The sequence below is a fragment of the Dendrobates tinctorius genome, unplaced genomic scaffold, assembly GCF_039654945.1.
Source record: "Dendrobates tinctorius isolate UK_male_01 unplaced genomic scaffold, ASM3965494v1 ptg000046l, whole genome shotgun sequence".
Classification (NCBI taxonomy): Eukaryota; Metazoa; Chordata; class Amphibia; order Anura; family Dendrobatidae; genus Dendrobates; species Dendrobates tinctorius.
Window position 1 is genome coordinate 8,027,729 of NW_027361714.1, and position 288,358 is coordinate 8,316,086.

Here is a 288,358-nt window from a genome sequence, read left to right on the forward strand (position 1 = left end):
CATACAATGATGGGACAGGGGGGAGCCACGCATAGCAGGACAGCGACGGGGGAAGCCACGCATAGCAGGACAGCGACGGGGGAAGCCACGCATACCAGGACAGCGATGTGGGGAGCCGCGCATAGCAGGATGGGCATGAGGGGACAATGCATACTCGAGTCAATAAGCTTACCCAGTTTTCCGTGGCAAAATTAGGTGCCTTGGCTTATACTCGTATATACGTTAACTCTTTCTGCTCATTCTAGGTGTTACATTCCATTGGATGGGCCTATCAGTCACTGACAGATGTCTCTCTATGCACACTTATGCAAAGAAAGCTGTCAGTCACTGATAGGACCACCTACTAGACTGAAAATCCCAAAAAGAGCTAAATTATTGAAACAAAGGTTGGATTGCATTTTCTTGAAGAAAGGTTCCCTTTAAGAAAAAAATTGACAAAACCCAAATTTAATGATAACCATACATGCATATTTTCAATTTCACAGAGTCAAATGCATAAGCCTGGTTGATGAAAACTTTGCCTGCAGTCCCACCCTGGAGCAGGAGCATATCATTATCTGAAAACAACCAGCTGATTGCACAAGAACCACACGATTAATTTTTTCACCCCAGTTATCATTTTAATCAGTTTAACACTGCTAACCTGACAGTCTGTAGGTTGCTTAACAAAATCCTGCTGACAGGTTCGTTTTAAAGGGAATCTGTCACCCCATTTTCGGCCTATAAGCTGCGGCCATCGCCATTGGGCTTATTTACAGCATTCTGTAATGCTGTAGATAAGCCCCCGATATAACCTAAAAGATAAGAAAAACAAATTAGATTATACTCACTCGTGGGTCCGGTCCGATGGGTGTCGCGCTCCGGTCCGGCACCTCCCATCTTCTAGAGATGACTTCCTCCTTATTTCCCTGCCCTGTTGATGGCAGAGTAAAGTACTGCAGTCCGCAGGTGCCGGGCCTCTCAGACCTTTCCCGGCGCCTGTGCACTGCAGTACTTTACTCTGCCCTCAACAGGGCAGATAAAGTACGCCTGCGCAGAAGGAGGAGGATGTCATCATATGAAGATGGGAGGCACCGTACCGCAACCCCCGCCCCCCCCCCCCGGTGAGTATAATCTTTATACTTTATTTTTGAAAAGACAATGCATTTATGTTCAGTAGTCCCACAGGGCCATGAATGGAGAAGGGATCTGGACCGGAAAGTACAAATTTTTTGTGAGATTTGGGATGGATCCCCAAGGCCCAGGGGGCAATCCATTACCCCTCTTAATTTTTCAATTGGGAAAAATAGTGTTTTTTGTTTTTCCCGGATGCCCCGATGTACTGCAGGAGGTGTAAAAATTTCGGGCATACCCAGGATAGTTGTGGGGAGATGCCAACTTGCAGGAATTGCAATGGTTCGGGCCATAAAGCAAAAGACTGCACAAATCCTGTTATGGGTAATGCTTGTGGTGAGGAAGTCCATACGTATCGGGACTGTAATGCCAAGATCAGTCCTAGGTCTTATACTGAGGTCTCAGGTGGGGCAGCTGCACCCCTTGCTGCTGTTGACATTCCACAGGTTACAGGCCCAGATCTTATTGAGGAAACTGAAATCATGGATGCACATGAGGAGGCCCTGCCCCAAATGGAGTCTCCCAGCCCAGAGGTGGCTGTTTTGGAACTTGCTGATGTTGAATATGAGCTTCCTCATCAGTCTGATTTCTGTGAGGAGGGGGAGTTGGAGGGTTCTCTTGGTAATTCCCCCAGTGTATCTTGGTTAGCTACTGAGGAGGAGTTGGCCAGATGTGGAGCTCAAGATGACTTCACTCTTGCGAGGCCCTCTGAGGGCGAGGAGCCTGGAACGTCCTGTAAGAAGCCCAGAACGGATTGGGCACATGCCGGTGAAGCTTGTTTAAGTCTGGTGAGTAGTACCCTCAGAATGTCTTCTCTCCTGACACCAATACTATTTTAGGCATTCCTGCAGATATAAACAGATTCGGGGAGTTGCAGTCCAGATGGAAGAGGAAAATGGCTGAAGCAGAAATGGCCTGTTTGTCGTCATGTATATAACACCGTCATGTTATGGCTCCCCCAGCTGATGGAGCATTGCATCCCTGAATGTCAGGCAAATTGGAGCCAAATCCAGGAGGGCAATTGTCCTAGATTATATCAAACAGATGAATGCTCATATCTTTTGTCTTCAATAATGGGGGATTGTGGACTCTCCAAGTGATAAGGACTGGCCTGACGGACAACATGTATGGTGCGGCTCATGTGTTAATAGGAATGATAGTGTAGGGATATTAATGGGTAATAGGAAGATTAGTTTAGATAGCTACACGTTGGTAGATTTATAATTGCACATGTTATCTGTAGGGAGTGGCTAGAACTATTAATGTGTACTGTCCATCAGGAAAGGACAGAAAAAAGGAGCGGCTGGCTCTTGTGGAAAAATTAAGTTTGTTTCTTCCGGGCAAAATGCCTACAGTTTTAGTTGGAGACTAATTGCATCACAGAAGGGAATTGTGACATAACTGGTAAAAAGTTATCCAATCTTATTTCTGATTTTTCCCTTCTAGATGCTGCTCTGAAATTTGGCATTCCACCACCGCCAACGTACCATGCTGATAGGGGTGGTATTGCATCCAGGATAGATAAAATGTTGTTTTCCAAAAAATATGTTGTGTATGAATTTTGAACAAAATGCTGTACCTTTTTCTGATCATGAGTGTTTGAGAAGTGTGTTTAGTGCGATTGATGACCGTGTGTATGGGGGTGGGGTTTGAAAGTTGAATGGAAGATTGTTAGATGATGATGTGATGAATGAGTGAAAAATAAAGTATAAAGTGTGGAGAGTATGTAAGAGGGATTTTGCATGTGTGCTGGAATGGTGGGACTGGGTTAAGGTGTGTTGCAAAAAATTCTTCAAAAAATGGTGCTATAAAAAAGCTGCTATTTATCAGAGCAGATTTAATGATTTAAACAGGCATTTAGACTGGTTAAGAAAGTGTGAAGAAAGTGTGATGGATGTGTCTGATCTGCTGGCTGAGACAAAGAGTGAATTAAACCATGTTATGGATGGAAAAGGGAAAGAAATCATCAATCGCACCAAAATAGAATATCTTGAGAAAGATGAAAAGTGCATGAGGTTCTTTTTTAAGAAAAGAAATGGGAGAAAGGTTGATTATGGATAAAATCCTGGATAGGAATCGTTTGTGTGTGTGTCAGGTGAGAATGTGATAAAGGAGGTGAATAGGTTCTATAGCAAGTTATATGATAAAAAATAGCCCTAAATCCCTCCCCAACACACGCCTCCTGAAGAAGTTTATTACGAAACGCGTGTTGGGGCGGCAGGGACATCTGTGTTTTCCTTCACATCCAGTAAGTCTATTCCTATGCTCTTGTATATTTTTATTGCATTTTTTCAAAACTTCTTGTGGGTTTTAAACTTGCCTATCATTATTTTACTAGTGCCTTGTGGGCAATCAGCTTCCAGCACTGTAGCACTTTATTTACGGAGTTTTGCACAGTTTGGTGTAGTATTACTCATAAATGCCTAATTTGGTGTATTAGGACTTTGGTTACTATGGCAATTTAATACTAAAATCTTCAATAATTTTTTACTTTTTAAGTGTTACTTGCACATTGCACTTTTCTTTATTTGTTGCTGCTATTGTGTATACTGTATTGGGACATACAGAGCTGTGTTTATCTAGTTTTGCTAATTTGCCCTGTATTGTTGTATTTTTTGGATAACACTTTATTCCTGTCTAAATTGGTGTCCAGCAGTGTGGTATTACCTATTTTAAACTGTTTATGGCTTAATTAACCCCTTCATGACCAAGCCTATTTTGACCTTAATGACCAGGCCATTTTTTGCAATTCTGACCAGTGTCACTTTATGAGGTAATAACTCAGGAACGCTTCAACGGATCCTAGCGATTCTGAGACTGTTTTTTCGTGACATATTGGGCTTCATGTTAGAGGTAAATTTAGGTCGATAATTTTTGCGTTTATTTGTGAAAAAATCAGAAATTTGGCGAAAATTTTGCAATTTTCAAATTTTGAATTTTTATTCTGTTAAACCAGAGAGTTATGTGACACAAAATAGTTACTAAATAACATTTCCCACATGTCTACTTTACATCAGCACAATTTTGGAAACAAAATGTTTTTTTGTTAGGAAGTTATAAGGGTTAAAAGTTGACCAGCGATTTCTCATTTTTACAATAAAATTTACAAAACCATTTTTTTTAGGGACCACCTCACATTTGAAGTCACTTTGAGGGCTCTGTATGGCAGAAAATACCCAAAAGTGACACCATTCTAAAAACTGCACCCCTCAAGCTACTCAAAACTACATTCAAGAAGATTATTAACCCTTCAGGTGTTTCACAGGAACTAAAGCAACGTGGAAAGAAAAAATGGACATTTTAATTTTTCCAACAAAAATTTTCTGTTAGCATCATTTTTTTCATTTTCACATGGGCAACAGGATAAAATGGATCATAAAATTTGTTGGGCAATTTCTCCTGAGTACACCGATACCTCATATGTGGTCATAAACCACTGTTTGGGCGCACGGCAGGGCTCAGAAGGGAAGGAGCGCCATTTGACTTTTTGAATGGAAAATATGCTGGAATATTTAGCAGTTGCCATGTCACGTTTGGAGAGCCCCTGTGTGCATAAACATTGGAGCTCCTCCACAAGTGACCCCATTTTGGAAACTAGACCCCCCCAAGGAACTTATCTAGATGCATAGTGATCACTTTGAACCCCCAGGCACTTCACAAATTGATCAGTAAAAAAAAAATACTTTTTTTTCACAAAAATTTTCTATCAGCCTCAGTTTTTTCATTTTCACATGGGCAACAGGATAAAATGGTTCCTAAAATTTGTTGAGCAATTTCTCCTGAGTGCACCGATACCTCATATATGGTCATAAACCACTGTTTGAGCGCACGGCAGGGTCCGGAAGGGAAGGAGCACCATTTGACTTTTTGAATGGAAAATTAGCTCCAATCGTTATCAAACACCATGTCGCGTTTGGAGAGCCCCTGTGTGCCTAAACATTGGAGCTCCCCCACAAGTGACCCCATTTTGGAAACTAGACCCCCTAAGGAACTTATCTAGATGTGTACTGAGCACTTTGAACCCCCAAGTGCTTCACAAAAGTTTATAACAGAGCAGTGAAAATAAAAAATATTTTTTTTTCCTCAAAAATAATAATAAATTTTATTTTTATAGCGCCGACATATTCCGCAGCACTTTACATTTCAGAGGGGATTTGTACAGACAATAGACATTACAGCATAACAATAATCACATACAGTAGATTATAACAAATACCAAGAGGAAAGAGGGCCCTGCTCGCAAGCTTACAGTCTGAGGAAAGAGGTAGACACGAAAGGTGGGTGGTAACAGTTGCCCTGATAGTATGGACCAGCCATAATGTTAAGTGTGTCACAGTACAAACACAGAGGGCTAATGGATGCATAAAGCATGTGCGAACATTTTGCGGGAAATCTGGTTATGGTAAAACTTTTGGCTGTGCCACACAGGGATAGATTATGTTAGTGTTGAGGCGATAGGCCAGTCTGAATAAATGCGTTTTCAGGGCACGCTTAAAATTGTGGGGATTGGGGACTAATCGTATTAACCTGGGAAGTACATTCCAAAGAATTGGCGCGGCACATGTAAAGTCTTGGAGACGGGAGTGGGAGGTTCTGACTATTGAGGATGCTAACCTCAGGTCATCAGCAGAACGGAGGGCGCGGGTAGGGTGGTATACTGAAACAAGGGAGGAGATGTAAGGTGGTGCTGAGCTATGGAGGGCTTTGTGGGTGAGGGTAATAAGTTTATACTGAATTCTGGAGTGGATGGGTAGCCAGTGTAATGACTGGCACAAGGTAGAGGCATCGGTGTAACGATTGGTGAGGAATATGATCCTGGCTGCAGCATTCAAGACAGATTGGAGAGGGGAGAGTTTGGTAAGAGGGAGACCGATTAGAAGAGAGTTACAATAGTCGAGACGAGAATGAATAAGAGAAACAGTAAGAGTTTTTGCAGAGTCAAAAGTAAGAAAAGGTCGAATTCTAGAAATGTTTTTGAGGTGCAGATGACAAGAGCGAGCCAGTGATTGAATGTGGGGGGCAAAGGAAAGCTCGGAATCAAGTATGACCCCAAGACAGCGGGCCTGTTGCTGGGGAATAATAGTGGAACCACACACAGAAATGGCAATGTCGGGTATAGGTACATTAGTAGAGGGAGGAAACACCAGGAGTTCAGTCTTTGACAGGTTCAGTTTCAGATATAGTGAGGACATGATATTAGACACAGCGTTTAGATAATCGCCGGTGTTTTCTAGAAAGGCTGGCGTGATGTCAGGAGAAGAAGCGTATAATTGGGTGTCATCAGCATAGAGATGGTACTGGAAACCAAATCTACTGATTGTTTGACCAATAGGGGCAGTGTACAAGGAGTAGAGGAGGGGGCCTAGAACCGATCATTGAGGGACCCCAACAGTAAGGGGAAGGTGAGAGGAGGAGGAATCGGCAAAAGATACAGTAAAGGAGCGGTCGGAGAGATAGGAGGAGAACCATGAGAGAACGGTGTCCTTGAGGCCAATGGAACGGAGCATAGTGAGGAGGAGCTGATGATCCACAGTGTCGAATGCTGCAGAGAGATCCAAGAGAATTAGCATGGAGTAATGACCATTTGATTTAGCTGTTAGCAGATCATTAGAGACTTTAGTGAGGGCAGTTTCAGTGGAGTGTAAAGAGCGGAAACCGGTTTGGAGAGGGTCGAGAACATAGTTTTCTGAGAGATAGCGGATAAGACGGGAGTGGACCAGGCGTTCCAGGAGTTTAGAGATGAAGGGAAGATTAGAGACAGGTCTATAGTTAGCGGCACAGTTTTGGTCGAGGGATGGTTTTTTAAGTAGTGGATGTATGATGGAATTCTTAAATGAGGAGGGAAAAATACCAGAAGGGAGAGAGAGAGGTTAAATATTTTAGTTAGGTGAGGGGGTCACAGCAGGGGAAAGGGACTGGAGGAGATGTGACGGAAATGGGTCACTGGTGCAAGTGGTTGGGCGAGAAGATGCAAGGAGCCTGCTTACTTCTTCTGTGACTGGTTCAAAATCAGAGAGTGAGCTAGATGCAGTGGGGGAGGGAGGACAGTGCATGGTATTAGGTGATTGGGAGATAATTTCCTGTCGAATCTGGTCAATTTTTTCTTTGAAGTAATTGGCCAGATCGTCAGCTCGGAGCTCCGTGGTTGGGGCCTGTACTCTTGGATTGAGTAGAGAATGAAAAGTGTCAGAGACATTTTGAGTTATTGGACAATGAGGTGATGAGGGTGTTGAAATAGGCTTGTTTGGAGAGGTGAAGGGCAGTGTTGTATGTTCTAAGCATAAACTTAAAATGGATGAAATCTTCGTGTAGATTGGATTTTCTCCACAGACATTCGGCGCACCTGGAGCACCGCTGCAGGAAACGTGTTTGCACCGTGTGCCAGGGTTGTCGCCGTCTGCGTTGTGTTCTATTTATAGGGGGTGCAAATTCATCCAGGGCACTTTGAAGTGTTTCATTGTAATGCTTCAATGCAGAATCAGGACAGGAGAGGGAGGAGATAGGGGCCAATGAAGACTGCAAGTTCTTCATAAGTTTCTGGGTGTTAATGGCCTGTATGTTTCTATAAGTCTGGACAGTGGGGGTGACCTGAGCAGCCTGGCAGTTCTTGATAGAGAATGAAAGAAGATTGTGGTCAGAGAGCGGGAGAGGGGAGTTTGCAAAATCATCCACTGCACAAAGCTGAGAGAAGACCAAGTCGAGGGAGTTTCCGTCTTCATGCATTGGAGAATTAGCAAGCTGCGAAAGGCCAAATGAGGGTAGAGATAACAGGTGTGTAGCAGATGGTGAGAGGAGAAGAGCAATGGGGATGTTGAAATCTCCCATGATGAGGGTAGGGATGTCACATGAGAGAAAATGTGGAAGCCAAGTAGCAAAATGATCCAGGAACTGATGGGAGGGGCCTGGAGGACACTATACCACCGCCACTCGCATGGAGAAGGGGGTGTAGAGTCTGATGGCATGGACCTCAAAAGAAGGGAAGACTAGTGAGGGTAGTTGAGGGATAACCTGAAATGTACATTTTGGTGATAGGAGCAGACCAACGCCTCCACCAGCTCTATTGTCTGGTCTTGGGGTATGAGAGAAGTGTAGCCCCCCCGTATGAAAGAGCAGCAGCAGCGGTAGTGTCTGACTGCTGAATCCAGGTTTCAGTAAGAGCCAGGAGGTTAAGAGAATTAGAAAGGAAGAAGTCATGGATGAAGAAGTTTGTTACACACTGAGCGAAAATTCCAAAGTGCACAATTAAGAGACAGATGGCATGCAGGGAATATTAATAAGATTAGAGGGGTTTCTGAGTGTAGCAGTCGGGGGGTTTGACTTTCTATAACATGGGGGACCAGGGTTGGGAGCAATGTCTCCTGCGACTAGGAGAAGGAGAATAGAAAGAGTGAGCAGATGGTTAAGTGATTTGTGAGAGCGTCTCTGATGTTGACTGGGTCTGTGCAATTTAACAATGAAAAGAGCGTGAGTGCTATACATAGGAGAGGAAAGGAGCGAGGGGCCGATATGGATGGAGTGTAGAGAGTTAATGCCAGGGCGGTGGATGTGTGTGAATGCAGCGGCCAGGATATAAATTACACAAATGCATATGGTATATATTTGATGTACTCCAAATGTACAGGGAGTAGATGTATATAAATGTCTTACCTGTCTCCTGCCCTGTCTAACTGCCATGTTATAACTGCCAGTAGTACTTTGATACATGTACTTCGATTACATGTGCATAAATGCCCCCTGCATAAATGCTCCCCCTAGCTATGTCTGAATATATAGGAAGTTAAGGCTAAGATTTTTTTTTTTTTTTCTCTCTCTCTTCTCATTAATCAATCACACTAAATTGAGACACCAGGACCCAATAAAATGTTGTGGTCAAATAAACACATGTCCAGCACTACATGGATCATGAAGCACTTTGAAAAGTTTCTTGACCTCACAACATAAGGGGACAAGCAGAGTAAGTTGAAAAAACTATATACCAGATATAAGCTTGCATAGTTGAAAACACATAGATAGCATTCAGGATTAACTGCTTGCTGACATTGAATGGAGACACACAGGAGTGGATTCAGAGCAGAGATTTTTAGCACACTATTTTTAATTTTCACAAGGCTAACATGAGAAATTGGACCACAAAGGTTGTTGTCCAGTTTGTCCTGAGTATGCTGGTACCCCATATTTGGGGGGGAACCACTGTTTGGGCACACGGCAGGGCTCAGAAGGGAAGGAGTGCCATTTGACTTTTTGAAATGCAAATTACTTCTAATCGTTACCGGACACCATGTCGTGTTTGGAGAGCCCCTGTACACCTAAACATTGGAGCTCCACCACAAGTGACCCCATTTTGGAAACTAGACCCCCTAAGGAACTTATCTAGATGTGTAGTGAACACTTTGAACCCCCAAGCGCTTCACAAAAGTTTATAACGCATAGCCGTGAAAATAACAAATATTTTTTTTCCTCAAAAAATTATTTTCTAGTGCGCAATTTTTTATTTTCACAAGGGTACCAGGATAAATTAGACCCCAAAAGTTGTTGTCCAGTTTGTCCTGAGTACGCTGGTACCCCATATGTGGGGGGGAACCACTGTTTGGGTACACGTCGGGGCTCGGAAGGGAAGTAGTGACATTATGAAATGCTGACTTTGATGGAATGGTCTGCGGGCATCATTACGTTTGCAGAGCCCCTGATGTGCCTAAACAATAGAAACCCCCCACAAGTGACCCCATTTTGGAAACTAGACCTCCCAAGGAACTTATCTAGATGTGTGGTGAGCACCTTGAACCCCCAAGCGTGTCACAGAAGTTTATAATGCATAGCCGTGAAAATAACAAATATTTTTTTTCCTCAAAAAATTATTTTCTAGTGCGCAATTTTTTATTTTCACAAGGGTACAAGGATAAATTGGACCCCAAAAGTTGTTGTACAGTTTGTCCTGGTACGCTGGTGCCCCATATATGGGGGGAACCATTGTTTGGGCACACGTAAGGGCTCATAATGGAAGTAGTGACGTTTTGAAATGCAGACTTTGATGGAATGGTCTGCGGTCATCATTACGTTTGCAGAGCCCCTGATGTGCCTAAACAATAGAAACCCCCCACAAGTGACCCCATTTTGGAAACTAGACCTCCCAAGGAACTTATCTAGATGCCTGGTGAGCACTTTGAACCCCCAAGTGCTTCACAGAAATTTATAACGCAGAGACGTGAAAATAAAAAAAAAATTTCCACAAAAATATTTTTTTAGCCCCCAATTTTTTATTTTCCCAAGGGTACCAGGAGAAATTAGACCCCGAAAGTTGTTGTGCAATTTTTCCTGAGTACGCTGATACCCCATATGTTGGGGTAAACCACTGTTTGGACACACGTCGGGGCTTGGAAGGGAGGGAGCACCGTTTAACTTTTTGAACGCAAAATTGGCTGGAATCAATGGTTGCACCATGTCGCGTTTGGAGACCCCCTGATGTGCCTAAACAGTGGAAACCCCACAATTCTAACTTCAACCCTAACCCCAACACACCCCTAACCACAGCCCTAACCCCAACACATCCCTAATTCCAACCCTAACCATAACCCTAACCCCAACACACCCCTAACCCTAATCCCAACCATAACCCTAACCACAAGCCTAACAAAATAATTTCTTTATTTTATTAGTTGATCCTGCCTATGGGGGTGATAAACGGGGGGTTTATTTACATTTCATTCTATTTTGATCACTGTGAGAGTTTATCACAGTGATCAAAATGAATGAATGGAAATTGCAGCCGGCGGGCGCACTGCGCGTGCACCCGCCATTTTCCAATATGGCGGCGCCTATGGTCCTGGACCGCGGGACACCGGGAGCCATAACGGCACTTGGTGAGTACCGGGGGATGGGAGGAGGGGCGATCGGAAGCCGGGGGAGTGGAGGGAAGGCGGGGGGAGATGATGACAGCGGCACATCGCCGCTGTCATTCAGTGGCGGGGGGCAGATCGCCCCCGTTAACGGGTGGGGGTTGGATCGCTGTCACCAGCCATGTCCGATGCTACAGCTGCGTCGGACATGGTTGGATTGTAATATTTCATCGTTTTCTGATTGGCTGTTTCACTTTTAACAGCCAATCAGAGCGATCGTAGTCACGTGGGGGCGAAGCCACACCACCTATGGTGAAGAACAAAGCCCCCTGTATCTGCGGGTCGGGTGACCATTCAGTGACCTAGGTCACCTGACCCACAGGAGGGCTTTAAAGTCATGACGCCACATAGGCGTCACTGGTCAGATTGGCACCAGTTTTCATGATGCCTATGTGGCGTCATTGGTCGAGAAGGGGTTAAATTCTATTTTTATGGATTATACTCTGTGGTGGTAATTTATAGACTCCCTCTTTTTTGTGTTGTAATCATATCTTTTGAGTTTTCGTCCTTGTAAAATAATTTGGGACCTTTATGGTATAATACTGGGTTAAGGTGTGTTGCAAAAAAATCGTCAAAAAATGGGGCTATAAAAGCTGCTATTTATCGGAGCAGATTTAATGATTTAAACAGGCATTTAGACTGATTAAGAAAGTGTGGAGAAAGTGGGATGGATGTGTCTGTTCTGGGTGAGAAAAAGAGTCAATTAAAGCGTGTTATGGATGAAAAAGGGAAAGAAATCATCTATCGCACCAAAACAGAACATCTTGAGAAAGATGAAAAGTGCACGAGGTTCTTTTTTAAGAAAATGAATGGTAGAAAGGTTGATATGGATAAAATCCTGGATAGGAACGGTTTGTGTGTCTCAGGTGAGAATGTGTTAAAGGAGGTGAATAGGTTCTATAGCAAGTTATATGATAAAAAATGGATTGATTCTGGTCTTGTTTCAGAAGTGCTGAATGGGTTAGAGAACAAGTTGGATAGTGGAGAATATGATATTTTGAATGAGTATGTGATTATGGATGAAGTAGAAAACATGATGAAGAGTGCTAAAAAGAATAAGACACCAGGGAAAGACGGATTGCCGGTAGAATTCTATGTGAAGGCGTGGGATTTTCTGGGTGCTGATTTGACTGAGATATGTAAGTATATGTGGGAGAGTGGTAAGTTGTGTGAATCAATGAAAGAGGGGATGGTTGTGCTTGTGCATAAGAAAGGTGAGAGAAAGTGTTTAGAGAATTGGAGACTTACAGTTGTGGCCAAAAGTATTGACACCCCTGCAATTCTGTCAGATAATACTCAGTTTCTTCCTGAAAATGATTACAAACACAAATTCTTTGGTATTATTATCTTCATTTAATTTGTCTTAAATGAAAAAAACACAAAAAGAATTGTCCTAAAGCCAAATTGGATATAATTCCACACCAAACATAAAAAAGAGGGTGGACAAAAGTATTGGCACTGTTCGAAAAATCGTGATGCTTCTCTAATTTGTGTAATTAACAGCACCTGTAACTTACCTGTGGCACCTAACAGGTGTTGGCAATAACTAAATCACACTTGCAGCCAGTTGACATGGATTAAAGTAGACTCAACCTCTGTCCTGTGTCCTTGTGTGTACCACATTGTGCATGGAGAAAAGAAAGAAGACCAAAGAACTGTTTGAGGAATTGAGAAACAAAATTGTGATGAAGCATGAACAATCTCAAGGCTACAAGTCCATCTCCAAAGACCTGAATGTTCCCGTGTCTACCGTGCGCAGTGTCATCAAGAAGTTTAAAGCCCATGGCACTGTGGCTAACCTCCCTAGATGTGGATGGAAAAAAAATTGACAAGAGATTTCAATGCAAGATTGTGCGGATGTTGGATAAAGAACCTCGACTAACATCCAAACAAGTTTAAGCTGCCCTGCAGTCCGAGGGTACAACAGTGTCAACCCGTACTATCCATCGGCGTCTGAATGAAAAGGGACTGTATGGTAGGAGACCCAGGAAGACCCCACTTCTTACCACGAGACATAAAAAAGCCAGGCTAGAGTTTGCCAAAACTTACCTGAAAAAGCCTAAAACGTTTTGGAAGAATGTTCTCTGGTCAGATGAGACAAAAGTAGAGCTTTTTGGGCAAAGGCATCAACATAGAGTTTACAGGAGAAAAAAAGAGGCATTCAAAGAAAAGATCAAGGTCCCTACAGTCAAACATGGCTGAGGTTCCCTGATGTTTTGGGGTTGCTTTGCTGCCTCTGGCACTGGACTGCTTGACCGTGTGCATGGCATTATGAAGTCTGAAGCCTACCAACAAATTTTGCAGCATAATGTAGGGCCCAGTGTGAGAAAGCTGGGTCTCCCTCAGAGGTCATGGGTCTTCCAGCAGGACAATGACCCAAAACACACTTCAAAAAGCACTAGAAAATGGTTTGAGAGAAAGCACTGGAGACTTCTAAGGTGGCCAGCAATGAGTCCAGACCTGAATCCCATAGAACACCTGTGGAGAGATCTAAAAATGGCAGTTTGGAGAAGGCACCCTTCAAATATCAGGGACCTGGAGCAGTTTGCCATAGAAGAATGGTCTAAAATTCCAGCAGAGCATTGTAAGAAACTCATTGAAGTTACCGGAAGCGGATGGTCGCAATTATTTTGGCTAAAGGTTGTGCAACCAAGTATTAGGCTGAGGGTGCCAATACTTTTGTCTGGCCCATTTTTGGAGTTTTGCGTGAAATGATCAATGTTTTGCTTTTTGCTTCATTCTCTTTTGTGTTTTTCATTTAAGACAAATTAAATGAAGATAATAATATCAAAGAATTTGTGTTTGCAATCATTTTCAGGAAGAAACTGAGCATTATCTGACAGAATTGCAGGGGTGTCAATACTTTTGGCCACAACTGTATAACATTGTTGACCGCAGATTACAAAATCTATAGCAAATTGTTGTCGAATCATATGCGTGAGGTGATTGGTAGTATTGTGGATGAGGATCAAGTGTGTGCTGTGCCTGGAAGAAGTATGAGTGATAACTTATTGTTATTAAGGGATTTGATTGGAGACTGCATAGGAAGGAAACGGAAGTGTATGGTTCTGTCAATTGATTTTGAGAAAGCGTTTGATAGGGTCTCACAAAGTTCTGGAGAGAATGTGATTTCCTAAAAAAAAATTGTGACTGGGATAATGTCTTTGTATGATTGTGTGTCAAGTGAGTTTCTTGTTAACCCCTTCACGACCTTTGACGCCACATAGGCGTCATGAAAAGTCGTGCCAGAACGACCCATAACGCCTATGTGGCGTCATGACTTTAAAGCCCCCCTGCGGGTTGGGTGACCTAGGTCACTGAAAGGTCACCCGACCCGCAGATACAGGGGGCTTTGTTCTTCGCCACAGGGGGCGTGGCTTCGCCCCCATGTGGCTACGATCGCTCTGATTGGCTGTTAAAAGTGAAACAGCCAATCAGAGCGATAGTAATATTTCATCAATGAAAATTGATGAAATATTACAATCCAGCCATTCCCTCTGCTTCCTGCCAGATTCCGATAACCCCCTCACCCCCTCTCACCTCCCCCGGCACCTTCTAAGTCCCCCTGTCGCTCCCGGTGTCCGGCGGGTCCGGTTCATGGGCGCCGCCATCTTAGAAAATGGCGGGCGCATGCGCAGTGCGCCCGCTCGAATCTGCCGGCTGCAGATTCCATTCTTTCATTTTGATCACTCTCACAGTGATCAAAATGAAAGAAAAAGTAAATAAACCCCCCGATTATCACCCCCATAGGTAGGCACAACTAATAAAATAAAGAAAATATTTTTATTTTTCCATTAAGGTTAGGGTTGAAAAGAGGGTTAGGGTTGAAAAGAGGGTTAGGGTTAAGGTTGAAAAGAGGGTTAGGGTTGGAAAGAGGGTTAGGGTTGGAAAGAGGGTTAGGGTTGGAAAGAGGGTTAGGGTTGGAAAGAGGGTTAGGGTTGGAAAGAGGGTTAGGGTTGAATTAGGGTTAGGGTTGGAATTAGGGTTAGGGTTGGAATTAGGGTTAGAATTAGGGTTAGGGTTGGAATTAGGGTTAGCGTTGGAATTAGGGTTAGGGTTGGAATTAGGGTTAGGGTTATGGTTAGGGTTGGAATTAGGGATGTGTTAGGGTTAGGGCTGTGGTTAGGGGTGTGTTGGGGTTAGGGTTGGAGTTAGAATTGAGGGGTTTCCACTGTTTAGGCATATCAGGGGGTCGCCAAATGCGACATGGTGCAACCATTGATTCCAGCCAATTTTGCGTTCAAAAAGTCAAACGGTCCTCCCTCCCTTCCAAGCCCTGACGTGTGCCCAAACAGTGGTTTACCCCAACATATGAGGTATCAGCGTACTCAGGAAAAATTGCACAAAAACTTTTGGGGACTAATTTCTCGTGTTACCCATGGGAAAATAAAAAATTGGGGGCTAAAAAATTATTTTTGTGGAAAAAAATGATTTTTTCATTTTCACGTCTCCGCATTATAAACTTCTGTGAAGCACTTGGGGGTTCAAAGTGCTCACAACACATCTTACATACGTTCCTTGGAAGGTCTAGTTTCCAAAATGGGGTCACTTGTGGGGGGTTTCCACTGTTTAGGCACATCAGGGGCTCTGCAAACGTAATGATGACCGCAGACTATTCCATCAAAGTCTGCATTTCAAAACGTCACCACTTCCATTCCGAGCCTTGACGTGTGCCCAAACAATGGTTCCCCCCCACATATGGGGTACCAGCGTACTCAGGACAAACTGGACAACAACTTTTTGGGTCCAATTTCTCCTGTTACCCTTGTGAAAATAAAAAATTGCGGGCTAAAAAATCATTTTTTTGAGGAAAAAAAAGATTTTTTATTTTCACGGTTCTGCGTTATAAACTTCTGTGAAGCACTTGGGGGTTCAAAGTGCTGCTCACCACACATCTAGATAAGTTCCTTGGTGGTCTAGTTTCCAAAATGGGGTCACTTGTGGGGGGTTTCCACTGTTTAGGCACATCAGAGGCTCTGCAAACGTAACATGATGCCCGCAGACCATTCGATCAAGCCGGTATTTCAAAACGTCACTACTTCCCTTCCGAGCCCCGACGTGTGCCCAAACAATGGTCCCTCCCCACATATGGGGTATCAGCGTACTCGGGACAAACTGGACAACTTTTGGGGTCCAATTTCTCCTGTTACCCTTGTGAAAATAAAAAATTGCGAGCTAAAAATTCATTTTTTGAGGAAAAAAAAAGATTTTTTATTTTCATGGCTCTGCGTTACAATCTTCTGTGAAGCACTTCGGGGTTCAAGGTGCTCATCACACATCTAGATAAGTTCCTTGGGGGGTCTAGTTTCCAAAATGGGGTCACATGTGGGGGGTTTCCACAGTTTAGGCACATCAAGTGCTCTGCAAATGTAACATGATGCCCGCAGACCATTCCATCAAAGTCTGCATGCCAAAACGTCACTACTTCCCTTCCGAGCCCTGACGTGTGCCCATACAGTGGTCATCCCCCACATATGGGGTATCAACGTACTCAGGACAAACTGGACAACAACTTTTGGGGTCCAATTTCTCCTGTTACCCTTGTGAAAAAAACTGCGTGCTAAAATTTATTTTTTTTGAGGGAAAAAAATGATTTTTTATTTTCACGGCTCTGCATTATAAACTTCTGTGAAGCACCTGGGGGTTCAAAGTGCTCACTATGCATCTAGATAAGTTCCTTAGGGGGTCTAGTTTCCAAAATGGGGTCATTTGTGGGGGAGCTCCAAAGTTTAGGCACACAGGGGCTCTCCAAACACGACATGGTGTCCGCTAACGATTGGAGTTAATTTTCATTTCAAAAAGTCAAATGGCGCTCATTCCCTTCTGCGCCCTGCCGTGCACCCAAACAGTGCCCCCCCCACATATGGGGTACCAGCATACTCAGGACAATCTGGACAACAACTTTTTTGGTCCAATTTCTCCTGTTACCCTTGTGAAAATAAAAAATAGCCTGCTAAAAAATCATTTTTGAGGAAAAAAAATGATTTTTTATTTTCACTGCTCTATGTTATAAACTTTTGTGAAGCACTTGGGGGTTCAAAGTGCTCACTACACATCTAGATAAGTTCCTTAAGGGGTCTAGTTTCCAAAATGGTGTCACTTGTGGGGGAGCTCCAATGTTTAGGCACACAGGGGCTCTCCAAACGCGACATGGTGTCCGATAACGATTGGAGCTAATTTTCCATTCAAAAAGTCAAATGGCGCTCCTTCCCTTCCGGGCCCTGCCGTGCACCCAAACAGTGGTTTATGACCACATATGAGGTATCAGTGTACTCAGGAGAAATTGCCCAACAAATTTTAGGATCCATTTTATCCTGTTGCCCATGTGAAAATGAAAAAACTGAGGCTAAAAGATAATTTTTGTGAAAAAAAAGTACTTTTTTTTTTTTTACGGATCAATTTGAGAAGCACCTGGGGGTTCAAAGTGATCACTATGCATCTAGATAAGTTCCTTGGGGGGTCTAGTTTCCAAAATGGGGTCACTTGTGGGCGAGATCCAGTGTTTAGGCGCACAGGGGCTCTCCAAACGCGACATGGCAAGCGCTAAATATTCCAGCATATTTTCCATTCATAAAGTCAAATGGCGCTCCTTCCCTTCTGAGCCCTGCCGTGCGCCCAAACAGTGGTTTATGACCACATATGAGGTATCGGTGAAATTGCCCAACAAATTTTAGGATCCATTTTATCCTGTTGCCCATGTGAAAATGAAAAAATTGATGCTGAAAGAAAATTTTTGTTGGAAAAATTAAAATGTCCTTTTTTTCCTTCCATGTTGCTTTAGTTCCTGTGAAACACCTAAAGGGTTAATAATCTTCTTGAATGTAGTTTTGAGTAGCTTGAGGGGTGCAGTTTTTAGAATGGTGTCACTTTTGGTTATTTTCTGCCATATAGACCCCTCAAAGTGACTTCAAATGTGAGGTGGTCCCTAAAAAAAATGGTTTTGTAAATTTTGTTGTAAAAATGAGAAATCGCTGGTCAACTTTTAACCCTTATAACTTCCTAACAAAAAAATATTTTGCTTCCAAAATTGTGCTGATGTAAAGTAGACATGTGGGAAATGTTATTTAGTAACTATTTTGTGTCACATAACTCTCTGGTTTAACAGAATAAAAATTCAAAATTTGAAAATTGCGAAATTTTCACCAAATTTCTGATTTTTTCACAAATAAACGCAAAAATTATCGATCTAAATTTACCACTAACATGAAGCCCAATATGTCACGAAAAAACAATCTCAGAATCGCTAGGATGCGTTGAAGCGTTCCAGAGTTATTACCTCATAAAGGGACACTGGTCAGAATTGCAAAAAATGGCCAGGTCATTAAGGTCAAAATAGGCTGGGTCATGAAGGGGTTAATGGGTGGTTGAGTGAGAAAGTGAATCACTTGTCCCCTGTCTTGTTTGTATGTGTGATTGAACCCTTGTTATGCTTGGTAAGACGTGATAAAATGGTGCAAGGTTTGTTGGTACCTGGAAGTGGTGGGAAGCATGTGAAAGTTCTTGGATATATGGATGATGTTGTGGCTGTGAGTGAAAGTGTTGCGTCTATGAGTAGGGTTAAGTTGCTTCTGGAGTTTTTCTGTGGTGCATCTGGCTTTAGAGTGAATAGGAATAAATGTGGTTTTAAATGTTTTGGGGATGATGGGGTTAAAATGGAGGGGGTAAAGTGTGAGGAGGGTGCTATCAAAGTGCTGGGCGTATTATTTAATAAGGACTTGGAAGGTAAGGAGAGCTGGGAGGAGTGTGGATTGCGCATAGAGCGTAAAGGGGGTTTTACACATAGCGATATCGCTAGCAATATCGCTAAAACGTCACTGATTTTGTGACGTCATAGCGATATCGCTAGCGATATCGCTATGTGTGATACCTCCGACCGGCTCCCCCGCTGTCTGTCGCTGATCGCGCGGCTCCATTTCTCGTCGTCGGCTTCCTGCTGGGGCTTCCTGCTGTGGGAGACAAGCGACGCTGGACGCGGGCGGGAGGACGTCTGGATCGCTGTGTGTGAAAGGTGAGTATCGTGCGCTGCGTTGCTGCTGCATCGCTGTGAGGTCTGCCTGTGTGGAAGCTCACTAGCGATCATTTAGCGATGCACCAGCGATCCTGACCGGGTCGGATCGCTGGTGCATCGCTAAATGTAAAAGGGCCTTAAGTTAAATTTTTGGTGACTGAGAGACTTGACCTTGAGAGGTAAGATTTTGATCATAAAAGCGGTGATTCTCCCGATTTTGCTTTTTATTGTAACAGTTTTTCCACCGTCTTATAGAAAAAGAGTGGAAAAGTTAGTTTTTACTTTTTTTCTGGAGCAGTAAAATAGAGAAACTTAAGAGAGAGTCTTTTCAAGGTGTGTCACCATGGTGGCATGGCCTTTCCAAACAGTGAGAATTTTCTGGGGCTTCAGTGTATCAAAACTGTTGTTATTTTGCTGAATAAAGGAAATAAGGGAGCGTATATGGCAAGTTATTTTGCTGGTTGGATGTTATATGGCTTATGTTGGAGAAAGAGGGATGCTAGAGTGCCTGTTGCTTTCCAGTGTCTGGTCTGGTATGAGGTGATTGAGAAGTTTGTGAGGAAGCATGATTTACTGAGTGTGCCGATGAATGATTTTAGAATGGCTAAGAATGTGGTGAAAATAATACGTAAGAATGATGTGGAATGTAATATTGTGAGATTGAGAGGGAGTGAAGTATCAGTTGCATGAAAGAGATTGGGAATGCACGGGATGTCTAATAGACAAGGGGATGTTGTATGGATGTCCTTGCACAATATTTTGGATGTGTGACAGGTTCAGAAGAAACGAGGTCTGACCAGAACTGATGTGTGCCCGAGGGAAGGATGTGGTGGATGTGAGACTGTGTGGCATACTATGTGGGACTGTGATTACGCGTGCAGTGTGTGGAAGTGTGTAGGTGGGTTGTGTAAAGAGTTAGCGGGTGTGAGTTTTATTGACTGGCGTGTTGCGATGTTTGGAATTGGTGCATGTGGTCGTGTGAAAAATAGAATCCAATGGTTAATTATGACTTGTGTGATGCAGAGTTTGTGGGATGTGAGGAATTTAGGACTTTTCAAAGAGAAGCATGTATCTGTGAATAAGTGTGTCGGGCTGATCCTTTCCAGATTATTCTTGATTTATAAATTAGACAGTAAAGGCGGTGGTGGTTCTGATGCAGAGGGCATTTGGAATTTAAAAAATGGCAGCACCTGATCAAATATCAGTGAATTTTATTGATGTTTAGCTATAGGATGTCTTTTGTGTATATCTTTGGTTTGTTATACTAAAATAAATATGAACCATGATGATGAGAGTTGAAACAACGAATTTAAGTTGAGCTTATATTGAGTTGTTTATAACTAGCCTGAATGGTTTAAAACAAAAAAAAAAAAAGAAACAGTGTCTGCAAATTGACATTCCGGTTTGGCTTTTATCCTGAGTCATGTGACAAAGCTCGTTGGTCGACATTGACTTTTTGGATTGCTACTTCCAATAGGTGGAACTAGAGTTCTAGTCCTCTTCGTCTCTGAAGAGACAATTTGCATATTTCCCAGAGAAGCATTGCGGCTTTAAGTCTCTTCATCTCGGCATGCTTCAATTCTTATGGAAATAATTTATGGACTTCCATGCGCTGCTTGACAAAATGCAGGATTCCAATTATGGTGAAAGATCAACCATTTATTCCCAACGCGTTTCGAAGTAAGAACTACTTCTTCCTCAGGGCATTATTTATGTGCTGTGTTGTGTATAAATATGTGATTCTTCAGATGTTGTATTAGTCTATGCCTGATGAAGAGACCTGAGTAGTCTCGAAAGCTTGAAATTTGTTATCATCTTTTCAGTTAGCCATTACTTGGTGCTTTGATAAGGGATACAAAAACTATTAGTCACAAGAAAATCTGTCCTTTTTTCTTGTATTGTGTGATGATGAAAGTTCATCCTCATTCTCTGCTTCTGTCCTGTTTGTCCCTGTTATGACATTTGCTACATAGACCACAATTGCTGTGTAAATTATTCATAAAATCATCATTCTTTCCAGCAAAAACATCATGTGACCACATTGTCAGTACCACTTCTATAATACATACAGAAATGTTGATGTAGTACAGTAAATGAAAGAAGACATTAGCTCTTGGGATGTGATGGATTTAGTAAAGTGCAACAGCTTTTTACACTCTGTTTTCGTAAGGGTTCTTAACCTGCCTTTAAATAGGAAACTCTGAAACCAGATATTACTTTAAAGGGAATCTGTCAGTAAGATAACCCCCTAATCCCCCAAACCACATGTATAGTCCTACAGGTCTCTAAAATGTAAATCCATCAACACCTTTATATCTTCCATCTGTTGCTGCATCAATTACTGCTTTCATTCACATGTAAATTAGGTACTGAAGTACCACTCCTGAATTTTGTTATTTCAGTGCTGTAGTGGTACTACTAATCTAAATACCCTACCCTAGTATTATAATTATCCCCTGACCTCATCTTTTATAGGCGCTACTCTGGTCGGTCTTCTGCAGGTTTTGACCTACCAGCTCACACCAGTGTTTGCTAGTTGCTCTGTACGTCACAACTCAATCAAAGTCTATGATAGCCAGGGCAGGGCTCTCATAGATTTGCACTGAGCTTGTTACCATTTTCTCAGTTAGAAGTTGCGGTGACAAGACAGTGGCACAGGAACAGAGCGGCACCAGGAAGACGGAAGATGATAAGTATAATATTGGGGTCATGGAACCTAGATTAGCAACACCACTCCAACACTGAAATAAAGCACCACTTCAGTGTTTTTTTTTTAAGTGCTCTTAAGCACTTCACAAGCCACTTATTCCACAGATTGATTTCACGCCCAGCACCAGCCACATTAGCTTGATTTATAGCTTACGGCCTCATTTCCTTGCCTGGCACCTGAGGTCACGAAATGATAACTTGTTTGGGAGATTGAAATGTATTTGAGTGATCAATTTTTCATCGTTATCCAGGAGAAATAAGAGAGATGCTATGATGCTCAAGTGTTGTTTTCCATTTGTGTATTGCACATATTTATTAACACAGACATATCTGGAGAGTTGACAGTTTCTCTCTAAAACCATTTTCTATATATATGTAATAAAACAACATTATATAATCGCTTCTTTCAGAAGCGGAAACAATTCTAATAAGGGTATATATTATATTCCGTATCACAACCCTGTGCAGGTGCTACATGAAAAAAATATATTTCAGAAGCCTATATTCTGGAAACCTCTTGAAGTTAGGTGTAGCCAACCTGTTATTAAAGAACATGTGATAAATATATTTATTCTTTAGGTTTATTATTATTATTCCCCACAATAATTCTCATAACACTTCCACAAATTAATTTTGCATGTAAGAAAGGGTACCCTCTACGGTATCTGTGTGTCACATTAAGGCTATGGGCCCACATAGTGTTTTAAAACGCACAATGAAAACTGGACTCCTTCCCAGAAATCGCGCGTTTTTTCCTTGCAATTTCACCGCGATTATGTTCGCGATTTTGCCGCGATTTTCTCAAGCACTTTCCAAGCGATTTGAAGCATCGCTTGGAAAGTGATTGACAGGTTGGTCACACTCGTCAAACATAGTGTTTAACAAGTGTGACCAGCTTTTTACTATTGAGGCCGCCTATGCGGCCTCAATAGTAAAAGATAAAATGTTAAAAATGATAAAAAAAATAAAAAATCGGGGTATATTTACCTTCCGACGTCCTGCGCTGCCATCCCGGGCCTCAGCGTTCCCAGCGATGCCTTGCGAGACCTGTGATGACGTTGGTCTCGCGTTACTATAGCGATCTCGCGAGACCACGTCATCACAGGACCTTGCCGCAAGGCATTACTGGGAACGCTGCGGCCCGGGAATGCAGCGCGGGACGTCGGAAGGTAAATATACCCCGATTTTTTGTTTTTTATTCTTTTTTTTACAGGGGTATGGTACCCAGGGCCTGAAGGGACAGTCTCCTCTCCTCCACACCGTTGGTACCAACCGCACATGAGACGCTTAACTTCCCGCATGGTGGGCATAGCCACATGCGGGAAGTAAGCGATTCTCATGCATTCCTATGGGTGCGGAATCGCGGCAATTCTTTGCGATTCTGCACAAAAGAATGATCATGCTGCGTTTTTTTTCCGCGATGCGATTCCACCGTGTAAAAAAGCGCAGCATTAGCACAGCATGTGCGGAATGCCATAGGAATGCATGGGGTGCGTTCTATACAAGATTTTTAAAGGTTTTCACAGCATTTTCGTGCCGAAAATCGCGGCAAAAACGCTTAAAAATCGCATCGTGGGCACACAGCCTAACAGTTAAGTGTCACGGCAAAACAATGTCATCCAGAAGTGGCAATATGGTAATATACAGGCACTTGGCTTCAAAAATTTTTCTATAGTGCAAAAAAATGCAAAAATTGTCAGATATTTTGCAAAAAAATACACACATTTTACTTCAGATGCAAGGCTGGTTGCTACTTTTTTCTACATAACAACTAAAGTTGTTAATTCATGATGATACAGAGGCTAAGACAATAAGAAACTCACATATAGTAATCAGTAAAAGTAAGACAAACCAAACAGGTAAAGCCACATATCAGCATGAAATGTCACCTAAATCAATTAAAAGAAACATTGATGAGATATCAGCTAAACATATCCATATGTACAAGCTATACAATCAGGGTTTAGATTTCATCAGTGCTGTTACCAAAAGATGTATGGACTATCATTGGCTTTGAGCCACTGGGTCGATCGTCCCGCACACCTTCTCTGATAGCTTCCCTGGAAAAGCTTCAATGATTTGTAATCCACAAATGTTTGTAACGTTATCACTAATTTTTTAATGGAATTTAGATTAAATTCTCTTTTCCCTGATTTGTAGCAGAATAAAAAGTCAGAACAATATGATTTTAATATTGTTTCCTTGAATCAGTGTGTAAAGTTGAAATATGGCAAATCAACATGTGGTACTTGGATGTGAAGGTCAAAAATAAAAAGTCCCCTTGTTGGCTTGCAACAAAAGAGTCTCTTCCATCCATTCATTAGGCGTACTGAGGAGCTGCTCCCAAAGACGTGCCGATTGGTGGCAGTAACTGGCACCCTCCTCGTCACCTAGAAGAGAACACGTCATCGTTAACATCATATATGCATCTCTGCAATGGAACTTTAGCAAAGCAACCACTATCTATTACCGTATTTTTCAGACTATAAAACGCACTTTTTCCTCCCATATGTGGAGGAAAATGGGGGGTGTCTTATAGTCCTGATGTACTGGCTCTGGTTGTGGTGGGGAGGTGGGGGAGCCGGTGGCTGCGGCTAACTCCTGTGCCCGCTGCTGAAGAGAAATGAATATTCACTGCATTCCACACACATGGACGTGGAGGGCAATGAATATTCATTTCTTTTTGGCATCCTGGTATGATTGGCCTCATCCCATTCCTGGTATGATTGGCCCCATCCCGTTCCTGGTATGCATGGCCCCATCAGAAAAGATTAAAATAAAAAAACATTACACCTACCTTCCTCCGCTCCCTCGCAGGGTCCTGCTCCGGTGCCAGCAATTGCTTAATGCTGGTAAGCAGCACATGTCAGGGACATCATGCGCTGCTCACAAGCAGAGCACAGCTGCTGGAATACTCACCGGGACTGTTCATCGCAGAGAGCAGTGAGCATTCATTGCTCTTCAGTAGCACACAGTGTCAGCCACCGGCTTCCTGCTGCTACCGGCAGTCACGTGTGACGGTACTTAAGAAAATAAAATTCTAAAAAGATGCCTGTATTTTCTTTGTGAACATACAATTTTAATCTTTGCTTCATGTACTTTCGAAGATAAAATGCACTTATTTGGACTTCATCTGTGAGCTGGATTTTTCTACTTTCTCTATTGGATGTTCTACCCTGCCCAGGTGCTATCTTTGCTGCAGAAGTGTGGAACTGCAGGCGGTGAGCTGGATTTACTTCTGTGATGAGGGGGCCATGCATACCCTGCTAGGGATGAGGAGGCATGCATACCAGGATGGGGATGAGGGGCCATGTGCATCAGGATGGGGATGAGGGGACCATATTTACCAGGATAGGGGATATTAAGTACAGAATTGACCACATTTTTTGCTTCAGTTTTTTTCTCCTAATTTCCTCTAAAACAGGTGCATCTTATGGTCCGGTGTGTCTTATAGTCCAAAAAATACAGTATTTATTATCCCTCTCTCCCTCCCTATGATATCTGTAAGGATGCAAGAATTTATAAATGGGGTTGTAGTTGACAAACTGCACAGAATACACACTTCTAGAGCCTTCATGACCGCCAATACGTATATTTACTGACCTGAGGTATAAGGGAATATCATCCCCATACAGGTGACAATCCAGCAGCTGTCGGCTGTCCACTACAGTATATCTGACAACTTGCTGTATCACAAATGATCAGTGTTGGCACCATCCATATCTGTTTAACTCCTTAGTTGCTGCTGTCAAAAGTGACTACATCAAATAAATGGTTAATAGATTGTGGGGGCTTGCACTTTAATCTAATTGACACACTGAGATCATGATTGTGTGGTCCTGATGTTTGCCAAAGCAGTTCATGGCCAAATAGCGGCCTTAGAATCTCCCGGCTACAGCGGCCAGTTCAGAAGTTAGCGACATTTAGGTGGTAAACAAACACTTTTTCATTCTGGCTATACCACTTTGCATTAATTCCTGAAAATCACCTGAAGGGTTAATAAACTACCTGACAGCAGTTTTCAATATGTCAGGGGGTGCCGTTTATAAAATGGTATCATGTTTGGGGTTTTCCATATATAGCACACCAAAAGTCACTTCAAACCTAGATAGGTCCCTCAAAAAAATAACTCTTGTAAATTTCCTTGAAAAAATGAAAAATCACTGCTACATTTTTAAACCTCCTAAAAGGCTAACAAAATAAATTAGCGTTTTAAAAATGGTGCTGATGTAAAGCAGACATGAGGAAAATGTTATTTATTCGAGTTTTTCTGTGGTATGACTATCTGGATTAGGCTGGAGTCATACTAGCGAATAAATCGGACGAATGCAATGCGATAAAAAATCGCATAGCACTCGTCCCATTGTTATTCTATGGGGCAGCTCCCATCATCCGATTTTTTTTCGGAATGTTTCCTCGGACCGAGACAATCGCAGCATGCTGCGATTGTCACCGATTTTCGGATCGGACTCGCCAATGTAAGTCTATGTGTGCGAGAAAAAATCGGATTACAAACGGACCAGATGTGTGACTTGCGATAAAATCGCACCCGGTGTCCTTTAGAAAAAGCCGGCAATTCATTTAGCAATACAGTAAAATCACATTGACAGGTTAAATAAAGAAATGAAAGAATAGATATAGACACATAGAATTCATATATACTGTTAGGTCCATATATATTTGGACAGAGACAGCATTTTTCTAATTTTGGTTCTAGACATTACCACAATGAATTTTAAACAAAACAATTCAGATGCAGTTGAAGTTCAGACTTTCAGCTTTCATTTCAGGGTAAAATCAAAAACTCAAAAATTCTTGCTTAAATTAGTTATCCAATGGCTCCTACGTTGGGATCTACCTTGATAGGATATTACATCCGTTTGTTACAGCTCTACCATCTTATGTGAGGGACACGTCTGACTTATTACTTAAAATCGATGGTATTACCGTGGAAAAGGAGGCCCTGTTGGGTTCCATAGACGTTGAAGCCCTCTATAGCAGTATCTCACACAAAATGGGTTTAAAAGCCCTGGATTTTTACCTGGGAACAAGGGCCACCTATTTTAGGAGGCATAATATCTTGGTATATCAATTGATGGACTTCATCCTGACCCACAATTATTTCACATTTGATGGTAAGTACTTCCACCAGCTCAGGGGGACTGCAATGGGTTGCTCTTGTGCGCCTTCGTATGCGAATCTCCTCCTGGGCTAGTGGGAGGAAACAATGGTCTTTACCAGTGCTGAGGAATGGCGGGTGGATAAAGTGGCCGCCTGGTACCGGTATATAGACAACGTGTTTGTGATATGGTTGGGATCAAAGGAAGAATTTGGAGGGTTCGTGCAAGAATTGAATGTGAACTCCATCGGCCTGAGGTTTACCTCAGAGAGCAGTGATAAGGAATTGGCCTTCCTTGATGTAAAAATTGCAAAAGATCCCCAGGGTAGTCTGATGACAAGTGTGTATCGGAAACCCACTGCCACGAATTCCCTCTTGAGATGGGACAGCTGTCATCCTGTCCCGTTGAAGAGGGGTATTCCCCATGGTCAATATCTTAGAACGAGAAGGAATTGCTTGAGTTCAGAGACCTTTAGGGTAAAGGCTTATGAGCTCAGAGAGAGGTTCAGGGAACGGGGGTACCCCGATTATGTTTTGGAGCCTGCCTTCAGAAATGCCTTTAGGGCAGAGACACACGTTACTGCGACCCGATACTACAGTTGAGAATAACAATATGATGAGAGTGATAGGGACTTATGACAATCAAGTGGATCACATCTATAGAATCCTCAATAAGCACTGGAGTATTCTGCAGGCAGATGTTGACCTATCAGGCATAATCTCAAGAAAACCAGAGGTTACTTTTCGTAAAGGCCATTCTATCAGAGATAGACTTGTACACAGCCACTATAAGAAAGCTAGACAGGAGGGCACGTGGCTGGATAGAAAGGTCTTTGGTACATTTAGATGCGGAAACTGCTCGTTCTGTGGATATGTGACATCAGGAAAAAACTTTGAGGGCATCAAATTGGAAAAGATTTTTTGCCAGAGATTTTGCGAACTGTAAAAGTGTCGGAGTAGATTATATGGTGACGTGTGCCTGTCCAAAAAACTATATTGGTAAAACCAAGAGGGAATTCAGGAGGAGGATAAGTGAGCACGTGGGAGATATAAGAAACAAGAGAGATACTCCTGTTGCCCGCCACATATGGGAGGCATATGGGGGCAATGGAGATGTGCTCTCCTTTTGTGTTTTGGAAGTAGTGAAACAAAGTGGCAGGCAGGGTGACTGGTATAGACTGATTTTACAAAAAGAGGCATGATGGATCTTTAAAATGGAATCCATGGCCCCAAGGGGCCTGAATGATCGGGTCAAGTATGGGTGCTTCATTTGAAAAGGACCCAATGTAAAGGATATCTGATATCAATTGTTCTCATGTCTAATAATACAGGAAAACCTTGAATTTACCACAGATCTATGAGAGGATTTGTGGGCTTGGTGGGGTCAATTTGATATATATATTTTTTGATCCGTATGATTTGTTATTCATTATTATTTTGTTATATCAAGCTATCTAAGGATAATGGAGAATCATGAGTGTGGGGAACCCATTACTACCCTATAATATACCTTGGGGAATTAATACTTTGAGGATGAGATGAGGTTTGGTATATATGTGTATATTTAAATTTAAGAGTTGGGTTACTGTAGCCTTGCCATCTTTGCAATCATATGCCCCTTTAGGTGGAGTACAATCCCCCAATCTTTTGAACTACTGTAGTGGGGAGGTGTTAATTTATGCCTATGATATGACAGCATACCACATACTGTAGTTGACTAATGCCAATAAACTACAGTAATTCTGACATTCTACACAGTGATGGGGTGATATGATATGCATATGTTCAGACTTTTGTGAGAATCTGTAGGAAGGGTAAGGACCGGGGTGTGTGCCCTGATGATAAATAGATGGTGTGTTCGTCCATTGAATAATAATCTGAGGGAGCATCTAATAGCATCATGAGCCTCCTGATGAACTCCTTGCGTGGGAGGGAAACACGTTGAGGCGACATTCTAATGGCAATGAGCTAAGTTATACTTATATGAATTTTTGTTGATTTTCATTTTGGGCATAGTGCAATGTTTTGAGCATGAGGGATAGGGGTTATATTGCCAATGGCTTTTATTTCATGGGAGAAAAATGTTATCAAGTTGTATATGATCCTTGAATCAGTTGAGATCTGTATTTGGAAAGAGACTTAATTTGATCTCCCATAGAAGCTATCGGTTGCCATTTGGTATATGTTGGTAACCCACCCTCATTGATTTGAGATTTGTGTGGGGGATTATTTGTGACAGCTAATTTCCAACAGGTTGCAATGTAATTGCTGTTTTTAGCCCTATATACACCCTTATAGAGATTGCTGGTACCATCATTGTAAGGGTCAGCAAGGGATAGCCTACGTGGAGCGGGGGCACCAGAGTAACTTAGGGTGAAACAGCTCCGCTGTCAGGCAGGAATATCTATAAATAGGGATTGTTAGTATAGTGTAGTTTTGTTCGCCCATGCACTATGTTCCCATAAAATAATGAATGTTCCAGCTACTGTTTTTCACCCCCATCTAGTTTGGTGGTTTTTGGCATGAGTCTTTTGATTATGCATTGTTGTACTCAGCCATTTTTTTCTCTGTAATCTGATACACTTTATATATAGAATTTAACAGGGTGAGTAGGGATAGCCACCGTAGAGCGGGGGCACCATTTGCGTTCCAAGAGGGTGCCAACCTCCGCTGTTAGGTAGGGAATAATTATAGGGCCCTATAGGGTCAAATAGAGTATACATCCCTACCTGACGTGGTATCATTATATATTTGAAGGAGCTGGACTTTTTTGTAAAACTTGATCAGTTTGTGTTGTTTGTGCCTTTGATATTATTTCTCATTTTTAAAGAATTAACAATAAAGTATCTTTTAAAGAATTATTTTTTTTCTGTAGGTTTCATTTCAGGTTATCCACATTAAAATTGGATGAAGGGTTTAAGAGTTTCAGCTCCTTAACATGTGCCACCCTGTTTTTAAAGGGACCAAAAGTAATTGGGCAGATTAAATAATTGTAAATAAAATGTTCATTTCTAGTACCTGGTTGAAAACCCTTTGTTGGCCATGACTGCCTGAAGTCTTGAACTCATGGACATCATCAGACGCTGTGTTTCCTCCTTTTTGATGCTCTGCCAGGCCTTCGTTGCGGTGGTTTTCAGTTGCTGTTTGTTTGTGGGCCTTTCTGTCTGAAGTTTAGTCTTTAACAAGTGAAATGCATGCTCAATTGGGTTGAGATCAGGTGACTGACTTGGCCATTCAAGAATATTCCACTTCTTTGCTTTAATAAACTCCTGGGTTGCTTTGGCTTTATGTTTTGGGTCATTGTCCATGTGTAGTATGAAATGACGACCAATCAGTTTGGCTGCATTTGGCTGGATCTGAGCACACAGTATGGCTCTGAATACCTCAGAATTCATTCGGCTGCTTCTGTCCTGTGTCACATCATCAGTAAACACTAGTGACCCAGTGCCACTGGCAGCCATGCATGCCCAAGCCTTCACACTGCCTCCGCCGTGTTTTACAGATGATGTGGTATGCTTTGGATCATGAGCTGTACCACGCCTTCTCCATACTTTTTCTCTTTCCATCATTCTGGTAGAGGTTGATCTTGGTTTCATCTGTCCAAAGAATGTCCTTCCAGAACTGTGCTGGCTTTTTTTAGATGTTTTTTTAGCAAAGTCCAGTCTAGCCTTTTGATTCTTGATGCTTATGAGTGGCTTGCACTGTGCAGTGAACCCTCTGTATTTACTTTCATGCAGTCTTTTCTTTATGGTAGATTTGGATATTGATACGCCTACCTCCTGGAGAGTGTTGTTCACTTGGTTGGCTGTTGTGAAGGGGTTTCTCTTCACCATGGAGATTATTCTGCGATCATCCACCACTGTTGTCTTCCGTGGGCGCCCAGGTCTTTTTGCATTGATGAGTTCACCAGTGCTTGCTTTCTTTCTCAGGATGTACCAAACTGTAGATTTTGCCACTCCTAATGTTGTAGCAATTTCTCGGATGGTTTTTTTTTCTGTTTTTGCAGCTTAAGAATGGCTTGTTTCACCTGCATGGAGAGCTCCTTTGTTCGCATGTTTCCTTCACAGCAAAATCTTCCAAATGCAAGCACCACACCTCAGATCAACTCCAGGCCTTTTATCTGCTTAATTGAGAATGACATTACGAAGGGATTGCCCACACCTGTCCATGAAATAGCCTTGGAGTCAATTGTCCAATTACTTTTGGTCCCTTTAAAAACAGGGTGGCACATGTTAAGGAGCTGAAACTCCTAAACCCTTCATCCAATTTTAATGTGGATACCCTCAAATGAAAGCTGAAAGTCTGAACTTCAACTGTATCTGAATTGTTTTGTTTAAAATTCATTATGGTAATGTCTAGAACCAATTTTTTTTTTTACATTCCCCACAGCAATCAGTGCAGAGGAAGGTCTGAATATAAGACGGAAAACATTCAACACTTTGATTGCAAAATAAAAGGAATTTTATTTCACTGTTCTTCAATTCGAGTGCCAAGTTTTTTTGTCTATATTACCTTTGGGAATTTCGTCACAGGTGTAGTGATGATTTGACTCCATGGGTGTTGCTGAGCGAGAACTGCAAATCTGCTATTGTGGTGCCCATACATTGTAGTGCCCATTAAGTTGTATCGCCCAGTACATTATGCCCAGCTCATGCTTCTGGAGGCATGCGGACACTTAATGTGGTTTAGGCACACTGTGGGGCTTAGAAGAAAGGAGGGTATTTTGGTTTGGGAGTGCAGAATTTGCTGGATTTTATTTTTTAGCTGAGGAGCCATAGCACTTTTCCAGAGCCTTTGTACTACAAGTAACGTGAAAACCCACTATATTACCATTGACAGATGACGGACATTAGTGGCGGATTTTATTGTGGTTTGAATTGAAATTTTTTGGGGAAACATTTTACATAACATTTTGGATCAAGTTTATCCTGCGCCCTACATTGAGCATTTACATCAGGGTTTCCATCTAAATCTTCGAATTAAGAGATCCTGATGAAACCCCCAAGGGATCCATTCACTATAATGAGGCAGCAGAGTTGCTCTGAAACTCCATCTGGACTGTATTCAGCGCTATGCTTTTCAGAGGTGCACAAAACTGTGGCCTACCGTGCTGTGCTTTTATGCACGCCTAAAAAGATAGACACTGCCAGATCATAAGCCAGACAGCATCTACAGTGTCTCTATCTGCCTAATTATAGGGAATCTTCTGCCAGGGGTTCTGTCTGAATCATATATTTTAGAAATTTACACAGAAACGCCGATGTAAGAACTCAGTGAAGATAAATGTGATCTGAGCCTTACTGTGATCTTTGGGAATCATAAGGAACAAATCAACAGCAGGTAAAGAATTGGTTTCATTTGTTTTTTTACGCTGCTCATTGTGCAGTATAAGTGATTAGGCAACTTTATACTTCGGGTCAGTGCTATTATAGTAATTCCAGATTTAAATCGGATTTTTATGTTTGGCTGCCATCACACACTAAAAGATGATTTTTTTTTTGCATTGTCATATTTTGAGAGCTCTAATTTTTCAATATTTCTGCCAACAGAGTCATGTTGGGGCTTGTTTTTTGCGGGACAAGTTAACTTTTTTATTGGTACCACTTTCGGTCACTTAACATTTTTTGATTGCTTTCTTTTCTGATTTTTGGGAGGCAAAATAAACAATAACCAGCAATTCAGGAATTGTTTTTTTTTTTTAATGCCGATTTTACGTGTGGTAAAATTAATGAAGCAGCTTTATTCTTTGGGTCAGTACAATTACATTGATAGCACATTTGTAATTTGTTAATGTTTTCGCACTTTTGTGAAAAAAACCCCGATTTTGTATAAAGAAATGATCTTTGCATCGCTTTACTCTGAGACCTATAACTTTTTGATTTTTCCGCTAATGGAGCTGTATAGGGGCTTGTTTTCGCAGAACAAGATGATATTTTCAGCGATACCATATTTATTAACATTTGTCTTTTTGGTTGCGTTTTATTCCTTTTTTCCAGCAGTATGATAAAAAAACCATAATTTGCCATGCATTTTTTTTTTTACGATATTTCACTGAAGGGGTTAACTAGAATGCCAGTTTTATAGGTCGGGTTGTTTCAGCAATACCAAATATTTGTATTTTTGTAAGAAAATTATATATTTTCATGGGACAACACTGAAGACATGACACTTTGAAATAATGCAAAGTAGTCAGTGTACAGCTTGTGTAACAGTAATTTTGGTGTGCCCTCTAACTCAACACAGCCATTAATGTCTAAACTGCAGGCAACAAAAGTGTATATCCCCCCATTGTGGTATACAGTGGCATGAAAAAGTTTAGGCACCCCTGGTCAAAATTACTGTTATTGTGAACAATTAAGCAAGTTGAAGATAAAATGATCTCTAAAAGGCCTAAAGTTAAAGATGACACATTTGTTTTGTATTTTAGGCTAAAAAGTAATACACATTGTCATTTTTTCACATTTTAAAAATTACAAAAAGAAAAATGGTCCGATGCTAAAGTTTGGGCACCTTTGGAGATTTGTGTGCTCAGACAACTTTGACCAAGGTTTCAGACCTTAATTAGCCTGTAAGGGATATGGCTTGTTCACCCTCAATGTTAGGAACGGCCAGCTGATGCAGATTCCACAGGTTTAGAAACACATAGCCTCCTCTAACCTTGTGCGAAAAAACAGCCACCATGGGTTCTTTTAAGCAGCTGCCTAGCACTCTGAAAATGGTGGAGGCCCACAAAGCAGGAGAAGGCTATAAGAAGATAGCAAAGCGTTTTCAAGTTGTCCTTTCCTCAGTTCAATATGTATTTCAGAAATAGCAGTTTACAGGAACAGTGGAGGTCAAGATAAGGTCTGGAAGGCCAAGCAAAATTTCAGAGAGAGCTGCTTGTAGGATTGCTAGAAAGGCATATCAGAACCCCCACTTGACTGCAAAAGACCTTCAGAAAGATTTAGCAGATTCTGGAGTCGTGGTAATTGTTCTACTGTTCAGAGACACCTTATCAAATATGGCCTTCATGGAAGAGTCATCAGAAGAAAACCTCTCCTGCACCCTCACCATAAAATTTAGCATCAGAGGTATGCAAAAGAACATCTAAACAAGCCTAATGCATTTTAGAAACAAGTCCTGTGAATCTTTGAAGTAAAAATAAAACTCTTTGGTCGCAATGATCAAAGGTATGTGCAGAGAAAAAATTGCATAGAATTTCAGGAAAAGAACATCTCTCCAACCATTAAGCATGGGGATTGATCAATCATGCTTCGGAGTTGTGTTGCAGACAATGGCACAGGGAACATTTCACAGGTAGAGGGAAGAATGGAGTCAATGAAATTTCAACAAATTCTTGATGCAAACATAACACCATGTGTAAAAAAGCTGAATTTGAAAACCGGATGGCTTCTACAAATGGATAATGGTCACACACATCAAAATCCACAATAGACTACCTCAAAAGGCGATAGCTAGAGGTTTCTCAATGGCCCTCACAGTCCCCCGATTCGATCATCATTGAAAATCTGTGGCTAGTCCTCAAAATAGCAGTGCATGCAAGATGACCCAGGAATCTCACAGAAATGGAAGAATTTTCCAAGGAAGAATGGATGAAAATCCATCAAACAAGAATTGAAAGATTCTTGGCTGGCTACTAAAAGCGTTTACAAGCTGTGATATTTTAAAAGGGAGTGCTACTAAGTACTAACTATGCAGGGTGCCCAAACATTTGCATTGGCCTATTTTATTATTATTATTGTAATTTTTAAAATGTAAAAAATGACAATATATAATTTTTTTGGCCTAAAATACAGAGAAAATGTTTCATCTTTAGCTTTAGCCCTTTTAGAGATCATTGCATCTTCAACTTGCTTAACTGGTCACAATAACAGTAATTTTGACCAGGGGTGCCCAAACTTTTAAATGCCACTGTATATGTCACCCTCCATCCTTGCATAAATGGCCCCCAATCCTGATATACATGGCTCCCCCATTCTGGTATATATGGGACCATGCTGGTATATATGGTCCCCCTGGTATACATTGCCATCATGACGTGCACATAAAAAAAGTTACCTTCGCAGCGCGGCATCCTGTTCTGATGTCTGAATCTGATTTCAGCGTATAAGACGCGCGTGACGTCACTGCCATGTGCCCCCACACGCTAAAGTCAGCTGCCGGAATATGCTCCCAATACTCATAATCCCGGGTGTGGGGTGCAGTGAATATTCATTTTCATTAATAGCGGACACGTGATCGCTCAGCAGCTGCCGGAGGCACCGGTTAAAACATGTGCCCGTTATAAAGTAAAATGAATATTTACTGCTCTTCACTCCCATAGTCCCGCCCACTTCTTGGCTCCGGGTTCAGTGCAGAGAAGTGGACAGGATTATGGACTTGGGGAGCAGCGAATATTCATTCTCTTTAATAGCGGGTACATGTGTTAGACGCAGCCTCCGGCTCCTGGACCTGCTCCTCCGCCACCGCTGCTCCCTCCCCCACAGTCACAGTCGGACTATCTTATAGTATCTTTTTCCTTTTTTTTCCCCCAAAGTGCGTCCTCTTCAGAGAGGCAGGAGGTAGAGCCCTAGGCTAGTGCCTTCCCTGCCTACCCCTCATCACTACCCTGGATGCACTCTTCACAATTGAAGCCAGAAGCATGGCTGAGTAGATGAACCAAACTGTGTGCTCCTGTGTTGCTAGCAGAGGCTGCTTTGCCTTTGCAGCCTAAGTGTAGCGTAGTGACATTAATGCTACCCAGAACCAGCAATAGAGCAGTGCTTGCAAGCATTGTAACAAACATCCACTCCTTACCTAGGAAACCGGCCACCTCTGATAGATTGCAAAGGTAGCTGGCAACCTTGGCGAAAAGTTGAAGATTATAGTATTAAAAGCTCTTCCATTTTTTTTTTTGCAATATTACCCTTGTAACAAGATTACACAACCCCAATAACGCTTCTGCATGAATCACTATAAAGCTCAGGTCTTATTCAGACATTCCTTGTATGTGTTTTATCTGTGTTTTTTTTACAGATAGAACACATAACAATGACTGTTTTTGATCTTGGTCAAAGATCAAAGTCACCAATACAAGTCACGGATACCATCTGTGTGCTGTCCTATTGTTTATATTCTGTTTAATGAGAAGCTTGAATTTTTTTGCATACAAGAATAACGAAAATCACAATGATGGTTAAAATGGACACACGAACCAAGAAAGGATGAAAATTAGATCCAGCCGACCACATTCCGACTAGACATGTGAGGCCTCGGAGATGTGCTGTGCTCGATGTGAGGATTCACAAGTCTGTAGTCATAGAGATGGATTGCAGAATGTTAGGAACGTTGGAACGCACTAAATAAAAATAATAAAGTGCGATCGCCGCTCGGGGTCCACCGTGCAGTAGGTGATATAACCGCTGCTAAGTGGTGGCAGGAGCAATATGGCGGTAATGCACACAGGGTTAAACGTCACCCAGGTGCGCAGAGCAATCTCTGTTAAGTCACAGAGATGCAAAATAAGCACAAATACAAAAGACTGAGCCTGTTGAGGTCACAGTACTCAGTAAAAACGCACACACGGTATCAGGTCACAGGAGTAGCCCAAGACGACGGCACTACGTCCGTCTAGACCTACCGTGTGCGGAGCATCACAACTGCGGATGCAAAGGGGCTGCTCCTGCAGCGCGGCATGGACACTGCCGCTAAACGACAAGGCTAAGGCGCAAGCGCAATGTCGGTCACTAGCAGCTGTGGATGTTGCAGCAGAGGAACACTGGTGCTGATTCTAACTCAGTCCCTAACCACATACGTAATATCAGAGGGAAGGTGTTTTTTAGTGAGTCATTCACCAGAATTATACATCCGTCCTCATACACACAGCAGCAAGTAAGTCTATACTAGCGCATGGCGGAACAGCCATGCGCGCCTTTTATAGCAGCCGGGGCCTTCCGCAAGCCTCCAGATCTCTGAGATGGACCAATGAGATCTGGAGCGGGACCTGAGCACATGACTCCCGATCTCCAAAGGGAGATCGTCCCATGAGCATACTCAGTAGGAGGACAGAAGGACTTAAGGGGGTTTTACACTAAGCGATATCGCTAGCAATATCGCTATAACGTCACCGGTTTTGTGACGTTATAGCGATATTGCTAGTGATATCGCTATGTGTGATACTTACCAGCGACCGGCTCCCCTGCTGTCCATCGCTGATCGCGCGAGAATGTCCGGCTCCATTTCTCGTCGGGCGCTTCCTGCTGAGACTTCCTGCTGGGCTTCCTGCTGTGACGTCCAGCGACGTGTGGAGGCGGGCGGGAGGACGCAGGATCGCTGTGTGTGAATGGTAAGTATCGTGCGCTGCGTCGCTGCTGCATCGCTGTGAGATCTTTCTGTATGAAAGCTCACTAGCGATCATTTAGCGATGCACCAGCGATCCTGACCGGGTCGGATCGCTGGTTGGATCGCTGGTGCATCGCTAAATGTAAAAGGGCCTTTAGCCTCAGGAGAGATTTGCTGCATGGCAATCTCCTCTGCAATATCCTCTGCAGTAGATAAACAGCAGGAGACTGCAGAATGTGAGGGTCTGGATCCCTGCGGAGTAAACGCAGAAATCCAACTCCTAACACAGACTTTTTGTGCTAAACCTAAACAGCCCGTTTAATGTCAAAGACCATGTACACACCTTGTTTTTCTCTACATTTCGAGGTATATGGGAAATGATAATACTCCACCTGTGCTCAATCTGGTTCCACCAAGAAATCGCTCATTCAAGCCCTGATCCCATACAGTTAGGTCCAGTCGAGACATCCTGAGATCACTTGGATTTGCGAAGTTGTAGATGATTGTGTGATTCCATTCTGGGCAAGGCTGTCTTCTCAATACCGGAGTCCTTTGCTTTATGTCTTGTTTATTTGGCAGGACCAGACAACTAGTCAAATCAATAAACATACAGAAGTATGTAATCTTTTCTACCCATCTGGAATCTAAAAGTTGAACATAAAGATCTGGAGATTTACTTACCTCTTAACAAAAGGACTCAAAAACCCATCTGGTCTCAATGCCAAATTTCTGGCACTTTTAATGATAATATGGAGCTGGACCACTTCATATTGTTTTACATCTGAGCCTGTATCATGGAAAAGGTAATAATAATCATATATTCTGTTATACTAGTAAATCATATTCTCTACCCATTCCCAAACTGGAATGTGGCGAAATGTTCACGGACAGGGGTTAATAAACTCATATCGTAAATACTGTAAAGAGTGAAAAATGAAAAACATGAGAATTAAATTTTTTAGGCCACTTCACCTCCCTAAAAAATGCAATGAAAAGTGATCAAAGTGTTGTATGCACCCCAAATTGGTATCAATAAAAACACTGGCTCATTATGGGAAAAAAAAATTGTAACTCAACACTTCCTTCAACAGAAAAATAAAAGTGCTACAGATGTCAAAATCTGGCTACACAAATCCAAAACCTTTTTATTTTTACAAAGTTCTGAAACGTTTTGCATCTACATAATCATAGTGATCTGGAGAATCACGTTTCAAGGTCATTCTAGCTGAGCAATGAACACTATAAAAAGAAAACCAAAAAAATAATGACGGAATCAGGTTTTTTTTCACCATTTTATTTTTTTGAAATTTTATTCCCACTTTTCTGATAAGTCATATGGTAAAATAAATAGTATAATTCAAAACTACAACTTGTCCTTCAAAAACAAGCCATAATATGGCTATGCTGATGGAAAAATAAAAGACGTTATGGCTCTTGGCTGAAGGTGAAATAAATGAAAACGCAAAAATGAAACAAATCCAGGTCATTAAAGAGTTAAGCTTCTTACCATCTGACATATGCTCATACAGAAATGTTCTGGAAACTGGAGGTATCTCAAGCCTGATTCTCATACATAACTCCCCATGATATTGCAATGGCATCTCTTCAGTCTTTTTTGGCTATAGAGACAATTGAGAACTACATCAAAACTGGTGTACGGGAAATGTCAAAAGGAACCTGTGATTGGGGGTTGTTTTTTGTTTCTATTTTTTTTTATTACAAATTAGTACAGTTTGACCCTAAACATACATGCAGTAAACTGTATAGTACGCATTGAAAAGCAATAGTACATTTATCTTTAGCAATCTTGTTATTGGGGCTCCCCCTGTTGGCAGGATATTGATAGTGTGTGTGGATTAATCCCTTAGTGACAGAGCCAATTTCGACCTTAATGACCAAGCCAATTTTTACAATTCTGACCACTGTAAGTTTATGAGGTTACAGCTCTGGAATGCTTCAATGGATCCCACTGATTCTGAGATTGTTTTTTGTGACATATTGTACTTCAAGATAGTGGTAACATTTCTTCAATATGATTTGTGTATATGAAAAAAATGGATATTTATCAAAAGCTTTGAAAACTTGGCAATTTTCAAATTTTTAAGTTTTGTGCCCTTGAATCAGAGTCGTGTCACACAAAATAGTTACCGTATATACTCGAGTATAAGTCGAAATTTTCAGCCCATTTTTTTAGGCTGAAAGTGCCCCTCTCGGCTTATACTCAGCCGGTGGCTGCCACATCATACTCACCCTCTCCTGGCACAGTCTCTGCACTTCCCTGCTTCTCAGATGGTCTCCGGCGCTGGCAGCTCTTCCTATGTTCAGCGGTCACATGGTACCGCTCCTTAAAGTAATGAATATGCAAGCGACTCCACTCCCATAGGCATGGAGCAAATATTCACTACTTTGATGAGTGGTACCACATGACTGCTGAACACAGGAAGAAGCTGCAGGCACGGGAGACCATCAGAGAAGCAGAGAAGTGCAGAGACCGCGCCAGGAGGTGGTGAGTAGGACAAGGGGAACCCTTGCGATATTCACCTGTTCCCTTTCCACCGCCAGGCTCTGTCTTCCGTGTCCTCTGGCTGTGACGTTCAAGTCAGAGGGCGCAATGACATGTTTAGTGCGTGTCCTCTGCCTGAAAGGTCACTGCAGAGAGCCGAAAGACAGAGCGGCGTGTGGAGTTGGAATAGGGACAGGTGAATATCGCAAGTGCCGGGGGCCTGAGCCAGTGGCAACACCGGCACCTGGCCCACATACCGTGCTGGTGTCCCCGCCTGCTCAGGACACCGGCACCTGTCCCCCAGCGACGTGAGGTGAGTATGTCATTTTTTTCAAATCGCAGCAGCAGCATATGGGGCATATTCTATGGAACATCTTATGGGGCCATCAACCTTTATGGAGCATCATATGGAGCATATTATTCTATGGAGCATCTTATGTGGCCATCATCCTTTATGGAGCAGCATATGGGGCATATTCTATGCAGCATCTTATGGGGCCATTAACCTTTTATGGATCAGCATATGGGGCATATAATTCTATGGATCATCTTACAGTCATATGTAAAAGTTTGGGCACCCCTATTAATGTTAACCTTTTTTCTTTATAACAATTTTGGTTTTTGCAACAGCTATTTCAGTTTCATATATCTAATAACTGATGGACTCAGTTATATTTCTGGATTCAAATGAGGTTTATTGTACTAACAGAAATTGTGCAATCTGCATTTAAACAAAATTTGACCGGTGCAAAAGTATGGGCACCCTTATCATTTTCTTGATTTGAACACTCCTAACTACTTTTTACTGACTTCCTGAAGCACTAAATTGGTTTTGTATCCTCATTAAGCTTTGAACTTCATAGCCAGGTGTATCAAATCATGAGAAAAGGTATTTAAAGTGGCCACTTGCAAGTAGTTCTCCTATTAGATTCTCCTATGAAGAGTGGCATCATGGGCTCCTCAAAATAACTCTCAAATGATCTGAAAACAAAGATTATTCAACATAGCTTTTCAGGGGAAGGATACAAAAAGTTGTCTCAGAGATTTAACCTGTCAGTTTCCACTGTGAGGAACATAATAAGGAAATGGAAGAACACAGGTGCAGTTCTTGTTAAGCCCAGAAGTGGCAGGCCAAGAAAAATATCAGAAAGGCAGAGAAGAAGAATGGTGAGAACAGTCAAGGACAATCCACAGACCACCTCCAAAGACCTGCAGCATCATCTTGCTGCAGATGGTGTCACTGTTGCAAAAACCAAAATTGTTATAAAGAAAAAAGGTTAACATTAATAGGGGTGCCCAAACTTTTACATATGACTGTATGGGGCCATCAACCTTTATTGAGTAGCATACAGGGCATATTCTATGGAGCATCTTATGGAGCCATCAACTTTTATGGAGCATTATATGGGGCATATTATTCTATGGAGCATCTTATGGGGCCATCATTAACCTTTTATGCAGCATTATATGGGGCATATTTTTTGTATGGAGCATCTTATGGGTCCCATCATGAACTTTATAGAGCATTATATGGGGCGTATTTTGTATGGAGCATCTTATGGGGCCCATCATGAACTGTAAAGTTCATTATATGGGGCTCCTAATTCAATATGGATATTCAAAAACATTTAACCTATTGATATCTCAATCAATTTAACTGTTATTGGTATCTATTTTTATTTTTGAAATTTACCAATGGCTGCTGCATTTCCCACCCTAGGCTTATACTCAAGTCAATAAGTTTTCACAGTTTTTTGTGGCAAAATTAGGGGCCTTAGCTTATACTCGGGTCAGCTTATACGCGAAAATATACAGTAATAAATAACATGTCAACTTTATATCAGCACAATTTTGGAAACAATTTTTTTGTTAGGAAGTCATAAGGGTTAAAAGCTGACCAAAGAATTCTCATTTTTGCAACAAAATTTACAAAGCCATTATTTTTTGAGACCACATCACATTTGAAGTGACTTTGGGGGGCTCAATATGACAGAAAATGCCCAAAAGTGACACCATTCTAAAAACTGCACCCCTCAAGGTACGCAAAACCACATTCAAGAAATTTATTAACCCTTTAGGTGCTTCACAAAAACTAAAGTAATGTGGAAGGAAAAAATTAACATTTAACTTTTTTCACAAAAAGTTTACTTTAGACCGAAACTTTTTTATTTTCATAAGTGTAACATGAGAAAATGGACCACAAAATTTGTTATGCAATTTCTCCTGAGTATGCCGATAGCTCATACGTGGGGGAGAGCCACTGTTTGGACGCATGGCAAGACTCAGAAGGGAGGGAGCACCGTTTGATTTGTTTAACGCAAAATTAGATGGAATCAATGGCGGGCACCGTGTCGTGTTTGGATGTGCCTAAACAGTGGAAACCTTCCAATTCTAACTCTAACCCCAACACAACCCTAACCTTATCCCAACTCTAACAATAACCCCAACACCACCATAAACCCAACGCAACCGCAACCCCAACACAACCCTAAGCCTAACACAACCCTAGTCCCAACCCTAACCCTAGCTCTAACCCCAACCATAACCCTAGCTATAACCCCAACTCTAACCCTCGCCCCAACCCTAACCCCAATCCTTACTGAAAAGAATGGAAAAAATACAATTTTTTTATTTTATTATTTTCACCTAACTAAGGGGGTGACAAAGGGGAGTTTGATTTCCTTTTTTCTTATTTTGATCACTGTGATAGACCCTATCACAGTGATCAAAATGAGCCAATAGGAAAAATCTATTGTTGCCTGGTACCAGCCAGAAGATCTCGGCGATCACATGAAGAGACCTGAATAGTCTCGAAAGCTTGCTATTTATTATCATCTTTTCTGTTGGCCCTGAAAAGGTATCAATCACTGAGAACTCTAAAGTTCTAATATTTTTCTATCTACTGGCTAACACGGTAAAGTATGAATATGCCCATGGGACAGAGTGGATGATGTGGTCATGTGAAATTTGCTCACTGAATAAAAAATCATATTATTAGAGGTGGTATCAGGGGACAGAGAAAAAAATCAATATGGAAACTAATATAAAGGGTTTTTTTGTGAAATATTCTCTTTCCCCTAGTAATAATGATTACAAGAGGAGTGAATAATCTTCAGTAAAAAAGACAAACCTGGAGCACTGTATGTATTAGGCCTCATTCACACATCAATATTTTTGATCAGTATTTCATCAATGTTTCTATGCCAAAACCAGGAGTGTCTACAAAACACTGAACAGGTATCAATCTTTTAATTATAGCTTTTCTCCGTAAATTCCACTTCTGGCTTTTGCATACAAACACTGATACAAACATACTGACGTGTGAATGAGGCTTTACTACATATAATAAATAGACAAATCCTAATATAGAAACAAAATGAACATACATCCTGCTACAAGTAAGTAACAAATATATAAATAACATAGGGTACATAGGTACATGGTAGGGTATATATATCACACAGCAGGCACTGGAGCAATTTGAGCAATGGGTGTTATTCGTTTTTCATTATATTCTGGTGGGTTTTAAAAATATTATCATTGCCACCTGGCTATAACTGACCACTGTTATTGTTGCCTGCCATCCATATAGAACTTTGAAGGTCTATTATCTTGTTTGTCATTCATTTTTACAAGTGGACTGTTTTACATTTCTGTTTTGCTGCCCGCTTGTATCATAATAGGCTGACCTTATTGTTTTTTTTTTTAAACTGTTTAACCCCTTAGTAACCAAGCCAACTTTGACCTTAATGACCAGACCAAATTTTAGAAATCTGATCAGTGTCAATTTATGAGGTAATAACTCTGGAATGCTTCAATATATCCCACTGAGTCTGAGAACTTTTTTTGTGACATACTGTACTGTTCATAATAGTGGTAACATTTGTTCAATATGACTTGCCTTTATTTGTGAAAATATCAGAAATTTGTCAAAAATGTAAAAATTTTTGCAGTTTTCAAACTTTTAATTCTTATGGACTTAAATCAGAAATTTGGCAAAAATGTAAAAAATGTTGCAATTTTCAAACTTTTAATTCTTATGGACTTAAATTAGAAAATTGTGTTACACAAAATAGTTAATAAATAACATTTCCCGCATGTTTACTTTACATCTCCATCAATTTGAAACTTTTTTTTGTTAAGAAGTTAGAAGGGATAAAAGTGAGTCAGCAATTTCTCATTTTTCCAACAAAATTTGCAAAACCATTTTTGTAGGGACCACATCACATTTGAAGGGACTTTGGGGGGCCTATATGACAGAAAATACCCAAAAGTGACACCATTCTAAAACCTGCACCCCTCAAAGTACTCAAAACCACATTCAAGAAGTTTATTAACCCTTAAGGTGCTTCACAGGAACTAAAGAAATGTGGATGGTAAAAATGAACCTTTAACTTTTTTTCACAAATATTTTACTTTAGATCCACATTTTTTATTTTCACAAGTGTAAAAGGACAAAATGGATCTAAAAATGTATTGTGCAATTACTGTTTAAGTGCACGGCAGGGCTTGGAAGGGAAGGAGCACCGTTTGACTTTTTGAACGGAAAAATGGCTGGAATCGAGAGTGGACACGAGAGCGTTTGGAAAGCCTAAACAGGGGAATCTCCCCACAAGTGACCCCATATGTGGAGGAAAACTACTGTTTGGGCTTAGAAAGGAAGGAGTGACATTCTGGAATGCAGACTTTAATGCAATGGTCTGCGGGTGTTATATTGCGTTTGGAGAGCCCCCGATGTGCCTAAATAGTTAAAAAAAAAAAAAAAGCACAAGTTTGACAATTTTGTAAACTACATTCCTCAAGAATTTTATCCAGGGGTATAGTAAGCATTTTGAACCCACAGGTACTACATAGAATTTGATATTAGGTCATATTAAACATTTTTATTTTTTTCACAAAAATGTTGTTTTAGCTTCAAATTTGTAATTTTCACAATGGATAAAAGGAGAAAATGAACCCCATAATTTGTTGTGCATTTTATCCCAAACGTGACGATACCCCATATGTGGTCAAAAACTTCTGTTTGGGCACATGGCATGGCTAGAAAAGGAAAGAGCGCTATTTTCCTAGGATAGATTCTAAATGCTATATCGCATTTGAAAACAGCAGAAGCCCACCACAAATGACCCAATTTTGGAAACTAGACTTCTCAAGGAATTCATCTAGGGGTGATGTGGGTATTTTGAACACACAAGACTCACAGAATTTTATAACATTGAGATGTGGAAATATGACATTTTAATGGTAAAAATTAAATTTTTGTATTTGCTGCAAATGTGTCAGGTACAAATGGGTTAATAGGTGAAACTATTGCACAATTTCTCCCGAACGCAGTGCTGCCCCATATGTTGTCAGAAATTACTTTTAGGCAACATGTCAGGGTTGAGAAGGAAGGAGAGCTATTTGACTTATGTAGCACAGATTTTTTTTAGAATGATTTGCAGGCGATATTTGCGGAGCACCAGAGGTGCCAGAACAGCAGAAAAACCCCAAAAGTGACACCATTGTAGAAATTGCACCTCTCAATGAATTCATCTACGGCTGCAGTGTCTATTTTGTTTCACCCACGTCATGATTTTTTCTGGAGAATTGCAAATTTGCCGATACATTGTGTCCCCATAAAATGTAGAGTCCCCATATATTGTAGCACCCTTAAACATTGTGCCCAGCATGTGCTTCTGGTGATATGCACCCACAAATTGTTAAGTGCCTTCTCTCCATTACAATAATGCCAAACAGGTGGACACTTACTGTGGTTTTGGAACAGTGGGGCTCAGAAGGAGGGGGGCATTTGAATTTGAGAGCACAGAATTCACTAGATTTGTTTGAGGGAGTGGGAGCCATGTCGCTTTTCCAGAGTCTTTGTTCTATCAGTAACATGGGAACCCCTATAGTTTAAGTGACAGATGATGGCACTGAGTGGGGCAGTTTTGTGTGGGATAAATTAGGGGTTTTAGTGACAATATTTTGGGGTACATAATATTTTTCGATCGCTTCTAGTATAAGGCTGGGATGACATTCTTTTATTTTACACTGAGCACTTCGAGGTTTCCGTGTAAATTCCACAAAAATGCAATTTAGACGAAACCACCAACAGAACGACCTACCATAATGAGGCAGATGGAAACACTTTGTACTCTGGTTTCCGCTCCCGTGATGTCTATCTTTTTAAGCATTCACAGATCGGTAGTCGTCCACACTTGTGTGCTTAAAATGGTGGAAAAATAAACTTGGCACTCAAAGTTAATAAAAAGAAAGGTTCCTTTTATTTCACATCCAGTGATTATGTTGCTCAGTTAAACGTTTTTGGTCCACTTCAGGATCTTCATCAGAACTTATAGTTGGTAACTGGTTCTGTAGGTAAGCCACAGGGATATTATATCCTGATAGGTCAATTCTACTGTATTTCAGGGTGAATCTCAGTGGAACCTGGATGCTGGAAAGAGCCACTATGCTTCAGCGCATGGTACTGCGAATAACGTCACCTGGGGAATGCGCTAAAAAGATGCCGGAAATGATGGCACACCACCGGAACAGAAACCAGTCCAAAGTGACTCCATCTGCCTCATAAGTGAGTGGTTCCGTCTGGGGTTTTGCCTGAATCACAGTTTTGGGGGATGTACACGGAAACGCAGATATACGCGCTCAGCGGAGAGCACAAGATAAATGTGAGCCAAGCCTTCTTCTGATTTTTGAAGGTAAGGCGGATTTATTCTTTGAGTCAGTGCGATTATAGTGATACCAGATTTATAACTATTTTTTTTTAGGTTTTCGTGCTATCGCACAGTAAAAAAACTTTTTTTTAGAAAAAGTAGTTTTTTTCATCACCACATTCTGAGAGCTTTAACTTTTTTTGGTGAACAGAGCTGTATTTTATGCAGGACAAGTTGCATATTATTTTTGGTACCATTTTGGGGTACATAATTGTGAATATCTGAGGTTGTGGGTTGTAATAATCACCTAGGCAGCTTAACGAAGCAACTATTTTTTTATTCCTTGCATCCATGGTTTTATAACAACTCCGGGTAGATGGCCAAAATACATTGCTCCCAGTCCACAAGATCCCCTTCTCGGGGCCAGTAGTCTCACTGCCCCCGTACCAGGCAATACTCACTGTCTCCCAACTTTTGGTTGGCCCACAGATTTCGTATCTCTCACCAGTATAGTCTATAGTCACAGTCCATGCTCCTCCAGACGACAGGTAACACAACTGAACCCAATGTATCCAGCAGCAACAGTCCTTAAAAAAGTTCCTGAAATCCAGACAACAGATCCCTCAACTGTAGAAGCGGGATCCAGCCCAGCTGGCAACTGATCTCCAAAACTCCATAGGCCATCCATCCATGGCTCTAGGACCTCAGCCTAGATCCTCTCCCTTTTACTTCACTCTCCCAACTCCATGACTAAACATGTGGCTTTTTTTCCTCCCTCCCTGGGATCAGCCCCCTGAAAGGGCAAAAGCGCTCACACCCTCCCTCTTAAACATTTGCCTTTAGCTCAAAGAATGAAGAATATTCCAGAAGCTCATCAACTGGGACTGCATGTGAGACACCCTGTATTGACAGCTCTGCTGGTCCTATAATCTCCATCCACACAAGGGCACTAGTGGCTGGAAGAACAATGGAATGATTGAGTTCTTTGATTACTAATCTTGGGTCTGGCCTTATGTATGCATAAAATCTAGCCTGCACATCTACCTCTGCTAAAGGTACTGTCACACTTAGCGATGTACCAGCGATCCCGACCAGCGATATGACGCGGTCAGGATCGCTGGTACATCGCTAAGTGGTCGCTAGTGAGCTGCCACATAGGCAGATCTCACTAGCGACATCGCTGGGGACGGGGGTCGCTACTTACCTGTCACACCAGGCGATCCTGCGTCCTCCCGCCCGGCTCCACGCGTCGCTCGTCCTCACAGCAGGAAGCGCCGCAGGAAGCTGACGACGAGAAACAGTCCTGAACGTTCTCGCGCGATCAGCGATAACCAGCGGGGGAGCCGGTCGCTGGTAAGTATCAGACACAGAGATATCGCTAGCAATATCGCTATAACGTCACTAGTTATAGCGAAATTGCTAGCGATATCTCTTAGTGTGACATGCCCTTTACTGTCTTTGAATGGAAAGATTGATTCCTGAGGCTGAACTGACGAGCAAGCAAATCTCTAATAAAACACAGCAAGCAAATTTCTAATAAAACACATCAATAATATTAATGCAACTGTTGATCCATGCTGGAAAAAGTCTGCATCCCTTAGAGCCGTGGATTCTGCTCTATGTCCATTTGTCCAATATTATTTAGTAAGTGACCAGCTCCAAGCAATAATATGTTTGATCGCTTTTTATTCAGATTTTTCAAACACAAAATGAACAAAAACCAGCAATTCAGTTATTGTTTTTAATTTTTACTTTTTGCCCCGTTCAACGTGTGGTAAAAGTGATAAGGAGCATTATCACGGGTCGGTACAATTAAAGAGATATCAGATTTATATATTGTTTAATGCTTTGCTATTTTTACAGACTAAAAACAATATTTTACAAAAATGAATTTGTTTTTGCATAGTCATATTCTCACAGCTGTAACTTTTTTTATTTGTTTGCCAAATGGGCTGTATTAGGGCTTGTTTTTTTGCAAGATGATTTGGCATTTTCATTTAGACCATTTAGACTTTTTGATCACTTTTAATTAACTTTTTTGTGAGCCACTATGATGAAAAAGTGACATTTTTGGTGTGTTTTTAATTTATACGACATTCGCCATACTGAATAAATAACATGCCAGTTTTATATAGTGGGTGGTTCCAGATTCGGCAATACCAATGATGAGTATTTTTTTTTTGTTTATTTTTATTTTATCACAAACGCTGCGTTTTGAGTGGCAAAACGGCTTTTCGTGATTTGTATGAACATGTTTGTGTGGTTTTTTTTTACTTTATTACATGTTTCATTTAACTTTTTTGTACTTTTTCACTTAGTCCCACAGTGGGAATTTTTCTTTTGATTGCTGGTCTAATACGCTGCAGTACTTGTGTATTGCAGTACATGACACTGTCAGTGTCTCACTGACACAGCTTGTGAGATCCAGCTTAGAGCTGAATCTCACAGGCCACCTTACCCTGGGGTCATCACATTACCTCAGGGTACCATGGTAACTATCAGGACCCGCGATTCTCAGTGCGGGTGTCCGATGGTTACTAAGGGGGTCTTGTGACCCCCTTGCAACAACTTAAATATAACTGTTGCAATTGACAGCAGTATTTAAGGGGTTTATTAATCGCAAAACTGTCCGGGTTCGATATTGCAGGGTGTCAGCTGTCATATACTAGCTATACTCTTATTCCTCAGCGCTGTTAAAAAGCGCCTTTAAAGGCGTATCGTTGGTCACTAGAGAGTTAATTTCATGGTAATATTAAAGACCGGGCCAATTTTTACAATTCTGACCACTGTCCCTTTATGAGGTAATAACTCTGAAACGCTTCCATGGATCCTGGTGATTCTGACATTGTTTTCTCGTGACATATTGTACTTCATGTTAGTGGTAAAATTTCATTCAAATAACTTGCATTTTTTGTGAAAAAAATGGAAATTTGGTAAAAATTTTGAAAATTTCGCAATTTTCCAACTTTGAATTTTCATGCCCTTAAATCACAGAGATATGGCACAATTTTGGAACCAAAATTTTTTTTCGTTAGGAAGTTATAAGGCTTAAAAGTTGACCAGCGATTTCTCATTTTTGCAACACCATTTTATTTTTACGGATCACATCACATTTGAAGTCACTTTGAGGAGTCTATATGATAGAAAATACCCAAAAGTGATACCATTCTAAAAACTGCAGCCCTCAAGGTGCTCAAAACCATATTCAAGAAGTTTATTAACCCTTCATTTGCTTCACAGGAATTTTTTGAATGTTTACAAAAATGAACATTTATCTTTTTTTCACAAAAACATTACTTCAGGTCCAATTTTTTTTTTAACCAAGGGTAACAGGAGAACATGGACATCAAAAGATATTGTGCAATTTGTCCTAAGTACGCTGATGCCTGATATGTGGGGGGGAACCACTGTTTCGACACATGGCAGAGCTCAGAAGGGAAGGAGCGCTGTTTGACTTTTTCAATGCAAAATTGGCTGGAATTCAGATCGGACGCCATGTCACGTTTGGAGAGCCGCTGATGTGCGTAAACAGTGGAAACCCCCCACAAGTAACCCCATTTTGGAAACTAGACCCCCAAAGGAACTTATCTAGATATGTGGTGAGAACTTTGAACCCACAAGGGCTTCACAGAAGTTTATAACATACAGCCGTACAATTAAAAAATCATATTTTTTCCAGAAAATTATCTTTTCACCCCCAATTTTTATTTTCCCAAGGGTAACAGGTCCCCAAAAGATATTGTGCAATTTGTCCTGAGTACGCTGATACCCCATATGTGGGGGTAAACCATTATTTGGGCGCATGGCAGAGCATGGAAGGGAAGAGCGCCATTTGACTTTTTTGGTTGGAATTGGGATTGGACGCCATGCCGCATTTGGAAAGTCCCTGATGTGCCTAAACAGTGGAAACCCCCCACAAATGACACCATTTTGGAAACTAGATCCCCCAAGGAACTTATCTAGATTTGTGGTGAGCACTTTGAACCCCCCAAGGGCTTCACAGAAGTTTATAATGCCCGGGCGCGAAAATAAAAAATCATATTTTTTCCACAAACATGATCTTTTAGTCCCCCATTTTTTTATTTTACCAATGCTAACAGGAGAAATTGGACCCCAAAAGTTGTTGTGCAATTTGTTCTGAGTACGCTGATACCCCATATGTGGGAGAAAACTACTGTATGGGCACACGTCGGGGCTCGGAAGGGAAGTAGTGACGTTTTGGAATGCAGACTTTGATGGAATGGTCTGCCAGTGTCATGTCGCGTTTGGAGAGCCCCTGATGTGCCTAAACTGTTGAAACTCCCCACAAGTGACCCCATTTTGGAAACTAGACCCCCCACGGAACTTATCTAGATGTGTGGTGAGCACTTTGAACCCCCAAGTGCTTCACAGAAGTTTATAACGCCCGGGCGTGAAAATAAAAAAATCATATTTTTTTTCCACAAAAATGATATTTTTGCCCCCAATTTTTTATTTTCCTAAGGGTAACAGGAGAAATTGGACCCCAAAAGTTGTTTTGCAACTTGTCCTGAGTAGGCTGATACCCCATATGTGGGGGTAAAACACTGTTTGGGCACATGGCAGAGCTTGGAAGGGAAGGAGCACCATTTGACTTTTTCAACGCAGAATTGGCTGGAATTGAGATCCGACGCCATGTTGCGTTTGGAGAGCACCTGATGTGCCCAAACAGTAGAAACCCCCCAATTCTAACTCCAACCCTAACCCCAACACACCCCTAACCCTAATCTCAGCCCTACCCCTAGCCCTAACCCTAATGGGAAAATGGAAATAAATAAATTTTTTTAAATTTATTATTTTTCCCTAACTAAGGCCGGTTTCACATTAGCGCTTTTTCAGCGCACGCACGGCCGGGGGTAGCTCCGCCCCCGAGCCGGCTCTCTGCCCGGCGTGCCCGCCCCTTGCTTGTAGCGCCGCCTACTAGCGGACAGCGGCGCCTGCGATCGGCGCACCCTATCTTTAGCATAGGGTGCGCAGATCGTGCGCAGGCCGTGCACTAGTTGCGCTTTGACCTGCGCTGCGCACCTTTGACGGTGCGCCGTGCGCGCCAAAATCAAACTTTTTGGATTTTGGCGCGCACGGCGCACCGTCAAAAGTGCGCAGCGCAGGTCAAAGCGCAACTAGCGCACGGCCTGCGCACGATCTGCGCACCCTATGCTAAAGATAGGGTGCGCCGATCGCAGGCGCCGCTGTCCGCTAGTAGGCGGCGCTACAAGCAAGGGGCGGGCACGCCGGGCAGAGAGCCGGCTCGGGGGCGGAGCTACCCCCGGCCGTGCGTGCGCTTAAAAAGCACTAATGTGAAACCGGCCTAAGAGGGTAATAAAGGGGGGTTTGATTTACTATTTATAGCTGGTTTTTATTTTTGGCAGCTGTCGCACGCTAAAAGACGCTTTTTATTGTAAAAATAGTTTTTGCATCACCACATTTTGAGAGCTATAATTTTTCCGTATTTTGACTCACCGAGTCATGTGAGGTCTTATTTTTTGCGGGACAAGTTGACGTTTTTATTGGTACCATTTTCGGGAGCGTGACTTTTTTATCTCTTTTTATTCCGATTTTTGGGACGCAGAATGAACAAAAAGCAGCATTTCAAGAATTTCTTTTGGGGGTGCGTTTACACCGTTCCGCGTGCGGTAAAATTGATAAAGCGCTTTTATTCTTCGGGTCAGTACAGTTACAGCAATACCTCATTTGTCTTTTTTTTATGTTTTGGCGCTTTTATGCAATGAAAACAATTTTATATAAAAAATAATTATTTTTGCATCGCTTTATTCTGCGAGCTATAACTTTTTTATTTTTTCGCTGATGACGCTGTATAGCAGCTCATATTTTGCGGGACAAGATGATGTTTTCAGCGGTACCATGGTTATTTATATCTGTCTTTTGATCGCGCGTTATTGTGTTATTGCACTTTTTGTTCGGCGGCATGATAATAAAGCATTATTTTTTGCTTTGTTTTTTATTTTTATTTTTTAAGGGGTTCGCTATGGGGGTTAACTAATGGTACAGTTTTATAGGGCGGGTCGTTATGGACGAGGCGATACTAAATATGTGTACTTTTATTGTTTTTTTTTTTATTTCCAAAAAATGAATTTATTAGGGAATATATATATTTTTTAATTTATTTAGCGATTTTTTATAAACTATTTTTATACTTTTTTTTTTTTAACTATTACATTGTCCCAGGGGGGACATCACTGTCATGTGACAGATCGCTGATCTGTCACATCACAGATCACTGATCTGTCACAGGCAGTGCAGAAGGCCTCCTCGTGCCTGCGCTTTGCTGGCATGAGGAAGCCGGCTCCCTGTAGGCCCCTGAAGGTCCCTGCCTCCATTCTGGATCCGGGGACCTGCAGGGAAGGAGGCCCCCGCAGCAGCGCTGCACATTGCGCTGCTGCTTTGGTCTCAGGGAAGCACGGAGGGAGCCCATTCCCTGCCGATGCTTCCCTAAAACCCCGGTACACTGCGATCATGTTTGATCATAGTGTGCCAGGGTTAAACGTGTCGGGGGCGGTCCGTGACCACCCCTGACACATATTGCCGGGTGTCAGCTGTGATAATCAGCTCACACCCGGCCGCGATCAGCGGCGCTCACCACGCGAACGCCGCTGATCGCTATGACGTACTATCCCGTCCCTGGGAATTAAGTCCCAGGCCACATGGATGGGATAGTACATCATATGGCAAGAAGGGGTTAATATATTTTCAATAAAAATACTATTTTAATTTGTATATGGTGGCACACAAAGCTTTCTTTCTTGGTGTTATATAGAAGTTACATTTGTAAAACTACTCACGATTTGCAAGATATGTATAATAAATTATATTCTTTATTGCAAAATGGTAAGCCTTCATACTGCCTAATGAGCAACTTCTTCAAGCTTTGCTCTTAAAGGGAACCTGTCACTTGATTCATGCTGTACATACCACTGGCAGCACGACTCAGAACCTGGCTAAACAATGGGCAGTCAGGTATACTTTTCTCTGAAATGCACTGGTGTTTCAGAAAAAAACATACCGTATATACTTGAACATAAGCCGAGATTTTCAGCCCATTTTTTTGGGCTGAAAGTCCCCCTCTTGGCTTATATTCGAGTTATATACATCGGGGGGTCGGAGGGGGAGGGGAGGCGGGGGTGTCAGGTCATACTTACCCGTCCTGACGCTGTCTCTTGAGCCCCCAGCTTCTCCGCACTCTCTGTTCCTGCCTTCAGCGGTCACGTGGTACCGCTAATTAAAACTCATGAATATGCGCATATTCATGAGTTTTAATGAGCGGTATCACAGGACCGCTGAACGCAGGAAGAGAGAGCGCGGAGAAGCTGGGGGCTCAAGAGACAGCGTCAGGACGGGTAAGTATAGCGATACTCACCTGTCCTGCGTCCATGGCTGCTTGCTGCTGTCTGTCAACGGTCAGAGACTTCAGACAGCAGAGGGCGCGGTGACGTGGTTAGTGCGCACCGCGCCCCCTGCAGTCTGAACGTCACTGACTGATGACGTGGCAGATAGCAGGGAGCAGCCATGGACGCAGGACAGGTGAGTATCTGACACCCAGCGACGGAGAGGTGAGTATGTCATTTTTTTTATTTTTACATGCAGCAGCAGCGGCAGCACATGGGGCAATAATCTAAGGAGCTTCTTATGGGGTTAGCATATGGGGGAATAATCTAAGGAGCTTCTTATTGGGTCAGCATATGGGGGAACAATCTAAGGAGCTTTTTATGGGGGCAGCATATGGGGGAACAATCTATGGAGCTTCTTATGGGGGCAGCATATAGGGGAACAATCTATGGAGCTTCTTCTGGGGACACCATATGGGTGGAATAATCTATGGAGCATTTCCCACCTTAGGCTTATACTCGAGTCAATAAGTTTTCACAGTTTTTTGTGGCAAAATTAGGGGGGTCGACTTATACTCGGGTCGGCTTATACTCGAGTATATACGGTAGTTTCAAGATCAGGGAAAGACGACATGAGTCCGGGTCTGTTTCTCCCTGAGCTGTTCCAGGTGATTGACTAATCTCTCTCGAGATCTCTAAACTGTGTTTTTTCTGACAGTCAGGCTTAAGTGCAGATTTCCTTCAAGGCAAGGATTTTTGGGCCCCTACAAGTGCAAGTTGTAGCGTGAAAAGGTTGTTGTCCAGTTTTCCTCACCCCTGCACAACCCCTGCCAACCGCTCGTCCATAAAGGACTGTTTGAATTGCAGCTCGTGGTGAGTGCTACTTTTCCTTGTTCTCTACACACATCTTTTAAAGCAAGGGCTGCACAATGAACCTGAATGTACGATATAAAGATCCTATGCCTTATTTCATTAAGACTGGTATTTCATATGCCAGTTTTAATGAGGGGAGAACAGGAATAAAATGTGCCAAATTCATTGAGAGGTGCATCTAAAGGCAATGGATTTTTGGGCCATAAGAAAAATGTAACTTGGCCTTCAACTTTAACTCAAATTGCACGCATCTTGTAACTGGCGCCCTGTCTAATTTGGTTGTTTTTACCCAGTTGTAAAATTATTGCACACCAGAAATTCATAGACAGATCTCATAAGTGTTTTTGACCATGACACTTGTCTGAGACTTCCTCTTATATAATTCGATCACAGCATTCCGGAAGCAGACAGAGGAAAGACAACTCCTCTGTTCTTGGATCAGAGACACCCCATTGTGTGATTGCGGGGTCCTGATTGTTGCGATGGTGACACGATGTTGTCATGATGAAATCCGGGTCACCAGAGCTTAGAGCATGAGCAGCAACTTTATCTGTCAGTGCAGAGCTGAGAGTTTGCATAAAAAAAATCACATACCATACAGATGCGGCCTTTCCAAAACCCTGTCTGATGAACAAATACACTACTAACAGGATGCAGCAGGCCTCCACTAATAAAAGCAAGGGGCAGCACAGGTGCAAGCTACTGATAAAAACAGCCACCTCACACCTACCAGATTATGGAGGGGTTGGCTGCCTAGTGGAAAACAATGCACACTAATAGGGCTTGCATAGGACACCATTCACACAGATAAGTGTGATGCAATGTGTCTGGTTCACAGCCTATTAATGACGCCCATAGTTTTATCAGGCGGGCTGTTCAGCACTATAATATGCACCACAAAGTGACAGGCGCCCTATTAAACAAGCCAACAGAATGAGGTCTAGCTGCATCCTGCAAAGCCATATGATAAAATGAAAAAAATTAATGCATATGATAAATACATTAAATGAGGTATTGGTTAATATTTTGGTCAAAATAGATAAGCTCGCAATCCACATCATGGGTCATCATACTTGCAAGTCCTGACACTAATATCAAAAACTAAATACTTTTTTTATGTTAGCAGTTTCTGATAGTTTGCATAGCATAGGGAGGCTGCTGCGATCAGCCTGTAAAAAATTATAGTCCCATAGTGGAATAAAGTAAAAATAAATTTTCCAAATAATTATAAAAATATTAAAAAAATAGTAATAAAATGAAAAGATATTGTACCCATACATAAATATTTGTAAGAAAAAAATGTAAATAATAAAAGTACACATTACTTGGTATCACCACATCCAGAACAACTTGACCTATAAAAGTGTCCCACTAATTAACCCATTTAATGAACACCATAAAGAAATAAATAAAAAACAAGGAAAAAAACAAAGTTTAATCATCATACAAAGTCAAAAGTGTAATAAAAGGCGATCAAAAAGACGGATATAAATAAACATGTTATCGCTAAAAATGTCATCTTGTCCCGCAAACAACAAGTCGCCATACAGCTCCATTAGCGGAAAAATAAAAAGTTATAGCTCTCAGAATAACTCAATGCAAAAATAATTATTTTTTCTATAAAATAGTTTTTATTGTGTAATAGTCGCAAAACATAAACAACAGATATAACTGTGGTATCGCTGTAATCGTACTGACTCAAAGAATTATGCTGCCTTATCAATTTAACGACATGTGGAATGACATAAACCCCCCACCTCTCCAAAAGAATTCCTGAATTGCTGTTATTTGCTCACTCTGCCCACCAAAAATTGGAATAGAAAGTGTTTAAAAAATGTCATATGTCTGAAAATGGTACCAATAAAAACGTCAACTCATCCAGCAAAAAGTGAGCACTCATAGCTTTTTGGGCCAAAATCTGGAAAAATTATAACTCTCAAAATATCTTCCAAAGATCGCAGTAAGACTCGGTGCACATTTATCCTGCGCTCTGCGTTGAATGCTTACATTGGGTTTTCCATATAAATCTCTGAAATATGTGATTCAAACAGAACCCAGTCACTGTGGACGCTGTCTGACTTGTGATCCAGCAGTGTCCATCTTTTTAAGACTGCATAAAAGTGCTGTCGGACACAGTTTTGGTTTTGTGCACTTTTGAAAAGAACACCACTGAACAGAGGCCAAACGGAGTCCAGAGTAAATTTGCTGCCTTGTTATAGTGAATGGATCCTTCGGTGGTTTCATCTGAATTACGTCACTCAGAGATTTAAATGGAAACCCCCAAAGTTAGCGCTCAGCGTAAAGAGCCGGATAAATGTGATCCCAAACGTTATGTAAAATTTTCCCAATAAAAGGTTCAACTCGACCACAAAAAAAGCAAGTCCCCATTCAGGTCCATCATCTGTTAATGGAAATATAAGGGGCTTCAAAGTTAATGGTAGTACAAAGGCTCAAGAAATGCGAAATGGCTCCTCACCCTCCAAAAGAAATTCAGCAAATTCTGCACTCCCAAATCCAAATGCCCCACCTCCCTTCTGAACCCCACAGTGTACTTTAACCACATAATGCGTCTACATGTTTGGCATTTCTGAAGCGATGAGAGCCCACCTAACTTACGGGTGCATGTATGCTGAAGCACGGGCTGGGCATAACGTACTGGTGACTGCAATGTGCTGGTCACTACAAAGTAGTGGTCATTACAGAGTACTGGTCACTACAACAGAAGTTTGTAATTTTCACTCAGCAATATTCGTTGCTGCTTGTTTCTGGAAAATACCTATGGAGTCAAAATTGTCACTACACCTGTAGATAAATTCCCATAGGGGTATAATTTCCAAAATGGGGTCACTTGAGGGGGATTCTGCTCCTCTAGCAATTGGGGCTTTGCATATGGAGTCCGCAAACTGAACTAGAAAAATCTGCGCTCAAGGAGTTAAATAGCGCTCCGTTCCTCCAGAGTCTCTCCGTATGAATCATAGAATCGTAGAGTTGGAAGGGACCTCCTGGGCCATCTGGTCCAACCCCCTGCTCAAAGCAGGATTCGCTAAATCATCCCAGTCAGATGTCTGTCCAGCCTCTGTTTGAAGACTTCCATTGAAGGAGAACTCACCACTTCTCGTGGCAGCCTGTTCCACTCATTGATCACTCTAACTGTCAAAAAGTTTTTTCTAATATCTAATCTGTGTCTCTTCCCATTCAGTTTCATCCCATTGCTTCTAGTCTTTCCTTGTGCAAATGAGAATAAAGTTGATCCTTCTACAATGTGACAGCCCTTTAGATATTTGTAGACAGCTATTAAGTCTCCTCTCAGTCTTCTCTTTTGCAAACTAAACATTCCCAAATCCTGCAACCTTTCCTCATAAGACAGGGTTTGCAGACCGGTCACCATTCTGGTCGCTCTTTTCTGAACTTGCTCCAGTTTGTTGATGTCTTTTTTAAAATGTGGTGCCCAAAACTGGACACAATATTCCAGATGAGGTCTGACCAAAGAGGAGTAGAGGGAAATAATGACTTCACGTGATCTAGACTGTATGCTTCTGTTAATACATCCTAGAATTGCATTTGCCTTTTTTGCTGCTGCATCACACTGTTGACTCATATTCAGTCTGTGATCTATTAGTATACCCAAGTCTTTTTCACATGTGCTGTCACTTAGCCCTATTCCTCCCATTCTATATATGCTTTTTTCATTTTTATTGCCCAGATGTAGTACTTTGCATTTCTCCCTGTTAAAAACCATTCTGTTAGTTGCTGCCCACTTCTCCAGTTTATTTAAATCTTTTTGAATCCTCTCTCTCTCTTCTCTAGTATTAGCTATCCCTCCTAGCTTTGTGTCATCAGCAAATTTAATCAGTTTACCCTCAATTCCTTCATCTAAATCGTTGATAAAGATGTTGAACAATACAGGGCCCAGGACAGAGCCCTGTGGTACCCCACTTGAGACATTCTTCCAACTGGATGTGCAGCCATTTACGACCACTCTTTGGGTCCGATCACTAAGCCAGTTATGAATCCACCTAACAGTTGCCTTGTCCATTCCATACTTAGTCATTTTTTCAATAAGGATTGTATGAGAGACTTTGTCAAATGCTTTGCTGAAGTCAAGATATACTATATCTACAGCATTTCCTTGATCCACCCAATCAGTGATACCGTCATAGAAGGAAATTAAGTTAGTCTGACATGACTTATTAGTTAGAAACCCATGCTGACTCTGTTTAATCACTTCATTCTTATCCAGGTATTGACATACATGTTGTTTAATAATTTGTTCAAAGATCTTTCCTGGTATAGAAGTCAGACTCACCGGCCTATAGTTTCCTGGGTCCACCTTCTTCCCCTTTTTGAAGATAGGAACAACATTTGCTCTTCTCCAGTCTTCTGGCACTTCTCCTGTTCTCCAAGAATTTTCAAAGATTATGGAGAGGGGTTCAAAAATTTCTTCTGCTATCTCCTTCAGTACTCTGGGGTGTAATTCATCTGGACCTGGAGACTTGAATTCATTTAGGTTAGCTAAGTGTTTCCTCACTATCTTTCTGTTTATAGATATCCTGGATTCTTCTATTCCCTTAATAGGACAGTGAATAACAGTTGATGTTGCATTTCCTTTCTGAGAGAAAACAGATGCAAAATAGGAATTTAAAAGTTCAGCCTTCTCAACATCCTGTCTTACCATTTCATCATTTTCATCCTGTAAAAATCCTATAGCATCTTTGACTTTTCTTTTACTTTTGACATATCCCCAAAATCCTTTATTATTGCTTTTGACATCTCTTACAAGCCTCAGTTCATTTTCAGCTTTAGATAATCTGATTTGTGCCCTGCAGGTTCTGCAGACAGCATTATATTCTTCTTTAGATATGCCTCCCTCTTTCCATTTTATAAACATTTTTTTCTTCCTTTTTAGCATGTGCTTAAGTTCTGTGTTCATCCATCCTGGTTTCCTTAAATGCTTCCTATTCTTCCCTCTTTTCGGAATTGTTAACAACTGTGCTTTGAGAATTTCATTTTTCAAGATTTCCCATCCTTCCTGGACATTTTTGTCTTTAAGGATATCCAGCCATTGGATCCCTCCAATTCTCTTTCTGAATCCCTTAAAATCTGCCTTTCTGAAATCTAACCTTGACGTCTGAGTCTTCACAGGTCTTCCACCTCTAGTAATCCAAAATTCTAAAATAGCATGGTCGCTACCTCCTAGGGTCCCAGCCACTTTTACCTCCTCAACCATTTCCTCCCTGTTTATAAGGATTAGATCCAAGGTAGCAGTTCCCCTTGTTTTCTCCCTTACCTTTTGGAAGATAAAGTTGTCAGCAAGAGAGGATAAGAATTTCCTTGACCTGTTAGTTTTGCCTGAGAGAGATTCCCAACAAATGTCTGGATAGTTGAAATCTCCCATGACAACTATGTCATATTTTTTGGAGAACTTGGCCATCTGATGCATAAAGAGTTCATCTATATATTCGGCTTGCACAGGCGGCCTGTAGTAAATGCCTACAATGGTGTCCTTTCCATTGTTCTGTCCTTGTATTCTTACCCAAACAGTTTCCACAGAACTCCCAGTCTCTGAAGCTTCAATCTCTGTGCAGATATACGCGTTTCTAACATACAATGCGACGCCTCCTCCTCGTTTATCAAGTCTGTTTCTTGCAAATAAGTTGTATCCTTCTAGTCTTGTATTCCAATCATGTGTATTGTCCCACCAAGTTTCAGTGATTCCAATTACATCATATTTCTGTTCCTGTGTTAGTAGTTCCAATTCTCCTTGTTTGTTGCCCATGCTTTGTGCATTAGTATAGAAACATTTTAGTTTGTGATTGGTTTCTCTTTCTCCAATATTTTTATTAATTAGATTCTTTCGTCTTTGTTCTTCCTTTCCACTTCTAATAGCAGAGTTCTCAATAGCATTTGTCAGGTGTATGGCTTTTTCTGGTCTTTTGCTTCCCTTCCCATGTTGTTCTAGTTTAAAGCTCTCCTTACAAGTGTAGCAAGGCGACTTCCAATTACATGCTTTCCAGTCTTCGTAAGGTGCACCCCATCTCTAGCAAGTAGTCCATCGTATAAGTAGTTCACTCCGTGATCCAGAAATCCAAATCGTTGCTGACGGCACCATCGACGTAGCCAGTTGTTCACCTGCAGAATCTTATTCCACCTCCTTGTTCCATGGCCATCCACTGGGAGGATGGAAGAGAAGACCACCTGCGCTCCCAGTTCTTTCACTTTCTTGCCTAAGTCTTCAAAGTCTCTGCAGATGATTTCCAGGTCGTTTCTTGCAGTGTCATTTGTCCCCACATGTAGTAGCAGGAATGGGTAGTCATCTGTAGGTCTGAAGAGTCCTGATATCCTGTCAGACACATCTTTAATTTTTGCACCTGGAAGACAGCACATTTCTCTTGTAGTTATATCCGGTCTGCAGATAGCGGCCTCTGTTCCTCTCAGCAGGGAATCCCCCATGACCACCACTCTCCGTTTCTTCTTCACAACATTTTTCTTTCTCCATCCAGGAGGACTCTGAAGGCGTACAAGGTTGCTGTTTGTTGGCAAAGTCTTATCCTGATGTATTTCTTCATCGTTTTCCTGCGTGAGAGCCTGGTACTGGTTTCTGAGCAGTATGGGTGCTGACTGCCTCCTGATCCTCCTGCTTCTCTGGGTCACATGTCTCCATTCCTCTGTTTCTTCAGGTGCACTTCGAATTTCTTCTCTTTCTGTAACATGAAGAGATAATTCTGCTCTGTCCAAGAACTCTTCACCTTCCTTAATGATCTTCAACGTAGCTAACCTCTCTTCGAGATTTTGCAACTTTTCCTCCAACAGGGACACAAGCTTGCATTTGTGGCATGTGAAGTTTGGCTTTTCCACTGGTAAATCTGTGAACATGTAGCAAGAAATGCAGCTCAACAAATGGCTCCTGGCCTCTTCCATCTTGAGATTTCTTAAAAACGATGAAAGATGAGCCAAATTTCCGATTTCCTCTTTTCAGCTGCAACCGCCAAAACCCAGTGATCGTTGAGCTCGCGGAGACTCTTCACTTATCCCAGAAGGCACTGGGAATATGCAAATGATCTCCTCAAGACTCTTCCCCTGGTTTTCCGATTTCCTCTTTTCAGCTGCAACCGCCAAAACCCAGTGATCGTTGAGCTCGCGGAGACTCTTCACTTATCCCAGAAGGCACTGGGAATATGCAAATGATCTCCTCAAGACTCTTCCCCTGGTTATTGGCATGCTCAGGAGAAATTGTACGGCAAATTTCGGGGTCCATTTTTTCCTCTTACCCTTGTCAAAATCAAAAAATTTGGATCTGAAGTAAGCTTTTGTGAAAAAAAGTTAAATGTTTATTTTTTTCCCCACATTCCAAAAATTCCTGTGAAGCATCTGAAGGGTTAATAAACTTCTTGAATGTGGTTTTGAGGACCTTGAGGGGTACAGTTTTTAGAATGGTGTCACTTTTGGGTATTTTCTGTCATATGGACCCCTCAAATGTGATCCCTAAAAAAATTGTTTTGTAAATTTTGTTGGAAAAAGGAGAAATTGCTGGTCAACTTTTAACCCTTATAACTTCCTAACAAAAATTTTTTTGTTTCAAAAATTGTGCTGATGTAGCATAGAAGTGTGGAAAAAGATTATTTATTAACTATTTTGTGCGATATGACTCTCTGATTTAAGGGCATAAGAATTCAAATTTTGAAAATTGCAAAATTTTCAAAATTTTCATCAAATTTCTGTTTTTCTTACAAATAAACGTAAGTTATATTGAAGAAATTTTACCACTATCATGAAGTACAATATGTCATATAAAAAAGTCTCAGAATGAATGAGATCTGTTGAAGTGTTCCAGAGTTATTACCTCACACAGTGACACTGGTCAGAATTGTAAAAGTTGGCCTTAGGGGGTAAAAAAGGGGTTGCATAGTCATCGCTAGGAACCATGTGTACATAGCAATGACTATGCAGGGATACGATGAAGACATGAGGCAGGAATTTTTTCCAGGCACCGCATGGTCCTGATCCTGGAAGAAATCATTAGCATAAGAAAAGAATATAACATTTATCAACAACAAGACCATTAGTATGAGACATACAGGTAGGACTAGTGTAACATTTCTATTACCTGTATGCCCATATTAATATGTCATATACGTCCCGGGGGGGGGGTCACAAATTCACTTTAATGAACTGTACTTTACCTTTGCTTTCAGCTGGTACCAAGTAAATGATTTAGTTGAGTTGTCATCAAAGTCCCAGAATTCCAGTGGAATGAGCACTTCTCCTAAAAAGACCTTTCTCTTCAGCCTTCCCGCATGCCACACTGATATCTGAAGGGTTCGTTTCTCCATTTGGGAGCGTTCAATGGCATACTGCAAAGGAAAAAAGTATTTAACAGTAAGTATTTTTTAGAAAATTGATACTGAGTATTGCATTACAGGTGCTTTAACTAAAAACATTACCTCACATTTAGGTATTATTTATATATTTTAGAGTAAATGAGATCAATACCATTTAATTATTTTGGAATCATTAAAAAATGCTGCTGCATACAGTAATTATTGCCATTTTATACTTATTGTGACACCTCCTTCTGTCCCCTTCTCAAAACATTGACCTTATGAAGAGGCGCATAGATATCCAGTAGGTAGCCATTGATATCTAGTACATATGAAAATGACCAACTTTGTAATATATCATATCAAAGAAATCTGTATCTTTCTCTGGCAGGACTGATCTTTCTTTAAAAAAAATCTCAATTCCTGGGTCAAATCTGTATTCAGTGAAAACAATTTGCTACATTACTGAGATACTGTAGGAGATGCAGTTGCTATTGATAAGATTCTATGTAGACCAGAGGGAGAACAGCTCTGTCAGTAGCTCTTCTCTTCTTCTCTCCTCTCATCTCCTTCCCTTTACATAGAATCTTATCAATATAAATCTATGCTTAGCCACTTAATAATTCATGACGCTTCCGAAAATATCTAGAATAATTAATATAAATAGGAAGTCAAAAAGCCCATATACTCTAGAATTCTAAATATAAACTTGATTAGAATAAAATAGATAATACTAATAAAACTATAAAGGGAGACAGGTAGGAGATGAGCAGACCTGTGGAAGTTCATGTTCTGGTACCCAAAATTAAGTTTATTCCAAATTAATAAGTTTAACTCCATTCCGACATCGGGCGTAATAGTACGCCAATGTCGGACTCCCTCCCTTTGATGTGGGCTCCGGCGGTGTTCTCCTGTGGCTCCCATGATCTCTCCTCGGGACCAAAACCCTTCCAATCGATTAGAAAAAATATTTTATCCCTGACCCTTTTTGAGGCCAAAATGTCTCTCACCTCGAAGACATCATCAGAACTAACAGGTAGAGGAGAAGAGCCCGGGGCAGGATGGAATCGATTCAAGACGACTGGTTTAAGGAGAGAGACGTGGAAGGTGTTGGGAACACGAGCTAGGCGGGCAACTCCAGCTTGTAGGCCACGTTGTTAATGCGCTTGAGAATCTTAAAAGGTCCAATGTAGCGAGGTCCCAATTTGTAGGAGGGAATCTTCAATCTAATGTACTCGTTGTCCTGGGATATAAGTTGGAGAATCCAAACGCCTCTTGTCAGCGTGTCTCTTCATGCGCTCTCCAGATTTATTGAGAGCTTCCTTAGTCTCAGGCCAGATCTTGGAAAACTCTACGGTTACGGAATCAGCTGCAGGAACACCGGAGGTAGCAGTTATAGGTAGAGGAATACCTGGGTGCACCCCGAACACCGCAAAAAACGGGGACTTTGCTGAAGACTCGCTGGGATGATTATTGTAGGCGAATTCTGCCCAGGGGAGAAGATGGACCCAGTTATCTTGATGAGCATTAGAAAACAGACGTAAGTATGATACCAGCACCTGGTTAACTCGTTCCATTTGACCATTGGACTGAGGATGGTATGCAGAGGAGAAGTCCAATCTCACCTCCAGAAGTCCACATAAGGCTCTCCAAAATCGAGACGTGAACTGTACACCACGATCTGAGACAATATGTCAATGGAAGCCGTGGAGGTGGAAGATGTGTTGGATAAAAATCTTCGCCAACTCAGGAGCAGAGGGCAGCGCTGGAAGAGGCACAAAGTGGGCCATCTTGGAGAAGCGATCCACTGCTACCAGGATAGTTGTGCAACCAGACAAGCAGGGTAGATCCGTGATGAAATCCAGAGCTATATGTTGCCAAAGAACTGAGGGAACTGGCAGGGGAAGCAGAAGTCCGGAAGGTGACTGTCTGGGGACCTTGACCTTGGCACAGGAGGGACAAGACGCCGTGAAATCTGTTACATCCTGATGAAGAGAGGGCCACCAATAAAAACGGGCAATGAGGTCCAATGTCTTTTTGACTCCGACATGTCCCGAAAGCTTAGAGGAATGACCCCAGCGTAGCACCTCTTTTCTATATCTGTCTCAGGAACGTAGGTTTTGCCTGGAGGTGGGGTAATCAGTCTCACAGGAGCCACTGTGATGATCTTTGCCGGATCGATAATGTGAGTTGGTTCTTCCACCAAATCTGGAGACTGAAGGGATCGGGAGAGCGCGTCAGCCTTGATGCTCCTATGCCCGGGACGGAAACGCAGTTCAAAGTCAAAGCGACCAAAGAAGAGAGACCACCTGGCTTGCCAGGGGTTGAGTCTCTGGGCTGACTAGAGGTACGCCAAATTTTTATGGTCAGTAAAGATGGTAAACAGGTGGACCGATCCCTCTAGAAGGTAGTGCCACTCCTCTAGCGCCAACTTTATGGCTAGCAACTCGCGATCCCCGATGGAGTAATTACACTCAGGGGGAGAGAAGGCCTTCGAGAAGAACCCGCAGGTAACCAGGCGGAGACCTCTGAGAGAGCACTGCACCGGCTCCCTTGGAAGAAGCATCAACCTCCAGAATGAATGGCTTGTTCGCCTCAGGACAGTGTAAAACAGGTGCGGCCGCAAAGGCTTGTTTCAAACTGGAAAAGGCTTCTTCAGCCTCCGGAGACCAGACCGAGGAGTTGACTCCCTTGCGAGTGAGGCTGGAAATGGGCTTGATGACAGATGAAAAATGTGACACAAATTGACGATAGTAATTGGCAAAGCCGAGAAAAGGTTGAATCGCCTTGACCCCACCAAACGTGGCCACTGAAGGATTCATTTCCAGTCCAGAATCCAAAACAATGTAGCCCAAGAAGGGCAAGGAAGACTGCTCAAAAAGGCACTTCTCAAGCTTAGCGTAGAGGCGATTCTCCCGCAGGCATTGCAGCACGAGATGAACACTCCTCCTCTGGGAAGCCAGATCCGGGGAGATGAGGATGTCGTCAAGGTATACCACAATGCAGGAGTACAACAGGTCTAGGAAGATATCGTTGATGAACTCTTGGAACACCGCGGGAGCGTTGCAGAGGCCGGAAGGTATAACGAGATATTCGTAATGTCCATCCTGGGTATTGAAGGCAGTCTTCCACTCATCGCTGGGGCAAATGCAGAGGAGATTATAGGCTCCGCGTAGGTCCAACTTAGAGAAGACCCGGGCTCCGCGGAGGTGGTCGAAGAGCTCTGGGATGAGCGGCAAGGGGTACTTTTTACTGTTATGTCGTTCAGTCCTCGAAAGTCAATGCATGGCTAAAGTGAGCTGTCCTTTTTCACAAAGAAGAATCTGGCACCGGCAGGAGAAGAAGATTTCCGTATAAAACCTCTGGCTAAATTCTCCCGGACATGGCCGAGGTCTCGGCTGGAGACAAGGGATAGATTCGCCCCCTGGGCGGGGTGGTTCCGGGTCGCAGATTGATAGGGCAGTCGTATGGACGGTGCGGGGGAAGTGTCTCTGCCTCCTTATCGAACATGTCCGAAAAAGCCAAATATGCAGCAGGCAAGCCCACAGGACCTGAGGAGGCGGGAACGGAAGTGGCAGTGCGGACAGACCCCAAGCATCTCTCTTGGCAGGAGTGGCCCCAGCGAAGAACCTCACTGGTATACCAATCCAGGACTGGTTCGTGTGTCCGAAGCCAGGGAAGACCGAGCAGCAGAGCATGGGATAGGTTGGGTAGAACATAGAATGCGATCTGCTCCTGGTGCAAGGCCCCAATTTGCAGATGCACCTCTTCCGTGACCAGGGATACGGACTCTTGCAGAGGTCTCTCATCCACAGAGGCGATAACGCGGGAGTCTTCAGAGTAACCACAGGAATCTGATACTTCGTCACCTCCTTGAGCCTGATGAAGTTCCCTGCCACGCCCGAGTCCACATAGGCCACCTCCGTGCCACGTCTCTGACCAGAAACCAGCTGAACCGAGAAGGTGAGGGGATGAGAGGAGTGGGACACACCTAGGAAGGCCTCTCTTACCTGACCTAGGTGGAGGAGTTTCCCGGCCTCTCAGGACATGAACGCAGGAAGTGAGACGCGCTGCCACAATACAGGCATAAACCCTCCGTCAATCTCTCCTTCCAGCGTTGTTCCGCCAACCTGACCCAATTCACCTGCATTGGTTCCGGCGTCGAATTGGTGGAGGACCCACTGGAGCGTGGACTGGATGGCCTGTGAAGGGAAGAAGATGGTCTAAGCAGTCTTTCTCTCGCAGCATCATGGGCGCGTTCTTGAAAACGGAGATCGATCCGTGTGGCCAGAGAAATAAGCTCCTCCAAGGTGGTCGGGGTATCTCGCCCAGCCAGTTCATCCCTAATTTTGCCCGAGAGGCCACGCCAAAAGGCCCCAACCAATGCCTCATTGTTCCAAACTAACTCAGAGGACAAGGTACGGAAACGGATGGCGTATTGTCCGACCGTAAGGGTACCCTGAGTGAGGCAAAAAAGAGACTCAGCTGCGGAAGCCAGCCATCCGGGCTCGTCAAAAACTGAAAGTCTGGACACTAGAGACTATGGGATTATCCCGCTCCCACAGGGGATTCACCCAGGAGAGGGCCTCTCCCTCCAAGTGGGACACAATAAAAGCTACCTTAGCCCGATCGGTAGGGTACTGTTGGGGTAGGAGTTCGAAATGCAGCCAGCACTGGTTCAAAAAACCCCTACACAATTTTGGATCGCCGCCATACCGAGGCGGCTTACCAAGCTGGGGAGATGAGGCAGGGACCGGATCAGGGCTGCAGGACGGGTCCTGCGAGGAGACCGACTGTAAGGAAAGCAGCCGATCATCGACCGAGGCCATATACGAGAGGATATGGGCCTGGGTGTCATGTTGTTGAACCAGCTCCTGCTGAAGGCTGGCCAATTGGGAAGTGTTACCTGGATCCGCGGCCTGCAAGGCCGATAAACAGGTGTCCATCGTCTTCATAAAAGACATTATACGGGTCTGGTTCTCCCGTAGAAATACTAGTTCTTTTTGGGCAGCGACCCTGGCGGGGTCCATGGCCTGACTATTCTGTTACGCTACGGGTGACTGGTGCGAGAGTGGACCCCCTGGGCTGTGACGCCGAACTCTCCCCGAGCGAGCGCACCAGGTGGGACCAACCCTGTACAGGGACTGTTAGGGAGCAGGCTCAGGGAGTTCAAGCGCCACAGCAGCCAGGACCAGGGGTCGGCTCAGCAGGAAGAGCAGAGAAGTAGTAGGGGTCCGGGGTAACCAGGGTCCGGAGGGAGGAGCTAGCAGGAGGCAGGACGGTAGGACGGAGCTGGAAGCCAGAAGCAGACGGAGCTGGAGCAGGCACTGAAAAAGCCGAGGAGACACACACAGGATTAGTAGGGGAGCCGACAGGGCGACACGGAGAACAGAAGTGAGGAGCGGCAGGAGGGTGAGACAAGTGGTAGCAAGCGTAGGCAAGCGGGGCTAGCGAGGGTATGCAGGGCCTGGACACCAAGAGTGCAAACTCAATAGTCAGGTGCCTCTACTGGGGGAGGGCGGCCTGAAATACCTGATGGATGCTTCTGATAGGCCAGCGGTTGCTGCCGGGTCAGGTCGCATCAGAGGGCATGGAAAGTGCAGGGACGAGCGGCCTGGCCCTACGGCGCATGTGCAGAGGCACAATGCGCGCGGCTGATGGTGGAGAAGGAGCATGGCTGATGGTGGAGGAGGAGTGCGCCGGAAAGCGACCTGCTGGCGTGCAGGAAAGCAGGAGGCGTGCACGGGAGCGGTGAGCGTGGAGGACCCAGAGCCGCTGGCGGTGTGCGAGGAGCCCTCACAGGAAGAACCTGGGCTGGAGGCGGTGAGTACCGGACCAGCAGCGGGGACGGGGGCAGTGGTAACAATAGTTATGGTCCCTGCAGGGACACCGCTGTACTTCCCGTGCCAGGTCCGCTCCTCGTTACCTGTCAGGGCTCTCCTTCGATGCCTCTGTCCCAGGTCCCTCACATCCTGCCTCTCCTGCCGCTTCCTGGTCTCAGCATGCGGCCCGCAGGTCTTCTGGTACGGCTCTAAGGGCACGTGCGCTCCTGATCTCTTAAAGAGACAGCGCACCATTTCCTAATTAGGGCCTTATCCAATGGGTGAGTGGCTCGCACTATTTCAGGCACCTCTGCCTTAAGGGATATGCCTGAGCAACAAGTGTTTCCTGTTGCTAGTACTCAGGTTCCTATATAAGTGTGTTAATGCTCTGCTGCATCTCGCTAATACTGGTTTGCCTCCTCAGTGTGTCCTACGTGTCTTCCCACGCCTTCTGGGATTACGCCAGCACCTGCATCTCTCTGTGCCAGCAGCTACCCGCTACCCGCTTCTGCCGCTCATCTCCTGCCTGGTTCTCCACTACTTGCAGTACCAGCCTGCCCGCCAGTCCAGTCGAGTCAGCTTCCATATACCCAGGGTCTAACTGGAAGTAGCACCTTGCGTCATCTGCACTTTCCATTCTGGCCCTGTCTGAGGAGTCTTACTATGGAAGTCTGGGACTCACTTAGTCACGCTCCCTTCGGAGTTCCCCAGGCAGTGATCCCGTGGTTACACAAAAATTTCAATAAACGAATGTGCACTTCACCATTTCTGCCTCCGTTTCAATTTGTTACCGATTGATCAAGCCATGGATCCCGCTAGCTCTCAACCACCCCCGGCCGCGGAGTTATGTCAGGAAATTTCCCACCTCAGGGACCAGCAGGAGAAGATCACGACGTATCTGCGGAACTTGTCTACTCAAGTGGATTGGATGATATCCACGGCCTCGTCTGTTTCTGTTCAAGCTGCGACCATCCCAGCTGCCAGTCTCCAGGCTCCCGGCTCTGCATCAGGTAACGATTCAAAGGTGATCCCATCCCACTCAGTGTCAGGATTTCATTAAACAGTGCACGCTGCACTTTGAGCTTCAGGGCCATCTATTTGTATCTGATCGGGCTAAGATAGCATTCTTTGTCCCGTCTCACTGGAGAGGCTCTCGCTTGGATAAATCCATTGTGGGAGAGAGGAGATCCGTCAGTCAATGACCTCCAGTCCTTCCTAGGGGTGTTTTGCAGGACCTTCGAGGAACCCGGTCGTACTACTTTGACAACTTCCTCCCTTCTTCGCCTATGCCAAAAGGAGCTCACGGTGGCCCAGTACGCTGTTTGGTTCCGCACTCTCTTCTCCGAGTTGTCCTGGAATGACGTGACGTTGGTGACTGCCTTCTTGGAGGGTCTGTCTGGTAGAATAAAGGATGAGCTGGTGGGATGGGACGTTCCTACATCTCTGGATGACCGGATATCGCTGGTGACCCGGATTGATCTCTGATTTCAAGAGCACTCCAGAGAGGCTAAGCGGGAGAAGAGACCTTTCTGCTCGGCACCCAGTTTCCAAAGGCCAACTGTTTCTCATAACTCTGCTTCTTCCCCAGAGCCCATTCAGGTTGACTGGGTGGACTTGGCGAAGCAGCGTCAGGAGGTGCGCCACTTGGAGGGGAAGTGTTTATACTGTGGCAGTTCCGAGCATTTGATCTGCTCCTGTCCTGAGAGGCTGAGAAACTCCAGAGCCTAGGGTCTGTAGAATAGGCTTCCCTGGGTGAAAATTGTTTCTCTCCTTCTCTGCTAATATCTGTGTCCTTGTCCTTCAGCACTGTCAGCTTTTCTGAGTCTGGTTATCTGGATACCGGGTCCACTGGGAATTTCATTCAGCAAGTCATGGTGGATCATTACCAGATTCCTATCCGGCACCTCCAGGACCCTGTACTGGTGACCTCCATGGATAGCAGAACCCTGACTGAGCCCGTTTGTTTCCAGACTGAGCCAGCAGAACTTTGGGTAGGTTTGTCACACTCAGTGAAAATCTGTTTTTATGTGTTGCCTGGTTTGTCTCACCCCTTGCGCCTAGGTTTACCCTGGCTTCAAGCACACAAGCCTGTGTTGAATTGGAGGATCAGTGAGATTCTGCTCTGGGGAGACTCCAGTTTCAACAGATGTCTCGCTTCCATCCGTTCAGTTTGCCATCCTGTGGTGCCATCCACCCTGCGGGGTTTACCATCTTTGTACTGGTCATTTTCCAATGTCTTCGATAAGAAAGGAGCGGAGATATTGACACCTCACAGGCCGTATGACTGCCCCATTGATCAGCTCCCAGGGACGTCTCCTGCTCGGGGTCGAATCTATCCTGTGTCCCAGGCAGAGACCCAAGCCATGTCGGAGTACATCAAGGAGAACTTGACTAGAGGATTTATCCAGAAGTCATCTTCCCCGGAGGGCACGGGTTTCATTTTCGTCAAGAAGGACGGATCTCTATGGTCATGAATTGACTACAGGGGTTTAAACCAGATCACGGTAAAGAACAGATACCCATTGACACTTCTTTCGGAGTTGTTTGACCGCCTCAGAGGGGCCAAAATCTTCACCAAATTGGATCTCAGTGGGGCCTACAACCTGATTCGCATACGCCAGGGAGACGAGTGGAAGACAGCCTTCAACACCTGAGATGGCCACTATGAATACCAGTTTATGTCGTTCGGGCTCAGCAACTCTCTTTCTGTTTTCCAAGAGTTTGTGAATGACATTTTTATAGATCTTCTGTATTCTTGTGTTGTTGTCTACCAGGATGACATCTTGATCTACTCTCCAGACCTGGCCACACATCGGAAGAACGTCCGCCAGGTTCTGTAGAGACTTTGGGAGAACAAGCTGTATGCCAAGTTTTGAAAGTGTGTCTTCGAGCAACTCTCACTGCCCTTCCTTGGTTACACTGTCTCGTCCAGTGGTCTGAGGATGGATCCTGAAAAGATGGCCTCTATCCTCAAATGGCCTCGGCTGACCAAGCTTAAAACGATTCAATGGTTCCTGGGGTTCGCTAAGTATTATGGTCAATTTATTCCACATTTCTCATTTCGGGTGGATCCGATCTCTGCTTTGACCCGAAAAGGCACCAATTCCAACGATTGGTCTCCCGAGGCAGAGGGGGCCTTAACTTCTCTGATGAAAGCCTTCTGTTCTGCGCCCGTGCACCATAGGCCAAACACAGATAAACAGTTTTTCCTCGAGGTAGATGCCTCCTCCATAGGCGCAGGAGCCGTTCTTACCCAGATGTCTTCCTCTGGGCGGATGGTCTCTTGTGGCTTTTTGAAGGTTTTTTCCGCTTCCGAGATAAATTATTCCATTGGAGATCGGGAGTTATTGGCCATCAAACTTGCTTTGCAAGAGTGGCATCATCTTCCCGAGGGAGCAGTCCACCAGGTCGTTATTTTCACTGACCATAAGAATCTCACCTATCTTCAGTCTGCACAACAGCTCAATTCACTCCAGGCCAGGTGGTCTCTGTTCTTTGCTCAATTTAATTTTGTTCTTCATTTTCACCCTGCCAGCAAGAACATCAAGGCCGATGCTCTCTCCAGGTCCTTTCTGCCTCCCGACTTGGAAGAGGAACCTCAACACATCATTGAGCCCTCCTGAATGGTGACAGTGGCCTCTGTCAACCTGTCTCAGATTCCTTCCGGTAAGCCTTTGTAGGTAGTTTGGACAGGAGACAAGTTCTTCAGTGGGGTCACTCTTCTAAGTTGTCCAGTCATACTGGGCAGAAGAAGACTTCGTAACTCATTTCCTGTTATTATTGGTGGCCTACCATGCATAAGGACATCTTGGAATATGTCTCAGCTTGCCCCTCCTGTGCCCGAAACAAGACTGCGAAGCATCTTCCATCCTGACATCTTCTGCCACTTCCCATTCCTTCAATTCCCTGGCAGCACATTGCTATGGACTTTATTATGGATCTCCCCGTCTCCTCTGGCTACTCCGTTATATGGGTTGTGGTGGACTGTTTTTCAAAAATAGCCCACTTTACCCTTCTGTCAGGACTTCCTTTTGCTCCTCAACTTGCCGACTACTTCATTCAGTATATTTTCTGTCTCCATTTGATTCCTCTTCACATCGCGTCTGACAGAGGTGTCCAATTCACTTTGAAGTTTTGGAGGGCGATCTGTAAACTAATGGACGTGGAGATGGATTTCTCTTCTGCATATCATCCTCAATCCAACGGTTAGGTAGAGAGGGTCAATCAGATTGTGTCCAGGTTCTTGTGTCACTTCATAAATGTGCACCACAATGACTGGGTTAAGTTACTGTCATCGGGAGAGTTTGACTACAACAATCACGTAAATGGGTCCTCTGCTAAGCCTCACTTCCAGATTGTGTTTGGAATTCAACCTGGCATCCCTCTTCCTGTCTCTGGGTCTTGGCGCATTCCAGCTGCTGACACTCTTCTTGAGGATTTCTCCAAAGTGTGGGGAGATACCAAGACTGCCCTAAAGAAGGCGTCGCAATGTATGAAGAGGTTTGCCGACAAGAGACGCCTGGATGCTCCGACCTTTTGGCCAGGGGACAAAATGTGGCTCTCCTCCAGGTACATCCGTCTGAAGATGCCATCTTATAAATTAGGACCTCATTTCATTGGTCCTTTTGAGGTCTTAAAACAAATTAATGCAGTGTCTTACAAGTTGAAGTTGCCTGCCTCTTTACGTGTGTCTAATGTCTTTCACGTTTCTCTCCTCAAACTAGTTGTCTTGAGCTCTTTTTTTTATGGACCCGGGTACCGCTCCTGATCCCGTCAATGAGCAGGATGTCTTTGAGGTAGAGAATATTTTGGCCATGAAAAGGGTAAGGGGAATGACTTTTTTCCTGGTGGACTGGAAAGCCTTTGGCCCTGAGGAGAGGTCATGGGAGCCCAGGGAGAATATCCAGGCCTCTCTCCTTCTAGAAAATTTTTTTGCATGCTTGACAAAGAGAGGGCATAAAGGGGGGTACTGTAACATCGGTGCCCCTGCATAGTTCCGGTCCCCGTCCCCTGCAGAGACACCGCCGCACTTCCTGTGCCCCGCACACTCCTCGTTACCTGTCAGGGCTCTCCTCCGATGCCTCCGTCCCAGGTCCCTCGCATCCTGCCTCAGCTGCAGGCTTCCTGGTCTTGGCGTGCGGCCTGTGGGTCTCCTGGTATGGCTCTAAGGGCTTGTGCGCTCCGGTCTCTTAAAGAGACAGCGCACCATTTCCTAATTAGGGCCTTATCCAAAGAGTGGCTCACACTATTTCAGGCACCTCTGCCCTAAGGGAGGTGCCTGAGCAACAAGTGTTTCCTGTTGCTAGTTCTCAGGTTCCTATACCAGTGTGTTAATGCTCTGCTGCATCTCTCTAATACTGGTTTGTCTCCTCAGTGTGTCCAACGTGTCTTCCCATGTCTTCCAGGATTACGCCAGCACCTCCTGCATCTCTCTGTGTCAGCAGCTACCTGCTTCTGCCGCTCATCTCCTGCCTGGTTCTCCACTACTTGCAGTACCTGCCTGTCTGCCAGTCCAGTGAAGTCAGCTTCCACTTACCCGTGGTCTAACTGGAGGTAGCACCATGCGTCTCCTGCACTTTCCATTCTGGCCCTGTCTGAGGGGTCTTACTACGGAAGTCTGGGTCTCGCTTAGTCATGCCCCCTTCAGAGACCCTGGGCGGTGGTCTTGTGATTAAACAAAAATTTAAATAAACGAATGTGCACTTCACCATCTGTGCCTCCGTTTCCATTCGTTACAAAATCGTACTGATCCAAAGAATAAAACTGCCTTATCAATTTTTCCACACACATAATGGCATAAACCACCCCTCCCCCCAAAAGAAATTCCTGAATTGCTGATTTTTGTTCATTATACCTCTCAAAAATCAAAATAGAAAGCGATCAAAAGATATAATGTGCCTGAAAATGATACCAATAAAAATGTCAACTCGTCCTGGAAAAAACAAGACCTCACATGACTCTGTGGGCCAAAATATGGAAAAATTATAGCTCTCAAAATGTGGTGATGCAAAAACTATTTTTTGCCATAAAAAGCATCTTTTAATGTGTGACAGCTGCCAAACATATAAACCAGATATAAATCTGGTATTGCAGTGATCGCACTGACCCAAAGAATAAAGTCGCCTGATCACTTATACTGCAAGAGGAATGGCGTAAAAAATAAATAAAACCTATTCTTCACATGCTGTTGCTTCTTTCATTCTGCCTCCCAAAGATCGCAGTAAGGCACGGCTCACATTTATCCTGCGCTTTGCGCTGAGTGCTTACACCAAGTTTTCCGTGTAAATCTCTGAAATACGTGAATCAGACCGAACCCCTGGCAGAAGATTCCCTATAATGAGGCAGATGGAGGCACCTTGGACGTCGTCTGACCTGTGATCCGGCAGTGTCCGTCTTTTTAGGATTGCATAAAAGTGCCGTCGGCCACAGTTTTGTGCACTTCTGAAAAGAAGAACACCACTGTACAGAGGCTAGACGGTATCTAGAGTAACTCTACTGCCTCATTATAGTGAATGGATCCCTCAGTGGTTTCATCTGAATCACATCACTCAGAGATTTAGATGGAAACCCCCAAGTGCTCAGTGTAGAGCGTCGGATAAATGTGATCCCAAATGTTATGTAAAATGTTCCCAATAAAAGCTTCAACTCAATCCACAAAAAAAGAAAGCCCTCACTCAGGTCTGTCATTTGTTAAAAGAAATGTAGGGGGCTTCCACATTACTGGTAGCACAAAGGCTCTGGAAAAGCAAAATGGCTCCTCACCCGCCAAAAGAAATTCAGCAAATTCTGCGCTCCCAAATCCAAATGCCTCCCTCCCTTCTGAGCCCCACAGTGTATCTAAACTACATATTGCATCCATGTTTTGCATTTCTGAAGCAATGGGAGACCGCTTAACTTACGGGTGCTTGCCTCCACAAGCACGGATTGGGCATAACATACTGTTGACTGCAACGTACTAGTCACTACAACGGCAGTTTGCAATTTTCACAAGCAGCAACATTCATTGCTGCTTGTTTGTGGAAAATATCCACAGAGTCAAAATCGTCACTACACCTATAGATAAATTCCCCAAGGGGTATAATTTTCCAAATTTTGCATTCAAAAAGTCAAATGGCACTCATTCCCTTCTGAGCTCTATCATGCGCCCAAACAGTGGTTTTCTCTCTTATGTGGGGTATCAGCATGCTCATGAAAAATGACCCAACAAATTTTGGGGTCCATTTTTCACCTGTTACCTTGTCAAAATAAAATAAAAATTGGCTCTGAAGTCATTTTTTTCGTGAAAAACATTTTAAATGTTAATTATTATTATTTTTTTCAAAAAATTGCTGTGAAGCACCTGAAGGAATAATAAACCTCTTGAGTGTGGTTTTGAGCACCTTGAGGGATGCAGTTTTTAGAATGGTGTCACTTTTGGGTATCTTCTGTCATTTAGACCCCTCAAAGTGACTTCAAATGTGGTCCCTAAAAAAAGTGGTTTTGTAAATTTTGTTGGAAAAATGAAAAAACCCTGGTCAACTTTTTTTTTTTTGTTATAACTTCCTAACAAAAAAAGTTGCTTCCAAATTGTACTGATGTAAAATAGACATGTGACAAAATGTTATTTACTAACAATTTTGTGTGACATATCTCTGTGATTTAAGGCAGGGTTCCCCATCTCCAGTCCTCAAGGCTCACCAACAGGTCATGTTTTCAAGATTTCCTTAGTATTACCCAGGTGATAATTGCATCACCTCTGCAATACAAGGGAAATCCTGAAAACATGACCTGTTTGGTGGGCCTTGAGGACTGGAGTTGGGGAACCCTGATTTAAGGGCATGAAAATTCAAAGTTGGAAAAATTGCAAAATTTTTGCGAAATTTCTGCTTTTTTCACAAATAAATGCAAGTCATACCAAAGATATTTTACCACTATCATGAAGCGTTAGCTTGACGAAGGCAGCATGCCAAAGCGCGCGTTGGGGAGGGCACCCGTCCAGGAGACCAGAAGCATATTACTTTGTAAGTTACCATATGATTTTGGTGTTATATATTTATTACTTGTTCTCAGATATGCTTACTCCTGGTCATATAGTGTGTGATCTGGACACGCTGGCACCTGGTGGCGTCTTTTGCACTTTACTATATTGTTACCTGTGGATTTTTTCTAAGTATATGGTTTTTCACATGCACTTTATATATAATTATTGTCTAAATTCTCTGTGCACTTTATATATGATGTGTCTTTGACATTTTTGTGACTTTTTAACACTTCATACGGTTTTTCACTGAGATGTAATTTACATCTACTTACTATATACAAACTGGACAGTAGTGCTCTTGTATTAGCATACAGACATTTTTTTTGCTATTCTATATTGATCTTATATTATTTTTAACCTGCTATACTAATAAAATTTATATTACTCTGAACTATTTGGATTTTTGGTCGACTTTTTTTCTGTGTTTTTATGTTGGATTTCCGACTGGCCATTTGTCCACTAAGGTCCATTTTTCAGTTGCACAGTTAACATGTGGTGTTTTGAGATATTATTTTTGATTTACTTTATTTACATACAAATAACCTTGCTGTACTCTGATTTAGGGTTCCCTCTTCTTGTTAGTTTTAACATTGAGACATAGAATATCAAAAATTAAATCCAGAAAATCACATTGTATAAACTATATAAATTTATTTGCATTTTGCAGTGAGAAATAAGTATTTGATTCCTCTGGCAAACAAGACTTAATACTTAGTGGCAAAACCATTGTTGGCAAGCACAGCAGTCAGACTTTTTTGTATTTTATGATGAGGTTTGCGCACATATCAGGTGGAATTTGGTCCACTCCTCTTTGCAGATAATCTCTAAATCATCTCTAAATTATTAAGATTTAGAGGCTATTGCTTGGCAACTGGGAGTCTCAACTCCCTCCATAAGTTTTCTATGGGATTAAGGTCTGGAGACTGGCTAGGCCACACTATGTCCTTAATGTGCTTCTTTTTGAGCCACTCCTTTGTTGCCTTGGCTGTATGTTTTGGGTCACTGTCTTGCTGGAATACCCAGTGACGACCCATTTTTAATGCCTTGTTAGAGGGAAGGAGATTGTCACTCAGGATTTTACGGTATATGGCTCCATCCATTCTTCCATTGATGCGATGAAGTAGTTGTGTGCTCTTATCAGAGAAACACCCCCAAAACATGTTTCCACCTCCATGCTTGACAGCGGGGACGGTGTTCTTTGGGTCATAGGTAGCATTTCTCTTCCTCCAAACTCAGTGAGTTGAGTTAATGCCAAAGAGCTCAATTTTTGTCTCATCTGACCACAGCACCTTCTCCCAATCACTCACAGAATCATCCAGGTGTTCATTGCCTGCTCATGTGCCTTCTTGAGCAGGGGGACCTTGCGGACACTGCAGGATTTTAAAACTTTACAGCGTAATGTGTTAGCAATGATTTTCTTGGTGACTGTGGTCCCAGCTGCTTTGAGATCATTAACAAATTCCCCCCGTGTAGTTTTAGGCTGTTTTCTCATCTTCCTCATGATCAAGGATACCCCACGAGGTGAGATTTTGCATGATGCCTCAGATCAATGTCGATTGACATTCATTTTGTATATTTTGCATTTTCTTACTATTGCACCAACAGTTGTCTCCTTCTCACTCAGCATCTTACGTACGGTTTAGTAGCCCATTCCAGCTTTGTACAGGTCTATGATCTTGTCCCTGATATCCTTAGAAAGTTCTTTGGTCATGCCCATGTTGTAGAGGTTAGAGCCTGACTGATTAATTGAGTCTGTGAACAGGAGTTTCTTTTATAAAGGTGACTATGTAAGACAGCCATCTTTAACCCCTTTACCCCCTAGGGTGGTTTGCATGATAATGACCAGGTCAATTGTTATAATTCTGACCACTGTCCCTTTATGAGGTAATAACTCTGGAACGCTTCCATGGATCCTGGTGATTCTGACATTGCTTTCTCAAGACATATTGTACTTCATGATAGTGGTAACATTTCTTTGATATGACTTGTGTTTATTTATGAAAAAACAGAAATTTGGCAAAAATTTTGCAAATTTCCCAATTTTTCAACTTTGAATTTTCATGCCCTTAAATCACAGAGATATGTCACACAAAATACTTAATAAGTAACATTTTCCACATGTTTACTTTACATCAGCATAATTTTGGAGCCAAAATTTTTTTGTTAGGAAGTTATAAGAGTTAAAAGTTAAACAGCGGTTTCTCATTTTTACAACACCATTTTTTTTTGGCACCACATCACATTTGAAGTCACTTTGAGGGGTCTATAGGATAGAAAATAGCCCAAAGTGACACCATTCTAAAAACTGCACACCTCAAGGTGCTTAAAACCACATTCAAGAAGTTTATTAACCCTTCAGGTGCTTCACAGGAATTTTTGTAATGTTTTAAAAAAATGAACATTTTACTTTTTATCACTAAAAAGTTACTTTAGATCCAATTTTTTTTATTTCACCAAGGGTAACAGGAGAAATTGGATCCCAAAAGTTGTTGCACAATTTGTCCTGAGTACGCTGATATGTGGGAGTAAACTACTGTTTGGGCGCATAGCAGATCGCTGTTTGACTTTTCAATGCAAAATTGGCTGGAATTGAGATCCGAAGCTATGTCGCATTTGGAGAGCCCCTGATGTGCCTAAACAGTGGAAACCTACCACAAGTGACACCATTTTGGAAAATACACCCACTAAGGCACTTATCTAGATGTGCGGTGAGCACTTTGAACCCCCAAGTGCTTCACAGAAGTTTATAACGTACAGCTGTAAAAATAAAAAGTCATATTTTTTTACAAAAATGATCTTTTCGCCCCCATTTTTTAGTTTTACAAGGGTAACAGGAGAAATTGGACCCCAAAAGTTGTTGTCCAATTTGTCCTGAGTACGTCTATACCTAATCTGTGGGGGGTAAATCACTGTTTGGGCGCACACCAGAGCTCAGAAAGGAAGGAGCATCGTTTGACTTTTTCAACGCAGAATTGGCTGGAATTGAGATCGGACGCCTTGCTGCATTTGGAGAGCCCCTGATGTGCCTAAACAATGGAAAACCCCAATTCTAACTCTAACCCTAACCCCAACACACCCCAATACTAATCCCAGCTCTGACCATAACCCTAACCACAAACCTAACCCTCACACAACCCTAACCCTAATCCCAACCCTAACCCTATCTTTAGCCCCAACCCTAACCCTAAGTTTAGCCCTGACCCTAACCCTAATGGGAAAATGGAAATACGTTTTTTTATTTTATTATTTTTCCCTAACTAAGGGGGGGATAAAAGGGGGTTTGATTTACTATTTATAACGGGTTTTTATGTTTGACAGCTGTCACACGCTAAAAGACGATTTCTATTGCAAAAAATTGTTTTTGCATCACCACATTTTGAGTGCTATAATTCCATATTTTGGCCCACAGAGTCATGTGAGGTCTTGTTTTTGTTGAACGGGCTGACATTTTTATTGGTACCATTTTCGGGCACATGACATTTTTTAATCGCTTTTTATTATGATTTGTGGGAGGCAGAATGAACAAAAACCAGCATTTCATGAATTTCTTTTGGGTGGGGCGTTTATACCGTTCCACATGTGGTAAAATTGATAAAGCAGTTTTATTCTTCAGGTTATATGATTATAGTGATACCTCATTTATATCATTTTTTAATGTTTTGGCGCTTTTATACAATAAAAACTATTTTATATAAAAAATAATTGTTTTCTCATCGCTTTATTCTGGCAGCAGTAACTTTTTTTGCTAATGACACTGTATGGTGGCTCGTTTTTTGCAGGACAAGATGACGTTTTTAGCGGTACCTTGTTTATTTATATCTGTCTTTTTGATAGCGTGTTATTCCACTTTTTGTTCGGCGGTATGATGATAAAGCATTCTCTTTTGGCTTTTTTTTACAGTATTCACTGAATGGGTTAACTAGTGGGAGAGTTTTATAGGGCGGGTCGTTACGGATGCAGCGATACTAAATATGTGTACTTTTATTGTTTTTTGTTTTTTTATTTACATAAAGTATTTATTGGGAAAATATATATATATATTTATTTAGGAATTTTTAAAAAATATTTTTACACAGTATATATATTTTTTTACTTTTCTACATTGTCCCAGGGTGGGACATTACAATACAAAGTCAGATCGCTGATCTGACACTTTACACAGCACTGTGTCAGATCAGCGATCTGACAGGCAGTGTAGGATGCTTGCCGGTGCCTGCTCTCAGCAGGCACGGATAAGCCACCTCCCTGCAGGACCCGGAAGGACCCTGCGGCCATCTTGGATCCAGGGGCCTGCAGGCAGGAGGCCCTGGGCACATCGCAATCACATTGCGTTGTTCTGAGGGTCTCAGGGAAGCACGCAGGGAGCCCCCTCCCTGCTCAATGCTTCCCTATGCCACCGGAACACTGCGATCATGTTTGCTCGCAGTGTGTCGGGGGTTAAAGTGCCGGTAGTGGTCCGTGATCGCTCCTGGCACTTAGTGCTGGGTGTCAGCTGTGAGAATCAGATGACAACCGGCCGCAATTGGCCACGCTCCCCCCATATTATCCCATCCATGGTTAGAATGTCACGGGTTTCATGGATGGGATAGTACGTCTAAGGTCAGAAAGGGGGTAATGCAGGTAACGAGTTGATTAGGAGCGTCTAACTGGTCTGTAGGAGCCAGAACTCTTAATGGTTGATAGGGGATTAAATACTTATTTCTCATTGCAAAAATGCAGATACATTTATATAATTTATACAATGTGATTTTCTAAGTTTAATTTTTGATATCCTATCTCTCATTGTTAAAATTAACCTATCCTTAAAATTATAGACTGTTCATGTCTTTGTCAGTGTGCAAACTTAAAAAATCAGCAAGGGTTCAAATAAATATTTCCTTCACTGTATATATATATATATATATATATATATATATATATACATACACACACTTAGTAATCATAGTTTTCCCATGAAGCTGGTAAATGCCAAAAATAAGGGTAATAGATATTCCAGTACAAAGACAACAAATAATGAATCCGCCACAGACAGTGTGGGATGACTGTCCTCTAGTGGTCAATGTGCAAAATAACCATGCATAATAAATATAAGGATACTGACCTGTAATGTGGTCTGGAGACTAGGGGACAGAGACCAGGCCCGGATTGGCAATATAACCAACCGGGCATTTTCCCGCTGGGCCGCTGTCACATGGGCCGCGGGCGGCAGCGCCCGAACATCTGGCCGCTTGCCAGCTGCTGCGGCCACTGTTGCTCCTGCCGCCGGCCCTCTGCGGGCACGGCGGTGATAGATTCAAGTTTCTCCCGCACTGCAGGGAGATAAGCCACCACGCCCCCCCACGCACCCCATCCTCGCCGTAGCATGAGACCCCCTCCCCCCCGCAGCCACTCACAGTGTCGCACTCGCTTGCCTGCTCGCTCTGTTCGCAGGACCTGTGATGAGATCACAGGAGGGGAGGAGTCAGGGGGTCACATGATCAGGAGCCTTTGTCCAGACCCCCGATCATATCACCCCTGACTCTGCCCCTCCTGTGACCTCATCACAGGTCCTGTGCGCTCAGCCTTGCCTCTACCGTCTGCAAGACTCTGCTTTGCTGTTGTCATGGTGCTGGTTGAGGTAAGTATGTGTGGGGTCAGGATTTACAGTGTGGATGTAGCAGAGCTGTGTGTGTACGAGGTGTACGGAGCGGAGCCGTGTGTGTACGAGGTGTACGGAGCGGAGCCGTGTGTGTACGAGGTGTACGGAGCGGAGCCGTGTGTGTACGAGGTGTACGGAGCAGAGCCGCGTGTGTACGAGGTGAACGGAGCGGAGCCGCGTGTGTACGAGGTGTACGGAGCGGAGCCGTGTGTACGAGGTGTACGGAGCGGAGCCGTGTGTACGAGGTGTACGGAGCGGAGCCGCGTGTGTACGAGGTGTACGGAGAGGAGCCGCGTGTGTACGAGGTGTACGGAGAGGAGCCGCATGTGTACGAGGTGTACGGAGAGGAGCCGCGTGTGTACGAGGTGTACGGAGAGGAGCCGCGAGCCAGTTGTTGTACTGCTCCTGACAGGTGTGGATGCAGGACATTAGCTAAGACTGAATCAGCTGCGTGTCTGAGTCATTCTTAATCGGTACCAGATGTTTTGCGCTCGCACAATGATTTGGAATGACTGGTGAATGAGGATTCATTGTCGTTTACGACCCCGACAATTTGGCGCCCAACGTGGGGCGTGGACAGTGATCCGAGGCTCCTCTGGACCCATGCCTGGATGTCTGTGGATGATACCTGTAGTGGCTGACCTCGAGGACTGATCACCCTCCAAAACACGGTAAGTGAGATCATATACACTGTATGTGTCACACTTGCTAGTGTCTCAGCCGTTATTGGTTTGTCTGTGGTCTCCTTGGGTCTGAGGGGTGACCGGTCGAGTGGTGAGACTGAGTGCGATCCTGTGCCACGCTCTGAACCAGCAACTGAGAGACGTCGCATTCTGCGCGTCCTCGTGTACACCACACCTCCTCCACCGGTCATTGTACTCCATTCAACCACCCTACCCGTGACTATTGTCTAGTAGTGAAGTGGAGTGATAAATTGAGCTAGTTGCAGATTGTGGGGCAACCTAGAGGAAGGGATAGGAGACGCAGCCTCTGTGATATTGTACCAGCTGGGTAATTAAGACGTCCCGAGAAGGGACCACCTGTATTTCTGTGGAGGGCTCTCACTAGGAGACCGCCTCCCGACTGTTGGAATATCGTGGCAGGATAATCTGTTAATCACTGCTGTTCAAGGTTAGGGAAAGGAAATATTGAGAGCGAGGCTCTTTTCCTAGTACGTCGAACGTGAGGCTCCGTACTGTGGAACATCAGTGTTGATATCGCTACCAGTGGTTTTTCTGCAGAGAACCATAGTATTCTGTAAGAGTCATGCTGCGTATCTTAAAGCAGAAGAAGTCTGTGCCCCACAAGTTAGATGAGGATGCTGTGGAGGTCAAGGCAATAGTAGCGTCACGGGAAGGCAAGAAGGCAGTCAAGAATGTTGAGAGATTGTATAAGCATGTAGGATTGCCCTCGTCAGGGAGATTACAGCCGGCTATGTGGCATAATCTCATAGAGAACAAACGAGGCATGTTGAAAGATAAAGGATTGTTAGAACAAGCACAAGCTCATCTGCGAGTTGCGCGAGGCTTGAAGAATGAAGGATGGAAAGAGATTGATGGGGAAGGAGGATCAGACAATGCGGAACCTGTGTTTGGTTATAAAATGCCTTTGAACTGTGATCTTATAGATTGTAAAATGGCCGCCGTGCCACTGATGATGAAAATGCAGTCCCAACCACCGCCCTATAATGGCGACAAGACGAGCTCTCCAGAAACGTGGGTGTGTCCTGTTTGTGGCGTGCAGAATCCAACCTGGGTGGAAACCTGCCGTGTGTGTGGGGCGGGCCGTCCTTGGGGTTCCGCCCAGACCATGGACGGAAGTGGGGCATGCCACGCCTCCACCGGCAGCCATCTTGGTGCACCCGGAATTCCTCCCCAGCCACTATGTCCACTGGTAACACTTTCCGGCGAGTACTATCAGGGACCACCACTTCCTGAGAAACCTCCGGCACCGACCGATGCTGTTCCCACCTCTAATGTTCCTGTTTCTGTTCCGGCCTCTGGGCCTAGTCTCCCGGTGCAACCCACTGTGATATTTGTAAATACACCTAGTCAAGGTCCCTTCACTCTTGATGCCCTGACCGGCAGTACGGCTTTCCGGTCCGTAATGCGTATGAGGTGCCAAGCTATCGGAGATGATGAGGGATCAGAAGATTCTGACAATCAGGTTGCTACAATTCCCCCTGCCCCGCCACTGCTGTTAGGTCCGTTCGAATCCCCCCGGCCCGGAAGGAGCCCACTACCTACCCCTCTCAACAAATCCTCTAGGTTGCCCCATGACCCTGAAATCTGGTTCCCCTGTCATTCACGCTATTACATCACACCTCAGGGCTCCCAGGTTCTTTTCTCAGTGGGGTATGGGGACATAGTTACCCACCAGGTAGGAGCCATAGTGAACCCAGCTAACTCTACCCTGTCGCATAGAGGTGGTTTGGCCCAACAGATAGCTAAAAAGGGAGGCCCAGCCATAACCCAAGAGTGTCAGGCCTACCTTGCCAGTTGTGGCCCCTTGCATCCAGGAGACGCTATGTCCACCCAGGGAGGGAATTTGCCCTGTGATATAGTGTTACACACTGCAGGCCCTATATATGATTACAGGACACCCGAGCATTGCCGTATCCCGGACAGATGCGTTATAGATATTTCAAATCTACGTCTGAGACTGAATGAATTGAGTAATGATATAGTTCGTGTTATATGTGGCATTGCATTGTAAAGTTTCCTGAATGCATTTGGCCAGAAAAAGGGCAAGGCATGGTTAATCTCATTATACAGTTATCTGCTCTTACAGTGAAATCCCGTGATTTTGAGTTTCTTTGTAGAAATTGATTTTGATAAGTCTAAAGAACTACAGAATTCTGTGAAGGACGACGCTGCATTCTGACGGGAGGGGTGAAGGATGGCGCTGCGTAGTTTCTTCTCCCTTCGCTCTTATCTCTGCTGAGTGTGAGTTGTGCTCAAAATTCTCTGTAATTCTATCCGTAAGGTACGCGCTGAAAGATTTGTGCATTTTAAAGCAACAGTACTTAATTGAAGATTGGAAGTTAAAAGTAAGATATGGTGCCTAATTTAGAAGGGAATTGTAAGTGATTGCTTGGTCATTAATGTGTTTGAACCTGCTTCTAGTTGTGTGATTGATTTGTATAGCAAATTGTGTCAAATTACAAGAGACAGAGAAGGAAGGAAGCAGTAAAACAAGTGGGACAAATATTGAAAAAGGCAAAAATACCAGAGTGTGAATGTTTGGATGTACAAAAAGGCACAGACAAGGGAAGAAAATAGCAAGTGAATAAATGATGCTTGAGAATGTGCAGCAGTGTGGATGGTGTATTATGAATGTTTGATTGACAAAGTGTAACCAGAGACCCAGACAAAACAGATGGACTTGTAAACACTGTGGTCAGACTCAGACAAATCCAGACTGAATAGCTACTTGTGTGACCTGTGCTACTGACCTAAGAGAATTGCACTAAATCCTATCCAGACAAGATCATAAGAAGCTGACATAATAGTGTGGATAGTGGGTAGTGGGGACATTGGCCCTTGAGGAGTAAGCTGACAGTAGACATCAGACGGCCAACCCCATCAGGACCTAGAAGTGTGACTAGAATAAGAAAGATACAGGTGTATTATCCCTGGAGCCCCTCTGACCAGCTAGCTTTGCTGAAGCAGCTGCCTGCCCCTGAAGACCAACCATTCCCGTTTTACAGACACATAAAGGAAGTACAGCAGACATATAAGTGTACCTGGGCAGACCTAGAGAGGTTGGTGAGTTTAAAGGCAGGTGACGCACTAGATCATATAATTAAGACACACAGATGTGACAAAGAATCAGGCTTGGGGCATGGATGATAAATCTGCACGATCTGGGGAGACGTACTGTGAGTCACTAAGACAATGGGCTGCAGTGGAACAATCAGAGCAGTCTGTACTCCTGACTAATGTGACACAGCAAAGAGGAGAGAGAGTAGAGATATACCTTGGACGGTTACAGCTGAAATGGGCAGACATGGGGTACATTTGCATAAATCCACTTGATGTTAGAATACTGGTGGATGCATTCATTGACGGTATGAACAAAGACTTACGAGACGCAGTACAGACAGCCAGACCTGAATGGAGACATGTAGATCCGAAAGACCTCCTTAAGGTAGCTAAAGAAATTGAGCAAACAAGGACAATAAAACGACCTGTCATGTATGCTGGAGCACAAGGAAAAAAGTGGAGACGTAATAGGAAAGGCATGTGAGATGACACTGACGTTTCTTTTGACAATCTATTCCCCACATGACATCCATGCCATACTCCTACAAGTTCAACCAAAACATCTGTCCATGGCCAGACAGCTCTGACTTGAGTGTGCTCTACTAATTCCTGAGTATGTCACTCCTCAAAAGATGTAACGTTCTGAATCCAGCCACCCTCCTGCCTGTGGATTCAGAAAAGGGGGAATTGGTGACCATATTAGCGCGTGAGGAAAGATACTTTGACATGACGCATGAACATGTCTGCATAGAACTAATGAGTCAGGAGACAGTTGGGTTTGCACACATTCATGAAAAACCTGTTCCTAATGCAGACTTTGAGTTTCTTTTTTGTAGATGGCCCCAGATACCACCAGGATGGACGATTCTACACTGGATATGCAGTAGTATCCTCACATGAGGTAATCCGAGCGGAACCACTCTCTCCTCACATGTCGGCGCAGGAGGCAGAGTTGAAGGCACTCACTGAGGCGTGTAGAGCCGCTGCAGGTAAAGTCGCTAATATTTTCACAGATTCGAAGCCCATTAAAAATGCAGAGCTGGTGAAACAATTGATGGAGGCATTGATGTTACCAGTCCAGGTTGGCATTGTCAAGGTAAAAGCACACACAAAGGTGACTCCGTGGAGGTAGAGGGCAATAGAAGGGCGAACGAGGCTGCTAAAATAGCACAAGGCGGCCTAGAGAGAGCAGTGGACGGTGGCGGGGAGTCAGCGTATTCCAGCCACATTGGGTCTAGATGTCCTGAAATCCCTCCAGCAAAAGGCTGCCCAAACAGAGAAGGTACACCGAGGGAGACTGGGAGCTGAGCTGAACTCAAATGGAGTATGGGAGAATAAGGATAAAATGTGCCCACCAAAGTCCCTGTTCCCAATCATGGCGCAAGCAGCACATGGCCCCAATCACACCTCAAAAAGTCACATGTGTGCCATGGTAGATGCCTTCTGGATCGCTCCTGGCTTCAGTTGCGCAGCCGCGAAACTTGTACAATCATGCCTCATCTGTGCACAGCACAACCCAGGTAAAACAGTAAAAGTCCCTAAGAAAGCGACACCTAGGCCTCTCTACCCGTTTCAGAGACGGCAGATTGACGACATACAGCTACCAAGGTAGGAGTGTATGCAAATATCCTAGTATGTGTAGATCTCTTCTCTGGATGGCCAGAGGCCTACCCGGTGAAAACGGCTACAGCTCGAGCTACTGCAAAGAAACTGGTGATGGAACTAGTACCACGATTCGGTGTCCCTGAAACAATTGAATCAGACAGAGGTACACACTTTACTGCTGAGGTAATGCAAAATGTAATGCAAATGATAGGTGTAGAACAAGCATTTCATACACCCTACCACCCACAGAGTTCAGGGAAGGTAGAGAGAATGAACGGGACACTAAAATTGAAAATACAGAAAACCATGGAGCAAACCCATAAACCATGGCCAGAGTGTCTCCCATTAGCATTATTCTCAGTAAGGTACACACCCACGGGGAAAGCTAAACTGTCACCCTTCGAGATACTGTTTGGAAGACCACCGAACACAGGGTTGTACTACCCACAGGTCTTAACACTCAATGTGGATAATTTGACAAGTTATGTAATCCAGTTGCAAAAGCATTTAACTCAAATGCATTCTCTAGTTTTCTCTTCCATTCCAGATCCAGATAGTGTGGAAGGAACTCACTGTCTACAACCTGGTGATTACGTATATGTCAAGAAACACTCCAGAAAGACCCTTGAACCCCGATATCAAGGACCTTACCAAGTACTCCTGACAACGCCTACTGCTGTTAAGTTGGAAGGACGACCAACCTGGATCCACGCATCGCATTGCAAACTAGCCACAGGAATTAACAAAGCATAAGAGTGCATAATGTTTTGGTTTGGTTTTGTTGCATTATCTGTAATAATGGTAGCTGCGTGGGACAATCTAAATTCTCCAATGTCCTTGAATAATAAGTTTATACAACATCATGAAAAAATACTAAATGATTGGTCAAAAGACACTCAGTCTCCAGCAGATTGCTGGATTTGCACACATTCACCAATATCGGCCACTAGTATTCCGTTCCTTGTTATTCCTGTGCCACCCGAGGAATTATTTGCCTGGACCAGTTGTTCTGATACACTCGCTAATAATGCCACAAATAATGTGAAGTTATGGAACACAACTGTTGGAATACCTATTGTGGGATGGGTAGGATACCCTTGGTGGCAGGGTAATCTTTCAGGAAGTAACACATACCTTCAATATCTGGCATATAAAGGGGGGGCTTGGGTACCCAGGAATAGAACTCGGTTAACCTACCTGGGGCAAATTCCAATGTATGGCCTACAAGTTAGTTTTAATGTAACTTCCCACTCTACTGATGCCTTCAAACCAATACTGCTAGAAAGAAGGTTGCATAACACGTCCTGGAAGTATTCCAATTTATTTCCCCAGGGCAATAATGAAACTTGTTTTAATATTTCAGGTAATATACCTTGCAACGAGTCATCTGGATATGAGAAAGGAACTCCCACCTGTAGAAATCCCGATGTAGGGTATTGTAGCCCTTTAGGACAACTTCCAAATTGGTGTATGCTTCAGAATGTATCTGCGTTCATAGATTTAGTTCATAGACTGGTATTACAACATTCAGCCCTATGGGACCTACCTAGTGACATGTTCTGGGTATGTGGAGACAATGCATATAAATGGTTGCCAGTAGGGGTAAAAGGTGCTTGTACTCTGGGTCGTTTGACTCCAGCTACCTTTGTTATTCCGAATGACCAGTTGAATACTCAGAGCATACCTAAACACCACTGCCTGTGTCATGAATTTGTTGAAAGGTTTGAAGCCCACTGATTGCCCAGATTACGTCCCACTAATTCATAAGGAACCCAAACTAAAGGTCCCAGGAGAAGTAACTGTATTAGCTGACAATTACACCTGCTATAATTCCCACGACACCACAGGTACACCAGTAGGGATCTTCGAGACAGGTTTCTGCAAAGAGAATAGTTCTCTAGATACTGACTTGTTAATCAAACATACACAATATATGTATGACATTTATTGGTTATGTGGAGATGGTAAGCTCCGTCCTAGGTTGCCAAATGCCTGGACAGGCCAATGCACCCTTGTTAAACTAGCTATGCAGTTCAAGATTCTACCCTGGGATCCAAAGATACCTGATGAACCTACCAGGAAAAGGAGAAGCCTCGATCAGCTCCATATGAGTTATGAAGAAGATCCACTAGTATATATTGATGCTATTGGAGTGCCAAGGGGGGTGCCTGACCAATTTAAAGCCCAGAACCAGATCTATGCTGGCTTTGCTTCTATAATCCCACAGGTGCAGATTAATAAAAATGTTGAATGGATCAATTACATATATTACAGTGAACAAAGGTTTGTCAATTTCAGCCAAGATGCCTTCCAAGGTATAGTTGAAGAATTGGGCCCTAACACTAGAATGACACTCCAAAATCGACTAGCCCTTGATATGATATTAGCTGAGAAAGGAGGAGTTTGTGGGATGGTGGGAGAGGAGTGTTGTACCTATATCCCTCAGAACTCTGGAGTGAATGGAAAAACCATGATAGCCCTTAAAAAGATAACTGGGTTAGCAGCAGAATTGAAAACTAATGCTGGAGTAGACACATCTTTCTTTTCCGGCTGGTTGGGTGGACTCAAGGGATTCCTTCAACAAGCTTGTATAGTACTGATTGCCCTCCTTGTAATTGGATCAATAACTCTTTGTTGTGTTATTCCCTTGTATAAAAAGGTTATTGCCAAAGCAACTCCGACTGGCACCTTCCTCAATCAAGAAGTAGACCCACCAGAGTACGATGGTACTGATCTAGGGAAGATCCCTAAGTATATTCCCCTCAAGAGAGTAGACAAAACCCCCCATTCTCAGATGATGTTAAGAGACTTAGTTTAGGGACAGCGGGAGAACTCCATGTGAGGTTAGTGAAGGGTTCAGCTGCCTGGAGGCCTCTCGCTAGGGGAGAGCTTCTGAGGTGTCTGGATGAAGAAATCCACCTCCCCTTTTCCCATCACATGGACAGTCTCGAAGGATCTTTCATTAAGGGAAAAACTTAGTGTTTAGGGGGGATTGTCAAGGTGAAAATATATTTTCTTATATAACTTTTATATTTTTATACTGTGAAACAATAAGTTTTTCCTAATTGCTTGCTAATGCAAATGTAACTGTATTAAAGATGGCTGCCAGTGTTCACTTTCACTTAAATTCAGTGTCTAAAGAGTTAAGTTAAGTTTCATTTCTCCTAAAAAAGATAACTCAGGAATGTGAAGAAGGAGTAACCATCGGGAGACTTTTTGACGAATCAGAGAGAGACTGGACACTAGATGTATACTGCATAAACCCCGCCTAATGCACGCCTTCCCCTAACACTCAATATAGTATTGTGTATTTGTAAATAAAAGCCAGTTGTTGTACTGCTCCTGACAGGTGTGGATGCAGGACATTAGCTAAGACTGAATCAGCTGCGTGTCTGAGTCATTCTTAATCGGTACCAGATGTTTTGCGCTCGCACAATGATTTGGAATGACTGGTGAATGAGGATTCATTGTCGTTTACGACCCCGACATGAGGTGTACGGAGCGGAGCCGTGTGTGTATTAGGTGTACGGAGAGGAGCCGTGTGTGTATGAGGTGTACGGAGAGGAACCGTGTGTGTACGAGGTGGAGCCGCGCGTGTATGAGGTGTACGGAGAGGAGCCGCGCGTGTACGAGGTGTACGGAGAGGAGTCGCGCGTGTACGAGGTGTACGGAGAGGAGTCACGCGTGTACAAGGTGGACGGAGTGGAACCGTGTATGTATGGAGTGGAGCCATATGTGTACGGGATGTACGGAGCGGAGCCAAGTGTGTACAAAGCATACAAAGCGGGCTTTTCCCACGGACACAGGAGTACACGGCGGAGCCCCGAGGAGCATTTTAAAACACACACATGACGTTCCACCTGAAGTGATGTGCTGGAAGCTGACCGGAAATGAGATAATTTCTTGAGGAGATTGTGACGGAACCAGGAATGCTTCAGATCCATCACCGTGTCCTCCTCCGACAGCGCAGACAGCGGGATCGCCTTGGAATCGGGGATGTCGGCCATGTGAGCGGATCATGATAGGTCCTGCATCGGGAGGCTCAGGTGGGCACTACAATGGGAGCCGGGCTGCTATAGTATCTTTGTAGAATCTTTCTTTATTTCTTTCTCTCTTTTTCTTTCTTTCTCTGTTCTTTCATTCTCTCTCTGTTCTTTCTTTCTCTCTCTAATCTTTCTTTTTTCTCTCTCTGTTCTTTCTTCCCCTCTTTCTTTCTTTTTCTTTCCTCTCTTTCTCTCTGTTCTTTCTTTCTTTTCTTTACTTCTTTCTTTCTCTCTCTGTTCTTTCTCTGTCTCTCTCTGTTCTTTCTTTCTTTCCCCTCTTTCTTTCTCTCTCTGTTCTTTCTCTGTCTCTCACTGTTCTTTCTTTGTCTCTCACTGTTCTTTCTTTCCCCTTTCTTTCTCGCTCTCTGTTTTCTTTTTTCTCTCTCTCTGTTTTCTCTCTTCCTTAGTGCCAGTCAGTGTGCCCATAATGCCAGCCACTGTGCCCTCAGTACCAGTCAGTGTGATCAGCAGTGCTAAATGGGTGCGATTAGGTGTGGACATGGGTGTGACTAGTTGTGAAATGGGTGTGGTTGGGCGTGGCCAAAATTTACAGCGGCGCGCTGCGCGCGCCGCAGTCTTTGTCCGTCTTTCCCTTCTTCAAAAGTTGGGAGGTATGATAGGGGCGGCTATGACCAGGGGGTCTGGTTGCCCAATAGAGAGCAGTTCTGCCAGGAATTCTGTCATCATGCATACAAAAGGGGACAGCGCTTTGGGAGGAGTACTGTACCTAAAAGCAATAAATAGGACTGAGCTGAAATACTGGGCACAGCTGTGACTACATGTTATATAGTCGTGTTAATCTCCTCTCACTTCTTGTAAACTACAACTGTACAAAGATATTATATAGTCACCATGTGACTAGTGGGCCTGTGTAACTTCAAATGCCAGGGCTGAATTTTAGTCCCAGTCCGGCCCTGACAGAGACCCCATATCTAGTATTACCCTTATTTTTGTCATTTACCTGTTTATTCTTGGTCCACTTGGATCATTTATTTATGCATTTCCACTTTAGAATATACAGTGATTTGGCTGTGATATATACAACTTCATGGGCACATTATGCTTACTGCATACGGTATATTAAAATTGGGTCAATCCCTGGTCCCTTTAGACCAATAGGTTTGAGTATGCACTTGCACATATATTGAAGAAACATTTATATTCTTTTTGTGCTCATTGTACTTTCTAGAGATACTGATTGTTATCTTCGCCTTGCATATACAGTTGAGACTAGAAGTTTACATACACTATATGAAAAACACGTATACAGGTTTTTCTCAATATCGACATAAAATCAGAATAAACTTTTCCTAGATTTAGGTCAATTAGGATTACCATAATTATTAATGTTGGCCAAATGCCAGAATAATAAGAGAGTGAGAGAATGTTTTAAGGAATTTGTATTATTACTTTCTGCAAATTCAAAAGTTTACATCCATTTCATAAGTATTTGGTACCATTGCCCTTAAACTGAATATCTTGGGTCAAACATTTGGGATATCCTATCAATTGTCTCACAATAGTTGGTCGGAATTTTGGCCAATTTCTCCTGACAAAACTGGTGTAACTAATCAAGGTTTGTAGGTTGCCACTCCAAAACATTGATCTTGTTATCCTTAAGCCACTTTGTTACCATTTTGGCAGTATGCTTCGGGTCATAGTTAGGTCTTTGTTCATGAGTGCATTTGCAAACATTAATCTGGCTTTTTATGTTTCTTCTGGAGCAATAGCTGCTTCCTGGCAGAGTGGGCTATCAGCCCATGTTGATACAGTACTGTTTTACTGTGAAAATTTCCATAATCTTACCAGCCTCTGCCATCTTCATCACAAGATCTTTTGCTTTTGTCCTTGGGTTGATATGCACATGTTGGACCAAAGCACGTTCACCTCTAGGGCACAGAACCTGTCTTCTTCCTAAGCAGTATGATGGCTGGAAAGTCCCATCTTGTTTGTACTTGGGTATAATTGTTTATACAGGTATCTTGGTATTGCACCAAAGGATGAGCCAGACTTGTGCAAGTCCACAATTCTCTTCCTGATATCTTGAGACTTTTCAATGATGCTACACAAAGAAGCAATGTGTTTCAGGTGTGCATTAAAATACATCCACATGTCTGTCTCTAATTAATTCAGATGCTGCCAAAAAACACATCACATCATCATATGGGCAGTCCAGAATTGTTTAAAAGCATAGGAATCTTAGTGTATGTACAGTAAGTAGTAAAAATGCCTTAAAATATTCTCTCTCTCTCATTATTCTGGCATTTGGCAAATATTAATAATTATGGTAATCCTAATTGACTTAAAATGGGAAAGGTTTATTCTGATTTAATGTCAGATACTGAGAAATACATGCATACAGTGGGGAGAAAAAATATTTAGTCAGCCATCAATTGTGCAAGTTCTCCCACTGTAAAAAATGAGAGAGGCCTGTAATTGACATCATAGGTAGGCCACAACTACAAGAGTCAAAATGAGAAAACAAATCCAGAAAATCTGATTTGGCAAGATTTATTTTTCAAATTATGGTGAAAAATAAGTATTTGGTCATTAACAAAAGTTCATCTCAATATTTTGTTATATATCCTTTGTTGGCAATGAAAGAGGTCAAACGTTTTCTGTAAGTCTTCACAAGGTTGGCACACACTGTTGGTGGAATGTTGGAACATTCCTCCATGCAGATCTCCTCTAGAGCAGTGATGTTTTGGGCCTGTCGCTGGGCAACATGGACTTTCAAATCCCTCCAAAGGTTTTCTATGGGGTTGAGATCTGGAGACTGGCTAGGCCAGTCCAGGACCTTCATATGCTTCTTACGAAGCCACTTCTTCATTGCCCTGGCAGTGTGCTTGGTATCATTATCATGCTGAAAGACCCAACCATGTTTAATCTTCAATGCCCTTGCTCATGGAAGGAGGTTTGCACTCAAAATCTCACAATACATGGCCCCATTCATTCTTTCATGTACATGGATCAGTCATCCTGTCCCTTTGCAGAGAAACAGCCCCAAAGCATGATGTTGCCACCCCAATGCTTCATAGTAGGTATGGTGTTCTTTGGATGCAATTCAACATTCTGTCACCTCCAAACACGACAAGTTTTGTTTCTACCAAACAGTTCTACTTTGGTTTCATCAGACCATATGACATTCTCCCAATACTTTTCTGAATTATCCAAATGCTCTCTAGCAAACTTCAGACAGGCCCAGACATGTACTGGCTTAGGCTGGTTTCACATTTGCTTATCTGTGCGCAGTGTTTGATCTGCATAGATCCGCATTCATCATGCGTACACATCTTTAACATGGTGCTTGAAGATGCATACACATTCGTTTTCGCGGTGTGTGGCGAACGCAACATGTTGCATTTTTTGAGGTGCCAAAAATGCGCAGCCATACGCATTCAGATGAGTGCAGATGAAGTGTGTCAAAACAACGCATTACTGTCTATAGCAACGCATTGGTAAGCAAGGACATGCATACACATGTGTTCAATACCCAAGCGTACTTCAGAATGAGCAGGTCCAGGAAGTGATTTTAATTGCCAGCTGTATAAAAGGAACTGTGGACACTGCAAGGCCATTTCTCTCCAGACTCTGGATGCTATTGCAAGCCAGAGGATATGCTGTGAAGACTCAGGATTTCACTCTGGATGTGAGTATAGAAGCTATGAAAATGTCTGTCTCTCTCACAAAAATAAAAACACATTGGCCATGCACACATTAAACAAGTCTGTAGGACAGTGTTCACACCACCAAAAGACTGAAACATAGAAAAGCACCGTAAAACAAACATATAAAAATACTCTGTTTTAAAGAAGTAACAGTAAATAGCAAGTGCTAGCAAAAAGATGATAAAAATCAGGGTATTTGGTTGATAAGTTTTTTGCAAAAAATGTATCCTAAGCCGCTCTACCAAACGTCAAGGTAACCCAAATCAGAGCAGTCCCTAACTAATGTATTTAAAAACCTGATCTTGTGTATAGTACCTATATGAGCAGGATTCAGACAGGTAATGTCTGATGTGGACACGCTATAGAGGACGGTCTTTATGTGCATGGCCCACAAGGCTCATATAGGTACTATACACATGACCAGGTTTTTAAATACATCAGTTAGGGACTGCTCTGATATGGGTTACCTTGACATTTGGTAGAGCGTCTTAGTATACATTTTTTGCAAAAAACGTATCAATCAAATACCCTGTTTTTTATCATCTTTTTAATGGCACTTGCTGTTTACTGTTACTTCTTTACAACAGAGTATTTTTATACGTTTGTTTTACTCTGCTTTTCTATGTTTCTGTCTCTCTCACTGCAGTCTTTACTCACTTCTCTCTCTTGCAGCCTTCTTCAAAGATGTCCTCAAGTGAAGACCAGAATTCCTCCCAGAGTGGACAGGAGACTGATGAAGTGAGGACATTTGTTATACTGATAGGTATGTATTGACTGTCAATATGACCCATGTGGTAAAATCATGTATTTTCTTTACAGAACAGTTCCAGTGCAGAACAGCCGGAGCAGTTGACTCGGGCCCAAGTTCCTCAGGTGGAGTAATTTTGAATGTTTTTGGTTTAAGTGTTTTATCTTTACAAGTACAGTATATGACTAATGTGTTTCTTTGACTTCAAGGTTCCACAACGTGAGGAAGCCACCATTGATAATGACCTCTTGATTACGCTGGTGCAAGAGCGAGTAGCGTTGTGGGACACCCGTGATCGGCAGCACTCGGACACCGTGGTGATTCGAAAACTCTGGGAAGAAGTGGCCAGATTGCTGTTGGATGATTGGAACAAAGCCACTCCACAAGTCAGAAAGGATTTTCGTAAGTATTGCAATGTGATCTGACGCAGCCGTGAACCTGTAAAAGGTGCATTGTTTTACAACTTTTTTCCCCCCTTCACAGTGAAGAGAGTAAAAGTCCATTGGCGTTCGATGAAGGATTGCTTCAATAGGGACATGAGAGAGGAGAACCTACTTCGAAGTGGTGCTGCTCCAAAGATTTCCAAATACAAATACCATCATAACCTCCCTTCCTGAGGCCTGCGGTTGCTCATCGAACGTAAGTATTTTTGCATTGTATTCCATGGTATAACATCTGAATTTTTCTATTCCACAGGATATGTTGGCGCTTTTAAAATTTTTATTTTTTTTACAGTAATGTTTTTAATTTCTTTTCCACACAGAACCTGGAGCAGCACCACCGATTCTGGATCGTCCTCTGTTGTGCAGCCCATCATTGACCAGCCACCGAACAGTCCCAGTCATCCACCAGCAATGCAGCAAGTGGGCATGCTTCACAGGCTGGGGAACAGGCAGCCGGTCCAACAGGTTTTCCCCTCTCCCAGTCCTCTGCCACTGTTTGGGTCTTCTCGCCAGTGGCAGAGGGCCTGAGACAGGCCAGTCATGCCCGAGTTTCATCACTTAGGCTCGGTCTTCCAGAATGGGCAGAAAGTGATTGGAGAGAGACTGGAAAGTGAGTTCACCCATGTGAACACACTTTTCCAGGAAGTCAACCGACTCCTTGACCGCCTGGAAGCACACCTTCAGAGACCGGCACAACATTTTTTTCTGCTATAGAGCGGGGCATGTCGGAAAACCTCACGCAAGAACTCCAGCTGAATGTGATGCAGGCCTGCCAGGCTGCTTACAGCCAGGCAATGCAGCAGTCCCGGTACTACCAGCAGCCACACATGGCATTTTCAACACGGCAAGAAGGGCAGTGGCAGAAGACGGCGTCCTATCCTCCACCACCACCGTTGGACACCAGGGCTATTCCTCCACTACCAAGCTACACCACGATGTCAAGTCTGGAGCATGCCAGTCTTAAGCCACCACCATGCTGAGTCCTGCACCACACCAGGCTCAAGCCACCACTATGCCGAGTCCTGCAGCATGCCAGCCTCAGGCCACCACCATGCCGAGTCCTGCATCACTCCCACACACCCAAGGAAAAAAGCAGGAAACAGATGCCCAGTACCAGCTCTGCTCAGCACCACCAGAAGAGGAAAACTAGGAGCACCAAACGTCACTCCAAGACTGTCCAACCAACTCCACCATCACCTACCAATGTGTCATAGTATCGTAGAGTTGGAAGGGACCTCCTGGGCCATCTGGTCCAACCCCCTGCTCAAAGCAGGATTCGCTAAATCATCCCAGTCAGATATCTGTCCAGCCTCTGTTTGAAGACTTCTTTTGAAGGAGAACTCACCACCTCTCATGGCAGCCTGTTCCACTCATTGATCACTCTGTCAAAAAGTTTTTTCTGATATCTAATCTGTTTCTCCTCCCATTCAGCTTCATCCCATTGCTTCTAGTCTTTCCTTGTGCAAACGAGAATAAAGATGATCCTTCTGCCATGTGACAGCCCTTGAGATATTTGTAGACAGTTATTAAGTCACCTCTCAGTCTTCTCTTTTGCAGGCTAAACATTCCCAAATCCTGCAACCTTTCCTCATAAGACAGGGTTTGCAGACCGGTCACCATTCTGGTCGCTCTTTTCTGAACTTGCTCCAGTTTGTTGATGTCTTTTTTAAAATTTGGTGCCCAAAACTGGACACCGTATTCCAGATGAGGTCTGACCAAAGAGGAGTAGAGGGCAATAATTACTTCACGTGATCTAGACTGAATGCTTCTGTTAATGCATCCTAGAATTGCATTTGCCTTTTTTGCTGCTGCATCACACTGTTGACTCATATTCAGTCTGAGATCTATTAGTATACCCAAGTCTTTTTCAGATGTGCTGTTGCTTAGCCCTATTCCTCCCATTCTGTATATGCTTTTTTCATTTTTATTGCCCAGATGTAGTACTTTGCATTTTTCCCTGTTAAAAACCATCTTGTTAGTTGCTGCCCACTGCTCCAGTTTATTTCTATCTTTTTGAATCTTCTCTCTCTTCTCTAGTATTAGCTATCCCTCCTAGCTTTGTGTCATCAGCAAATTTAATCAGTGTAGCCTCAATTCCTTCATCTAAATCGTTGATAAAGATGTTGAACAATACAGGGTCCAGGATAGAGCCCTGTGGTACCCCACTTGAGACATTCTTCCAACTGGATGTGCAGCTATTTACAACCACTCTTTGGGTCCGATCACTAAGTCAGTTATGAATCCACCTAACAGTTGCCTTGTCCATTCCATACCTAGTCATTTTTTCAATAAGGATTGTGTGAGATACTTTGTCAAATGCTTTGCTGAAGTCAAGATATACTATATCTACAGCATTTCCCTGATCCACCCAATCAGTGATTCCGTCATAGAAGGAAATTAAGTTAGTCTGACATGACTTATTAGTTACAAACCCATGCTGACTCTGTTTAATCACTTCATTCTTATCCAGGTATTGACATACATGTTGTTTAATAATTTGTTCAAAGATCTTTCCTGGTATAGAAATCAGACTCACTGGCCTATAGTTGCCTGGGTCCACCTTATTCCCTTTTTTGAAGATAGGAACAACATTTGCTCTTCTCAAGTCTTCTGGGACTTCTCCTGTTCTCCAAGAATTTTCAAAGATTATGGAGAGGGGTTCAAAAATTTCTTCTGCTATCTCCTTCAGTACTCTGGGGTGTAATTCATCTGGACCTGGAGACTTGAATTCATTTAGGCTAGCTAAGTGTTTCCTCACGATCTTTCAATTTATAGATATCTTGGATTCTTCTATTCCCTTAATAGGACAGGGAAGAACAGTTGATGTTACATTTCCTTTCTGAGAGAAAACAGATGCAAAATAGGAATTTAAAAGTTCTGCCTTCTCAACATCCTGTCTTACCATTTCATCATTTTCATCCTGTAAAAATCCTATAGCATCTTTGACTTTTCTTTTACTTTTGACATATCCCCAAAATCCTTTATTATTGCTTTTGACGTCTCTTGCAAGCCTCAATTCATTGTCAGCTTTAGATAATCTGATTCATGCCCTGCAGGTTCTGCAGACAGTCTTATATTCTTCTTTAGATATGCCTCCCTCTTTCCATTTTATAAACATTTCTTTCTTCCTTTTTAGCATGTGCTTAAGTTCTATGTTCATCCATCCTGGTTTCCATAAATGCTTCCTATTCTTCCCTCTTTTCGGAATTGTTAACGATTGTGCTTTGAGAATTTCATTTTTCAAGATTTCCCATCCTTCCTGGACATTTTTGTCCTTAAGGATATCCAGCCATTGGATCCCTCCAATTCTCTTTCTGAATCCCTTAAAATCTGCCTTTCTGAAATTTAACCTTAACATCTGAGTTTTCACAGGTTTTCCTCCTCTAGTTATCCAAAATTCTAAAATAGCATGGTCGCTACCTCCTAGGGTCCCAGCTACTTTTACCTCCTCAACCATTTCCTCCGTGTTTATAAGGATTAGATCCAAGGTAGCAGTTCCCCTTCTTTTCTCCTCTACCTTTTGGAAGATAAAGTTGTCAACAAGTTGTCAGCATCTGTTTTATAATTTGTCTCTCCCTTGCAATGTGTCTCTCCCTTCCATTGTGTATCTCCATTCCCACGATTCCACTCCTGATGTGTCTACTCCCATTCATGACCTCCCAGACCCCATGCATTTTATAGGCCCTTCCCCTGGAACCCCTTCGTCATCTACTCATGGTAGCCACTCAGCCCAGCTCCACACCCTCCATGTCCACAATATCTCACCCTCCAACATACCTCAAAGCTAATTACTGATTTTATTGTTCAATAAAAATTTGCTGTTTGCACAATCACTGTTTTCTTTGTCTCTTTATGCGCCGCAAACACACATGTGTGTATTGTATTGTTGAGGTAACTTGAAATGGGTGTTTCACTAGAGGTGTTTTATTATTAAAGTCAGCAAACATTACAGGTACATAACATTACAGGTACATTTTAGCGGCTTAAACCATTTCGTCTTGCCATGCCACACATCCAATATCTGAAACAAAGTAGGTAGCAAATGTATCCCTCATTTTGGGCAACTTCCACTGTAGTCCTCAGAAGGCGATCTTGGTAATCTTTCAATGTGGTAGCAACAGGTTCATCAAGTTCTAAGTTGGGTCGCTCTTTTGCCAGGATGTAATTGTGCAGAACAACACATGCTTTCACAGCCTCATCAATTGTCTCAGTTTTTAGATTGATGGGTGTTCCCATTTAGATGCCAGCAAACCAAAGGCACACTCCATAGTTCCTTGTGCCCTTGTCAGTCTGTAGTTGTAAATATGCTTGGTGTGATTAAAGTCCCAACTTGACTATGGTTTTATCAGGTTGGCACACATTTGAAATGCCTCATCCCCAACCACAACAACTAGCATTGGTGGTCCTTCAGTGTTCGGAAGAGGTCGTGGCTGTGGAAAATTAAAATTATTCCCATACAAACATTTGCCATGTCAGAGTTTTTGAAAGCCTGCGAGTCATTTCCTCATCCAAATGAGCCAACGTCCACGGCAACAAATCAACACTCAGCATCTGCAATCACCATGAGAACAATAGAAAAATATTTTTTGTAATTGAAATACTTGGATCCCCTTCCAGCAGGTTTCCTAATCCGAATGTGTTTGCCGTCCACAGCCCTCAGTCTTTGAATTTTGCAGCATTTTCCAGCCAGGGTTCAGTTGTTAGATGGGGGAGGAATTCCTCACGCACAACGTCACATAAAGCCCTGCTGGTGTCTACAACAATCCCAGAAAGCGTGGACACTCCAATCCGGAAACGGAAATGTAGAGATGATAAGGTCTCTGCGGTAGCCAGGAATCTGCGGAAATTGGGAAAAAAAATCAGTACATGGCTTGTATAACAATAATATTATGACAGGTGTTTCTCTTTCAAAATTACGTACCTGAGGGTCACCAACAGATGTTCCTCAGCAGGAATTGCTCGATGTAGTTGTGTGTCCTGCCTGGTGATGGATCCTCGGACATGTGGCAGCATGTCATCAAAGCTCTGTTCCGACATCCTCGTGTAGTCGAAAAACTTCTGAGGGTTTGCACGCAGCTCGGTATACAACGAGTGGTAGGCTCCACGGCTCTCTCGGACTTCAACGATGGGGTGTTGCCAGTAGCGACGGCGACGTCTTCTCCGTCTTTCTCTTCTTCTTTCTTCTTCACAGACCACAGCAACAGCCAATTGCAAGTTCAAATCCAGATTATGATAGAAGCTCTCCATGCCATGATCCATCTTGCAGCTGGATACAGCAGCAAAAGTTGAGGATTTCATCTGTACAAGGGTCTATATAAAGAATTTCCATGAGACACCCCGATTGGACGTGGCTTGTATCAAGGAAATTCTCCTGGAAAAGCATTGTCCTTGCATAAATAACGCAAACGCATGCAAACGCTGCGTTTTTTGGCATCAAGCGTAAGCTGATGCAGATAAAAATCGCTGCATTAGCATGCGCTTTTGCATGCGTTTACACATGCAGATATACGCTGCGCACATATATGCAAATGTGAACTTAGCCTTAAGCAGGGGGACACCTCTGGCACTGCAGGATCTACGCGTCGGGGCTGGAGGACGGGGCTACTTTATGCATACCAAACGCTGCTAGGATCCACGTAATGGCCCTTGTGACTCTATTGATGAGACAGACACTTGTAGTTTGATTTGTTGGAGCTGGTTGGGAGTAATCCTCATGCGTATACAGCTTTTAGACTTTATTACTGTTTCAGCCAATTGACAGTAGCTGTTAGGCCTCAATAGGTGTTCACAGCCTCACATAATAGTGTCTGGTGCCCTTTTTGACAGTGATATTTATTTGGCGGTGGTAGCCATAGTGAGTGACTTTATGCACCATAACATGTCTGTGGGGTTAACTATTGTGAAGTTGATTGTTATTTTTCATGAATTGTAGTCCCTTGGTCCAGAGCCATGCAGCAAAATTGACTTTAATGGGAGCCTTATTTTCTTCCTTTTTTTCTTGCACCTTTTTGTAAGACACAAAAAAGTCTTTTATTCTATATATGAACTAAAGAAAATGTTTTATCAATGAATGCTCTTGATTTGATCTTGGCTTCAATTAGCATTAGGATCTGGTGTTTCAGATACAAAAAAGGCTGCATCAGCATGCGTTTTTGCATGCGTTTACACATGCAGATATACGCTGTGCACATATACGCAAATGTGAACTTAGCCTTAAGCAGGGGGACACCTCTGGCACTGCAGGATCTGAGTTCCTGGCGGCGTAGTGTGTTACTGATGGTAGCCTTTGTTACGGTGGTCCCAGCTCCATGCAGATCATTCAGGAGGTCCCCACATGTGGTTCTGGGATTTTTGCTCACCGTTCTTGTGATCCTTTTGACCCAACGGGGTGAGGTGTTGCGTGGAGTCCCAGATCGAGGGAGATTATCAGTGGTCTGGTATGTCTTCCATTTTCTTATTATTGCTCCCACAGTTGATTTCATCACACCAAGCTGCTTGCCTATTGTAGATTCAGTCTTCCCAGCCTGGTGCAGGGCTACAATTTTGTTTCTGGTGTCCTTTGACAGCTCTTTGGTCTTCACCATAGTGAAGTTTAGGTCACGCTCACACTACTGTGTGTGATGCGAGAAACTCGCACAAGTCTCTCGCATTAGGTGTTGACAGGTGGGGACAGGTGTCTTTTATACTGATAAGTTCAAACAGGTGCCATTACTTCAGGCAATGAGTGGAGGACAGAGGAGCCTGTTAGGCCGGGATCACACACAGCATAATACGGCCGAGTCTCACAGGTTAAAACCAAGCTCTGGCGCCGGCACTCCGGAGCGGAGTGTGCAGCCGCACAGCAATACATGGAGCTGCACGCTCCGCTCTGGAGTCCTGGTGCCAGAGCTTGGTTTTAACCTGCGAGACTCGGTCGTATCTCGCTGTAGTGTGACTCCGGCCTTAAAGAACAAGTTACAGGTCTGTGAGAGCCAGAAATCTTGCATGTTTTTCGTGACCAAATACTTATTTTCTACCCTAATTTGAAAAATAAATCTTGCCAAATCAGACAAGGTGATTTTCTGGATTTGTTTTATCATTTTGACTCTCATAGTTGTGGTCTACATATGATGTCAATTACAGGCCTCTCTCATCTTTTTAATTGGGAGGACTTGCACAATTAGTGGGTGACAAAATCCTTTTTATTGCCACTGTATGTGTCTTTTTATATAGTGCATGTATACTTCTGGTTATGTAATGAGGTTTTGGAATAAAATGATTTTCTGGTGTCCAGTCTCCCTTTACAATTTTATTGGTTGTATCTATTTTATTCTAATTAAGTTTGACATACTCAATGGTATGACCTGACTGACATCACCGCAAGAATGAGAAAATGCTGTCAAAAAGTTCCTTGGAGTTCACAGCCAATTAATTCAGTTCAACTCACTGATGTCAGCACGAGCGCCGTTAGAGCTCTTCCAATGGCGCTTGCGCTGACATCAGTGAGTTGAACCAAGTTCATTAGCTGTGAACTCCCAGGACCTTTCTGATGGCACTGCTAGCGTGAGAACTTTCTCAAGCTCGAGGTGATGTCAGTCAGGCCATAGCAGTACACCACGAGATACTGAGTAGCGGTAGCATACACTGCTCAGTGTTTCTGTTGGATGGGAGGCTGTATAGTCGCATCATGCAGCAATGCAGCCTGCCATCTAGATGTAGCAGAGCTAGACCAATGAGCAAATGGATTATTGAAGGCGTCTTATAGATGCCTCTCCATTACTGACCTCTAGGTTTGATGTCACCTGACAATGCAAAGGTGACATCAACCCCTCAAGTATTACCCCACTTGCCACTGCACCAGGGCAAGTGTGAAGAACCGAGCAAACTGCCAGAATTGTCACATCTAATAGATGTGCCTTTTCTGAGGCTGCTAAGAGCAGATGTTTTAGGCTTGGGGGGGTGCGATATATTCCCAGCCTGAGAATACCAGCCCCCAGAGGTCTGCTTTAGCTGTCATATACCTGAAAAAGTGTGGGCGGGGAGGCGTAACTTTTGATGTTTGATTACGAACCCAACAGTTTCGCTCAGCTCTACCTCTGACTCCACCATGCCACCTTATCAAGACTGGTGTAAACAATGCCAGCCTTGATGAATCCTGGCCAAAATCTCCAGGAAGATTTTGGTCTCCAGCAGCCACTATTTGCAAAGAATTGAGGTCTCCTGGTCCTTTCTTATCTACAAGGTGTGAAGTGCCAGATTGCTTTGCTGATATCAAGGATGAGAAAACATGACACATTTAGAATTCAGGAGTATTTCAAGAATATATTACTTCTTACATAATTAGTATGCCTGAGGAAACGACCTAGGATATATTGAAAGTTTGCATCTTTTAGCCACTCATTCATAAAAATGACATCACACAACATAAAGTACACTGGACTTACAAATAGCTAACACAGTACCATAGATACTGGATGGCATAAACATTATCGAAGAGTCATATATGTTGTCATTTCTCATATAGTGCAATTTACCTTCAAACATTCATTGAATGATGGGTCAACTGTATTTTTCTTAATACTAGTTTTCATTTTACTGATTGGAGATTTATCAGGAAGTAAGTATGTCTTCACGTACCTAAAATTAAAAGAAAACACTATAAAAGCACACTTGCACTTAGATACTACGACGCTTAAAGGGAAACCTGTCACCAGAAAAAATGTTATTAACTTGCATATATGGGGTTAATCTGCCAGTTAATAGCGTTATCAACCTGCCTGAGGCCTGCATTCATCTGAATACTGAGTGGAGAAAATGAACTTTATTCCCCCCAGCAGCATTCTGGTTTCAGTCACAGGGGCGGCGCCGGCACAGGTTCAGTCATCTCTTTAAGTATAGTGAGCAGTGGCTGTAACGGCTCCCTCGGACATTGGATCTTCATTGGGGGCAGCTTTCAGTCAGGGCCAGGAGTGTGGTGACAGCCGCCACTTTGTATACTTAGAGTGGTGACTGATCCCACTCCGGTGCCGTCCCTGTGATTGAAGCCAGAACGCTGGAGGAGGGAATCAAGTTCATTTTCTCTCCACAGCGGTCAGCTAAGTGCGGGCGCCGGCAGGTTAATAACGCAATGAACTTGAAGATTGTACCCATATCTGCATTTTTTCTCACAACAGGTTCTCTTTAAGCATAAATATTCTTCTATTCATTTCAATCTCTAGGGCTGTAACAACTCTTTAACGCAAACACAGTTTAGTAATGTCAAAGTCATCTTAAAGCGACACTCCAGTGTTTTTTTATTGCACCACTGGAGTGGTGCTTTAAATGTAAGTCCCCTGCCCAATGTCGGAACCTCTATGCGGCCGCTTTCATCATTTTCCAGCGTTGCTCCCTTCAGTTTCTGGAGAAAACGACCTTCCGGGCAGCTCCAGTGTTCCATGGAGGGGCGCGGTGGTCACTTTTCTATATAAATCTAATAGAGCCTCGTTCAGTGGCATACAGTTAGGTCCATATATATTTGGACAGAGACAACATTTTTTCTAAATTTGGATCTAGACATTACCACAATGAATTTTAAACAAAGCAATTCAGATGCAGTTGAAGTTCAGGCTTTCAGCTTTCATTTGAGGGTATCCACATTAAAATTGGATGAAGGGTTTAGGAGTTTCAGCTCCTTAACATGTGCCACCCTGTTTTTAAAGGGACCAAAAGTAATTGGACAATCTTTCATGGACAGGTGTGGGCAATCCCTTCATTATGTCATTCTCAATTAAGCAGATAAAAGGCCTGGAGTTGATTTGAGGTGTGGTGCTTGCATTTGGAAGGTTTTGCTGTGAAGGAAACATGCAGTCAAAGGAGCTCTCCATGCAGGTGAAACAAGCCATCCTTAAGCTGCAAAAGCAGAAAAAACCCATCCGAGAAATTGCTACAACATTAGGAGTGGCAAAATCTACAGTTTGGTACATCCTGAGAAAGAATGAAAGTACTGGTGAACTCATCAATGCAAAAAGACCTGGGCACCCACGGAAGACAACAGTGGTGGATGATCGCAGAATAATCTCCATGGTGAAGAGAAACCCCTTCACAACAGCCAACCAAGTGAACAACACTTTCCAGGAGGTAGGCGTATCAATATCCAAATCTACCATAAAGAGAAGACTGCATGAAAGTAAATACAGAGGGTTCACTGCACAGTGCAAGCCACTCATAAGCATCAAGAATCAAAAGGCTAGACTGGACTTTGCTAAAAAGCATCTAAAAAAGCCAGCACAGTTCTGGAAGAACATTCTTTGGACAGATGAAACCAAGATCAACCTCTACCAGAATGATGGAAAGAGAAAAGTATGGCGAAGGCATGGTACAGCTCATGATCTAAAGCATACCACATCATCTGTAAAACACGGCGGAGGCAGTGTGATGGCTTGGGCATGCATGGCTTCCAGTGGCACTGGGTCACTAGTGTTTATTGATGATGTGACACAGGACAGAAGCAGCCGAATGAAGTCTGAGGTATTCAGAGCCATACTGTGTGCTCAGATCCAGCCAAATGCAGCCAAACTGATTGGTCGTCGTTTCATACTACAGATGGACAATGACCCAAAACATAAAGCCAAAGCATCCCAGGAGTTTATTAAAGCAAAGAAGTGGAATATTCTTGAATGGCCAAGTCAGTCACCTGATCTCAACCCAATTGAGCATGCATTTCACTTGTTAAAGACTAAACTTCAGACAGAAAGGCCCACAAACAAACAGCAACTGAAAACCACCGCAGTGAAGGCCTGGCAGAGCATCAAAAAGGAGGAAACACAGGGTCTGGTGATGTGCATGAGTTCAAGACTTCAGGCAGTCATTGCCAACAAAGGGTTTTCAACCAAGTACTAGAAATGAACATTTTATTTACAATTATTTAATCTGTCCAATTACTTTTGGTCCCTTTAAAAACAGGGTGGCACATGTTAAGGAGCTGAAACTCCTAAACCCTTCATCCAATTTTAATGTGGATACCCTCAAATGAAAGCTGAAAGTCTGAACTTCAACTGCATCTGAATTGTTTTGTTTAAAATTCATTGTGGTAATGTCTAGAACCAAAATTAGAAAAATGTTGTCTCTGTCCAAATATATATGGACCTACTGTAACTGTAGCTTCTTACTTCCGGCCAGTCAAAAGCTGTGCTCATTAAGATGGCATAACAGGACTGGAGCGGGGCCAAAAAATGGTAAAGATGCCAGAGGGTGAGTATATGACTGGGGGCAAGGGGCTCACTTTTAAAGTGCCACACCAGCTCTGAAGAAAAACTCGCTAGAGTGGTGCTTTAATAAATGGATGGTAACTAACAGCTTGTTTTTCACACATTAATCTTGTTCACTGTTGTGCTGTCACACACTGTACAGTTTCTTTGGTGTTTTATGGCTTCTACTCTGTATCTTTATGGCTCAGCTGTGAGTTGTGAAGTCCTCTCACTGTCCAGATTTACCAAAAAATGTGTAAGAAGCCATTTAAGGTAATTTGTTCAAAGCAAATTTGTATCAAATCGATTTGCTCATCTCTAGTAAAAGACCTAATTGTAACCCTATTTTTTGCTTGTTGACTTCATTACTAATACAGTTCATATATAGAAATATTCAGCGCGGGACCATTGAGCAGTACATAGCGTGTAAGGATACTTCTTACGGATTACATTTCTTCTTATTCTCTTCCCCATGAGCTAGGTTTTTACATGCTTTGATTGAAATCTCCAGTGTGCATGTCTTCAGGTTATAAGAAATGGCAAGTTCGATTTCTCCAGTTACGTTGCCATTGTCAACACTGCCCACATCAGTGCCAACACTGTTGATGCTGGTCATGCTAGCCTGAAAAAGATCCAGAATTCAGAACTTCCTTGTTGTTCAAGTACATTGTCCAACATATTAATCATCATTTATGTAGCTTATGGGTCAAATACAGAAGAGTGGACCTCATGAATTTAGGCATTGGGAAATTTCTGGGGCTGCATTTACACTATGTGCTACAAGGATATGAGTAGAGTTGAGCGAATATCTTCGGTTCCCCGCTCATTCGGCAAGCTATAGCCACTTGCCAAATAAACTACAGCGGGAACCCGGCTTCCTGGATTACGCCGGCTGAACAGCTGATCGCCGCCACAGTTGCATGTGTCGCGGCTGTGTCACTGTCACAGCACATGCATGGAGAGCCCAACACACAGACTCTCCATTCATGTGCTGTGACTGTGACACAGCTGCGACACATGCAGCTGCAGCGCCGATCAGCTGTTCAGCTGGCGAGATCCGGGATGCCGGGTTCCCGCTGTAGCTTATTTGGCAAGCGCCATAGCTTCCCTATTAAGCGGGGAGCCGAAGATATTCGCTCAACTCTAGTTATGAGATCCTTTAGCAATGGAATAAATGGTGCTATAATAATGAAAAATAAAAATTAAGATTAAGTAGTAATTACAGTATGTTTAATAAATGATAATCTATTAAATGTGTTATCAAGTTGATTAGAGTAAATTGAGAGTTATAATTGGTTAAATTAAAATTCTTTGCTCCTCTATACCTTCTGATATATTGATGAAAGTATTGATTTTGAAAACCTATACTCCCATACCACGTAATATCATAAAAATGTGTTTCCCACTTGTATTATTTTCATCAGATTGTGAGTGAATTTTATGCTGCGCTCACAGGTTGAGGCCTCAGTAAATTTTTGTTGCCCCGGTAAAAACACAGCACATTTGCCACAATTTTTGAAAATTGAAGCAAAAACATAATGCGTAAGTGCAGCCTTAGCATGATTGGACCATATATTACAAGCTATAAAATCTGTAAGATTTTCTGAAGCAGAATAGAGCATGCGACAGATTTGCATTTATTTTCAGCAAAGTGTGATAGGAGTTTTGAAAATCCAGTTCATATGAATTGCATTGTAGTTTGCTTCAGATAGTCCCTGTGGAATCCCCTTACATAAGACTGGGTTCACAGCAGCGTAGTCCATGGTCAGTAATCCAACCGCGATGCCCAGTCTGGTGGCATGTCTCAAATTACAGCCTAATTTCTATCTATTAGGTTAGTTAATCCAATCTACAAATCTCATGCACCATTGATAAAATGTGTGCTTGATCGGTAGGGCCTTTTACTTTTATTGAGTGATAGTGTAACGGGCTGGGTGGTGGAATCACTGTGCCAAAGCCCAAATTAGACCTGGATGGGCGTGACTTGAAGCCTCACCCAATCCGACCATGGACACGCAGCAGTTAACGACACCGCACTCCTTGGAGAGACGAGGGAGGTGATCCAGGTGCTAAGTGAAGAGTCTCCACAAGGTCAAAGAACACCGGATTTTGGCCATTGCAGCTGAAAGGAGGACATCAGTAAACCATGGGAGGAGTCCTGAGGAGACAATTTCATATTCCCAGTGCATTCTGGGATAAGAGAAGCATCTCTGTGAGCTCAAAGAACACTGGATTTGGCCATTGCAGCTGAAAGGAGGACATCGGTAAACCAGGGGAGGAGTCCTGAGGTGAGAATTTGCATACTGGCGCACAAAATTTTGCACTTTTTTCAACGCTTTCATATCTCTTTAACAATAAGGACATGGAAGAGGCCAGGAGCCATTTGGTTAGCTGCATTTCTTGCTACATGTTCACAGACTTACCAGTGGAAAAGCCAAACTCTAGAAGGGTGGTTAGCTACACTGAAAATCATTATGGAAAGTGAAGTGTTCTTAGACAGAGCAGAATTATCTCTTCATGTTACTGAAAGAGAAGAAATTAGAAGTGTACCCGAAGAAGCAGATAAATGGAAGTATGTGACAGAGAAGCAGGAGGATCGGGAGGCAGTCAGCACCCATACTGCTCAGGAACCAGTTCCAGGCTCTCACGCAGGAGAACGATAAATATATACATCAAGACAAAGACTTTACCCAAAAAGAATAACCTTGTACGTCCTCAGAGTCCTCCTGGATGGAGAAAGAAAAATGTTGTGAAGAAGAAAAGGAGAGTTGTGGTCATGGGGGATTCCCTGCTGAGAAGAACAGAGGCCGCTATCTGCAGACCCGATATAACCTCAAGAGAAATGTGCTGTCTTCCAGGAGAAAAAATTAAAGTTGTGTCTGACAGGATATCAGGACTCTTCAGACCTACAGATGACCACCCATTCCTGCTAATACACTACCGTTCAAAAGTTTAGGGTCACTTAGAAATTTCCTTATTTTTGAAAGAAAAGCACAGTTTTTTCCAATGAAGCTAAGATTAAATGATTCAGAAATACCCTATACATTCTTAATGTGGTAAATGACTATTCTAGCTGCACACATCTGGTTTGTAATGCAATATCTTCATAGGTGTATAGAGGCCCATTTCCAACAACCATCACTCCAGTGATTTCTATGGTACTTTGTGTTTGCTAACTGCGTAAGAAGGCTAGTGGATGGTTAGAATACCCTTGAAAACCCTTGTGCAAGTATGCTAGCACAGCTCAAAACAGTTTGGCTGATTAGAGAAGCTATAAACCTGACCTTCCTTTGAGCTAGCTGAGAATCTGGAGCAATACATTTGTTGGTTCCATTAAACCCTCCAGATGGCCAGAAAAAAAGAAATTTCATGTGAAACTTGACAGTCTATTCTTGTTCTTAGAAATGAAGTCTATTCCATGCGAGTAATTGCCAAGAAACTGAAGATTTCCTACAACGGTGTGTACTATTCCCTTCAGAGGAGAGCACAAACAGGCTCTAACCAGAGTAGAAAGAGAAGTGGGAAGCCCCACTGCACAAATGAGCAGCAAGACAAGTACATTAGAGTCTGTAGTTTGAGAAATCGATGCCTCACAGGTCCTCATCTGGCAGCTTCATTAAATAGTACACGCAAAATGCCAGTGTCAACGTCTACAGTGAAGAGGCGACTCCAGGATGCTGGCCTTCAGGGCAGAGTGGCAAAGAAAAGCCATATCTGAGACTGGCTAATAAAAGGAAAAGATTAATATGGGCAAAAGAACACAGACATTGGACAGAGGAAGATTGGTAAAAAGTGTTATGGACAGACGAATCAAAGTTTGAGGTGTTTGGATCACACAGAAGAACATTTGTGAGACGCAGAACAACTGAAAAGATGCTGGAAGATTTCCTGACGCCATCTGTCAAGCATGATGGAGGTAATGTGATGGTCTGGGGTTGCTTTAGTGCTGGTAAAGTGGGAGATTTGTACAAGGTAAAAGGGATTTTGAATAAGGAAGACTATCACTCCATTTTGCAACACCATGCCATACCCTGTGCACAGCGCTTGATTGGAGCCAATTTCATCCTACAACAGGACAATGGCCCAAAGCACACCTACAAATTATGCAAGAACTATTTAGGGAAGAAGCAGGTAACTGGTATTCTATCTGTAATGGAGTGGCCAGCGCAGTCGCTAGATCTCAACCCCATTGAGCTGTTCTGGGAGCAACTTGACTGTATGGTACGCAAAAAGTGCCCAGCAAGCCAAACCAACTTGTGGGAGGGGCTTCTGGAAGCATGGGGTGAAATTTATCCAGATTACCTCAGCAGATTAACTGCTAGAATGCCTAAGGAAGGTCTGAAATGCAGTAATTATTGCAAAGGGAGCATTCTTTGACAAAAGCAAAGTTTGAAGGAGAAAATTATTATTTCAAATAAAAAAAAGGCAGTGTATACATATGTGTGTGTCACTGACATATACAGTATATATATATATATATATATATATATACATCTATTCTATGTGTATATATCTATTCTATCTATTCTAACCTGTCACTCTGTGATTATACTGTACGTGGCAGATCATTTGCTGGCTTTTAATCAATCTATCTATTATATATATATATATATATATATATATATGTGTGTGTTTTTTTAAAGAATATTTCAGTTGAAAATGGTGTGTAAATGATAGAGAATTGCTGTATTTAAAAGCTCATGTTATAAAATTGCATTTCAATCAGATAGCAATCACACTACACTCTGATGTAAATCGGATGCTAGGTGTGAAAAATCAGATTGTACTCGTGTAAAAAATGCATGACACTTGCATTACGCTCTTCCGACTCTCCTGTATCAAAATCAAATCGATTTTAAAATCGCTAGTGTGACTCCATCCTAACACTGAGCTCTTATTGAACTCGAATTAAGACTAGAGGAGTACGGCTCCCTACATTATGCCGCTCCACAATTTTCAGTGTCACCTGAGAGTAGGATCAGTGTGATGTTCCCTTGTGAAGGTCTCTTAATGGCATTACCTACATAGCTTCCATACCTTTTTACGATTATCATTGCATCCAAGACAAAAGTGGGACTCATAGCTGAAAAAAAACAAATTTCCATTGCAATCAACACAACCATCTTGCTTTTCTCCATGTTAGCCTTTGAAACTAGTGGTGTGAGGTCAATGGAACACTGGTAGCTGCACATCTAGTTCAAATCCCAATGTAGTGCAAATGCCTTATGATGTTGTGTGGGGCATAATGCATTGCAACCGGATGCTTCAACTCTTCATTCCAGGTAAACAAACATTTCAGCATTACATTGATTTGGTGGTGTAACCAGTGGCACGGCCATTTCTCTAAAGTGTCTCAGGAGCCGTTTTCAACACGACAACTCCAGGTCACATGTTTATCATGTTACTGTGAGCAGCCTACATGGCCCAAACATGCTACCATGACCTGCAGTGTCATATCATAAACATATTTTCCTAAATACTTGTTAAGTACGGTATAAAGGTTTACATTGATTTATAATTTACAAATGTCTACATATACAATACCCTTTTCAAACTCCCAAAGAACATTGTCTTGTTTGGGTCATCAGTCTCTTTTGTCTTTTGACTTGGATAATTTCTGATTTCTTGTACTTCCTCTCTGGCTTTGTGAATAAGCTCGTGAAGACTTTTGGACTTTTCTAGCTGTGATAAAAAAATATGATATAATAATAATAATAATAAATTTGCTGTTAACAGCATGTTATAGAACAAGAGTAGCCAAAATATTTTAAAATATTTTTTGTGGAAATCATTAATTAGATTAAATTAGCATGATTTTGCAAATTAAAGCAAAGGTAGTAGTGGCGCTGTTATACAGATTAAATCAATACATTAGATGAAAAAATCCTCTCTGTGGTTCTTTTTAAATCTGCATTTCAAGTATTCTGGTGCCCAAGGTTAGGACTGTGCTTTGAGTCTTCTGCTCCTGCCTTGACCCTTCTGCCTGCATCCGGTGTTTAAAAGACAAATCTCGGCTTTTTCAGTGACCTGCCTCCGGTTTGAAATTTTGCCGTCATTGCGGTTGGCGGCAAGTATGCATATTGAGTTCCTGGTAACAGCAGATTTCTTCACCAAAGGTATCTATTTAATCTGTATTACAGTGCCATTACTGCTATGTCTTTACTTTAACTTGCAAAATCGTGCAGATCCTCTTTAGGTAATTGCTCCTCTGCGTTTATATGTCTAGTGGGCAGTACTTCACAGTGATTGACAGTTATCTCTATATGCACATTTATACAGAAAAGGCTGTAAATCAAGGATTTATATCAATTTCTATCAATAAAACACAACTAAGTCTCTCTGCTGCATCTGACAGACGATGGCCATCAATAGATCCCATTTACTTACAGTATATTGAGGTCCATCAATTTCCTTGCGTCGATGGGAAAAAAAACAGCACTGAATGCAACCTTACTGAATCTGTTCCAACAAAACTATCTATAAATCGGCTTAGTGTCTTCTGCTCATCAATACAACAAAATATTCAATGTGGCGAATTCCCTTTTAACAGGTGTAAAGAGGCCAAAGAATACATGCTGCCTTCATAATTCATGTCCAAATATGTCCTTTAATTAATACCTCACTGGCTATATGGATAGCAGTATCTGAATGACTTCTCCTTTCCTTTCTTCTTTCTGCACTCTTCCCATAATCTGTGCTTAGGTAACATTTATCAGTCACATCATTCTGTGACTTGGAAATTTCTAATGGGAAAAATAAATGAGTCAATAATAATCCATGCACATTTTCGTCTTAAACATTTTTTATAGTTTCTGCAGTTGTGAAATATAAAAGATCTAAATAAACTGAAATATAAGTTGGTGCGCATGCAGCAAGTTGGTGCATGTTCACACTGGCCACTAAACAGTCAAAACCCAAAATAAAAACATAATAAGCAAATACCCTGTCAGGAAATAAATAAATAAGTAAATAGCAATAGTGCATAAAAATAATATAGGGTGCTTAGTAGGGATGAGCAGACCTGTGGAAGTTCAATTTCAGATGAACTTGAGTCCAAATTTCGGTTCAGGTATCCAAACTTGACCCCAGATCCAAATCCCATATAAGTCAATAGGAGCCTGAACTTTGGTGCTGTAAAATGACCGTAGTAAGGGATAGGAGGTTGCAAAAAGTATCAAAATGGGGTAAGAGCAGGACAATTGCCCTGCAAACAAATGTGGATAAGAAAATGACTTAAAATAACATAGAATAAAAAAAACCTCTTGAACCAGGAGTCGGAGGTCCAAGTGAAGGAGTGGAGCAGTGTCTCTTAATATCCGCACATCCAGCCCCTCACAATGCCCCCACATTAGCCCCGCATAATATCTCCACATCAGCCCCTCATAATGTCCCCACATCAGCCCTTCATAATGTACTCTCAGGCAGCTCCTCACAATTCCCCCACATCAGCTCTGCATATTGTCCCCACATCAGCCCCTCATAATGTCCCAACAGCCAGCCCATTATAATGCCACCACATCCAGTCACTCATTATGTCCCTGCATCTAGCCCCTCATAATAACCCCACAGCCAGCCACTCATAACACCCCCACATTCAGCCCCTAATAATATCCAAACAGGCAGCCCCTCCTAACGTCCCTACACCCAGACTCTCATAAAATCTCCACACCCCTTCCCTCATAACATCTCCACCACCAGCCCCTCATAATGCCCCCACATTTAGCCCCTCATCATGTCCACCAAGCCAGCCCATCATTATGCCCCACATCGAGCCCCTCATAACGTCCCTTCAGTCAGCCCCTCATATTATACTTACAGCCAGCCCCTCAGAACACCCCCACAGATAGGTCTCATAATGCCCCCACATCCAACCCCTCATTATGTCCCCATAGCCAGTCCTTCATTATGTCCCCACAGCTTGCTCCTCAAAATGTCCCTACAGCCAGCCCCTCAGTGTTCACATAGCCAGCCTCTCATAATGTTCAAACATCCAGCCTCCCATAATATCCTAACAGCCAGCCCCTCATAATGCCCCCAAACCTACCCCTCATAATGTCCCCACACCCAGCCCCCATATAGTTCCCACAGCACACTCATAATGCCTCCACATTCAGCCCCTCATAATATCCACACAGCCAGACCCTCACAATGTCCCCATATCTAGCCCCTCATAGCATCTCTACAGCCAGTTCCTCATAACGTACCTACACCCACATCTCATAACACCCCCACATCCAGTCCTTCATAACTTCCCCACATCCAGCCCCTCAAAACGTACCTACAGCCAGACCTCATAATGCCACCACATCCAGCCCCTCATAATGTCCTCACAGCCAATAGCTTATACGATCCCCACATCAGCCCCTCTTAATGACTCCACATCCAGCCCCCCTAATGTCCACACAACCAGCCCCTCATAATGCCCCCTCAGTCAGATCTCTTAATACCTCCACATCCAGCCTCTCATAATGTCCACACTGCCAGCCCCTCTTAATGTCCTTACATCCAGCCCCTCTTAAGGTCTCCACAGCCAGCTCCTCATAATGATCCCACATCCAGGCCCCATAATGTCCACACAGCCAGCCCCTCATAATATCCTCACATCCAGCCCCTCATAATGACCCCACATCCAGATCTCGTAATGCCTCCACATCCAGACCCACAATAATGTTCATACAGCAAGCCACTCAATGTCCCCACATCAAGCCCCTCACAATGTCCCCATATTCAGTCCCTCATAATGTCCCCACATCTAGCCCTTCATAATGTTTCCACATCTAGCCCCTCATAATGCCCCCACAGCCATCCCTCATAATGTCCCCATAGCCAGACCCTATTGTGATAGCCTCCATTTATTGGCAAAGTTAAATAAGAAAAATATAAAAAGCTTATACTCACCTAATCCAGGCTCCCTGTACACCACGGCTGCCATCTCCTCTGGTGGGTGCAGCAGTGGGTGCTGGATGGAGCAATGAAATTACTGTGTGCCTTATCTCCAACAGGTCGCAGTCCAGAAGGATCCTACATTCTGCTGGAGTTCCTGGCACAGCAGGTAGCAGATTACTGCTCCTCTGCTCCTGTCCTGGGCAGTGCTCACATCCAGTGTATTTGTGTCTTAAAGACACAAATATAATTGAATGCAGTGAGGGAGCGACAGTTGGAGTGCACACAGAGAAAGGGGTGAGCGGTGTCAGTGACTTAAGGCCCCGTCACACTAAACGATGCACCAGCGATCCCGACGATACAACCTTGTCACGATCTCCGGTACCTCACTACATGATCGCTGGTGAGCTGCCAAACAGCACCGTCACTGTGCTGAATGTCTGCAGCCGGAGGAAGGGGTCAGGCAGTTGCAGTTATTCAGCCATGTAATTTTTTTTCCCAAAGTGCACCCCTTTGGAGAGGCAGGAGGTACCACCCTAGGGAGGTGCTTGCCCATTGTGCTGGCTCTGCATCTACCCATACATCCAAGTATTTTTCAATGACCGTTTTACCCAGTGTTTTACAATTTTGTTCATAATTATACATTTTATTTCCTTTGCCCAAGTGCATGACCTTACATTTATATACACGAAATTTCAATTGCCATTTCCCAGCCCAAGTCTCCAGCTTACATAAATCCTTCTATAATATTAAATTATCCTCCTTTGTGTTGATTACCCTGAATTTAGAATCATCTGTAAATATATAATTCTATTCTGTATGATCCCTACAAGGTCATTAATAAATACCGTTTATTGGAAAGGAGAGGGCACAATACTGACTCATGTGGTACCCCACTGTTAACTGTGACCCAATCCAAGTGTTTTCCATGAACAACCACCCTTTGTTTCCTATCAGTGAGCCAGTTGTTAAAACAGTTACAAATTTTTCCTTAGTACCATATTTTCTCATCTTATATACCAACCTTTTGTGTGGCATAGTGTCAAACGACAACATCCATTGCATTTCCCTGGTTCAGTCTGGAATTTACCTCCTCGCAGAAGCAGATCAGATTAGTTAAACAGGACCGATCCCTCATAAAACCATGTTGTAAGCAACCACTCTGCTCTGCTGAAGACCGGAGCAGTAGGCGGAGCCTCCTTTCATCTGATTTAACAGAGCAGACACTGAGACATCCTCTGCGCGGCATAACACACAACTTTTGCAGGTTCGATCCTTCTCCTGATTCCCTGGCCCCATAACAGCAGCATGGTCTGCCACTATGGACCATATGCCCCTGGCGCAGCGTGGTCTGCCACTATGGACTGTACACCCCTGGTGCAGCGTGGTCTGTCACTACGGACCATACGCCCATGGCAGAGCAGCGTGGTCTGCCACTAATGACCTTACACCCCTGGCATAGCAGCATGGTCCGCCACTATGCACCATACGCCCCAAGCGCAGCATGGTCTGCCACTATGGATCGTACGCCCCTGGCATAGCAGTGTGGTCTGCCACTTTGGACCTTACACCCCTGGCAAACAGCATGGTCTACCATGTGGAACCATACTCCCCTGCAATCAGTGTTTTATTATTCTACCATCCTCTTATCTCCACCAACAGGAAATCTACATTTTCATCGGCCTCACATATATTATCACATAGGATGGGTTTTAGGGACAGTTTTACAAATAAACGAACCCCTCCCTTATTTGTTTAATCATACCTGAAAAGACTAAAGGCCCTTTTACATTTAGCGATGCACCAGCGATCCGACCAGCGATCCCACCCGGTCAGGATCGCTGGTGCATCGCTAAATGATCGCTAGTGAGCTTTCATACAGAAAGACCTCACAGCGATGCAGCAGCGACGCAGCACACGATACTTACCATTCACACACAGCGATCCTGATGTCCTCCCGCCCGCCTCCACGCGTCGCTCGTCGTCACAGCAGGAAGTCTCAGCAGGAAGCGCCCGACGAGAAATGGAGCCGGACATTCTCGCGCGATCAGCGATGGACAGCGGGGGAGCCGGTCGCTGGTAAGTATCACACATAGCGATATCGCTAGCAATATCGCTATAACGTCACAAAACCAGTGACGTTTTAGCGATATTGCTAGCGATATCGCTTAGTGTAAAACCCCCTTAATGCTTTAACCCCTTAGAGATGGAGCCAGTTTTGACCTTAACCCCTTTCTGACATTAGACGTACTATACCATCCATGTGCCCCGGCACAATTTGACCATGGACGGTATAGTACGTCATAGCGATCGTCCACGCACACGGTTGGTGTGCAGCCGATGGTGGCTGGGTGTCACCTTGATTCTCACATCTGACATCCGCACTAAGTGCCAGGAGCGGTCACGGACCGCTCCCGGCACTTTAACCCCCGAAATGCTGCGATCAAACACGATCGCAGCATTCCGGGAGCAGACAGAGGTCTGGCAGACTGCCCCTCTGCCTTTGGATCGGAGACCCCGTGGTGTGAGGCGGTGTCCCGATCGCTGTCATGGTAACCCGATGTTGACATGATGACATCGGGTTACCTTAGCTGAGAAACTTCCTCATGCGCAGTGCACGTCAGGAAGTCTCTGTTGTCAGTGTGCACAGAGTGCAGCGCTGACAGCTTATATGGCATGCAGATCTACATGCTATAGAAGCGATAAGCCTGCAAAAATGATTGTCCCATAGTGGGTCAAAGTGTAAAAATTAGAATACGGTAAAAAAATAATTAAAATAATTGTAAAAATATTTTAAAAAATTTAAAAAAATCAATATTCTATCACTAAATAAATATTTGAATGAAAAAAAAACAACAAAAGTACACATATTTGGAATTGCCGCGTCCTTAATGACCAGACCTAAAAAACTGTCACATTTGTTAACCCCTTTAGTGAACACCATAAAAAAAGCTTTATCATCATTTTCACCACGTGATCGCATGTGTGATTGCGTCATTATGCTATAAAAAGGTCCAGTTCACATATAGTCCTCACTCCCCTTGAGAAAGCGCCCGTAGTAGGCGTGAAACGCGCGTCGGGGTCGCCGCCTTGGACCTGGCTACCCGTGCTCCTAGGTAAGCAACCTACTTATACTGTATACAGTTGTGGCCAAAAGTATTGACACCCCTGCAATTCTGTCAGATAATGCTCAGTTTCTTCCTGAAAATGATTGCAAACACAAATTCTTTGGTATTATCTTTATTTAATTTGTCTTAAATGAAAAAACACAAAAGAGAATGAAGCAAAAAGCAAACATTGATCATTTCACACAAAACTCCAAAAATGGGCTAGACAAAAGTATTGGCACCCTGAGCCTAATACTTGGTTGCACAAACATTAGCCAAAATAACTGCGACCAACCGCTTCCAGTAACCATCAATGAGTTTCTTACAATGCTCTGCTGGAATTTTAGACCATACTTCTTTGGCAAACTGCTCCAGGTCCCTGATATTAGAAGGGTGCCTTCTCCAAACTGCCATTTTTAGATCTCTCCACAGGTGTTCTATGGGATTCAGGTCTGGACTCATTGCTGGCCACCTTAGAAGTCTCCAGTGCTTTCTCTCAAACCATTTTCTAGTGCTTTTTGAAGTGTGTTTTGGGTCATTGTCCTGCTGGAAGACCCATGAACTCTGAGGGAGACCCAGCTTTCTCACACTGGGCCCTACATTATGCTGCAAAATTTGTTGGTAGTCTTCAGACTTCATAATGCCATGCACACAGTCAAGCAGTCCAGTGCCAGAGGCAGCAAAGCAACCCTAAAACATCAGGGAACCACCGCCATGTCTAACTGTAGGGACCGTGTTTTTTTCCTTTGAATGCCTCTTTTTTTCTCTGTAAACTCTATGTTGATGCCTTTGCCCAAAAAGCTCTACTTTTGTCTCATCTGACCAGAAAACATTCTTCCAAAACGTTTTAGGCTTTTTCAGGTAAGTTTTGGCAAACTCCAGCCTGGCTTTTTTACAGTATGTCTCGGGGTAAGAATTGGGGTCTTCTTGGGTCTCCTACCATACAGTCCCTTTTCATTCAGATGCCGATGGATAGTACGGCTTGACAATGTTGTACCCTCGGACAGCAGGGCAGCTTGAACTTGTTTGGATGTTAGTCGAGGTTCTTTATCCAACACCTGCACAATCTTGTGTTGAAATCTCTTGTCAATTTTTCTTTTCCGTCCACATCTGGGGAGGTTAGTCACAGTGCCATGGGCTTTAAACTTCTTGATGACACTGCGCACGGTAGACACAGGAACATTCAGGTCTTTGGAGATGGACTTGTAGCCTTGAGATTGCTCATGCTTCCTCACAATTTGGTTTCTCAAGTCCTCAGACAGTTCTTTGGTCTTCTTTCTTTTCTCCATGCTCAATGTGGTACACACAAAGACACAGGACAGAGGCTGAGTCAACTTAATCCATGTCAACTGGCTGCAAGTGTGATTTAGTTATTGCCAACACCTGTTAGGTGCCACAGGTAAGTTACAGGTGCTGTTAATTACACAAATTAGAGAAGCATCACATGATTTTTCGAACAGTGCCAATACTTTTGTCCACCCTCTTTTTTATGTTTGGTGTGGAATTATATCCAATTTGGCTTTAGGACAATTCTTTTTGTGTTTTTTCATTTAAGACAAATTAAATGAAGATAATAATACCAAAGAATTTGTGCTTGCAATCATTTTCAGGAAGAAACTGAGTATTATCTGACAGAATTGCAGGGGTGTCAATACTTTTGGCCACAACTGTACATATACACTAAGTGTTTGGGGATCACCTTTGTAGGTTTCTGCTTACCTCTATCATTACTTATCACCTTATTTAATCTAGGCAGGATGCCTTGACCATTCAGGCTATGGATATACCTTCTTTTGGCCGCAGTATTTATTGACTTGGCTAATCCTGTATGATACTTTATTGTACTACTTGTTTTTCTGTGAAGATTCTTTTTGAGCACGGGTTGTCAATTCTGTTTCTCCTGTTCGGGTCTGTCCTGGTTGCATCTGATTTTATGTAAATTTGGGGTATGATTTATTACCCTTCTGTGCATGTGTCAATTAATAAATTTTGTACTTTTATATTTACTTTCGAATCCATTACTGCTTATTTCTCCTTTTGTTTGCATCCCTCATCTATATGTTCGTTCCATAAGCTGAGGTGTTGTTTATGACTCCGTCGACTTTAATTTGTCTCCCAATTAGGCCATTTTCTGGAATAGTCGATGGAAGAGTGGTAGCGCCAGTTTTTGCTATTTATGTTTGGGGCACCTACCCCCGCAGACAGGGTAGTACCTCTAGGTGTGTGAGGCTATACTACCTTGCTCTTTTCTGTTCCCTCCCTTTTTCCTACTATTAGCATTATTTTTGCAATCTTTCACTTTTCTCCCCCTTATTGAGTCATTTTTTTCTTGGCGTGAGCAGATGAGCATAATACGCAACCAGGAATATGGGGATAGAAGCCTCATTAATGGCTTACTATATTATCTTAGATTGGATCCGGGTGCTACACTCTGGGGGCAGGCTAATATGTAAGGACGGCAGTGTCAGCGATGGGCCTATGCCCATGACGAAGAAGGGAGACACCCCTCAAAACGCGTTGGATTGTGTCCACTCGCGCACCTGTCTTTTCTCTCCAGTGACGTCACATTAGCCCCGCCCCCATTCCCGCATCGCCCTCAGCGTCTGCTTCTGGCCGGGGCACCCGAGGTGCAGGCGTCCTCCTCTCTCCTTCCCCTACGTGGGAACGACCCTAGCAGAGTCAGCACCTGCCTGCAGCAAAAGGCATCTGCTCAAGCCAGCTAGCGGCTGCACCACCAATGAAAACACAAGTAAGTGTACTATAGATACAGGACTTTAGCAGATGTTAGTTTCAGTTTCCTGACGGCAATCACCTCTTATATTGACGGCACCCAATTGCAGCACGAGGCATTTGCCTTTACCAGCTATACGCTGCACCACCAATAATGATATAAATAAGTAAGTACCCTGTAGATCTTTACATATACTAACTAGTCTAAGGCTAAGTGCACACGTACCGGAACTCTCGCGGAAATTACCGCGAGAATTCCGGAATTCCATTCCACGGGAAAATCGCATTTTAAATTCCCACGATTTTCCCGCGGAAAAACTAGCATTTTGCAAGCGTAATTAGCTTGCAAAATGCTAGCGTTCTCCAAGCGATCTGTAGCATCGCTTGGAGAACTGATTGACAGGTTGGTCACACTCGTCAAACATAGTGTTTGACAAGTGTGACCAACTTTTTACTACTGAGGCCGCCTATGCAGCATCACTAGTAAAAGATAGAATGTAAAAAAAAATAAAAAATGGTGTTATTCTCACCCTCTGACGTCCCGCGTATCCGTTCCCAGTAATCCTTTGCGAAAATGCCCGCGATGACGTCAGTTCTCGCGGGATCGCGACGTCTCGCGGTCATTCGCGATGACGTCGCGCGAATGACCGCGAGACTTCGCGATCCCGCGAGAAGGGACGTCATCGCGGGCATTTTCGCAAAGGACTACTGGGACCGGAGCGTGGAGAGAAGCGGGAAGGCTGCGCGGGACGTCGGAGGGTGAGAATAACTATATTTTTTATTTTAAATTCTATTTTTTACAGGGATATGGTACCCAAAGCCCGGAGGACAGTCTCCTCTCCTCTGGACCGTGGGTACCATCCGCAAGTGTTCTGCTTACTTTCCGCATGGTGTGCACAGCCACATGCGGGAAGTAAGCGGAACAATGCATTCCTATGGGTGCGGGATCGCCTCGATTCCGCAAATTAATGAGCATGCTGCGGTTTTTACCGCGAAGCGATTCCGCCGCGGTAAAAACCGCAGCATTAGCACAGCATTGCGGAATCCCATAGGAATGCATGGGATGCTTATTTTTCGCGTTTTCGTGGCAAAATCGCGCGGTTAAAACAGCCGCGGAAACGCAAAAAAAAGCCACGTGTGAACTCAGCCTAACAACTAGCCACAGTTGTACTTACATATAAATTATCCCTAGGCCACTCGCAGTCACATACTGGACCAAGGTTCTCATGTTCCATCTACAGGCAGCACTGTAATCCAGTAAGTGCTACCTTATACTCAATATCACTTCGAATTCTAAACCATATTTTTTCCATACCAAAATTCCTTTTTTTCAATTACACTATTTCAGTCTCTGCATCTGCAGGAAAGTGCCCTAAAATCACGGTTTGGTTTTAGTTTATTATATGTACTATAAACTACTCTGAAGGACAAGCCTCGACACTCATCATTTGTTGATTCCAGTAAGTAGACAAGCATTTTCGAACAGTCAGCTTGCATGTAATTTTATAAATAGAATAATCGGGTATTAACTATCACTATTACCTCACTAGTATCCACTACTGAATACACCTTCTACATATGGACCTATGGATTTCAACACCCTCTACCACAAAAGTGAGTATATCAGATTCCTTGATATCTCTGTTCCATTTATACCACCAGGTGCACTTTATATTCTCAGTATAGCGCGGTCAATACTTTATTTTATTTTTCAGAAATTATTTTTGGCTACACATACATGCATTTAAGTAAAGAAAGACATTGTCCTCCAAGGTGGAGAACGATGTTTTAATAGCGAGTGATCTCCCTTTCTTGCTTGAAAACTATGGCGCAGGTGAATCTCTATGCAGCATAGAATTCTCTATCTCTGCCAGTGGGCAGGAGGATGCTTACTGGACTGAACACACAATAACTAGCTGCCTAGTCATTCAGAATTTTTCTTTTTTTTCAAAAAATGAATTAGTCATGAAAAACGGCTCCTAAACAAAAACTAATTCCAAAAGTGCATATACTTTATTAATTGATATTAAAACCATAAAACACACAAAAAAGACACCAAGCAATTATTTGCTGATCAAATTGTAACCCTAGTCACACAAATGAATAGGAAAGGGGGATCAATGGCCTAGTTGCCCCTATGTGGCCCTTTTACTTCCCCCTACCTAACAGCGGAGGTTGGCACCCTCTTGAAGCGCAAATGGCGCCCCCGCTCCACGGTGGCTATCCCTACTCACCCTATTGAATGCTATTCTCCAGGGAAAGAATCATCAGAGTAAGGAAATATATAGGACAACAGGATATCTGGTCAATAGTGTAAACACAGTCCTATAAATCTAATTCCAATAACCTTAAATCATCACAAACCACCAAAAAATTACTATAAGACAAGGGGAAAGGGTGTGCAACCAGTAACCAATAAAAATTATTTGTGGGAGAAGACAAGGAAATTAGCTTAAATTCCCTATTTTCATCAGTCCCTGCCTACCAGCGGAGCTTTTTCACCCTACTTTGTATTGGTGCCCCCGCACCACGTCGACTGTCCCTTACTAGCCCTAAGTACCCTATAAACATACACGTAATCAAACATAGGGAATAAGGGACAATGTATTATAGGGATTTAAATGGACTGTTTGACCAGTTTCATCTCGTACTTCTCCAACACCTAAGTAAGGGTCATTATATATATATAAAGGCAAAAAAGCGCCCAAACCGGGAAAAAGAAAAAGGAGCTATACCATATTATATTAACTCTCCTTTAACCAAAAATGTGCCTTAGTACATATAAGGATTAGTATTTACGGGAACATCAAAGATGGATGCCAAAGATAAACTCACCATAACTCCCATACATCTGTAAACATGTCAAATGCCACTCTTATTGCTATATAACCTCATATTGCATGATGCCCGAATTTAGGATCAGCCAATATACACCTCAAATGAAACTTGGCTTATTGCTGATTTCAGTTTCGTCTTGCCTCGCCTCAACGTGTATCCCTCCCACACAAGGAGTTCCTCAGGAGGCACATGATAATATTTTTGTGCTCATACTGAGCATCAGATATGGCGCCTGGTTGCAGGTATTGCAGGTACCTAGTCATTTCCCAGTAAATCATGATAACTCATTAGTACACAGTGCAAACCTCTTTTTCACCACTTATGAGAACTCATATGCTAAAACGCTGTAAAGAGACACCATGCAAGAGGCATTTCTTGACCAGTCACTTATCTTTAACATTATCACTCGCATCTTATGCTAGGTTCACATTTGTGCTCAGGAGGCCTGCGGATGGCTGCCTACTTCCTCCTTTCTTCCTCCCTTAAGCTCCGCCCTACTTCTGTATGCCTCCTGCATTTCCCTGCGTACCTATCTTTAACATTGTGGTCGCCGCACACATCAAATCGCCGCATGCGGACGCATCCACATACAACGCATGTCCCTGCGTACCCAATCTTAAAGACAGGTACGCAGGGAAATGCAGGACGCATACAGAAGTAGGAAGTAGGCAGCCATCCGCACCCCTCCTGAACGCAAATGTAAACCTAGCCTTAAAGGGAATCTGTCAGTAGGATGAACCCTAATGCATCACAAAAGCAATGTTTTGGCCAACAAGCGGCCTTTTTGAAGCTTAAACAAAATAGCAGATGAAGCAATCATATGTGGCGCCCCTGAGGGTTCAGTCGCCACAGAGGTACTGCACCTCCTCCTGAGGTGTGGTACCCCACCATCCAGGTAAGGTGGAGACTCCTGACCACGCTCCAACACCTGCACCCCACACCACAAAGTATTGTAGCAAAGGACCTTCGGCGGCTCCCTGCTTGGAGTGTAGCATAGCACCCCTTGGTGGCTCCCTGCTTGGAACACGAAACGTGCTGGGAGGTGGGTGGAGTTTAGTTCACATAAAGGAGCGGGAAGAGTTGAGTTCAGTCAGTCAGTCCAGTCACTTAGTCCTAGAGTGAGGATGTAGATGGACGGAGTGTGAGACAGAGAAGATCCCCGGGAGAGGGATGGATGAAGAAAGTGCTGCAGCAGGCCACAGTGATCTGGGTCTGCTGGCACAGGAAAGAGACAGAGAAAGGAAGCTTGATTCTCCATTGGAAAGAAGGATTAGCACGGAACGTGAGGAGAATAAGAGAACAAGCACCTGAGTTAGAGGAGAACCCTTTTCAAGTTCTAAGCGCAAGGCCGGGGTCCGGTCCCCGAGGTTGTACGGATACTAATGGTCCTGCAGCAGACGCCGGATGAATAGAAGTAGTGACCACTTTATTTCCACACAAGACTTGGGGGCACAACAGCAACATATTAGTGAGCCGGGACTTAGTAGCAAGGAGTCCCCGAAGCAGGCTACAGCTGTCTACCGTACAAGTAGAGTTCATAGGAACATTTGACAGGAGGCACTCCAGTGTAACTCAGTACTGAGAGTACTTCACTCAATGGCGCTATAAGAGGAGACGTTCAGAAAAGGCACATATGTTGGCGGAGTGTTGGAAAGGAGTACTTCATCTTGTCTTGAAGTTGGCTGACCTCCTGACCTGGAGGACACGGCACGGACGCGGGCACCTGTACCTGCAACAGACTGTGAGTAAAGCTTTGGAACTACTTGTCCTGGTGTCCTCCGCTTATTCCTGCGCCAACCTGCCCAGCACTGCTACATCCCTTGCGCCTGACACTACACCATCTACGTGTCACTTCACTTACACTGCCCTGGGACTACAGCCCTGCCTGTGGAGGGCTACAACATCACTGCTGCACCACACCATCTGTCCCAGAGGATCTGTCTGCAGCGTCAGCTTACATCTCTATTGCCGAACACCACAGGTGGCGTCAAGAATCACTTATAAACTTTCACCACCATAAGCACACTGAAACAACCCCTCTTTGAAATGGAGCCCCAGGGCCACGGACCAGGTCACCGCTGCCGTGACGACCCACAGTTGAGAAGATCAACCGGCCCGGTACCGAGTACCCCACGGCCCTGTTGAGTGAGGGCGCTCCAACTCCATGCAGTACACAGAGCCATTTTATATCTGGGAACCTTTGGGTCACTCCTTCCCACTCCTCCCGCAGGTCCCTCTCATGTTACCATGGAGACTGTATACAATTGAAAAATATAGCACTAATGTAGCTATATGTTTATGCTTAAAAAGGGCCGATTTCTGGCTGAAACGTTGCTTTATGATGCATTTTGGATGAATAAACAAAATTGAATAATCTCTCTGGTGCCTTGGACTCAATTTGTTTCTGAATTTGTTGGTAACTTGGTGGGACGTTGCACCAAGGAAGCTTGGAGCCTGTCGAGTGGTGCAAAGGGAACTACCATTATGGACACTGTAGGATCAACCCATCTATATGGTCTATATGGTCATGTCATAGGTGAATAAAATGATATATTAATATTTGCAATCTGATGTCTTATTCCAGAGATATTTACATTTTTCTTATATGTTAATAAGCCGGGGATAGATTTCCCCAAGAAACTGCCTCCAAATCTAAGTTTAAATAAAAGGAGGCTTTACTTGTGTGAGACGTGTAGTGACTGACAGTCTGCTCCTCTGTTCCACATCTATTGCCCCTTTTCGTTTAAAATAAGCTCTGAATTCAGATTCTCATGCAGATCAGTGTCCAGCCCATGGATCCTTACAGCTCATGTGGTAGGGGGCCGGGCTAGGGGGTGGACCACTGCTTACCAGACAAGGCAAAGATGAGACGGAGACAGCTTCCACTCGTAACAGTTCCGGATTTATTTGTCGTCCTCCTGACGACCACCAAACACGCACCGCAGCTTCTTTACACCACTGTATCGCCAGGCCCGAGTACCTATTCTTCAGCTCCAGTCACAGTAACGCACCTCGCGGATCTTTCACTGGGGGCTGTCCTAGACCAATCTACCCCCAGCGCTTCACCTGCCCGAGATCGTCTTCCAATCGGTACCTCCGGGGCCTCATCTGTCTTGCGGTACGTCGAGTCAGGGTCTCCCCCCTGGCTGCCTCTTCTCCTTGCCTTTCCTGCAGTCTGTCGGGTCAGGGCCACCCCCCTGACTGTCTCTCCTTTGTCCGTCCCCCTGGCCGAGCTCTTCTCACTTTCTCCGTCTTTTTCTGAGCTCCTCCCAGGACTAAAACTCTCCTGGAGCCCCGCCTTCTTTTATTTATCCCCTCTCTCACAGGGGAATTTCCCACCCGGGCTCCTATCTCCCCGCCCCACATGACTAAGCGGATTCCTAAGCCCTAAGCTGATGTTAAGTCCTGTATTACTCTCCCCTGCCATCTTGTGGTCATTTCACGGTACTGCACTCCCTTTTATGTCTTTCCCTGCTGTTACCTTTCTAACCTGTCAATCTCTGTCACTAGTGCACAAACCGTCCCCTCCTTCTACCAGTCACGTCTGTCCGTCAAGTCACCTTCCCCACACTCATTTACATATAAGAAATTGTGGATATCTTTGGACTAAACCATCGGATCAAGGTATCATTTTATTAAACTTCCTATGGCCTACATGCTCATATACACGGCTTAGGAGGGTTGTTCCTACTGACAGATTCCTTCTACTGTGGAGCATTTTTCACACTGGTGGCGCATTTATTGCATCACATTACACAATAAAACAGCATTTACATACTGTGTATTTGTGTAACGTTACTGTAACTTACCTGTTAGGTCATATCTAGCAATAACAACTTAAAAAGATGAGAGAGGCCTATAATTGACATCATAGGTAGGCCACAACTATGAGAGTCAAAATGAGAAAACAAATCCAGAAAATCACCTTGTCTGATTTGGCAAGATTTATTTTGCAAATTATGGTGGAAAACAAGTATTTGCTCACCTAAAAACATGCAAGATTTCTGGCACTAACAGACCTGTAACTTTTTCTTTAAGAGGCTCCTCTGTCCTCCTCCTTACCTGTAGTAACGGCACCTGTTTGAACTTGTTATCAGTATAAAAGACACCTGTCCACAACCTCAAACAGCCACACCCCAAACTCCACTATGCTGAAGACCAAAGAGCTGTCGAATGACACCAGAAACAAAACTGTAGCCCTGCACCATGCTGGGAAGACTGAATCTGCAATAGGCAAGCAGCTTGGTGTGATGAAATCAACTGTGGGAGCAATAATAAGAAAATAGAAGACATACAAGACCACTGATAATCTCTCTCGATCTGGGGCTCAACGCAAGATCTCACCCCGTGGGGTCAAAATGATCTCAAGAACGGTGAGCAAAAACCCCAGAACAACACGGGGGACTTAATGAATGACCTGCATAGAGCTGGGACTACCATAACAAAGGTTATCATCTGTAACCCACTACGCCGCCAGGGACTCTGATCCTGCAGTGCCAGACGTGTCCCCCTGCTTAAGCCAGTACATGGCCGGACCCATCTGAAGTTTGCTAGAGAGCATTTGGATTATCCAGAAGAGTATTGGGAGAATGTCATATGATCTGATGAAAGCAAAGTAGAACTGTTTGGTAGAAACAAAACTTGTCGTGTTTGGAGGAGACAGAATGCTGAGTTGCATCCAAAGAGCACCATACCTACTGTGAAGCATGGGGGTGATGACATCATGCTTTGGGGCTATTTCTCTGCAAAGGGACCAGGACGACTGATCAGTATACATGAAAGAATGAATGGGGCCACGTATCTTTAGATTTTGAGTGCAAACCTCCTTCCTTCAGCAAGGGCATTGAAGATGAAACTTCGATGGGTCTTTCAGTATGATAATGATCCCAAGGCCACTGCCCGGGCAACGAAGGAGTGATTTCATAAGAAGCAAATGAAGGTCCTGGAGTGGCCTAGCCAGTCTCCAGATTTCAACCCCATAGAAAACCTTTGGAGGGATTTGAAAGTCCGTATTGTCCAGTGACAGGCCCAAAACATCACTGTTCTAGAGGAGATCTGCATGAAGGAATGGGCCAACATACCACCAACACTGTGTGCCAACCTTGTGAAGACTTACAGAAAACGTTTGACCTCTGTCATAACCTACAATGAATATATAGCAAAATATTGAGATGAACTTTTGCTAATGACCAAATACTTATTTTCCACCATAATTTTAAAAATAAATCTTGCCAAATCATACAAGGTGATTTTAATGATTTGTTTTCTTATTTTGACTCTTAGTTGTGTTCTGTCTATGATGTCATCTTTTTAAGTGGGAGAACTTGCACGATTGGTGGCTGACTAAATACTTTTTTCCCCATTGTATATACCTTAAAAGCTAAAACGTATGCGTGCACTTAGCCAAAAGGGGGTTTTACACCCTTTTACCAATTTTGTGACGTTATAGCGATATCGCTAGCGATATCGCTATGTGTGATACTTACCTCCGACCGGCTCCCCTGCTGTCCATCGCTGATCACACGAGAATGTCTGGCTCCATTTCTCGTCGTCAGCTTCCTGCTGGGGCTTCCTGCTGTGACGACGAGCGACGCGTGGAGGCGGGTGGGAGGACGTCAGGATCGCTGTGTGTGAAAGGTGAGTATCGTGCGCTGCGTCGCTGCTGCATCGCTGTGAGGTCTGCCTGTGTGACAGCTCACTAGCGATCATTTAGCGATGCACCAGCGATCCTGACTGGGTCGGATCACTGGTCGTATTGCTGGTGCATCGCTAAATGTAAAAGGGCCTTTAGACTTAGGAGTGAAACAAAGACTCTGATCGGATCAGAATATCAGGCACAACTGCCGGGATTTCTTACCTGAGACAAACCTTCTTATAGGTGTATACGTAGGTCAGGTCAGAAATCTTGGCAGTCGTGTATGTCATTCTGACCCGAGCATGGACCCAATATCATGGACATGTTCAATCATCCTTAGCCATTTTGTGACTTTGATTCTCTTTCATAACTAGATCACAAGTTATTCATTGCTTACCTTAATCTAAAAATTGATGTGTGAGAGTCTGGGTGTAATGATTTTGTAAGAAACCACAATAAAACCACTACTCCGCCATCCTATTTAGCCTTCCCATGCATGTGTCCTGAACGTTAACCCAACACATTTCTGTCTTGTCACCCTGCTGCTAACTGAATGCCAATAACTAAACTGGACAACTTCTATAATGGGAAACCTACTATTTTTAATATACTCCCATACTTACTCTTAACTTGGGTTGTGAGGGAAAGGAAGATATTTTCCACTGATTTATTAAAACCTTTGGCTTTAGTGAGCTCCTGCAAAACAGAATGAACCCACAAGGGAATCTCAAATTTTCATTAAAATTTTCACGAATTCATGTTATCACATTTCGACCAACAATGCTCTAATATCTAATAAATGCATAAATACAATTGCAGGTCATATTACTGAAGGTATAATGAATACCATAGATCTTCCATCCTATATGGTTGTTTGTGGCTTTTGTTATGGCTTTTAAAATATATAATTCTTATGCAATTTCATGGTATCTTTAGATACACACGATTTTTGTATGTCTATTCGAAAAAAAAAAGTAGCTTGACTCTTAGTGGCTAAAAATACCAAAAATAAAGTACACGCCAAAAATGCAGCAAGGAATAATGAAGTTTGTTTTATGTATGTTGGACCTATAACCTTTTTATTTTCCCTCCTATGAAGCTGTGTGGAAGCTGTTTTTTGCATGAAGAGCTGTTGCTTTATTGGCACCATTCTTGGATGCATTTGTTTTTTTATGAGCGTTAGTCAGAAATCCTTGAACCGCAATCCCAACAGAGCTGATGTAATATGTTTAAACCTGCACAGCAGGGACTGTGGAGATTTAGAACGTGTGCCGACCGGGGGTGTTCCCAGAGCACACTCTGTACTCCAATGCAGTCCCCATTCCTTTCCCCGATGAGCGAAAAGACTGGAGTCCAGAGCCAGGAGTGCTTCACACAAAACGGTTTATTCTTTTCTAGAACACAGCAACCTTTCAGACAACTTCCATACACCTGCCTGCCTGGGTACCTGTTACACGCCTCCTCCTTCCCTCCTCCGCTTTCCCGGGGCGACGTTGTTTCAGCCTGTTCCACTGTGCCTGCCTTAGGCCACCGGCCACAGTGATCACTTACTCAGCCCGTCCACCCGCTGCCACACCTACTTCCCTTCAGTGTGCAGCTCTCCAACAATATGGTACCCCCAGGCTCTCCTTTCCTTCAGCTGTCTTCCAGGGGCTACCCCCTCTCTGAGCTCTCTCAGTCTGGGAAAGAAACCCCTTTTATCCTCTGAGTCTGGAAATCCCCTACTTGCTCCGCCCACCATGCAGACTGTTCTCAAACCTTCCCTGGTGTTAAGTCTCCCCTAGTGGCCGGATTCTGAACTCCACTGTTCCCATCTCCTGTTCTAACTATTTACAACTATTTACAACCAGATTAGTCCACGTCTTAGTCCACCCTCCTACATACCTCCTTCCTATGACCATTGTCGTCCCCAACAATCCAATACCTTTCCCTTCTGGTGTATCCCTTTTTACCATTCTACATTTGTCTTGTATGACAGGTTACCGAGCAAAGCCTGGAACAATCTAGCTCTATACAGGGTGCTGGGCAGAGCCTGGAGCACTTAAGCTCCGAGTAGCTGAAGGCTACCTGCAGGCGCTTGCGCCTTTGTGACAATTCCCATACTTCTACTGGGGTAGGACAACCCAGACAAACATAGGGCTCAAAGGGAGGTCTCCCCCTCTTTTCTTTCATAGGGTACTACACCTTTACAGACCGACAATCCGTATATTTCAACTTAGGGGTGGAACAACCGAGGCTTCCACGGAGCCTACCAGGCCTGTTTCCCCTTCTCCTGTTCGGGATATTTCCCTTCCCACCCAGGACACAATATGTGTACTGAACTGTTTCTAACACCAGTTTACAAATTATCAGAGACATATATTCAATTTTTTCAACATCTTTAACATTGTTATCTTTAACATTTTTTCACATTAGGGCTCCACCTTCCTTTGCGGGGAGCAGAGCGTATGTCCACGCCTCTGGAGCCAGGGTTTTCTTACCCCGAGGAGACGCGGAACACTCCCCATGCTGTGCAGCCATGCACAGTAGTCCCGCAATTTGGACGATTCAACGGTGCTCTAGACTGTTGCTGACCGACTTTTACCACTGGCCAAAGGGAACTCCGCCACAGTGGAGCCAGGGCCACGGGTGTCCTCCGTGCCCGATACGCGAGAGTCCACCTCCCTCCTGAGAGGTCCGTGTTCCTCCGGGTACCCAATGACCGCCACGGCATAATAGCCACAAGGGCAATACACTTTATAGAAGTACACCCAATCCCCCATCTGCAGGACCCTTCCGTGTTTGATGGAGGCTGCATTGAGATAGACCTTGTGGCCAGTCTCTGTCTCTTTGATGAACCCATAGCCCTGCTCAGCCTTGGTATAGACGAGCTGTCCGTTGCTCCAGGGAACAGACATAGCAGCCTCCCCTTCTCATGACGTGCCCAGACCTCCCGCTCCTTGGTCTTCTTCTGCGCTATGATATCGGAGATCCAGATGGATGCCCCAGCATAGGCCGCGGACCTGCTATGGGCCGGGGACGTTGCCGGAGGGAGGCTGAGGTTCGGGGGAGTGGACCTTGGGCCCGGTTCCCCCATGGGGCAGTGATACGGGGCCTGCCTGTGGTGTCACCAGCTGGGGCAGGGAAGCACTCACCTTCCCTGGAGCAACGGCTTCTTTCAAGCTGATCCGCAGCTCCCGCAGGAGCTGGTGCATCTGAGCGACCGGGGTCTCTGAGGTATCGCCGGCCTCCACCTGCTGGATGATCTCCACAGTCCCGTCGCTGCTTCTGGTCCCGCCGTCTGGGGTGCGCTGTGGTTCTTCATCCTGCCGTCCGGCAGGAACAGCCTCCAGGCACGTTGGTTCCCCGGGAAGCGTGAGCGGAAGTTCCTCCAGTCGCTGCTCCAGCATGGCAGCGGGAGGAAGAGGTCAGTCAAATTACCTGAACCTGGGAGCCGCTGCCAGAGTACCGGGCACTTAACCAAGTGGAAGAATCCCGGAGCAGGCCAGAGCCTCCGACCGCCGGATCTGCGGAGCTGGAGTCGGAAGAAAAGATGGAGGCATGCTCAAAGGAGAAAGGTAAGTCAAGGGGAGAAGAACTGTAGAAGGTCCATATTGCCTGTAAAAGGGACCAGGGGGAGAAGTGCTCACTGACTGTATGCTTAGTGGACTCAACCTGGGAACTATACCTGGTCATCCTGTGTTACACTTGGCGTAGTGGGGGCAGGATGGACCCCCGCAGCCTAAAAGCTTGTGATCTCGAAGTGATCAGTATGGAGATGGCAGCTGACCGGGACTGTGAAACCGAAATGTGTAATGTGTTGCCCGAACTAGAAGAGATAGATCTGTCAGCTGATAGTGATCCCGAAGATTGTTATTGTGAGTTTGGACTTTATATGCTGTTGCTTGCTGTAGTGGTGCCACAGGTGACTGTTGGCGCAAAAAGTGAAAATGACGCCGAAGAGATGAAAATGGCGGCTATTGGCATGAAAAGTGAAGATGGCGCCATCTTTCGTGGGTGTCAGATGGGACGCCAGAAGAAATTAGGCCACACTTTGATGCAGCAGATGCCCGCCCAGAATGGGTGAGGCCGAAGGAAGAGTTGCCGTCCTTGCAACTGAATTTAAAGGGACAGGTGGAAGTGACCCCTCCCACGAAAGGGTGGAACCTGGAAAAGATGGACTGCTTGTCAAGAGATGAGGCGCCCTTACCGGCTGACATGGAAAGAAACAGCATGTCTTACCTTGGCTGCATCAGTCACCAGGATTGGAGATGCTTCAAGACCCGCACAGAGGCAGGCGTACGGTTCGAGGCCTGGTGGTCTGAAGAATGGGAGGACCAGCCCCCGTTCTGGCGAGAGCAAAGGCCACCTGTGGAGGATGATGAGGGCCTGATGATGTGTCGACAGGAGCCTGTGGGAGTCCGGAAGGTGCTGGAAGCGGCTCTGCAGAGCATGATGTCGGCCGCAATCAACGAGGACTACCGATGGCTGTGCCGGTGAGTGAGAAATCCCTGCCCCGCCATCCCGCTGCCCTGTCCACAGCTCTCTTGCCTCCCGTGGCACTGCCATTGTCACCGGAGATATTCCATCCATCTGCCCCTTCAGCGTCATCAGAGGCGCCCTGACTGCAGACTCCACCATCACCTGCAGCAGTGATGGCCCCTGCGCTTCCTCGGGCTGCCCCGTTCCAGCTGGTAGAGAAGTTGAGAGGCCCCGTGCACCTGCTGCTGTGGAGAATCCATGGATCCAGGAAGTCATCCGGTAAAAGAGGCGGCAGGAGCGTCAGATCGTCCGGGAACTACAGTGCCCTGACGGATGGACCGCAGCAGGCCGGATGACCCGTGGCCTCATCCGGTATTTGAACAGGAAGCAAGATTACGGCTCTGTGCAGGAGTTAGAGACCGGAGCCAAGGTCTATATAAATGCTGGCTCCCTCATGTTTCGTGGTCCCCTCTGAGAGGGGGATTACATCTCCTTCATCAAGGAAGAAAGACTTCGGGGCCTTTTGCGGTGGCCATAAACCTGGCCTCAGGTTGGGAGACAAGCCCACCGCAGGGGGCCCACATGGTGAGCAACCAATTGCCACGGCTACAGATACTGTTGCTAAGCAAGAGAGAGTGGCGCCTCGGAGCAGTGAGGCGGCGACAGATGTGTCAGAATCAGAGGCTCAAGGAGCCACAGGACCACAACTAGAGGGAGACTCCTCCTCCTCCAGTGGTTCCACATCAAATGTCTATGTGGTTGTTTAGGGTCCCCATGTGGCCCATTATGGAACCCAGCGGTCGTATACAGATTAAGCGGCCTTTTTGAAACTCATCATTGGTGCCTGGTGCACCCTATGGAGCTATACTAAGGGACTGATCCGCGTCCCCAAAAGGATAATTGACCTTATATGATGGCCCAGGATGATGCCATTTGTAGTGGCCACCTGTTGACGGCCACTATTGTTGTGTTTTCCCCTCCTCCCAGTCTTGCTTTGTACCTGTTGGTGCCTCCCTTACTGGATCACGGGACCTAGACCCCATGGGTTTTAATGATGGTGGACTCCAGAAGTGGCTGTTGGACTGCCTGCTCCTGAACTTTGTCCCCAATCTTTCACTGGACTGGCCCCATGTTAAAACACAGCCCGCTACTGTCATGCATGTAGTATGTATGTAGTATGTATGTAGCATGCATGTAGTATATATGTAGTATGTATGTAGTATATATGTAGTATGTATGTTGCATGTAGTATTTATGTAGTATGAATGTAGCATGTATGTAGTATATATGTAGTATGTATGTAGTATTTATGTAGTATGAATGTAGCATGTATGTAGTATGTAGTATGAATGTAGCATGTATGTAGTATGCATGTTGTATGTATGTAGCATGTATGTAGCATGTAATTTTTTTTTTTTTTTTTTTACATTCAACACATTAGCCGGATGATGGGACTACTACTGTCCCATCATTGGCTAATGTGTCAATCACTGTCATGGTAGCAGGCATCGCCTGATGGGACTTGTAGTCCCATCGGACGATGCCTGCACAGCCCCCCGGAGCCTGCACAGACCACCGGCAGGCCGGCACAGCCCCCCGGAGCCTGCACAGACCACCGGCAGGCCGGCACAGCCCCCCGGCAGGCCGGCACAGCCCACCGGAGCCTGCACAGGCCACCGGCAGGCCGGCACAGACCACCGGAGCCTGCACAGACCCCCTGGCAGGCCGGCACAGCCCCCCGAAAGGCCCGTACAGACCCCAGAGAGGCTGTACAAGGCAAAAACAGGGTTTTTCTTATTCCGATACCGGAAGTCCCATAGACTTGAATGGGACTTCCGGTATCGGAATCGGCGATACCGATACTTTTTTTAAAGATCGGCCGATCCATTCCGATCCGATACTTTGAAGTATCGGACGGTATCGCTCAACTCTAGTCATTACAAACACAGTGATCTATTTTACGTGTTTATTTCTGTTAATGTTGATGATTATAGCTTACAGCCAATGAAAACCCAAAAGTCATTATCTCAGTAAATTAGAATACTTTATAACACCAGCTTGAAAAATTATTTTAAAATCAGAAATGTATGTTCAGTAAATGTGCTCAATACTTGGTTAGGGCTCCTGTTGCATCAATTACTGCATCAATGCGGTGTGGCATGGAGACGATCAGCCTGTGGCACTGCTGAGGTGTTAGGGAAGCCCAGGTTGCTTTGATAACAGCCTCCAGCTCATCTGCATTGTTGGGTTTGGGGTCTCTCATCTTCCTGTTTACAATACCCCATAGATTCTCTATGGGGTTAAGGTCAGGCAAGTTTGCTGGCCAATGAAGGTATTGGTATTTTTGGCAGTGTGGACAGGTGCCAAGTTCTGCTGGAGAATGAAATTTCCTTCTCAAAAAGCTTGTCGGCAGTGGGAAGCATGAAGTGCTCTAAAATTTACTGGTAGACAGCTGCGCTGACTTTGGTCTTGATAAAACACAGTGGAGATACACCAGCAGATGACATACAGTGGGTACGGAAGGTATTCAGACCCCTTTACATTTTTCACTCTTTGTTTCATTGCAACCATTTTGGAAATTCAAAAAAGTTAATTTTTTTCTTATTAATGTACACTCTGCTCCCCATCTTGTCTGAAAAAAATGGAAATGTAGAAATTTTTGCAAAATTATTAACCCCTTTACCCCCAAGGATGGTGTGCACGTTAATGACCTGGCCAATTTTTACAATTCTGACCACTGTCTCTTTATGAGGTAATAACTCTGGAACGCTTCCATGGATCCCAGTGATTCTGACAATGTTTTCTAGTGACATATTGTTCTTCATGTTAGTGGTAAAATTTAATTCATATAAATTGCGTTTTTTGTGAAAAAAAAGTAAATTTGGAAAAAATTTTAAAATTTTCTCAATTTTCCAATTTTGAATTTTTATGCCCTTAAATCACAGAGATATGGCACACAAAAAACTTAATAAGTAACATTTCCCACATGTTTACTTTACATCAGCACAATTTTGGAACCAACATTTTTTTTGTTAGGAAGTTATAAGGGTTAAAATTTGACCAGCGATTTCTCATTTTAACAACACCATTTTTTTTTAAGGACCACATCACATTTGAAGTCACTTTGAGGGGTCTATATGATAGAAAATACCCAAAAGTGACACCATTCTAAAAACTGCACCCCTGACGGTACTCAAAACTGCATTCAAGAAGTTCATTAACCCTTCAGGTGCCTCACACAAATTTTTTGAATGTTTAAACAAAATGAACATTTGACTTTTTTTTCACAAAAAAGTCACTTCAGGTTAAATTTTTTTTTATTTTACCAAGGGTAACAGGAGAAAGTGGACTGCAAAAGTTATTGTGCAATTTGTCCTGAGTATGCTGATACCTGATATGTGGGGGGGAACCACTGTTTGGGCACATGGCAGAACTTGAAAGGGAAGGAGCGCCATTTGAGTTTTTCAACTCAAAATTGGCTGTAATTGAGATCGTACGCCATGTCACGTTTGGAGAGCTCCTGATGTGCCTAGACAGTGGAAACCCCCCACAAGTGACCCAATTTTGGAAACTCGAACCCCCAAGGAACTTATCTAGATGTGTGGTGAGAACTTTGAACCCCCATGGGCTTCACATAAGCTTATGACGTACAGCCGTAAAATTAAAAAATCATATTTTTTTCCACAAAAATGATCTTTTCACCCCAATTGTTATTTTCCCAAGGGAAACAGACCCCAAAAGATTTTGTGCAATTTGTCCTGAGTACGCTGATACCCCAAATGTGGGGGTAAACCACTGTTTGGGCGCATTGCAGAGCTCGGAAGTGAAGTAGCACCGTTTGACACAAAATTGGCTGGAATTGAGATCGGGCGCCATGTCGCATTGGGAGAGCCCATGATGGGCCTGAACAGTGGAAAACCCCCACAAGTGACCCCATTTTGGAAACTAGACCCGCCCAAGGAACTTATCTAGATGTGTGGTGAGCACTTTGAAACCCCAAGTGCTTCATAGAAGTTTATAATGCCTGGGCATGAAAATAAAGAAATCAGATTTTTTTCCACAAACATGATCTTTTGGTCCCCATTTTTTTATTTCACAAGGGTAACAGGAGAAATTAGACTTCAAAAATTGTTGTCCAATTTGTCCTGAGTACGTTGATACCCCATATGTGGGAGAAAACTACTGTATGGGCACATGTCGGGGCTCAGAAGGGAAGTAGTGATGTTTTGGAATGCAGACTTTGACGGAATGGTCTGCTGGTGTCATGTCATGTTTGGAGAGCCCCTCATGTGCCTAAACTGTGGAAACCCCACAATTGACCCCATTTTGGAAACTAGACCCCCCAAGGAACTTATCTCGATGTGTGGTGAGCACTTTGAACCCCCCCTAAGTGCTTCACAGGAGTTTATAAAGTAGAGCCACAAAAATAAAAAAAATCATATTTTTTTCCACAAAAATGATATTTTTGCCCCCAATTTTTTATTTTCCCAAGGGTAACATGAGAAATTGAACCCCAAAAGTTGTTGTGCAATTTGTCCTGAGTAGGCTGATACCCCATATGTGGGGGTAGACCACTGTTTGGGCACATGGCAGAGCTTGGAAGGGAAGGAGCACCGTTTGTCTTTTTCAACTCAGAATTGGCTGGAATTGAGATCAGATGACATGTTGCATTTGCAGAGCCTCTGATGTGCCTAAATAGTGGAAACCCCCCAATTCTAACTCCAATCCTAACCCCAACACACGCCTAACCCTAGTCTCAGCCCTAACCCTAGCCCTAACCCTAGCCCTAGCTCTAACCCTAACCCTTACCCTAATAGGAAAAATACATTTTTTTTAATTTTATTATTTTTCCCTAAGTAATAGGGTGATAAAAAGGGTGGGGTTTGATTTACTACTTATAGCAGGTTTTTATGTTTGGCAGGTGTCACATGCTAAAAGATGTTTTTTATTGCAAAAATAGTTTTTGCATCACCACATTTTGAGAGCTATAATTTTTCTGTATTTTGACCCACAGAGTCATGTTAGGTCTTTTTTTTGTGAGACGAGTTGACGTTTTTATTGGTACCATTTTCGGGCACGTGACAGTTTTTGATCGCTTTTTATTCCGATTTTTGGGACTCAGAATGAACAAAAACCAGCATTTAATGAATTTCTTTTGGGGGGGCGTTTACACTGTTCCGTGTGTGGCAAAATTGATATAGCGCTTTAATTCTTCTGGTTAGTACGATTACAGTGATACCTCATTTATATAATTTTTTATGTTTTGGCGGTTTCATCCAATAAAAATTATTATTATATAAAAAAATATATATTTGCATCGCTTTATTCTGTGAGCTATATATTTTTTGTTTTTTCACTGATGACGCTGTATAGCAGCTCGTTTTTTGTGGGACAAGATGACGTTTTCAGCGGTACCATGGTTATTTATATACGTCTTTTTGTTCGGCGGTATGATGATAAAACATTGTTTTTTGCTTTGTTTTTTATTTTTTTAAGGGGTTCGCTAAAGGGGTTAACTAGTGGGACAGTTTTATAGGGCGGGTCGTTATGGACGCGGCAATACTAAATATGTGTACTTTTATTGCTTTTTTTAATTTACAAAAACAAAGAATTTATTAGGGAATTTTTTTTTAAATTTATTTAGGAATTTTTAAAAAATTATTTTCACACTTGTTTTTTTTTTTTTTTTTTACTTTTTTATATTGTCCCAGCAAGGATCTGCAAGGATGAATGACATCCCCAAATCCAGATGTGAAAAACTTGTTGCATCATTCCAAAGAAGACTTATGGCTGTACTAGCTCAAAGTGGTGCTTCTACTCAATACTGAGCAAAGGGTCTGAATACTTACGACTAGAGTTGAGCGAAACGGGTCGAAAAAATTCAAAAGTCGCCGACTTTTGGCAAAGTCGGGTTTCATGAAACGAAACCCGACCCTAGGATGAGGTCGGCCACGAGGTCGGCGACTTACGCGCCAAAGTCGCGTTTCAAAAGTTTGTTTTGTGCTCTTTTTCAGCCAATCAGGATCCACGGACACTGTGGGCAACGTGATGACATAGGCACGGGTCACCACCATCTTTCAGAAGGGCATGCAAGTGATTGGCTTGCTTTGGTGGGCGTCACAGGGGGTATAAAAGGGCGTGCACGCCGACCGCCATCTTACTTCTGCCGATCTTAGTATAGGGAGAGGTTGCTGCTGATTCTGTAAGGAGAGCGTTAGGCAGAGAAGAAGACAAAAAAACTGCTTCTGCTGCTAGCGATTTGGCCTGCACAACACACCAGTCACTGTGTGTGCAGTGCAAGGGGAGGCTATATAGTGGTGTATCAGTGGTGTTGGTTGTTGGGCTGCCTTCTAAGGCTTCCTGACATTCCTGCATTGCTGTTTACCCACTGCTCCGCAAACTGCTTTTTTAAAAGCAATCCCAATTTTTTTTTTTTGTCCTGCTGAGAAGAAAAAAAAACTGCTTCTGCTGCTAGCAATTTGGCCTGCACAACACACCAGTCACTGTGTGTGCAGTGCAAGGGGCGGCTATATAGTGGTGTATCAGTGGTGTTGGTTGTTGGGCTGCCTTCTAAGGCTTCCTGACATTCCTGCATTGCTGTTTACCCACTGCTCCGCAAACTGCTTTTTTAAAAGCAATCCAATCTCCCTTATCCTCTAGTCACTTTTGTCACAGCTGTGCCATCGAGCCTGTCACATAGCGCTCAGATATTCATTGGGCCTCACACAATCCAAAAGTGTCCAGTGTCCAAAAGTGTGTGCAGAGATTCAAAATCTCCCTTATCCTCTAGTCACTTTGGTCACAGCTGTGCCATCGAGCCTGTCACATAGCGCTCAGATATCAGTGGGCCTCACACAATCCAAAAGTGTCCATCCAGTGTCCAAAAGTGTGTGCAGAGATTCAAAATCTCCCTTATCCTCTAGTCACTTTGGTCACAGCTGTGCCATCGAGCCTGTCACATAGCGCTCAGATATCAGTGGGCCTCACACAATCCAAAAGTGTCCATCCAGTGTCCAAAAGTGTGTGCAGAGATTCAAAATCTCCCTTATCCTCTAGTCACTTTGGTCACAGCTGTGCCATCGAGCCTGTCACATAGCGCTCAGATATCAGTGGGCCTCACACAATCCAAAAGTGTCCAGTGTCCAAAAGTGTGTGCAGAGATTCAAAATCTCCCTTATCCTCTAGTCACTTTGGTCACAGCTGTGCCATCGAGCCTGTCACATAGCGCTCAGATATCAGTGGGCCTCACACAATCCAAAAGTGTCCATCCAGTGTCCAAAAGTGTGTGCAGAGATTCAAAATCTCCCTTATCCTCTAGTCACTTTGGTCACAGCTGTGCCATCGAGCCTGTCACATAGCGCTCAGATATCAGTGGGCCTCACACAATCCAAAAGTGTCCAGTGTCCAAAAGTGTGCGCAGAGATTCAAAATCTCCCTTATCCTCTAGTCACTTTGGTCACAGCTGTGCCATCGAGCCTGTCACATAGCGCTCAGATATCAGTGGGCCTCACACAATCCAAAAGTGTCCAGTGTCCACAAGTGTCTGCAGAAATTGAAAATCTCCCCTGTCCTATAGACACCTTGTACCTTGTTTTACATTACTATATAGTTTGTTGGATTTTGTCTACATTTCTACCAAAAATGAGGAAGGCTGGTGGAAGAGGCCGTGGAATTGGGCGGGGGTTGGCAGCTGGTAATGATGGTGTTGGTGGTGGATCTGATGGTAGTGGCAAGAGCAAAATAGGACCGAATGCAGGAGGTGCTGACCCTGCGTCATCGTCTGGCTACATAAGGCCTTGAACGCTTAGTTTTCTAGGAGTTGGCAAACCGCTTTTAAAGCCAGAGCATCAGGAAAAAGTTTTGTCTTACATTGCTGACTCAGCCTCCAGCTCTATCGCCTCCTCTTCTTCAGTTGTAAAAAGTAAAAGCACTGAGTCGTCATTGGAGGCTCATGTTCATGAACCACACCTTTCCTTGTGTCCTTCACCCCAACCAAGATTGAAGGATGACGCAGGCCATACTACTGATTACTCCATGGAGCTGTTTTCACATACCATGCCTGGATTATCAAGTGAAATGGTGAATTACCCAGGCCAAGATGAATCTGACATGGAGTGCACTGATGCACAGCCGCTGATGGATGATTCTGCTGGTACATTCACTCAGAGCACTACATTGTCCTCGCAGTGTACAGAGCCAGATTCTGACCCTGATGAGACTCAGGTGCCCCTTCCCGCACACTATACCACCATACACGGTGACACAGAGGAAGGTGCACATGACATAGAAGAGGAGGTGATGGATGACCCAGTTGTTGACCCAGATTGGCATCCATTGGGGGAAGAGGGTGCTGCTTCCAATAGCTCAGATGAGGAGCATCCACAGCAGACATCGACATCGCAACAGCTGTTATCTGGCAGGCCCGGAGCACTCCAAAGACAGGTTCCAAACATCAAAAGAGTTGCTGGACAGCTTGTCCAGAGGGTCAAAAGATCACAGCGTGCTAGGCCACAAAATGTCTGCCAAAGTAGGAAGAGTGCAGTGTGGCACTTTTTTGAACAAAATCCTCATGATCAGGCCAAGGTTATCTGTAAGAAGTGCGCAAAGACCTTTAGCCGAGGGAAAAATCTGAAAAATTTGAATACCAGTTGCATGCTTAGACATTTAACCAGCATGCACTTGCAAGCGTGGACACAACACCAAACCTCAAGTGCCACATGTGCAACTGATCACAACGAAGGTAGTCAGCAACGCTACATTGTTTCCCCCACTGTAAGCCCACCGGTTAGCACAGCAGCAAATGTTGAGGTGTCATTGCAAGACCACAGCAGTCAGGGAATCCCACTGTTATATCAACGAAAGACTGATTCTAGGCCATGAGAAAGAACACCAACTCCATCACCATCATCAACCCTCTCTCAGTCTGCCCTGTCCACCGCTACTTCCACCCTATGCAGCTCTCAAGTCCAGCTCACCCTCCCAGACACTATGAGTAGGTCAAGAAAGTACTCAGTCTCTCATCCGCGTACACTGGGTTTAAACGCCCACATTGCCAAACTAATCTCGTTTGAGATGATGCCCTTTCGGTTGGTGGAAAGCACAGCTTTCCGCGAACTCATGGCCTATGCAGTACCACGCTATGACCTACCCAGTCGCCACTTCTTCTCTCGCAAAGCCATCCCAGCCCTCCACCATCATGTGAAAGACCGCATTGTCCATGCACTCAAGCAGTCAGTGAGCGGAAAGGTGCACCTCACAACTGATGCATGGTCCAGTTGGCATGGCCAGGGCCGTTACGTGTCCATCACTGCGCACTGGGTTAATGTGGTGGATGCAGGGTCCACAGGGGACAGCGGTGGTGGGACAGTGCTGCCTAGCCCACGGTATAGGAAACAGTTGGCTGTAGGCGTTCGACCCTCCTCCTCCTCCTCCTCCTCCAGAAGCGAAAGCTCGTCCACAGAGCGCAGTCGTACGAGCACTCCATCTGCAGCTGCCACTGTTGCACACGATGTGTCCCCCTATCGAGCAGCTAGTGGAAAGCATCAGCAGGCTGTGTTGCAGATGATGTGTTTGGGCGACAGACACACCGCCGAGTTGCTGGCCGAGTACTTGAAGCGACAAACTGAGTCATGGCTGGGCAGTGTACATCTTGAGGCAGGCAAGGTAGTCAGTGATAACGGCCGTAATTTTGTGGCAGCCATAGCCCTTTCAAAACTCAGCCACATACCTTGCTTGGCTCACACCTTGAACCTGGTGGTGCAGTGCTTCCTCAAAAATTATCCGGAGTTAACAGCCCTGCTCCAGAAGGTGCGAAGACTGTGCGCGCACATCCGCCGGTCGCCTGTACACTCCGTTCGTATGCAGAAGCTGCAGCGATTGCTCCACCTTCCCAACCACCGCCTCATTATCGACATTGCAACAAGGTGGAACTCCACCCTGCACATGGTGGAGCGGCTGTGCGAGCAGAGGCAGGCCATAATGCATTTGTGGGAGGATACACGGCCAGGCACTTTGAGAGCAGACATGGAGTTGACAGGCGTGCAGTGGTCGAAGCTGAAAGACCTTTGTAAAGTCCTTCAGTGTTTTGAGGAATGCACACGGCTGGTAAGCGCAGACGACACCATCCTAAGCATGAGCATCCCACTTATGCGTCTGCTCATGCAAACTTTGACGCACCTTAAGGAGCAGACGTCTGCAGCCAATGTTGATGAGGAGGAAGAGGAGGAGGGAATCCTTGATGACATTCAGCCATTGTCTGCTCAGGGACCTCTCCTGGACGAGGTGGAGGAAGAAGAGGAGGAGGAGGAGGATGATGGGGATGATTACTTAGGGGAGGAGGATGCATCTCATGGGGCAAGTGAAAATGTTGGCGTGGCAAGGTCTGGTACAGGGTTTTTGCGTGACTGGAGGGATGTGGATTTGCCAGAAAGTGCTCCTCCACCCAGCACTCGCAGTGCATCATTGACACCGGGAACATTGGCCCACATGTCAGATTATGCCTTGCGGATCCTAAAAAGGGACCCTTGCATTGCCAAAATGATGAACGATGACGACTACTGGTTGGCCAGCATCCTGGATCCACGCTATAAAGGCAAATTACAAAACATCATGCCACAGGAGAACCTTGACCTAATATTGGCTAATAAACAAGCAACTCTGGTAAATCGGTTGCTTGAGGCATTCCCAGCAAACAGCAGCGGTGATGGTTCTCACACGAGCCGTACGGGCCAGGGGCAGCTTGGCAGAGGTGTTCATGGTGCACACAGCAGAAGTGGCATTGGAGACAGGGGTTTCATGACAATGTTGTGGACTGATTTTTCAAATACCGCTCACACAACTGGTAATACTGCATCGATGGAAAGTGACAGGAGACAGCAGTTGTCAACTATGGTTACAAACTACTTTTCCTCCCATATCGATGTTCTCCCACACAGGTCATTCCCCTTTGACTATTGGGCCGCTAAACTGGACACCTGGCCTGAATTGGCCCAATATGCCTTACAGGAGCTCGCTTGCCCAGCTGCAAGTGTGCTATCGGAAAGAGTCTTCAGTGCAGCTGGATCAATCCTGACAGAAAAAAGGACCCGTCTGTCAACCCAAAATGTGGATGATCTAACCTTCATTAAAATGAACCACGCATGGGTTTCCAAGGATTTTGTCCCACCTTCCCCTGATGACACATAGGGTGACAGAAAAATGGCTTGCTTTGGTCCACCTCTTCCTGGTACTTCACCTATTTCGCCTTTTGCATCAGCTGAATGTCCAACATCAACATATGCCACTTTCTAAAACTCCCTAACTGTGCTGCCTCCCCCCCCCCATGGCCGGGGTCACCACCTAGCGCACGACACCGTGCGAGTGCCGTTGCCCTGGACAGGTGGGTAGGCCGACTCTTGGGCGCGGGCACTGGCACAGGGTCCCTCATAGTGCAATCAAGTGTCTCTGACGGTGGTGGTGCACACCCGCCGTCAGACACACCGCTGTACTATGAGGGGCCCAGTGCCAGTACCGACGCCCACGAGTGGGCCCCCCTTGCTTGGGCAGGGCCCCAGCATTTGCAATCTTTACCTCTCCCTGCTCCTCCGCTGTGTAATCTGGCCCGTCAAATCCATGCTGTGCCTGACACCGTCTGAGCCTGCCTCCTGATGTATAGACATATATTTTGAATGTGTACGCTATCCATACATGTTATCCGGGGAAACGGTACCCTTTCTAACCTTTGTGCAATCACGTGCAATCCATACTGGGCCTAACACCGTCTGAGCCTGCCTCCTGAGACATATATTTTGAATGTGTACGCTATCCATACATGTTATCTGGGGATACGGTACCCTTTCTAACCTTTGTGCAATCACGTGCAATCCATACTGGGCCTAACACCGTCTGAGCCTGCCTCCTGAGACATATATTTTGAATGTGTACGCTATCCATACATGTTATCTGGGGATACGGTACCCTTTCTAACCTTTGTGCAATCACGTGCAATCCATACTGGGCCTAACACCGTCTGAGCCTGCCTCCTGAGACATATATTTTGAATGTGTACGCTATCCATACATGTTATCTGGGGATACGGTACCCTTTCTAACCTTTGTGCAATCACGTGCAATCCATACTGGGCCTGACACCGTCTGAGCCTGCCTCCTGAGACATATATTTTGAATGTGTACGCTATCCATACATGTTATCCGGGGATACGGTACCCTTTCTAACCTTTGTGCAATCACGTGTATTCCATACTGGGCGTGAGAACGGCTGGCGAGCTGTTAAGCAAGCTACAGCACCTGTGGTTTGCACACGTAAGTTTTTCATTTTTTCAGGAATGACGGTTAGGCCTAATTCCGGAACTGCGGTTGACCTGCACTTACTGGGAAATCATTGTTCGCGGCTAATAATTGTAATCAGTGATCCCCATCACTAACGTTGTTCAGCGGGTTATCTGCACCTGTAAGCGACAAATGCTGGCCTTTTCAGTGTAGCGCACATGCAGCCACGGGCATGTAAGGGCATGCCACACCAGTTATTGGCCAATCTCATGTGCCAGAGCCTCACGTGTCCCTCTAGTAAGCCGGACTCGGACCGCGGGGCATGACGGAGTCTCGTTCGTTAACGGAATTAAGCTTGCAATGTGTGCATCTGTTCTGTAGCTGGCATGGTTGAGGTTTCCCAGGTGGAGTCGAATTTAACCGTAGGCTCCACTCCTGGTGGTGCCCTTCTGGACATTCCTTTAAGGTTCAGCTTTGCAACCATACTGCCCACGTAAAACAAACACTTTGCCTTCATGAACGCTGTTTGGAGGGTCATGACTCTTGGGAATAACGCCGCCCAATCAGTTAACCTGCTAGAGAGATCCTTCGTTGCTCCCAAGCATGACATCACACTCCCTAGGAAGAAGGTAATGCCACTGTGGCGACCGTACTCCTGGGGGCGACACAAGTGCAATGATGCCCAGCCACTGCTCGATGAATCTGCTGGTACATTGACCCAGACCACTACATTCCCCTCGCACGCTACACGACCTGAATCTGACCCTGATGAAACTCAGGTTACCCTTCCCATATACAGTTCCATCTTACACAGTGACAAAGAGGAAGCTGCAGATGAAAGTGCAGGTTCGGCCCACCCGCCATCAGACACACCACCGTACTATCAGGGGCCCTGTGCCAGTGCCGTCGCCAACGAGTGGGCCCCCCCTGCTTGCCCAGGATCACAGCACTTGCAAAGTTGAAATACTGTGCAGTGAGATGGAAGATGGGGACGACGAGGAGTCCAGACAAGTACAGGGATTCCCTAGCGAGGAGACTTATTTGATTGTTTTCAATGTTGGGACAGCAATTTTTGGGGAGCACTATACTCTGGAGAATGATAGATGGGGCCCACCATACACTGGAACATTCCAAAGGTGGACATCAGACACTGGAGCAGCATTTACAGGGCCCATTATACACTAGAGCATTAGAAATGGGGCCCATTATGTTTGGAGCATTATTTGGGCCCATAAGACAGTGGAGCTTCATCCATGGGGACCAACATATACTGTAGCATTATGTGGAGCTCATCATATACTGTTTCAAACATTATATGGGACCAATGATTCTGTATGGAGAAATAGATGGGCCTCGTCATGAGATGTAAAAAGTGAGGTATTTTTCATTGTACTATACCACTATTTCTCTGCCGTATAGGAGCATGATGAGTTGTGGTATGTGTTAAAGGGGCGCTCTTTCGTCCAGGGCACATGAAAACCTGCAGCCAGCCCCCCCCCCCACAACTTTAGCCAAATAACCCCCATTTTTCAGTGCGTAACTTGTATTATGAAGTTAATTAAGGTTGACAAGCTTAAGTAAGAAGAATTGATGCTTTTGGCATTCAAATGGGCACTGTAGGTGTGTTTCCTGTCCTCCTCTCACTGCCGACTTTTATTCCCCATTGACTTACATTGGGTTTCGTGTTTCGGGACGACCCCGACTTTTCCCTATAATCGGACGATCTTGCTCGACCCGACTTTTGGAAAAGTCGGGTTTCACGAAACGAAACGCGACCCTAAAAAACCAAAAGTCGCTCAACTCTACTTACGACCATGTGATATTTCAGTTTTTCTTTTTTAATAAATTTGCAAAAATTTCTACAGTTTTGTTTTTTTTCAGTCAAGATGGGGTGCAGAGTGTACATTATTATGAAAAAAATGAACTTTTTTGAATTTACCAAATGGCTGCAATGAAACAAAGAGTGAAATATTGAAAGGGATCTGAATACTTTCCATACCCACTGTACCTACCCAAACCATCACTGATTGTGGAAACTTCACACTAGACCTCAAGCAGCTTGGAATGTGTGCCTCTCCACTCTTCCTCCAGACTCTGGGACCTTGAATTCCAAATGAAATGCAAAATTTACTTTCATATAAAAACAACACCTTGGACCACTGAGCAACAGTCCAGTTCTATTTCTCCTTGCCCACTTAAAACGCTTCTGGCGTTGTCTATTGGTCATGAGTGGCTTGACACAAGGAATGCGACACTTGCAGCCCATATCCTGGATAAGTCTGTGCGTGGTGGCTCTTGAAGCAATGACTCCAGCAGCAGTCCACTCTTTGTGAATCTCCCCCAAATTTTTGAATGGCCTTTTCTTAACAATCCTTTCAAGGCTGTGGTTATCCCAGTTGCTAGTGCACCTTTTTCTACCACATTTTTCCTTCCCCTCAACTTTTCATTAATATGCTTGGATACAGCACTCTGTGACCAGCCAGCTTCTTTAGCAATGACCTTTTGTGGCTTACCCTCCTTGTAGAGTGTGTCACTGACTGCCTTCTGGACATCTGTCAAGTCAGCAGTCTTCCCCATGATTGTGGTGCTTACTGAAACAGACTAAGGTACCTTTTTAAATGCTCAGGAAGCTTTTGCAGGTGTTCTTTGTTAATTATTCTAATTTACTGAGATAATGACTTTTGGGTTTTCAATGTCTGTAAGCCATGATCATCAACATTAACAGAAGTAAACACTTGAAATAGATCACTCTGTTGTAATGACTCTATTTAATATGAGTTTCACTTTTTGTATTGAAGAATTGAAATAAATTAACTTTATGATGATATTCTAATTTAGTGAGAAGCACTTGTATTTCTCTTGAGAAGAAAGGATTTGCCATGTTGAATTTCATCTTGCCCAAATGTTTCATACATATTATTGTAGATGGTTGGTGGATCCCATCATAATCATCAGGAGATTTGGCTGAATGCGTATGGTCACCTTAAAGTGATTTGCAGAGATATGTTTGTGGTGGGTTACGGTTTAAGCTGTAAATACACAATACTAAATCACTGACAAAAATAAAATGGGTTATATCTTGTACATACCCCTGAGATAAACACAGGAGTTACTTCAGAGAAAGGAGGGGGAGTAGGTGGAACAACAGAGATCTTGCTAAAACATGAAAGGACATAGAAAATGCAACGAGTTAGAATTATAGATATAATGGATAATGGAGCAAAACAAAACATAATTTTATATAGCCTAACAGAAGAAACACTGCAGAGGAGAGAAAAGTACATTATTATATTGAAGAAGCTCCGCTCACTGCAAGATTCTCCGGCACCGTGAGCGGGTGATCATGTAGACAATTTGCTTACATGCGGTCACATGCCAACTAGACGTGCACGGCCCTGCTCAATGTAAGTGCATGTTATGCACTTGCCTGGTATGCTTTTGCTGGCGCATGCGCCCTTTTGGCGCTGTGCTGAGCGCACAAAAATGCAACACGGTGCGTTTGGTGCACGTCGGTGCAGCGCCAAAAGGGCGCATGCGCCGGCAAAAGCATACCAGCGCACGGCCAGCGTACCCAACGCTAAATGTAGGGTATGCCAGTCGCATGGAGCTTCATGCGCCCATAGGAGGAGCTGACTGGGAAGAGGCGTGGCTGGGGCGGAGCTTAGCGGCGGCCCTGCGCTGCGCCTCATAACGGAAGTCTGAAAGTAGCTTTACAGCGTGCACTGTGCTGAGTGACTACAGACTTGTAACCCAAGCCTGAACAACCCCTTTAACAGCACCTATCCACAGCATAAGGAGAAATCTGTCAATCAGAGCCTGGAGACAGATTCTTTTTAAAGCTAAAGACAGTTAATTGAGGCTATACTTTACTGTATTGTTTTATTGAAGCATCTATTTTGTTTATTTCTTAAAATTGTGCCTAGAATTATTTAGATATGCTATATAGACTGAATGAAGGATGCTGGTGATTGGTGGGTGTCAGGGTTTTGAGGTCCCCACTGAACACATAACGCACTGCACTGAAGTCCTTACTTCTGCAAGTATCAGTGTTCAGTTCCTGACATGAGTAGGCACACAAAATGGTGCACGGACCCACTGGCCCTGATTCATCAAGACTGGCATATGTATGCTGACCTTATAGAAGCGTGTCCTTAGATAGGACAAATGCCTTTTTATAAATTTGGTGCACCTTTCAGCAACCATGTGCCACTGCAAGAAATGAACTTCCATATTGGACATTTTTGTCATAATTTATTACTTTTGTGGTGTTAATTCTGATGAATTTGTCTGTCACATTTAGCCACGTCCCTTCCCAGCTAAGCTTCACCCCACTTTTATTGGGCACCCAAGTTGGTGATGCTGGCAAGGACAGGAGCAACAATGACAAAAGTCACAACTTTTTTGCTGAATTATGAGTTGCACAAAAAGTTTTGCAAAATTTTAAATAATTTTATGCCAGTATTCTGGTGAAAACTGATGAATCTGTGGACCCATTCATGAATGAGCTTAGAGCCGCTTGCTGCTTGCAGAGCTGTGTTTTGAGTGATGGGTAGGGGTCTCAAAACACAGACCCACACAGATTGGCAGCATCTTAGAAGAGTACCTCTAAACAGTCTGTGGCAGCCTTTTTTATTTAAGAAAACAATGGGCCACAGGTTGGTATACTAAATAACAAAATAAAAAATAGTGCCAACTGTCCCCAGTGGTCCTCAGAACTTCCAGCTTGTGGGATCCCGGAATGCGGAGCAAAATCTCACAACTGTCTGCAGCGCACCTCACACTGAAAGAGCAAAATCTTGTACTTTGAACTTAACCACCTATACTGCATCCTTTATTGAGCAGTTATTGTACAGTAACTGCTCTAATGATGCAACTGCACACCAATTGCTTAAAAAATATGGAGCTGGTTTACTTCAAAGCACAAGATCTCGTGATAACATGTGAGATCTTGAAGTTTCACTGCAAGGGTGACCATGGAGAGTTGCGGGACGCCCATCTGCATGCCAGGATTCTACAACGCAGAACCTTGGTTCTGACTTTTGATAGAAAGTTGGGTCCCTGAGGGGGGCATTAGGGACAGCTGACAGCATTTTATTTAATTTTTCAATTTTTTTCTTGAATTAAAAGAGATGCCTCACACTAGTGATTTGTTATACAGGCTTAAAGTTTAGCTATAACATTTAAATGATGTGCAAATAGCCTCTTAAAAAAACAAGACAGGAAGTCTAGTGCCACCGATAGATGTAGGAATCCTAAAAGTCAATATCGACCCTTTACTGAACCTTGCCACAGAAAAACCAGACACTACATTTGCAGACATGTGTTTTGGTGGGTTTTGCCCCTCCTCAGTGCAAAGCAGGAGTTCTGATTTGGCTAGGGGAGAGATCGATACGGGGTCTAAGAGGGAACATTTCTTCTTGTAGAAAATGCCAAGATGTCATAAGGAGACTTATAGGTCAATGTTTCTATGGGAATTTAAATGATGGTTACGTTTTAACTTTTTAATTACTTACCTCATTTTTTGATACGATTTCAACAGCTTTGCACCAACTGTGTCATGTTTTCCTGTAAGATACATAATATTACATTATATTTAAGCTATATAGAACTATCTGATACAATAGTATAGTGTACTGGAAAAAAAAAAAAGAGTTAAAGTACAGTTCATCTTATCTACCAAATTTTACAAAGTAGTCTGATTCACAAATGTATTTCTTTTAAAAGTCATGATCTATTATAAAAGAATAAAAAACGATATACATATCATCTCAAAACCCAGACTGTCCAGCACAGGCCTCTTTAGCAGTATCTTTTGAGACAGGAAGTGATCGCATCCCCTTCCAACCAATCACAGGCTTAAAGTGACTGAAGAATGAGACATCATAATTTCCCTTTCTGGCACAGACCCTTTTACAATGAAATGATGGGGTTTAGCGATTCACTTCTATTTATTTTATACCAAGTCCCAATGTAATGCAAAATACATAAAATGTGGAGTGTTTTTTAGGTCGGCAAGAGCTTGTTTTTATGGGAGTGTTAGGCTGGAATTTTACTTTAAAGGGGTAAAGTACTTGGACAACTCCATTTATATATTTTGCCCCGATAAAATAAAAAAGCCTATACTCGCCTCCCGTGCTAGCACCATTTCAATGCTGTCAGCATGCATTGTTCCGGGGCTCTCGTGCAGTGTTGTGACACCCATGCTGTTGTTGTGACACATGACCCCGGTGCACAATCAGCGCTGGCATCACTGTCTCTGCCTTCAAGACAAATTGAACATGAAGAGGAAGTCTGGGTTGCAGCTGATCTCAGACTTTCTCTTCATGTTCAGTTTGACAAGAGGCGGTGACAGTGACACCAGCGCTGATTGGGTGCCAGGGTCACGTGTCATAACAACAACATGGGAGCCCTAGGGAGAGCGAGGGATGACACTGTGGGAATGGCGCCAGCAAGGGAGATGAGTATAGGCTTTTATACTCTCGTCGGCCAACGAGGGATATGGTTTTATATTTTCATTTTTACAGTAATATATGGAAAAAAAAGAGGGCCTGTATTTATTTCAAATAAAGGATTTTATTTTTGCTGTGTATATTTCAAAACTTACTCTGGGGTTAGTAATAGGGGCGTCTTATAGATACCTCTCCATTACTAACCCCTGGGCTTGATGTCATCTGACAATACAAAGCTGACATCAATCCCAACCCTATTACCCACTAACCACCACTCCAGGGCAAGTGGGAAGAGCGAGTTTAAGCTTCAGACTTGGCCCTTCTTATGGATGCACCATTTCTTGGGTGGCAGAGGGCTGATATTGGTAGCCTGAGGCAGTACCCATTGCCTTTTCCCAGGCTATTAATATTAACCCACAGCTGTCTGTTTAGCCTTTGCTGGTTTGAATTTATAGGGGGACCCTCTGTCATTTTTTGGGGGGTCCTCCATAAGCTAATCAGTAAAGGCTAAGTAAACAGCTGTGAGCTGTTATTAATAGCCTGGAAATCTTTTGTGATAATGTCCCCTTTCTTAGTTTACTAAAATCAGCCCCCAGCCGTGGGTTTTCCATGTGTGGATTATGAAAATTTCGCTGAAGCCTATGCTACTTTTTTATTTAATTCTTAATTTTACTCACGATATAAAAAGCAGGTGCTGAATACAACTCCCATCATTGTCGCCTGGTAAGACTTATCTTAGAGAGACCAGGTGACAATGACCCGAGCTGCATTCAGCACCCGGCGCCTGAGATCAGAAATGTACTGCTTTTTCCCAGGCGCCGGTACAAATCACAAGGAAGACACTGTGGGTGTCCGTGTGAAAAACCTGACATATATGCACCACCATTGAATACAATGGATGTGCGTATTTCCATATTTGCGGTCCTTAAAAAACGGACCACATACAGATATAAAAAAAGATGTATGAAGGGGGCCTTAGACACAATGAAAACCTTGATGCAAAAATGTGGCATTCGATTGCCTAATGATAAAACCAAAGGTCCCATGCACATATGATCCTTTTTAGGCGTTGAAATTGACACACAACACATTATTTTCTGGATAAAATTAACAAGCTCCAATACTTAATTGATTGTTTTTTTTCCATAAAAAGTCACCCTTTGACAAATGCATACCCTACTGGATCTATTAACTTTTACTTGCAGAGTTATCCCCATAGGCAGGGCCTTGTACAGGTGTCTGTCATTGTCCACCAGGGAAGCTAATCGGCTTGATCATAGAACTAGAATCACTCACCCTTCTCAAGAGGACTTCCTTATTTGGAAGCAAGTCCTATCTACATTTAATGGTCATCATGATTCCCAGGGTGACCATCCAGGATATCTAATTATTTACTGATTTGTCTGGTTCTGTGGGTTTTGGTGCAACATATGGATCTGAAAGGTGCCACGGATTATGGCCTCAGTCATGGAAGTATTCTGTAATTTGTAAAAATATTATTCTCCTCAAACTATCCCCCATCGTTGCAGCCATAGACATCTGGAGAGAGGATTTTTCTAATAACAAAATATGTTCTTGGACAGCTAACCTAAATGCAATCCGTTGCATAAACCACCTGTGCTTATCAACTTTGTAGGTCTTAAGTTTTTTACGCCACCTAGTTGTTCGTTGATCCAAAAATTACATTTGGTTTAAAGCTCGACATGTTCCCGGAGTCAAAACTCCCATTGCTGATTTTTGTTCCCGTTTTCAGGAATTCCAGCTTCTTTTACACACAGCCAATTCAGTAGGACGTCACTGCCCTAAGGTTATGTGGGACCGAGTGGAGACTAGTTAATGTTGCTGCTTCAGTTTCCCCTTCACCTTGGCAGTTATACTGTAAGACAAGGGACCATTGGAAGAAATTTGTGAGCAACATTTCAGTTGGAGACAATGATGAAACACGTATTGAAGTCACTTTTTTGATTACCACCATCCAAAACAAAAGCAAGATGCCTTCAATATAATAATTTTTGTCTCACAGAATCCTGTTTAAGAATTTGCATTTGTAAATCCAAAACTGACCAATCAGACATAGATTTTGGATTCTTCTTTACCCAACAACATGCCATGCTTGCCCCATAAAGCACTTCCTAACATTACGAAAGCATGGCCTCTCTGTCTTAGTTCACGAGGAAGGTTCTCTTCTCACTATATTTCAGTTTCAATCCCTTTTTCACTGCTGTCTTGTCGCTACAAGCACTGAACCATGGTTTTTCGGTACTCATTCCTTAAGAATTGGAGCTGCTACTGAAGCTGCCAAGTCAGGACTCTAAGGCTCAGACATTCAACATACTATAAATATAAAGATAAATGTTAATTTGAAAATTTTATTTTCTTAGGTTCGGTTCCACGAGACCACTGGATCTGTGGAACTCGCAGGTACGCAGGATGCAGTGTCGAGTCACGAGACAACTACGGTGCTTTTTAAGAATACGTTTATGGGACTTGAGGGGACTTTCCTCAGTCACGGCCTGATCACCGAAACAGGGGTAACACAGGTTGCCCACGCAGGGGCTCTAAACAAGCAAACACAGTAACGCAGCACACGACTACTCCCGGCAACGGCCGGTCACTATAGGGCCGCGGTCTGGCCGACTACGGGTCCTTAAGTCTAGAGTCTACTTAGCCGTCCAAATGTCCCTCGCCGTTCGGGCTGGTGGTCTTTCGGCGAAATGGTTGCTGGGCCCAGTTGCTGAGGTGTTGACGCAGTCTTCGCGCTCTCCGGCGTGCTGAGGATACTGGAGCCCCACAGGCCCCGGCGGACTCCTTGGACGGATGGGCCACAGCGCCCGGATCTGGGCAGGTGGCAGTGATGTATAGTGGCGAGTGACAGGCCACCTGCGCAGCTACTGGCTGTGACTGGGAGCCCGCGATCAAGAGAGGCCCGGCTCCTGCTGCGGACCGGAGCGGGACAGTCGTGGCCGCCGACGGCGCGGTGCTGGCCGCAGCCACTGGTGAAAGCCGGGCGGCCGCTGGTGGCAGGGAACAGGCTGCGGTCACAAGCTCAGGGGAGGCGGCCGCGGGTGACCGCGGGTAGGCCGCAGCCACGGGCAGAGGGGAGGAGACAGCGGCCGCGGACTGTGCTGGGGCCGCAGTGGCCGTGGTCTGGAGAGGGGCAACAAGTCTCAGACAGCTCTCTGGATATCGTCCCTCTGGAGTCCTCAGTCGGCGTCCTCCCTGACGCTGGTGAGTCGCTCTAGCTGGCACACGCTCCCCTGCTGTGTCTCTCCCGGTCTGCTGACTCATCGTCTGGGGAATTCCCCGCCTCCTTTATATCGGTCCCTCCCCCAGCCCACCTGTCAGTCACAACGGTCCGTCCTCGAATCCTGTCCCCTGGGAACAGTCTCCCCCGGAACCCAGAAGATGGCTCCTCTGGTTCCGGCCCGGGCACTCGACGGATGCCGTTCCTCCCACAGATCCTCGTCCACTCACATGTATTTTGCGCCACACAGAGAGCTAACAATCGACCTGGAGACAGGAACTTGGGTTTTCGCAGTTTGGAATTCACCTAGAGGTGTACCAAGGGTTTTAGGTGGACACAAGTTTTCTCTGAGGTAGTTTCCATCATTAGACTGTCATCGCTCCCACTATCTCAGTGGTTTATGCATTTTGAAATTGACTGAGCTCCGCGCGCTTATGAGATCTGACCTGGACCGCTTCTCTGGTTTCTTCCGGAGCACAGAATCACATGGCCCAAAATTATTCCTCGGGTAGTGTGGCAAGGTACCCAGAATGCAGATATGATCAGGCAGACTCGTAGAACCATAAATGCCCATATGGCTAGACATATCTGCTTCCATGGTGGTGTAGTGATCAGGGGGGGGATACCAGATATATAATAATCTCATGGATATTGGTTTGGACATATTTTTGTCAGGTGCCCAAGATGGTTTGGAACATAATCTTTTTGTTGGATAAAGGTCGAAGTCCAGTCTAATTGACCGAGCAGCTCTTTGGTGTTCAAAATTATGAGAGTCCGGGCTTAGTGCAGAATACCACACCAGGAGCAGTGTCAACATATCCCTTATGGCCAGTTGTGTTGATTCATAATGATTATCATAAAAGTTTTATAATAAATCTGTGAATGAGTCACACCCAACTTGATAATCTCTGTCCCTTTTAAGGTTATTATGGGAAGGGGGTGAAATTGGTATTTTGCTGTTATGTCTTTGCAGTCTTGTGGGTTCATGTAAGGTAAGTTGTCATATAGAGAAAACATCAATGTTTAGCAGCCATTAAGCATGGCTGCCTTGGTCCACAAACGTCATAATTCTAGCAAATGTGGTCTGATGTAACTATTAGAAAAAATAATTTGTATTCACAATATAAAGTATTGATACTTGTTACAATTCTTAAGCTGTAGAAAAAATATTACCTGCAGATGGAAATTTTTTTTCTCTTTCATCATAAAACCATTCGCCAGTCTTTATTTTAACTTCCCTGTTATGCATAGGGGAAACAACATCAATGTTAGTATTTGTAATATCTTCAAATTTTACTTTACTTTATCACATGCCTAATTGTGCTACTTTATCAAACACTTTTAATTTTCTCCAAGTATAGACCTTGAAAATCATAGCAAAAAAAGTCATAATACCGGCTTGTACAAATACAAAATTATGGTATGTTCACATATGTCAAACTTTAGTGCAGAAATTTTTCAGCTCCCTACATCTGAATTGGGTTGTATTGTCAGCTTGTGGATTGCAGCATGGATTTCTTCAAGATCCATTCAGATAAATAGGACAGTCACTGAAATTTCTTCAACAAGTCTATCACGTGTGAACATATGGATCAATAGGTGTCACTCACTATAGAGCAGATTCACCGGAGATTATGGAAACCCGCATTTCTATTCCTCCTGAAACGCACAGGAGAAGGTGGCTGCCAGTCCACAATACTGAAGTGTGAATGGTTTGGTATGTATCGAATGTGGCTGCTTCATGAAACATTGAGAATTGCCAACCTGATTTTTAATTTATTATTTTTAAGAACTTACTGTATCTAAAAATTATAGTCAGCCGATGCTTTTACAGACACATTGGAAAACCAAATTTAAGGCTATGTGCACATGTTGCGGATTTTTAGCGTTTTTGCTGCTTTTTTTCGCAGCAAAAGTGTGGCAAAAACACTACAAAAATGCTTGCACAACGCAACCCATTGTATTCAATGGCATTCCACACATGCTGTGCTAATTCTGCGTATTTTTCCGCGGCGGAATCGTATCGCGGAAAAATATGCAGCATGCTCATTCTTTTTGTGGAATCGACGGGATTCCACACACATAGGAATGCATTGTTCCTTGAATTTCGTAAAGAAGAAAAGGGTCACACTCATCGGGATAAATTTTTGCTGCTTTATTGACACATGAATGACATGTCAAGTCGGGATCGTTACAAAAAAGAGTGCGGATAGGCTGACAACGGGTCGATCCCTACTTGACATGTCATTCATGTGTCAAGAAGGCAGCAAAAATTTATCCCGATGAGTGCGACCCTTTTCTTCTTTATGAAATTCAAGATTTGAGTACCACAAGGTCAAGCACCCGGGAACCACGGTGGATTCCTTCTGCCTGCTACAAACTGCCAACTAACATACGGTAATAGCGGTGCCGTCCGCTTCCTCTAATATTGAGATAGAATGCATTGTTCCGCTTACTTTCCGCATGTGGCTATGCCCACCATGCGCAAAGTGGAAAATGTGCGGATGGTACCCAGGGTCTGGAGGAGAGGAGATTCTCCTCCAGGCCCTGGGTACCATATCTGTTGTGAGTTTATTTTCCCCTTCGTCACTGGGGTCTGGTGAACTCCCTATTCTAGTAAAGGAAGGTAATGAGCCTGATTATCAGGCACCTGAGTCTAATGAGGATGACTGGCTGAGTGGAGTCATGGACTGGATATAAGGCTGCCGACGCCCTTCTGCCCTGCGGGTGATTTCTCTGTGGACTTCTAGGACACCAGTCTGATTCCTGCTCCTCTAAAGCTAAGTTTTCTGTTTTGCCTGTTAGCTTTTTGTTTTGTTTTTTGTTTTCCTTGCTTTTCAGTATTCTGCCATTCCCTGCTGGGGTGAGCTGAATCTCCTTTTGCCTGTAGCTCTGTCTTCAGTATATTCCTGAGTACTGACATAGCTTTTTTGAAGCCTAGCGTCTTCAGGGCCTTTTTCACTGTCAGTCTGTTGGCTCTTATTTTCATAGGGTTTTTCACGGATTGCAGACAGCAGCCTTCCTGTCCTTTTCTATCTAGTTAGCTTGGGCCCCTCTTTGCTCAGTCTATCTTTCTGTCTGTGTTAGTATTTTCATCTTGCTTCACCGTCATTATATGTTGGGGGCTGCCTATTGCTTTGGGGTCTGCTCTGGGGCAGTTTAGATTTCCCCTTTCTTTCTTTAGGCCTATTTAATTCTCCGGCTGTGATCGAGGGGTCTAGGGCATCGTAGGAACCCCCCACGGCTACTGCTAGTTGTGTTGATAGGTTCAGGGGTCTGCAATCCGATAGCTGCCAACTTCTCTGGTTTTTGCCTCCTATGGTTACTCAATCATAACACATATCCCTGTTAAAAAAAAAAGAATTAAAATAAAAAATCATATTCTCACCTTCCGGCGTCCCTCACAGCGTTCCCAGGCCTCAGCAATGCTCCCGGCAAGTCCCGTTCCCAGCAATGCCTTGTGACAATGACCTGTGATGACATATCGGTCTCGCGAGATGCTACTTCATCTGGCGTCATTGTCGCAAGGCATCGCTGGGAATGGGAGTTGGCGGGAGCATCGCTGAGGCCTGGGAACACTGCGAGGGATGCCGTAAGATGAGAATATCACGATATTTTATTTTTTTAAATTATTTTTAACATTATATCGTTTTACTACTGATGCTGCATAGGCAACCTCATAGTAAAAAGTTGGTCACACTTGTCAAATACTATGTTTGACGAGTGTGACAAACCTGTCAATCAGTTTTCCAAGCGATGCTACAGATCGCTTGGAAAACACTAGCATTCTGCAAGCTAATTACGCTTGCAAAATGCTAGTTTTTCACGGGAATTCCGCATGCGCATTTCCAGCATGGAAATGTGCACATAGCCTAAAGGTCTGTAGGTTAGAATTGTAATAATAAAGGGAACCTGACGGAGGATACATGCTGTACGATCCACAGGCAGCATGTATCAGACACTGGCTGTTGGTTTTATCCATATACAGTATGTTTAACTCTGAAACAACCCAGTGTTTTCGAGAGGAACACGCTTTTTAAGTGACATGATAGAGGGCTTCTCACTAGGGATCAGCACGAAAGTAGGAATTGACTGAAAATCATGACAATGAGGATTCATTTTTACTGTGTAACTTGTACAGTACTGTATAGTTATAAGACAGGGTCCACCTCTATACCCAAAGACTTTTGTTAGTTTGTGAAATATCTCATACACAGTAAAGTCTGCACTAGCAAAGCATATTTTTTCAACAAGATTTGAGTGATTAAAATCATGAGTTAAGTTGGGTCACAGACATAAACCAAAAGATACAACTAAATTTGTTTGCATTTGATATACTTATTACAGAGAATTTTCAACTTTGTTTTAAAATGTTCACGTAGCTGAATGCAAGATTTGATCTGTTTGTTACCCATGAGCGTTGCACACAGTACACTTCCATACAATACTGCAGCGGTAAATTTGGCATTCCTGGCACACTCTGTGACTGCAGCCATGGCAGACAGCACCTCTGTTCAGCAATCTTCCAAGAGCTTTCTGGCATCGAGCGCATGATCGTTCTTCATATTCTCTGCTTGCACTTTTTGCCCCTTTCCATCGAAGCTGTTGTAAGTGTGTTTTCAGCTTTCTGGATTAAATAACAGAAAAAGATGTAACTAAACACTATAAATGTGGTAGAAAATTAAAAGGATTAAAAACATGACTGATTCTTCCAAAACACTTCATCTATCTATGGGTTGTATATGTTATTGAAATTTAAATAGGACGTGTCATTTGAAAAACTTCATGATGGAGAAAAATACAAAAATTAAAAATCTTTCTCCAATGTATATTACAGTGCAAACTTTTTAGGCAGGTTTGTAAAAATGTTGCAAAATAAGAATATTTTCAAAAATGGAGGTATCAATAGATTATTTTTATCAGTTAACAAAATGCAAAATGAATGAACAAAAGACAAATCTAAATCAGATCAATGTCTGGCATGACCTCCCTTTGCCATCAAAACAACATCTGTTCTTCTAGGTAATCTTTCTCACAGTTTTTGAAGTACAGTGGGGAAAACAAGTATTTGATATACTGCCTATTTTGCAAGTTTTCCCACCTACAAAGAATGGAGAGGTCTGTAATTTTTATGGTACTGTAGCTACACTTCAACTGTGAGAGACAGAATCTTAAAAAAACTCCAGAATATCACATTAAGCTTTACATAATTAATTTGCATTTTCTTGCATGAAATAAGTAATTGATACAATAGAAAACCAGAACTTAATATGTGGTACAGAAATCTTTGTTTGCAATTACAGAGGTCAATCATTTTCTGTAATTCTTGACCAAGTTTGCACGCACTGCAGCTGCAATTTTGGCCTAGTCCTACATACAGATCTTCTCCAATTCTTTCAGTTTTTGGGGCTGTCGCTGGGCAACATTGAGTTTCAGTTCCCTCCAAACATGTTCTATTGGGTTTAGAGCTGGAGACTGTCTAGGCCACTCTAGGACCTTGAAATACTTCTTACGGAGACACTCCTTAGTTGCCTTGGCTGTGTGTTTCAAGTCATTGTCATGCTGGAAAACCCAGCCACGACTCATCTTCAATGCTTTTACTGAGGAAAGGAGGTTGTTGGCCAAAATCTTCTGATACATGACCCCATCCTTCCTCCCTTCAAAATAGTGCTGTCATCCTGTCCCCTTTGCAGAAAAGCATCCCCAAAGCATGATGTTTCCCCTACCATGCTTCATGGTTGGGACAGTGCTCTTGGCGATTTACTCATTATTCTTCTTCCTCCAAACACGTCAAGTGGAGTTGATACCAAAAAATTCTATTTTTGTCTCTTCTGACACACATCACCTTCTCCCATGACTCCTCTGGATCATCCAGATGGTCATTGACGAACTTCAAACAGGTCTGGACATGTCCTGGCATGAGTAGGGAAACCTTGCATGCCCTGCAGGATTTTAATCCATGATGGCGTAGTATGTTACAAACGAAAATGTTTGAGACTTTGGTCCCAGCTCTCTTCAAGTCATTGACCAGGTCCTATAGTTCTGGGCTGATTCCTGACCTTTCTCAGAATCATCCTTACCCCACGAGGTGAGATCTTGCATGGAGACAGAGACTGAGGAAGACTGACAGTCACCTTGTATTTCTTCCATTTTCTAATAATTATGCCAACAGTTGTTTCCTTCTCACCAAGCTGCTTGTTTATTGGCTTGTTGCTCATTCCAGCCTTGTGAAGGTTTACAGTTTTGTTCTTGGCATCCTTAGACATCTCCTTGGTCTTGAGCATAGTGGAGAGGTTTAAATGTGATTCATTGTTTGGACAGGTGTCTTTTATACAGGTAACAAGTTCAAACTTGTGCAATTAATACATGTAATAAGTGCAGAGAAGGAGGGCTTCTTAAAGAAAAACTAATAGGTTTGTGAGAGACAGAATTCTTGTTAGTTGGTAGGTTACGAAATATTTATTTCATGCAATAAAATGCAATTTAATTATTTAACCCCTTATGACCTTAACCCCTTCATGACCCAGCCTATTTTGACCTTAATGACCTGGCCATTTTTTGCAATTCTGACCAGTGTCCCTTTATGAGGTAATAACTCAGGAATGCTTCAATGCATCCCAGCGATTCTGAGATTGTTTTTTAGTGACATATGGGGCTTCATGTTAGTAGCAAATTTAGGTCGATAACTTTTGCATTTATTTGTGAAAAAATGAGAAATTTGGCAAAAATTTAGAAAATTTCGCAATTTTCAAATTTTGAATTGTTATTCTGTTAAACCAGAGAGGCGTGTGACACAAAATAGTTACTAAATAAGATTTCCCACACGTCTACTTTACAACAGCACAATTTTGGAAACAATTTTTTTTGTTAGGAAGTTATAAGGGTTAAAAGTTGACCAGCGATTTCTCATTTTTACATCAAAATTTACAAAACCATTTTTTTTAGGGACCACCTCACATTTGAAGTCACTTTGAGGGGTCTATATGGCAGAAAATACCCAAAAGTGCACCCCTCAAGCTACTCAAAACTACATTCAAGAAGATTATTAACCCTTCAGGTGCTTCACAGGCACTAAAGCAACGTGGAAGGAAAAAATGGACATTTTAATTTTTCCAACACAAATTTTCTTTTAGCATCATTTTTTTTCATTTTCTCATGGGTAACAGGATAAAATAGATCCTAAAATTTGTTGGGCAATTTCTCCTGAGTACACCAATACCTCATATGTGGTCATAAACCACTGTTTGGGCGCACGGCAGGGCTCAGAAGGGAAGGAGCACATTTGACTTTCTGAATGAAAAATATGCTGGAATATTTAGCGCTTGCCATGTCGCGTTTGGAGAGCCCCTGTGCGCCTAAACATTGGATCTCCCCAACAAGTGACCCCATTTTGGAAACTAGACCCCCCAAGGAACTTATCTAGATGCATAGTGATCACTTTGAACCCCCAGGTGCTTCTCAAATTGATCCGTAAAAAAAAAAAAGTACTTTTTTTTTTCACAAAAATTATCTTTTAGCCTCAGTTTTTTCATTTTCACATGGGCAACAGGATAAAATGGATCCTAAAATTTGTTGGGCAATTTCTCCTGAGCACACCAATACCTCATATGTGGTCATAAGCCACTGTTTGGGTGCACGGCAGGGCCCGGAAGGGAAGGAGCACCATTTGATTTTTTGAATGGAAAATTAGCTCCAATCGTTAGAGGACACCATGTCACGTTTGGAGAGCTCCTGTGTGCCTAAACATTGGAGCTCCCCCACAAGTGACCCCATTTTGGAAACTAGACCCCTTAAGGAACTTAAGATGTGTATCTAGATGTGTAGTGAGCACTTTGAACCCCCAAGTGCTTCACAAAAGTTAATAACGTAGAGCAGTGAAAATAAAAAATATTTTTTTTTCCCTCAAAAATGATTTTTTAGCACGCTATTTTTTATTTTTACAAGGGTAACAGGAGAAATTGGACCACAAAAGTTGTTGTCCAGTTTGTCCTGAGTACGCTGGTACCCCATACGTGAGGGGGAACCACTGTTGGCGCACGGCAGGGCTCCGAAGGAAAGGAGCACCATTTGACTTTTTGAAATGAAAATTAGCTCCAATCGTTAGCGGACACCATGTCGTGTTTGGAGATCCCGTGTGCCTAAACTTTGGTGCTCCCCCTCAAATGACCCCATTTTGGAAACTAGACCCCCTAAGGAACTTATCTAGATGCACAGTGAGCACTTTGAACCCCCAGGTGCTTCACAGAAGTTTATAACGCAGAGCCGTGAAAATAAAAAATATTTTTTTTTTCCTAAAAAAAAAATATTTTAGTCCACAATTTTTTATTTTCACAAGGGTTACAGGAGAAATTGGACCCCAAAAGTTGTTGTACAGTTTGTCCTGAGTATGCTGGTACCCCATATGTGGGGGGAACCACTGTTTGGGCACACGTCGGGGTTCAGCAGGGAAGTAGTGACATTTTGAAATGCCGACTTTGATGGCATGGTCTGCGGGCGTCATGTTACATTTGCAGAGCCCCTGTGTGCCTAAACAGTAGAAACCCCCCACAAATGACCCCATTTTGGAAACTAGACCCCCTAAGGAACTTATCTAGATGCACAGTGAGCACTTTGAACCCCCAGGTGCTTCACAGAAGATTATAACGCAGAGCCATGAAAATAAAAAAATCATTTTTTTCCTCAAAAAATGATTTTTTAGCTCACAATTTTTTATTTTCCCAAGAGTAACAGGAGAAATTAGTCCCCAAAAGTTTTTTGTGCAATTTTTCCAAGTGACCCCATTTTGGAAGCTAGACCTTCCAAGGAACTTATGTAGATGTGTTGTGAGCACTTTGAACCCCCAAGTGCTTCACAGAAGTTTATAATGCAGAGATGTGAAAATGAAAAAATCATTTTTTTTCACAAAAATAATTTTTTAGCCCCCAATTTTTTATTTTCCCAAGGGTAACAGGAGAAATTAGTCCCCAAAAGTTGTTGTGCAATTTTTCCTGAGTACGCTGATACCCTATATGTTGGGGTAAACCACTGTTTGGGCACACGTCGGGGCTTGAAGGGAGGGAGCACCATTTGACTTTTTGAACGCAAAATTGGCTGGAATCAATGGTTGCACCATGTCGCGTTTGGAGACCCCCTGATGTGCCTAAACAGTGGAAACCCCACAATTCTAACTTCAACCCTAACCCCAACACATCCCTAACCACAGCCTTAACCCCAACACATCCCTAACCCCAACCCTAACCATAACCCTAACCCCAACACACCCCTAACCCTAATTCCAACCCTAACCCTAATCTCAACCCTAGCCATAACCCTAACCACAAGCCTAACCCTAATTCCAGCCCTAACCCTAATTCCAACCCTAACCCTAACCCTCTTTCCAACCCTAACCCTCTTTCCAACCCTAACCCTTGTTCCAACCCTAACCCTCTTTCCAACCCTAACCCTAACCCTTGTTTCAACCCTAACCCTCTTTCCAACCCTAACCCTAACCCTCTTTCCAACCCTAACCCTCTCTCCAACCCTAACCCTAATGGAAAAATAAAAATAAAAATATTTTCTTTATTTTATTAGTTGTGCCTACAATTCCAATAACTACTTGCTCTTTATCTTCCTACTCCTACTAATTTTGGCGGACATCTCCCCCAACCCTGGTCCACCATCTCTCAACCCCTACCCTACCTCACATCAAAACCTTACTAACTTTATTAATATTATTTGCACTCCCTCATCTCCTTCTTTTAATTGTGCCCTATGAAATCCACAGTCTGTAAGTAACAAACTTCCTTTTCTGCACAATTACTTTCTGAACAAATCTCTTAATCTGTAGGCCCTCATTGAAACCTGGAATCAGGATTCTGACACTGTCTTCCCCTGCTGCCATTTCCCATAGTAGCTTATAATTCTCCCATTCCCCGAGACCCACAAACAGACTTGGTGGTGGAGTCGGCATACTCCTGTCCCCACAATGCACTTTCCAGGTCACCCCCCAGTTTCATCACTCTCATTCCCTTCTTTTGAGGTCCACACCATCAGGCTCTTCCGTCCCCTCTCCCTCAGAGTAGCGGTCATATACCGGCCCCAAGGCTCACCCACCCACTTCCTTGACCATTTCTCTGCCTGGCTGCCACACTTCATGTCCTCAGAACTCTCAACCCTTATCCTGGGAGACTTCAACATCACCATTAACAGCCCCACTTTCACATCTGCATCCCAGCTTCTATCACTAACCACTTCTCTCGGCCTCTCACAGCTCTCAACCTCTCAAACACACAAAGACGGTAACACCCTTGACCTGATCTTTGTCCGGCTCTGTTCAATCTCCTACCTTGATAACTCACCGCTTCCCCTCTCTGACCACAACATTCTCTCCTTCACGCTCACAAATCCTCGCCCGCCCCAGCACACTTCTACCTACCTGTGTGGTAGAAATCTACAAACCATTAACCCTCATACACTTTCAGACTCCCTACACTCATCACTGTCCCCAATCTCCTCTTTTTCCTGTCCTGATCTGGCTGTACACCACTACAATGACACTCTCAGACGCACTCTTGACCATGTAGCTCCCCTCACTCTCAGAACCTCCAAGCACAGAGTAAAACAGCCCTGGCTCACATTGCAAACTCGATTTCTCCAGCGATGCTCTAGGAGTGCTGAACGCTTATGGAGGAAAACCCACACACCAGAAGACTTCATCCACGTCAAATTTATGTTAAGAACCTATAACTCTGCCCTTCACCGCGCCAAACAGACCTACTTCACCACCCTGATCTCCTCACTATCCAACAACCTCAAGAAACTTTTTGACACCTTTCACTCCCTCCTCAGTCAGAAAGTACAAGCCCCTATCAAAAACATTTGTGCTGATGACCTGGCCTCCCTCTTTATAGAGAAAATAGATAATATCCATCAGGAAGTCTGCTCCCAGCCACCAGGTTCGGAGACTCACATTCCTCCCTGCATTTCCCCTGGCTCACTTTCCACATTTTATCCCATCACAGAAGTCTCCAGGCTCCTCTCTTCTTCTTGTCTGACTACATGCACTACTGACCCCATTCCCTCACTTCTCCTGCAGTCTCTTTCTCTAGTCTTCACAACTCACCTAACTACAATCTTTAATCTCTCCCTCACCTCGGGCATTTTCCCTCCTCCTTCAAACACAAATCATTACTCCATTATTAAAGAAACCCGCACTCGACCTATCCTGCACAAACAACTACAGACCAGTCTTTAATCTCTCCTTCATTTCTAAACTCTTGGAGCACCTGGTCTACTCCTGTCTTATCTGTTACCTCTCCACTCATTCCCTCCTAGACCCTTCACAGACCGGCTTCCACCCCTATAGTACATTCGACAGAATCTGCACTCTTCAAAGTGACCAATGACTTTCTGACAGCAAAATGTAACGGTGACCACTCTCTGCTCATTTTTCTCGACCTTTCTGCAGCTTTTGACACTGTTGACCACCATCTCCTACTCTCTAGGCCCCAGTCACTACGCATTAAGGACACTGTTTTCTCCTGGTTCTCTTCCTATTTTTCGGAGTACTGCTTCAGTGTTTTGTTCGCTGGCCCCACTTCATCTCCTCTTCCTCTCACCGTTGGGGTACCTCAGGGCTCAGTCCTTTGCCCCTTTTTCTCTCTCTACACGGCCCCAATTGGACAGACCATCAGCAGATTTGTCTTTCAGTACGTCTTTATGCTGATGACACAACTATACACGTCATCCCCTGACCTTACCCCCGCTGTACTACAGAACGCCAGTGACTGTATCGCCACAGTCTCCAACATCATGTCCGCTCTCTATCTGAAACTCAACATTTCCAAAACTGAACTTCTTTTGCTCCCGCCTTCTACTAACCTCCCTAAATCTGACATTTCCTTCTCCGTGGGTGGCACCATAATTACACCCCGGCAGCAGGCACGCTGTCTGAGTGTTATGTTTGACACCAATCTTTCCTTCACCTCCTATATACAATCTCTGGCCTGCTCTTGCCGCTAACACCTAAAGAACATCTCTAGAATCCACCCTTTTCTCACCATGGCGACAACAAAAACCCTCACTGTCGACCTGATCCACTCCCGCTTGGACTACTGTAACGCTCTATTAATTGGCCTCCCCCTCACTCGACTTTCCCCTCTCCAGTCCATCATTACTGCAGCAACCAGGGTCGTCCATCTGGCTAATCGGTACTCGGACTCGTCCACTTTTCGCCAGTCGTTACACTCGCTGCCGATTCATTATAGGATCCAATTCAAAGTACTTGTTCTCACCCACAAAGCTCTCTACATTGCAGTACCCCCTTACATCTCCTACCTCATTTCTGTCTATCGGCCTAGCCAATCGCTGCGCTTTGCAAACAACTTTTGACTAACCTCTGCACTAATCTGTACCTCCCACTCCCGACTCCAAGACTTCTCCCGCATTGCACCAATTCTCTGGAATGCTCTACCCCAAGAAATTAGAATCAGCCACAACTTGCAAAATTTTAGTTGCTCACTCAAAATACATTTGTTCAGAGCAGCCTATCACGTTCCCTAATCAAAGTTATTTTATGTGTAAGTGTGTGTGTGTGTGTGTGTGTGTGTGTGTGTGTGTGTGGTCCATTCACTATCTCTATCTATCCGCCACTCCCTCAAGATGGCTGGTCCATCACTGTAAATACACACCTGTACTTTGTATCTCCCCCACCTCATTGTAGATTGTAAGCTCTCTTGAGCAGGGTCATTTTATTTTGCTTTAATTATTGTATTATTGTTAACGTTGTTACTTACAACTGTTGTGTTTGAAACTGTTAAACTGTAAAGTGCTGCGGAATATGTTGGTGCTATATAAATAAAGATTATTATTATAATTATTATGAATTTTATTATTATTCTGTGTATGTAGGCTTGCTGAAATTCTTCTGTTTCTTCATGTAATCACATAAGTCTGGATGATGTTATGATTAGGGTTCTGTGGGACTATATCATCACTTTATGAGGTAATAACTCTGGAACACTTCAACAAATCTCACTGATTCTGATTTCTCATGACACATTGTACTTCATGTTAGTGGTAAAATTTCTTCAATATGACATGCATTTATTTGTGAAAAAAATGGAAATTTGGCAAAAACTTTAAAAATTTAGCAATTTTCAAAATTTTTTTTTATGCCCTTAAATTAGAGCATTATGTCACACAAAATTGTTGATAAATAACATTTTCTACATGTCTACTTTACATCAGCACAATTTTTGAAATTTTTTTATCTCAAAGTTATAACGGTTAAAAGTTGACCAACGATTTCTAATTTTTTCAACAAAATTTACAAAACCATTTTTTAAGGAGCCACATTACATTTGAAGTGACTTTGAGGGGTCTATATGACAGAAAATACCCAAAAATGACACCATTCTAAAAACTACACCCCTCAAGGTGATGAAAACCACATTCAATAAGTTTATTAACCCTTCAGGTGCCTTACAGGAATTTTTAGAATGAGGAAGGAAATAGTGAACATTTAACTTTATTCACAAAAATGTTACTTTAGATCCATTTTTTTCACAAGAGTAACAGGAAAAAATGGACCCCAAAATTTGTTGTGAAATTCGCCCTCAGCATGCCGATACCCCTGGGGGAAACCCATTGTTTGGGTGCATGGCAGGGCTCGGTAGGGAAGGAGCGCCATTTGAGTTTTTTAAAGGAAAATTTGCTGGAATAATTAGAGGATGTCATGTTGCAATTGGAGACCCCCTCATATGACTAAACAGTGGAAACCCCCCACAAGTGACCCAATGTTGGAAGCTAGACCTCTCAAGGAATATATCTATATGTGTGGTGAGCACCTTGAACCTCCAGGTGCTTTACAGAAGTTTATAACATTGAGCTGTGAAAATAAAAAAAATCACATTTTCCCCACAAAAATGTTTTTTAGACCCAAATTTTGCATTTTTATAAGGGTAACAGGAGAAATTTAACAATACAATTTGTTGTGCAATTTCTCATAAGTGCGCCAATAGCCAATACATGGAAGAAAACTACTGTTTGTGCACACGGCAGGGCTTGGAAGGGAAGGAGCGACATTTGACTTTTTGAAAGCAAAATTTGCTGGAATAATTAGAGGATGCCATGTCACGTTTGGAGAGCCCCTAATATGCCTAGACAGTGGAAACCCACCCAAAGTGACACCTCAGGGATCTTACATAGATGTGTGCTGAGCACCTTTACTGCACAGATGCTTCACAGAAGTTTATAATGTAAAACCGTGAAAATAAAAAAATCACATTTTTCCCACAAAAAAATTATTTTCCTCCAATTTTTTTATTTTCACAAGGTAACAGGAGAATATGGACCCCAAAAGATGTTGTGCACTTTCTCCTGAGTACACAGATACCCCATATGTGGTGAAAAAATACTGTATGGGTGTATGGCAGGGCTCAGAAAGGAAGGAGTGATGTTTTGGAATGCAGATTTTGATGGAATGGTCTGCAGGTGTCATGTCGCAATTGGATTTCCCCTGATATGCCTAAACAGTGAAAACCCACACAAGGAAACTAGACCCCTCAAGGAATGTACATAGATGTATGGTGAGCAACTTGAACCCCCAGGTGCTTCACAGAAATTTATAACGTAGAGCCATAAAAATAAAAAAAATCATTTTTTTTCCACAAAAATGATATTTTTGCCCCCAATTTTTTATTTTCCCAAGGGTACCAGGAGAAATTTTACATCTTCTCACTGGGAAATGAATAAAAATGGCACCAAAACTTGTCCCACAATTTCTGCTGAATGTAAAACTACCCTATGTGTGGCTGTACAGTACTGACACAGGAGGGATAGTGTGCTATTTGTCTCCTGGAGAGCAGATTTTCTTAGAATAGTTTGTGCTAGAAGAGCAGAATCCCCCATAAGTGACCACATTTTGGAAATTATACCCCTTTGGGAATTTATCTACAGGTGACGATTTTGACTCCATGGGTATTTTCCAGAAACAAGCAGCAGTGGATGTTGCTGAGTGAAAAATGCAAACTGCCATTGTAGTGACCAGTACCTTGTAGTGAACAGTACGCTGTCATGACCAGTACAATGTGCCCAGCTAAAGCTTCTGGAGACACGCACCCATAAATTAGGCGGGCTCTCATCGCTACAGAAATGCCAAACATGTGGATGCAAAATGTGGTTGAGGCACACTGTGGGGCTCTGAAGGGAGAGGGCCATTTGGATGTGCGAACGCAGAATTTGCTGAATTTCTTTTCGGAGGGTTAGGAGCCATTTTGCTTTTCCGGAGCCTTTGTGCTACCAGTAACATGGAACCCCTTTATATTTCCATTGAAGGCTGAAGGAACTGAGCGGAGACTTTTTTTGTGGATTGAGTTGAAGCTTTTATAGGAAACATTTTACATAACATTTGGGAACACATTTGCCCTGTGCTCTATGTTGAGCACTTAATTTGGGCTTTCCATCTAAATCTCTGAGTGACGCCATTCAGATGAAACCCCTGCATGATCCATTCATGATAATGAGGCAGCAGCATTACTCTGGACTTCGACTGGCCTCTGTTCAGTGGTGTCCTTATTTTCAGAGGTGCACGAAACTGAGGAGGACCAAGCTTTTATGTACGCCTAAAAATACGGACACAGCTGGATCACAGGCCAGATGGTGTCCACAGTGTCTCCATCTGCCTCATTATTAGGGATCTTCTGCTGGGGATTCCGTTTAAAAGTCTTTGGGACTAACACTATTTGCAGGCTGATCACTTCTAAAGCCCCCGTTACACATAGCGATATCGCTAGCAATATCGCTGTAATGTCACCGATTTTGTGACGTAGCAGCGATATTGCTAGCGATATCGCTATGTCTGATACTTACCTCGGACCGGCTCCCGCGCTGCTCATCGCTGGTCGCGCAAGAACGTCCTGGATCATTTCTCGCGGGCGCTTCCTGCTGGGCTTCCTGTGGCGCCGACGAGCGACGCCTGGACGCGGGCGGGAGGACGTCAGGATCGCTGTGTCTGACAGGTAAGTAACGACACCCTACCCCTGCTTTGTCGCTGGTGAGATATGCCTGTGTGGCAGCTCACTAGCGACCACTTAGCGATGCACCAGCGATCCATATCGTTTTCGGAATCGCTGGTGCATCGCTAAGTGTAACGGTACCCTAAAGCATAGGAATGCAGGAGCTTTGCTATGCTTTACTGTCAGCACTGCACTGAGAGACAAATTTGCTACATCATTCTCTGAGCATGATCTTGCAACTTTGCTAGCTCTGGTGACACAGATGTCGTCATGACGACATTGGATCACCATGGCAATGATCGGCCAATCGGAGAACAGAGGTGGCTCCTTCCCTCTACTTGTTTGCTAAATGCTGCGATCAATATCAACCACAGTATTTAGGGGGTTAAAGTGCCGAATGCCGGGAGTCAACTCAGAATCAGCCTCTGTTTGCGCAAAACGGCCATGGGTCGATAAGTACCAACCGACCATGACATATGTATACGTCCAATGGCAGAAAGGCGTTGAAGTTTAAGGCCTACTGTGAGGCCATCATGCGGTGCGGGGACTACGGTGGGGCCATTACACAGTGTAAGACCTAATGCAGGAACCATTTTACAGTTTGAAGACTACTGTGAGGGTCATTATACATTGTGTGAGCTTATGTGGGGGCCATTATACAGTTTGGGAGCAAATGTGGGGGCCATTATAAGTTTGAGGGCTACTGTGGTAGGTCCTCATACAGTGAGGAGACTACTGTGGGGGCCATTATATAGTGTAGGGCAGTGGTTCCCAAACTCCAGTCCTCGCGGACCCCAACAGGTCATGTTTTCAGGATTTCCATAGTGCTACACATGTGAGAGAATTCCTGATGCCTTGATGATACTTCCATCACCTGTGAAATACTAAGGAAATCCTGAAAACATGTGCTGTAGGGGCCGCGAGAACTGGAGTTTGGAAACCACTGGTGTAGGGGCTCCTGTAGGAGTCATTATACAATGTGGAGGCTACTGTGGGTGCCATTAAATAGTGTGAGCTACTGAGGGGCATTAAACAGTGTGGAGGCTATTATACAGTGTGGGTGAAGCGATAGCCGGGGGACCACCACAATGCAGGGAGATTACGGTACACAAGATGAGGTGCAAGCAACAAAGGGTTAATTTATTTACAGGCAAGGAATGCAGTGCATAGGAAAATGCAGAAACAGGAGTATGCTATGGAAACAGACAATTTACTAGGATAATATTCTCTACCCGGGTAGTCAAACAGCACGGAGCACCAACTATAACAGCTCAGTGTATTTATCCAACTGGGAAGACAACACAGTAAAGTCATGTACGATGCTACACTAACTATAACCTATCTGGCCTTTTCTAACCTGGCCACAAAGCTGCCATGCTCTATCTATTGCAGCCTATCCTAAGCCCTAGCATGTACACAGAAGAGGTTAACACTCACAGTAGCGTTGGTATCTCAGTCCATTCCCAGGACCCCTGAAGCTTTTCAAGATGGTGCGCACGTCTCCCTGGAAGCTCTGTGCAATGTGACCTTTTCCTTATGTGTAAGTCCAGTGATGCTCCTAGAAATGGTGGATTCCCTCCTCTGGATTCCTTTCTTGTCTTTTCTTCATGGCTTCTCACAGCAATACAGGAAAGCCACCTTTTAATCCCCAGAATAGTTTACAGAGTCACAGTCGCAGACTAAATGTTCTTTTCCTCACAGCTCCAGGCAGGCACATCTCCTTCCTGCAGAAATCTCAGGTCTCTCATCACACACAGAAAAGCAGCCCCTCCCCTTTCTAGTCTGGCAGATGAAACCAAAACAGTCTTTACAGCAGGGAAGCGCAGAATGTCCTGCTCCTCTAACCAAGGGGGTGCTGTCTCTTAAAGTGGCAGCTTGTCTCTACGGTCCATAGCAATGCCGCCCCCTTACATGCCTCCCTACTTGAAGATGGTCATCCTCGACCATTGCAGTATCAAGCTTGCAGTGGAATAGAGACACTTGCAATGCGGAACAGCATCTATAGGGGAGAAAACACAAGCAGAGAAAAAGACAGAGAACTCTGTTCTATGTATCGGGCTGGTGGAACCCCTGCAGTAGACCTCTGGGTTCTCCGGATGTCTTGACTCTCTTCCAGAGGAATACTTGCTGCAGGAGTTGTAGTAGGCACTTGTCTGGACTCATCGTCACGTGGTGGCAGTGGTACCTCCAGAAGATTACCATCTCTGTCCGACTGAGGGCCCCCCCACGGTGTCAGGGCCGATCGACCATTTGTCATTGATTTCACGAGCAGGCAAGACAGGTTCAGGAGGTGGAGCATCACCCTCAAGCGGCTCTGGTACAGGATGGGCCTCGGACCGGCATGGCCGCAGCATATTTCTGTGGAGCACTCTTGGGATGGATGCCCCATTCAGCATACACTCGCTCGATTACTTAGTAAGGCTATATTTCCAATCTCTCGCTTAGCTTACTGTTATGAATGGATCACCGAGGAGGATAGCAGGCCCAGGCTAAGCGACAGTAAACCAGAGAGGTTGGTAACTAAGTGGATTGCAGACCCCTGATCCTGTCCACACAACTAGCAGTAGCCATGGAGCATACTGTAAGGTAGCGCTGTCATTCGGGTAGAGGATACTCACTTGGCAGCCAATAAATCACATCCGACACAGGTTTCTTAACATAACTTCAACAGTCCATGCAGTTTATTAGGCATCATAAACCCACAGCAGCAACATAAAGTTAATATAAACAGCATAGCGTCCATGACAGAGCTTCACTCTGCTTATCATGTGGTCACACAGGTTGTGCAATGTGCAGTACACAGGCTCTCTAGCCTCAGAGATATCTCACCCTGTCAGGGTTTACCTCATGGCTGCTTCTCAGTGCAGATATTCATTCCCTCCAGGGAATTCTCACACACACATCTCACGTGTACAGGAACGCAGACCCCTCTTCCTTCAGTCGGTCTCACGTCAGCCCAGGCGAGACCTTTCATACGGACCAACCGGGTCTCAGTATTCACTCCATGTGACCTACCCTGGCCACCTTATATGGTCCGTAGTCACGCCCACCGTCTCACATGGCTATGTCCTCATCACAGGTCCTTCAACCACTCATACTCACTTTACAATAGCGTTCTTAAACACACCCCCTGGGTGGGTTTGTAGGTAACTTGTTCCGCCTATCTCACCAGCTACCTGGAGACTTCTCCGTGACACACTGGAACAAAAGATCAGCTCTGCTGATCAGCACATAAGCAAGCCTCCATCCCAAGGCCACCCACCTTGAGATACATAACGATCCTTTAGCACCCTGCTCCTGTTACCACTCTGGACAAGGCTATCTGTTCATCCTGGGACACCCACACAGTGCCCCCTAGCAGACACAGTGGTCACTACACCACATACCCCCCCCTCTGTTCAAACTTGCGGGGTTGAACACACATTACAACAGGATCTTGAGACCGGGCACTCATTACACCTTGCCCCACGGGTCAAGAGAACCATCTTCATCTGTCATACAGCCTCATCCCTATGTTAGGCCTCCCCCACCCCCAGCGGTCAGAATATCGGTCATTGTCTTTGACCCTCCAGTCACGGTCTGTTTAGTCACCATCCTTTCTCTATCTAAGCGTCTTGTAACAAATGGTACCCCACGGTTCATTGTTCCTGCTGTCTCTGTAACATCCTCCAGTTCACACTGTAATCTACGGCGCAACGTATTGGCACGTTGAGCCTCTTTCTCTGCTTCTTCCACCTGGCATTTTAGCTGTTTCAGACGCACATTATTTCCCTCCGCCAGGTCTTTGTACTGCTCAGAACTACACCTTTCATCATCCATTTGCCTTAGTACAACCTTCAGTTTTTTCTCCGTACGACGTACTTGTTTGCTTGCAGATTGTCGCACTTTAATTTCCACATCAAGCTGTTCCTCCAGTAGTGCAACCTTTGCTTCTAACTCCTTATTATGATGAACTAATTGCTGACGGGCACTCTCATTCTTCTGAGCACTACTACGTTCTGTCTTCAGATCAGCATTCATCTGGTCAACCTGAAGTGTGGCTAATTCAACGTTGCCGTGTTCTTCCTCCACTTCTTCTTCAAGCTGAACAATGCAAGACTCTAACCACCTCTTTTCTTCCAAAGCCAGAGCATCTTTACCACTGTTGTTGGCAATCACATCAGCCAGTTCATCTCTTTCCTGCTGTGCTCGTCTTTTAGCATGCTCTGCAGCAGCAAGCTTCTCTTGCATATGGATCATCTCTGCTTCCATACTCTCCAGTTTCTTCTTGTCTTTACTCTGTTCATCACTCAGGCCTGGCCGCTGTAAGTCTTCGTCCCACTTCTTCTCCTGCAGAATACCTCTTACAGTTTCTGTGAGTACTTCTACTTCTCCTCTGATGGACTTATTCAGACCTTGCCACGTTGCCAGGTGACCTTTGGGCTCGAAGACATTTCTCTAGCTCATCTAGTCTGTGCTCCCTCTCTCTCTCAGAGCCACAGTCATCCCTAGAGTCTGAGTCACGCCGATCATCCAAGAGAACTCTCCAGTTACCCTCTGACCGTGTGTCCACTCGAGTCGTCTCATCTCCCAGCCCACAATCCACCAAGTCACGAGACGTCAGGTCCATACATTGGGCATATGTACCCTTAATTCCAGTCACTTCTACAACTGACCTGTCCAGCTTAGCAGGTGTCACCGTCACCATGTCTGCTAACCCAACTGTAGGAACGTCTCCATCCTCCTGCCATATGTCATCAAACAAGACAAAGTCCCAACCCCTCTCAAAGGTATGCACTAAGTTTGGTGGCATACTACCACCTTGGCACTTCCCCTTTGTCATCTCAATCACGACTCTGTCCACCATATAATTCACAATGACCCCGTGGTCGCAGCGAACTCTAACATTTTTCTCAGTCAGAGATAAAACGAGCGGAGTTCCTGTCAGAGTCACCTGACTCTTTGAGTCCAGCTTCCCAGAGACACCTTCCCAGTGCAGCATCACGGTACACACCTGTAGCCCATCGTTATCTGGAAAATACATGCCGCACTCCTCAAAAGACATACACACACTGCGGTTCCCCAGACATACCCACTGAGGTACCCAGTGCTGCCCCTTTTGCAAACTTGGCCCCTTTCTGTACCACCATCCCAATTATGGCCACCGCCCCCCTCTGGGACACCACCCCTTTTTGGGTTACCATCTCAGTTTTGGTCACTGCCCCCTCTGGGACTCCACCCCATTTTTGGCTACCACCCCGATTTGGGCCACCGCCCCCTTTTGGGATTTCCCCATGTCCGTTTTACCGGTCTCCTTAGACCGTAGTTCACACCACACAGTTTGTCTCTTTTACGATACCACACAAGTCCTTGCTGGCACCACCACAGCTCCTGCTGTCACCGATCACCGACACCACCGGCTGCTGTTCACACACAGCTGCTGGTGTCACCTTCGTAACCCCGCAGAGTTACAGGAAGCTGCTTGTCCCTTTCGTAACCCCGCCAAGTTACAGCAAGCCGCTTGTCCCCTTCTTGACTCTCCTGAGCCACCGCAAGCTGACGGCCTCACCAGGTCTAGGGGATCAGAGGGTGCTCTTCAGAACATCCATCTCCTTCTGAGACTGCCCAACACTCATGCCTCACCAGGTCCAAGGTCATACCACATGCTCCAGGGATCCGATTCTTCTCCCAGAACCTCCCAACACTGACCCTCTAGGACCTTTGCTCACTGAACCCTCCAGGTACACAGTCTTTCCCATTGACCCAGGTCATTACAACACGAACACCTGTCCATTACCTGTGTCGACCACATAGGTGCTCGGGTGCCTCTTATCCACAGAGGCACCCTACAGCAATCACCAGTCTCTTTATCACTGACCCCGGTCAGCACATCACACGGTTTTCACGACCGTCACCTTTCCTGGCTCAGCGTTGCCAGCACTGCACCATGTGCTTTTGGAAACCATTGCCCTTAGCAACAGAATTTTGCAGTCCTCTTACGTTGCTCCTAGCAACAAGGCTACAACACTGCCCATAGCATTCTCCACCAATTGTAAGGTAGCGCTGTCATTCGAGTAGGGGATACTTGCTTGGCAGCCAATAAATCACATCCGGCACAGGTTTCTTAGCATAACTCCAACAGTCCATGCGGTTTATTAGGCATCATAAACCCACAGCAGCAACATAAAGTTTATATAAACAGCATAGCGTCCATGACAGAGCTTCACTCTTCTTATCCTGTGGTCACACAGGTTGTGCAATGTCCAGTACAGAGACTCTCTAGCCTCAGAGATATCTCACCCCATCAGGGTTTACCTCATGGCTGTTTCTCAGTGCAGACATTCATTCCCTCCAGAGAACTCTCACACACGTCTCACGTGTACAGGAAGGCAGACCCCTCTTCCTTCAGTCGGTCTCACGTCAGCCCAGACGAGACCTTTCATACGGACCAACCGGGTCCCAGCATTCACTCCATGTGACCTACCCTGGCCACCTTATATAGTCCGTAGAAACGCCCACCGGGTCACATGGCTATGACATCATCACAAGTCCTTCAACCACTCATACACACTTTACAATAGCATTCTTAACCACACCCCCTGGGTGGGTTTGTAGGTAACTTGTTCCGCTCATCTCACCAGCTACCTGGAGACTTCTCCCTCACACATTGGAATGAAAGATCAGCTCTGCTGATCAGCACATAAGCAAGCCTCCATCCCAAGGCCACTCACCTTAAGATACATAACGATCCTTTAGCACCCTGCTCCTGTTACCACTCTGGACAAGGCTCTCCTTTCGTCCTGGGACACCCACACAGCGCCCCCTAGCAGACACAGTGGTCACTACACAACAGTACCTACGATGATCCTAGATGCCTCGGCACAGCTGGAGAGCTAACTAAGCCTAAAGCAAGAAAGGGGAAATCTAAACTGCCCCGGAGCAGACTCCAAAGGAATAGATAGCCCCCAAACATATATTGTCGGTGAGACAAGATGAAAACACAAATGCAGGCAGAAAAATAGACTGAGCAAACAATGGGGCCCACACTGACTAGACAGGACAGGAAAGGAAAGACACTGTCTGCAATTATGCAAAAAACCCTGTAAAAGTCCAACACGTCTGATGCACAAAAAAAACACTGAAGTCGCATGACTTCGCCCCCACTATATCAGCCCTCTGGTATATTCTGAAAACAAAGCAAAAAGAGACCAATATAACAGGGGACAAAACAAACTGGCACAAGCAGTAACATATAGGCCGTAATTCAGCATAGCCCCAGCCGGAGCTGACTGACTCGCACAAAACAGAGATAGACAAAACCAGATCAAATGCAAACAGCGTAGCAAATGAACCACTTAGCTGGGACAGAGCAGGAGATATCAGACATCAGGAGGCACAGGAAGAAAATCACCAGCAGGGATAGAGGGAGTCGGCTGTCTTAAATCCCAATCTGAAACCCCAGATCTCCAATCGTCTTCCTCATTATCAGGTGGCAAGCCTCTGTCAATCAGATCAGCTCCGCTACCTCCAGTAACCACCAGAGGGAGCCCAGAAAGAGAACACGCAACCCCTCTCTCAATCTGACCAGCTGCACTACCTTCAGTAATCACCAGAGGGAAGCCAGAGAGTAGCCCCCCTTGAGGAGGGGTCACTGATCCCTCATCCACGCCACCAGGCCGGTCAGGATGGGCCCGGTAAAAAGCACGAACCAATCTTTCGGCGTGAATGTCAGAAGCAGAGACCCAAGAATTATCCTCCTGTCCATATCCCTTCCATTTGACCAAGTACTGGAGTCTCCGTCTAGCCAAACGAGAATCCAATATTTTCTCTACCTCATACTCCAAATTACCTTTAACCAATACAGGGTCAGGAGGCGCCGCCATGGGAACTACCGGTTCTACAAACCTCTTCAACAAAGATTTATAGAACACGTTATGAATCTTAAATGTAACTGGAAGAGCCAAACGGAAAGAAACGGGATTAAGGATTTCCAAAATCTTATAAGGTCCAATGAATCTTGGCTTGAATTTTGGAGACGAAACCTTCATAGGAATATTCTTTGAAGACAACCAAACCATATCACCCACTTTAAACCAGGGACCAATGGTCCTATGCCAGTTTGAAAACCGTTGGGCTTTTTCCTCAGAGTGGGACAACTTATCCACCACTTGGTCCCAAATCTGCTGCATTCTCTCTACCACAGAATCCACACTTGGGCAGGCCGAAGATTCCACCTGCCCTGAAGAAAATCGAGGATGAAACCCAAAGTTACAGAAAAAGGGCGAAATCAAAGTGTCAGAACTAGCTCTATTGTTTAGCACAAATTCGGCCAAGGGCAAAAATAAGACCCAGTCATCCTGAACAGCAGATATGAAACATCTCAAATAGGATTCCAAAGTCTGGTTTCTTCTTTCAGTCTGCCCATTGGTCTGAGGATGAAATGCAGAGGAGAAAGATAACTGAATTCCCAGTTTGGAACAAAAAGCTCTCTAAAATCTGGAAACAAACTGGACTCCTCTGTTAGACACAATGTTCTCAGGAATCCCGTGCAATCGAACCACCTGTTGTAAAAATAAGGGCACCAACTCAGAAGAAGATGGCAACTTTGGGAGTGGTACAAGATGGACCATCTTAGAAAATCTATCACAGATCACCCAGATAACAGTCCTCCTCTGAGAGACAGGAAGATCAGAAATAAAATCCATTGAGATTTGAGTCCATGGCCTCCTGGGCACCGGCACTAGAACGAGAACAGGGCTTGGACCGAGAACAAGTCCCACAGGACTGCACAAAATTCCTGACATCACGAGATAAGGCAGGCCACCAAAAAGACCGACTCACCAAATCTCTGGTACCAAAAATACCTGGATGACCAGCCAACGCGGAGCAATGAATTTCAGACATTACTCTTTTCCTCCACTGGACAGGGACATACAATTTTCCCGTAGGGCAACGTTCAGGTTTGTCCTCCTGAAATTCCTCCAGGGCACGTCTCAAATCGGGTGAGATGGTGGAAAGAACTACACCACCCTCATTTAGATTGGTAGTAGGCTCGGTCACATCAAGAGAATCTGCAAAGAAACTCCTAGAAAGGGCGTCCGCCTTAACATTCTTAGTGCCCGGAAGAAAAGAAACCACAGAATTAAAATGCATGAAAAACAAGGCCCACCTAGCCAGTCTAGGATTCATGCATTTGGCTGATTCAAAATAATGAGAACAGCAAAAGAACAACAAGGTTTACCCGTACAGGCCTCCAAACAAATGTACTATCAGGATGCAGTGGACCCATATAATAAAGATGGCAACACAGGTGCAAAAATACCAATCAAGCAACTGCTCCAGCCTACCAATACATGGAGGGGGCGATTTCCTGGTATGTTGATGCACAAAACAACTGTGTTGATGCTGTGCATGGCCTTAGTGTGAACAGCGCTGCATACAAGTTGTTTTGTGCATCAACATACCAGGCAATCGCCCCCTCCATGTATTGGTAGGCTGGAGCAGTTGCTTGATTGGTATTTTTGCACCTGTGTTGCCATCTTTATTATATGGGTCCACTGCATCCTGATAGTGCATTTGTTTGGAGGCCTGTACGGGTAAACCTTGTTGTTCTTTTGCTGTTCTCATTATTGGAGGATTTTCAAGTCCTCTTTTTGTACTGTGCTGTATTATTATTTAGTGTTAGGTACCCGTAAGCGTGGAGATCTTTGACGTAGGTTACGGGCTCACGTATTTTGGCCAAAATATCAGCTAATACTCCACATTTTTTTAAAATGTGTTTTTTGCGCTTTTTATTCGGGGTGCAGTTGGGCCCATTTGGTCTTGTAAACTGTGGTGTCTGTTCACACGGCATGCATTTTGTTAGTGCTGGGCAGCCCGCCTGAACTAATAGAAGGGTGTTGGTACTAGGCTGGCCTGGATGCTGTGCATGGCCTTAGTGTGAACAGCGCCGCATACAAGTTGTTTTGTGCATCAACATACCAGGCAATCGCCCCCTCCATGTATTGGTAGGCTGGAGCAGTTGCTTGATTGGTATTTTTGCACCTGTGTTGCCATCTTTATTATATGGGTCCACTGCATCCTGATAGTGCATTTGTTTGGAGGCCTGTACGGGTAAACCTTGTTGTTCTTTTGCTGTTCTCATTATTGGAGGATTTTCAAGTCCTCTTTTTGTACTGTGCTGTATTATTATTTAGTGTTAGGTACCCGTAAGCGTGGAGATCTTTGACGTAGGTTACGGGCTCACGTATTTTGGCCAAAATATCAGCTAATACTCCACATTTTTTTAAAATGTGTTTTTTGCACTTTTTATTCGGGGTGCAGTTGGGCCCATTTGGTCTTGTAAACTGTGGTGTCTGTTCACACGGCATGCATTTTGTTAGCACTGGGCAGCCCGCCTGAACTAATAGAAGGGTGTTGGTACTATTTTTGCACCTGTGTTGCCATTTTTATTATATGGGTCCACTGCATCCTGATAGTACATTTGTTTGGAGGCCTGTACAGGTAAACCTTGTTGTTCTTTTGCTGTTCTCATTATTGGAGGATTTTCAAGTCCTCTTTTTGTACAGTGCTGTATTACTGATTCAAAATAAATCAAGTTCTTGTGGTCAGTGAGGACCACAACTTGATGTCTAGCTCCCTCCAACCAATGTCTCCACTATTCAAATGCACATTTCATGGTCAACAATTCCCGATTCCCCACATCATAGTTACGTTCAGATGGGGAGAATTTTCGAGAAAAGAAGGCACAGGGATTCATCTTAGAAGTCACCGGATCTCTTTGGGACAAAACGGCTCCTGCACCAATCTCAGAAGCATCTTCCTCCACCTGAAATGGGAGTGAGGCATCAGGTTGCCGTAGAACCGGAGCAGAAGTGAATCTCCGCTTAAGCTCCTGAAATGCCGAAACTGCCTCTGGAGACCAATTCACCCCATCAGCGCCCTTTTTGGTCAAATCAGTCAGTGGTTTAACAATACCAGAAAAATTACTTATAAATTTACGGTAGAAATTAGCAAAACCCAAAAACTTCTGGTGAGCCTTCAAAGAAGTGGGCTGAACCCAATCATAATTGGCCTGTATCTTGGCCGGGTTCATTTCAATAGCAGATGGGGACAAAATGAATCCCAAAAATGAAATCCTTTGTACACCAAAGAGGCACTTCGATCCCTTAACATACAGAGAATTTTCCCTCAAAATCCGGAACACAGTCCAGACATGTTCCACATGAGAGTCCCAATCACTGGAAAAGATCAAAATATCATCGAGATAAATGATCAAAAACTTATCCACAAAGTCCTGGAAAATATCGTTCATAAAAGACTGGAAGACAGAAGGGGCATTAGTGAGCCCAAAAGGCATCACCAGGTACTCAAAATGTCCCTCCGGAGTATTAAGCGCCGTCTTCCATTCATCCCCATGCTTGATGCGAATAAGATTATATGCCCCCCTGAGGTCAAGCTTGGTAAACCAACAGGCACTTTTAACTCTGGAAAATAAATCAGAAATCAGGGGGAACGGGTACTGATATTTAACAGTGATTTTGTTAAGGGAACGATAGTCAATACATGGCCTTAATGAACCATCTTTCTTGGCCACAAAAAAAACCCAGCACCTAAAGGTGAAGAGGATGGTCTAATATGACCCTTCTCCAATGACTCCTTGATATAAGATCGCACAGCATCATGTTCGGGTACCGATAAGTTGAAAAGCCGACCCTTGGGAAATTTACACCCGGGCATTAACTCAATTGCACAATCATAACTCCTATGAGGAGGCAAAGACACAGACTTACTCTCACTGAGTACATCAGAAAAATCAGCCAAATAGTCTGGAGTATCATGAGACTGGGGAGAGGTGGAGAAAACAGGAGTGTCACTAAGAACACACTGACAACCCCAACTCACCACAGACACAGATTTCCAATCTAAAACAGGATTATAAGTTTGCAACCAAGGGAAACCCAGAACAATAGTGTCATGCAAATTATGCAACACCAAAAATGTACAATTTTCTTGGTGGTCCGGGGTGACCCGCATTATCATGGGTCCAAAACTGCCAAAGGAGTAGCAGCAATACCCCCCAAAGGGACAGGAGTCCGCAGGGGTATCATGGGAAAACCACAACGTTTAGCAAAGTCCAAATCCATCAGATTCAAAGCTGCTCCTGAATCAACAAATGCCTTAGCAGAAAATGTAGACAAGGAGCAGATCAGGGTAATAGCCAAAAGGAACTTAGGCTGTACACTGCCCACCGCAAATATGTGAGCAAAACACTTTTCTCGTTTAGGGCAGACAGCAATAGTATGAGAGGCGTCCCCACAGAAAAAACACAACTAATTACGCCTTCTAAACTCCTGACGTTGCGCCCTAGACAAAACCCTATCGCATTGCATGGGTTCAGAAGTTCATTCGAAAGGCGGCAACGCCTCTTGTGTAGTTTTACATTCACGTAAACGCCGATCAATTTGAATGGCCAATGACATAAAGTTGTCAAGACCAGAGGGAACAGGAAATCCCACCATAATATATTTAACGGTTTCTGCCAAACCCTTCCGAAAGAGAGCTGCTAGGGCATCATCATTCCATTTAGTAAGGACCACCCACTTTTGGAATTTTTGACAATATAACTCTGCAGAATCCTGACCCTGGTTCAATGCCAATAAGGTTTTCTCAGCTTGATCAATAGCATTAGGTTCATCATACAACAACCCCAAGGCTTGAAAAAACGCATCCACATTAGCCAGAATAGGATCTCCAGGTGTCAAAGAAAAGGCCCAATCCTGGGGATCGCCACGCAGCAAGGAGATGACAATTTTAACCTGCTGCACAGAGCTCCCCGATGAGTTAGGTTTCAAAGCAAAAAATAGTTTACAATTATTCTTAAAATTCAAAAATTTAGACCGATCCCGAAAAAACATCAGGAGTAGGGACTTTTGGTTCAACAGCATATGATTGAGCGAGATAGGCAGAAATTCCCCACACTTCAGCAGCGAGCTGCTCAACACGATCAGACAATTGCTCCATTTAGACAAAAAATATCCTCCTACAGGAAAAAATATATAAAAAAAAATTCTGACACTTTTTTTCTTTTTTAAATTCTTTCCTTCTTTAGAGTACCCTAGAGTCTACAGTTAGGCTGGTGATTCTGTTATGAATGGGTCACCGAGGAGGATAGCAGGCCCAGGTTAAGCCACAGAAAACCAGAGAGGTTGGTAACTAAGCGGATTGCAGACCCCTGATCCTGTCCACACAACTAGCAGTAGCCGTGGAGCGTACCTACGATGATCCTAGACGCCTCGGCACAGCCAGAGAGCTAACTAAGCCTAAAGCAAGAAAGGGGAAATCTAAACTGCACCGGAGCAGACCCCAAAGGAATAGATAGCCCCCAAACATATATTGTCGGTGAGACAAGATGAAAACACAAACGCAGGCAGAAAAATAGACTGAGCAAATGATGGGGCCCACACTGACTAGACAGGACAGGAAAGGAAAGACACTGTCTGCAATCACACAAAAAACCATGCAAAAGTCCAACATGTCTGATGCACAGAAAAAAACAATGAAGTCGCACGACTTCGCCCCCACTATATCAGCACTCTGGTATATTCTGAAAGCAAAGCAAAAAGAGACCAATGTAACAGGGGACAAAGCAAACTGGCACAAGCAGTAGCATATGGGCGGTGATTCAGCACAGCCCCAGCCGGAGCTGACTGACTCGCACAAAACAGAGATAGACAAAACCAGATCAAATGCAAACAGAGTAGCAAATGAACCACTTAGCTGAACATACAGGGACATACAGGGCAGGAGACATCAGACCTCAGGAGGCACAGGAAGAAAATCACCAGCAGGGATAGAGGGAGTCGGCTGTCTTAAATCCCAATCTAAAACCCCAGATCTCCAATCATCTTCCTCATTATCAGGTGGCAAGCCTCTGTCAATCCAATCAGCTCCACTACCTCCAGTAACCACCAGAGGGAGCCCAGAAAGAGAACTCGCAACCCCTCTGTCAATCTGACCAGCTCCACTACCTTCAGTAATCACCAGAGGGAAGCCAGAGAGAGAATTCACAACAGCTAACCCCTGGAGCATTTCTCTCTGACTAATACTCGTCCCTGGGTTTGGAGCGGTATCTCCTGAATCGGTTTATGTTCTTTCTCCTGTAGCTGCTGACCCACCAACCGCCGTATTGTTTGCAATCGTTGCCGATGATCTTTCACCCCTGAAGTGACAGTTCGCTCCATCAGCTCTTCTGGCTGTTCTAACCTCAACTCAACGATCTCTCGTCCAGCTCTTCCAAACAGCAGCAGATATGGGGTGTAACCCTTGGTGGAATGGACCCGATTATTGTAAGTCTAGACCAACTCTGGCAGGTAGTCTGGCCAGCATGCCTTCTTCTTCTCTTCCAACATCCTCAGCATTTGCAGCAAGGTTCGCTTGAAGCGTTCACATGCTCCGTTGCCTTGAGGGTGGTAAGGGGTGGTCCGGGACTGCTCGATGCCATACAAACGATACAGTTATTCCATCACCTTGCCTTGAAAACATGTAGCTTGGTCAGAGTGGATGCACTTTGGGCACCCATACACTCAGATGAAGTCTTGACAAATGGCCCACGCCGCTGACTCGGCAATCTGATCTCTAGTCGGGGTGACTACCGCGAACTTTGAGAAATGGTTGGTCATCACCAAACAGTACTGTGGCCCCCGGGCTGAGTGTCCCATGAGGAGAAAGTTGATCATCAAGATTTCCAGTGGTTCCTTAGTACGTATGGTCTGGATGCGTGCCCTTTGTTCAGTACTCTTAACGAGGTCACATACCCGACACTGCCGGCAGACCTCTTCTACCATGGACACCAGCCAGGGGCATTACATGTACCTCTGTAACCACTGGTAGGTCTTTGTGAACATGAAGTGTGCTCTGAATTCGTGGGCTTCTTTAGCCACTTCCTGGGCCATTCCTCCTGGGATGACCATCTGCCACCTTACTTCAGTGTCTTTTGGCTGTTGTCTCTTGCGGTATAGCACCGATTCTCGCACCTCCAGCCTATCCCACTGGTGTAAGACACTCTTCATCTCCGCATTCAGAGTATTCCTCTCTTGTTTGCCTGGCTTCCGCTTCTGCGCTACCCAGCATTTCATCTGTCTCAGCTCTTCGTCTTCACCTTGGACACATCCCATTCTTCACTGGTTCTCCCCAGAGATTGGGATAGCGCACAGGTTTCCCTACTTGACTGGACAGCAAACACTGGGGTTCTGAACTTACAGAAGTCTGGGGTTTCTTCCTCTTCAAGTTGTTCATCGAGATCCCCCACTGGTGTTTCCACCATCACTCGTGACAGGCCATCGGCATTTGCATTTTCAGTGGCAGAGCGATAACGGATGGTAAAGTCAAACTTGGCCAGGCAAGCCACCCACTGTTGTTCCAAGGCCCCCACTTTAGCATTCTCAAGGTGGGCCAGGGGGTTATTGCCCGTTCAAACTTGAATCTTGATCCCTGCCAGGAAACACGTAAACTTCTCTGTCATGGCCCACACCAGCTCTAACCGGAAAAAGCTGTAATTGTGGGGGTTTCTTTTGCTGTCTCACCAGGACCTTCTAGCGTATCCGATGACTCTCTCATGTCCATCCTGTATTTGGGAAAGTACTGCACCGAGTCCATGAAGGCTACCGTCTGTGTACAACAGGAACGGTTGATCGAAATCTGCGTAAGCCAAAATCAGGGCAGAAGTAAGAGCATTCTTAAAAAGCCTGGAAGGCCTCATCTCGCCTCTGGTCCCAAGGGATGCACTGGGTCTTTGGCACTCCAGCGGACCCCCTCAGCAGCTCATTCAGGGGACCCACCACCTTTGCGAAATCTTTGACAAACCGTCGGTAGTACCCGGCGAGCCCAAGAAAGGCCTGGAGTTCCCTCACTGTTCGAGGGACTGGCCAGTTCTTGATAGCAGCCACTTTTTCCGGTGAGGATAGAACCTCATCTTGTGACACTATGTGGCCCTCAATCTCTCTCTTGAAGAGGTGGCATTTCTTTGGCTTCACCTTCAGATTATGAGCCCGCAGTCTTCCAAGTACCTGTCCAAGCCGGGCAAGATGGTCTTCGAATGAGGCAGAGAACACAATGATGTCATCCAGGTAGTTCAGGGTAGCCTCAAAATTTAAGTCTCCCAAACACTTTTCCATCAGCTGTTGAAATGTGCCCGGAGCATTGGAGAGTAATGTCTTTACCGCTTGATACATCTTGGGTGGGATTTACAGGTATCGTTCTCGAATTGGACGAGCGTCACCGGTGTATCGTGTGTGATCGCTTTGGTACAGCCAAAATCTTCGGCGTGACGAGCGAATGCGGCCTGATTTTCCCACAGCATAGCTTCTATCGTTTGCACACGCGCTCAGGGCCTAGGGCCTTCACATCCAATTCCATTTGATCCAGGATGACCCGCTCATTACACTCCTAGGTTGGAGTCTCTTCGGGGCCTGCCGCGACTGCCAGAGTCCACCCCGTACCTTCTATCGGCGATGAAGACATCTCCTTCTGACTCACCACTTCGCCTTTGTGTAGGTACACCCGGGCCAGATCTGTCTCTCGCAGTTAGGTGACCTCCCCAGGGCCCATGTTCAAAGCTCTTATGGGCACGTGTCCTCGCTGGACCACCGCTATCGTACAAGCTATCATGACTTCTTGGTTCGCTCCTCCGCCTACCACAGGCTGAACAATCACCTCCAGCCTGTCAAGGTTGCGATGAGTCCCCACTGGAAGGAGGCAGGATTACTGGCTCTTTCCCTGGGGCCCTGATGACCCCTACCGTCTGATAAGACGGCACACTCTTCTGCATCCCACAGATGCGGATTAATCGCTGATGGGCTTCTTGATTAGGCTTGTGTGTAGCAGCCTTCTTCCAATAACTGGGCCCCTGTTTGGTGAACATTATCTGATCAAGTTATCGTAGGATATTCATTCCCAGTACTACAGGCACATCTTCTTTGATGGGCTCAGGGACTAGCAGGATCCCTTTCTTTCCCACTTCTTGCCCACAGATTCGAATATTCATCCACACGACCCCTGTGACCGGGATCAGTTGTCGATTGGCAGTAAACAACCGGATCAATGTTTCCTTCTCTGGCTTGGCCAGGGCCTGAAAATGCTGTTTGAAATATGATTCTGGCATCGTTTTCACTTGTGACCCGGTATCTATCAAGCAATCCACTGGAACACCCTCAAATTCGGCACGCAGGATGGGACTCCCAGCAATCAAATGTTCATTATGATAAGGAGCGGCCTCTCTTCTTGCCTCCCCCGCAGAGTGCCACATTACTGCGGGGGTTGGTAGTTTAACGGTGGCTGTGGCTGGCTTTGAGCATAATTCCGGCAGTCTCTGGCAAGGTGCTCTTGTCCTCCACATTCCCAGTATTGGATACCTCCTCTCCGCTGAGGGGCATGCCGAGCCTGTCTTCGTGTCTTCGATGTCTGGCGGAAGGGAGCCTGCACTCACTGATCCCTTATGAGTCGGGCCGAAGAGTGGTTATATGAGCACGATGGATCAGACTGTTGTTCTCCCATTCTTTGCTCCATCCGGGTTAATTTGTCTTGCATACTGACAAGAGACTGCTGCAAGTCTTGCACTACCTGGACCAGCGCCTCCTGATGATTTGGGTCCCCTCTGGTATTCGCACCCTGGACACGCATCACCCCAGATGCGTAACTGTCTTTCTTGCTTCGGGACTCTGCTTCTGCCAGGATTTGACAGAATGAAAGAGCCTGATCTGCACGGACCCGTTCTGACAGTGCTTTCCTCAAGGATGTGTTGTGCAGTCCCAGAATGAATTGTTCCCGGAGTATCCGGTCTTTGGAGCCCATGCCACTGAGCCCATCCATCTCTTTCTTCTGCACTTCTGCCAACACTTCTTGCAGTGCTGTCACATACTGGGAGATCTCTTCCTCTTCCTGCTGCAGTCTAGAGAAAAATTTGGCGCGAAGGTGTCCCGCTCTAGCAGTCTCACCGTAGATCTCTTCCAAGAATTTCACTAGCTCCTTCAGGGTACTACGGGTGAGTTCCGGCTGTAGACAGACGTTTTTACGGGCCTCTCCCTCCAAGGCAGTCAACGCAATGTCCACTTCAAGGTCTGTGCTGATGTTATAAATCTTCAGGGTGCTTTGCAGCCGGGACACCCAATCAGACAGGGGCATATTATTGCCGTCAAATTTTGGAAGCACACTAAATATGGTGCCCATAGGGAGTGTCTTTGCAGGGGTTCCACCAATGCCCACAGCATCCCCATTAACACTAGCACTCTCGCCGTTGCCGCCTGCTGCCTGCATCTTGGTGACAGTAACCCTGCTCGCAGCGCCACTTGAAGCGATGGTCGGGGGACCACCGCAATGCAGGGAGATTACGGTACACAAGATGAGGTGCAAGCAACAAAGGGTTAATTTATTTGAAGGCAAGGAATGCAGTGTATAGGAAAATGCAGAAACAGGAGTATGCTATGGAAACAGACAATTTACAAGGATAATATTCTCTAGCTGGGACATCAAACAGCACGGAGCACCAACTATAACAGCTCAGTGTATTTATCCAACTGGCAAGACAACAAAGTAAAGTCATGTACGATGCTACACTAACTATAACCTATTGGGCCTTTTCTAACCTGGCCACAAAGCTGCCATGCTCTATCTATTGCAGCCTATCCTAAGCCTGAGCATGTGCACAGAAGAGGTTAACACTCACAGTAGCATTGGTATCTCTGTCCATTCCCGAGGCCCCTGAAGCTTTGCAAGATGGTGCGCATGTCTCCCTGAAAGCTCTGTGCAATGTGACCTCTTCCTTGTGTGCAAGTCCAGTGATACTCCTAGAAATGGTGGATTCCCTCCTCTGGATTCCTTTCTTGTCTTTTCTTCGTGGCTTCTCACGGCAAGACAGGAAAGCCACCTTTTAATTCCCAGAATAGTTTACAAAGTCACAGTCGCAGACTAAACGTTCTTTTCATCACAGCTCCAGGCAGGCACGTCTCCTTCCTGTAGAAATATCGGGTCTCTCCTCACACACAGAAAAGCAGCCCCCCCTCTCTAGTGCTGGCAGACCAACCAAAACAGGATTTACAGCAGGTAAGAGCAGAATGTCCCACTGCTCTAACCAAGGGGATGCTGTCTCTTAAAGTGGCAGCTTGTCTCTACAGTCCATAGCAATGCCACCCCCTTACATGGGTGCAATCATACAGTAGGAAGGATTACTGTAGGGTTCACTATAATGTGTATAGAGAGAGCAGTGTTATATCATACTGTGTACATGGGAGCTGTGGACCCATCATACTGTGTTTTGGTGGGCTTTTGACCCATCATACTGTGTATAAATGAGATATAGATCCATCATACTGTGTATAGGAGAGCTGTGGGCCCATCATACTGTGCATAAGGGAACTGTGGGCTCATAATACTGTGTACAGGAGAGTTGTGGGCCCATCATACTGTGTATAGCGGAGCGGTGGGCCCATCATATTGTGAATGGAGAAGCTGTGGAACCATCATACTATGTATAAGAGAGACGTGGGCTCTTTATACTGTGTGTAGTGGAGCTGTGGCGCCACCATGCTGTGTATCGGTGAGCTGTGGTCCCAACATACTGTGTATTTGCAAGCTGTGGGTCCATCATACTGTGTATAGGAGATCTGTACTTAGGGGTACTCATTGGTCATTATTAATTATTAAATAGGCACTTGCACAGGGCATTAATATATTCCAGGGGGCAATTGTACCGTCTAAAGGGCACAAAAGAGGCATATTACTTTGTAAGAAGCACAGTGGTGGGCATTATTGTGTGGCAGTAAGAGGAGCACTTTTTTGTGTCAAACAATAGGTGCAGTAATAGGGACACATATGTAGCAGATTAGCATTGGGATATTAGCGTGAGGAGGAGTTAGTGCAGGTTGGGAATAGATGGGTACGGTAGTGGAAATGTGAAAAGTCAAATGGGTCAAAATGTTATAATCTCTGTAGACGACTCCTGGCTGGAAGAAGTCGTGATGTCAGTCGGGGCTAGATGGGAAAATGAAAGACTCAATCATAAAAAATGTCAGCTGTAAGTCACTATCTGTAACTGTACTATAATCTCATATATATTCTGCATATCTCATATACATTGCTGTATTTAGTCACCATCTAATGGTAATATCAGTGTTGGTCTTTGTATGGAGATTTATTTTTATAGATAATAGAAAAGGGTAGATAAGTAGGGGAAAAAATTAACTTTTAATGTATATAAATAAAAACCTTTAAATTCACATACATCTAATAAGGATGTGTATTGGATCACAGAGGTGACAATATTATAGCTATGATCCACTAATTCCAAATAAATATAAGTGCAGAATATGTTACAATTTGAAAAGAGTTCCCTGACTATTGCCCCTTATAAATCATAAGTCCGGTTATTATAATGTAGATTAAATACTGAGCTTTATAGGAGACTTAATTGTACAGTCCCCCATTAGTTAGTGGCTATAAGGCTATGTGCACACGTATGCAGAAAATTTCTGTATAGAAACCGGATTCCTTCCCAGAAACCGCACTTTTTTTCTGCGTGTTTTCCGCGCATTTTTTGCGCAAAAAACAGCAGTTTTTTTTTTCAGCGCAGTTCCAGACACATAGAACTAGCAAGAAATGCGGAAAAATCTGCGAAATTAATGAGCATGCTGCATTTTTTACCGCGAAGCGTTTTTTCGCGGTAAAAAACGCAGCAATGTGCACAAAAAGTGCAAAATGCATAGAAATGAATGGGAAGCTTATTTTAAGCGCTTTTTGATCTGATTTTTTGGCAAATCCGCGCAAAAAAACGCTGTGTGTGAACACAGCCAAAGTCTGTAATTCATTTTAGATGCTCTTGTGGCATATTGTCAGTAAATAATAATAATAAATTATTACAGACCAACATGTGTCTGTATACTGACTGATACAGGAAAGATGTATATCTTTGTACCGTGTTAGCCAGTAGATAGAAGAATATTTAGAATTGACTATCAACTACTGAGGACTCTCAATTCTAAATATTCTTGTATACTGACTGATGTGTCAATACAATAAGTTTTAGGCTAGGTTCATACTGCGTTAGAGCCGTCTGTTCAATGCATGCGTTAAACGGACTGCGCTAATGCTACTCTTATTTTTTATCGTGTTATGCGATCGCGCTAGCGTTGATGCTCCATCTGCGCTAGCAGTGACGGACCTTCGATTGCTGCAGACCGCGTCTGAGGGTCCGTCACAGAATGATGGCACATCGCTAACGCATGCCGATTATGACATGCGTTAGCGATGCGCTACGTTATGGCAGTTGAAGGGTGCGTTAATAAGGCATCCGTTACATAGCGCTAATACCGCTATGTAATGGATGCTTTAAACGATACAGAGCCACTGTGATAGGCTACATGCTTGCCATTAGCGTATAAGGTAGCTTAGGTTAAATGCGATGTAATATGAACTGTTTTGTCCAATATTAGTTTTGCAGCTATTCATCCCACTATGATAGCCGCATTCACCTGTGCGCAGGCAATCAAAATGATCGATTATTTAACAGCTTTTATGGCTATCTCAAGTGGCAGCTTTAATTCTTTAGCACCTCTATTTTCATGCATACTGAAATAGCCGCAAGCCGGCATCTACTGATACGCTGCTAATGTGGGTGATCACATATCAGGTGCAGGCACAGTCTCTTTAGTATAGCCACCTCACCGGCATTAATATTAGCTAGTGTAATGGGATAAATGAGCTGCCTTAGTCTCGCAGCTGGTTGCGCTCAGATGGCACTGCTACAGATCTTTAATATATACTTATATGCATCTGTTGTCATACACCACTCTAAACACTTCACTACACTAGCTCTGTCTGCTGATGTGCGGCTATTGTGGGTGATCGCATGGGATTACAGCAGGTGCATGCAAGGTCTCATAATCTAGCCGCCACGCCAGTGTTAGTATTAGCCAGCATTATTGAGTAAGCATGCTACCTAAGGGCTCAGAGTGGGTTACGCTCAGGGGGGCACGCATATAGGCTATTGCTGAATCTGTTTTTATGCAGGCTCAGTCTTATCTGCACTTTTTATATCACCAGGACACGTGTCTCTGACGTGCGTTTTGATGGAATATCGGCTTTTTCTAAGGGCTTGCTGCTAAGGTTGCCCTATACTCACAATTTGGGTGTGCCACCGTAGTTGTAATCAGTACCTGGTTGAGGCCCCCTCAGCTGAACATCTAGCTACACCTCTGTCTAGACTATTCTATACCAGTCGGAGGCAAAAAAGCTTCTGTGTCGTGTGTATATATATATTTTTTGTAACATAGCAGCCTATGGGCAATTATCACTCTATATAGGGTGACTTCTGTCAGAGACTTCATGCAGAGGAAACATAAATCATAGCCCCTGTAATGTAAGATGTATGTCAAGTAACATTTGATTTTGTTGGAACCTTCTAGAATCTTCCCTTCCCCCACACACAGATGAAAATCTCCCATTTCACTCTAATGAGAAAGTAGCTGCAGCATTCCCCCTTGCCCCCCCTTAGCAGCTGTGTGTGTGCTCTCTGCCTGCATCTGTAACATGATACCATCCATTTCCTCTCGTAGCTTTCCCCTCATTGCTCAGCCAGGAAGACGATTCCTCCTATTGTTCTCAACCATGCGGCTGAGAAAAACTATGAGAAATATTAAGAGAAGCTCCGGCCGTGGCAGAAAAACGAAACAGACATTTCTGTGATCTGCGCGGACCTGGCTTCCCTACGGTGGCTCTTGCAAAGTTCTAACACCCCCAGAAACTGAGATATGGATTGCTCCCAAATGGAGTGTCCTAATTATGGCAAGTTTGATGTTGTTGTATCGGATTTGATAAATTACAAACAATGGTACCCTATATGTGTTTATACAAGCTTTTCTCGTTGAGTTATAGTTATTATAAGTTTTTAGTAAAGTTTCAACTTAGAGAGTAGGGGGGTGGAACCTCCCCAGCCGGCCCCTTTTGTGATGTCACAGACCCTGGGCTATAAGGTACCCCTCCCGTACAATGGAGCCCAGCTACAGTGGGAGCTGCAGAGTCCGTGCTGACAAGAACCCCAGATGAGTGGGGACGTTTGGCTAAGCGGCCCATCCCCCAGCCACATGGTCTGCCTAATACCAACTAAGCACATGTAAGTGTTATTCTGTCTTTTCATCCATGTTGTTTTATATTCACATTGTACATATTTAATGTCTCAACTTTATAGCAACTTTTATCTATGTATCTACTGCCCATTTGAGGAATAAATGATAAAATTATTCAGTCTGCCTTCATGCTCTAAGAAACGAACTATGCGCCTTTTTTTTAGATAATCGCTACTAATTTGGGGGTTTGCCATGGACCCTCTTAATTAACTCTTTGATTAAGTAAAGCGTGGCTGTTGGCAGCGTGGTGTGTGCAGTTGGTTTGGCTGGTTGGCAGTCTGGAAGGGTCTTATATTGCTGAATGAGTGGCTGAGGGTCAAAGCATTGATAATTCCCTCACTGCAGTAGTCTAATTGCCCGTGCACAACAAGCAGCCCGTTCGGCGACTAATTATCCTAGGTGCAGTTCCCTGACTGACCTGAGGGTAAGGGGGGCGCCGGAGAGCTGGGAGTTCCAAAGTGGAACTGAGAAAGTGGGATATACATAAATCCCCGCAGTTCTTGGAAGGTTGTTAGCAGTGGTGGGGAGTCTAAAATACCCCCCTGCAATAAATTGTTAGAGCGAGATTAGCTTGCTGGATATTTTTGTCACATGGTGACGGTGGTGGGATAACTAAGATAAGCCCCCACTGTGCCTGTGATAGCAGGGTGCCGGCAGTGCGTCGCGTCCCTCCGTCCGCTGACATACCCGTGTCAGTGGTGGGATCGTGACATATTGTGGCACCGGCCACACCGTCCGTCACAGCCCCTTATCAGTAGCATAGCGACTGTGGGGGGGACTAAGGGGGCCCATCTAGAGCAACTGCTGCTCATAACAGTATGAGCACACAAAGTTGAACCCATAGCTACTCCTCTGTTCTATGACCAATGTGAATTAACCCTTTAGTGACAGAGCCAAATTTTGACCTTAATGACCAGGCCAATTTTTTTTAAATCTGACCAGTGTCTCTTGATGTGGTAGTAACTCTGGAACACTTTAACATATCTCAGTGATTCTAAGACTGTTCCTTTGTGATGCATTGTACTTTATGGTAGTGGTATATTTAGGTCAATATTTTTTGCATTTATTTGTGAAAATATCTGAATTTTGGCAAAAATATTGCAAAATTTGCCATTTTCAGACTTACAATTTTTATATCCTTAACCCAGTTAGTCATGCCGTGCACAATAAATAGCAATTAAGATTTCATATATTTCTAGTTTACATCTGCATTATTTTCAGATGTCATTGTATTTTGTTAGGATTTTAGAAGAGTTAAAAGTTGAGCAGCAATTTCTCATTTTCTCAAGACATTTACAAACTGTTTAACTAAGGGACCTATTCAGATTGGACTTTGAGGGACCTATATACAGGGTGGGCCATTTATATGGATACACCTAAATAAAATGGGAATAGTTGGTGATATCAACTTCCTGTTTGTGGCACTTTTCGATACAGCAAGCTGTCTCTTAAATGAAGGTGTTGCTATCAGTGTGTCAAGAGTGGGAGAAGTGGGTTGCATTGACAATTGGAGTTTTGCTTTTTGTGTATTCTGTGTATTGGTGAATTTATTAATTAATTTTCCGATAACATTATTCTATGGATCAAGCACTCAAAATCGGCTAAATGTACCAAATTCTGCCTGATCTGTTCACAAGACTCCACCTTACCATTCAGGTGATGATATAAAATCAGTTTCCCGTTAGCAGATAATAAATAAATCCCTTACAAGAGAACCTCATCAGGTTTTGTGCTGATAAAGTGAAACCTGCATTACGCAATCTAAGGCTAAGGTCACAGTTTTCGATATTTTCTGCATTGCTTTACAGCTTTTTATGCAAATTAAAAACTGAGTTTAACAGTATCAGCAAAAGCCATGTAATACTTCAGAAATCTCATTAACACACTTCTTTTTTTCCTGACTGACTGAATTGTAAAACTGCTTTGTTTTTTTTGTTTTTTTGTTTTTTTCAAATAATTTTTATTAATTTTTCATAAGGGAAGGAAGGGTGAACAAAAAAGAAAAGGGAATAATATAAAACTTAGAGAACTCTTTTATAATAGATGCTTTGCAAAACATGTCATACAATATACTTCGTAAACATTAAACATTTTACTGTTGTATTTATCTTAATAGTATTAAACTAAAGAATAAACTAACCTAACACTACTACCAATCCAGACTTAAAGCTTAACCGGAGTCACATTCCTGTAGGAACCATAAGCAGCTTATTGTAACTACAAAAATTTTGAGTTCCACCGAGCCCACTTTGTGTGGTATTTATTCAAAGAGTTGCTATTAAAAGCAAATCTTTCTTCTGTAGAGCTATGGAAACGTAATGTGTCTAGAATATCTGAGAAGGAAGGGATATCTGATTTTTTCCAAAAAAATGCTAATGAATTTTTTATAGTTAGAAAGATGTGAATCATTATATATTTGGTTGAAGGATTGATACTCTCCAGATCTAAAGAGAGAAGTACCATCTGCGGGGTTACAGTAATTTCACTATCATGTAAAGTATTAATATGGATTTTGACTTCCTTCCAGAGGATTTTTAGTTTTGGACAGCTCCAAAAGATATGATATAAATTGCCAGGGTTTCCACATCCTCTCCAACATTGGGATGAGATCTCCTGATTAATATGGGATAGCCGTATAGGCGTAAAGTACCATCTATTCATTACTTTATAAAAGGACTCCTGCAAGGCCATAGAAATAGTAGACTTATAGGTATGCCTAATGGCGTACTCCCATTGTTCTGGTTGAACTATAATATTTAAATCAAGCTCCCATTTGTGCATATAATTGTTTTTTGAAAAGGATGTATCTTTGTTAAAATGTGAGTAGATATTTTTAATACTCCATTTAAACTGATGATTAATATTAACTAGTAATGAAGAGACAATTTCCAGATTCTTAGCCCTGCTGCGTAACAGCTTTTTTATATTCTCTTTTACCGTGAAAAAAGAATATATTTCTGACGAGGGCAGATGATATTTGGATTTAAGCTCACTAAAAGTACTAAACTCTTTCCCATCCCATAAGTCTCCAACTTTTTTTATGCGTACCTCATCCCAGGTATCTGGTATTGAGAAATTGTAAATCTGGGCCAAGAAGGAGAGAGGGAGTCTTCTAATCATATCCTCCTTATTCTCTTTCCTATGTAGCTTAGTCAGAATGTTCCAGGCCGAGAATATGGCCTGGAGGATTGGATGGTGGTGCTCCTTCTGCCGAGATTCCAATAAGTAACTGAAAAGAAGTTTTGGAATGGAATTATAATTTATTTGGGCTCTTTCTATATCCAGCCATGCCGGATGCGAACTCTCTTTGAACCAATCCTGACTGAGTTTGATGAGTGTCGCTTGGTAGTATGACCAGATATTGGGCAAAGCAAGTCCGCCATGTCTCTTTGTTTTGTATAAAATATCCGCTGCAATCCTTGCCTTTTTATTTTTCCATACAAAGAGCTGAATTAAAGTCTGAATTTTTGTTATAAACGAGACATGTATGTTTAAAGGGATAGTTCTAAATAAATAAAGAATTTTTGGTAAGATGAAGACCTTTACCACTAAAATTTTTCCTAGTAGGGTCAGGTCGTGAGTTTTGAATCTATGGAAATCTTTGGAAATAGTTTTAATAAGGTTATCTATATTGGTGGGGATAATGGATTTAAGTTTAGTGGTAATAGTGATACCCAAATAAGTAATTCCCTTTTCTTCCCATACAAAATTGGATTGCTTTTTGATTTTTTCAATTACCGTGTTATTTAGATTGAAGGGTAGAATTTTTGATTTCTCTGCATTGATCTTAAAGTAAGAAACTTTTGAGAATCGGTCTAGGACCTGGGTCAAAGCTTTTATTGAGTTTATTGGATCTGAGATTGAAATGATAAGGTCATCAGCAAAAAGTGTTATCTTATGCTGACATTGCTGTGTTTTTATGCCAGATATAGAATTATGACTCCTAATTTTTTCAGCCAGGGGCTCAACCGCAAGGGCAAATAGTAAGGGTGATAAAGGACAGCCCTGCCTAGTGCCATTTGAGATGTGGAATTGCGTAGAGAGATGGTTGTTAATATAAATTCTTGCATTCGGTTGAGAATACAGGGAAAAGATTGAGGAGATAGATTTATTATCAAAGCCAAAATTAAATAAAGAAGTTTTTAGATACTGCCAATTCAGTCTATCGAATGCTTTTTCTGCATCTAGACTTACGAGCATAGAGGAGATGTTTGATGTCTTTATCAGATTAAGCAAATTTATAATTCTTCGCGTCCCATCTGAGGCCTGCCTGCCCGAAATGAAGCCAATTTGGTCTTTTCTAACCAGGTAAGGCATGATATTTTTTAGACGCTCTGCAAGGACTTTGGCATATAACTTAATATCACCATTTATTAGCGATATGGGTCTGAAATTTTGGACTTTTTCCATGTCTCCAGTATCTTTTGGTATCATTATTATAGATGCTTCCAACATGTCTGCAGGGAATGCTCCTAAATTCGAGGCATGGTCGAAAAGGGTTTTCAAATGAGGTGAAATAATATCTGAGAATATTTTAAAATATTCGTTTATAAACCCATCTGGGCCGGGAGACTTCAGTGATTTAAGTTTGGTTATAGTGCCTGCTATTTCTTTCACACTGAAAGGTGAATGTAATAGCTCTAAATCTGAGGGAGTTATCTGTGGAAGGTTTAGATCAGAGAAGAAAGAGTCTATGGCAGCTTGATCTGGGCTAGGCATTGCAGAGTCAGACTTTAGACTATAGAGCTTGCTAAAATATTCTGCAAATACATCTGCAATGTCTGAAGGATGGTGTTTAAGATCTCCTGAGGAAGATCTAATTTTCTCTATTCTCCTATGTATGCGTTCTTGCTTTAGTTTGTTAAGCATGCATCTAGTTGGCTTATTCGTGGACGTATAAGCATTATATTTGGATGCCCGAATAATTGAGTCATACTCTGTTAAGAGTTCCGCCCTAAGTTCCTGCCTTAGCTTCATCAGTTCTAAGTGAATGGCATGAGATGGATAGTCAGATTTATTTTGTTGATCCTCTTTTATTTTTATTTGAGATTGCAGGTTGGAAATTTTTTCCCTTCTTTTTTTTTTATGCCTAGCTGAAAGTTGCATTAAGCAACCTCTAATGACCGCTTTGTGCGCTTTCCATAGTATAAATGGGTCAACATCTGATGAGGAGTTTTCAAGGAAGTAGTTATCAATAGTATTCCTAATTATCTCTCTATATTCTGGGATTTTTAGCAATGTCAGGTTGGTTTTCCAAAGAAATGTATTTTTTATCGGGGGACCTAGAATAAATTCCCCCATAACTGGGGAGTGGTCAGAGAATGATTTGTTTTAGTATTTCAAGCTTTTTGAATTGAGGTAATGAGAAAATATTAGTTAAGAAGAGATCAATTCTGGACGATGTTTTATGCACATCTGAATAATGTGTAAATTCTCGTGAGGTTGAATTGAGACATCTAAAGACATCGAAAAGTTCATTTTGATCCAGTTATTTAGAGTTGGAGCCAAATGACGTACGGTAGACGAGGAATCCATATTTCCATTTGGCACTATATTGAAATCCCCTACTATTAGTAGCTCTCCCCTCTTGGCGGCTTCTATTTTTTTAATAAGTTTATTAAAGAAGGGAAATTGTCTCTTATTTGGAGCATACACATTGACTATTGTACATATTTTACAATTTAGGCTGCAAATCAGGATGTGGAATCTACCCTGAGGATCAATCTCCTCACTGATCAGTTGGAATGGGATATCTTTGCTTAGAATTGTGATAACTCCTGCCCTTTTTTTGTCATTAAGTGATTTGTACATGTGGGGGTAGTTTTTGTGTTGGAAGTAAGGGTGGCCATCCCTGGCTAACTTGACCTCCTGGAGGCAAATAATATCAGCCTGTGTTTGTTTTATCTCTTTCCAAGTGGCAAAACGTTTGTACGGGCTATTTAAGCCTCTAACGTTGTATGATAGAATTTTTACTTTCATATTTGCTGCCTACGTTCCTACAAGTTATAAATTACAGTCTGGATGTGAACAATCAAAGAAGAATATCAAAGACTTTCTTAACTAAGCCTAAACCTGCTCAGTAATATTTCTAACAAAACTTTGTTCAACTCGAGTAGAGCTCTCCTGAGGGATCACACCTCCAGTGAGACCTCTCTCTAGTTTGGGGGAACAAACAGGAATTGTGGCAAAGAACCCGCCCAGTCACCCCAACACTATACGTAATAAGACCAAAGGAATGTAGACCATACCTACAAAGAGATTAAGGCATAGTGTTCATCCCTTATCTTTGTGGGCTAGTTCTTCTTGGAGGTAGTGTACAAAGTCTAAACCCTCTTCTATTGTAAAGAGAGGGATATTTTTTCCCTTGTGCCAAATCAGCAATTTAGTCGGGAATCCACATCTATAGGGAGTTCCCAGATCTCTAAGTTTGGACGTTACTTCTCCAAAAGCCTTTCTAGCCTCCATTGTGGCTTTTGAGAAATCCGAGTAAATTTTGAGGTTGTTATATGGAGGTGGGAAGGACCCCTTTTCTCTAATGGATTTCAAGATTAGTTCTTTCGTTTGGAAAAAATGTAAGCGCAAGATAGTATCTCGCGGTTTGTCAGCGGCGATGCCTCGTGGACGCGGCAGCCTGTGGATCCTGTCTATAGTGAGCTGTAGCTCAGATAGAGAAGGAGCTGTTTTTTTAAAAATGGACTTGGCATAATCTGCAAGGTTATTCTGCAAGACATTTTCAGGGATTCCCTTGATCTTAATATTGTTTCTTCTGCTCCTATCTTCTAAGTCAGTTATTTTTGATCTCAGGGATAGGAGCTCCATTTTTAATTCCAAATTTTCTTTTGCCAGGGATTCTGATTTATTTTCCACTTTTATTATTCTTGCCTCATTGCTTTCAAACCTCTGTGTGAAGCTCCTACATACGTCTTGTAGGGAGTCTTTGTTCGCCTCAAAGCCGAGTCTAATAGACTCGGTCAGGGCTTTGCAGAAATTAGCTATGAATCCCTCAGTAGCTACCTTGTTCGATGTCAAAAACTTATCAAAATTGATTGGTAAAAATGAAGGATCTGCCAAGTCAGTAGACTCCGGGCACCCCCTTTTTGGTTGTGGTTTAGTAGGACTATGGTTGGGGGAGCAACTATGCGACGCACAGGTTGAACCCGTTGCTCGAGGGCTGCCTCCCAAAGCTGCCTCCTCTGGTCCCATCCTTTTATATGACTTAGAGCTGTCCATCTCCTCCTCCAAAGATATCTGCCCCCTACATTAATATCTATAGAGCTTGCATTTTGTGGGGGACCATGTGTCTCATTTTGAGATTTTGGGTCCAGAGGTCTTTGGTCCAGCCCTTTTTGTATTACTTTACTGTAAGATGTCATATATAAATTTTTTTTGAGGGCGTTAGAGGTCATATTTCCTTTTTTTATAGGAGATCTGGACCTAAAAGAGTTAATAGATTTTAAAGAATCTGATGTTGGACCTGTATTATTGGGACCCCTGAATTTTGATGCCCTAGCAGTGGAGGAGTCTCTCTTTTTTGTGGATTTAACTCTATTGGCCCCAGTTTCCATTTACAGGGCTCCTGTCGCAGGTTCACAGTATGAGCTATTTTATAGGGTCTTCCTTCTGAAAGCAATTTAGCAAGTCACAGTCCTAGAAATCTTATAGTTCCAACAGTACATTAAACCCCACATATAATTCCTAGGAACTCAATGGTTTTCTTCAGAATAAATGTTTTGACCACTGCGGGAGGGGATTATTACTTATTTCGCTTATTAGGAGAAAGCAATCCTACAATAAATAAGTTAGTCACTGTATATGTAAAAAGGCACTATATAAGTACTATAATAACAGTTCAGTTCGAAGAAATTAGAAGGACTTCAATGTTATCCTTCTGCAACAGATGGCAGTGTTGTAAATAATATCTTTCTCTATTTAACTGCTTGATCTATTAAGCACATATATGTAAATATGCCAGGGACGATGAGGAGTTCATAGAATATATGAATTCAACACAGTATGGCTGTGTTATACTAGTTATCTCAGTCCAGTTATATCGCTGAACTCTGGCTCACGCTGAATCAGGCTGATTTCTGCCTCCCAAATCAGTTCCTATGTATCTCCTAACCTACCTCAGGGTCACCAGTTTTAATTGTATGGTTTATCAATCACTGCCTGACCCTAGGTTTAACAATAGAAGTGTACTCTGAAGCAGCCAAGCTGTTTCACCTTCTGTTTATTTACAGGGGATTAATGTCAGTCTCTCAGTTATGCCTCTGCTGCTGCCACTCACAGCCTCTCTGGTCCTTCTTATTCAGCAGGTGTCACCGCCATTTTCCTGCCTTATGTCTGGTCTCTGGCTTCTCCTTTTGTCTTGCCATGCTCAGTGTCTCCAGAGCACTGCTTTCTTCCACAGGTCCCTCCGTCCTTTCTTTACCACAGACCCGACTCACAGCCGCTTCCTGGATCTTGTTGCTTCGTCGCCACTGCGTGTGAGGTAATTCTGCGTGTGAGGTAATTCCCTGTCAGCTGGTGAGCAGTCTTTTCCCGCCGCTTCTTTTCTCTCACCACTGCCAACTTCAGGGGTCTGTAACTCTATAAATTGCTCCTCAAATTCTCTGGAAATGGAGGTAGATGGTCCTCAGGGGTATGTGAATATTTTTTTCAGGTACTCTGGGTTAAAGGTCTTCTGTTGCACCGTGAAGGTCGCTTTATTGGGATGACTGTACAGGAGCCCAGCGCTCAAGCTGCCACCATCTTCAGCGCTCAAGCCACGCCCCAACTGCTTTGTTTTTTAACACTTCAGCACGACAATTCTTTCAGTGTTCTTTTCAACAGTTTTCACCCATGGAAAGTAATGAGAAAGTGCAAAAGTGCCATAAAATGTTTTAGGTGAATAAAACTAACGTTATAAAACATGTACTGTATACAAATCACAAAAGTAATCTACATAAAAAAATCACGGGAACAAAACAACACAAAAACTCCACAATAACACTGAAAAATGAGCATTATGAACATAGCATTTTAATGCCAATAGAGCAGATTTTGCATGCTGAAAAAAACCGCTCCAAAAGCGCAAAGTGTGAACATAGGCTTATACTGAGAGTAACAGGATAACATAAAAACGTATATGTTGTATTATGATATTTAATGTCCTTTTAAGCATATAAATTTAGATTAGGTTTGCAAACAATTTTAGATCAATAAATATTTGTTGCATTGAACTAAAATTTTTCAAGTATTTAAAAAAGTTTACATCTAAAAATTGTTCAATATAAGAAGTCAAATAAGCTACAACCAAAATCACAGCTAGAATCACAAGATACAAAAGCAGATTATGATTGAAAATAGTTGCACCACACAAATTGCTACATTTAAGCTACTGTATTAATTCTTAGAGGTTGGACTAGAATTACTGTTCAAACATAATGGTCCATTAAGTAGTGAGGGGAGCAATACACAAAAGTATGACCTAATTACATTTAGCATCATTAATATGTAGAAATTATAGAATTTGGGAGAAGAAATAACTCATTTCCTCAGTATATCATTTTGTTAATTTAAAGTGAAAAATATAAAAGTGCCATTCTCCTGATTATCATTTTACATGTAAAAATTTGTATTGTAAAATTAGTTTGTGTTAGCAATATTCGATCCTTGAATCGGTCACTACATTTTTAGTCCAAACTAGCTGAAGAGCCCGGCGCTGCCCGGGCATAGTAACTAACTGTGGATAGTTATAGCAAATTATAATTATCCTCCATCCCATAGTCCCGTGCCCATATACCCAACATACCTATCCTCCATCCCATAGTCGAGTGCCAGTATACCCATCACACATCCTCCATCCCATAGTCCCATGCCCATATACCCATCACACATCCTCCATCCCATAGTCCCATGCACATATACCCATCATACATATTCTCCATCCCATAGTCCCATGCCCATATACCCATCATACATATCCTCCATCCCATAGTCCCGTGCCCATATACCCATCACACATCCTTCATCTCATAGTCCCATGCCCATATACCCATCATACATATCCTCCATCCCATAGTCCCATGCCCATATACCCATCACACATATCCACAATCCCATAGGCCCGTGCCCATATACCCCTCATACATATCCTCCATCCCATAGTCGAGTGCCCATACACCCATCACACATCCTTCATCTCATAGTCCCATGCCCATATACCCATCATACATATCCTCCATCCCATAGTCCCATGCCCATATACCCATCATACATATTTGCCATCCCATAGTCCCGTGCCCATATACCCATCATACATATCCTCCATCCCATAGTCCAGTGCCCATATACCCATCACACATCCTCAATCCCATAGTCCCGTGCCCATATAGCCATCATACATATCCTCCATCCCATAGTCCAGTGCCCATATACCCATCACACATCCTCCATCCCATAGTCAACCATTATGACATCATAATGAGCGGCGGGGCTTGCAACCTATGATGACATCAGCGTCGCCATGGCAACCATTATGACATCATAATGAGGGGCGGGGCTTGATACACACACACTTTTTCCCTATTATGTAGATAGGGGCAAAATTGTTTGGTGAATTGGAACGCGCGGGGTTAAAATTTCACCTCACAACATAGCCTAGAACACTCTCGGGGTCCCGACATGTGACTGTGCCAAATTTTATGGCCGTAGCTGCGACGGTGCGGATGCCATACATATCCCCCATCCCATAGTCCCATGCCCATATACCCATCATACATATCTTCCATCCCTTAGTCCAGTGCCCATATACCCATCACACATCCTCCATCCTATAGTCAACCATTATGACATCATAATGAGCGGCGGGGCTTGCAACCTATGATGACATCAGCGTCGCCATGGCAACCATTATGACATCATAATGAGGGGCGGGGCTTGATACACACACACTTTTTCCCCATTATGTAGATAGGGGCAAAATTGCTTGCTGAATTTGAACGCGCGGGGTTAAAATTTCGCCTCACAACATAGCCTAGGACACTCTCGGGGTCCAGACGTGTGACTGTGCCAAATTTTGTGGCTGCAGATGCGACGGTGCGGATGCCAATCCCGGACATACATACATACTTACTGTACATACACACTTGAGCTTTATATATTAGATTTACTGTATATAGTAGCTCCTGCTTTTATACTTGTTAGAAAAGAATATCTTTTCAGGTTTAAAAATTTCCAGTGATCAGCAAGACCATTCACCTTTACCCAGTGGCTACAGCTCTTGCAAAATTATAATCTATCAAATGAATCTATGCTACTTCAAATTGCAACACCCCATAGATGGCTGACGCACAATTAACTCTTTAATAATACCTGACAATAGCCACTGCTTCTTCATAATTTTTGAAAAATGAATAACTAAAGAGTTTGGGAAAATGACTAATGTAACAATACTAATGTTCCTCTACTCTTTTTAGAGCTTTGCCTACTACACCTCATGGACATTAGACATCCGAATAGAAGCAATCACTGTACCTTACTCTTTCTTCCTCTGCTTTCTGAAGAGTCTGGTCTCGATATAGGACTTCCAGAACCCTTTCTCTTTCAAGCTCCTTGAGATAGCTCAGATTGAAATCAACAGCCATCTTCTCAGAAGCCCTGAGTTTTCTCCTTCTGCCACCGATCACCAGTACTTTAGGACTTCTTGCTTGGATTGACGTCTCCTTTAATGGTTCATTGACTTTGGCCAGAGGAGCATATCTGCTGGGTAGACCGAGAAACAAAACGACTTCATTACAGGCAAGATAAATTAATCTAACAACTCTGTCACATGGGATGACACTGGAGTGGTCTACAGAATTATCTATGTTTGTACTAGTCTTATCTTGAAATAATATGAGCTGAAGCAGGTGTTTTCAGCCAAAAACTAAGTACACTCGTTAAATAAAAAAAAATACGATGAGCTTTTCAGAGCAGAGAAGAAAGCACAGTAGTTTCATGTTGTTAACTTGAATGTATTTCTGGTCTTAAATCGAGCTACATAATGCAGCTGTGGGAAACATAACCACTTATTCCTGATAATATGCCAAGAATATAATGATATAATGTGTAGCAGCTAAGTGGAGCCATTCACTAGACACAGCTTGCAGACCAACTGAAAAGGATTTGCTTTCAACAGTCTGTACTGATTGTGCAGATCCAGGACTGTTCAGCATCTAGTGTTATTGAGTCTACTATACAAAACAAGCAAATATATTGTTATGTGTAGCAGTGCATTGTATATAAAACAATCTGCAATATAATATTTGTTTGAATGCCCAAATGATAAGGTTTTCATCAATTCATATAATCAAGATCACTTTAGAATTCTTTTTACATAGAACTTTTATGATCTTAAAGGAGATCTGTCACTTACCTAGGATTTCTTGATATCAACAGTGACTACCACGATAGAATACCCATCCTAAATGTGTAAACTTTTATACAGAACCAAGGCCCAATTTTGTACAATGATTTATGGAATCATATGCTGAACTTTAATTCTATCATGAACTTTTAGATGATGTTTATTGTTAAATAGTACTTGGAACATTGTCCAAAAAATTGACTCAAATCCCTTCTGGTGCTTTAGGAGTCCAGTAAGTTTTCTCTAAGTGATATGTCTAGGCAAAAAGTTTGAAAGTGCACACAACCTGAGAAGACTCTGAAGAAACGCTCAGTTGAACTGCAAGCATTGATTTCACATAGTGCGCTCTCTAGCTACATGTGGTTGTATCCTGAGGAAGTGAGTCTACTTCAAAACGCGTAGATAAAAACCACATTTAAAACACACCTGTGTATGCCTATTCATCAGTTCATCAGCAGGGTGGAAATCCATGTTTTTCTCCACATTATTCCTATCTGGTCTGGTGACCTGTGGATCTGCAGCAGCAGAGAAATTACACTTTTAAAACTATTGTGTGCAAACAACAGTACCAGGTTACTTGCTCCCCAGCTCCCATAGAGTTAAGGTTTAGTGTATGATTCCATAACCTATGGTAGAAATTTTGACCTTGCTATAAAAGTGTTCTATATTGCAATGATGGGTATACTGTTGTGGTAGTCAATGTTGTTATCGAGAAATAAGTAGGCAGTCCACAAAACTAACATTGTTTCCACAGGCCCTCCTCACAAGGTAAATAAACCCCCTCCAGACGAGAGCAAGCCTCAGGATGTCAGTAAACATTGTCCTCTACACAAGAAACCACATCCTCTACAGAAATGCAGAGCCTTCAGGGAGAAGTCTTTGTAGGATCGCAAAGGTTTCCTCAAGGAGAACAACATCTGCTTCAAATGTTGTGCCACAACCTCTCACTTCGCCAGGAACTGTGAAGCTAGTGTGAAATGTGCAGAATGCAGCAGCACGGATCACAATACAGCCTTGCACCCTGGATCACCTCCACGAGTATTGTCACAATCAGAGGAGCACGATGGGAAGCAGAAGGACACTGACGAAGACACCCCTGAGGTCAGCTCTAAATGTACGGAGATCTGTAAGGGACTCACAGGATAACGGTCCTGTTCAAAAATCTGCCTTGTCCGAGTCTATCCTGCAGGCCGCAAGGACAAAGCCTTCAAGATATACGCAATCCTGGATGACCAAAGTAACAGGTGCCTAGCCAGGTCCATCTTCTTTGACAACTTCAGCACTGTAGGTCCTCCCTACACCCTGATGACATGTTCAGGTACTGTTGAGATGGCGGGGAGAAAAGCAACTGTATACAAGGTGGAGTCCATAGATGGCCAAACCTGCCTATCGTTACCAACCATCCTGGAGTGCAACCAGATTCCTGACAACAGATCAGAAATACCTTCACGGGAGGTGGCGACACATCACCCCCATCTAAATCATATAGAGCACTTGATACCTGAGATGGATCCAGGAACCCCAATAGCTCTACTTCTGGGAAGACATATACAAGTCCACAAGACTAGAGAATGTATACACGGCTCCGGGAACGCTCCGTATGCACAGAGGCTCGACCTTGGATGGGTCATCATAGGAGACGTCTGTCTAGGAGGAGCACACAAGCCGGCTTTAGTCGACAGTATGCTTACCAATACTCTTGAAACTGGACGTCCATCTCTCTTCCAGCCATGTAAGAGTAGCTTCGTGGTAAAAGAGTTGCCACCCAATGCTTCTCGACCTTGTCCGTTAGCTGATCCTTCCTGTGAAGTCCACATATGTGACAGTGACCAAGATCACATAGGGTGCACAGTAGAGATGAGCGACTTTGCCTTTTTTCTGGTCGAGTCGGGTTTCATGAAACCCGACTTCCACAAAAAAAAAGGGTCGAACGAAATCGGCTGATTATCGTGAAAAGTCGAAGGCCGACTGAAACACGAAACCCAATGCACGTCAATGGGGAAGCAAAGTCGGCAGGGAGTGGAGGACAGGAAGCACACCTACAGTGCCCTTTTGAATGCCAAAAACATCAATTCTGATTACTGAAGCTTTTCAACCTTAATTTACTTCATAATACTAGTTACGCACTGAAAAATGGGGGTTATTTGGCTAAATTTGTGAGGGGGTAGGGCTGGTTCCAGGTTTTCATGTGCCCTGGGCCAAAGAGCGCCCCTTTAACACATACCACAACTCATGATGCTCCGATACCGCAGAGAAATAGCGGCATAGTACAATGAAAAATACTTCACTTTTTACATCTCATGACTGATATCCATTTTTAATAGCTCCAAAAACGGACAGTATATTACTCCATACAGTATTATGGCCACTGCATAGTGCGCTATACAGAGTAATGAGGCCCATATATTTCTCCATACAGAATCATTGGTCCCATATAATGTTTGAAACAGTATATGATGAGCTCCACATAATGCTACAGTATATGTTGGTCCCCATGGATGAAGCTCCACTGTTTTATGGGCCCAAATAATGCTCTATACATAATGGGCCCCATTTCTAATGCTCTAGTGTATAATGTGCCCTGTAAATGCTGCTCCAGTGTCTGATGTCCACCTTTGGAATGCTCCAATGTATGGTGGGCCCCATATATCATTCTCCAGAGTATAGTGCACCCCAAAAATTGCTGTCCCAACATTGAAAACAATTAAATAAGTCTTCTTGCTATGGAATCCCTGTACTAGTCTGGACTCCTCGTCGTCCCCATCGTCCATCTCACTGCACTTAGCTGTTTAGGCAGACGGCGTACAGATGTGATGTCATTGCGCTCTCTGATCAGACTATCACTGTCAGGAAACGCGGAAGACGTCATGGCGGTGGAGCAGGGAGAGGTAAGTATTTCAACTTTGCAAGTGCTGTGATCCTGAGCAAGCAGGGGGGGCCCACTCGTTGGCAACGGCAACGCCCTCTAATAGTACGGTGGTGTGTGGCAGTGTGTCTGACGGCGGTTGGTGGGCCCTCCCACCGGCAGAGACACCCTCCCACCGGCAGAGACACCCTCCCACCGGCAGAGACACTTTTGCGTACTATGAGGGGCCCTGTGCCAGTGCCGTCGCCCATGAGTATGCCCCCACCTGCTCAAGGAACCTGCTCTTTCATCTGCACCTTCCTCTTTGTCAAGGTGGTATAGTATGCGGGAAGGGGAACCTGAGTTTCCTCTGGGTCAGATTCTGGCTGTGTAGAGTGTGAGGGGAATGTAGTGGTCTGGGTCAATGTACCAGCAGAATCATCTAGCAGTGGCTGGGCATCAGTGCACTTGTGGCGTCCCCAGGAGTACAGTCGCCACAGTGGCATTACCTTCCTCCTAGGGAGTGTGATGTCATGCTTGGGAGCAACGAAGGATCTCTCTAGCAGTTAAACCAACACACAACACATTTCCCACTCCACGCCAGCAGGGAGACCTCTGAACATGACTGCTGAGGAGCTGCTCTCTGTGGTCGGGAGGAGGTAAGTTAGGCAATTCTGTGCAGGGAAGGGGAAGTGTGTGGACGTGAGAAGGGGAGCTGGAGGATGAGCAGAGTTAAGGCTCACTCCTAGCTGGAGCGCATGGTCCGGATTCCGCTCTCCGAGTTTGTAGGGACACTGACGTTCCTGCAGCAGAATCCGGAGGAAGTAGCAGCTGTAAATGCTATGTACCCAACTGAGGCTCGGAGGCCCCAGCATCGACGTGTGTGAGCCAGAAGGAAAAGGCTATGGCTGCCAGCCATACGAGAAAGTTCCAAAAGAGAGTCAACAGGGGGAACTTCATTGAACTCAGCACTGCGAGTACCTCAGATAAGCGCTAGAACGGAGGCCACACTACCTATCTGCAGAGAGAGAAATCCAAATTGGCTTCCAGGCTGACCAATTCCTTCTCCATCTGTACTCTGGGTCCTGGACATCACATACCAAGTACAGGTAAAGGAACTGCACGACTGTGACTGTCATCTTTCTCCTGCGCCTGGCGCACGGCTCAGCTACGTCCTGCACTGCACACCATCTCCCAACTCTTTCATCTGCCCTGTGACTACGGCCCTACCTGTGCAGGTCTTCTACATCTTAGCTGCACCACAACATATGTCCCACAGAAGCGACACTGCAGCGCTGGTCAATCTAATCAGAAACCAGAGGTGGCGTCACGTATCATTCACCTATAAACGTAATTCACCCCTTTGCATGGACGCCCAGGGCCACGGAACGGGTCACCACCACAGTGACACATCCCTGTGAGACACCGGCCCAGTACCGATTAACCCCACTGCCCTGGCTGGCCACCCACACTCCATGTCAGATTCATCTTGGACTGGGGAATTCACAATTTGACTTGATAACCCAGGCATGGTATGATAGAAAGAGCTACATGGACTAATGTGAAGTGTGGCCTGCTGCCTCATTCAGTTTGGGTGGGGGTGCAGGACACAAGGAAAGGGGTTCTTCCTGACCAGGAGCCAGCACTTGACCACTCAGTGCTTGCATTTTTTGAAACTTCAGAAGAGGAGGGCATATTGAATGGAGTCTGTTTCGGCAATGTAAGCCAAATGTAAGCATGTAAGCCAATGTAAGCATGTTCCTCATGCTCCGCCTTTAAAAGCGGTTAACCTACTCCCAGAAAAGGTATCATTCCAGGCGTTCCGGAGCCAGACCATGACGCAGGCTCAACACCTCCTGCCTTAGCTGCTATTGTGCTTTTGCCACTACCAGCAGATGCACCACGACCATCATCACCAGCTGGCCCCCCCGCGCCCACGTCCGCGGCCTCTTCAACCAAACTTCAAAATTTTGCACAAAATAGACACAAAATAACATCAGATATATGGCACTGTATCAGAAATGTACAGCTCTATTCAGTCAAAGAATATCTGTCAATCTCCATATATATTCCATCAGTCACACAGAGACGCTCACAGGCTTAGTATGGATTAGACAAGAATATAAAAAGTAGACAAAGTGTACAGTATCATCAGATAGCAGGTATATATAGCATAATTTAAACATTAACAATGTACGTCTATATATCAGGAGTAGTGTTGAGCCACCACGCTACTGTTTTGGTTCGTCACACAGGAGGCAAGTTCGTCGAATGTTCGTCGAACCCCATTGAAAACAATGGCAGGCAAACACAAACACATACAAACACATAGAAAACAATTACAAAACACCTTAAAAGGTGTCCCAAAGCAGAGAAAATGCTCAGAAGACAAAAATTACATATGGAAAAGAGCAACTACATTTAGAAAAGGGGTGGAGGAGTAAAAGGAGGAGGTGGAGGAGACACAGATATAGGCTTGTCATTCCCTTATGAAGTCAAGAAAGGCTGGAATAAAAATGTAAAATACCAACCAAAAAAAAAAATTCTGAAATCAAACACGATCATATACCGTCGGACTTCCCACCAATAAATTATGCCAACTGGCGATTGGGTGGCGTTATTCCCACGAACCTCCAAACAGCGTCCGTGAAGGCAAAGTGTTTGCTTTCCGGGGGCAGTATGATTGCAAAGCTGAACCTTAAAGGAATGTCCAAAAGGGCACCACCAGGAGTGGAGCCTGCGGCTTAATTGGACTCCACCTGGGAAACCACAACCATACCACCTCAAGAAAAGATGCACATATTGAAAGCTTTGTCGATTGTGTGTGTGTGTGGTATGTCCGTTTGTAGTTGTGCTAGCAATTTGTCAGCTTTATTCCGTTAACGAACGAGACTCCGGCATGCCCCCGCGGTACGCGTCAAGCTTACTAGAGGGATACACGAGGCTCTGGCACTATCATGGTCTATCATGGCGTTACATGTCCGGGGCTGCATGCGCGCTACACTGAAAGGACCAGCTTTTGTCGCTTACAGGTGCAGATAACCAGCAGAACACCGTTAGTGATGGGGATCTGTGATTCCAATTATTCCCCACGAACGATGATTTCCCAGTAAGTGCAGGTCAACCGCAATTCCTGAATTAGGCCTAACCGGCATTCCTGAAAAAATGCAAAAACTTACGTGTCCAAACCACAGTTGCTGTAGCTTGCTTAACAGCTTGGCAGCCGTTCTCAGGCCCAGTATGGATTCGACAAGATTCTAGAAAGTTGATAAAGGGTACAGTTTCACCGGGTAACACGTATATATGTAGCATAGTTTACACATTAAAAACCTATGTCTATATAACAGGAGGCAGGCTCAGATGGTCTCAGGCCCAGTATGGATTAGACGTGATTGGACAAAGGTGAGAAAGGGTACCGTATCACTGGATAACAGGTAGGTATAGCATAGTTTACACATTAAAAACGTAGGTCTATATAACAGGGGGCAGGCTCAGACGGTCTCAGGCCCAGTATGGATCAGACGTGATTGGATAAAGGTGAGAAAGGGTACCGTATCACTGGATAACAGGTATGTATAACATAGTTTACACATTAAAAACCTATGTCTATATATCAGGAGGCAGGCTCAGACGGTCTCAGGCCCAGTATGGATTAGACATGATTGGACAAAGGTGAGAAAGGGTACCGTATCACCGGATTACAGGTATGTATAGCATAGTTTACACATTAAAAACCTATGTCTATAGATCAGGAGGCAGGCTCAGACGGTCTCAGGCCCAGTATGGATTAGACGTGATTGGACAAAGGTGAGAAAGGGTACCGTATCACTGGATAACAGGTATGTATAGCATAGTTTACACATTAAAAACGTAGGTCTATATAACAGGAGGCAGGCTCAGACGGTTTCAGGCCCAGTATGGATTAGACGTGATTGGACAAAGGTGAGAAAGGGTAACGTATCACTGGATTACAGGTATGTATAGCATAGTTTACACATTAAAAACCTATGTCTATAGATCAGGAGGCAGGCTCAGACAGTGTCAGGCCCAGTATGGATTTGACCAGCTTGTACAAAGTTGAGAAAGGGTACATTATCACTGGATAGCAGGTATATATAGCATAGTTTAAATATTTCAAATCTCCATGTTCTCAGTATGGATTAGACAACAATCTAAAAAGTAGAAAAAAGGAAATGTATTTGAAGCGTACACCAGTATACAGTGGGGCAAAAAAGTATTTAGTCAGTCAGCAATAGTGCAAGTTCCACCACTTAAAAAGATGAGAGGCGTCTGTAATTTACATCATAGGTAGACCTCAACTATGGGAGACAAACTGAGAAAAAAAATCCAGAAAATCACATTGTCTGTTTTTTTTTTCATTTTATTTGCATATTATGGTGGAAAATAAGTATTTGGTCAGAAACAAAATTTCATCTCAATACTTTGTGATATATCCTTTGTTGGCAATGACAGAGGTCAAACGTTTTCTGTAAGTCTTCACAAGGTTGCCACACACTGTTGTTGGTATGTTGGCCCATTCCTCCATGCAGATCTCCTCTAGAGCAGTGATGTTTTTGGCTTTTCGCTTGGCAACACGGACTTTCAACTCCCTCCAAAGGTTTTCTATAGGGTTGAGATCTGGAGACTGGCTAGGCCACTCCAGGACCTTGAAATGCTTCTTACGAAGCCACTCCTTTGTTGCCCTGGCGGTGTGCTTTGGATTATTGTCATGTTGAAAGACCCAGCCATGTTTCATCTTCAATGCCCTTGCTGATGGAAGGAGGTTTGCACTCAAAATCTCACGATACATGGCCCCATTCATTCTTTCATGTACCCGGATCAGTCGTCCTGGCCCCTTTGCAGAGAAACAGCCCCAAAGCATGATGTTTCCACCACCATGCTTTACAGTAGGTATGGTGTTTGATGGATGCAACTCAGTATTCTTTTTCCTCCAAACACGACAAGTTGTGTTTCTACCAAACAGTTCCAGTTTGGTTTCATCAGACCATAGGACATTCTCCCAAAACTCCTCTGGATCATCCAAATGCTCTCTAGCAAACTTCAGACGGGCCCAGACATGTACAGGCTTAAGCAGTGGGACACGTCTGGCACTGCAGGATCTGAGTCCATGGTGGCGTAGTGTGTTACTTATGGTAGGCCTTGTTACATTGGTCCCAGCTCTCTGCAGTTCATTCACTAGGTCCCCCCGCGTGGTTCTGGGATTTTTGCTCACCGTTCTTGTGATCATTCTGACCCCACGGGGTGGGATTTTGCGTGGAGCACCAGATCGAGGGAGATTATCAGTGGTCTTGTATGTCTTCCATTTTCTAATTATTGCTCCCACAGTTGATTTCTTCACTCCAAGCTGGTTGGCTATTGCAGATTCAGTCTTCCCAGCCTGGTGCAGGGCTACAATTTTGTTTCTGGTGTCCTTTGACAGCTCTTTGGTCTTCACCATAGTGGAGTTTGGAGTCAGACTGTTTGAGGGTGTGCACAGGTGTCTTTTTATACTGATAATAAGTTTAAACAGGTGCCATTACTACAGGTAATGAGTGGAGGAAAGAGGAGACTCTTAAAGAAGAAGTTACAGGTCTGTGAGAGCCAGAAATCTTGATTGCTTGTTTCTGACCAAATACTTATTTTCCACCATAATATGCAAATAAAATAAAAAAAAAACAGACAATGTGATTTTCTGGATTTTTTTTTCTCAGTTTGTCTCCCATAGTTGTGGTCTACCTATGATGTAAATTACAGACGCCTCTCATCTTTTTAAGTGGTGGAACTTGCACTATTGCTGACTGACTAAATACTTTTTTGCCCCACTGTACACTTTTGGTGGTATTTTTAAATCTTCATATATATTTCTGTTTCAGTAAGACAGTCCAGACTCTCCGCAATAGGAAATGAGATGCATGCAATTACTGACATAAATTCTAGTGATTGCAGAAATCTAGAAATTCCTATTCACGGGATAAAACTCCATCACAATTCTCAGAGGCGATGCAGACCCTCAATTAATTAGTGTGTGGAGACAGCGAAAACCTTTCTTTGTGAAGAAAGTGTTGCTGTATCACAGTACCGTTGATCCCATCGCCATTACTCATATCCATATAATTTTGTTCACAGGGAGAGATGTAAACATGGTGCTCACTGCCTATCATGCTCTGTCACATAACTTTGGAGTGCAAAAGACAGAAGCCACAGGTCGTAGGCGATTCATTTGGATTGGCATGAGAGGGCACATTTAAAAATGTGCGCTGGAATGTCACACGTCTGTGGGTAGGAAAACTGTGAAAGCTGATGAGAAACCACCACTGCATCTCATTGTGAGTCGACGTCCATAAGAAATGGAAGCCATTGATCATCTGAAGCTAGATCCCGGCCAGCGGGACAGGGCATGGCTACGTCTTAACCATCTTCTATCAGTTCACCAAATTTGTAGCGGCAGTTCCAGTGAAGGATTTGACAGCCCAGACTACACAGCGGAGGAGCAGGGAGACGTAAACATTGCAAATGCTGGGGCCCTGCCCAAGCAAGGGGGGCCCATTCGTGAGCATCGGTACTGGCACTGGGCCCCTCATAGTACGGCGGTGTGTCTGACGGCGGGTGTGCACCCCCACTGTCAGAGACACTTGATTGCACTATGAGGGACCCTGTGCCAGTGCCCGCGCCCAAGTGTCGGCCCACCCACCTGTCCAGGGTAACGGCACTCGCACGGTTGCGTGCGCTAGGTGGTGACCCCGGCCATGGGGGGAGGAGGCAGCCCAGTTAGGGAGGTTTACAAAATGGCATATGTTGATGTGGGACATTCACCTGCTGCTAAATGCGAAATTGGTCAAGTCCCAGGAAGAGGCGGACCAAAGAAAGCCATTTTTCTGTCAACCTATGTGTCATAAGGGTAAGGTGTGACAAAATCCTTGGAAACCCATGCATGGTTCATTTTAATGAAGGTTAGATCATCCACATTTTGGGTCGACAGACGGGTCCTTTTTTCTGTCAGGATTGATCCAGCAGCACTGAAGACTCTTTCCGATAGCACACTTGCAGCTGGGCAAGCGAGCTCCTGTAAGGCATATTGTGCCAATTCAGGCCAGGTGTCCAGTTTAGCTGCCCAATAGTCAAATGGGAATGACCTGTGAGGGAGAACATCGATATGGGAGGAAAAGTAGTTTGTAACCATAGTAGACAAGTGCTGTCTCCTGTCACTTTCAATTGATGCAGTATTACCAGTCATGTGAGCGGGACTTGAAAAATCAGTCCACAACATGGTCATGAAACCCCTGTCTCCAACGCCACTTCTGATGTGTGCACCACCAACACCTCTTCCAAGTTGCCCCCGACCCCTATGGCTCATGTGACAACCATCACCGCTGCTGTGTGCTGGGAATGCCTCAACCAACCGGTTTACCAGAGTTGCTTGTTTGTTAGCCACTATTAGGTCAAGGTTCTCCTGTGGCATGATGTTTTGGAATTTGCCTTTATAGCGTGGATCCAGGATGCTGGCATAATCTGACATGTGGGCCAATGTTCCCGTGTCAATGATGCACTACGAGTGTTGGGTGGAGGAGCACTTTCAAGCAAATCCACATCCCTCCAGTCACACACAAACCCAGTACTAGACCTTGCCACTCCAACATTTTCTCTTGCCCCACGAGAAGCATCCTCCTCCCCTAAATAATCATCCCCATCATCATCCTCCTCCTCCTCTTCCTCTTTTTCCTCCACCTCGTCCAGGAGAGTTCCCGGAGCAGACAATGGCTGACTGTCATCAAGGCTTCCCTCCTCCTCTTCCTCATCATCCTCGGCTGCAGGCGCCTGCTCCTTAATGTGTGTCAAAGTTTGCATGAGCAGACGCATAAGTGGGATGCTCATGCTTATGATGGCGTTGTCTGCGCTTACCAGCCGTGTGCATTCCTCAAAACACTGAAGGACTTTACAGAGGTCTTTCAGCTTCGACCACTGCACACCTGTCAACTCCATGTCTGCCCACAAAGTGCCTGCCCATGTATCCTCCCACAAATGCATTACGGCCTGCCTCTGTTCGCACAGCCGCTCAACCATGTGCAGGGTGGAGTTCCACCTTGTTGCAACGTCGATAATTAGGCGGTACTTGGGAAGGTGGAGCAATCGCTGCAGCTTCTGCATACGACTGTAGTGTACCGGCGACCGGCGGATGTACGAGCACAGTCTATGGACCTTCTGGAGCAGGCCTGTTAACTCCGGATAATTATTGAGGAAGCACTGCACCATCAGGTTCAAGGTGTGAGCCAAGCAAGGTATGTGTCCGAGTTTTGAAAGGGCTATGGCTGCCACAAAATTCCAGCCGTTATCACTAACTACCTTGCTTGCCTCAAGATGTAGACTGCCCAGCAATGACTCAGTTTGTCGCTGAAAGTAGTCGGCCAGTACCTCCGCGGTGTGTCTGTCTCCCAAACACATCATTTTCAACACAGCCTGCTGACGCTTTCCACTAGCTGATCGATAGGGGGACACCTCGTGTGCAACACTGGCAGCTGCAGATGGAGTGCTCATGCGACTGCGTTCTGTGGACGAACTTTCGCTTTTGGAGGAGTAGGAGGAGGGTCGAACGCCTACAGCCAACTGTTTCCTATACCGTGGGCTAGGCAGCACTGTCCCACCACCGCTGTCCCCTGTGGACCCTGCATCCACCACATTAACCCAGTGCGCAGTGATGGACACGTAACGGCCCTGGCCATGCCTACTGGACCATGCATCAGTTGTGAGGTGCACCTTTCCACTCACTGATTGCTTGAGTGCATGTACAATGCGGTCTTTCACATGAAGGTGGAGGGCTGGGATGGCTTTGCGAGAAAAGAAGTGGTGAAGTGGGTAGGTCATAGCGTGGTACTGCGTAGGCCATGAATTCGCGGAAAGCTGTGCTTTCAACCAACCGATAGGGCATCATCTCTAACAAGATTATTTTGGCAATGTGGGCGTTCAAACCCAGTATACGCGGATGAGAGGATGAGTACTTTCTTGTCCTACTCATAGTCTCTGGCAGGGTGAGCTGGACTTGAGAGCTGCATATGGTCGAACTAGCGGTGGACATGGCGGACTGAGAGAGAGTTGATGATGGTGATGGAGTTGGTGTTCTTTCTGATGGCCTAGATTCAGTCTTTCGTTGCAATAACAGTGTGATTCCCTGACTGATTTGCCCTTGCGACGACAACTCAACATTTGCTGCTGGTGGTGTGCTAACCGGTGGGCTTACAGTGGGGGAAACAATGTAGTGCTGCTGACTACCTTCTTTGGGAGCAGTTGCACGTGTGGTACTTGAGGTTTGGTAGTCCATCCACGCTGGCAAGTGCATGGTGGTTAAATGTCTTAGCATGCAACTGGTATTCAAATTTTTCAGATTTTTCCCTCGGCTAAAGGTCTTTGCGCACTTCTTACAGATAACCTTTGCCTGATCATTAGGATTTTGTTCAAAAAAGTGCCACACTGCACTCTTCCTACTATGGAAGACATTTTGAGGCCTTGCACACTGTGCTATTTTGACCATCTGGCCAAGCTGTCCTGCAACTCTTTTGGCTTTTGTAACCCGTTTTTGGACTGCTCCGGGCCTGCCAGATAACAGCTGTTGCGATGTCGATGCCCGCTGCGGATGCTCCTCCTCCTCTTCTGAGCTATTGGCAGCGGCACTCTCTACCCCCAATGGATGCCAATCTGGGTCAACAACTGGGTCATCCATCACCTCCTCTTCAATGTCATGTGCACCTTCCTCTGTGTCACCGTGTATGGTGGTATAGTATGTGGGAAGGGGCACCTGAGTTTCATCTGGGTCAGATTCTGGCTCAGTACACTGCGAGGACAATGTAGTGCTCTGAGTGAATGTACCAGCAGAATCATCTATCAGTGGCTGTGCATCAGTACACTCCATGTCAGATTCATCTTTGCCTGGGTAATTCACGATTTGACTTGATAACCCAGGCATGGTATGTGAAAACAGCTCCATGGAGTAATCTGTAGTGTGGCCTGCCGCATCCTTCAATTTTGGTTGGGGTGAAGGACACAAGGAAAGGTGTGGTTCATGAACATGAGCCTCCAATGATGACTGAGTGCTTTTATTTTTTTTAAAACTTCAGAAGAGGAGGCTATAGAGCTGGAGGCTGAGTCAGCAATGTAAGCCAAAACTTGTGCTTGAAGCTCCGGCTTTAAAAGCGGATTACCTACTCCCAGAAAAGGGAGCCTTTGAGGCCTTGTGGAGCCAGACGATGACGCAGGCTCAACACCTCCTGCATTAGATGCTATTTTGCTTTTGCCACTACCAGCAGATCCACCACCAACACCATCATTACCAGCTGCCAACCCCCGCCCACTTCCATGGACTCTTCCACCACACTTCCTCATTTTTGGGGAAAATGTACCCAAAAAACCACCAACTATATGGTACTGTAAAATAAGGTACAAGGTGTATATAGTAGTGGGGAGAATAGGAATCTCTGTAGACTTCAGGACACAGTTGGATTCTGTCAGGCCCTGTTTATTTTACACCGCAATGTGACAGGCAGATTCTGGATGTTGTAAGAAAGGTGGATAGAGGACTGTGGAGAATTGGAATCTCTCTACACTTCAGGACACAGTTGGATTCTGTCAGGCCCTGTGTCTATAACACCGCAATGTGACCGGCAGAAATTGCCTAGTGTATGACAAACTAAAAGGTGTATATAGAATTGGGCAGAATTGGAATCTCCCTAGAGTGGAGGTCTGTAAGAACGGACAAACTCCTCGGCATTTCCTTACAGAGTCACACACGTAGATAGCTTCAATTTGGCCGTGATAACAGCCGTTACACGGTACTGAGGGAGGAGCGTGCACGTACACCGCTGTACGGTGTATGTAAAATTGTCAAGCTCCGTGTTTTTGTATACGGACTGAAACACACTGTCTCTCTCTAGTTTTGAATGTAATCAAACAGCAAATATACTAAACTGTTTGAAAAATGGACAAAACTATAAGGTGTAGGTCTGTAAGAATGGACAAACTCCTCGGCTTTCCCTTACAGAGTCACACACGTAGATAGCTTCAATTTGGCCGTGATAACAGCTGTTACACGGTACTGTGTGAGGAGCATACACCCCTGTACGGTGTGTGAAAAAATGATCGCTCACTACCTCACCAGGACAAAACAATACAATTTGGATTGCTTTTAAAAATGCAGTTTGAACACCAGTGTGCACACAGCAATGCAGCTAGCCCTAAAAGGCAGGCTAATCACCACCAGCGCTACTGAACAAAAGCAAAAATCTTCACCTTTCACTGTACAGTAACTACAGTGAAAAGCGCTAGCAGCAGAAGCAGTTTTTTCTTTCTTTTTGCCTTCCTAACACTCTCCCTACAGAATCAGCAGCTGCAGCAGCTCTCCCTATTCTGAGATGAGCATGAGTAACATGGCGGTCGGGGTCCCCGCCCTTTTATACCCCCTGTGACGCCACACAAAGCAAGCCAATCACTTGCATGCCCTTCTCCAAGATGGTGGTGACCGCTGCCTATGTCATCACGTTGCCCACAGTGTCCGTTCTTCCTGATTGGCTGAAAAAGGGAACGCGACTTTGGCGCTAAAGTCGCCGACCTCGTGGCCGACCTCACGCTAAGGTCGGGTTTCGTTTCATGAAACCCGACTTTGGCGAAAGTCGGCGACTTTGGAATTTTTTCGACCCGTTTCGCTCAACTCTAGTGCACAGTTTTCCCCAGAACAAGAGAAGACAACAAGGTAGCAATGTCCATAGAAGACAGACTGTTTTTGGACATCATGGATCGAGAGATGGTAAGAGATGAGTCAAAGAGTTGGATGGCCCCTCTACCATTTAAACCCCAGAGGCAACGCTTACCCAACAATAGAATGTTAGGGACGGCGGCATTCACTAAATAATAAATAATAGTAAGTGCGTTCGCTGCCTGGGGTCCACCGTGCAGAGTTGTTACACTGCTGCTATGTAATGGCAGATGCCCAATATGGCGGTATAACGCACGCGGGTTGAACGTCACCTGGGGTGCACTGGGCGTAGTCTGTTACTTCACAGAGGCGCCGAAGTGTTAAATACAAATGCCGAGCCTGTTGAACTCATAGGTCTCAGCGGATTGCACCCACGGTATATGGTCACAGGACTCGGGCCCAAGACACAGGGTCAGCGTCCCTCTAGACCTACCGTGCGTGCGGCGTCGCAACCGCCGACGCCAAGAAATACTGCTGACTGCAGCGCGGTGACAGACACTGCCGCTGTACGACAATGTCCGGTAGCAGGCACACTGTCGGACGCTAGTACTGTGGATGATATGCACTGTGGCCTGTAGCTTGCCACTGACTGGCGCTGACTCTATCAATAGTTTCCTATCCACACAAGTAATATCAGAGGGAGGGGAATCTTAATAGGTCATTTGCAAGTCCACACATCGGTCATCATTCACACAGGTAGCGACTAGAGTCTATACTAGCGCATGGCCGCGCAGCCATGCAAACTTTTTATAGCTGGGACCTTCCAGAAGATTCCAGATCCCAGAGATGGAGCAATCAGATCTGGCGAAGGACCTGTGCATGTGACTCCCGATCTCCAATGGGAGATCGTCTCGTGAGCATGCTCAGTGGAGCGACGGAAGGACTTAGCCTCTGGAGTGGCTTGCTGCTGATCAGCCTGCGTTGCTATTGCTGGCCCAGAGGTGGCAGCAACAGCCCGACCCACAGAGCAGGTCTGAGCAGAACGTCGGGAACGATGGGGCTGCTGAGCAAGCTCCTCTGCGGTCGATGGAGAATGGGAGACCGCTGAATGCAAGGCTCTGGATTCCTGCTATGCCGCTACAGGAACCTGACACCTAACACAGAGAACCTGTCTACGGTCAATTTGTCTCCATCAGATGCAAATTTCAGAAGGCACCTGAAGTGAGAGAGTACTTCTTTGCCTTCATGGAGTAAATACTTCAGAATAGCCATGCAGAAATTGCACCTGTACTTCAAGATTCCGAGGAATGTTGGTATCTACCCATTTTTGGCTAGTATCATCCTAAAAAACCTGGTCAGATAAGAGTAGCATTTGATTCAAGCGCCAGATATGAAGGTGTCTCGTTAAACGATGTCTTTTTGTCTTGCCCAGACCTCAACAAGACTTCTAGGAGTACTTCTTCCTTTCTGCAAAGATGCAGTGGCATTCATGGCTGAGATACAACAGATGTTTCATTGCTTCCTTGTCAAAAAAGAATATAGAAACTATTTGATGTTTTTCTGGTACTGGGATAATGACCCCTACAAAGACATCGTGGAGTATTGGATGAAAGTTTACATCTTCGGGAACGGTCCTTCCCCTGCTGTCACCATCTATGGTCTTAGACATTCAGCCAGAGAGGGCGAAGCAAAGTACGGGTTGGATGTTAGATCGTTTGTGGAGAAGGATTTCAACGTGGACGACTGCTTGAAATCCACACCCACAGATGAATCGTCAGTCAGTCTCCTAAAGAGGACACAAGAAATGCTTGCGATGTCCAATTTGAGGCTGCACAAAATTGCTTCCAACAGCCAAAAAATGATGGCAGCCTTTCCTTCTCAAGATTACTCAACTGATCTTAAAGACTTGGATTTAGACATGGACTCCCTTCCCATGCAACAGAGCCTTGGTTTGCTCTGGGATTTGAAGAGACGCATTTACCTTTCGGATCAACGAAGAAGAAAAACCTTTCACACATAGAGGCATCCTGTCCATGATAAACAACCTATACGATCCTCTAAGATTTGTAACCCCTGTAACTATCCAAGGTAAAATGATGTTGAGAGACTTTACCCAAGAAATGTCTGAATGGGATGATCCGCTTTCCATGGAGAAGATAGATTTGTGGGTAAGATGGAAGAAATCTTTAGAAGACTTGTCAGATCTTTATGTGGCATGGCCATACACTTCCGTGCCATCAACAGGAGTCAAGACGCAAAGGCTCTGTATCTTCTGCGATGCCTCAACCAAAGCGTTTGCAGCAGTAGCATATCTGAAAACTACTGACGTCAAGGAACAATGCCATGTAAGGCTTGTTATGAGCTGGACAAAACTAGCGCCAGTCCAGGAGCTGAACTTATCTTGACAGAAATTGACCTGGAAATCAAGGACGTTGAGTTCTACTCAGACAGCAAGGTAGTGCTTGGGTACATTTGCAACGAAACTCAATGCTTTTATGTTTACGTCAGCAATCGTGTGCTAAGGATCAGGAGGTCCACTTGCCCTAAACAATGGCGCTATGTGTCCACACACCACAATCCTGCGGACTACGCAACTTGACCTGCTGAATCTAGACACCTCAAGGACGCGACCTGGTTTACGGGCCCTGCATTCCTATACCGTTCAACGCCTTACAGTGATGACACTTTTGAACTGGTAGATCCAGACAGATGAAGAAATCCGCCCTCAGGTATCCGCTCTAAGTACGGTGACTTCAGACAATCACCTCAAATCCCACCAATTCAGCAGGTTTTCAACCTGGAACTCGCTTGTTCGTACCATTGCTTGTTTAATTCATGTGGTTCAGTCTTACGAGTCAACATCACCCACCAGTCAGAAGTCTTGTAAAGATTGGCACCACTGCAAGCACGCCTTTACCGCTCCAGACCTGGAAAATGAAGTGGCATTAGATGATGCCAGGCAGGGACTGTTCTGCCCTCTGAATAGGGCAAAGATGTTTGTATTATGTGCTGAAGTAGTTATAGCACCATCTAGTGGTGGCTGAAGTTATAGCTGTGTCTTTAATAGCATTTACTGTTATGATTGGGTCACCGAGGAGGAGAGCAAGACCAAGCTAAGCTACAGAAAACCAGAGAGGTTGGTAACTAAGCGGATTGCAGAACCCTGATCCTATCCACACAACTAGCAGAAGCCGAGGAGCGTACCCACGATGATCCTAGATGCCTCGACACAGCCGGACAGCTAAATAAGCCTAAAGCAAGAAAGGGGAAATCTAAACTGCCCCAGAGCAGACCCCAAAGGAATAGATAGCCCCCAAATATGTATTGTCGGTGACACAAGATGAAAACACAAACGCAGGTAGGAAAATAGACTGAGCAAACGATGGGGCCCACACTAACTAGACAGGACAGGAAAGGAAAGATACTGTCTGTAATCACGCAAAAAACCCTGCAAAAAATGTCCAACACGTCTGATAGAAAAATACTGAAGTCGCACGACTTCGCCCACTATATCAGCACTCTGGTATATTCTGAAAGCAACTCACACAACAAGATATGGCCGTACCAGAACCTTGTCTGATGACAAATGCACATATAGCAGGATGCAGGTGGCCTCCACTAATACAGGCAAGGGGCAGCTCAGGTGCAAACTACTATTAGAAACAACCACCCCACACCTAACAAACCATGGTGGGATTGGCTGCCTAGTAGGAAAAATGCACATAGATAAGGCTTGCATAGGATGTCAGTCACACATATATAAGTGTGATGCAAAGTGCAATGACGCCCATAGTATTAGCAGGCGGGCTGCTACAGCACTAAAATATGCAACACACAGTGACAGACGCCCCAATAGACCAAGCCAACAAAAATAGGCCAGAACTGCATCCTGCAAAAAATGATGTAAGTGCAAAAAAGCTAATGCATGCAATGAGTACATTAAATGAGGCATTGGTTAATATTTTGGCCAAAATAGATATAGCCTGCAAGCCAACGTCAAGGCTCCTCATGATATTGCAGGTCCCAGGTCTACAGGCTCCACAAACCTTTTCAACAGAGATTTATGAAACACGTTATGGATCTTAAACGTAACTGGAAGAGCCAATCGAAAAGAAACAGGATTAAGAAACTCCAAAATCTTATAAGGTCCAATAAATCTTGGCTTGAACTTTGGAGAAGCAACCTTCATAGGAATATTCTTTGACGACAACCAAACCATATCACCCACTTTAAACCGGGGACCAATGGTCCTATGCCGGTTGGAAAACCGTTGGGCTTTTTCCTGAGAGAGGGACAACTTATCCACCACTTGGTCCCAAATCTGCTGCATTCTCTCTACCACAGTGTCCACACTTGGGCAGGTCGAAGATTCCACTTGCCCTGAAGAAAATCGAGGATGAAACCCAAAATTACAGAAAAAGGGCAACATCAAAGAGGCAGAGCTAGCTCTATTGTTTAGCGTGAATTCGGCCAAGGGCAAAAATGAGACCCAGTCATCCTGATCAGCAGATATAAAACATCTCAAATAGGACTCCAAAGTCTGGTTTTTTCTCTCAGTCTGCCCATTGGTCTGAGGATGAAATGCAGAGGAGAAAGGTAACTGAATTCCCAGTTTGGAACAAAAAGTTATCCAAAATCTGGAAACAAACTGGACTCCTCTGTCCGACACAATGTTCTCAGGAATCCCGTGCAACCGAACCACCTGTTGTAAAAACAAGGGCACCAACTCTGAAGAAGATGGCAACTTTGGGAGTGGTATAAGATGGACCATCTTAGAAAATCTATCACAAATCACCCAGATAACAGTCATTCTCTGAGAGACAGGAAGATCGGAAATAAAATCCATTGAGATATGGGTCCATGGCCTCTTGGGCACCGGCAGGGGCATCAACAACCCACTAGAACGAGAACAGGGTTTACACCGAGAACAAGTCCCACAGAACTGCACAAAATTCCTGACATCACGATATAAGGCAGGCCACCAAGAAGACTGACTCACCAAATCTCTGGTACCAAAATTACCTGGATGACCAGCCAACGTGGAGCAATGAATTTCAGACATTACTCTCTTCCTCCACTGGTCAGGAACATACAATTTTCCCATAGGGCAACGTTCAGGTTTGTCCTCCTGAAATTCCTTCAGGGCACGTCTCAAATCAGGTGAGATGGCGGAAAGAACTACCCCCTCATTTAGAATGGTAGTAGGCTTGGTCACAATAAGAGAATCCGCAAAGAAACTCCTAGAAAGGGCGTCCGCCTTAACATTCTTTGTGCCCGGAAGAAAAGAGACCACAAAATTAAACCACATGAAAAACAAGGCCCATCTAGCCTGTCTAGGATTCAAGCGTTTGGCTGATTCAACATGAATCAAATTCTTGTGGTCGGTGAGGACCACAACTTGATGTCTAGCTCCCTCCAACCAATGTCTCCACTCTTCAAATGCCCATTTCATGGCCAACAATTCCCGATTCCCCACGTCATAGTTAGGTTCAGATGGTGAGAATTTTCGAGAAAAGAAGGCACAGGGATTCATTTCAGAAGTCACCGGATCTCTTTGGGACAAAACGGCTCCTGCACCAATCTCAGAAGCATCTACCTCCACCTGAAATGGGAGTGAGACATCAGGTTGCCGTAGAACCGGAGCAGAAGTGAATCTCCGCTTAAGCTCCTGAAATTCCGAGACTGCCTCTGGAGACCAATTCACCACATCAGCGCCTTTTTGGTCAGATCAGTCAGTGGTTTGACAATACCAGAAAAACTACTTATAAATTTACGATAGAAATTAGCAAAACCCAAAAACTTCTGGAGAGCCTTCAAAGAAGTGGGCTGAACCCAATCATAAATGGCCTTTACCTTGGCCAGGTCCATTTCAATAGCCGACAGGGACAAAATGAATCCCAAAAATGAAATCCTCTGTACACCAAAGAGGCACTTCGATCCCTTAACATACAGGGAATTTTCCCTCGAAATCCGGAACACAGTCCGGACATGTTCCACATGAGAATCCCAATCACTGGAAAAGATCAAAATATCATCCAGATAAAAGTTCAAAAACTTATCCACAAAGTCCCGGAAAATATCATTTATAAAAGATTGGAAGACAGAAGGGGCATTAGTGAGCCCAAAAGGCATCACCAGGTACTCAAAATGTCCCTCCGGAGTATTAAACACCGTCTTCCATTAATCCCCGTGCTTGATGCAAATAAGATTATACGCGCCCCTGAGGTCAAGCTTTGTAAACCAGCAGGCACTTTTAACTCTGGAAAATAAATCAGAAATCAGGGGTAACGGGTACTGATTTATAACAGTGATTTTGTTAAGGGAACAATAGTCAATACAAGGCCTTAATGAATCATCTTTCTTGGCAACAAAAAACAGCACCTAAAGGTGAAGAGGATGGTCTAATATGACCCTTCTCCAACGACTCCTTGATATAAGATCGCATAGCATCATGTTCGGGTACCGATAAGTTGAAAAGCCGACCCTTGGGAAATTTACACTCGGGCATTAACTCATTTGCATAGTCATAACTCCTATGAGGAGGCAAAGACGCAGACTTAGGCTAAGTGCACACGTACCGGAGCTTTCGCGGAAATTACCGCGAGAATTCCGGAATTCCAGTACGTGGGAAAATCGCATTTTAAATTCCTGCGATTTTCCCGCAGAAAAACTAGCATTTTGCAAGCGTATTTAGCTTGCAAAATGCTAGCGTTCTCCAAGCGATCTGTAGCATCGCTTGGAGAACTGATTGACAGGTTGGTCACACTCGTCAAACATAGTGTTTGACAAGTGTGACCAACTTTTTACTACTGAGGCCGCCTATGCGGCATCAATAGTAAAAGATAGAATGTAAAAAAAAAATAAAAAATGGTGTTATTCTTACCCTCCGACGTCCAGCGCATCCGTTCCCAGTAATCCTTTGCGAAAATGCCCGCGATGACGTCAGTTCTCGCGGGATCGCGACGTCTCGCGGTAATTCGCGATGACGTCGCGCGAATGACCGCGAGACTTCGTGATCCCGCGAGAACGGACGCCATCGTGGGCATTTTCGCAAAGGACTACTGGGAACGAGAGCGTGAAGAGAAGCAGGAAGACTGCGCGGGACGTCGGAGGGTGAGAATAACAATATTTTTTATTTTTAAATTCTATTTTTTACAGGGATATGGTACCCTCCGGACCGTGGGTACCATCCGCAAATGTTCTGCTTACTTTCCGCATGGTGTGCACAGCCACATGGGGAAAGTAAGCGGAACAATGCATTCCTATGGGTGCGGGATCGCCGCGATTCTGCAAATTAATGAGCATGCTGCGGTTTTTACCGCAAAGCGATTCCGCCGCGGTAAAAACCGCAGCATTAGTACAGCATTGCGGAATCCCATAGGAATGCATAGGATGCTTATTTTTCGCGTTTTCGCGGCAAAATCGCGCGGTTAAAACCGCCGCGGAAACGTGAAAAAAACGCCACGTGTGAACTCAGCCTTACTCTCACTAAATACATCAGAAAAATCAGCCAAATAATCAGGAATATCATGAGACTGGGGAGAGGTGGAAAAAACAGGAGTGTCACTAAGAACACACTGACAACCCCAACTCACCACAGACACAGATTTCCAATCCAAAACAGGATTATGAGTTTGCAACCAGGGAAAACCCAGAACAATAGTATCATGCAAATTGTGCAACACCAAAAATTTACAATTTTCTTGGTGGTCCGGGGCGACCCGCATTATCACCTGGGTCCAAAACAGGGGTTTATTCTCCGCCAAAGGAGTAGCATCAATACCCCTCAAAGGGATAGGAGTCCGCAGGGGTATCATGGGAAAACCACAACATTTAGCAAAGTCTAAATCCATCAGATTCAAAGCTGCTCCTGAATCTACAAAAGCCTTAGCGGAAAATGCAGGCAAGAAGCAGATCAGAGTAATTGCCAAAAAGAACTTAGGATGTACACTGCCCACTGCAAATGTGTGCGCAAAATGCTTTTTTCGTTTAGGGCAGACAGAAATAGTATGAGAGGCTGTTGTTAGTTCATTTTTCACTTCACCATTGAGGTCTGATGAACTCCCTCCTCTAGTGAAGGAAGGTAGTGAGACTGGTTACCAAACATCTGGGCAGCTAGATGATGACTGGGTGGCTGGAATTGAGGACTGGATATAAGGCTGCCGACGCCCTTCTTCCTGGCTGGTGATTTTCCTGCTGGATTCTTGGAGACCAGTCTGATTCCTGCGTCTCAAAGCTAAGTTTTTCTGCTCTGCTTTGTACTCTTCAGTTTTGTTTTTGTTTTGCCTTGTTTTTTGGGAGTTCTGCCATCCCCGGCCGGGGGTGAGCTGAAATCCATTTTTGTCTCTGATCTGTTGATCTTTTGCTCTGTCTTCAGAATATACCTGCGTGCTGATATAGTCTTTTGAAGCCTAGCGACTTCAGGGCCTGTTTTTCCTATCAGTCGGTTGGCTCATTTTGATAGGGTTTTTGCGGATGGCAGACAGCAGCTTTCCTATCCTGTCCTATGTAGTTAGCTTGGGCCCCATCATTTGCTCAACCTATCTTTATATCTGTGTTAGTGTTTTCATCTTGCTTCACCGTCATTATATGTTGGGGGCTGCCTATTGCTTTGGGGTCTGCTCTGGGGCAGTTTAGTTTTTCCCCTTTCTGTCTTTAGGCTATGTAGTTCTCCGGCTGTGATCGAGGGGTCTAGGGCACCGTAGTAACCCCCCACGGCTACTGCTAGTTGTTGTGGATAGGTTCAGGGGTCTGCAATCCGATAGCTGCCAACCTCTCTGGTTTTTCTGGACTTAGCTGGTATTTTGTTTTTTCCTCCTTCGGTGACTCATCACAACAAGAGGCGTCTCCACAGAGAAAGCACAGCTTATTACGCTGTATGCTAGAGTGCACTCCATGTCAACGTGTATGAAGGCAGAACATTTGTTATTCATATATTTCCTATTTTGCCATAATTGCTATTGGTGACAGAACCCCTTTAAGTCCTTTCCTCATTCACATTTGTTTGCAGGGCAATTATCCTGCTCTTATCCCCATTTAGCTTCCTTCTGCAGCCCTATGAACATTTTACAGCCAATTTAGAGCACCAAATTTTGGGTGCCCATTAACTTCTATTGGGTTTAGATCTGGGGTCAAGTTTGGACACAAAGCAAACTTTTTACTGTATGTTCGGCAAACCTGAACATCCACGGGTTCGCTCATCTCTAATCAAGACCAAAATCACGATTACCACCAATGAGGAAGTCAACATAGAGATCAAAAAGGAAAATATAGAAGTGGCAGCCAGTTCTGTTTTTTGGTCCGTAATTAATCACAGTGGTGATTCGGCAGCAGAGATCACACATTGATTAACAATAGGGAGTGCAGTCATGGTAAGCATGGACCAAACATGGAAGTGCAATGAGATCAATTGTCAAAGACTAATCACTTCAATTGTGTTCCCAATTGCGGCATATGACTGTGAGATGAGGACACATGCAAAAGCAGAGAGAAGAAAAATTGATGTCTTTGACCGGTGGTGCTGGAGAAGACTTGTGTGAATCCCATGGATAGTTAGAAATAGGATCACCTGACAGAAACTGACCTATTTTGGACATGTCATGACCTGAGGTTAGCATCCTCAATAATCAGAACCTCCCACTCCCATCTCTAAGACTTTACACATGCTGCGCCAATTCTTTGGAATGCACTTCCCAGGTCAATACGAATAGTCCCCAATCCCCACAATTTTAAGCGTGCCCTGAAAACGCATTTATTCAGACTGGCCTACTGGCCTCAACACATTAACCTAATCTATCCCTGTGTGGCACAGCCAAAAGTTTTACCATAACCTGGTTCCCCGCATCATGTTCCCACATGCTTTATGCATCCATTAGCCCTCTGTGTCGGTACTGTTACACACTTAACATTATGGCTGGTCCATACAATCAGGGCAACTGTTACCACCCACCTTTCGTGTCTACCTCTTTCCTCATAGACTGTAAGCTTGCGAGCAGGGCCCACATTCCTCTTGGTATTTGTTATAATCTATGTGATTATTGTTATGCTGTAATTTCTATTGTCTGTACAAATCCCTTCTGATATGTAAAGTGCTGTGGAATATGTCGGCGCTATAGAAATAAAATTTATTATTATTATTATATGTCATGAAGACAAATTCAATAGAAAAGGAAATGTTACTCAGAAAAGTCAGTGGTTAAATAAAATAGGAGACCAAAGTCCTTTTAGTTGGATACCATCAGGAATGACATGGGAATAAACGCCTAGCATTTTCCAGAAGCTGTGAAAAACAGAGAAGCATGGTGGAAATTGGTCACTCTTATCCAGGGTAAGACACGACTGAATGGATAGAATTAGCCTGTTCATTATTGCCAGAACATTAAAAGGATAAGCCATGATAGTGTGGCACCCCTGAGGGCTCAGTCGCCACAGAGGTACTCAACCTCATCCGGAGGTGTGGTACCCCATTCTCAGGTAAGGAGGGAGCATCACCCAGGACTCTAACACCTACATCCAACACACACTACAGTAGCAAGGCACACTGGATGTACCCTAAGGGAGGATGGTCTCATCCCTGGCTGGTTAGTAAAGGGTGTTGGGAGGTGGGTGGAGCTGGTAGGAAGAGAGGGGAAGATTAGAGAGCGGGATGTAGAGTTCAGTGAGTGTGGAAGGCAAGGGAGCAGCTGTGCTGACAAGTAGCTCCATGGAAGACTTAGAGAAACAGACAGAAAGAATCTTCCAGAAGGCATAAGGGGTCTTAGGGACACGTGACGTGCGAGAGCCACCTGTAGGTGTTTCAGTCACAAGCCACAGTTATCTTCTCTGGAAAGGCAGCCATAAGGGAGCAAGGGGATGCAGAGAGGACATCACCTGACAAGGTCCATGGCTGCTGGCCTGGGACACATACTGTGAGGTGTTGGGCAGGAGAGGCAGACAGCCAACACAGTGAGACGGCCAGGAGAGGCATATACTGAGAGGAGTCCTGGGAAGGTGAATCCTGATCTACCTGGGAGTTTGCTGGGCCCCTCACATGGAGGACGCAGTGCCAAGCAGGCACCTGTGTACAGAAGAACTGTGAGTAAACCTTTGGAACTGCACCCAGCCCTGTCCTCTAATTTTTCCTGCATCATCTGCCCTGCATCACATCCAACAACATCACCTTTAACATCTACATTCATACTGCCCTGGGATACAGCTCTACCTGTGGAGAGCTATACCATCTCTGCTGCCCTGTCACCATCCCAAAGATTCTACATAGCAGTGTCGGTCCCCTGACCGAATACCACAGGTGGAGTCATGAACACTTTATTACAAACTTCTTTATAAACTTTATTCCCTTGTAAATATCCCTTTAATTGGATGCCCAGGGCCACGGACCAGGTCACAGCTGCCGTGACACATCCCCTTTAAGAACCGGCCCAGTACCGAGTATCCCCACTGCCCTGGTGGGCGATCCAGCTGTAGCACTTTCTGTTCAACCCAAGAGATAATGTGGGTGATCTGATAGTAGCCGACACAATATATTTACTATGGAATAAATAGAGAATTCTCGACAACCAGAAAAGCCATTTTCAGTACAATCTGCTGTTTGGGTGTTTCACTAGAACTTGATGATCTGATAACACACATTTCACACGTATAGCACATTACCCTTGGCACATATTGCCCATAGTAGCCAGAACAGTAATCTGAATACTGCCTATGCTGAATGCTGATACCTATATAATAAAAATGGTGTATACCACGTGCAAACTTTAAGGACCTGCAACCTTTTTACTAGAACACATTGATAAATCACTTAATATATGTTTCTTAGCATATAGTTACAGCAGCAAAAAGTTGCATTCATTATTCAGACTAGTTCTTGTTAATGGGCTCTATGCCCAGCACAATCTAGCGCAATCTGCATTCTGTAATCTAGAGATAAGAGGCTGTAAATGATGGCTCTGCTGTTCGATATCCTGTGAGATGGGATCAAATATATAAATAAAAGTTTATCAGTTAGAATGTGGCAGGATGTTGTTATGCTATATAAAAAGCTGCCAAGATTTCCTATCTGCACAAGAAAACAGATATCTTCAGCTTTCATTTTTTAAGGCCAGATGAAAAGAGTGAGCTGATAATATACAATAGTTGTTTTTTTTTTAAAATTGGAATTAGTTTGAAAAGAAGTTGAAGAAGGTTGGTTTTAAGGCTCCTTTACATTTAGCGATGCACCAGCGATCCCGACCACAATGCGACCCGGTCAGGATCGCTGGTGCATCGCTAAGTGGTCGCTAGTGAGCTGCCACACAGGCAGATCTCACAGAGATGCAGCAGCGATGCAGCAGCGATACAGCGGTCGTTAATTACCTTTCAGACGCGGCGATCCTGACGTCCTCCCGTCCGCGTCCACGCTTCGCTCGTCGGTGCCAGCAGGAAGCCCAGCAGGAAGCGCCCGACGAGAAATGGAGCTGCACGAACTAGCGCGATCAGCGACAGACAGCAGGGAGCCGGTCGGAGGTAAGTATCACACATAGCGATATCGCTGCTGCGTCACAAAATCTTTGACGCTTTAGCGATATTGCTAGCGATGTCGCTATGTGTAAAACCCCCATTACACATATACACATTTTTTAGACAATGCAACCATTTTGGGCAGCATGGTGGCTCAGTGGTTAGCACTGCAGTCTTGCAGCGCTGGAGTCCTGGGTTCAAATCCCACGAAGGACAACATCTGCAAGGAGTTTGTATGTTCTCCCTGTGTTTGCGTGGGTTTCCTCTGAGTATTCTGGTTTCCTCCCATACTCCAAAGACATACTGATAGAGAATTTTTATTGTGAGCCCCATCAGGGACAGCGATGATAATGTGTGATAATGATAATGGAATATGTTAGCGCTATATACAGTAAAGATTATTATATTATTACATTATCATCATTGTAGTGTACACATGCTCTCGTGATAGATTTAACTATCTGTTACAAAACTAGTGAGCTGGTTAGGAAAACCATTCTATGTAAACACAATAATATTATTACTTTCAATTTTTTTTTACACAAATTCACAAAAAAATTCTGCACCAGTAGCAATAATCTGAATCTTGCAGAAATCCACATGTTTGCCAACCTAACAACTCTAGTCACAGGGATGGGATGTGTCCGGGTCCCTCTAGTTTATACATTCATTTACAATTACTCACCCATATAGTATTATGTGGTCTGTTGTATATTTTGGTGTTATAAAAAAAATTAAAAAGAGAAATTAAAAAAATGATATGACTTCAATTCCTTATCCATTCAGTATTACATGGTCTGTTGTACATTTCAATGTTATGAAACACTTCCAAAAAGAGTTTAAAAAATTTTCCGACTTCAATTCCTCATCCATACAGTATTACATGGTCTGTTGTACATTTCATTGTTCTAAAATACTTCCAAAAAGCATTTACATTTTTTCTGCATTCAATTACTCACCCATACAGTATTCCGTGGTCTGGGGTACATTTCTGTGATACACAACACTCCAAAAAAGCGTTACTTATTTTCTGTATTTAGCTAATCATCCATACAGTGTAACATGCTCAATGGGGGACAAAGATGGCAGAAATACGCAAGACTCCAGAGGGAGTGACCGGAGGAATATTGGAGCCAGAGGAAACTGCTGTGACAGCAGAGGTGGCAAGAGCTTATGATCTGGATCCAGCTGCTTTCCTGGAACCACCAAGTCCCGATCCCCTGCCGCAGCCTTCACCACTGGGATTCTTGCCGACAGGTGAACCAGGATCCAGAAACTGGTGAGCGGACTGCTGGGCCTAGACTTGTCAGAAGAGACAAGGAGATGAGTCAGAACCAGGTCTGGAGAAATGCTATCGGGCTTGCTAGCTGCAAGGTACCGATAGTTGGCATCCCAAGGGGTGGTCGTTACGCACGACCGGCAGCAGAGATAGGGGTCCATTGAAGAATTTTGGACTCATCGTCACATTCTGTTCAACCATCGGCCAGTACAGACAGAATACTTGCCCCAAAGGTTGCAAGAACTGATGGCAGTTCCTCAAAATTGAGGGTCAACATTGCTGGTATGCAGTGGGTGTGATCCCAGAAAGAAGGGATCAGGATCAACCCTTCTTGAGGACTGAACAGGCATTGGAGCAGCTCCTCGAGGTGGCTCGAGATGGGGCTACCACCCTCAAGAGTTCATACCATCCTTAAGGTTCACCAGCTCCTATGCGGGGGCAGGCGATGGTGCAGGTGACACAGGACTGTCGTTCTTTTCTATATGTCAGGCGATCCAGCACTTTCAGAAGCTGCGTCACTTACAGCCCAGGGACCTGGGAATCAGGCTTAAGAAAGCAGGTGGAGGCACTCCCCCCCAGCCTCCCGAGGAAGGAGAAGAAGAAGCAGACACCTGAAGAGGATTACTGTATTACCCTGGTTATAAATTTTTCCTGGATTTGTACTTTGTGCAAAGCCTTTATGCGTGTAGAAGTGCATGAACTACACTTTGAAAATATTTGAATGAGGTCTGCCAGTGGTTGCCGTTCAAGGGTTAATAAATTACCTTCCAATTTTTTCCTGGCTTTTTACTTTCTGCAAAGCCTTTATGAGTGTAGAAGTACATTAACTACACTTTCAAAATAATTAAGTTAAATACATTTTTCTGGATTCAATTAGTCATCTATGCAGTTAAACGAGGTTATTGTTACATTACGGTAGTGTGTAAAACTGCAAAAAAAGCATTGAAAAATATTTCTGGATTCAATTACTCATCCACAGAGTATTACGTGCTCTGGTGTAAATTTTGGTCGTATATAATCTTTCAAAAAAATAGTTCAAAAATGTATTATATTACTCATCCATACAGTATTACATGTTCTTGGGTAGATTTTGGTGGTATATTACTCTCAAAACAAGTTGAAATTTTTTGGTATTATATTGCACATCCATACAGTATTACCTCTTCTTGGGTACATTTTGGTGGTATCTAACCCTTCAAAAAATTCTTGGGTACTATATTGCTCATCCATGGAGTAAAACCTGTTCTGAGGTACATTTTGGTGGTATATATCCCTTAAAAAAATTTTCAAAAATGTTTCGGTATTATATTTATCATCTATAGAGTATAACGTGTTCTGGGGTACATTTTGGTGGAATAGAAACCACCTCAAATAAAATTGTTCAAAAATGGTTCAGTATTATATTGCGCATCCATGGAGTATTACGTGTTCTGGGGTACATTTTGTTGGTATGAAACTCTCACAAAAAGCATTGTAAAATTATTCTTGATTGAATTGCTCATCTATAAAGTATTATGGCTTCTTGGATATATTTCGGTGGTTTCTAACCCTCCAAAAAATTGTTCAAAAGTGTTTCGGTATTATATTGTGCATCCATGGAGTATTACGTGTTTTGGGATACATTTTGTTGGTATAAAACACTCTCAAAAAGCATTATAAAATTATTCTTGATTGAATTACTCATCCATACAGTATTACATGCTCTGTGGTACATTTTGGTGGTATATAACACTACAAAAAAGTGTTGGAGTGTCTGGATTCAATTACTAATCCATACTGTATACTGTGCTCTGTGGTACAAAATACTACAAAAAAAAGCAGTGAGAAATTTGTCTGAATTAAATTACTCATTCATGGAATCAATGGTGCTATATAAATAAATAATAATAATACAGTTTTATATGCTTTCTTTTACATGTCGGTGTTATATAAACTTCATCCCTACACTGTAACGCGGTTCTTGTTACATTTCACTGGTATATGAAATTTTTAAAAAAAACCTTAAAAAACTTTATTTGATTCAACTAGTCATCCATGGAGTATTATGTGCTTTCTGTTACATTTTGGTGGTGTTTTAAATTCTAAAAAATTCAATCTTTTTATGTATTCAATGATTCACCCATACAATTTAATGTGCTTTGTGTAAAATTCTGTTAAAAATGTGTAAAACTGATTCGCCTGGTACAGTTCACATAATATTTTTGGGTAAAAAAAATTAACTATTGCAATGTATACTGTAGAACCTGCTTTGTGTGAAATTTAATTGGCTTGAAATAAAAAACAAAATTGGTCTGCTAAAGGTGTACACTTTCTTCATATATTAATGAGGCCATAGTTTATGGCAGGCTTCGCACTGTGCAGAAATTTTATGAGTGGAGGAGTACCACAACTACACTTTGCTCGCAATAATTGAACGGGGTGCTACAGTTGGTGCTTTCAAGGTCGATGTATGACCCTACTTGAAATTTTTGGAAGGCTTTGCACTTAGTGCATAGCTTTTATGAGTCTAGGAGTATCACTACATGTCAATTTGAACAGAATGTGCATGAGGCCCTCTTTTATGTCTAATACAGTGAGTTTCTGAGTTCCTCTTACATCACATTTTTGGTAGTTCTTGATTCCATCATAAACTACACTGAAATTTCCAATTTTTTACAAAAAAAATAAATTTTTTCTTTTTTTAATTTTTTAAAAATCTTTTTTAGATTTTGCCTGATATATAAGTCATTATACAGGAAATTATGTTTCTTATCATTTTTTTTCATGTAAAATCCAATTTCTTGTCGATTTTGAATGTTTTATTGTCAGTCCTTAAAGTGAAGTAAAAGTGTGATAATATTACTCTCAGCAGCGATCTGGGAGTCAGAGATGCTTCCAGGGGTCATCCCCATGCTGTTCTCCTTCCCTTCAAAACTTTTTCCATCCATTTCAACATTTTCACTGCCCCCCCCAGACCTCTTTGTAGGGTCTGCTGGAAAAATGCTCAGATTTCCCATTGACTTCCATTACACTGGCTACTCGAAACGAGCATTCAAGCATTAGGAATTGCTCGGTTCGAGTAACAAGCATCCAAGAATTTTAGTACTCGCTCATCTCTAGTTCTCACGGCTGGACCTGAGGGGCCCAGGAAGATCGCTGGGTTAGCTTTATCAGACAGCAGAGCCTCAGCACTGATAACATGTCCAAACTTTTGCTGGACTCCTTGTAAGTAACCTGGGGGCACTGAGAACTTGCCATGAATATGATGTAGATAGCTGCAGCTGATGATCATATGTCATTGCTGACACATGTACAGGTAGTGCCCCCTTATACCCCATCCAATACATGTCTATGGCAGAACATAGCACTGTAGGATATTACATGGCTGCCATCACAACACTGGCCACTGTGACCACTGGCGTAGTGTGGGGGGGGCGGGGGGGCGGTCCGCCCCAGGCGGCATGTGTGTGGGGGCGGCGCGGCAGCAGCAATTCCACCCTGCAGTGCAGTGCAGCGGCGGGCAGGGAGCGATGCGATCACGGCAGCTCCGCTGCCTGCAAGAGTGAATAGCAGGAACGGAGCGGCAAGGGTCCGTCCTGCTTCCTGCCCGGAGGCCGCGCTTCCTGTTTCACACAGAGGAGCGCCGCTGAATGACGTCATCATTCAGCGGCCGCTGCTGTGTGAGGGAGGAAGCGCTGGCGATGCTGCGGACAGGTGAGAGGAGAGAGGTGGTGTCTTGTGTGTATGTATGTGTGTATGTATGTATGTATGTCTCTGTGTGTGTATGTCTGTGTGTATGTCTGTGTGTATGATGAGCAGGCAGTGATGGGAGTGATGGTCTAGAAGGCAGTGATGGGGTGAAGGAGCAGACAATGAAGGGGGTGATGGAGAAGGCAGTGATGGGGTGATGGAGCAGGCAGTGATGGGGGTGATGGAGCAGGCAGTGATGGGGGTGATGGAGCAGGCAGTGATGGGGTGATGGAGCAGGCAGTGATGGGGTGATGGAGCAGACAATGATGGGGTGATGGAGCAGACAATGATGGGGTGATGGAGCAGGCAGTGATGGGGTGATGGAGCAGACAATGATGGGGTGATGGAGCAGGCAGTGATGGGGTGATAGAGCAGACAATGATGGGGTGATGGAGAAGGCAGTGATGGGGTGATGGAGCAGACAATGATGGGGTGATGGAGCAGGCAGTGATGGGGTGATGGAGCAGGCAGTGATGGGGTGATGGAGCAGACAATAATGGGGTGATGGAGCAGGCAGTGATGGGGTGATAGAGCAGACAATGATGGGGTGATGGAGCAGACAATGATGGGGTGATGGAGCAGGCAGTGAGGGGAGTGATGGGAGTGATGGAGCAGGCAATGATGGGGTGATGGAGCAGACAATTATGGACGTGATGGAGCAGGCAGTGATGGGGTGATGGAGCAGACAATGATGGGAGTGATGGGGGTGATGGAGCAGGCAATGATGGGGTGATGGAGCAGGCAGTGATGGGGTGATGGAGAAGGCAGTGATGGGGTGATGGAGAAGGCAATGATGGGAGTGATGGGGTGATGGAGCAGGCAATGATGGGGGTGATGGAGAAGGCAGTGATGGGGTGATGGAGAAGGCAATGATGGGAGTGATGGCGTGATGGAGCAGGCAATGATGGGGGTGATGGTTCAGGCAATGTTGGGGTGATGGAGCAGACAATGATGGGAGTGATGGGGTGATGGAGCAGGCAATGATGGGTGTGATGGGGAGAAGGCAGTGATGGGGTGATGGAGAAGGCAGTGATGGGGAGAAGACAATGATGGGGTGATGGTCGAGAGGGCAATGATGGGGTTGTGGGTGAGAATGCAATGATGGTGGTGGTGGAAAGGGCAATAAATGGGGGTGGTGGAGGAGGAAATGATGGAGGTGGTGGAATGGGCAATGATGGGAGTGGTGGGGGAGAAAGCAAAGATAGTGGTGGAGAAGAAAATGATGGAGGTGGGGGAGAGGACAATAATGGGATGCGAGGGGAGGAGGACAATGAGGGGTGTGGGGGATTGGGATATACATAATAAAGGAGACTATGTAATATATACCTGTATGTGTGTGTGTGTGGCTATATAACATCAATAATCTATATATATATGTATATATACACACACGTAGCTTTGACGCCATAAAACGAGGGGGGCCCGGACACATTTCTTGCACAGGGACCCCAAGCTGTCAGTGTCCGCCCCCTGTCCGCCAAAATAATTTGTACTTTCTGGTTTTTTTTCTGTCACATTATTAAAAATTAGTATTAAAAAAAGCCATTAGGTCTTCATCCAGCATCATCAAGCTAATACATACATATAGAGAACTGCAAGAAGTTGAAAGTCTAGAAATTTAGAAATAATAGCAGAGTTAGTAGCAGACTAAAAATTAGATCTTTGAGTGTAGTGTGGGCTCTTCGGATGCTTCCGAATTATCAACGACCAAAGGGGCGGCAATTTTTTGACCGCCCCGGGCGCCACAAACAGTTGCTACGCCACTGACTGTGACCAATAGCCTCTGAAAACATGGCAGCTGATCAGACAAGAGTCTCTTTCTTTTTGGCTAGGGGGTCTCAGATGTCTTTCTCCTGGGAGCTGATCCTGTCATTCGAAATCCACTGATCTTCTCTCTCTACATTGTTACATTTTTGTATATTATTGTATCAGGATTACATTGTTCACATTACAGCACATTTCTATATGAATTCATTCTTTACATTTATCGTATATTTTTTGCAGACATCTATTTTAATAAATATCAAGGTTGACCCGTGAGTTGGCCGACAACTTTGACCAAGTTTTTAATTTTGGCCCACTGTGTATTTGAATTTCACATACGTGTTCTAGTTCTTCACAACTGATTGTTAAAATATCAAGGTGATATGTAACCGAGAAGAAGTGAAACCTTTTGAACCAGTCCTTTCTGCACAGTGTACTATACTTTATTCTGGGGGCACAGTGTAGTTGTCACGTCCGCCATGTCTGTTTTGCCTCATGAACCCCTGGAGCGGTGTGCAAGCGCACCTTGTGTCTGCTATCCTGCTTGTTCCCTAGAGCAGTGTGCACACTCACCTCATGTCTGCTGAGCTGCAAGATGCCTGCGTTTCTGCTTTGCCTTCTGTGATCTTCTCGTCATGTCTAGAATCCCTGATCATGTGACATTTCCTAGGATCCTGCACTGTCTGGTTCTGCAATCATCTCGTCATGTCTGAAACCTTGATCATGTGATGTTTCCTAAGGTCCTGCACTGTCTGGTTCTGCAATCATCTCGTCATGTCTGAAACTCTGATCATGTGACCTTTCCTAGGATCCTGCACTGTCTGGTTCTGCAATCATCTCGTCATGTCTAGAATCCCTGATTATGTGTCCTTCCTAGGATCCTGCACTGTCTGGTTCGGTGATCATCTCGTCATGTCTGAAACCCTGATCATGTGACTGCGCTCTGTGATCCTGGAGCATCTGAACTAGGACGTTCTCTCCTGGTCCTGACCCGGAAGAGGAGGTGCTGTGCCCTATATCAGACCGCCCCTTCCTTTGCTCAGGGCCTGATTATTGTGTTGCTTCCCTGCACGGCTTTTGGTCTGTGGGGTTCCTCCCTCTATTCTGTGCCCTTGCACTTTGCTCTGTAGTGCGTCTCTGCACACGCTCCGTGCTCGTATTCCGTCTCTTGTCTTGTGCCATGTCTTGTGTTGGCTCTCGTGCCATGTTTGTCTTTGCCTTGCTTTGCCTTGCCTTGTAGTCCTTCTGCTGTTCTCTGCTTTAGTCTGTTTTGCTATGTCTCGCCTTAGCTATTCTTTGACTTGTAGTCCTTCCTCTGTTCTCTGCCTTGCCTGTTTCGCCATGTCTGGTCTTTGCTATTCTGAGCCTTGTAGTACTTCTCATGTTCTTGTCTCAGCCTGGTTTTCCACACTCTGTCCTCTGGTGCTCTCTTGCACATTTCCAAGTCTAGTCCCAAGGTTCTCCCTTGGCCCGGCTCTGGGTTTCGGCCTACGCTCCGCTGCTAGACTCTGTCCTCGCTCTGAACTGGCTCTGCTTCTGCCTATGTTCCGCTCCGTGTTCCATACCTTGTTTCTTGCCTAGTCTTGCCTTGTTCCTTGCCTTGTCCTTGCCTTGAACCCCGGCGTGGGTTCCCCTTGGCCGTCTCCTGTGCCGTGGTAAGTGCCTCGTGTTTGTGTACAGCCGTGTGCGCTGGCCAGTGTGGCGTGGCTCCTAGCACGCAGCCCTGCCTTGAACCCTGGCGTGGCTCCTAGCACGCACCCTGCCTTGAACCCTGGCGTGGCTCCTAGCACGCACCCTGCCCTGAACTTGGCGTGGCTCCTAGCACGCACCCTGCCCTGAACCTGGCGTGGCTCCTAGCATGAAGGTTCCTTTGCCCGCCTCCTGTGGCAAGGTCGTGCCTCGTGCTGGCATTACAGCCGTGTGCACTGGCCAGTGAGGTGTGCGTCCCACGTGGCTCCTAGCATGCGTCCTGCTTAGAACCCTGGCGTGGTTCCTAGCACGCACCCTGCCTTGAACCCTGACATGGCTCCTAGCACGTACCCTGCCTTGAACCCTGGCGTGGCTCCTAGCACGCACCCTGCCTTGAACCCTGACCATGGCGAGTCTCTACACATGCACTCTGTCTTCTACCTTGTGCTTTGGCGTGTCTCTACACACGTACTCTGTCTTGTACCTTGTGCTTTGACGTGTCTCTACACACGCACTCTGTCTTGCACCTTGTGCTCTGGCGTGTCTTTACACACGCACCCTTTCTCGCTTTGAACCCTGGCGTGTCCCCTACACACGCACCTCGCTTTGAACCCTGGCGTGTCCCTTACACACGCACCTTGCTTTGAACCCTGGCATGTCCCCTACACACGCACCTAGCCTTGGACCTTGGCGTGTTCCCTAACACGCACCATGCATGGATATCTGCCGTGCCTCCTTGCCTGAACCCTGGTTTGCCTGCCGGATGCCTGGAACCTGCCGATCGCTGCCAGAGATCGTAAGCTGAATGACTGCGGCCTGATGTCCGGAGCTGATGTTCGCAGCCTGATGCCTTGATCATGTCGATCGTCGCCAGCGGTCCGGAGTCCGATGCCATTGTGCCTTTACCTGTACCTAGGCGTGCCACCTGTCACGTACTATGCTATGGACCTTGGCGTGCCCACGCGCGCACCTTGCATGTTTTGCTTGTTTTCACGTTTGCACTGAATGTGATCCTGAAGATCTTAATGAAGATACCTTGCACTTACCTCTTGTCTTGTCTTGTTTCCTGCTTGTCTCTGGTCGTCATGCACTCCCATAGTGTCCCCCTGAGCCGGCCGTCTGGTCCCAGCAGTCGTGGTGGCTCACCCCCTTGGTCTTGCCCCTGACACTCCCTGTATAGGGGGTGGATTCTCACAAGGTCAGCTCGCCCTCGGTGGGTGGGTGCCACGACCCAGAGGGTCCACTCAAAAAATGGGCTCAGCAGGAGCTGAGTCCGTCACAGTAGTGTTATGAAATTCTGGAGGAATAATATATTTTATTTGGAGAGCATAGTGTATTTTAATTAAACTATAAGGACACAGTACATTTTTTTATGGAGAGAAAAGTATATTACGTTTTTATAGGGCACAATACCCCAAGAATAAATTATAATGCACAGTGGATATAAACATTTGAATGAAGCAAAACAGAACCATACCAAGAAGAATGCTGGGCTTTGGTTGGGTCATTCAAAAACTTTGGTCTTCTTCTGGTGATGCCATTGTTTTCCTAATTTGGGGATATACTTAAGATTATTACCATGCTTAAAGGTGAAATTTATCTACAAATTCAGCTTTTTAGCAGAGACCTGAAGGTTTAAATGCAACGTTGACTGATTTGGAACCGTTCATTATTACCTCCACATTCCCAATTATAGAAGGGTGTTCACACTTATGCAACCCTGATATTTTAATTGTGTTAATTTTATTCTACTCCTCAAAATTATTTCAGTTTACTTCTCAATGGATTTGTACAGATTAGGTGACGTTAAAGGAAGAAAAAGTTCTGAAATGAGACTTCTTGGCATGATTTTTTTGCATGACAAAAACCTGGCATTTTACCTGGGGGGTGGGTGTAAACATTTTATATCCAATGTAAGATAATAAAATTGTAGGGGTGCAAAGTAATAATGTATTCTTGGGGCACAGATTTTATAATTAAATGTGTAATATAATTTATGGGGCCACAGTGTATTATATTTTATTCTGGCATGCCTTGTGACATTATAGAATATACTAGCTATTGAACCCGTTCTACGCCCCGGGTGGCGAGCATTTTTATTGGTATATGGTCTCCCATCCTGGTATTTGCTGCCCCCCTCCTATCCTGGTATGCATGGCACCCCTCATCCCTATCCTGGTATGCATGGCCCCCTCATACCTATTCTGGTATGTATGGTCCCCTCACCCCCCACCCAATCCTGGTATGCATGGCACCCCATTCCTCAACCTGGTATGCATGGATGATCCCCTCACCCCCCCCCCCAATCCTGGTATGCATGGATGGTCCCCTCACCCCCCCAATCCTAGTATGCATGGTACCCCCTCATCCCTATCCTGGTATGCATGGTACCCCCTCATCCATATCCTGGTATTCATGGTCTCCTCACCCCCCAATCCTGGTATGCATGGTCCCCTCACCCTCAATCCTGGTATGCATGGTCCCCTCACCCCCCAATTCTGGTATGCATGGTCCCCTCACCCCCCAATTCTGGTATGCATGGTCCCCTCACCCCCCAATCCTGGTATGCATGGTCCCCTCACCCCCCAATCCTGGTATGCATGGTCCCCTCACCCCCCAATCCTGGTATGCATGGTCCCCCTCACCCCGCAATCCTGGAATGCATGGTCCCCCTCACCCCCCAATCCTGGTATGCATAGTCCCCCCTCATCCCTATTGTAGGATGTATGGTACCCCCTCATCCTCCAATCCTGGTATGCATGGTCCCCCTCACCCCCCAATCCTGGTATGCATGGTCCCCCTCACCCCCCAATCCTGGTATGCATAGTCCCCCTCATCCCTATCGTAGGATGTATGGTACCCCCTCACCCCCCAATTCTGGTATGCATGGTCCCCTCACCCCCCAATCCTGGTATGCATGGTCCCCTCACCCCCCAATCCTGGTATGCATGGTCCCCTCATCCCCAATCCTGGTGTAAATGGCACCCCTTACCTCCCAATTCTGGTATGCATGGTCCCCTCACCCCCTATCCTGATATGTATGGTCCCCCTCACTCCTACTAAACTGCACACATACAAAAAAAAAACACATTTATACTCATATTTCTTCCCTGTGCTCCAGCGCTGTCCCGTGTCTTCAGTAAAATGGCACCAGATTGCGCAATGCACATGCGCAATTCCGACGCTGCACTCCTGCCTCGGTCTCCGGCGAGAAGAGAAGCGCCCCTCCCGGTCAGGTAAGTATGTAAGTATAGCGCCGGAGATCGCGGTATGCATTCAGTGTCTATGCGTACCGCGATCTCCGGCGCCCTACACACTCCTCTTACCTGTAACCTCTGGATGCCTTCTTCTGTCTTGAGCCAGACTGCGCAGGCACGTCTCGCTTGCGCAGTCTATAAAGGCTTCGGACAGAGTGACACTTGTAGCGTTATATTATAGATACTCAGGGGGATAGCGTGTGGCGGTGTTAATTTTAGATGGTACAGTGTGTGTCACTATAAAAATTTTATCTTTGTTGATAAGATGAAGATTTTCTATAAAAATGAATAGCTCAATACATCTGAGCAGAATTATCTCTTGAACCTGAAGTGAGACATAGCTGGAAGTAGTCACGAAGGTCTGGAAAGGATTGTGAACAACTGCAAAGCCTTACTGTAACGCCAGTAAGTCACTCAATGTTACTATGTATTCTGCCTGTGACTGTGTTTTATTAGTCCTTATCAGCATTTTTGTCAGCTTGTCCTTACCATTGTTTGTCATATTTGGAGCTGTAGTCTCAAATGGTAAAGGTGTCTATAGCAAGCTTTACCTTGATTGGATCATTATAATTAGTTATTAGAGTACAAAAAATTTGCAAAGACATGCTATAAGGAAGGCATCGACCAGGCAAAGTAGGGAAACTTAAAAATTGTAAAAAATCTACACACAGTCAGGGATGGACATTTCCTGACGCAACTGAGAAGGAGGAGGAAGTGTACATGGCGTACGACAAGCAGCAGCGGTGGATGAAAATGGAGATGATAATCCTAACTATGCACTACTTGAGGTGAGGATATGGGTTCGCTTGCTGAAAGATAAGCTTGACAAGAAGGGGGAAAAGAACAAACTGATGCTTACTCAGATAACTAGCTGGCAATGAGAAGGTAATTTTGCTTCATGTTCTGAAGGAGAGCAGTAGTTCCTAGTCTACACAAACTGGGACAGCCACAGTTCATTTTTCTCTGGCAGAGTCTGCCAAAAAATCATATAGAGGCTACATTAAAAAAAACACACAAGCTGCCTACGGTATGACTCGCCCTACCATGACCAGAACTTTTAGATGTTTAGTCTACTCCACCAACAGCATACGTGGTATCACCTGCTCGGGAGCTGACAGCAGAAAAAGCTCATTTTGCTGCAGATTACCTTTTAGCAGCACATCTCCTGTTCTGCATATTGCACCATTCTCCTCTGATGACATCACCACCTTGGCACCCGTCTGACTCCCAGGTCTTGTTTAACAAAAACATCATCATCATCACTCATTTGGTTCACGGTTCCGCCTGTGTGGGAAATTGTCTGGACTTCTTGCCCCTCTGCCCGATTCAACCCTCTAGATTTGCCCTGGATCAGAGTGCTACTACCACTGCCAAGGACCAAACCACTAAGGATTGCAGAGCAAGCAACACAGCTTGCCAATGGAATTGTGTCCTCCATCTCTTTCTGTCCCATTTAATTTGAGTTCAAAGACAGAGTGTTCATAAATCAGCTGAAAGAAATTGTTGCTTGTTCCTTGGCCCTCGGGATTGAGCGAGTTGGGAGACTTTGGGGGCAGTACAGAAGCCGGTGTCATTGGTGGAATTGGAATTCCGCTATGTACAACATTAAGTGTTGTAGCAGTGGAGAAGTGGACGGCATAACACTGACTCAAGCTGATATTGTCATAGTTAGAGGCTGCATCATCCTGTTGTGAATGGGACAAATGTGACACATGTTGTGACGAATGATATGACATATATTCCATGATACCTGTTGATTCGTCCTCACTGATACGCTTGACAGAGGCCAAGTCTGGCCTGCATTTGGCACTACTATTCCATGTATTGGTAGGTTGTGAGTGGTTGTCTCATCAGTATTTTGCACCAGTGTTGCCGCCATCTTTACTACATGGGTCTGCTGCATCCTGAGAGTGCATTAGTTTTGAGTCCAGGGCAGAAAAATACTGCTGCCCCCTTTTTTGCTGTATGAATTTTTGCATTTTTGGAGGATTTTTAGTCCTCTTTTTGCGGCTTTGCTATTTAGTTTAGCGTTAGGACTCGCAAGTATGAAGACCCTTGCCGCGTGTTGCGAACTTGCATATCTTGGCCAAAATATCGACCAAGACCTCATATATATATCTAACTAGCTGAAGAGCCCGGCGTTGCCTGGGCATAGTAACCAACTGTGGTTAGCTATAACAAATTATAATGATTATATTGCACATAAAAAGCGTGCATCTAATCCTATCCTGTGTGATACTGACTGCTGAGCCGTGTATCTAATCTTATTCTGTGTGATACTGTCTGCTGAGCCATGTATCTAATACTATTCTGTGTGATACTGTGTGCTGAGCTGCGTATCTAATCCTATCTTGTGTGATACTGACTGCTGAGCTGTGTATCTAATCCTATCCTGTGTGATACTGAAACTGAGTCATGTGTCTAATCCTCTCCTGTGTGATACTGACTGCTGAGCTGTGTATCTAATCCTATCCTGTGTGTGATACTGACTGCTGAGCCGTGTATCTAATCCAATCCTGTGTGATACTGACTGCTGTTCCGTGTATCTATTCCTATCCTGTGTGATACTGTCTGCTGAGCCATGTATCTAATGCTATTCTGTGTGATACTGACTGCTGAGCTGTGTATCTAATCCTATCCTGTGTGATACTGACTGCTGAGCCGTGTATCTAATCCTATCCTGTGTGATACTGGACTCCCCCTGCAGTCTGTGTCAGAGGGTGGTCTGTGTTGGCACGGTAATAAATTGTGTTATTTCCAGCTTTACAGAAGGACGATAGCACCATAGAAATGATAAGAATAATAGGCCTCAGTTACCACAACTGTCTACAAAGAAAACTGTTGCTGATAGCAACCAATCACAGCTCATTTTTCATCTTTTAAACAGCTCTGGGACAGCGTGGCGTATTTTGAGTGGCGACTTTTGTGTTTTGACTTTTATGTGGCGAGGTTGGTGTATGTGTGGTGAAATGTGTGCTGAGGGTGGTATATGTGTTGAAGCACGTGGTAGTGTGTGGCGCATTGTGTGTGTGTGTTCATATCCCCGTGTGTGGTGAGTATCCTATGTCAGGGCCCCACCTTAGCAACTGTACGGTATATACTCTTTGGCGCCATCACTCTCATTCTTTAAGTCCCCCTTGTTCACATCTCCCAGCTGTCAATTTGCCTCCAACACTTTTCACTTTTTTCCCATTATCCAGATAGGGGCAAAATTGTTTGTTGAATTGGAATGCGCGGGGTTAAAATTTCACCTCACTACATAGCCTATGACGTTCTTGGGGTCCAGACACGTGACTGTGCAAAATTTTGTGGCTGTAGCTACGACGGTGCAGATGCCAATACATACACTTTTTCCCCATTATGTAGATAGGGGCAAAATTGTTTGGTGAATTGGAATGCGCGAGAGTGACGTCATCTCCGGTCCTTCTTGCTAAGCATTACTGGGACCAGAAGATGCCAGGAGTGTGGTGAGAGGAGGGACAGAGTCCGGGGATCGTCAGAAGGTGAGTATGTAACTATTTTTTATTTTAACAGAGACTCTAGAATACCCGATACGATAGAATCGGGCCACCATCTAGTGTATTATACTCCTGTTACACCCGGAGCTGCTGTCACTGTTCTGCTGTTACCTAATGTATTGTACTCCAGTTACACCCAGAGCTGCTGTCACTGTTCTGCTGTTATCTAATATATTGTACTCCAGTTAATCCCAGAGCTGCAGTCACTGTTCTGCTTTTACATAATGTATTGTAGTCCAGTTACACCCAGAGCTGCAGTTACTGTTCTAATGTTACCTAATCTATTGTACTCCTGTTACACCCAGATCTGCAGTCACTGTTCTGCTGTTACCTAATGTATTGTACTCCAGTTACTCCCAGAGCTGCAGTCACTGTTCTGCTTTTTCCTAATGTATTGTAGTCCAGTTACACCCAGAGCTGCAGTTACCGTTCTGCACTTACCTAATGTATTATACTCCCGTTACAGCCAGAGCTGCAGTCACTGTTCAGATCTTACCTAATGTATTGTACTCCAGTTACACCCAGAGATGCATTCACTTTTCTGCTCTCACCTAATGTATTGTACGCAAGTTACACCCAGAGCTGCAGTCACTGTTCTACTGTTACCTAATTACCTAATGTATTGTACTCCAGAATATGTACAGGACTGTGCCTGTGTAATGAGCAACGCAGCAGTGATGCCTTTAATGGCTGTAATGTGCCTGTACAATAAGCGATGCAACCGACGACTAAGCAACTGTCGCTGATCAGCGAGGTGGGATTTCCATTACAGACAGACAGAATTAGACAATTATATAGTAGATATAAAGTGCAAAAAGTATATATTGTGGCAGGGCTATGGGTCGTGTAATTGATGGGAGATATGTGCCTCATAAATGGCTTGTCTCTATAATGTAAGGCATAAGTAAAGCGTACCAGATATTATTATTGTTGTTTGAAGGACCTGTGGTGAGGTCACAGTCAGGTGACCAGTCAGCTGCTGGATTCGTGGGTGTGGCTACAGCCTTATAATGTGGCCTGCTCCAGAACCAGGGAGCTGTATGTGGGGTGGACTACACCTCCCAGCATGTGCTGAGACTCACGGTCTGAGTCTGCAACCACGAACGTTTATGTTTTTGTTTGCATAAGCTAGAGGCTATTCTTGGTGACACGCTGTTTGATGGTTTATGACAGAAATAAACCGCATGCTCTGTTGAAGAACCTGTCTCCTGAGTCACATCCCTACAATTGGTGTACACGTGCGGGCAGCGGTCCCAGCAGAGACTTGAGACAGTTGCTGCATGTCCTGGGTGAAGTTTGCAGCGGGGCAACAAGCACTGCCGGGAATCATGGAGGACCTGCTGAAACACCTGGTCCAGTCCCAGGCACTGCAGCAGGAAACCAACAAGCTGTTGTTACAACAGATCCAGCAAAGCCAGCAGGAGCAGCGGCAGCAGTTCCAGCTGAGCCAGCAGGAACAACAGCAGCAGATGCAGCTTCTGGCAACCGCCATCCAGGCGGGCAGGACGAGCGCCCCAACCCCAGGTCGGGCTGATGCCACCGACGTCGAGAAGGCGGTAAGACGGGCATTACAAAAAATGACCCCTGAGGATGATGTTGAGGCCTTCCTGACGGTGTTTGAAAGGGTGGCTGAGAGGGAAAAACTTCAGCCAGAGCGGTGGGCGGAGGTACTGGCCCCATACCTAATGGGGGAGCCCCAGAAGGCATAGTTTGACCTGACGGTGCAAGATGCCAGAGAATATCCCAAATTAAAAGCGGAAATTCTCGCCCGCTTGGGGGTAGCAATGACTACCAGGGCACAGAGAGTTCATCGTTGGGCCTATCACCGGGACAAACCCCCGCGCTCCCAAATGTTTGACCTGTTGCACCTGGTCCAGAAATGGCTGCAGCCAGAGTCGGCTTCCCCTGCACAGATGGTAGAGCGAGTTGTGATGGATCGGTTTGTGCATTCTCTGCCGAGACCTCTACAGACTTGGGTTGCCCAGGGTGATCCCCAAAATGCTGATGAACTGGTTGGGCTGGTTGAGAGATACCAGGGGATGGAAGGTTCCTTGGGGAAGCAGCCCATTCCGTATTGGGGGTCCCAGCAGGGGGCGGAGTCACAAAAAGGGGTGGTGCGTCCAAGGTCAAAAGGGGCGGGGGAGGCGGTGCCCAAGGTCCCCTCGGGTGTTATTTGCTGGAAGTGTCATGGGCCAGGACATATAGCGGCCCGTTGTCCCCAGACCACCGAGCAGATGGACTGCAGCATGAGATGCCGTAGTTCATACTACGCATATCCAGCTTGCAGTGTGAACTCGCTACCTAACAAGGGGCCACAAGCGTGTCCCATGAAGGTGAACGGTCGAGCAGTAATGGCGCTTCTGGACTCCGGGAGCTTGGTGACCCTTGTGAGGGCCAGTTTTCCTCTAAACATACTCCCGGGTAAAAAGATTGGTGTTCGGTGCATACATGGCGATGCATAGGACTACCCTATGGCTAGGGTGAAGATTGAAACGGCGCATGGCACCGAGTCGCATGAAGTTGGCGTTGTTCGAGACTTGTTGCATCCCATAATTATTGGCCGGGATTTCTGTCTGTTTTGGGATCTGTGGGGGATGGGTTCTGAGTGTGCTAGCAAGAGCAGGGAACCAATCCAACGAGTTTCCTTTATGTGTCCTTGTTGGGGATGAAGAGGATGGGTCCCCTGTACCTGACATCCCGGAGTTAGGGGTGGCCGGGGAGAATTTTGGGACTGCCCAACATAGGGACCCCACACTAAGGGAAGCCTTTAACAATGTCACCGTCATTAATGAGGTTGCACAAGAGCCAGGAGCAGACACAAGTTTCCCCATTTTATGTTGAGTGGGGAATTGTTGTACCGGGTCACGAAAATAAGGGAGGAGGTGGCAGAGCAGTTAATAGTACCAGGCCCCTATAGACGAAAAGTGTTGGACATGGCCCATTCACACATCTTGGGGGGACACCTGGGGGTGGAAAAAACCCAGGAACGGATTGTACAGAGGTTCTATTGGCCTGGGTGTCACGGGGAAATAGTAAACTATTGCAGGTCCTGCCCGACATGTCAGTTAACTGCCCCCACATCTCATTTTCGGAACCCTCTTGTGCCACTGCCCATTATTGAGGTGCCATTTGAGAGAATTGCCATGGACTTTGTCGGTCCCTTAGTTAAATCAGCTCGGGGGCATCAGTATATCTTAGTCATCCTGGACTATGCCACACGCTATCCTGAGGCGATTCCCCTGAGAAACTCCTCCGCGAAGAGTATAGCCCGTGAGCTGGTCCATGTGTTTTCCCGGACGGGTTTGCCGAAGGAGATCCTGACCGACCAGGGGACACCTTTTATGAGCAAAGTGATGAGAGAATTGTGCAGAGTCTTGCAAATTTCCCAGTTGAGGACTTCAGTGTATCATCCGCAGTCAGATGGCCTTGTTGAGAGGTTTAACAAGACCCTGAAGAGCATGCTGAGAAAAGTCATAGAGGAAGATGGTAGAGACTGGGATTGTCTCTTACCGTATTTACTGTTTTCTATCCGTGAAGTTCCCCAGGCCTCCACGGGGTTCTCCCCCTTCGAGCTTCTGTACGGCCGGCATCCGCGAGGTCTCCTAGATATAGCCAAGGAAACCTGGGAAGCCGAAGTCACGCCCCACAGAAGTGTCATTGAGCATGTGGCACTGATGCAGCAGAGGGTTGCGAAGGTGATGCCCATTGTTAAAGAACATCTCCGCCAGGCACAAGAGGCTCAGGCCAGGGTCTACAACCGGTCAGCCAGAGTGAGGCAGTTCAATCCGGGAGACCGAGTTCTCGTGCTAATCCCGACGGTGGAAAGTAAGTTCTTGGCCAAGTGGCAAGGGCCATATGAGGTGGTGGAGAAGCTGGGAGACGTAAACTACAAGATCCACCAACCTGGAAGACGGAAGCCATACCAGGTTTACCATGTTAACCTTATCAAGCCGTGACAAGATAGAGAACCAGCGGTAACTCCGTGCTTGCTGGGCAACCTAGAAGGGGAGGTTGGAGCCGTTACCATAGCGGCGACTCTATCGAAGGCCGAGCAGCAGCAGTGCCAGGAGTTACTCCAGAAAAACCGCGACCTGTTCTCAGAGTTGCCGGGGTGCACGAAAGTGGTGGAGCACGAAATTCTGACCGAGCCACATGTGCGGGTGAACGTGAAACCATATCGTATTCCTGAGGCCCGGCGAGAGGTAATCTCCAAGGAGGTGCAGCGTATGTTGAAGCTCGGGGTCATTGAGGAATCCAAGAGCGGCTGGTCGAGCCCGATTGTCCTGGTCCCAAAACCTGATGGTGAATGGAGGTTCTGCAACGATTACCGGAAGCTGAATGAGGTCTCCAAGTTCGATGCTTATCCCATGCCACGCGTTGATGAGCTCATCGAGAGACTTGGACCTGCCAGGTACATAACCACTTTGGATCTGACCAAGGGATATTGGCAGATCCCCATGGCACAGGAAGCCAAGGAGAAGACGGCATTCTCCACACCAGACGGGTGCTTCCAGTATGTCCGGATGCCGTTTGGCCTACAGGGAGCTCCAGCAACCTTCCAGAGGGCGATGGATGGAATCCTTGCACCTCATAAGCTATACGCTGCCGCATACCTGGATGATATCGTCATCTTTACCCCGGACTGGGAGACTCACCTGGAAAAGGTCCAAGCAGTCTTTGACGCTCTAAGAGAGGCGGGGTTTACAATAAACCTGAAGAAGTGTGCCTTGGGGAGAGAAGAAGCCAAGTACCTCGGATATGTAGTGGGGCGTGGCGAGATCAAACCCCAAATCAATAAAGTGGAGGCAATTCAAACATGGCCGAGACGGCTGTCAAAGAAGCAAGTTAAAGCCTTCCTGGGGATTGTGGGATATTACAGGAGGTTCATCCCAAACTTCGCCACAATGGCTGCACCTCTAACTGATCTGCTTAAAGGGACGAAGTCAGTGATGGTCAGCTGGTCCGAAGAAGCAGAGTCCGCGTTCCATGAAATGAAGGGAGCTCTTTGTAAACAACCCTTTTTGGTGGCCCCAGACTTTAAACGTGAATTTGTCCTCCAGACAGATGCCTCAGATGTCGGGGTAGGAGCTGTCCTTTCCCAAGAGATACGTGGGGAGGAGCATCCTGTTCTCTACTTGAGTAGGAAGTTGACTTCTTGTGAGAGAAATTACTCAGTTGTAGAGAAGGAGTGTTTGGCCATAAAATGGGCAGTGGACACATTACGGTACTACCTGGTGGGACGGAAGTTTAGGTTAATATCTGACCATGCCCCACTCAGGTGGATGAGGGAAACCAAGGGCAAGAATGCTAGGGTCACCCGCTGGTTCTTAGCCCTACAAGACTTCAGCTTCCATGTAGAGCATAGGGCCGGGAAGCTACATGGGAATGCCGATGCCCTCTCCAGAATCCCTTGCCTGGTAGGTGAAAGTGCCAAGCGCCACGGCTTTAGGTAGAGGGGGGAGGTATGTGGCAGGGCTAAGGGTCGTGTAATTGATGGGAGATATGTGCCTCATAAATGGCTTGTCTCTATAATGTAAGGCATAAGTAAAGCGTACCAGATATTATTATTATTGTTGTTTGAAGGACCTGTGGTGAGGTCAGAGTCAGGTGACCAGTCAGCTGCTGGATTCGTGGGTGTGGCTACAGCCTTATAATGTGGCCTGCTCCTGAACCAGGGAGCTGTATGTGGGGAGGACTACACCTCCCAGCATGTGCTGAGACTCGCGGTCTGAGTCTGCAACCACGAACGTTTATGTTTTTGTTTGCATAAGCTAGAGGCTATTCTTGGTGACACGCTGTTTGATGGTTTATGATAGAAATAAACCGCATGCTCTGTTGAAGAACCTGTCTCCTGATTGTCTCCCGCTGCACCTTAGTGAGTCACATCCCTACAATATATATATATATATATATATATATATATATATATATATACTTTTTGCACTTTATTTTTCGTGGTTCAGCCGGACACATCATTTTTTTGTCTTGTAAACTAGGGTGAATAACACAATCTCCAATACAGATATCATGATCAGAATTCTGGATCTAAAAAATCCCAGTAAGGGTAATACCCCTGTACCCAAGTACCATTCAGATACCAAAACATGGAGCAAAAACACAAACACAAGCACAAGAATTTTTCAAATAAGATAAAATATCAAATTCTTAATGACATATAAATAGAAAACAATCACTGAACTGAATAATACAGACATAATCCATCCAGAATAACGTGCCAGTGCATACTCTCAAAGAGTTATATGGACGGTTAAATCCTAAGTGCCATATAAGTAAGTAATGCTAAGCGCATGTGTACTACAGATGGACATCAATATGGGTGAGAGTTATTTTTAATATTTATGGCCCCCTAACCTGTTAGGTAATGAGTCCCATGTGAGTGATCACTGACCCGAGGACTGGGAGAAATCTCCATGCTAGCTTAGCATTAATTACCTATATGGCACTTAGGATTTAACCGTCCCTATAACTCTTTGAGAGTATGCACTGGCACTTTATTCTGGATGGATTATGCCATTAGGGATCTGTCTTGGTGTATTATGTATTACCTTGCCCTATTATTATGTCTTGTTTGTGGTACTATGCTGTACATCTAGGCATCTGTGGTCTTATTCAGATAACTCTGTATTATTCAGTTCAGTGATTGTTTTTTATTTATTATGTCATTAAAGAATTTGATATTTTATCTTCTAAACTAGGGTGTCTGTTCTCATGAGGTGCACTTATATAATGCTGGGGAGCCCGCCTAATCTAATGTTATGGGCGTCACTAATAGGCTGTAAGCCAGATACTGTGCATTACCTGTGTGTGACCAGTGCCCTATACAAGCCGCTTTGTGCAATTTAATGCTAAGCAATCACCCCCTCCATGTGCTGGTAGGTTGTGAGTGGTTATATCATCAGTATTTTGCACCTGTGTTGCAGCCATCTTTACTACATGGGTTTGCTTCATCCTGAGAGTTCACTCGTTGTGAGACTTGGGCAGGGAAATACTGCTGTCGTTTTTTTGCTGTATTAATACTACTACTGCTGTTGTGACAATTGCTTAGCTTGTTATTGTGGCACCCCTGAGGCTCAGTCGCCACAGAGGTACTGCACCTTCTCCTAAGGTGTAGTGCCCCACCATCCAGGTAGGGTGGGAACTCCTTTCCATGCTCCAACACTCGCACCCCACACAACAGGGTAGTTTTGCACAACCACATTGCGGCTCAGTGCTTAGAGAGTAGCAGAGCACCTTTGGTGGTTCCCTGGTTGGAACACTGGATGTGCTGGGAGGTGGGTGGAGTTGAGAGATATAAAAGAGTGGGAAAGTGTAGGATTACAGGTCAGTCTGACAGAAGTACAGTGAGGAAGGAAGCCACTCGGGAGGAGTGGGGATCCCTGGAAGGAGGGATGGAGGAAGGAGTGCTGCAGCTGCCTCAGTGATCTGAGCCAGCTAGCACGGGAAAGGAAAAGAAGGAGAAAGACGTAGAACTGCAACCTAAGCTTCCATAAGAGAGAGAAAGATCAGTACGGAATGAAGGAGTAAGGAGCACAGAGAGGATGTGGGTTGGAAGAGGAACCCTGCCTATAGGTTCTCAGCACAAGGCCGGGGCCCGGTCCCCGAGGTTGTATGGACACTTATGGTTCTGCAGCAGACACCGGTGGAGTAGTTGGCTGTAAATGCACTACTCCCATCTAAGACTTGGGGCACAACAGCAACTGATTAGAGAGCCGGGGCTCAGGAGAAGGGAGTCCCCGAAGCAGGCTACAGCTGTCTGCCATACGAGTAGAGTTCTTGGGAACATCTGACAGGAGGAACTCCAGGGTACCATGGTACTGGAGATCTTCACACTTAAAGGCGCAATAGAGGAGTCGTTCAGGACAGGTACATGTTGGCGGAGTGTTGGAGAGGAGCTTTCCATCTGGCCTGGAGGTTGGCTGAGTCTCTGACCCAGAGGACACGGCCCGGAGGCAGGCACCCTTGTGTAATGCAGACTGTGAGTAAAGCTTTGGAACTGCAAGCCTCGGTGTCCTCCATTCATTCTTGCGCCAACCCGTTCAGCACCGCTACATCTGGGTACCATCCTTTACACTGCCTGCGCCTTTCCACAACCATTACAACTACACTGCCCTGGGACATCAGCCCTGCCTGTGGAGGGCTATACCATCACTGCTGCATCATACCATCTGTCCCAGAGGATCTGTCTGCAGCGTCGGCTTAACACCTCCCTTGCCGAGCACCACAGGTGGCGTCATGAACTATTCCATTCCATTAACTACATTCCCCCATTGTTTGGGTGCCCAGGGCCACGTACCGGGTCACCGCTGCTGTGACACATTCCCCTGACACCAGCCCGGTACCGAGTACCCCACGGCCCTGGGAGGGCGACCCAACTTGGTGTCACGAACAGGATGACGAGACCAGATGCCATCGGGTTCTGTGTGCCTGAGATTTGTTGGACTTTGAACTTTTGAGGATGTGCAGAGGGCCCAATTTAATAGACTGTGACATGAATATTAAAAATGGCCGCTGGCGCAGAGAGGAAGGGCGTGAAGAGCTAGGAGGTCCTAGGAAAAGACCGCGAAGAGTCTTGGGCCTCCCCGCCTGAATTACTACGTGACAGCTACATGGCCCACCCCCCGAGGGGTTCGTATACTGGCTTGGTATGGAGGCGCTGGAAGAAGACGCCGCCCCTGGAAGGAGGGACAGAAGAAGCCAGTGGCGGGAAAGGGGCCAAGGCAGGAAGAAGAATGCCAGAACGCCATTTTGGAGAGTGAGGGAAGGAGGCCTGTAGAGCGTGCGGAGGTTGAGTTGGATCTCCCCGGCGCCATGGCTGAAGGCTCCGACCCCGTAGTGGAGATGAACCGCCAGCAGCTGGAGGACGAAATTGCCCAGCTGATGCGCCGCCTGCAACTGAGGCAGGAAGCATTATGGACATTGAATCTGCAGCGCGCCCAGGAGGGGCCTACACCTGCGGTACCTGCGACACTGGTACAAGGCGCTGCTGCACCGGACTTCTTTCCGGCAGACCCTGTGGAGCCTGCGACTGCTGCCATGTCACCGGTAGCGTGCCCTGTTCCCTCTCTGCCGCTACTATCGGAGGAGTTGTACACAGCCCAGGGAGCTGAAGTGGAGGAAGAGAAGCCCCTGCCCGGATCTGACGCGGCTGCGCTGGTCCCGCCAGCGACCCCCGCGGAGCCGGAGCTGCCATTGGCTCCACCGCCATCCCCGGTGTCCAACCGGGCAGCGCCCGTTGCCACCATGCCTGCACCGGAGTGGAGGCCACACCGCCAGGAGGCACCAGGTATATACCCCGGCCCTCCTAATGGGTTGACCACCGAATTCACGTTGTCCGAGGCGGGTTTGTGACAACTCAAGATGGGGCAGTTGGAAGAGTCCGCTGGGGGCGCTAGTCAGTCAGAGATGGGGCGGTGGAAGAGGTCCCTACTGAGAAGGGTACGGCTGGAACAGGCGCGCATGATTCAACATCTTCGGGGGATAGATGAGTCTCAGTCGCTTTGGGATAGTGACCTTGGGATCCCTTGGCTGCCGAACCCTCGTATAGTTGCCTATCAGCGCCGACAAGCTGCGGAATCCCTCGGTGCTAGGCCTCGTACCAGAGCAGCGGAATCACCTATTGAGGAGGAGCAGTTGATGGGCATTGAGATGCATCATGGGTTCCATTTACCACAGTTTCAGTGCCCTATAGCAAGAAACCAGAATCAAGATGAACATACCACATCTGGTAGCAGTTCACAGTCGGCTTCCAGAACTATTCCATTCCATTAACTACATTCCCCCATTGCTTGGGCGCCCAGGGCCACGGACCGGGTCACCGCTGCTGTGACACATTCCCCTGACACCGCGTACCCCACGGCCCTGGGAGGGCAACCCATTAGGAACCTTTTTGGGAAAGATGGATGGATAAGGTTGAACAAACCCCCAATACAAAATACAAAAAAAAATTAAAAAAGGGCCCACACACTTTTAGTATTAAATTATTAAGAAGATGCATAAATATTCAAAGATATATGCATACACTGTGCATTACCATACTGCAATTAATGAATACAAGATTTCCTCTATTGCTACACACGTCAAAATGTAATATACCATTTATATATATAGATATATATATATATATACATATATATACATATATATATATAATATATACCCTATTCCAAGCGTCTTTTCTAAAAATATTTCACTACGAACTTCCAGCAATTTCCTCCAAGTCCCAACACAGAAATTGAGATCAAGGGATTTGGAGAAGGAAACCAGAAGGTCACTGATCTTAGAATTTCACTCTGTCACTATCGACAAATATCTACGAGTCCAAAGGATACCAAGGGAACTACGTGTATTTCCCCACCCCAACTTCTTCAAGGAAGACAAAGATTATTGTACTAGATTTCAACAAATCCTTATAAATGTTCCTTTGATTTAATGACTCTTACCCTTTCCTTCTTGCAAAAAAACCTATATGTAGTCAATTCTCAGATAACATCAATAGAATCCCATCTATCAAGCAACATGACATCAGAGGAATTTCAGAACATGAAAACCAAGAACAAGGACGCTCTGCAAATCTGGATTTGGAAAGAAAGAAGAAACTGAAATTCCTTAGAGTTGCAAAGGACTACCTCCAAAACAGGGTGTAGCACTGGAGGGATCTCCAAAGACCGTTCAAGCGTTAGACGTCCCAAGAATCTTCCAGCTCGGATGGCAGCAGGCATGGCCTAAATCAAGCCTCTACCTCTACTACTTCTTTTTCAAGGAATATCCGCTGTCAACAAAAAAGAAGAGGAGGCATGGGGGCCAATGCTATTGGGGACACAAGGACTCAAGTGGTCACATGGTAGGCATCCCCAACTTCTAGTAAACATCTCATCAAAAAATTTAGACACAAGCCAGTTTTCTTTACTACAAAAGAGATTGTCTTTTTGCCTCTCATACAGGTGCAACATATTTAACTTAAGTATGGACCTGCAAAGTTTCTATCATAACTTACGTTTGAGAGTACATTTCCCTAAACTAGAGAATACTGTAAGACCTATGGCTAGATCTCAAAGACCTTGGTCTACGCTACCCAAGTACCTACATGCCTCTCAGGGACAACCCCCCTGTGGAAACATTCATCTCCCTCATAGACAGAGATATTAGTGTTATTGAGAGGGAGATCAACCAGGGCATACTATATGACATATCAAACCTGTCAAAACAAGAGAGAGAAGCCATAGAAATATTGTCTAAGGACAAAACACTTGTAATAAAACCAAGGGATAAGGGAGGCGCGATAGTGGTGTTGGAACAGTGAGAGGATCTTGTGGAGATCTACCTACAATTAAGCAACACAGGTGTTTAGAGTAGTTTCACATAACCCAACATCCTCCATTGCCTCAAAGATTAAGACGGTCATTGACCATCAGGCACAATGGGTAATCCAAAAGGTAATGGAGTATTTAACAAAATCAGATCCAATTACACCTGTATTCTATGTTCTTCCCAAGATTCATAAAAGAATGAATAAACCTACAGGAAGACTATAGTCTCCTTGATTGAATCCATCTTATCCCCAATGACTATACTACTCGAGCAAATCTTAACATTGTTAGTTAAGAAAACAAAATCTTTTTTGTTGGACACCAATGAATTTATACATCTAATAAAATCTTTATCACCCTCAGCCTTCCTTGTAATCTGGGATGTAAGTAGTTTTTACAAGTCCATCACTCATGAAAAGTGTCTAAGAGCCACAGACAAATTATTAAAAGAGGCAAATATGGACAGGGAAGCAAGGTATTTTGTTCCTCCGATTTATTGGAACTGGTCTAAAAGGAAAATTTCTCCCTTTCAGGATACTTATTATATCCAAGTGAAAGGAACAGCCATGGGATTCAACATGGTGCCCTCCTAAGTCATTGCTTATATATCATCTTTTGAGGAGGACCACATTTATACCAATTCACTTTTCCGCCATCACTCACACCTATGGCGTAGATACATTGACGACATCTTCTGCATCTGGCACCTTTATCAATAATGTATGGCCTGAACTACAGTCAAAATCATTTTCCTGGACACTTGAGTCTGCAAGAACAAAAATGGGACCCTATCCAATGATCTCTATACCAAGGACAATGATCGGAACAGTCTACTATATTTCTCGAGTTTTCACCCCATGACAACAAAAAAATCTATCCCTACTATCACAATTTCAACGATATGTCTGATACATGCTGCCCAATCTGCAGGTCACATGTAGCAGACCATGGCTGCAAGATGATGCAGTTAATAGTTATGCTATGCCTGTACATATTGTTTTTCACAATAAGGACACTGCTTGACTCTATTTTATTAAAGTGGGTTTTAAAATATCTGTCATGTGTGTAATTTTTTTAACGGTGGCACCAAGTATGACCCTGATTTATAGGGGGCATCATTGCGCTCAGGATTCACTCTGCCACTAGTACAGTATATTCAGCATGTAACATTATAAAAGTAATGTTTCTTTTAAGGTGATTGGAACCTTTGTAAAAAAAAAAAAATATGGTTTGAAAAAGTTACACCCTTGGCCAGCATGCAGTGTATCACCTAGCAAGCACAACAGATGTGGAGGCAAGACAATACTTTTTATGTGACCCACAATCCTTAGCACATTTCTTTTTTCCACGTAGTGAACTAATAGTGTGCAATTTACTCCGACAAATAGCTGAGGTGGACCATAAGAAGGGACATCAGATGCCAAAGATTGCCGAGTGGAGTCACTGTTGCCTACTTAATAAAGTGCAGCCTATTGGTCTACATTTACAAAGTAGCCTATCAAAGTGGCTTATGGGTGTCAGTTTCATCTGAAGGAAGTGAAAATGAAGAGACACTGATTGGATGGAGGGCTTATAACATCACACGAACCAAGGGAGACAATGGTGCCAAAGGTTCCATAACAAAACTTTACAGAGGTGTTTTGTAGCTGGAAGAAAGCTGAATGGACAAGAGAAGCAAGTGGCTACAAGTAAATAAGATACTAGCAATACCAGAGTGCATGCTGTCTTGTAAGCCGCCTTAAAAGTTTATATTTTTCACTTCTATAAGTGAGAAAAGCATTAACATGAATACCATATTTACCACAATTACTCTCCTATAATGCAGATGAATAGTGGCAAGAAAGTCTAATTCCTAGAGGTTGCTCTGTAGATCTGGCAGAAGAATACAGGCTTTCATCTTCCATCCAAGACATGTAAATATGGACGAAAAGGTTGATATAAAATGATAAGATTCAGGAATGGAGGGAAGGCTAGGAGACAAAAAGCGCAATAGGAGAAAACAGAAATGTGAGACTACTCAACTGATAAGGTTGCGGACTAGCAACATGAGAAAGGTATATGTAACAGCTGCTGCAGGACATCGGTCAGAAATACCACTGGAAGATTCAGGAATGGCTGACAGAAATGGATTTTAGCGTACTTAACAAACATGTTACAAAAGTACTAAACCCCTCATACACATTAGATCTCTGTCAACCAAACGATCATTTGGCCAACAGCCATCTACCCCAACTCCACCATTCGTAGGAGCACTCGGCTGCTGTGTTCTCTATGAGGGAGCAGCTCCCAGACGCATCTGGCAATGGCATATCTCCCAGAGAACTAGAGAATCAATCATCGTAAAAATGTCAAAATCTTTTCATTGAGATGTTAACCTGAGGAAGAAGGCTCTGAAACGTGTTGCCTATTAAAAGTTTTCTCTAAAATACTTTCTTTTGGAAATCATTTCCTGTGGCACCCATATCCTCCCAGCTTTTCTACATTTCCAATCCCACATACTCATTAAACTGATGAGCAATTCTGCCAATATCGGTGGGTTCAGTCGACTTTAATGTGCTTGGGAGCTTGTTTTTGCTCAAACCAGCAATTAAAAAGGACTGAAGAAAACTTGCGCAACCAATGTCATGTTTCAATGAAAAGGGTTCTGTGCTCTAATTGCACTAGAACCTACTTTCTATGTACATAACACTAAAACCACAAGGCACCATAATACACAGACAATGAAAATTGTCCCAAACAGTTTCTTACTGAATATTATTACTTATTACATCAACAGGAAAACAATGAAATTATAATTTCCAAAATACACTATGCTGATATTTTAAAATACACTCACTGGCCACTTTATTAGGTACACCTGTCCAACTGTGTGTTAAGACTTAATTTCTATTCAGCCAATCACATGGCGGCAACTCAGTGCATTTAGGCATGTAGACATGGTCAAGACAATCTCCTGCAGTTCAAACCGAGCATCAGTATGGGGAAGAAAGGTGATTTGAGTGCCTTTGAACGTGGCATGATTGTTGGTGCCAGAAGGGCTGGTCTGAGTATTTCAGAAACTGCTGATCTACTGGGATTTTCACGCACAACCATCTCTAGGGTTTACAGAGAATGGTCCGAAAAAGAAAAAAAATCCAGTGAGCGGCAGTTCTGTGGCCGGAAATGCCTTGTTGATGCCAGAGGTCAGAGGAGAATGGGCATACTGGTTCGAGCTGATAGAAAGGCAACAGTGACTCAAATTGCCACCCGTTACAACCAAGGTAGGCAGAAGAGCATCTCTGAACGCACAGTGCGTCGAACTTTGAGGCAGATGGGCTACAGCAGCAGAAGACCACACTGGGTACCACTCCTCTCAGCTAAGAACAGGCATCTGATGGCTACTTTCAGCAGGATAATGCGCCATGTCATAAAGCTCGAATCATCTCAGATTGGTTTCTTGAACATGACAATGAGTTCACTGTACTCAAATGGCCTCCTCAGTCACCAGATCTCAATCCAATAGAGCATCTTTGGGATGTGGTGGAACGGGAGATTCGCATCAGGGATGTGCAGCTGACAAATCTGCGCCAACTGTGTGATGCCATCATGTCAATATGGTCCAAAATCTCTGAGGAATGCTTCCAGCACCTTGTTGAATCTCTGCCACGAAGAATTGAGGCAGTTCTGAAGGCAAAAGGGGGTCCAACCCGTTACTAGCATGGTGTACCTAATAAAGTGGCCAGTGAGTGTATGCATGATAAGGAATTTATCTTTCACAGTGAGTACCAATATTAGTAATCCATCCATGAACTAAACCAAAGATGTCATTATCTTATTTGTTAAAAGGATTTGAAACACAAATAACAAGAAAAATAATAAAAATACAATATAAGAAGACACAAAAAATTTAGGTGGGAAAAAAAACTATGTATCAGCAACAATGATCAAATGGAGATTTAATGTATTAAAAACACATTAAAGGCGTACGCCACTACTGGACAATTCCTTGTTAATAGCCCCAGGGTGCAGAATAAAATAAAAAAAAGCCTTACACTTTCCTCCCAGACCACTGCTCTTCCACTGATCTCAGTGCAATCTCAGGTGTCTACCACTGGTCAGGTGACAATATCACATGATCACTGCGCTCACTATTCTGCCCGAGTTATAAAACACTGTTCAGCTCTGATGGTATAGTGAAGGCTGTTTATGTCAGATGACTAGAGATACTCAAAGCACCGACATAGGAGGAATGGTGTCAATTTGGGAAGTAGGTCTAGAGATTTTATTTCATACTCCTTACTGGACCTTTAAGGGCTTGTCCAGTAGTCTAGTGTTGGGCAGCCTCTTTAAATACAATAAAGATTTTGTTATTTTATTTATTTGACAAAAACAAGCTAAAAGCTTAAAACCATTTAAAATAGGCATTTGCAGGTACCATATATCAGATACCAGAAAAGAAAAAAGAAACTATAGTCAGCTTCACCTTTCAGCTCTTTCTACGGGTGATCTAAAAGACCCATAAAATGTAGAACTAGTACAAATATATAAAGCAGTACAGGGCTGGGAGTCAACAGAGTAGCATCCCACATAAAACATGTACGGTAATTGAAAATCGAAATCGAACTATAAAGCACCAGCTTCTCTTCTACCCTAAGGTCTTTTAATTCAGCACCAATAATGGTGTAAGATGGCACAAGAGAGGTTGATTTTCCAGTCAAGGTCTGAGATAAGCTCAATGACACAAGACTTATCCGTTGTATCAGAAGAAAACATAGAAATTATATTTTGATATTGGGGAAAATGCTAGGAACAACCCATTACCAGTATTTGAGAACTCATCTGGCCATTCCATGAGCTAGGGCATTTATACCACCATTAATATGGTCTATCCACAGAACCAAAACCGCAACGGAGAATCTATAAGTGATGCCGTTATTGATAAGGACTTTAAAGTACCATGCACTTCCCTTTACCTCTGCCAGCTTTGTCATTTATATGGCTAAGAGTTTTATTGAACACTAAAACACTAATTTAACACAGAATACTACAGTAGAACAAGTAGATCCTACCCAATCAAGTCTTAGGTTAAAGCGATGGTCATACAGTATATCCCACCCTACTCTAATGCTGCAACCATTAGATAATGGAGACTTGGATAGTTCTTACCTTCGCAGCAGTCGTATCAAGAGAAAGCAAAGATATTCAGAGCAAGAAAACTTTTTTCTTACTGTGGAAACAATCACGTCATTGCCTTTCCTTCCTGCTCAGTCAGTGCGACCCTGGGAGCCCTCATTAACTGTTCTGGTAACGAAGTCTTAGCAAGAACTGAAAAGTCTTATCAAATGGAAGGAGTCTCCCTGTCAGCAAATGCCGCAAGGAGGGCAAAATACATTATTATTACATTATTAGTCTATGTCGGTCTTTCCTTTCAAGTTAATTCTTCCTTATAGCCCCTCTTTAGATTCTGAAAGTACTAAGTCTGAAAACCAAACCACAGCCTTGCTGAGCAGTAGCTGTATCATGGTTATAGGGCTATCACGCAACGTCTGACTTGCAGAAGCTGCAGATTATAGGGTGGGTCCTAAGTAACTCTGAATTCACCAGTGGCGTCCATCTAAGAGAGTGTAAATAAGGATATAGACTCCAGAACTTCCCTAGAACACGGCTCAGAGCAGTACCCACAGTATAAAAACCTCAGCTCACCCTTGTATTTAGTGTTTATACTCTTATAGAAGAGAAATGAGGATCATGGAGGTCAATGTTAAATCTTTGAAATGACTGCAAGACTACACACATTCTCGCAATTATTTAGATAATTTATTTAGTTTTTGAGTAGCTAAACATTTGAAATGTTTTTATTCACATTTCATTGTCATAATAATTGCAAACATCGGTTGAGGTTCAAGTCCTGAGACGGCCAATTGATTGCCCAAACTCCCCCTATGTCCTGAATAGGTCCAAAGCTCAGGAGACAAGAGTGCACTGCTCCTGCTTCAATGTGCAGAAAGAGTGGGTAAGGATTCAATACAAAAGATACTCAATGGAATCCATACTGAATCCATACTCTGGGCTGTCTGCATGCTTAGGCATAGAGCTGCACACCTCTTAGGGGTATTTTTGTGTAATTTAAGGGGATCTGAGAACCTAGACCCCCATCCATCTGCTTGCAATATTACGGTAATGAGATGTGAAAAGACATTTCAACAGTTTCGTTCTATTTTATGGTTCTTGTGCCTTGCTTTATGGCATGTAGGAAATATGATTATGATTGCTTACATAACTCAAATCAAACATTCAAACTATCACCCTACACCTGTTCCTGCACTGGGTGACACTGCAGAAAATGTCATGTTGCTGAGTATTCTGTAGTGTAATTTGCCTGTAATACGGACTTTGTATTATTTTTCTATCCATAATGCCTTTGTGAACTCTTTAGTAGCCAATAGTATTTAGTGTTGGCAGGTGCTAGAGTAGGGTTCTAATCTGTAGCAGTATGTAGATGAAAACTTTGCAATCAGATTGATGAAATGAATTAAAGATATTTATTTATACAGTCCTGTATCTGGACCTTCATCAAAATAACAAGGATTACATCAGGTAAAGTAGATATAAATCTAAACAGCTTTGTGGAAAGCACAACATCCATCACAGCCTACAGATATGGGTCCCAAAAATTGGTAACACAAACCAGTTTTGTGTTTGCAATGTTGAGAATTTTATGAACCAATAAGATTCCACCCGTAATAGGTTCGGCACAGAAGAGGCGATGTGCTGAAGCCAGGGTTTTGCACAGAAAGGAAGTCGCATTCTAGAGAAGGAGAAGTTTAAAATAAAGTGAGGCCCACCTGGGAAGAGACGACAAGTGGAAGAGGCACGTCAGGAGGCAGGGTTGCCAAGAGCGAAAGATGATGAGTCAGGAGGCGGAGTAGAATGAATGAAAGATGATGGGTCAAGAAGACACCTACAAAATTTCAGAGCTGCAAATTGAAGCCATCATTATAGGAAGTGGAAAGAGCTGTGTTAAATGATTTCCCTTTTTGTCCTGAAAATGGCTGGAGACCACACGGGTCTCAAGAAGACGTCCGGCAGATGGACGCTGAAAGCTTTTTTTTCAAAGGGCTAACACTAATACCCAACGTGGCTTAGAAGGCCCTCTGTGTTGGTGAGTACCTGAGGGTTGAATAGCAAATACCCTCAAGGCTAAAGAAGCCTGTTGTATTGTTGTGCCTTTTCCTACTGGATTGCAGGTGCTTAAAACAAGGACTGTGGTTGGTACTTGTACTGCACATGTTTCCAGGGTCCTTACCAAGGAGGACCGATTCCAGTTTGATTAAAAGGACTACAGGAGCTAACCTCAAGAAAAAATGGACTATGTTGTTCCGTGTTTCCGGGGCCCCTAACTTAGAAAGACCAGCGTCAGTGTGAAGATGTCATGGTCAAAACTCCAGTTCAAGTATTCTAAAATTTCTAAAATGTTTTTATTGTGTGATAACCCTTCTTTTAACGTCCTGTTTGGTCCATGACCATAATTGAGAGAGTGGGGCCTCTGACAATGTCAGTGGGTTGAATGTATTTATACATGTACTTTAATGTAATTTAATGTGTAAGGTTGTGATGTGATTACTGGCCAATAGATGTCAGTGGTAATTTTAAATAGTTCTCCTTGTACTCATATTTATATTTGTCTGATCAAGAGTCTTATCTTCTTTGCTTGTATATATATATATATATAATATTTTTTGAATAAAGGTTACATATTTTTACAATATAGCATAGACTCAAGTTCTCTTTTTCTACAATATTTGATAGAGTCGCTATTTTTGCAATACAATTAGCATATGGGGTGCAATTATATGCACCATAATAAGTTAAAATATGATGACTTGGAGACTATTCGTGCCATTTATGATTTCGGTGTTTTTCACAGCCATCAGCTCCAAAGTGTTAATGGACTACAAAGCACGTGAGCAGATGTGGCTTACACGTATCAATGAGGTTTTCAGTGATAAACCCAATGTATAAATGACAGGTGGCGGTAAGGATATACATGAGAAAACCAAAAGGCTGAAAGATTTACTAAACAGACGCACAAGGGTTTGGTGGAATCGTGCCTTCTTGATTAAGTACATTGAAAGAGGTCTTATACCTAGATTACTTAGAGTCCAGGTATTTCCCTCCTTTGAGGTAGAGGATATCGTTTGCCGCCAGAAATCAGAGGATCTGGCCAGCAATTGTTCCAAGAGATTCATGGAGCTTTAGGTGCAACTGAATAAGGAAACAATAGAATCTCTGGATACAGAGATTGAAATTATCCAAAATAAATTAAAACAAGAACTATCTGATACTGAGTTACAAACATTATATCGAGAAATAGACGTTAAATTTCAGAAGTGGGAAAAAGATATTTGTACCAATAAAGCTAATAAATTTCAGAGAGACATCCATGGTAAACAATCAAACACAATGTATAGATGGAACTGGACATCACGCCGATCCAGAAACGCTTCCAGAAAAAGGTCTATGTCTATGACATCAAATGCCTCCAGTGAGGAATCCTCTAAATCCAAAACAAAAACTATAGAAACCTACAACATGTTCCCCAATAGAGACACACAAGTTGTTAAATGGAAAATTGTATAACCTAATGAACAGGATTAAAGAAATAAAAAGAACAATTTGGAGGTAATTAATTTGTCTGAACGTGTTTTAACACAAGCTCATTTTGAGGTATTTTCCAGGGGCCTGACCTTCTCCCCCACTAATGCTTTTGATTCTTTTACAGCCATAAAAGATCTTTATTTATTTTCAATAAAGTTAATCCTCAAGAAATTATACACTAAAGGAACTGGTGATCAACACCATATTGATCGTGTGGAGGAGGAGGCATTACAAGCCCTTGAGGAATTACTAAATGAGCAAGACTCAGATGCTGCAGGTACGTTTCCACGGTCCATATACCCACGCTCTACCTGTTTTCCACCCTTGGCAGTCTGCCCAGCGGTTGACATCTTCACAAAGATAGTAGTTGATGATTTTAGGCATATATCTAATAAACGAAAATTTGATAACCTTACGGCCTAGCAACGGGCCGCTTTGAGAGAATTGCAATCTTTCAGTGATGTTGTCATAAAGCCTACTGACAAGGGGAGAAACATAGTTATATGGCCACAGCGTATGTATAAAAGGGAGGCATACAGGCATTTAAAAGACAAAAAGACATATCTCGGGTTAGACCGTAACCCATTAATGGCATTCTCAGCTGAACTAGAGATGATCCTGCATCAGGCCTTTGAGAAGGGGATAATCCTTAAAAAAGTTTTTCAATGTTTACTGACGAAGTCTTCCAAGATACCTACAATATTTTTCATACCAAAAATTCACAAAAATCCAGTACAACCACCAGGTTGTCCCATCGTGTCCAGTATAGGGGAGCTTTACGAACCCATCTGCAAATTCATAGATTACTATTTGAAGCCTTTGGTTGAATAATTACCCTCCTATGCCCAAGACACGATGGGCGTCCTGGCTAGAATTGATGGTATGATCTTAGATCGAGACATGCTGCTTGTGACAGCTGATATTGAATCACTGTACACATGTATTCGACATCAAGATGGTCTGGAGACTTGTCGGTTCTTTCTAGCAAATAGCAACTGGGATGGCCCTATTTGTGACTTAATTCTGGAATTACTTCAATACTTCTTGTCTCATAACTTTTTTGTTTTTCGAGAGGTGTTTTATTTAAGCAATATGGCACTGCCATGGGTGCTGCCTGTGCGCCCTCCTTCGCCAACTTCTTTCTGGGATACTGGGAGAGGGAAAATTTTGGGAGGAGGGCGCCCAGGCTACTGACCCTATGCAGTGTTGTCTACGCTACGTAGATGACATCTTTATCATTTGGCAGGGTACCGAACAACAATTGCAGAGTTTTATTGAGGGTCTAAATTATGATTCATTCAACATCAAATTGACCCATACATTTAATAAGACCGAGGTGGACTCTCTGGGGACATTAAAATTTTAGTGGATGAACATCTGCAATTGCAGACTGATGTATACTGACAGCCCACCTCACTCAATTCATTGCTACATGCAGATTACTGCCATCCCTGTGCCACAATTAGGGCCATCCCAGTGAGCCAATTCCTGAGAATGAGGCGAGTCTGCTCTTCAGAAGAAAAATTTGAGCATCAGGCAGTTGATCTCAAGGAGAGATTTCAAATGCTTCTTCGGGGCAAGTAGCGAAACGCGCGTTGGGGTCCCGCAGCCCACATCACAGAAAGGTTGGTTTTGGCAACAGGCTCATTATTACTTTTTTGCATATATTTGGTTTTTGCTTGATTCCTTTGTTTACTCGGCTCCAGGATTATTTCTATTTTCCATATTAGTGGATGTATTTATGGCAGCAGTCACTTTTTCGGGCCATGCACTTTTGCACTTTACATGAATGCTGAGAAGGAATTGTGCCTTTTCACATAAAGGATATAGCAGTAGACATATATACATATATACTTTTTTGTATCTTTTTCCTTTCTTATTTGTGGCAGGTAATTTTGGATAATTTATATCTCTTTGTGTACCTCATTAGGTCATAATCATTTGCCATCATTGTTCATTTGTAGGTCCATTTGCTATCATTATTCATTTGTAGGTCCTTTTATGGATCACCTTACAATGCACTATTGCACTTTATATGAATATTGAGAATAAATTATGCCTTTTTATGGGAATATATATATATATATATATATATATATATATATATATATATATATATATATATATATATATAATTCTTTTTGTACCTTTTCCCCTCCTCATTTGTGGTGGGTAATAATTTTTGAATACTACCTATACCCTTCTGTGTATTCCACCAGGTCATAATTATTATATGCAATTATTTATATACTGCCACTTCTACCTTCTCTTATCTGTGTGTGGTAACTGGGTGTTGCTTATTCCCTTATATTTCTTATTCTGTGATTGATTCATTATAAATTTGTATTTTATCAATTTTTGGATAACAATAAAACTAGATATTTTATCTATTGCTATTGGTTCCATTTTTCTTTTTTGGTTTGTTCTACCTGTATGAGTTGTTATCATTGGGACTGTGCACTTCTCCCTGTATGAGTTATTATCACTGTGGCTGTGCACTTCTCTCTGTATGAGTTGCTATCACAGTGACTGTGTACTTCTTCTCCCTGTATGAGTTATCACCTGGGCTGTGCACTTCTCTTTGTATGAGTTGCTATCACAGGGACTGTGCACTTCTCTCTGTATGAGTTATTATCACGGTGGCTGTGCACTTCTCTCTGTATGAGTTGCTATCACAGTGACTGTGTAATTCTTCTCCTTGTATGAGTTGTTATCACTGGGGCTGTGCACTTCTCTCTGTATGAGTTGCTATCACAGTGACTGTGTACTTCTCTCTGTATGAGTTGTTATCACTGGGGCTGTGCACTCCTTCTCCTGTATGAGTTGTAATCACGGGGGCTGTGCACTTCTCTCTCAGTATGAGTTGCTATCACAGTGACTGTGTACTTCTTCTCTCTGTATGAGTTGCTATCACAGTGACTGTGTACTTCTTCTCTCTGTATGAGTTGTTATCACTGGGGCTGTGCACTTCTCCTGTATGAGTTGTTATCACTGGGGCTGTGCACTTCTCTCTGTATGAGTTGTTATCACTTGGGCTGTGTACTTCTCCTGTATGAGTTGTTATCACTGGGGCTGTGCACGTCTCTCTGTATGAGTTGTTATCACTGGGGCTGTGCACTTCTTCTCTCTGTATGAGTTGTTATCACTGGGGCTGTGCACTCCTTCTCCTGTATGAGTTGTAATCACGGGGGCTGTGCACTTCTCTCTCTGTATGAGTTGCTATCACAGTGACTGTGTACTTCTCTCTGTATGAGTTGTTATCACTAGAGTTGAGCGACTTTGGTCTGATCGGGTTTCATGAAACAAAATTTGTTTCAGATGAAACTGGTCCGACTAGGGCAAAAATCATCCACTCAATGCCGACTTTTATTCCCCATTGACTTGCATTGGGGTCGGGTTTCGGACGAAACTCCGACTTTTTTTGCCCTAGTCGGACCAGTTTCATCTGAAACAAATTTTGTTTCATGAAACCCGATCTGACCAAAGTCGCTCAACTCTAGTTATCACTGGGGCTGTGTACTTCTCCTGTATGAGTTATCACTGGGGCTGTGCACTTCTCTCTGTATGAGTTGTTATCACGGGGGCTGTGCACTTCTCTCTGTATGAGTTGCTATCACGGGGGCTGTGTACTTCTCCCTGTATGAGTTGTTATCACGGGGGCTGTGTACTTCTCCCTGTATGAGTTGTTATCACGGGGGCTGTGTACTTCTCCCTGTATGAGTTGTTATCACGGGGGGCTGTGTACTCAACCTGTATGAGTTGTTATCACGGGGGCTGTGCACTTCTCTCTGTATGAGTTGCTATCACGGGGGCTGTGTACTTCTCCTGTATTTGTTCTTATCACGGGGGCTGTGTACTTCTCCTGTATGAGTTGTTATCACGGGGGCTGTGCACTTCTCCCTGTATGAGTTGTTATCACGGGGGCTGTGTACTTCTACTGTATGAGTTGTTATCACGGCGGCTGTGTACTTCTCCTGTATGAGTTGTTATCACGGGGGCTGTGCACTTCTCCCTGTATGAGTTGTTATCAAGGGGGCTGTGCACTTCTCCCTGTATGAGTTGTTATCACGGGGGCTGTGCACTTCTCCCTGTATGAGTTGTTATCACGGGGGCTGTGTGCTTCTACTCTCTGTATGAGTTGTTATCACTGTGGCTGTGCACTTCTCCCTGTATGAGTTGTTATCACGGGGGGCTGTGTACTTCTTCAACCTGTATGAGTTGTTATCACGGGGGCTGTGTACTTCTCCTGTATTTGTTCTTATCACGGGGGCTGTGTACTTCTACTGTATGAGTTGTTATCACTGGGGCTGTGCACTTCTCCCTGTATGAGTTGTTATCACGGGGGTTGTGTACTTCTTCTCCTGTATGAGTTGTTATCACTGGGGCTGTGTACTTCTCCTGTATGAGTTGTTATCACTGGGGCTGTGCACTTCTCCCTGTATGAGTTGTTATCACGGGGGCTGTGTACTTCTTCTCCTGTATGAGTTGTTATCACTGGGGCTGTGTACTTCTCCTGTATGAGTTGTTATCACGGGGGCTGTGTACTTCTCTCTGCATGAGTTGTTATCACTGGGGCTGTGTACTTCTCCTGTATGAGTTGTTATCACGGGGGCTGTGCACTTCTCCCTGTATGAGTTGTTATCACGGGGGGCTGTGTACTTTATCTCCTGTATGAGTTGTTATCACGGGGGCTGTGTACTTCTCCTGTATGAGTTGTTATCACGGGGGCTGTGTACTTCTTCTCCTGTATGAGTTGTTATCACTGGGGCTGTGTACTCCTCCTGTATGAGTTGTTATCACGGGGGCTGTGTACCTCTCCCTGTATGAGTTGTTATCACGGGGGCTGTGCACTTCTCCTGTATGAGTTGTTATCACGGGGGCTGTGTACTTCTTCTCCTGTATGAGTTGTTATCACTGGGGCTGTGTACTTCTCCTGTATGAGTTGTTATCACTGGGGCTGTGTACTTCTCCCTGTATGAGTTGTTATCACGGGGGCTGTGTACTTCTCCTGTATGAGTTGTTATCACTGGGGCTGTGTACTTCTCTCTGTACGAGTTGCTATCACAGTGACTGTGTACTTCTCTCTGTATGAGTTGTTATCACTAGAGTTGAGCGACTTTGGTCTGATCGGGTTTCATGAAACAAAATTTGTTTCAGATGAAACTGGTCCGACTAGGGCAAAAATCATACACTCAATGCCGACTTTTATTCCCCATTGACTTGCATTGGGGTCGGGTTTCGGACGAAACTCCGACTTTTTTTGCCCTAGTCGGACCAGTTTCATCTGAAACAAATTTTGTTTCATGAAACCTGATCCGACCAAAGTCGCTCAACTCTAGTTATCACTGGGGCTGTGTAATTCTCCTGTATGAGTTATCACTGGGGCTGTGCACTTCTCTCTGTATGAGTTGTTATCATGGGGGCTGTGCACTTCTCTCTGTATGAGTTGCTATCACAGGGGCTGTGTACTTCTCCCTGTATGAGTTGTTATCACGGGGGCTGTGTACTTCTCCCTGTATGAGTTGTTATCACGGGGGCTGTGTACTTCTCCCTGTATGAGTTGTTATCACGGGGGATGTGCACTTCTCTCTGTATGAGTTGCTATCACGGGGGCTGTGTACTTCTCCTGTATTTGTTCTTATCACGGGGGCTGTGTACTTCTCCTGTATGAGTTGTTATCACGGGGGCTGTGCACTTCTCCCTGTATGAGTTGTTATCACGGGGGCTGTGTACTTCTCCTGTATGAGTTGTTATCACGGGGGCTGTGTACTTCTTCTCCTGTATGAGTTGTTATCACTGGGGCTGTGTACTACTCCTGTATGAGTTGTTATCACGGGGGCTGTGCACTTCTCCCTGTATGAGTTGTTATCAAGGGGGCTGTGCACTCCCTCTCCTGTATGAGTTGTTATCACGGGGGCTGTGTGCTTCTACTCTCTGTATGAGTTGTTATCACTGGGGCTGTGCACTTCTCCCTGTATGAGTTGTTATCACGGGGGCTGTGTACTTCTCCTGTATTTGTTCTTATCACGGGGGCTGTGTACTTCTCCTGTATGAGTTATCACGGGGGCTTTGCACTTCTCCCTGTATGAGTTGTTATCACGGGGGCTGTGTACTTCTCCTGTATGAGTTATCACGGGGGCTTTGCACTTCTCCCTGTATGAGTTGTTATCACGGGGGCTGTGTACTTCTCCTGTATGAGTTGTTATCACGGGGGCTGTGTACTTCTCCTGTATGAGTTGTTATCACGGGGGCTGTGCACTTCTCCTGTATGAGTTGTTATCACGGGGGCTGTGTACTTCTTCTCCTGTATGAGTTGTTATCACTGGGGCTGTGTACTTCTCCTGTATGAGTTGTTATCACGGGGGCTGTGTACTACTCTCTGTATGAGTTGTTATCACTGGGGCTGTGTACTTCTCCTGTATGAGTTGTTATCACGGGGGCTGTGCACTTCTCCCTGTATGAGTTGTTATCACTGGGGCTGTGTACTTCTCCTGTATGAGTTGTTATCACGGGGGCTGTGTACTACTCTCTGTATGAGTTGTTATCACTGGGGCTGTGTACTTCTCCTGTATGAGTTGTTATCACGGGGGCTGTGCACTTCTCCCTGTATGAGTTGTTATCACAGGGGCTGTGTACTTCATCTCCTGTATGAGTTGTTATCACTGGGGCTGTGTACTTCTCCTGTATGAGTTGTTATCACGGGGGCTGTGTACTTCTCCTGTATGAGTTGTTATCACGGGGGCTGTGTACTTCTTCTCCTGTATGAGTTGTTATCACTGGGGCTGTGTACTTCTCCTGTATGAGTTGTTATCACGGGGGCTGTGTACTCCTCCTGTATGAGTTGTTATCACGGGGGCTGTGTACCTCTCCCTGTATGAGTTGTTATCACGGGGGCTGTGTACTTCTCCTGTATGAGTTGTTATCACGGGGGCTGTGCACTTCTCCTGTATGAGTTGTTATCACGGGGGCTGTGTACTTCTTCTCCTGTATGAGTTGTTATCACTGGGGCTGTGTACTTCTCCTGTATGAGTTGTTATCACTGGGGCTGTGCACTTCTCCCTGTATGAGTTGTTATCACGGGGGCTGTGTACTTCTCCTGTATGAGTTGTTATCACTGGGGCTGTGTACTTCTCTCTGTATGAGTTGTTATCACTAGAGTTGAGCGACTTTGGTCTGATCGGGTTTCATGAAACAAAATTTGTTTCAGATGAAACTGGTCCGACTAGGGCAAAAATCATCCACTCAATGCCGACTTTTATTCCCCATTGACTTGCATTGGGGTCGGGTTTCGGACGAAACTCCGACTTTTTTTGCCCTAGTCGGACCAGTTTCATCTGAAACAAATTTTGTTTCATGAAACCCGATCCGACCAAAGTCGCTCAAGTCTAGTTATCACTGGGGCTGTGTACTTCTCCTGTATGAGTTATCACTGGGGCTGTGCACTTCTCTCTGTATGAGTTGTTATCACGGGGGCTGTGCACTTCTCTCTATATGAGTTGTTATCACGGGGGCTGTGTACTTCTCCCTGTATGAGTTGTTATCACGGGGGCTGTGTACTTCTCCCTGTATGAGTTGTTATCACGGGGGGCTGTGTACTCAACCTGTATGAGTTGTTATCACGGGGGCTGTGCACTTCTCTCTGTATGAGTTGCTATCACGGGGGCTGTGTACTTCTCCTGTATTTGTTCTTATCACGGGGGCTGTGTACTTCTCCTGTATGAGTTGTTATCACGGGGGCTGTGCACTTCTCCCTGTATGAGTTGTTATCACGGGGGCTGTGTACTTCTCCTGTATGAGTTGTTATCACGGGGGCTGTGTACTTCTTCTCCTGTATGAGTTGTTATCACTGGGGCTGTGTACTACTCCTGTATGAGTTGTTATCACGGGGGCTGTGCACTTCTCCCTGTATGAGTTGTTATCAAGGGGGCTGTGCACTCCCTCTCCTGTATGAGTTGTTATCACGGGGGCTGTGTGCTTCTACTCTCTGTATGAGTTGTTATCACTGGGGCTGTGCACTTCTCCCTGTATGAGTTGTTATCACGGGGGGCTGTGTACTTCTCCTGTATTTGTTCTTATCACGGGGGCTGTGTACTTCTCCTGTATGAGTTATCACGGGGGCTTTGCACTTCTCCCTGTATGAGTTGTTATCACGGGGGCTGTGTACTTCTCCTGTATGAGTTGTTATCATGGGGGCTGTGCACTTCTCCTGTATGAGTTGTTTTCACGGGGGCTGTGTACTTCTTCTCCTGTATGAGTTGTTATCACTGGGGCTGTGTACTTCTCCTCTATGAGTTGGTATCACAGGGGGCTGTGTACTCAACCTGTATGAGTTGTTATCACGGGGGCTGTGCACTTCTCTCTGTATGAGTAGCTATCACGGGGGCTGTGTACTTCTCCTGTATTTGTTCTTATCACGGGGGCTGTGTACTTCTCCTGTATGAGTTGTTATCACGGGGGCTGTGCACTTCTCCCTGTATGAGTTGTTATCACGGGGGCTGTATACTTCTCCTGTATGAGTTGTTATCACGGGGGCTGTGTACTTCTTCTCCTGTATGAGTTGTTATCACTGGGGCTGTGTACTTCTCCTGTATGAGTTGTTATCACGGGGGCTGTGCACTTCTCCCTGTATGAGTTGTTATCAAGGGGGCTGTGCACTCCCTCTCCTGTATGAGTTGTTATCACTGGGGCTGTGCACTTCTCCCTGTATGAGTTGTTATCACGGGGGCTGTGTACTTCTTCAACCTGTATGAGTTGTTATCACGGGGGCTGTGTACTTCTCCTGTATTTGTTCTTATCACGGGGGCTGTGTACTTCTCCTGTATGAGTTATCACGGGGGCTTTGCACTTCTCCCTGTATGAGTTGTTATCACGGGGGCTGTGTACTTCTCCTGTATGAGTTGTTATCACGGGGGCTGTGTACTTCTCCTGTATGAGTTGTTATCACGGGGGCTGTGCACTTCTCCTGTATGAGTTGTTATCACGGGGGCTGTGTACTTCTTCTCCTGTATGAGTTGTTATCACTGGGGCTTTGTACTTCTCCTGTATGAGTTGTTATCACGGGGGCTGTGTACTACTCTCTGTATGAGTTGTTATCACTGGGGCTGTGTACTTCTCCTGTATGAGTTGTTATCACGGGGGCTGTGCACTTCTCCCTGTATGAGTTGTTATCACGGGGGCTGTGTACTTCATCTCCTGTATGAGTTGTTATCACTGGGGCTGTGTACTTCTCCTGTATGAGTTGTTATCACGGGGGCTGTGTACTTCTCCTGTATGAGTTGTTATCACGGGGGCTGTGTACTTCTTCTCCTGTATGAGTTGTTATCACTGGGGCTGTGTACTTCTCCTGTATGAGTTGTTATCACGGGGGCTGTGTACTCCTCCTGTATGAGTTGTTATCACGGGGGCTGTGTACCTCTCCCTGTATGAGTTGTTATCACGGGGGCTGTGTACTTCTCCTGTATGAGTTGTTATCACGGTGGCTGTGCACTTCTCCTGTATGAGTTGTTATCACGGGGGCTGTGTACTTCTTCTCCTGTATGAGTTGTTATCACTGGGGCTGTGTACTTCTCCTGTATGAGTTGTTATCACTGGGGCTGTGCACTTCTCCCTGTATGAGTTGTTATCATGGGGGCTGTGTACTTCTCCTGTATGAGTTGTTATCACAGTCGCTGTGTACTTCTCTCTGTATGAGTTGTTATCACTAGAGTTGAGCGACTTTGGTCTGATCGGGTTTCATGAAACAAAATTTGTTTCAGATGAAACTGGTCCGACTAGGGCAAAAATCATCCACTCAATGCCGACTTTTATTCCCCATTGACTTGCATTGGGGTCGGGTTTCGGACGAAACTCCGACTTTTTTTGCCCTAGTCGGACCAGTTTCATCTGAAACAAATTTTGTTTCATGAAACCCGATCCGACCAAAGTCGCTCAACTCTAGTTATCACTGGGGCTGTGTACTTCTCCTGTATGAGTTATCACTGGGGCTGTGCACTTCTCTCTGTATGAGTTGTTATCACGGGGGCTGTGCACTTCTCTCTGTATGAGTTGTTATCACGGGGGCTGTGTACTTCTCCCTGTATGAGTTGTTATCACGGGGGCTGTGTACTTCTCCCTGTATGAGTTGTTATCACGGGGGGCTGTGTACTCAACCTGTATGAGTTGTTATCACGGGGGCTGTGCACTTCTCTCTGTATGAGTTGCTATCACGGGGGCTGTGTACTTCTCCTGTATTTGTTCTTATCACGGGGGCTGTGTACTTCTCCTGTATGAGTTGTTATCACGGGGGCTGTGCACTTCTCCCTGTATGAGTTGTTATCACGGGGGCTGTGTACTTCTCCTGTATGAGTTGTTATCACGGGGGCTGTGTACTTCTTCTCCTGTATGAGTTGTTATCACTGGGGCTGTGTACTTCTCCTGTATGAGTTGTTATCACTGGGGCTGTGCACTTCTCCCTGTATGAGTTGTTATCAAGGGGGCTGTGCACTCCTTCTCCTGTATGAGTTGTTATCACGGGGGCTGTGTGCTTCTACTCTCTGTATGAGTTGTTATCACTGGGGCTGTGCACTTCTCCCTGTATGAGTTGTTATCACGGGGGCTGTGTACTTCTCCTGTATTTGTTCTTATCACGGGGGCTGTGTACTTCTCCTGTATGAGTTATCACGGGGGCTTTGCACTTCTCCCTGTATGAGTTGTTATCACGGGGGCTGTGTACTTCTCCTGTATGAGTTGTTATCATGGGGGCTGTGCACTTCTCCTGTATGAGTTGTTATCACGGGGGCTGTGTACTTCTTCTCCTGTATGAGTTGTTATCACTGGGGCTGTGTACTTCTCCTGTATGAGTTGGTATCACGGGGGGCTGTGTACTCAACCTGTATGAGTTGTTATCACGGGGGCTGTGCACTTCTCTCTGTATGAGTAGCTATCACGGGGGCTGTGTACTTCTCCTGTACTTGTTCTTATCACGGGGGCTGTGTACTTCTCCTGTATGAGTTGTTATCACGGGGGCTGTGCACTTCTCCCTGTATGAGTTGTTATCACGGGGGCTGTGTACTTCTCCTGTATGAGTTGTTATCACGGGGGCTGTGTACTTCTTCTCCTGTATGAGTTGTTATCACTGGGGCTGTGTACTTCTCCTGTATGAGTTGTTATCACGGGGGCTGTGCACTTCTCCCTGTATGAGTTGTTATCAAGGGGGCTGTGCACTCCCTCTCCTGTATGAGTTGTTATCACTGGGGCTGTGCACTTCTCCCTGTATGAGTTGTTATCACGGGGGCTGTGTACTTCTTCAACCTGTATGAGTTGTTATCACGGGGGCTGTGTACTTCTCCTGTATTTGTTCTTATCACGGGGGCTGTGTACTTCTCCTGTATGAGTTATCACGGGGGCTTTACACTTCTCCCTGTATGAGTTGTTATCACGGGGGCTGTGTACTTCTCCTGTATGAGTTGTTATCACGGGGGCTGTGTACTTCTCCTGTATGAGTTGTTATCACGGGGGCTGTGCACTTCTCCTGTATGAGTTGTTATCACGGGGGCTGTGTACTTCTTCTCCTGTATGAGTTGTTATCACTGGGGCAGTGTACTTCTCCTGTATGAGTTGTTATCACAGGGGCTGTGCACTTCTCTCTGTATGAGTTGTTATCACGGGGGCTGTGTACTTCTCCCTGTATGAGTTGTTATCACGGGGGCTGTGTACTTCTCCCTGTATGAGTTGTTATCACGGGGGGCTGTGTACTCAACCTGTATGAGTTGTTATCATGGGGGCTGTGCACTTCTCTCTGTATGAGTTGCTATCACGGGGGCTGTGTACTTCTCCTGTATTTGTTCTTATCACGGGGGCTGTGTACTTCTCCTGTATGAGTTGTTATCACGGGGGCTGTGCACTTCTCCCTGTATGAGTTGTTATCACGGGGGCTGTGTACTTCTCCTGTATGAGTTGTTATCACGGGGGCTGTGTACTTCTTCTCCTGTATGAGTTGTTATCACTGGGGCTGTGTACTTCTCCTGTATGAGTTGTTATCACGCGGGCTGTGCACTTCTCCCTGTATGAGTTGTTATCAAGGGGGCTGTGCACTCCTTCTCCTGTATGAGTTGTTATCACGGGGGCTGTGTGCTTCTACTCTCTGTATGAGTTGTTATCACTGGGGCTGTGCACTTCTCCCTGTATGAGTTGTTATCACGGGGGCTGTGTACTTCTCCTGTATTTGTTCTTATCACGGGGGCTGTGTACTTCTCCTGTATGAGTTATCACGGGGGCTTTGCACTTCTCCCTGTATGAGTTGTTATCACGGGGGCTGTGTACTTCTCCTGTATGAGTTGTTATCATGGGGGCTGTGCACTTCTCCTGTATGAGTTGTTATCACGGGGGCTGTGTACTTCTTCTCCTGTATGAGTTGTTATCACTGGGGCTGTGTACTTCTCCTGTATGAGTTGGTATCACGGGGGGCTGTGTACTCAACCTGTATGAGTTGTTATCACGGGGGCTGTGCACTTCTCTCTGTATGAGTAGCTATCACGGGGGCTGTGTACTTCTCCTGTACTTGTTCTTATCACGGGGGCTGTGTACTTCTCCTGTATGAGTTGTTATCACGGGGGCTGTGTACTTCTCCTGTATGAGTTGTTATCACGGGGGCTGTGTACTTCTTCTCCTGTATGAGTTGTTATCACTGGGGCTGTGTACTTCTCCTGTATGAGTTGTTATCACGGGGGCTGTGCACTTCTCCCTGTATGAGTTGTTATCAAGGGGGCTGTGCACTCCCTCTCCTGTATGAGTTGTTATCACTGGGGCTGTGCACTTCTCCCTGTATGAGTTGTTATCACGGGGGCTGTGTACTTCTTCAACCTGTATGAGTTGTTATCACGGGGGCTGTGTACTTCTCCTGTATTTGTTCTTATCACGGGGGCTGTGTACTTCTCCTGTATGAGTTATCACGGGGGCTTTACACTTCTCCCTGTATGAGTTGTTATCACGGGGGCTGTGTACTTCTCCTGTATGAGTTGTTATCACGGGGGCTGTGCACTTCTCCCTGTATGAGTTGTTATCACGGGGGCTGTGTACTTCTCCTGTATGAGTTGTTATCACGGGGGCTGTGTACTTCTTCTCCTGTATGAGTTGTTATCACTGGGGCTGTGTACTTCTCCTGTATGAGTTGTTATCACGGGGGCTGTGCACTTCTCCCTGTATGAGTTGTTATCAAGGGGGCTGTGCACTCCCTCTCCTGTATGAGTTGTTATCACTGGGGCTGTGCACTTCTCCCTGTATGAGTTGTTATCACGGGGGCTGTGTACTTCTTCAACCTGTATGAGTTGTTATCACGGGGGCTGTGTACTTCTCCTGTATTTGTTCTTATCACGGGGGCTGTGTACTTCTCCTGTATGAGTTATCACGGGGGCTTTACACTTCTCCCTGTATGAGTTGTTATCACGGGGGCTGTGTACTTCTCCTGTATGAGTTGTTATCACGGGGGCTGTGTACTTCTCCTGTATGAGTTGTTATCACGGGGGCTGTGCACTTCTCCTGTATGAGTTGTTATCACGGGGGCTGTGTACTTCTTCTCCTGTATGAGTTGTTATCACTGGGGCAGTGTACTTCTCCTGTATGAGTTGTTATCACGGGGGCTGTGCACTTCTCTCTGTATGAGTTGTTATCACGGGGGCTGTGTACTTCTCCCTGTATGAGTTGTTATCACGGGGGGCTGTGTACTCAACCTGTATGAGTTGTTATCACGGGGGCTGTGCACTTCTCTCTGTATGAGTTGCTATCACGGGGGCTGTGTACTTCTCCTGTATTTGTTCTTATCACGGGGGCTGTGTACTTCTCCTGTATGAGTTGTTATCACGGGGGCTGTGCACTTCTCCCTGTATGAGTTGTTATCACGGGGGCTGTGTACTTCTCCTGTATGAGTTGTTATCACGGGGGCTGTGTACTTCTTCTCCTGTATGAGTTGTTATCACTGGGGCTGTGTACTTCTCCTGTATGAGTTGTTATCACGCGGGCTGTGCACTTCTCCCTGTATGAGTTGTTATCAAGGGGGCTGTGCACTCCTTCTCCTGTATGAGTTGTTATCACGGGGGCTGTGTGCTTCTACTCTCTGTATGAGTTGTTATCACTGGGGCTGTGCACTTCTCCCTGTATGAGTTGTTATCACGGGGGCTGTGTACTTCTCCTGTATTTGTTCTTATCACGGGGGCTGTGTACTTCTCCTGTATGAGTTATCACGGGGGCTTTGCACTTCTCCCTGTATGAGTTGTTATCACGGGGGCTGTGTACTTCTCCTGTATGAGTTGTTATCATGGGGGCTGTGCACTTCTCCTGTATGAGTTGTTATCACGGGGGCTGTGTACTTCTTCTCCTGTATGAGTTGTTATCACTGGGGCTGTGTACTTCTCCTGTATGAGTTGGTATCACGGGGGGCTGTGTACTCAACCTGTATGAGTTGTTATCACGGGGGCTGTGCACTTCTCTCTGTATGAGTAGCTATCACGGGGGCTGTGTACTTCTCCTGTACTTGTTCTTATCACGGGGGCTGTGTACTTCTCCTGTATGAGTTGTTATCACGGGGGCTGTGCACTTCTCCCTGTATGAGTTGTTATCACGGGGGCTGTGTACTTCTCCTGTATGAGTTGTTATCACGGGGGCTGTGTACTTCTTCTCCTGTATGAGTTGTTATCACTGGGGCTGTGTACTTCTCCTGTATGAGTTGTTATCACGGGGGCTGTGCACTTCTCCCTGTATGAGTTGTTATCAAGGGGGCTGTGCACTCCCTCTCCTGTATGAGTTGTTATCACTGGGGCTGTGCACTTCTCCCTGTATGAGTTGTTATCACGGGGGCTGTGTACTTCTTCAACCTGTATGAGTTGTTATCACGGGGGCTGTGTACTTCTCCTGTATTTGTTCTTATCACGGGGGCTGTGTACTTCTCCTGTATGAGTTATCATGGGGGCTTTACACCTCTCCCTGTATGAGTTGTTATCACGGGGGCTGTGTACTTCTCCTGTATGAGTTGTTATCACGGGGGCTGTGTACTTCTCCTGTATGAGTTGTTATCACGGGGGCTGTGCACTTCTCCTGTATGAGTTGTTATCACGGGGGCTGTGTACTTCTTCTCCTGTATGAGTTGTTATCACTGGGGCAGTGTACTTCTCCTGTATGAGTTGTTATCACTGGGGCAGTGTACTTCTCCTGTATGAGTTGTTATCACGGGGGCTGTGTACTTCTTGTCCTGTATGAGTTGTTATCACTGGGGCTGTGTACTTCTCCTGTATGAGTTGTTATCACGGGGGCTGTGTACTACTCTCTGTATGAGTTGTTATCACTGGGGCTGTGTACTTCTCCTGTATGAGTTGTTATCACGGGGGCTGTGCACTTCTCCCTGTATGAGTTGTTATCACGGGGGCTGTGTACTTCATCTCCTGTATGAGTTGTTATCACTGGGGCTGTGTACTTCTCCTGTATGAGTTGTTATCACGGGGGCTGTGTACTTCTCCTGTATGAGTTGTTATCACGGGGGCTGTGTACTTCTTCTCCTGTATGAGTTGTTATCACTGGGGCTGTGTACTTCTCCTGTATGAGTTGTTATCACGGGGGCTGTGTACTCCTCCTGTATGAGTTGTTATCACGGGGGCTGTGTACCTCTCCCTGTATGAGTTGTTATCACGGGGGCTGTGTACTTCTCCTGTATGAGTTGTTATCACGGGGGCTGTGTACTTCTTCTCCTGTATGAGTTGTTATCACTGGGGCTGTGTACTCCTCCTGTATGAGTTGTTATCACGGGGGCTGTGTACCTCTCCCTGTATGAGTTGTTATCACGGGGGCTGTGCACTTCTCCTGTATGAGTTGTTATCATGGGGGCTGTGTACTTCTTCTCCTGTATGAGTTGTTATCACTGGGGCTGTGTACTTCTCCTGTATGAGTTGTTATCACTGGGGCTGTGCACTTCTCCCTGTATGAGTTGTTATCACTGGGGCTGTGTACTTCTCTCTGTATGAGTTGCTATCACAGTGACTGTGTACTTCTCTCTGTATGAGTTGTTATCACTAGAGTTGAGCGACTTTGGTCTGATCGGGTTTCATGAAACAAAATTTGTTTCAGATGAAACTGGTCCGACTAGGGCAAAAATCATCCACTCAATGCCGACTTTTATTCCCCATTGACTTGCATTGGGGTCGGGTTTCGGACGAAACTCCGACTTTTTTTGCCCTAGTCGGACCAGTTTCATCTGAAACATATTTTGTTTCATGAAACCCGATCCGACAAAAGTCGCTCAACCCTAGTTATCACTGGGGCTGTGTACTTCTCCTGTATGAGTTATCACTGGGGCTGTGCACTTCTCTCTGTATGAGTTGTTATCATGGGGGCTGTGCACTTCTCTCTGTATGAGTTGTTATCACGGGGGCTGTGTACTTCTCCCTGTATGAGTTGTTATCACGGGGGCTGTGTACTTCTCCCTGTATGAGTTGTTATCACGGGGGCTGTGCACTTCTCTCTGTATGAGTTGCTATCACGGGGGCTGTGTACTTCTCCTGTATTTGTTCTTATCACGGGGGCTGTGTACTTCTCCTGTATGAGTTGTTATCACGGGGTCTGTGTACTCAACCTGTATGAGTTGTTATCACGGGGGCTGTGTACTTCTCCTGTATGAGTTGTTATCACTGGGGCTGTGTACTTCTCCTGTATGAGTTGTTATCACGGGGGCTGTGCACTTCTCCCTGTATGAGTTGTTATCAAGGGGGCTGTGCACTCCCTCTCCTGTATGAGTTGTTATCACTGGGGCTGTGCACTTCTCCCTGTATGAGTTGTTATCACGGGGGCTGTGTACTTCTTCAACCTGTATGAGTTGTTATCACGGGGGCTGTGTACTTCTCCTGTATTTGTTCTTATCACGGGGGCTGTGTACTTCTCCTGTATGAGTTATCACGGGGGCTTTACACTTCTCCCTGTATGAGTTGTTATCACGGGGGCTGTGTATTTCTCCTGTATGAGTTGTTATCACGGGGGCTGTGTACTTCTCCTGTATGAGTTGTTATCACGGGGGCTGTGCACTTCTCCTGTATGAGTTGTTATCACGGGGGCTGTGTACTTCTTCTCCTGTATGAGTTGTTATCACTGGGGCAGTGTACTTCTCCTGTATGAGTTGTTATCACTGGGGCAGTGTACTTCTCCTGTATGA

The 288,358-nt window shown here is 44.3% G+C and overlaps 2 protein-coding genes and 1 long non-coding RNA gene across 3 annotated transcripts; 2 read left to right on the forward strand and 1 right to left on the reverse strand.

Annotated features, from left to right (window-relative positions):
* Positions 1-22,833: 22,833 nt before the first annotated feature.
* SYTL3 (synaptotagmin like 3) lies at positions 22,834-208,338 on the reverse strand. Its single transcript, XM_073575690.1, has 15 exons — positions 208,104-208,338; positions 161,850-162,065; positions 158,612-158,676; positions 153,259-153,310; positions 150,835-150,901; positions 131,642-131,714; positions 114,444-114,568; positions 113,370-113,507; positions 108,269-108,447; positions 105,135-105,237; positions 62,733-62,903; positions 38,670-38,781; positions 37,844-37,949; positions 37,555-37,751; positions 22,834-24,113 (listed from the first exon to the last, which is right to left on the reverse strand). Exons 1-15 carry the CDS (start codon positions 208,211-208,213, stop codon positions 23,986-23,988), a joined length of 1,842 nt encoding a protein of 613 aa, XP_073431791.1. The 5' UTR covers positions 208,214-208,338; the 3' UTR covers positions 22,834-23,985.
* Positions 46,085-74,250, forward strand: LOC141089355 (uncharacterized). Its single transcript, XR_012232257.1, has 3 exons — positions 46,085-46,236; positions 62,745-62,928; positions 74,098-74,250. It is a non-coding gene; the product is annotated as an uncharacterized lncRNA (long non-coding RNA).
* Positions 85,835-91,001, forward strand: LOC141089353 (endogenous retrovirus group PABLB member 1 Env polyprotein-like). The gene is made up of 2 exons (XM_073575689.1): positions 85,835-88,474; positions 89,083-91,001. Exon 2 carries the CDS (start codon positions 89,425-89,427, stop codon positions 90,535-90,537), a length of 1,113 nt encoding a protein of 370 aa, XP_073431790.1. The 5' UTR covers positions 85,835-88,474; positions 89,083-89,424; the 3' UTR covers positions 90,538-91,001.
* Positions 208,339-288,358: the final 80,020 nt, after the last annotated feature.

Excerpts from the sequence above, each read along its gene's own strand:
- SYTL3 (XM_073575690.1), bottom strand. The coding sequence starts at position 208,213 with ATGGCTGTTGATTTCAATCTGAGCTATCTCAAGGAGCTTGAAAGAGAA. Across the intron at positions 131,715-150,834 it reads CTCCTGTGTTTATCTCAGGG|GAGCTCACTAAAGCCAAAGG; the intron begins GTATGTACAAGA and ends TCTGTTTTGCAG. Across the intron at positions 105,238-108,268 it reads AATAAGAAGAAATGTAATCC|GTACGTGAAGACATACTTAC; the intron begins GTAAGAAGTATC and ends TTTTAATTTTAG.
- LOC141089353 (XM_073575689.1), top strand. The coding sequence starts at position 89,425 with ATGAATTTGTTGAAAGGTTTGAAGCCCACTGATTGCCCAGATTACGTC.